The following is a 288,358-nucleotide window of genomic DNA, read 5'->3' as shown; positions in this document are numbered from 1 at the left end:
CAAGAAGTAGCCAATCTTTCAACCAGCAGAAAGCTGCTGATTCATAGTACAGCTTTAACTCTGGCAGGGCAAAGCCCCCTCTTTCTTTAGCATCAGTTAATATCTTAAACTTGATTCTGGGCTTTTTGCCCTGCCAGACAAATTTAGAAATATCTCGCTGCCACCTCCCAAAACACTCCATTTTATCCACTATCTGCAAAGTTTGAAACAAAAACAACATTTTTGGCAATACATTCATCTTAATAACAGCAATACGTCCTGACAAGGAAAGTTTCAGTCTTGACCATACATCTAGATCTCTTTTAATTTCAGACCAACATTTTTCATAATTGTCTTTAAATAGATTCCTGTTCTTCGCTGTTATGTTTACCCCTAGGTATCTTACTTTTTTGACCACATTTAATTCTGTCTCTTTCTGAAACCTTTCTGACTCTAAAGGAGTCAAGTTTTTTTCCAAAACCTTAGTTTTTTGCTTGTTAAGTTTAAATCCCGCCACTCGACCAAACTCATGAATCAATTGCAATACCCTTTTAGTACTAGGCTCTGGCTCCTGTAGGGTCAAAACTAGGTCATCTGCAAATGCTTTCAGTTTGTATTGTTTCGCTCCGACCTGAATACCTTCCACCAACCGGTCTCCTCTAATCATATTCAAGAGCACTTCCAGGACCGATATAAATAACAAAGGGGATATAGGGCAACCTTGTCTTGTTCCTTTCTCAATTCTAAACTCTTCTGTCACCACATTGTTAACTATCAATTTTGCTTTTTGCTCTGAGTAAATTGCCTCTATCCCATTGTGAAACCCCCGCCCCACTCCCATTCCTTCCAAATTTTTCTTCATAAACTTACAAGAGATGTTGTCAAAGGCCTTCTCCGCATCTATGAAAATTAACACAGCTTTTGTATTGATATTTGTTTGCAGAAGTTCCAAAATGTCAATAATATTCCTTGTGTTAGCAAACAAGTGTCTACCTGGGAGAAAGCCTGCTTGGTCCTTATGGATTACTTCATTAAGGACTTTTTTGAGTCTTCTTGCTAAAATGTCTGCAAATATTTTGTAATCCACATTCAGGAGGGAGATGGGGCGGTAGTTCCATAATTTCATTGCAAACCTCCATTAATGGATGTATCAGATAGTCTTTCAATGTCTTATAATATTTGGAGGTAAGCCCATCTGGCCCTGGAGACTTGCCCAGTTGCATGTTCTGAATGGCCTCCTCAGTTTCTAATTGTGTTATTTTGTAATTCAGGATTGTTCTGTTCTTGAGAGACAACTTTGGTAAGCCATTCTTCTTTAAGAACTGTTCTATCTCTGATTCATTTTGCGGCCCCTGTGTATATAGTTGTTTGAAGTATCTCTGGAAGCACTTTCTGATTTCCACCGGGTTCTGAATATTTCTTCCCTCAATTTCCAAGTTTGTTACTGTGTTCAATTTTTGTCTCTTTTTCAGCTGCCATGCTAGCAGCTTTCCACATTTATTTGCCGATTCAAAGGATCTTTGTTTCATTAACTTAATTTTCCATTCCACTTCTTGATTTATCAATTTTGAATATTGTGCTTGATAATGTTTAATTTCTCTTAAAATCTCCTTTGATTTCGGTCTCGGTCTTAACTTCTTCTCACCTTCTTTAATTTTCTCCAAAATCTTATTTTTCTTGTCATTCTGTATTTTTTTCTTAATTGTATTCTGTTGTATCAGAAACCCTCTCATCACCGCCTTACTTGCATCCCAGACAGTTCTTTTTTCCACCGTAGTGTTCAGGTTTATCTCAAAATAGTCCTTCAAAACTTTTTGGGCCTTTTTGATAATATCCTGATCTCTAAACAAATTGTCATTCATCCTCCATCTAAAGGAGCCGGTTGGAGTTAATCTCATGTCCATCTTAACGGCATTATGGTCGGAGCAGGTCTTTGGGCAGATTTCCACTTTTTTTATCTTGGGGGCCAGGCCTCTAGTTGTCCAGATTTGGTCGATTTTTGTCCATGTCAGTTGGGCTTCAGAGAAGAATGTTCCTTCTCTTCCTAGGGGGTTCTTTGTTCTCCAGATGTCAATCAAGTCCATATTGTCAGTCATTTCAAAGAATGTTTTAGGTAGTCTGCCGTCTTTTGTACATTTTGATTGTATGACTTATCCATGTTAGTTGATACCACTCCATTCATATCTCCCATCATAATGATGTTATCATAGTTCAGATAGTCCAGCATGATCTCATGCAGCTTCTTATAAGATTCCGATTTTCCCTCATTTGGCGCATAAATTCCTAATAATAAAAACTTTTCACCTTGGGTCTGAATCTCAATTGCCAGAATTCGTCCATGTTCATCCTTGAATAAAAATTTTGGTGACAGGCTCTCTTTTGCATATATCACCACGCCTCTTTTCTTTACTCGATCCGAAGAAATAAATTCTTGGCCTAGTCTTTTATTTATTAACACTTTTCTATGTAGCCTAGTCACGTGTGTTTCTTGCAAACAAATAACGTCCAATTGCTCTTTTTTCAAAATATGAAATATCCTTCTCCTTTTCTCCGGGATGTTAGCGCCATTTATGTTCCAACTTAGAAGTTGCAGAGACATCCTGGTCAAATCTGTTATTGTTCTGGTGGTGGTATCTTTTTATCCTGGTCTACAGACCCCGCCGGTGTAAGTGTAGGTGCAGACTGTGGTCCAGCCCCTGAGGGTCTTTCAATCCCTTTCTGAAGGTCCTCTCCGTAGGTATTCAAAAAATTGTCTCTGTCTTCAGCTGTTTTGATTTTCACCTTCTTCCCCCTAAACGTAAAAGATAGTCCTTGTGGGAATTCCCACCTGAAAATAATTAAGTTGCTCCTCAACAACTTCACTAGTTCAAGGTATGTGGATCTAAGATCCAAAAGTTGTTTAGGAATGTCCTTGTAAACCTCTGCTCTTTTGTCCAAAATTTCAAGTGACTTTCCGTAGTGTAGTCCTAATATTTTGTCCCTTTCCTCCTTGGATCTTAAAGTAATCAAACAGTCTCTAGGTTTATCTTTCCTTGTAAATTTTCCAAGCCTAAAAGCAGTCACAATTTTAAAGTCCTTTTCCTCCTCCAGATTCCACCACTTGGAAAATTCTTTTGTTAGATACTCAGTTAGATTCCCTTGTTCATGTTCAAGTTCTGGTATGAACCTCAGTTTCAGGTTGTTTTCCCGTGCCCGAAGTTCAATCATAGACAGATAGGCTTGTTGTTCCCCGACCTGCTTATGCAGTGGTCTCACCTCCTGCTCCAGTGCTTCAGTTTTCTGAATGGCTTCCTCTGCCAGCTTCCGGTTTTCTACAGTGGATTCAGATAAGTTCCTGATTGCTTGAGCGTTCGAAGTAACTTGTTCTGTTAGCTTGTTGACACAATCTCTAGTCTGGTCAATCTTTATCGTTTGTTCGTCCACCTTTTTATCTAGGCCTTCCAATTTTTCAAGTATTTTGTCTAATACTGATGCAGTTCCACCTGCTGCCATATCTTCTCCCAGCAACTGCACACTTTCCTTTAATTCCAAAACATCAGGGACCGATGATCTACGCGGCTGGGAAAGTAGAGTCAAAGTTGTTTGCCTTTTTCCTCTAGCCGATCTTGTTTGTCTCCCAGTAGCGCTCATTCCACTTCTATCTGCTAGTCAAGGTCAAACTGGATATGTTCTCATGAGAATCCACAAGCCCATAAGATAAACAACCAAATCGGAGGAAAGGAAACCAAAAGGAAAGTCACATTTAGTTGTAATCCAAAGATCCTCTAGGGGGAGCCCAGTTCTATTATAGGGAAGAAGTCTAATTATTAATATCAGTTATTATTATTTTTTTCAAACTTCAGTATTTAACAGCAATGTCCAAACAGCCTTTAATTTCTTGAAAACCATCAGCAGTTCTATTTAGCAGAGTTGGTCTCAAAGTATAACAATGTCTCAGTAAGTGCAGAATGTAACAATTCAAAGCAACAGTTCCAGTAAAGCTCAGCCAATGCTGGTTCCAGCAACAAAGTATCCAAGTCTTGCAAACTGACAGTTCTCTTATCTAGGCAGCCCGACTGCCTGGGATTCTTTATCAATTTGTATATCCAACAGTGCAGGTATCACACAATTCATGTATTAAGTAAAACTCTTAGAAAGTTAAGTCCTAAAATAGCTTAAACAGATGTGAGAGTTGATTGCCTTTTGACACCTCTTCAAGGGCTCCAAAGGTCAAAGTCTTTGCTTTAAGTCTTAAGCAGTGGCAAGAGACGGACTTCCTGGTTACGTCTCTCGCTTTTAGCCGAATTTGCAACAAATTTGTATTCCAAACCTTATCTTTTCTGATCTTACTCACGAGTTGTTGGTTTCACGCCGAATTTTCCCAAGAAAAGAGGACAGCGCTCACCGACAGCAGCTTCGCGGCTTCACTCCGCAGAAAGAGCGATTGACTCACAGCACCGCGTCAGCCCTTCCATGTTCCGGGACCTCTTACGGGGTCCCTTCTGCGTTTCGGGGGGCGCTCCAGGTGCCCGCCGAGTCCCACGGCCACGGGCTTACGCTACCCGTGGTTTTCCGGTGAGGGTCTCCGCTGCGCCGTAGCGGACGACCCGTTTCTGCGGAGCTCCCTCTTCCCAGTTAGGAAAGGGCAGCCATTGCCGGACACGCCGCCTCCGGAAGTCTCCTTAAATCTAAGTTATTAACAGATGTGAAGGAAAGAGGAGGCTTCGCCCTGCCAGATTTGAAACTGTACTATGAAGCAGCCTGTCTCTGTTGGTTGAAAGAATGGATAAAATTAGAAAGTAAGGAATTATTAGACCTTGAAGGTTTTGATAATAGATTTGGATGGCACGTGTACTTAGGGGGTGAGAAGAAGAAAATACATAAAGGGTTAGGGAGCCACATATTCCGAGGTCCACTAATAGAAGTATGGGATAGGTATAAAAACCTATTAGAACCAAGAGTTCCGCATTGGTTATCTCCGTTAGAGATTATGCCGGTGAAGAAGATAAACATGAGAAGCAATTGGATTACATATGGAGACTTAATAATTAAAGAAGGAGGTAAATGGAAGATAAAACCATATGAACAAGTTAAGGAACATGTTTATGATTGGTTGCATTATTTTCAAGTTAATGAAATGTTTAAAAAAGATATCAAAGAAAGCGGTTACACTGAAAAAGATTCAGTTTCAAACAGATATAATAAATAATGATTGTAAAATTTTGTCAAAAATGTATAAGATATTGTTAGATTGGTATACGAAAGATGAGGAAGTTAAAATGGTAATGATACAATGGGCCAGAGATTTTGGATACAATATACAATTTGATGATTGGGAAAAAATTTGGAAGGAAAATTTAAGATTTACTGCTTGTACCGCGTTAAAAGAAAACGTTATGAAAATGTTTTACAGATGGTATATCACACCGGTAAAATTAGCAAAAATGTATAAAACCTGTAATAAATGTTGGAAATGTAAAGAAAAAGAAGGAACGTTTTATCATATGTGGTGGGAATGTAAGAAAGTGAAGGGCTTCTGGGAGATGATATATAATGAGATGAAAAAAATGTTGAAGTATACATTTGTTAAAAAACCAGAAGCCCTACTTTTAGGCATTACAGGAAAGGTAATAAGACAGAAGGATTACAAACTTTTTCAATACGCAGTTACAGCAGCAAGAATTCTACTGGCTCAGAAGTGGAAACAAGAGGAAATACCGACGAGGAATGGAGGATGAAACTAACAGACTATGCAGAACTGGACAAGTTAACAGGGAAAGTTAGATATCTTCGAGACCAAAAGTTCATCGAGAACTGGGGAAAATTTGTGGAATATCTGAAAAACACATGTGAAGTACAAACAACGCTAGTGGGGTTTAAAGAAGCACTGTAAAAACTGAGGTATATTGTTAAATGAAAAATGGATGATTGGAGGGGGGACTAATGGCAATAGAGAACAGAAGAAATGCGTAAGCAAGAGTTAAATATGGATGATTGTCAGAGAAGTTGAAGGAAGTCCAAAAGTATGGAATTTGTGAAAATTTGGATTAAAATTGTTTATTTATGTTAAAAAATCAATAAAAAATATTATAAAAAAGAACTCCAGTTATGGAGCATTGTCCACTCTGGTTCTTTCCCAAACAACACACGATAAGGAATATCTTTTATAGAGCTAGACCAGGTTCTATTAATCAAAAAATTCGCGGTAAGAAAAGCCTCGCCCCACAGCCTATGGTTGTGGCTCAATCCTGCATCCACTAGCAGGCAGTCCTTTACTGACTGTATTACAGCCCCACGTCTTTCACACAGACCATTTTCAGCAGGGCTATAAGGGTTAGTCAAATGATGGGTGATCCCCTTACGTCGCAACCATGCCCCAAATTGTTTGTTCAGAAATTATCCACCCCTATCTGTTTGCAACTGCACAACAGGCCGAGCAAAGAGCTTTTCAGCTTGGGCAACCCATTCTCTGAATGTGGGGAAACACTCAGATTTCTGCTTTAACAAAAACAACCAACTAAAACGTGATTTATCATCTATTACCAGAAAAGCATATCTGGCGCCCCCTTCAGTCTTCTGTGGGAAAGGACCTATCACGTCACAATGGACAAGTTCTAAAACCTCTTTAGATACTCTGTCGCTTTTAGAAGCCACAGGCTTCCTCTTAGATTTGGCCATTTTACATATATTGCAATCTAGGAAACAGTTACAGCTATTTACTTTTAGGTTCTTGCACACCTTTTGCATCTCTGAAAGCACACGGAAATTGGCGTGACCCAGTTTTCTGTGCAGTTCATGTATACACCCCTTATGAACTGGCAAATTATCCTGAACCACCTGGGCTGCTTTAACAGGCTTGTCCTGCATTACGTATAACTCATTTTCGAACTTTGCATGGCCACATACCTGAGTTCTATTCTTTATCAGGCAACCATCCTGTGTGAAGTTAACACTATACCCTGCATTAATCAAACAGCTTACAGACAGTAAACAATAGTCCAAACTGCTGACAAACAGAGTCTCTGGTAGAGTAGTGTTCAAGCACTGCAGGAAACATGTTCCCTGGCCATCAATGTTGCTTCTACAACCATCAGCAAGATAGATTGAGTCTTTTCCATCAGCTGGCTTCCCCAGGGTCTTAAAGTCCTCCCGACGGTTGCAGATAATCCTGCTGCTCGCAGAGTCCAGCAACCATGTTCCTCGAGGTATTTTCCTCTCCTCCTGAGAAAATGCAGACACAAACTGAGCAGAACGCGTGTTCTTCTTCCCTGAAGAGAACCCCTTCTGCTTATGTTTCTGCGTCGATTGCTGTCTCTGCTCCATGTCGTCTCCTGGAAGCCTAGCCCTGCATTGATGTTGGAGATGCCCGGGTTGGTTGCATCTATAGCACCTCCTCACCGCCATGGCCAAGTCCAAACCTTGGCGTTGCTCCATTGGCAGATTCTGCTGCTGGCCCCCTCGGCTGTAACTCCTCCGCTCTTGGAGTTCAGCCTGTCTATCTGACCTTCTTTCTGCTTCTTTGGTCAATCTTCCAACCACATATTCAAGGGTCATATCTCGGGGACGCATACTCTCCATGCTGTTAATCACGGGTAACCAGCTTTCAGGCAAACTTGAAAGGATAATGTATGTTTGGTCAATCTCATCATAATGCTTACCTCTCTGCTGTAGTTGAAGAAACAGAGATTTCAGCGTTTGAAGATGAGTTGCCAAACTCTCACCTTCTTTCATAACAGTCCTGAACAGCCTTCTGGTCAGAGAAATTATAGTTCCAGGACTTCCGGTCAGCGCCAGCGATTAAAGGCGGATTTCCCTCTGAGCTCCGGAGGGAGTCTGCTCCGCGGGTTCGGGTCCTGCTGCTACCTATACGGTTACAAATTTAGAAGTGGAAGGAAAGAACATTTACAACCCAATTGAGATTAGAAACTGCTTCCAGAGATATTTTAAACAACTATATTCACAAGGGCCGCAGAAAGAACTGGACATAGAACAATTTCTTGAGAAAAATGGATTAAAAAAAATCTCTCATGAAAGCAAAATAGCTTTGAACCAGAAAATAACTGAACAGGAAATAGAAGGTGCCATTCAAAACATGCAACTGGGTAAATCTCCGGGACCGGATGGGCTGACTTCCAGATACTATAAAGCTTTGAAGGAGTGGTTATTACAACCTTTGAAGGAAGTCTGCAATGAAATTTTGGAGGGGAAAAGGGCACCAGAATCGTGGAAAGAGGCTTATATTACACTTATACCGAAGACAGAGACTGAAAAGACTCAACTTAAGAACTACCGCCCTATTTCTTTACTAAATGTGGATTACAAAATCTTTGCTGACATCTTGGCTAAGAGATTGAAAAAAGTTTTGATGGAGGAGATTCACAGAGATCAAGCGGGCTTTCTCCCAAGAAGACACTTGTCAGATAATGTAAGGAATATAATTGACATTTTGGAAAAACTAGAAGTGACTATAAACACTAAAGCAGTTTTGATATTCGTGGACGCGGAGAAAGCCTTTGACAACATTTCTTGGAGTTTTATGAGAAAGAATCTCCGGGGGATGGGGGTAGGCCAAGGGTTTGAAAATGGTATAGGTGCAATATACTCTGAACAAAAAGCAAAGTTAATTGTAAACAATGTGGTTACGGAAGAATTTAAGATAGAAAAAGGGACACGTCAGGGGTGCCCAATCTCTCCATTACTTTTTATATCAGTCCTGGAGGTTTTGCTGAACATGATTAGAAGGGATCAGCTGATTAAAGGGGTACAGGTCAGAGCCAAACAGTACAAATTGAGAGCATTTGCAGAACAGAGGTTTTGCTGAACATGATTAGAAGGGATCAGCTGATTAAAGGGGTACAGGTCAGAGCCAAACAGTACAAATTGAGAGCATTTGCAGATGATCTGGTACTTACATTACAAGAGCCTGAATCTAGTACTAAAAGGGTCTTAGAATTAATTCAAGAGTTTGGTCAAGTAGCAGGATTTAAACTGAACAAGTTAAAAACTAAGGTACTGGAGAAAAACTTAACAGCTATTGAAAAAGAGAGGTTTCAGAATGAGACAGGATTAACTGTGGTTAAGAAGGTGAAATATTTGGGGATTAATATGACAGCCAAAAATGTGAATCTATTTAAAGATAATTATGAGAAATGTTGGACAGAAGTGAAAAAAGATTTAGAAATCTGGTCAAATTTGAAGCTTTCCTTGTCTGGTCGAATTGCAGCTATAAAGATGAATGTATTGCCCAGAATGTTGTTTTTGTTCCAAACATTGCAAATTGTGGACAAGATGGACTGTTTCAAGAAGTGGCAGAAAGATATTTCGAAATTTGTCTGGCAGGGCAAGAAGCCCAGAATAAAATTTAAGATTTTAACTGATGCAAAGGAAAGGGGGGGATTTGCCCTGCCAGACTTTAAACTATACTATGAATCGGCAGCTTTCTGCTAGTTGAAGGACTGGCTGCTTCTTGAGAACACAGACATTTTGGACTTAGAAGGTTTTAATAATACTTTTGGGTGGCATGCATATTTGTGGTATGACAAGGTTAAAGCTCACAAAGCCTTTAAAAATCATATTGTCAGGAAAGCAATATATAATGTCTGGACTAGATATAAAGACTTGTTGGAAAATAAAACCCCAAGGTGGTTGTCGCCAATGGAGGCAAAGGCTGTGAAAAGGTTCAATATGGAGTCCAAATGGCCGAAATATTGGGAAATTTTGGAACAAGAAGGGGACAAACTGAAATTGCAGAGCTTTGAGAAATTAAAAGATAAAGTGCGAGATTGGCTCCATTATTATCAAATAATGGAGATTTACAAGATAGACAGAAAAATTGGCTTCCAGGTGGAAAAATCAAAATTGGAAACAGAATTGTTAGAACCCAAAACTAAGAATTTGTCAAGAATGTATAACTTGCTGTTGAAATGGAATACACAGGATGAAATGGTTAAATCAGCTATGATCAAGTGGGCACAAGATATTGGTCATAACATTATGTTTGCTGACTGGGAACAGTTGTGGATCACCGGTATGAAATTTACGGCATGTAATGCCCTAAGAGAGAATATTGTGAAAATGATTTATAGGTGGTACAAGAAAATGAAGGTACATTCTTTCATCTTTGGTGGGCGTGCCCAAAGATTAAGGCGTTTTGGGAAATGATATATAATGAACTGAAAAAGGTATTTAAATATACCTTTTTGAAGAAACCAGAGGCCTTTCTCTTGGGTATGGTCGGCCAATTGGTGTCAAAGAAGGACAGAACATTCTTTATGTACGCTACAACAGCAGCAAGAATACTCATCGCAAAGTATTGGAAGACACAAGAATTACCCACCTTGGAAGAATGGCAGATGAAGGTGATAGACTATATGGGATTGGCAGAAATGACCGGCAGAATCCGAGACCAGGGGAGAGAGACAGCGGAAGAAGATTGGAAGAAATTTAAGGACCATCTTAAGAAACATTGCAAAATTAATGAATGTTAGAACGATGTTGGTTTAGAAATTAAGTGGTTTCTAGCTGTAATGGATAAGTCAAATGAAAAGAAAGGTTGAAAATCAATAGAAATTATGGGAGGGATTTGCTGAATTAAATAATTAGAAATTGGAATACAGAAAGGGGAGGTATGAGGAGGTCGGGAAAGTAAGGTATAAGAAAATAAGGGATTGAAATTATACTTGTTGTGGTATGTGTTTTGTTTGTATTTTTGTTATTTTTTATTTTTATATAACTTTTTGGAAACTTCAATAAATATCTTTTTTTTTAAAAAAAGAGAAATTATAGTTCCAGCAGTTTCTCTGACATGCATTGCCCTTAATAAATTCCAGCACTCAAACGCTGTGCTGGCATTTGCTACATGCAATAATTGAGAGTTGCTCAAACACAGCATAATTTGGGCACGAGCCCTTTCATCTAGCCGTTTTTTTTCAGCAAAGTCCCGTCTCAAAACCTCAGTTTCAACACAGTCCCATAGTCCATCTCTCCTTAACAACTGCTGCATTTTAATTGACCAACTCTGCCACTTGCTTTCTGAGAGAAGTTCAAAAGGGATGCCTCCCCCAATATTTACAACTTGGGAAGACTGGAAATCTGCCATCTCTGCTGGCGGTTGCTGAGCCCCTTCTGTGGGGTCTCCAGCAATCTCTCCTGACTCTCTTTTTAGAGTCTGACTGGACAGTACTGGCTGGCACTGACCGGCTTCTAGCTGCTGCCTCTGTTGACCCTCAGGTCCTGCCTGGCTCTGCAACTGGTGTAGCCGCTCTGTGAGTCACCTACTGTGGTCCTCTAGTAGTTCAAACTGTTCCAGTAGCCAACGCTGAGTGCTTTCCTGATCCTCAGATCCTAGCCGCTCCAGCGTCACTGCAGACAGTTACAGCTTGCCACCAACTGCTCCAACGCACAGCCACTGGCTCCAGGCGCCACCAGGACTCACCAGCTCCCTGCTGAGATGCTGTCAGTTGTTTTGCACTCTGCACATGCTCAGAAACACTGGGCCCATAACCTGTCAGTGTTTGTAAAAAGCAAAAAAAAGAAGGAAAGGGTTCTGACCTCCCTTTGTCTCCTCAGCCTGCTCCGAGGACCCTTGTCTGCATAAAAGAGTCCACGAGAATATCCTTGCAGAGTTTTATTCTTAAAAGTCTTTGTGCAAAACACGACTGAATAACTATACACACCAGCACTAACCAACCAACCCAACCTCAACCTCCAGCAACCAAACTAACATGTCTCTCTCACTTCCGGAGGCGGCGCCATCGGCAATGGCGGATTCCCTCTAGTTCTGAGGGAGTAGCTCCGCGGAAATCGGGTCTTGCCGCTACGGCGAAGCGGGGACCCCTTCGAAAATCACAGGCGGGAGAAGCCTGTGACCGTGGGACTCGGCGGGCACCCTTAGCGCCCCCCCAATCTGCGAGGGAACCCCGCAAGGGGCTCCGGAGCGAAACAGGGAGTCTGGCGCGGTGCTGAGAGTCAATTGCTTCTTCCATGGAGTGAAGCCGCACAGCTGTTGCCGGAGAGCGCTGACCTTTTTCCTGTGACAATTCGGCTACTAAACAACTACCCATGAGTAGGTCAAGTTTAAAGATCGGGGAATTTAAGGAGGGAAAAGGATTAATTTGGCACTGAAGCGGGAAGGCGTAAACAGGAAGTCCGCCTTCCGTTTTCCGTACACAGATCAAAGCAAAGACTGTTTAAGCTAAGACCTGGAGAGTTGCATTAAAAGGACTTAAATCCTAACGTCAGATTAAAAGAACTCCCTCCCTGAACTGCAGGAAAGGGGAGGGAAGAGGGGAAAGTACTTTCTGCCTGCAAAAAAAGGAGAGAAAAGGGAATAAAGACCACCACTTAATCCTTGGGAACGGACTGCCAGGATTAATAGAACTGCTGTACTGAGAGACGCACTGTTTATGGACAATGTAACTTTTTGACAGCCAACTCTGCAAGAGAGATACTTTTATTCTGAAGGGCTTCTTTGGATTTGAAACTGTTGTTTACTTTGTTGAAGGGGGACATTGGAAAGTTGGAAAAGATACTTTATTGTAATACCATTGACTGTTACTGTGTCCCCCTAGAGGAATACTGAAACTGCTACAACTAGTTGGGGAATTTTCCACTTCTAACTGGCCAGGGAAATTTCCACTGCAAAACAAGCTCTGGCCGTGGGACTGACCTTGATCCTCAGATAAAGTGTTATGGCAAACTTGCCTCAGGAAAAGAACTTGCCTGAGGAAAAAACAACAAGATTGGGCAAGGTTAGAGCAGTGCAGCATTGCAGCAGCGCAGAGCATCTGCATCCGGCCCCTGTGCACCACAAGGAGAAGACCCTGCACAAGCTGGGTCTAAAGGAATGGCATCTGAAGAGGGATTTACTTCAGTATTAAGTAAAATTTATGAAACCTTGGAAAAATTAAGCAAACAAGTTACTGAAGCAACAACTAAAATTGACCAAAATACTACTAGCATTAACAACTTGGGGCAGAAGGTGAATTCAAACACAGAATCCATTGAAAGACTGCTGCAAGAATCTACTTCGAATCAAAAGGCAGCTGAGGAAGCAAAGGAAAAAGCATCGGCTGTAGAGGAAAAGATAACACCGATATGTAAACAGCTCGAGGACCACTGGTCGCTTTTGTCCATGATTGAACTCAAGGAAAAACAGACTAATTTGAGGATCAGGGCGGTACCTGAACTTGAAAAAGGCAGCTTAAGTGACTTTCTTACACAGGAATTTGCAGACTTTTGGAACCTGGATGATAAGCAAGACTTTAAGATAGTAAGTGCTTTTAGACTTGGAAGAGGAGGGAGAAAGAACAGGGTGAGAGACTGTTTGATTACCCTCCGAACGAAAGAAGAGAGAGATAAAATATTGAGTCTGCATTTCCAGCAGACTTCGGAGATACAAGAATCAAGAATAGAGATTTTTAAGGACATTCCGAAATATTTATTGGATCTTAGGGCTAATTACGGAGAGCTGGTGGCCCTGTTGAGAGGAAACAGAATTGTTTTCAGGTGGGAGTTTCCCCAAGGCCTTTCTTTTACCTTTAAAGGGAAAAAAATTAAAATAAGATCAGTGGAAGACAAAGAAAAATTTCTGAGAGAGCACGGAGAAAACCTACAAAAAGAAGCTGAAGAAGAAGAGCCAAGAGCACTAAAACCAGGAACACTAGACTTAGCATCACTACCTTTGGGACTGGATAAATTAGAGAAGGTGACACCACCGACAGAAGAAGAACAACTACTTGGAGCAGTCGGAGGAAAAGCAAAATAACTACACCATGTCTCTGCAACTATTAAGCTGGAACATTCACGGTTTTAACTCCCCGGAGAAAAGGAAAAAAGTCTTTCATTTATTGAAAAAGGAACAATTGGACTTGATTTGCTTACAGGAAACTCATGTGATAAGGCTACACAGGAAAGTACTGATTAACGAAAGATTGGGCCAAGAGTTTATTTCGTCAGACAAGGTTAAAAAGAGAGGAGTTGTAATCTATGCTAAAGAGAGCCTATCACCGAAATTTATTTTTAAAGATGACCAAGGAAGATTTGTGGCAATTGAAATTCAAATTCAAGGAGAGAAATTCTTGATAGTAGGAGTTTATGCACCAAATGAGGGGAAATCTGAATTTTTTAAGAAGTTGCATGAGACATTGTTGGACTATATGGAGTATAACATTATTATGATGGGAGATATGAACGGAGTGGTGTCCACAAATATGGATAAGTCACAAAGACAGGTAGTCACTAAAGATGGCAGACTGCCAAAAACCTTTTTTGACATGACTGACAACATGGACTTAATTGATATTTGGAGAACTAAGAACCCCTTGGGTAGAGAGGGAACTTTCTTCTCTGAAGCCAAAATGACATGGACAAGAATTGACCAAATTTGGATAACTAGAGGATTGGCTCCTAAAATTCGAAAAATGGAAATTTGTCCTAAAACTTGCTCCGACCATAATGCTGTGAGAATGGAGATGAAATTAACACCAATTGGTTCCTTTAGATGGAGGATGAATGACACCTGGTTTAGAGACGCAGAAGTCACCAAGAAGGCCCAAAAAACCTTGAGAGACTATTTTGAGACAAACATGAATACTACGGTTGAAAAAAGAGTAATCTGGGACGCAAGCAAAGCAGTTATGAGAGGGTTTCTGATTCAACAGAATGCAATAAAGAAGAGAACTCAAAATGAGAAAAAAGACAAAATTTTTGGAGAAAATAAAAGAAGGTGAAAATAAATTTAAGAGCGAAACCAAAGTCGCAAGAGATTCTGAGAGAAATAAAGCTATATCAAGTACAATACATGAAAATGATAAATCAGGAAATAGAATGGAAAATTAAGCAGATGAGACAAAAGACATTTGAATCGGCTAATAAATGTGGGAAACTGCTGGCCTGGCAGATGAAAAAAAGACAAAAACTTAATACCATTTCAAATTTGGAAGTGGAAGGAAAGAATATACAGAATCCAGTGGAGATTAGAAAGTGTTTCCAGAGATATTTCAAACAACTATATACACAAGGGCCACAGAAAGAGACTGATATAGACCAGTTCTTAAGAACAAATGGATTACAAAAAATCTCTCAAGAAAATAAGTTAATGCTGAATTATAAATGTCAGGGAACTGCCATCGGAGCCAAGAGTGGAGGTAAGGCTCCCTAGCGATGCAGGAGAAGGGCCCAGCAGGGAGAGAGGGAACACTTCCTCTGAGGAAGGAAATCAACGTGACACCAGGAAGAAAGGGGAGCAGGGAAGGACTTCGGAGAGATGGCTCCAAGACTCTTCCACAGAGACCAGCGGGGAGAGCCCAGGACCTCCGCTGGCCACACCCACTCTGCGCAGAAAACTTCCGCGCAGGGAGGCTAGGCGGAGACTTGGTGTCAAAGAGCTTTTATGCTGGAAGAAGTTCAGGAAACGCCCACTGACGGATTCTGCCAGTGACTGACACAGCCACGGAGAAAGGGCTGTCCAGCCAGGGAAAGGTTTAGCCAGACAACGTTGCCTAGAGCAGCGGCCACTTACGCACGAGCAACCCCAATTCCCTTTACAATAAAATAACAGAACAGGAGGTGGAAGGTGCCATCCAGAATATGCAGTTGGGCAAATCTCCAGGGCTGGACGGTTTAACCTCAAAATATTATAAATCTCTGAAAGACTGGTTAATTCAACCACTAAAGGAGGTTTGTAATGAAATTTTGGAGGGGGGAAAAGCGCCAGAGTCGTGGAAGGAAGCTTATATTACACTTATACCGAAAACTGAATCTGAAAAAACACAACTTAAGAACTACCGCCCCATATCCCTACTTAACGTGGATTACAAAATTTTTGCAGATATTCTGGCTAAAAGATTGAAAAAAGTACTAGTTGAGGAGATACACAAAGACCAAGCTGGCTTTCTCCCGGGTAGACACTTGTCTGACAACACGAAAAATATAATTAACATTTTAGAGAAGCTGCAAGTGAACATTAATACTAAAGCAGTTTTGATATTTGTTGATGTGGAGAAAGCTTTTGATAATATTTCTTGGAGTTTTATGAAGAAAAATCTTCATGGGATGGGGGTTGGTCAAGGTTTTGAAAATGGTATAGGTGCAATTTACTCAGAACAAAAGGCTAAATTGATAGTTAACAACGTGGTGACAAAAGAATTTAAGATGGAGAAAGGGACACGACAAGGCTGCCCAATTTCCCCATTGCTTTTCATTTCAGTCCTAGAGGTTTTGCTAAACATGATTAGAAGGGACCATCTGATCAAAGGTATTCAGGTTGGAGCTAAACAGTACAAACTTAAAGCGTGTGCAGATGATTTAGTATTGACATTACAGGAGCCAGAATCTAGTACTAAAAGAGTATTAGAATGGATTCAGGAATTTGGTCAAGTGGCAGGATTTAAGTTGAACAAATTAAAGACTAAGGTTCTTGAAAAAAAATTAACACCGATTGAGAAAGAGAGGTTTCAGAAGGAGACGGGTTTAACACTGGTTAAGAAAGTAAAATACCTGGGGGTTAACATGACCGCTAAGAACTTAAATTTATTCAAATATAACTACGAGAAATGTTGGTCAGAAGTGAAAAAGGATTTTGAAATATGGTCAAACTTGAAGCTTTCCTTGTTTGGTCGAATTGCTGTTATAAAGATGAATGTATTGCCAAGAATGTTATTTCTATTTCAATCATTGCAAATTTTGGACAAAATGGGCTGTTTCAAGAAGTGGCAGAGAGACATTTCTAGATTTGTCTGGCAGGGCAAGAAGCCCAGAATAAAATTTAAATATTTACTGATGCAAAGGATAGAGGTGGATTTGCCCTGCCAGACCTTAAACTCTATTATGAATCAGCAGCATTTTGCTGGTTGAAAGAATGGCTGCTTCTTGAGAACGCAGACATTTTGGATTTAGAAGGTTTCAATAACGTTTTTGGGTGGCATGCATATCTGTGGTATGACAAGGTTAAAGCACACAAAGCATTTAAAAACCATATTGTCAGAAGAGCATTGTTTAATGTCTGGACAAGATATAAAGACTTACTTGAAAATAAAACCCCAAGGTGGCTATCACCGATGGAAGCGAAGGCTCAGAAAAAGCTCAATATGGAGGCCAAATGGCCAAAATATTGGGAGATTTTGGAACAGGAGGGTGACAAACTGAAATTGCAGAGTTTTGAGAAATTAAAAGATAAAGTGCGAGATTGGCTTCATTATTATCAAATAAGGGAGGCTTACAATTTGGACAAGAAAATTGGTTTCCAGGTGGAAAAATCAAAATTGGAAACAGAACTGTTAGATCCAAAAACTAAGATACTATCCGGATACTATCCTTCCGGAGGCGGTGCGAAACGGCAATGGCGGTCCTCTTCGCGCTGTGAAGAGGGGCTCCGCAGGAAAGGGTCGTCCGCTACGGCAGAGCGGAGACCCATCAAGAAAAACCACAGGCAGAGCGAGCCTGTGGCCGTGGGACTCGGCGGGCACCAAAAGCTCCCCCAGAAACGAGGAAGGAACCCCGTAAGGGGCTCCGGAGCGCGGAAGGGGGAGCAGTGCTGTGAGTTCATTGCTCTTTCTGCGGAAGTGAAGCCGCGCAGCTGCTGTCAGTGAGCGCTGACCTTTTTTCCTGGAAACTACTGATTTGGAAAAAGTAACAACCCGTGAGTAAAGAAGAACTTCTTACAATTTGACTCTAATTTATTGAAATTTGGCTGAAAGCGGAGAGATGTAAACAGGAAGTCCGTCTTCCGCTGTCACTTAACTTCAAAGCAAAGGAGCTGGAGGAGTGGAGCCGTAGAGGAATTTTTTAACTCAACTGATTTGAGCACCCATTGAAACTGTTTCTACGTAAAGTAAGGATTTAAGTACATGATTTATCTTGATTTGGACTGTGTCAATCTTCATCTGTGGGAACTACAATTTGACTGAGAAACCCAGGTACTGGGGCTGCTGAATAAAAGAGCTGTCAGTTTGCAGACTTGGCTACTGTGTATCAGGACTTGCAACAATCTGAGGGTTTCTGGGCTTGCTACTTTGAAACACCTTCTGAAAATCAGCTTGCACTGACTAGAAACAATGTAATGTTGTTAATACCAACTCTGCCAAATACTAGCTATTGAAGGTCTCTGGACATTAAATTTGACTCTCTATTGATTTTATTTGAACGGGTCTCTTCCCTTAAGACATGTTAAACCCCCTCTAGAGGATTTTGGACTTACAGCAGTGACATTACTTTACTTTCTCTTTCCTTTCCTCCCGTTGGACTGTTTATCTCTGGGCTGCTGCTCTCTCATGGGAACAACTCAATTTGACCTTGACTTTTAGATAACTTTGGAATGAGTGGCACAAGAAGAAGGGGGCAAGAACTAGACAAACAACTTTAACTTCAGCCTTACAGACACGTAGATCATCTGTACCTACTCTGCCTTTGGCAGGGGAAGAAGAAATTGTGTCTGCTCTGCCATTGGCAGGGGGAGAAGAAACTGAGCAATTACAACTGGAAGAGATGGCCTCAGGAGCAACTGCTTCAATTTTAGAGAAAATTTATGAAAAGTTGGAATCTTTGGATAAAAGAGTGGAATCTCTGGACAAGAAAGCGGATGAACAAACAGCCAAGATTGATCAAAATACAGTCTGCTTAAACAAAATAACTGAACAGGTGGCACAGAACGTGCAAGCAATTGGGCAGTTGACTGAGGCCACTGAAGAAAATCGTAAATTGGCTGAGGCCACTAGTCAAAAAGTTGAAAATTTAGAACAAGAGGTAAGACCACTCGGCAAACAAGTTGGAGAGCAACAGATGTATTTATCTATGATAGAACTTCGGAATCGGGAAACCAACCTAAGGATAAGGTCAATACCAGAAGTTGAAGAAGGAAATTTAGCTGAGTTCCTGACCAAAGAATTTTCCAAGTTTTGGCCTATAGAGGAAAAGGACTTTAAAATTGTGTCAGCTTTCAGACTTGGAAAATTTGCAAAGAAAGACAAGCCCAGAGATTGTTTGATAACCTTGAGATCGCAGGAAGAAAGGGACAAGATATTGGGCCTACACTACGGAAAGTCACTGGACATTTTGGACAGAAGAGTTGAAATTTATAAAGATATTCCGAAACAACTGTTGGACCTTAGATCTGACTATCTTGAACTGGTCAGATTGTTAAGGAGCAACTCAATCATCTTTAGGTGGGAATTTCCACAGGGACTATCCTTTACCTTCAGAGGGAAGAAGGTTAAAATTAGAACACTTGAAGAGAAAGACAAATTTTTGACTGCTTACGGAGAGGACCTTCAAAAAGGAATTGAAACACCTCCAGGGCCTGGAGCATCTGCTGTACCTTCACCCTTGGAGCCTGAAGAGCCAGAGAAAAAGATATCACCCCCAGAAAAATAACAGATTTACTCAGGATGTCTCTGCAACTTCTGAGCTGGAATATTAATGGATGCAACTCCCTGGAAAAAAGGAGGAAGATATTTCATATATTAAAAAAAGAACAATTGGACATTGTTTGCTTGCAAGAAACCCATGTGACTAGGCTCCATAGAAAAGTGTTAATAAATAAAAGTTTAGGCCAGGAATTTATATCCTCGGACCGAGTGAAGAAGAGAGGAGTGGTGATCTATGCAAAGGAGAGCCTGTCACCTAAATTCTTATTTAAAGATGAATATGGAAGAATTTTGGCAATTGAGATACAACATCAAGGAGAGAAACTTTTGATATTAGGAATCTACGCACCAAATGAGGGGAAATCGGAATTTTATAAGAAGTTGCATGAGTGCATGCTGGATTATCTGGACTATGACAACATCATCATGATGGGCGATATGAATGGGGTCGTATCAACTAACATGGACAAATCACAAAGCCAAAATGTTACAAAAGATGGCAGACTACCAAAGACTTTCTTTGAACTGACAGACAATATGGACTTGATCGACATCTGGAGGACAAAGAACCCCTTGGAAAGAGAGGGAACATTCTTTTCTGAAGCCCAACTGACTTGGACAAGAATCGACCAAATATGGATATCTAGAGGTCTGGCACCTAAGACCAGAAAGATAGAAATCTGCCCAAAGACCTGCTGCGACCATAATGCAGTAAAGATGAGCATGATACTATTACCAACCGGCTCCTTTAGATGGAAGATGAATGACAATTTGTTTAGAGATCAGGAGATCATTAAGAAGGCCCAAAAAGCTTTGAAAGACTACTTTGAGATAAATTTGAACACTACGGTGGAAAAAAGAATCATCTGGGACGCAAGCAAGGCCGTGATGAGGGGGTTCTTGATACAACAGAATGCTGTAAAGAAAAGGACATGTGATGGGATAATGAGCTGCTTGTGCGTAAAGCTTGATCCCTCCGGGTTTTGGCTGGTCAGCCAACCTGAGTCTCTAACGGAGCCCCCCAAAGCATGACTCCGTCAGTCGCTGGTAGAATCCGACAGTGGGCGTCTACGGAACCTACTCCAACATAAAAGCTGTTTGACGGACATGCGCCTCCTGGACTCTCTGCATGACAGCTTCCGGCGAGGGGTGGGGGTTCCTAAAGGGGGTCTTGTTACCTCCTCACTGTTCTCACTGGAAGTATCCCAGAGCCTCCCCTCCGACTCCCTTTCCCTTTGAGCTCCTGCTCTCCCCCTACTGGTTCCCTCTTCTGCTGCAGAGTCTCTCCTATTCTCCTGGAGCCTTTCTACCACCTGTTCTTCCGATGGCAGTTCCCTGACATCCACCTCCCCCCCAGGGCCCCCTTCACCCCCTCCCGCCTCCTCTCCCACTGGCGGTGAGGGTGGAAAGCCTCTGAAGGAACTCTCCTCGTCGTCCGTGGATTCAAACACTTCTTGCCACGGCTTACCGTGTCTTGCCCCGTCTTCCTCTTCTTCGTTGGAGTCTGCTTCCTCATCCACCCCTGACTCTGGGAACCCTTCAAACTCCCCTTCCTCATCGGTGGTCCCGAAATGTTCCCTTCTAAATCGTGCCACGGGCTGCGGTTTCCTTGGGAAGAGTCCAGGAGGCGCATGTCCGTCAAACAGCTTTTATGTTGGAGTAAGTTCCGTAGACGCCCACTGTCGGATTCTACCAGCGACTGACGGAGTCATGCTTTGGGGGGCTCCGTTAGAGACTCAGGTTGGCTGACCAGCCAAAACCCGGAGGGATCAAGCTTTACGCACAAGCAGCTCATTATCCCATCACAGCAATCTGACAGTCTTTGAAAGCAGCTTGTGCAAGCAGAGGGCATCATGAGCGAACCAGCCGGAACCGGAGGAGCAGGAGCTGGAGCTGGAGCGGGTCCAAGCCTGGAAGAAAGGTACAGGGCGTTGGAGGTCCAGCTCGCGCTGCAAACGGTGAGGCTCGAGGAGAGGAGGGCTCAAGATGCGGATAAGGGGAAAACCACCCCACTTGCCAGAAAGGTGCCTGGATTGGTGCAGAAATTTGGGGGGGATCCCAGGAACTATCAAGCCTTTAGAACAGAGATGCAATATGCTCTCAATCTACTGTTTGATGACTTCCCCGATGAGAACTCTAGAGTGGCGTACGTTATTGGCCATCTAGAGGGAGGGGCGAAGGACTGGGTTCGACCCCTGATGGCAGCCAACAATGAAATCTTAAAGGACACGAGGAAGTTTTTCCGCGCCATGGACCTGATGTTTTCCAGCGAGATTGAGCAGGGAGTGGTGCGCAGGCAGTTAATGGCGTGTAAACAGGGGAGCCGATCTGTACGTGAGTACTGGACTGAGTTCACCATGTTGATACATAGACTGGGGTGGGACTTAGCGAGTGAACCTATTCAAATGCTGTTTGAAGAAGGGCTCTCTCCGGCAGTGAAAGATGAACTTTCCCGGGCGCCTAGGGTGGAGTCTATGGATCAGCTGACTAAATCTGCGCTGTCCATAGGAGCGCGCCAGGAGGCAAGAGCTTTGGAAAAGCGGGAAGGAAAGGGGGAACGTTGGAAGGACTTCCGCATTCCAGAGATTCCGGAGCAGCCTTTCCCGCCAGCAGAGCCGATGGAACTTGGAACAGCGCGCGCGCGCGCAGTTTCAAACACCAGTGAAGGGCGGAGGAAGGAGGGAAAGAGTGCCAAGAAATGTTATCTCTGCCAACAGCCAGGTCACTTTGCCAGAGTCTGTCCGCAAAGGAAGGAATGGCAAGGGATGGCGGGAACTGTTGGGGGGAAGGAGGAAGAAGAAATCAAGGAGCAAGTAAAAGCCAACGCCTGCCTGGCTGCCAACATCAGGGCACAGCAGCCAGGCCAAGGAGTAGTGAATGTGCCCACGCCGGAACCTCCAAGACCAGCGCTTGTGATAGAGGTGTTGCTGGAACTGTCAAACGGACACCCACTAAAGATAAAAGCGCTATTGGATTCAGGCAGCTCCTGTAATTTCATGAGTAAGGAGTTTGCAGCTGAACACCAGATACAGACTATCCCATTAAGTAAGCCTTTGCAGGTTACCACGATTGATGGGAGGGAACTGTTGGGAGGAGAAGTGAGCCAACAGACTGTACCAATGATTATGAGGGTGGCAAGACACACAGAACTGATAGCGTTTAACGTAGCCACCTTGGGAGGAGCTCCTATTATTTTGGGGATGAGCTGGCTGGCGCTACACGATCCGCTAGTAGGCTGGCATCAGAGGGTGGTTTCCTTTGGATCAGCACATTGCCTAGAACACTGCAAGGAGGGAGAGGCTCAGGCAGGGGCCAGGGCCACTCTAGCAGGGATGGAAGTGATGGACAAGGGGAGGGTGCCACAACAATACGCTGACTTGATTGACGTATTCAGCGAAAAGGAAGCAGATAAACTGCCCCCGAAACAGACCCTTTGACTGTCAAATTACCTTACTCCCAGGAGCACAACTGCCAGTGGGCAAGCTGTATGCGATGTCAGACAGTGAGATGCAGGAGTTAAGGGAGTTCATTGACAAGAATCTCAAGCGAGGTTTCATCAGAGAGTCACAAGCGGTGGGGGGCAGACCAGTGTTCTTTGTGGACAAAAAAAACACGGGTAAACCCAGGCTTGTGTGTGATTTCAGGGCCCTAAATGCAGTGTCAGAACCAGTGACTTTCCCTATGCCTAGAATTGATGACATTCTGACACGGGTGAGAAATGGGAAAATTTTTACCAAGCTGGACCTTCCTTGGGAAAATTTCACAGTGATGAAAGTGAGAACGGGAGACGTGAGGGAGTCCAAAGAAGCTATGAAACTATGTTAAGATATATGTTATATTGTTTATTCTTTTTGCATTTATATCTAAAAAATCTCAATAAATATTTTATAAAAAAAAACAAAACTAAGATACTATCAAGAATGTATAACTTGCTGTTGAAATGGAATACTCAGGATGAAACGGTTAAATCTGCTATGATTAAATGGGCACAAGATGTTGGACATAACATAATGTTTGCTGACTGGGAACAGTTGTGGACCACAGGTATGAAATTTACGGCATGTAATGCCTTAAGAGAGAATATTATGACAATAATATACAGGTGGTACATGACACCAGTCAAGCTTGCAAAAATATATCATTTGCCCGACAATAAGTGTTGGAAATGTAAAGAGACTGAAGGTACATTCTTTCACCTTTGGTGGACGTGCCCAAGGATTAAGGCCTTCTGGGAGATGATCTATAATGAATTGAAAAAGGTATTTAAATATACCTTTCTGAAGAAACCAGAGGCCTTTCTCCTGGGCATGGTCGGCCAATTGGTGCCAAAGAAGGATAGAACTTTCTTTATGTACGCTACAACAGCAGCAAGAATACTCATCGCAAAGTATTGGAAGACACAAGATCTACCCACCTTGGAAGAATGGCAGATGAAAGTGACGGACTATATGGAATTGGCGGAAATGACTGGCAGAATCCGAGACCTGGGAGAAGAGTTGGTGGAAGAAGATTGGAAGAAATTCAAAGACTATTTGCAGAAACATTGTAAAATTAATGAATGTTAAAATGACGTTGGATTGAAATGAAACGGCTTTAGCAACAAGGCTAAATAAATAAATATCATTTTAAATAAATATCATTTTTAAAAAAAACAAACTAACATTTCTCAATCTATATATACAACTTGGTGCAGGCCGCTGAGTCATGCTGACCCAGCTTTATTCGCATTAAAGAAACAGCGGCCATTTTAGCCGTGACAGATAGTACCTCTGGTGGGGGGCACATTGTGCGCCTTCTGGTGTAGTTTGTCCACCTTTGGTCACTACAGCTCTCACCTGCGCCTCTTAGAAACTGTCAGCCTGAAGCAGCAGCCACACCCCAGGAATGGCTTCAACTGGCAGGCTAACCAGGTGAGCGGAGTTGATGGGTCTCAAACCCTCAGTGAGTTAGGGGCTTCCCCTGCATGCACAGCTAGTGTCGGGTACTGGCTAGAGGAGGAGGAATGGTGGGAGGCTACAGCCAGGGAACCCCCCAGGGAAGCATCAAAGTGGGAAGGCTCCAAGCCAGGAGACTGCTGGTGGGATGCAGGAGACAGGTCAGAAGAAGAAGAAGAAGAAGAAGAAGAAGAAGAAGAAGAAGAAGAAGAAGAAGAAGAAGAAGAAGGGGGAGCAGATGGCTTGGAGGCTAAACAAGCAACAGGTTTAAGTGAGACTGAGGCAGCTGAGGAGGAGGAGGAGGAGGTGGTGGCGGCTGAGGCTGCAACAGATCCCCAGGCACCTGACATGTCCACTGTTCCCTTCTCCCCTCCTCCTCTGTCCCCAGGAACAAGGGAGGCATTACATGGAGCAGAACAAAAGGCACAGAGAGCCCCTCCACGACTGTTGGGAAGTCAGCCGACTGAGGAGGAGCCTTAGGATAGGGATGCCATATTTCTAAAAGTAGAAACCAAGACACCCCGAAAGCTGTGGAGCTATTTTTAGGAAGACCCCCACATTGTTGAGCTTCTTAAAGGAAGACCCAGAAGCTGTTGATGTCTGATAGCCCTACCTTAGGAGGAGGCTAAGATCCTCCGTTCTGGCAACTGGGGCTAGTCCTGCCTGTGGAGTTTCTCTGTCGGGTTTTGTCTCTCTGAAGAAAGAGTCCACCTTACTGCTCATCTCTGAGTTTTGATGCTGAACTTCAGCTGAATCAGCCCTGACAGCCAGGCTCCGGACAATTGAGCAGATGAGACCACTAGGGGGTCCAACAGTCAAGAAGGTGGTTTCTGCCCGTGCTGTAGAGGGAAGTGACGAGCAGTGGGGCTCATCCACCTGGGAAGGTAGCTCATTTAAGAGAAGGAAGTCCCTGATCCTAAACCTGATTGATCCATTTAGCCCAGTATTGCCCACTTCTGGCCTGAGTGGCAGAAGCTCTCCAAGGTCTTGGGCAGAGAGAGGCTCCTACCTACATTGAGCTTCTAACTGCAGGTGCTAGGGACTGCACCTGGGACCTTCTGCATGCAATGCAGGTGCTGACACACTGAGGCTATGGCGCCTCCACAAAACCTTCAGGTATGGGCAGGAGGTACTACTCGGCATCATTATATCCCACCCTTCCTCCCAAAGGAGTCCAGGGCAGCAAAGACACAACAGTTAAACAACCAAAACATCCAAAAACAGTTCCTACACAGAAGCAGACTAAGAAAAATCTCTCCTTAGAAGGCTTCTTGAAAGAGGAAGAGGAAGTAGGCATTGAAAAGATAGCAGAGAAGGGACCCCCGATAAGATGGTAACTGCAGGAAAATGGCACTACTCCTCTTTTGTCTCTTCCTTCTGAAGGATCCCGGTGAACAAGCAAAAAGCCCTTGGAAAAACACACACACACACACATACATACACACACACACACACACGGACAAGACAAGACAGGGCTGTGCACCACAAACCATCCCAAAATAAGCCTCCATTCTGTGGGATGTAAAACACAGGAGCAGTCAATGACAACATTCCTAGAGTGTACATGTTAGAACATGGGGAGGGATGTCAGTCCAGCAAGCAGGTAAACTTCCTGGGGACAGACTTCCTCCGCATGTGACCAGAGGTGAGTGTGGCCTCACCTGTGCAGGTAAATGATAAAAGCACAGGGCAGGCAGCCATCTCTCTCTCTTGCCTCTCTCATCTTCATCTTTCAAAGAAGCAGGATGCCCTCTTGGCTCTCAGCCAAGAGAGGAGGAAAGGACTATCTTCCTATAAGATAGATTCTGAATGTATGTTACCTTTTTAAGCGTGTCTGCCTTCTGGGATCATATTGTGAACAGAACGTGAGTAAACTCTTTATACTTTTATAAAGACTGTGTCGTGTCTTGTATTTTAAGAGGGATCAAAAGGGGGAAATTACCAGAGTAATTATTATAGAGGTTCTAGCGAACCTGTGCAGATGTTACCGTTGCAAACTTAAAAGGGGGAATGTTATAAACTCTGCTGATATTTTGGGAACTTGTTAGCACAAGTTGGATTAGGATATAATCTCACAAGATATCCTCTCCTGCACCCCAGAACATTCCCACACATTCCCCACCAATCAATATTGGGCTAAAAGCTATAGAACACAAAGCTACATGCACCTAAAAACTGGTTTTGAAATAGCCTTGGTCTTGCCTAGTCCCTCAGCCTTGTGGGTTTGGGAGCTAGTCTGCAAGGGTGAAAATCTAATGGAGGATTCCATTGTTGAATTAACCAAGCAAGGGTCATAGTTGCCACTATGTACCTTGTGGTTGCTCTGTGCCAGAGGGCAAATGAGGGTGGTCCTCCTCCTTCGCCTGGCTGGGAATGAGAAAGGAAAAGGTCAGAGTTGTGTGAGAGAGCTGGGCTGGAAGTTGGCAGAAGTCACAGAGAGAGAGTCATGCCTGATTTCTTCTTGATTCGAAGGCTGTAATTGGAAGAAGCAAGACCTTCTGGGGCGTTAATGCTGTGAGCCTCTCCATCTTCGGCTCAGGTTGTATATGTGTGTGAATAAACCATATATCATAAAGACACCACAGTCTCCGCTGAGCCTCATTCCAAGGAAACTTGCTCTAACAACCTCACTAATGCAGTCCCTTCAGTCCTTTATTCTAGTTCCCCTTTCCAAGCCGTACCATAGAAGGCTTTGCCAGTATTTTCAGGGTCATCTTCCACCACAATTTAGGGTTGCCATATGACTGGGGAAACCCGGACATTTCCTCTTTTGGGGGACCAACATGCCTATCTGGGCAATTTTTTACATTTTAAAGGAAATGTCCAGGTTGAGGGGGAGTTGTTGGGGTCTCGGGCTCAGGTGGCTCGGGAGTGGGCTGCTCTGCCCGTCATGGCCCCTGCCAGCCCGAGCTGGGGAAAGGGGCATGGCAGTGGCGACCCCGCCCACCTCTTTTCCCAGCTCGGGCTGGCAGTGCCTCAGACTGTCCTCTTTTTTTGCTCTTGTACCCTCGTTTTCAAACAGCTTAGTTCTTGAACGTTTTGGCTCCCGGAACTGATTCCATTCAACTTCCAAGGTACGACTGTAATCAAAATAAAAACAACAACCACCCAGTAACCCACAACTGGATGGCCCCATTGGGTTCTGGAATTATGGAGGGATGAAAAACTTATCGCATTCCACTTTCTCTACACCAGGCGTGTACCGCTGACCGTGTCCTCCCTTACTCATTTCCCCCCTAAACTAGAAAGCCCCAAATGTTTTAGCTTCTCATCTGGGAGTTGCTCCAGCCCCTTGATAATTTTGGTTGCCCTCTGCTGAACATTCCTGCCCCCCCCCCCAAGCTCTGCCTTCAATGCAAACGTGGCAGACAATGCCTTCCCTGCAGTTGCACTGCCAAAAAAGTTCAGTTTTACTTTTAAGGACAGGAAATTCTCCTGCAGGCCATCTGTGCTAAAAAGAGGGTGCAGATATAAGTCTCCTTCTTTTGGACCACGCAATTTGCATAAAAAGAAGACAAGATTAAAAGTGTTGAGTGTTCCCCACCCCATGGGAAAGGAGCAAATGAAAAATCCTCTCCTGAGCTGTGGCTCCTACTTGCTGAGCATGAGAGATGAAAAGGGCCTGTATGGATTTGGCAAAGTCAGCATTCAGAGTTCGAGAATCACACTTGGCTCATGACCAAGGGTGTCCAAAAATAGCAAAAGCCAAACTTTTGGCTCAGAGCTGAAATGCTGACGTTCCTCTTCTCTATGGCCTGCTGGTCAGCGGATGCCTTGACCAAGACCTGGTTGTCTAACTTTAGACCTTTCGCCTACACCTGCTGTTCTGGGCTATGAAACAATAGCAGCAATTCAGCCCTTGGCTCACTGCAAATCATGTGTGCAAACACAGAACCTGGCTTGGGGCTGCTTTGCCTCTGACTTACTTTACAACATCCTCTCCCTCCTGAGGAATCTTGCTTTGAACAAAAGTAACCCACAGTGGAGGATCAACTTCACTTTACTTGACTAGACCCAGTGGCGTAGTGGGCTGCGGGGCACAGGGGCAGTTGCCCCAGGCACAAAATTGTTAGAGGTGCACAATTTCAGCACCTGGTGCTGCCTCAATACAGCTGCACGCTTTCATCACTGGGGTCCGATGACAACGGCTTGTCCATGCGATCAGGTAAGTGACCTCTCCAGACAATGGGGTGGCTCTTCTTTTCTTATCTCTGTGGCTGTGATCCCCTGGGTGATGTGGATGCCATTAGGCAGTCGAATGCGCATGCATACTCCGTCTGTTTCCCTCCCTCCTACCCCCGCCCCTCCACATGGCCACGAGAACTGGCAAGCCATACTATGTCTCTGACTAGGCAGAGCTCTGGCACCCTCCTACCTTGGTGGAGTCTACCTTTTTCCAAACCTGAGCAATTTTATTTGCAAAAAAACTCATGACAGGAGTCATTACAGGAGATCTTGGACTCTGTATCAGACCCTGATGGCAAAGGTGGTTCTGTTAGACTATGAACCACCTGAAAGAGTCTCCTGGTACTGTTTTCACCAACAGATCCAGCAACAATGGTCCTCCTCACCGTCGCTATCGCCACTTGGTAGGCTCGGTGTTGAGCTCTGTGGGAATGTTCTGGGGTGCAGGAGAGGATATATTGACTAATTATATCCTTATCCAACTTGTGCTAACAAGTTCCTAAAATATCAGCAGAGTTTATAAACATTCTCCTTTTAGTTTGCAACGGTAACGTGTGCACAGGTTCGCTAGAACCTCTATAATAATTACTCTGGTAATTTCCCCTTTGTTCCCTCTTAAAATACAAGACACGACACAGTCTTTATAAAAGTATAAAAGAGTTTACTCACGTTCTGTTCACAATGTGATCCCAGAAGGTAGGCAGGCTTAAAAAGGTTACATACACTTAGAATCTATCTTGTAGCAAGATAGTCTTTATCTCCTCTCTTGGCTGGGAGCCAAGAGAGCATCCTGCTTCTTTGAAAGATGAAGATGAGAGAGGCAAGAGAGAGAGATGGCTGCCTGCTCTGTGTTTTTATCATTTACCTGCACAGGTGAGGCCACACACACCTCTGGTCACATGCAGAGGAAGTCCGTCCCCAGGAAGTTTACCTGCTTGCTGGACAGACATCCCTCCCCATGTTCTAACATGTACACTCTAGGAATGTTGTCATTGACTGCTCCTGTGTTTACATCCCACATACCCCTTCTCAGGCAATACAACATACACAAAACATAAACAACTTTATTCAACCACCCAGAGTCCCAGCTTGACACGTAGATTCTGGAAACTCTCTCTTGGTAGGGGTTTCGTCAGGATGTCAGCAGTCATCTCTTGGGTGCTGCAGTAGGATAGCTCCACAAGTCCATCCTGGATCATCTGGCGTACGTAGTGGTATTTAACCCCAATGTGTTTTGTTCTGGCCAGGAACTTCTCACTCTGTGTCAGCTTCAGGCAACTTTGATTGTCCTCTAGCAAGCTGACAGGCCCTTTTCTCACCAACCCAAAGTCCTTTATGAGTTGATCAAGCCAGGCGATCTCTCTGCAGGCTTCTGTTGCTGCAACGTATTCTGATTCTGTGGAAGATAATGCTACACAGCTCTGTTTATAACTGCCCCAAGCAACAGGTCCATTCCCAAACATGAAAACATGACCACTTGTTGACTTATAATCAGCATTATCCCCAGCCCAATCCGCATCAGTATACCCAACCAACTTAGGGTCTCTGACGGCTGGTAACCTTAATTTACAATTCATGGTACCCTTCAAATATCGCACCACCCTCTTTACACCTGCCCAGTCATGCTCAGTGGGAGAATTCACTTTTCTGCTAAGAATCCCCACAGCATTAGCTAAGTCAAGTCTACATGTGGTAGCTAAATACAAAAGTTTACCAATCGCCGACCTGTAGTCATTGTTGTCTGGCAACTGCTTCGAATCCTGCTGATTCTTCAGGAAGTCAGTAGCCATCGGTGTAGCAACTGGATGTGCGTCTTGCATCTGCATGTGCTCAATCAGCTCGTGGATCTTCTGTCTTTGGCTGAGAAGAAATGAGCCGTCCTCTTCTCTTTCCACCTGGATCCCGAGGTAGTACTGGACATCTCCTAGCTCCTTGACCTCCACCTCTTTGCTAAGGTGTTTTACTATCTGTGTATAGTCTTTCTCACTTGCTGTGGCAATAATCAGGTCATCAACAAATGCTAGGATATATGAGAATTGTCCATTAATTGACTTACTGTACAAGCACTTGTCAGCATCGCCTTGCTTGTACCCAAGTTGCGTCAGCATTTTATGCAACTTCTGGTTCCAGGCTCTAGCAGCCTGTTTAAGTCCATAAAGTCCTTTCTGGAGTTTGCACACTAAATGTGCCTCATGTGGTTTCACAAAACCTTTGGGCTGTTTCATGTAAATTTCCTCAGAAATCTGCCCATGTAGAAAAGCTGTAGCAATGTCTATGTGTTTCACTCTCATTTTCTTGGAGGCTGCAATGCTTAAAAGCATTCTTACGCTGCTGTACCTCACGGTTGGTGCAAAAACTTCATCATAGTCTTCACCAAAACGCTGTGAAAATCCCTGTGCTACAAGTCTAGCTTTGTAGCGCTGCACTTCTCCTTCTGACCCCTTCTTAACCTTGAAAACCCATTTACTGCCAATGGCCTTCTTACCGGGAGGCAGTTCAGTGAGTGTCCAGGTCTTGTTCTGATGCAGTGCATCCATCTCCTCCTGCACGGCCTTCCTCCAGAGACTGGCTTCAGCAGCTGGCATCTCCTGTATCTCTTCCCAAGTGGAAGGTTCCTGTGGAAACGCCGACCCTGCAAAGTAGGACAACCGTAATGGTGGGACACCTTTGTTGGTTCTGGACGAGCGTCTGACCTCTGGTTCTGCGACCACATCAGCTTCCTCATCCTCCTCCAACGCAGGCATGTCCCCATCTGAGTCCTCATCTTCGTCTCTGGTGCCACCAGGGGTCTGGTCCTCTGCGTCTTCTGGTGCGTCGCCTGTAGGGGGCGCTGTAACACTCGAAGGCAGATTATTACTTTGTGGGGTCTCAAAAGGGAAATATACAAACTCTTGAGTCCTTTCTGACTCATCTGAAGAATCCACAACAGTGTTCTTGGTGTCTACTTTTCCATATTCATCAAAATAAACCGCATGGTATGCATTTGTCTTACCAGTTTGTAAGTCCATTATTCTGTATCCTTTCCCTCCAGAGGCGTATCCCACAAGGATACCTGCTTTTGCCCTGGAGTCAAGCTTGTGTCTGTGTTCCTTGGGCACGTGGAAGTAACACGGACTTCCAAACACACGTATGTGTGACAGATTGGGAGCTTTCCCATGCCAAAGTTCAAATGGTGTGCGCTCTGCACCTTTAGTTGGCAGTCTATTCTGCAAATAGACCGACGTGTATACTCCTTCGGCCCACAGCTTCTGTGGCAAACATGCATCCTTTAGCATGCACCTTGTCATATCCATAATGGACCTAAATTTTCTCTCAGCTATGGCATTCTGCTGTGGTGTGTAAGGAATTGTGGTTACGTGTGCAATTCCTTCCTCGGCCAGGAGAGCCTGCATTTCATTTGAGCAGTACTCACCTCCATTGTCGCTCATTAGCACAGCTGGAGCTCTCTGGAATTTGTTCTTGACCATGGCAATGTATTCCTGGAGCTTGTCCACTGTCTCACTCTTCTCTTTGAGGAAATATACAACACAAAATCTTGAAAAGTCATCCAGAAATATTAAAATATATCTGTTCTTTCCCAGTGAGGGAACATTCATGGGTCCACATATGTCAGTGTGCACTATGTCAAGCACTTTGTTGCTTCTTTGTTCTGCACAACGTGGAAATGAAGGTTTTACAGCCTTCTCAGTAATACAGCTTATGCACTTTGCTGGAGCTTTGTTGCTCTGCTTTACCTGCAAACCTCTTACAAGATCTCATTTCTGTAGATCCAGAATAACGCTGGTGTCTCTGTGTCCAAGCCTTCTGTGCCATAGGTCCAGATCTGCTTCATCCTTCTGGAATGTGCCACCTTTGCAGACTGGTTCTCTGAAAGATCAAGCTCATATACACCATTTATTAGCTTTGCTTGAGCAAACACTTTGCCATTTCTAGTCACTTTACATTCTCCATTTCCAAATGTGATCTGGAAACCTTTCTTGTCCAATGTGGACACACTGATTAAATTGCAGCTCAGCTCTGGAACATACAAAACTCTAGAGATTGTGTTCTCAATGCATTCATTGTTTATACTGCATTTCAGACTCATGGAACCTGCACCTTTTGCTTTAACAATGTTGCCATCTGCAATCTCAATTTCAGATCCTTCTTCATCATTTATCTCATTAAATAGTCCTTTTTATATGAAAAATGAGAACTGGCACCTGAATCTAAAATCCATTTATTACGTCTATTTTCATGATTCTGAACAGCTAAGTTCCTTTCTTGCAGTAGCCATGTGCATTCACATTTCCCCTTCTTTTCCACTTTTGGCTGAAAGGGGTGGGGTTTCTTGGCTTTAGGAGCCCTGCAATTCTTTGCAATGTGTCCTTCTTTGTTACAATTGAAACAAATCACTCTCTTAGGCATCTCTTTGGACTTTGTACATTGCCTAGATGCATAACTGCTGTCCTTCCTTCTAGCATTTCTCACTGGAGATTCAGCTCTATCTCTGTATTCTTCTTTTAAATAACCAATCAAGTCTTTAAAAGTCAGACCTTGTCTATGATCCATCAAACTTACAAATGCGCTAAAGTGTGGTCCAAGTGATGATAACAAAAATGCTATCTTTGTATCTTCATCAAAAGCTTTGGGAGTCAGATCAATTCTTTGAATAATCTCAGTAAACTTGTTGATGTGCTCTGTGAATTCCTCTTTTGAATTCATCCTCACTCTGGTTAATTTACACACCAAGTTTCTGAAGCAGTTTATGCTAGATTCTCCATACACACGCTCAATATCTCTTAAGATTTGAGAAGCATCATCTGTACTATTTATTAATGATAGCTGCTCATCACGAAGTCCACTCAAAATTATGTGTCTAGCTTCGCTGTTCATGTGTTTCCAAGCACTTATCTTGGCTAAAGCTTCCTCAGACGATCCCGTAGGTTGAGGGTTTAAAGCTTCCAAAATGTGCTTATAATCTAAATATGCTATCAAGCGCTGCTTCCAGTGTATGAAATTGTGTTCATTCAGCGAAGGCATTCCTAGCTTTGCATCACTATCAAAAGCTGCTCTAGCCATCTTAAAATCCAAAATTTGAAAATTCTTCAAAATTTCAAAATTTCTCAAAATTTTAAAATCAAAATCTCAAAAATCTCAAAAAACAAAACAATTCTTCACTGCCTTGGGTCACTGTGAACTCTGAGGGAAGGGGGGGGGGGTGCTTAATCCCCACTGCACAATGGAACAAAGGACCATGTGCTTACCAGGAAGTTAACTCAGAAAAATACTACTCAACTCAAAATCACAATCCAATGCAATCCTTCAAAAATACGCAGAAATATGCAATACTGGGGCCCATAACCCTTTGTGGGAATGTTCTGGGGTGCAGGAGAGGATATATTGACTAATTATATCCTTATCCAACTTGTGCTAACAAGTTCCCAAAATATCAGCAGAGTTTATAAACATTCCCCTTTTAGTTTGCAACGGTAACGTGTGCACAGGTTCGCTAGAACCTCTATAATAATTACTCTGGTAATTTCCCCTTTGTTCCCTCTTAAAATACAAGACACAACACAGTCTTTATAAAAGTATAAAAGAGTTTACTCACGTTCTGTTCACAATGTGATCCCAGAAGGTAGGCAGGCTTAAAAAGGTTACATACACTTAGAATCTATCTTGTAGCAAGATAGTCTTTATCTCCTCTCTTGGCTGGGAGCCAAGAGAGAATCCTTAGATGTTTCCTCATCAAAGGAAGATGGCAGAGACAGATGGCAGAGGAGAGAGAGATGGCTGCCTGCCCTGTGCTTTTATCATTTACCTGCACAGGTGAGGCCACACCCACCTCTGGTCACATGCAGAGGAAGTCCGTCCCCAGGAAGTTTACCTGCTTGCTGGACAGACATCCCTCCCCATGTTCTAACATGTACACTCTAGGAATGTTGTCATTGACTGTTCCTGTGTTTACATCCCACAAGCTCTAACCCGTGTTTGGTCTCATTTGAAGTGGGTTTTTCACCACCAGCACTTTAGCTGTCTCAGGAATTGTTTCATCACCCTCAGCCCTAGGGGTAGAACCTCAGGGTCATCCAAGTGCCATGCCATTGGAGAGGGTGCTTTTTAAGATTTGTGGAGCAGCACCCTCTTGTTCCCCACTACCAAATGTGCTTTCCGTGTGTTTGGCCGCCGACTGTCGGGTCTCCCCAGATGAATTTGCTATTAGAAGGAGGCATGTGAAGCCATAATCCTGGAAAGAGATTCTGGAGAGAAGCACTCAACCCAATTTTAGCCTTTTGTCTCGCGCCTGAGGGGAGAATCGACCCTTGGTCGTCCCAAACCCAGACCTTCGCAAAACTCCCCATGTCTTTGGAAGGTGAGTGGCTTCGTGAACCCATCAGCGAGGTTCTTGGCAGAGGGACAATACTTCAGCGCAACTAATCCCTCCTGAACACTCTGGCACACATTCCGAAAGCGAATGTCTAGGTGTTTAGTTCTCGCCTTGAACTGACCTGACTCTGCCAAATGTAGGCATGGTTGATTGTCCTCGAACACACGTATCGGTTGACAATCCACTCCGCAGAGTTCCTGCACCAAGCAAGCATAGAACTCTACTTCTCTGCACACCTATGAAAGAGCACTGAACTCAGCTTCAGTGGATGAGAGCGCTATAAGACTTTGCTTCTTGGACCTCCATCCAAGTCTTTGGTTTCCTGCAAATACCTCAGAACTCTCTTGATGCCATTCCAGGCTTGCACACTAGGGTTTGAAGCTTCCCTGCTGAGCAGATTGACAGCAAAAGCTATATCAGGTCTGCTCCACTTGGACAAGTACAACAAACTCCCTAGGGCTGACTGAAACACTTTAGTATTTTCGAACGCAGCACGTTCTACTTGCTGGCTGTCCTTCACAAAACTAGTCTCCATAGGTTGTTGTTGTTGTTTAGTCGTTTAGTCGTGTCCGACTCTTCGTGACCCCATGGACCAGAGAACGCCAGGCACCTCTGTCCTCCACTGCCTCCCGCAGTTTGGTCAAACTCATGCTGGTAACCTCGAAAACACTATCCAACCATCTCGTCCTCTGCCGTCCCCTTCTCCTTGTGCCCTCCATTTTTCCCAGCATCAGGGTCTTCTCCAGGGAGTCTTCTCTTCTCATGAGGTGGCCAAAGTACTGGAGCCTCAGCTTCACAATCTGTCCTTCCAGTGAGCACTCAGGGTTGATTTCCTTCAGTATGGAGAGGTTTGATCTTCTTGCAGTCCATGGGACTCTCAAGAGTCTCCTCCAGCACCATAATTCAAAAGCATCAATTCTTCGGCGATCAGCCTTCTTTATGGTCCAGCTCTCACTTCCATACATCACTACTGGGAAAACCATAGCTTTAACTATACGAACCTTTGTTGGCAAGGTGATGTCTCTACTTCTCAAGATGCTGTCTAGGCCTGTCATTGCCCTTCTCCCAAGAAGCAGGCGTCTTTTAATTTCGTGGCTGCTGTCACCATCTGCAGTGATCATTGAGCCCAAGAAAGTAAAATCTCTCACTCCCTCCATTTCTTCCCCTTCTATTTGCCAGGAGGTGATGGGACCAGTGGCCATGATCTTCGTTTTTTTGATGTTGAGCTTCAGACCATATTTTGCGCTCTCCTCTTTCACCCTCATTAAAAGGTTCTTTAATTCCTCCTCACTTTCTGCCATCAAGGTTGTGTCATCTGCATATCTGAGGTTGTTGATATTTCTTCCGGCAATCTTAATTCCGGCTAGGGATTCATCCAGCCCAGCCTTTCGCATGATGAATTCTGCATATAAGTTAAATAAGCAGGGAGACAAAATACAGCCTTGTCGTACTCCTTTCCCAATTTTGAACCAATCAGTTGTTCCATATCCAGTTCTAACTGTAGCTTCTTGTCCCACATAGAGATTTCTCAGGAGACAGATGAGGTGATCTGGCACTCCCATTTCTTTAAGAACTTGCCATAGTTTGCCGTGGTCGACACAGTCAAAGGCTTTTGCATAGTCAATGAAGCAGAAGTAGATGTCTTTCTGGAACTCTCTAGCTTTCTCCATAATCCAGTGCATGTTTGCAATTTGGTCTCTGGTTCCTCTGCCTCTTCTAAATCCAGCTTGCACTTCTGGGAGTTCTCGGTCCACATACTGCTTGAGCCTTCCTTGTAGAATTTTAAGCATAACCTTACTGGCGTGTGAAATGAGTGCAATTGTGCGGTAGTTGGAGCATTCTTTGGCACTGCCCTTCTTTGGGATTGGGATGTAGACTGATCTTCTCCAATCTTCTGGCCACTGCTGAGTTTTCCAAACTTGCTGGCATATTGAGTGTAGCACCTTAACAGCATCATCTTTTAAAATTTTAAATAGTTCGGCTGGAATACCATCACTTCCACTGGCCTTGTTATTTGCAGTGCTTTCTAAGGCCCATTTGACTTCACTCTCCAGGATGTCTGGCTCAAGGTCAGCAACCACACTACCTGGGGTATACGAGACATCCATTTCTTTCTGGTATAATTCCTCTGTGTATTCTTGCCACCTCTTCTTGATGTCTTCTGCTTCTGTTAGGTCCTTTCCACTTTTGTCCTTTATTATGGAAATATTTGTACGAAATGTTCCTTTCATATCTCCAATTTTCTTGAACAGATCTCTGGTTCTTCCCATTCTATTGCTTTCCTCTATTTCTTTGCATTGCTCGTTTAAGAAGGTCTTCTTGTCTCTCCTTGCTATTCTTTGGAAATCTGCATTCAATTTCCTGTATCTTTCACCATCTCCCTCGCATTTTGCTTGCCTTCTCTCCCCCGCTATTTGTAAGGCCTCATTGGACAGCCACTTTGCTTTCTTGCATTTCCTTTTCATTGGGATGGTTTTCGTTGCTGCCTCCTGTATAATGTTACGAGCCTCCATCCATAGTTCTTCAGGCATTCTGTCCACCAAATCTAAATCCTTAAACCTGTTCCTCACTTCCACTGTGTATTCATAAGGGATTTGACTTAGATTGTATTATATGCCTGACTTAGATTGTATTTATATGCCTGTTGTCTTTGTCCATGGAGTTTTCTTGGCAGGGATACTGGAGTGGCTTGCCGGTTCCTCCTCCAGGTGGATCACGTTTGGTCAAAACTCTCCACTATGACCTGTTCATCTTGGGTGCCCTGCTCGGCATAGTTCATAGCTTCTCTGAGTTCTTCAAGCCCCTTCGCCACGGCAAGGCAGTGATCCATGAAGGGGGTCTCCATAGGACTCACCCTCATTTTCTCATCCTCATTTTCTGAAGCAATTGCTCGATTTTGCCTTTCTGGCTGAGCAAGAAACTTCCATCCTGTGCACGCTCGACACTGACACCTAGATAGGTTTTGACAGCACCACGCTGTTTAAGCTTGAACCGTTTACCTAGCTCTTTGGCAAACTTCTCTGCCTGTTCATCCGTCTCTGAAAAGAATAACAAGTCATCCACCCAAATCTGCAAATACTCGTTGTGTTGCACCTGAACCTCTCAAATAAAAGCAACTATCCGCAACACTTCTCCTGAAACCTAGTTCTTCTAAGGCTTCATGCAGGCACATGTTCCAGTTTCTAGCAGATTGACGTAATCCATAGATGGATTTGTGCAATCTCCACACAACATCCTGTCTCAAGTTCTCAAACCCCGGAGGAGGAATCATGTATAGCTCCTCCTGGAGATCTGAGTTTAGGTAGGCAACATCCACATCAAAGTGGTTTACCTTCCAGCCTCTCTGTGCTGCACAAGCTAAAAGCGTTCTCAGAGTCTCCGCTCGTGACGTTGGCGAATACACCTCTGTGAAGTGTATTCCCCTTCTCTGAGTGAATCCTCGAGCAACTAACCTGGCTTTATACTGTGGCTCTCCAGCGTCAGTGGGTTTCAAGCGGTAAACCCACCTGCAAGTCACAGCCTGCTTTCCTGGTGGCAACTCTGTGAGTGAGAACACACCTAGGTCTTCCATGGACTTCATCTCTTTGTCCATTGCCCTGTGCCACTTATCTGCTTCTTCCTCAGGTAAACTCTGAATATCCTCGAAGGATTCAGGTTCACATCTGGCTGAACCTACCCAGACGCTTGAAGCGTCGTACCGATCAGGAGGCCTCCTTGTCCTCGCTGATCTCCTCAGTGTGAATCCTGGTGACCCTGCTGCTTCACTGGGTCCAACTAAATCATCCTCAACTTCAATGTCTTCCCCCTCTGACCTGCTGCGCCTCTTGGGCCTTACAGCTGGTCCAGCAGGTGAAGAAGGCTCACTCTTTGGCTCAAACTTGACACTTGCCTGAGGAGGTGTTCTAGGTTCCCCCCTCTGAGGGATCCTGAGCTGTCCCTGCCTTGGACTCTGTTGCTCTGGACCATGGTCCCCAGCAACAAGTTCCTTTTCCTCCTCAACGTCTGAGTCATAGAACGGCTGTGGAATCATGTCTGGATTAGCGTGCAGACGCTTCCAACCAGCTTGCTCACAGAACTCAGCGCTATTGCTGATAACCAACCTTGACTGGTTTCCACTTGGGTACGCAAACTGCCAGGCCTTTGAGCCAGGCTCATACCCTACAAAGATCATTCTTTTAGATCTTGGCTCACCTTTCTTGCATAGAGCCTTTGGAATAAGCACCCAAGCCTCACAACCAAACACACGAAGGTAGTTGTCAGAGCTGCCCTAGGTCCCAGCTCACAAAGGACCAACGCCAGTTCTCATTATATACAAAAGTCTTTACTGTAGTTCAGTTTCGATTTCAAAGCCGCGGCGCGCAGCTCTACGTCTTGAACTCTAGACCGCTGAAGCTCCGTCTGAATCTCCTCCCCCCAGGCACCAGTTTAAGACTCTAGCCCTGCTCCACCTCTTCCTCTGCTCCTTCCTCCTCTGGGTCCGCCTGTCCGCTGGGGTCTTGTCCTTTCTGGACTCTTCTGACGCTGACTCCCCTGAGTCTTCCCCCTGCCTCCGGCGGGCTTTAGGACCTGGTTCCCCATCCGGGTTTTCTGCTGTGCCGCGCGCCTGTACATTTGAACTTGGTGCCCGCGCCCAGCCGGCAACCTTCCTCCTGACCGTTACACTGCTCCTTTCACTGCTTCCCCCTTCGGGGGGGCTAGCTGGGCCTGACCTCCCCTCCGTTCCCTCACTCTCCAACAGAGGCGTGGTCAGCCCTGACTCATCTTCTCCCCCCGCTGGAGGAGACGCTGGCCCTGAAGCATGAGACTCTTCCCCCCCCACTACGCTCTGGTGGGGGAGCTGGGCCTGATCTCTCGCTGCTGCTTTGGGAGTCCCCGCTGGCCCCTTGCTTTTGGTGCGTCCCCCCTGGGACCCCCCTTGCCCTGGCCATCGGCGCCCTCTTCTGGGAATCTTCTGATTCGCTGGAGAAGCTCATGGAATCTCTCGGGCCACTGTCATACTCCCCTACGCTGCCTTCCGATCCTTCCCCTTCGCTCTCCATTTCCTCTCTCCCCTGTGCCTCTGCTCCTGAGCCCCTGACAGTAGTGTACCTTAGGCTTCTTTCCATGCAGTAAGAAATACGGGGTATTTCTTACACTAGAGTTGTATACTCTATTGTCTGTATGGACCACATAGCGCCAGGCCTCAGACCAATATTTCTGGGGTAGTCCTGCATCCCACAGGATCGCAGACACAGCTTCCTGCACCGTCCTGTTCCGTCTCTCTGCGACCCCATTCTGTTGCGGAGAGTAAGGAGCGGTCAGTTTGTGGCTAATCCCCTTCTCCCAAAAGAAATCCTGCAAAGCAGAACCAGTGAATTCAGAACCTCTGTCACTTTGAAAACCACGAACTTTAGTGGAAAAGGTTACCTCAACTGCGGTGATCCAATCCCTGATCATTTTAGCCGCCTCCCCTTTCGTTTTCAGAGAGAAGGTCCAAGCAGACCTCAAAAAATCATCAATCAAAAGCAGAGAATACTTCGACCCTCCCAGTGACTCAACAGACATGGGTCCACACAAATCTGCATGAATTAATTCAAAGGGTTGTGTGGTCTGCCTCTCTGACTTTGGATATGAGCATGTCACAACTTTCGCCTGTTTACATGCATTGCAATCTAAAAATTTGTCACAAACATTAAATTTGCACCCTTTTGTCAGCTCTGGTGCTTTCTGGAGATATTTCCAATTCAAATGGGTGAAGCGTCGGTGCCAAATATGTGAACAACCACACATTGGCCCTTCGCATCTTCGGTGTCATCCTCTCCTGTAGAAAAAGGCACATTTACAGCAAACAAATTATCTTTAGACTGTACTGTGTACACGTGTTTCCCATCCTTGGAAAACTCACACTTGTCACCTGCAAAAGAAACATGAAAACCATCGATAAGTAGATCATGCACACTTAACAAACAGTTGGTTAAACCGGGCACTGCATAAGCTTTGACTTCATGCTTAAGGAAAGGACAGAAGAAAAAACCTGTCTCAGTCAGCCTTTTTCTGCTTCCATCAGCAATTGTCACATATTTCTCAGTTTCTACTGTCCTGCAATTTCTCAAAAGACCAGGAGATGGCACCAGCGAGTTGGTGGCTCCACTGTCGATTATTACAGTGAGAAAGTCTTGTTGTTTACATTCCTGGGTCGTCATGGCAACAATCTTCTCGCTACCCCCCTCCTTGGGGCTTCTGCAGATGTCCTCTCTGGTTGTCACGGCAACAGACTCCCCCCGGCAGGAAGACTTGCCAACGACCTTCACAGCTTCCGTAGATGCAACTCTTTCAGTTGCCTTGGAGACCGGACTTGTCTCAGTGTTCCCACACAACTCCACAGCTCTTATCTCTACTTGCTGCAGGTGGCCGGCCTTGAAGCCTCCAGCACGGCTAGGCTTTAGCTCATGGCGTAAACAACTTTTGGCAGCTTTTGGAGAAAGAGGCTTCTCTGAGCTTTCACTGCTCACTGCCCCCCCCACTGCTCATGGGGCTCCCAGGACGTTTCCCTGCACCCCCTCTGATGGGTAAAGGGCTCCCAACTCTTGGCCTCTCTCCTGGCTCCTCACACAGACACGTTGCAGCATCCATACAGCTCCCAGGCTCAGCAAAAGCACCAGCAGCATTGCCAGCAACAGTCCCTTCGCCCCCCCCCCCCTTGGGGGCTCACAGCTCCTCCCAGCTGTGTGTCGGCTCTCAAGAATGTGGCCGGCGCCATCTTGCCTCTCCCCTTCGGATGCAACCACATCTCGGCCCTTGCTTCCCACCCCAGCTCCACAAGCTTCTCGGAGTGCTAGCCAAGCGGCCTCTGGCCTTTTAGCATCCAGGACAACAGACACTAGATGAGCATCCACATTTTCTGCCAAAAAAGCAAGGACACGCTTCTGCACTTCACTTTGCTCTGCAGCCCTTTCAGCCTCTGCTTTCCCAGCTGCCTTCTGTGGGGGGTGAACTACGTCCCACAGCTGCTCCCCCACCAGCAACAGCTCTGCTTGAAAGCTCCACTGCAGCCAATTTTGGCTACTCAGTTTCTGACATGGCAGCTTAAGCTCAAAGCCATGTTCTCGGGGCTGAGCCATTGACTCCCTTCTGTTGGCCTTTTGCAAGAGTACTCACTCAGCAGCCAAACCGGGCACTCTGAACGACGTGGCTCTCAGCTCCCTCTCCGTCAGCCTCCTCCGATCTGCCCTCTGCTCTCTCTGAAGCCTTGGCAGTCGCTCAAGCTGACGTTCAGTCTTTTGAAGTCTTCCAAAGCCCTTTCTCACACGCTTCGTGTCGCCCCATAACCTCTTCGGAGTAGATTTATTGCTTTATTGTTCGGCGTCCAGCACGCTTCCCCCTGCGAGCCTCTGCAGGTCGTAAAGCAATTAGCAGATAGCATAGTTGCACAGCGGTCGTGTGTGTCGAAGGAGCAGTGAACAAGTCCCACACGTTTCTTCTGTCCTAATATCACTTTATTTGCTCAAGAGTAGCATATTTACAAACAAGAACTTCCATCTGATTTAAGCTGCATCTTCTCCCTCTGTTTGCAGCTACGCAACAAAGCTGGTTTCACTTTTCACTCAGCACACAGCATTCCAAGCTGCTTTCGTCACATCCTGGCGTACTTCCCTTATACGCGCCTCCTCTCAGGCTCGAGGCACAGAAGGTTAACCCTTCACTACACCCAACAGATTCTGTGAGAGGCACCCAGTGCTTGGTCTTACTAGCTGCAGCTCAACTTTAACTATGTTTACAGCAGAGGAGCAAGTCCTGGAGGGCTGGCTTCCTATTTTGCCTCTATGGGTGAGTTGGCATTGATGAGGAAAATTCCGGGGTGTGAGGCTACTCAACAGCCCAGCTCGTCGGGCAGAAGGTACTTGCGGTCAGAAATGAAGGAGATTCCAGCCACAAATTGGAGCAAAACAGCGGTCAGTAGACCAAGATCCTTTTTTGTTGCGCAACAGGTTCCCACAGGAGTAAGAACCCCGAACATGGGGTGACATTGACTTTTAAAACTTCCCACGGTCACCCAGAATACATTGCATACAGACCCAATCGCCTTCTCAATCCAGCCTGCGGATGGTCCAGGAATCAGCGTGTTTTAACATGAGTAGAATGTATCCTCTGACTCAAAATGCATCTCTGGGTTATTTGTGGGGCATAGGAATCTGGGCTGGGACAAACTTCCTTTACATGTGACTAAAGGTGGGTGTGGCCTCATCTGTGCAGGTAAGGACAAAAGCACAGGGCAGGGCAGCCATCTCTCTCTCTCTTTCACCACATGCATCGAAGAAGCAACATCTGCTTAGCCAATGATGCCCTCTTGGCCTCCAGCCAAGAGAGGACAAAGGGACTGTCTTCTTATGGAATAGTTTTCAAGTGTATGTTACTTTTCTAAGCTAAGTCTGCCTTCTGGGATCCGATTGTGAACAGAATGGGAGCAAACTCTTTTTATACTTTTATAGAAGACTGTGTCATGTCTTATCTTTTATGGGGGAATAAGGGGGAAATACCAGAACAGTTATTATAGAGGCTTTAGCGAGCCTGAGCATACGCATCCGCTGCCAATTTTAGAAGAGGGGAATGTTACTCTGCTAAATTGTGGAACTTGTTAAGACAAGTTGGATAAGGATATAATCAGACAATATATCCTCTCCTGCATCCTGAACATTCCCACAGGTCTGAGGGACGGTGGACAGGCCATAGGCAAACATGTCCAGACTTCTCACTCAGTACAAGCTTAACACAGGCAAACATGTCCAGGCACCTCTTAAGTAAAGCTAAAGGTAAAGGGAGTCCTGACCATTAGGTCCAGTCGTGACTGACTCGGGGTTGCAGCGCTCATCTCGCTTTATTGGCCGAGGGAGCCGGCGTGCAGCTTCCGGGTCATGTGGCCAGCATGACTAAGCCGCTTCTGGCGAACCAGAGCTGCGCACGGAAACGCAGTTTACCTTCCCGCCGGAGCGGCACTTATTGATCTACTTGCACTTTGACATGCTTTCGAACTGCTAGGTTGGCAGGAGCAGGGACCGAGCAACGGGAGCTCAGCCCGTCACGGGGATTCGAACTGCCAACCTTCTGATCCTCAAGCCCTAGGCTCTATGGTTTAGACCGCAGTGCCACCCGCGTCCCTCCTGCACATCCATACCCTGGGGCAAGTCTGGGGATGGGCTCTTGGTTTCTTTGGCCAACTAACTGCTCAGTAATTGTCACCTTTGGGCACTTCCCTGGGTGTACACGTGTCCTCACGCTTGAGGGATTATGGCGGGAGATAGAGGGGGAAAGAGTCCTTTCCTTAAGGGCAAGAATGGCGTTGGAATGGAGGAAATTCATGCAGGGGTGGATTTTCTGAAGTGAGGGGCTTTTCCTAAGCCGGCAGTCCATAAGGGAAGTGGCTTGACAGATTTCTTGCAACAAAGGATCACTTTTCGCAATAGAAACCAGTTAATGGGCTTTTGATGGACTGAGTCCATTGTTCTCTCAGCTGGCGGCCACTCAGGAGCTCAGTCAAGCTGGCGAAGCTCCGCTGCTCTGCAGAACGGAAACAGGCAGCGGTACAAGAAAGATTCTGTCCACTAGAGGCCGCTATCCGCTATTGGCTAGCTGTCCAAATCCGATGCTTTTGATTGGGCTATACGCAGCAGTATGTAAATACAGAGTTCATGCCCAAGTCCCCGTTCATATTGATACGGTTTCATACCAGAAAGAGGGAAGCAGGGTCTTTTATTCATAAAAAAAGATGTGGTGCTTGGTGCGACAGGGGAAGGAAAGGGCTTTCTCGAGCTCATTGTCTCGTGCCCTAGGTATGTGGAGGGGTTTCTGGGGAAGGCGAGATCCCTAGCGAATTTCCCCCTCAGAAATTCTGTATAGCATATTCTTAAAAAAGAAAAAGAAAAAAAAGAAAAGGGGGGGGGGAGAGAAAAGACTGAAAGGGAAGAAAGGTTTCCTCTGCTCCCCTCCACTCTTCCAAAATAATTCCGAGCTGAGGTGCAGAGCTCTTTCCTCCCTTGTGACCTCCCCACCCTCCTCCTCCTCCCTTCCACATAACTGGCTGTGTCACCTTGCCTGCCAATCATACCTCCCTTTGAACTGAAGCAGATTTCCATCCCCGTTTGTGCCAGTTCTGGAGTCTAAAAGCCGAGGACCTAAATCAGCCCAAGGAAAATGACACCCTTCCTACCCACGCAAAAATGCAACTTTCATTGGTCTGTTTGCTACTGGACGTGGTCGCCAAGCTTGGCAAAAGGGGTTTGTTTTTTTCTTTTGGTTTAATGAGCGAAGCAATAGCTCATTTGCTTGCTAGTGTGGAGTCTGCAATTCTTGGTGTTCCAGGGCTTTTTGCAAGTTGGAGTTGCCTCCAGTCCACCCCGGATGTAAGAACAGTCCTTCTGGATTAGACCAATGGATGATCTAGTCCAGCACCTTGTTCCCCATAGTCGCCCAGCAGAGGCTCACAACAAGCCCATAAGCAGGACCTGAGTGCAGTGGCCCTCTCCCACTCATATTCCCAAGCAGGGCCGGACCTCTGATGAGCCAGAGTGAGGCAGCTGCCTCAGGCGGCGATGCTGAGGTGAGGGGATTGAGCTGGGAGTGCCCTGTGGCCTGGCCTGTACCCCTACGTCAGCTGACTGCTCTCAAGTGCAGGGAAAGCTCCTGTCCTTTCCAAAGTACTTGGAAGAAGATTCAACAGTCAATCCAATTGGCTTCGGTACAGGGAAGATTTTGGGGTGTTTTACTCTTTTGGATGTTTCAATTTGCTGGGAGCGCCCAGAATGGCTGGGGCAACCCAGTCCGATGGATAGCAGAGAAATCTCAAGGTTGAATTTGTCTGATTTCCTTTCAGAGCCGTTCAAGTTGGTACTTTTCAGCACCTAGGGGTGTAGTGGCATCTGGACCATGGACCTCTCAGCTGGTGACTTGTGGGAGTCAGTCTGCAGCTCACCACACCTCAGCCAGTGGGATGTATCACCAGAGATTACAGAACCCCAGCCGAGTCTTCAGAGATGTCCTGCTCTCAGCAGAACAGCTTCTTCCAGAGCAGTGGCAGAGTAGGGTGGGGGCAGTCCGCACTGGGTGTCATCCTGCAGGGGGGGGGGCATTCACTGGTGGCTTCGGAAGCTGGGGGTCTTGGGTGGGCGCTCCCGGCTGGAGGAGGCAGGCAGGGGAGAGGACGGGAAGGAGGCAGGTGAGCAAAGAACGGAGGGGGGCAGGAAGGGGAGAGGAAGGAAGCGGGATCGGTGGGTGCGCCTTTCATTCTGCCTGGAAGACCAGCGCCTACAGCTGGACTACCAAGTGGATTGAAAGGGTCACTTTGGGGGCAGCGCTGCAAATGCAGAAGGGATCTTGACCGGTTTCTAAAAAGGGAAAGTGAGTTTCCCTCTGACAAACGCTTTCTGCCTCCCCTTTGCAAAGCTCCACATGTTTCCGCCCCACCTTGTCCTCAGCCAACCCCCCACTTAGAAGCCACTCTTGGGTTATTGACTTCTGTGTGCTTGTGTATCTGTGTCTCCCGTGTGGGGTTCCTCTCTGCGTAAAGTCTTCAAGCTGTGCCTGTGTGTGCCTGACAAATCGGCCCCATTGCCTTTCCCTCGTCAAAATTTATCTTTCCCCCCACCTCCAGTCTCCGTTGTTGTGTGTCCTGGCTGAGAGGAAAAACAGAAGACGGGGGGCCATCGGTCAGGGCTAGTCTACTTGAGATTCCTGCATTGCCCCAGGGGGTTGGCTTGATGACCCTCAGGGGTCCCTTCCAGCTCCACTCTTCTCTGGTGCAGGCTTGTGCAGAGTTTTAGGTACAAGTTGGGTGCAAGGGGTGCAGCCCATCTTATGCACCGCCGGCTCGGGAAGAAGTCCCACTGATCATGATGAGACTCGCAGGCAAGTAGATTGCTGCTGTGCAGGCCTGCTGTTGAAATCAATGTTTTCCTTTTCAGAGCATGGTGAAATCCCCATGACTAAAACCTCCTGTCAGAGCCACCCGAGGTCCCAGCTCACAAGAGACCAAAATCCAGTCCAAGTTATATACAAAAGGTTTTATTGAAGAACATTGTTGCCGTTACATCCAAGCTCCGTGGCTCAGCATCTGTTGCCCTTAGATGTTAGAAGTCCCCTCTGAGTCAGTCCCGCCCCTGCACCAGCTTAAGAGGCTTGTACTGCTCCACCTTTTCCTCTCCTTCCTTTTCCGCAGGGTCTTCCTGCCCCCCTGTGCTCCCTCCCTCCGGGACTCCCCCGAGGCTGAGTCTTCTGACGCCTGCTCCCCCCTCCTTCGTGCTTTGGGACCAGGCTCCTCCTCAGGGCTCTCCTCATTTCCGCGCGCCTCCACATTTGAACTTGGCGCGCGTACGTTGCCTCTGACCTTCCTTTCGACCGTTACGCTACTCTCGGTACTACACTCCTCCCCTTCCGGCAGGACGTTCTGCTCCGAACTCCTTCCCCTCTCTGCTTCCTGTTCTGCTCTTTCTGACACACTGGCAACTCCACCCCCTTCACTCCGTTCCGACGGAGAGGCCGGTCCCAATCTCCAACCCCCACTGGGGATTCCCTCTTCGTTCCCCTGCTTCTGACTGCTTCCCTCTCTACTGCCCCTTGGCCTGACCAGGGGGGCTCCCTTTTGGGAATCCTCGGATTCACTTGACGGACTCACTGACAACCTCGGGTCGTCGTCGTCCTCTTCCTCGTCGCCCTGGGACCCCTCCCCCTCGCTCTCTGTCCCTGAAACCCTGACACCTCCCCTTCCGTAGTTTCTGCCAGGAGTTCAGCCTACACTCGAGTAGCACCCTGGCAGAGACACGTGCCCGACTGGCATGTTCCCTCCCTCCTGGCTGATCGTTTGGGAGCTTCATAAGCTTTCTTCAGCCCGAACATCACAGCGACCGATGCCAAGCAAGAAAATGGGCACACAAGGAGGCAGCAAACCTTTGTGCCCTTCAAAGGCACATGCGGAGTCTGCTACTGGCCTCTGGTCTCCTGTGCATGGGGTGGGGGTGGGGGGGAGGCCACCCCTTCCACGCAGCGAAGGTGACCCTGGCATGGTTACCAGCTGCCCACAAAGGCGCACTGAACTGGGCTCCAGACTGTGGTGGGACTCCCCTAAGCCCCAGCCAACATCAGGGATGATGGGACTTGAAACCCATTGGGAGGGAGGGCCATGTGAAGACAGGATTCTCAAAAATACCTCTGGCTTGCGGCTCCTGGAGTGTTGTTGGCAACGCCTGGAGTTTCTCTTCAAGCTCCTGGAGCTTCACACGGAATACTTCAGCTTCCTTAAATACTGTTTCAGCTGCATGCCACACCTCAGCCAAAATCACTGCTTTAACTCAGAAAAAGAAGGGAGCATCTGTGCATGTCATTCCGGTCAAGTTGCACCAAAGTGGGACTTGTTCATCTGAGCTCCACAAGCTGGTTTTTTTAATTGTTTGACTGGGGTTGTTTGTTGGTTTTTCTTTAATTTGGGGCAAGGCCTTTTTATGTGCCCTTTCAATCCCCAAGAGCCAGCACTGTAAATCAGTTTTAAGGGAGTCTTAGAAGCACAGCTGCCGCCACCCCCCACCCCCCAACTTTTGGAGACTGTGTCGTAACAAAGATTTGATTACAAATTATTCCAAGACAAAAGCCGTAGTATTGGGGGCACAGCCCAGGAAGCAGAAATGGCTCCTAAATGGACAGGCCATTGAACAAGTCAGGCATTTCAACTACAGTGGTGATGCAAGTGAACGCAAGTGGGTACTCGCTTGGTGTCAAAATAAGGATCAGGCAGACTCAGCAATGGAGAATAAGAAGGTGAAGTTTATTGCCAGGCAATAAGGACCCAGTTTGGAGTCTCTTCCAAAAGGAACTGGGACCCCGATTGACAGAAATCCAGAGGTCTTATACCTGAGCAGATCCCAGCAAATCATAGATCATGAGACAATCAGGAGGGACTCACAATATTGTCAGCGAGAATCAGCCAATCAGCAAGCTCTTGTCACGCTACCCAACCCTGGTCAAGCACTGGTCAAGCACAAGGTTCTAGTTCTGCTTTCCGATGCTTGCAGTGACGCTCTGTCTAACCTTTTCCCTAGTTATGACAGGACAGGGAGCTTGGACATTTTGCGGTTTTGCTCTTCCTGTACTGTGGAATAATTTAGCCTGTATCTGAGGGGATTTTGTACCAGAATCTCTGATTCACGTCTTCCCCTTGTCCAGGGTACACGGATCTTTGTAGGGGCAAGGTCGGCTCCTAACTTTGCTGTTTCAAGCAGTTTGCAATTAGCTAAGGCACAGCTTCCCTTTGATTCAAAATGGATTATAAAATACTGCAAGCCTTGATTATGTGCGAACATATATGGATATATATTGAATATATTGATTACTGATAACTGATTATATGGATAGCATAGGGGTAGCCCTTCTTCTTTGCCTCATTCCCCCCTTTTCAAGCTCAGAGAGAAGATTCATCTGACTCCTGAGCTTGAACACCACTCAGGACATCAGAATAAACCATTGTTTCCTGCGAGGGGACCTGTTCCTGCACTGGGACTGGTTCCCTATGCATTCGCTCGTAACCATCGTCTTCTTCTGGCTCATCTGGCACTGGGGGCAAAGCTCGGTATATTGCCAGAATCTGAGGGTCAGTGAGATGCTTAACATTGCGGGCTATCATTCCCCTAAGCAAAGACAGACAACAAGGGATTACAGAAAGAAGCAACAGAAAAATAAATCCTCCTATAGCTAAGGCAGTCAGAAGGCTATGCACCCACCCCTCTCCTGGGATCCATGACCACATCTTTTCCCAGGGATTTTGAGCAGGTGTGTTGTCAACTACCAGAGACTGCAGTTTTTGCAGTTCGTCTTCGATTGTCTTGTTAGGGTCGTGGAATTTAACCCGGCATTGACCTTTTGGACAATTTTACAAAAACCGCCTGATCGTGCAAGGAGGTAGTCCAAAACCAATCTATGGGTCATAGTCAGTTGGTTCAGATCCTCAACCTCTGCCTGCAGGGAGCGTAAGACACGGGTAGTGGCATTGATAGTTTTCTCCAGCCTGCATGTGAGAGCAAACAGTGCCTCTCTATTTTGCTCAGAAACTATTCCTGGGTAAACTCCCATTGAGAGGAAACCTATAAATCCTCCCCCAATGCTCCCTACAGAATTTGACAGAAAAAATTCATCTTCACAGTGTTCGCCTAGGGCTGCCCTTTTCCGTCTGCTTGCAAGGTGGGGTACCTGGCGATTGACCTCCACCGTAACCGGAAAGGTAAATGCCCCCACGCCGACACACTGGAAATTTCCTGGGTGGAAATTTGTTGCCAATCCATCATATAGAAACCAAAGGTTAGGATCTTTAATCATCCAGCCAGAACAAATGGACTCTTGTACAGTGAAATTAACCGAATACTGAGGAAAGTATGGGTACAAATCTGAAGAGGTAGTATTGCCCTGGTAGGAGGCATTGTGGGAACCCCAAAGCCAAAATTTCTCAGTGCATTGGGTATAATTTCCCAGCCATCCTTTGTCAATGTGGTACTTAACTTGGGGCCAATACTTCCATTTGGAATTCCATACTCCAGTGGAATGACAACAAAAACATAAACCTTTGGTGGTTCTGGTATATCTGATATATCGGTAGGGGATGTCATTCATTTCAGAAGGGGGGGCTGCAAAGAGGCCACTCTGATTGTAAAGCAGGCCTGCCAAAACAACATCAGGATCCTTGATTAATCCTGGTATAAGGGACATGTCTGCTACCTTCCTTGGGTGTTCATAATATAGGGTAGCATTCTCCCCATATATTTGGAACATGTGTTCAGCATGCTCTATAAAGGCATTACCCACTACCATTGGGCCTCTCTGGAGCCACAAACACATCAAGATCAACAGAATCTTCATTTTCATTTCCCCCCCGTAAGCCCTCAAGTTCTGGCTCTAGGTTGATGTCAATACTGTGATCCTTCTTATATATACAGGACAGAATGATCAGGACCAGCAGGAGTGAAGTTGCAACAATTATATAAGGTAGCAGGTACCAGAACATACCCTTTGGTGAGATATAGCCTCCCGCTCGGCCGCACCCAGTGGACTTATTAGTGGTCCCCAGGTTCTGGTCGAGCTGGTGAGGTCAACTCACACTGTATACACTCTGCAACTGCTACCCTGTAGGGACCTGTGGGTGGTGGAGGGAAAACAGTTACAGTGACCAATATAGCACAGGGAAATGCCCTTTGGGGAGGTGGGGAGGACAAGCTGCGTAAGGCTCTCCTTGGCTCCCCTGGCATGTACTCTTCCCCTTGTATGTGAACTATTGTCTTGGACCTGCTTGTGCCCAATCCGGTATGTAGAATTCCCAAAGAAAGAAAGGGATGTAACAACCGTATGCAGTTACCCAATCCACCCACTTGTCACGAATGTCCCACCTTTTGTCTACCCTTGTTATTGTTATTTGTAATAAGGGTTTATATGCAAAGTCTGGCTGAAATCTGGGATTGACTGAAATTTTAACTGGTAGGGGTCCTCCCATACGCTGGTGCAGCTCCCAAATCTTCCGGTGTGCGTAGACTCACTGGCTTCCAGGTGCAGTGAGAACAGACCTGTAGTCCCGTTGCCCGTGCTCCTGCCCGCTTCCGGAGGGGCTAGGTGCAGGGGTTCCTGGTGAGCTTCAACTTCAATGACATCAGTTTGAGTAACCACAGAATAACCAGCTCTCCTTTGCCCTTCCTTTATGAAGCTGCTTCCATCTGTGAAATATTCCACATCTGGGTCTTTTAAAGGCTCATCCTGCAAATCTGGACGGCTAGAATAAATTGCGTCCATTACTTGAATGCAATCATGAGGTTCATGATCCACTGACTCGGGAAGAGGTAACAAAGAAGCGGGGTTCAGGGTGTTCACAACTTGCAAATGCACTTGTGGGTTACCACATAAAAGCCCTTGGTAATTTGCCATGCGCTCATTGGAAAGCCAATAACTTCCTTAGTATTCCATTAATGTTAAAACAGCATGAGGCACATTCACATAAATTTCCTGTCCAAAGGTGAATTTAAATGCCTTTTTGACCAATAGGGCTGTTGCAGCTACTGATCTCATACAAGGTGGCCATCCTTTTGCCACTGCGTCCAGTTGTTCTGACAAATAAGCTACAGGTCTTTTCCAACTTCCCAATACTTGAGTCAAGACCCCTGCTGCAACCCCAGACCTCTCATGAACGTAAAGATGGAAGGCTTTATCTGGATTTGGCAAGGCTAAGGCTGGCGCCTGCATCAGTTTTGACTTTAACGTATTGAAAGCTTTCCTTTGTTCTGCATGCCATTCGAAATGAGCATTCTCTCTGCCTTTTGTGCTTTCATAAAGAGGCTTTGCTAGGGTGCTAAAATCAGGGATCCAAATACGGCAAAAGCTTGCTGCCCCCAAAAACCCTCGCAATTGCCTGCGGCTTGTGGGTTCCTTAATGACACATATGGCTTCCTTCCTTTCGGATCCCAACGCCCTCTGCTGGTGAGAAATGTGAAAACCCAAATATTTTACTGTCTCTTGGCAGATTTGAGCCTTTTTCCGAGACACCTTGTATCCTGCTTCCCAAAGGAGATAAAGCAAATCCTCTGTGGCCTTTTTACAAGTCTCATAGCTATCACACCCAAGCAATAAATCATCCAGAAATTGTAGAAGAATCGTTTTCCCAGGCACTGAAGGAAATTTAGACAAATCCTGGGCTAGGGCTGTTCCAAAAAGTGTTGGCGAATTCTTGAAACCCTGAGGTAACCTGGTCCACGTTAATTGGGTTTTTGTCCCCTTGTAAGGATCCTCCCATTGAAATGCAAATATTGGCTGGCTCTGAGATGCAACACGGCAACAGAAAAATGCATCCTTTAAGTCCAACACTGTAATCACAGTTGCCTCTGATGGAATCAATCCTAGGAGATTATAAGGATTGGGCAAACAGGGATGCAATGTCTGTATTAAATTATTAATCCTTTTCAGATCTTGGACTGGGCGAAACTGATTAGAATTAGGCTTACGTACTGGAAAAAGTGGAGAATTCCAGCTGGACTGGCACTTTACCAAAAGTCCATATTGCAAAAACTTGTCTATGTGCAACTGCATTCCCTCTGCTGCTTGTCTTGGAATAGGGTATTGCCGAGTTGCTATGGGCTTTGCCCCTGGTTTTAGGCTTATTATGAATGGGGCTATGTTCTTTGCCATGCCTGGTGGGTTGTCCTCTGCCCATACTCCAGGTGGGGCTCTCAGATTTTTAGGAATCTGTGAATTTTCCTTTTGGGAGTCCTTACTTGATAAAGCCACCATCATTTTCCAGGCCTGTTCCCTAGGCACCTCTACTGTAACAATCCCTGTAGCAGCCTGGGGTAATTTCATTTCTGCCCCTTTTGGTGTGAAGGTAATTTGGGCTTGTACCTTTGACAGAAAGTCACGTCCCAGCAAGGGAATGGGGCATTCAGGCACATACAGAAATTGATGTGTAAGGGTTTTCCCTCCAATCTGGCATTCTTGAGGTTGCAAAAACGGTTTAAGGACCCTGTTGCCCGTGGCCCCCACAATTGTCACTGCTTGGTTGCTTTTTGCTTTTAACGGCTTTGTGAGCACTGAAAATTGCGCTCCAGTGTCAATCATGAAATTGACTAAGCGGCTCCCCAGTTTGACTGAGACCATGGGGTCTTGGGAGCCTAAAGAAAGAGTTGAGCCCGGTCTGTCCTATGCATTCTCATTCTCATATTCCTCCAATTGCGCTAATCCAACAAAATCTCTGCTACTTCCTCTGTTTCTCACATATCTTCCTGCTTGCATCCTTCCTCGCTGCGATCCCCATCCATGTCCACGTTCCCTCTGTTCCCTGAATCCACCTTCTCCCTCTGTTTCCCTTGCTTCAGGGCACTCCTGTTTCCAATGACCTTCCTTCCTGCAAATTGCACACTGATTCCTTCCCAACGGCAGTCCCCTTCCTCTTCCTCTTCCACGTGCCCTACTTGAACCTCTCCCTTGGGCACCTGCATCAAATGCTGAGCCTTGGCTGATGGCTGCAGCCAAAAACACTGCCTTTTGCTTCATTTCCCGAACTCTGTCCTTCTTAACCTCATTTTCCCTGTTCAAGAAAACCTTTTGAGCGATTGCTAGGAGCTGGTCCATTTGCAATGTTTCAAAGGTGTCTAACTTTTGTAATTTCCTCTTTATGTCCGAAGCACTCTGAGCCACAAACGCCGCATTTACCATTTGCTTACTTTCTGGGGCTTCTGGATCAAAGGGGGTATAAATCCTATATGCCTCCATTAAGCGTTCCAAAAAATTGGAGGGGGATTCATCACTGAGTTGAACAATTTCAGCGACCTTAGAAATATTTGTAGGTTTCCTGGCAGCACCCTTTATAGCCTTTAAAACTTCCTGCGGATAATTGTCCAAAGCGTCCTTATCCCTTTCAGGGTCCCACCCTGGATCTGTAAGTGGATATCTGGCACGAACCCAAACATCCGGATTATTTTCAGAATTTGGTACCTGAGCCTTGAGATTGTTATCTGCAGTGGTGTCTATTCTCCTCCTTTCCTCAGAGGTGAAAAGGGTCATCAAAAGATGCCTGCAATCTTGCCATGTAGGCAGATGGGTTACCATAATGGAAGCAACTAAATCCAGCATGGCCTGAGGTTTTTCTGAAAAGGGTACCGTATGTGTTTTCCAATTCAATAAATCTGTTGTTGTAAATGGGACATATTGGAGTGTGACTGATCTCACAGGCCACGGCCCAGTTGGTCTGCCATTTGCATCTACAGGCCGCGGATCTTGGGGCCCTAAGACTGCTCTTAGGGGAAGCATTGGCGCTGGTGCTCCCTTGTTATTTCGTAAATAATATCCTCCCTTAGAAAACCTAGGCGAGGCCGGACTTTGAGATGTGCTAGGCAAATCAGTTTCTCTCATTTTCAGGACCCATTTCTGTCCAGAATCTGTAATAGTGTTAGAGACTTCAGAATCCAGACCAGAATGGAAAAATCCAGGCAGCAATATTTTACAGAAAAGGTTTTTATTGACTTTGGTTTATTTGTCAGACAAGCAAAGCAAAGGGGTGCATTCAGCAAAAATGAGAGAATGCCCCCTGTCAATCAGATGCAGATACTTTTTATACCTTTAGGCAAAGCAATAGTTCAACCCTTGACCCACCCCTTACACATTCCCCTTTATACATATTCATTAAAAGCTCTACCAATAGGAAAATTGGTGGTGGCCTTTGGTTCCAAACTGCGTTATCCACTAGGTGGTGCTGCGAGCTTATAAATTATCTGACCTTCTTACAATTCCTAGGAAAACCACTTCTGACCGCATGCATGTAAAGATAGCTACTCACAATTCCTAGTAAAACCATTTCTGAACACCTGCATGCTGGTAAAGATAGCAAGGCAGTTTGTGGTTTTCACAGTTAGTCTTGTGGTGAGCTAGAGCTTCCTCTTCTCGGTGTTTTACTGGAATTGGGTCAACGGCTAGCTTTGCAGGAGTGAAGTGCTCTGACCACACTTGCTGCGTTGCAAAAATATTGTCTTTGCAAGCAGGGGCAAGCAGGGGAGAGAGAAATGTCTTTTGGCTTTTAGTTTGCTCTCTAAGATGGCTTTCAGCTTATAAAATGGCTCCAGCCTGGCTCTCCAAAGTGGACCTCTGGTCTCCACTCCTTCATTCCCCCCTTTCCATCACGAAAATGCCGACCGGTTACGGTCTCCATTTTCGTTTTGATGGATCTATAGGTACCACATCATAGAGAGCCAGGATGTGGGTACGTGCTGGCACATTGATCAGTGCTCGTTTGTGAATGGTGGAACGGTTAAGTGGCAGTGGGAGAAGTGGTAGTCCACTCGTGGCATCTGTTGGGGTCAAGGTGCATACCAGACATTCTGACTTATTGGCAGAATGGGCTACCATCTCAGCCATTTATGACCACCTATTGTAGGGGTTGTGGGCGCCCCACTCAGTCATTAGACGGGAAAAGGTGGCAGGGGAGACCAGGGGACTCTTTCCCGCTTTGGCGAATACACAGGTAGGTTCTCCAACCAGATACGATATTGTTCATGCCAGCAAGAATACAGGGCAGTACATACCACTCCTGCCCACCAACCCCAATATTTCCATAGTTCCTCCCACCAATACTCAGGGGCCATTCCTAATATTCTTTTACCGCTGAAGGGCCCACTGATATTCGTATTCAATTATTCGCTGGGCCTCAGGGGTGACTCTCCACCTTGTTTCAGAAGCTCCTACCACTTGGATCAATTTCCCAACTATTCCCAGTGGGTGGAGACCCCTGTGGTTTCCTGGGAGAGTACTATATCCAAAAGGGGCCCCTTCTTCCACGTAAATGATGTTGCACCCACAAGAATATATCCACCCCTGCAACGGCCTGACACACGGGGTGACTATATCAAGGGGTTCTGGTCCCAATACCAAAAGTCCTAGTGGTGCCTCTAAATTTGCTGGAGAGCAAGTTTCTACGTTGGGGTCGCTGCCCGCGGGCACCCCTCCCATCCAATTCTTCCGGAACTAGGTGCCCTATCTGTCTACTGGGTGGCAACTCTTATGCAGCCACAAGAATGCCCTGCCACATTCAAGGGTATTAGGTATGGAGTTACCAGGCCCAGTAGTTCCGGTAGTATTCTGGGATTTTGGGAGGCTTGAGCCACCACGACAACCACAGGTGGGGCGGCAGGATTTACAGGCACCTGTTCAGTAATTCTAATGCACACCTGGTTCAGGCTCCACCTGGTTCAGGCTCCCTCCCCTGTAACACCTGGAGTAAGATTTGGGCCTGGTTTATCAAATGGGGTGGTACAGTGCTCTACCTTGCAACCAGCGGGCTATTCCCCACAACCACAAGAGCGGTCTAGAACTCGATAGATTTCGACCGATCCTGCAGCTCCCCGGAGGAGCCACATCCAAGTGCGCTGGGCAATGCAGTGAATAAAGAGCCACAGTGGGAGAGTGGGATGCTGTACTGCGGCCACCCTATTGAACCCTCGTTCCCAAGAGCCAACGAGTATGCCGTCTCTTACCACCGGCAAGACGAACCAGTCATAGCAGAGGTCAGCAGGCCAATAGGGTTGGTATGGCTCGGTAGGGTCAGGGCAATAAGACATAGAGCAAGTCAATAAAGAAAATAAGAGAGAAAAGAGAAAGTCTTTGTGACTGTCCTTGTGATGATCAGCTGCAGGATCTCGTTGCCCGTGGCCCAACGCGCATTCCCGGTAGCGTCAGACACAAGGTGATGATCAGTGAGTCAGAGGGTCCACAGGATTTCTCTTGCAAGTCCAGACACCCTCCGACTTCTTCAGGCACGTGTGATGCACCCAAGGGATCACGTCGGCTACTTTCACTGCAGTTGAGAATGAGGGGGTCGCCAGACGCTGTCACCCAGTTGGAATTGGTGAACCGGCTCAGTGAGACTGCCGCGGGACTGCACGGTGTACGCTCGAGGGAATACCTGGAAAGGAAGCAAACACACACGACAAACACAGGGATTGCACTTGTCCTTGGGTGATGTGATCTCCCATCCGCCCCAAACTGGCGGGGGTGTCTCGGACGAAAGGGGGTGGCCTGCCATACAAAAGTTTAAAGGGTGATAGTCTCAGTCTCTTGGTTGGCGCACAGGACACAGTTTTGGGATGTAGCAGCAGTTAGTTATAGTAGCAGTTAGTTGAGATAGGTTGGGGATGTAGAGTATTCTGTTATTCTAAAGCAGCAATGCTGCAGCAAGCAAAGGCTCTAGCAGCTCAGTCAGCCTCTTGTGGCTGGAAAGCCAAACAGGAAGTCTGTGACTGTTGCCATGGAAACAAAGGGGCAGTCCATTCTCCTTATTGAGCACAGGATGTGAGCTCAGTGTGTGTCATATGACCTGTACAGGATGTACATGGGTGGAGTTTGGAGTTTCTCTCTGTTTGTTGAAGAGAGCAGACATCTTTTACTGTATAACTGCTAGAGACAGAAATAAAGACATGTAGTTACTTTTCTGTCTGTGTCTGATTCCCCTCCCTGGGGACATGCAAGAAGCAGGGAGGAGGAGAAGCAGTTGGTGTGTTTTTCTCACAGCCTGAGGAAAATCGCCGGAACGGACCTCGTGTGTTTTTTCCTGCCGGGAGTCGCCGGAGGGAGGTCAAAGGAATTCAGCCGGTGCCTAGACAGATAGGCACATACCTCTGACCGGGCCAGAATTCCAACAGTGGTATCAGAGCTGATGGTTTCTACGATCCATGGAAGTCTGCAGAAATAGTGGCAGAGCTGCTGTTTTCATCGCTCCATGGAGGCCTGAGGTGAGAAAGCTGATTCTCTGCAGCCAGAGGCTGACCAGAGGAAGCTGAAAGCCAAGCTACGGAGCCCAGGTATGAGATTTTCGGGCTTAGAAGTGTGAATGCAGATTGATTCATTCTCTGCTTCAAGGGAGGAACGTTTGGGAAAAACAGCTCCGAGAGGGAAGAGCTCTGCATTCCAGACATTCCTGTGGTTTTTTCCTGTCCAAGGAAAGGAATGTTGTTGCTTAGCAACGCAGGCCAGTTTCAAGATAAGGGCTGTACAGTCAGGCTGTGCCTCAGAGATGCAAAAACAAGTTTGTTATGACTTAGGCCCTTAACGAACTGTTGGAAGGGGACTTTCCAAGCGGCAAGCCAGCTATTGGATTTTAGAGGCTTGTGTTTGAGAGTCAATGCAAGGACTCAAAATGGATGCCAAGAAGGGGGGAGGCCTGCCTTCTCCAAACCTCCTGACCAGTGACAATTATGCATCTTGGTCTATTAAGATGAAGGCCCTGCTACAGAATCAGAGACTGTTTGGGGTGATTGAGAACCCCATCCCTGCAGCACCAACGCGTGCTTGGGAGTCACAGGATGTGAAGGCCAGAACTGCTATAATTCTGTGCGTGTCAGACTCGCAGCTTATTCATATACAAGATTTACAGCACGCGAAAGATGTTTGGGACACGCTGAGAAGGACACATCAGAGAGATGCAGGTTCTTCAGCGTTGCTGTATTTTGAGAAGCTGACCAACCTGAGGCTTGCGCCTGATGGAGATGTTCAAGCGCACCTGACGGAAATGAAATTTCTGCGTCAACAGATGGTGGAACGCAATTTCCGTCTGCAGGAGGAAGTGTTTTGCTTCATGGTGATCAACAGTCTGAATCGGACTTACAAAACAGTTGCCAGTCAGCTGGGGTCCCTCCCAGCGCAAGATTTAACGTTGGACAGGGTCTTTGCCGTGGTTCTGAACGAACAGGACAGACTTGCCGCCTTGGAAGTCAAGGACAGGGGGAGACAAGAACGGAGTTCTGACACCCCCACTGCTGTTGCTACTGGAGAAGACGCCGTAGCTTTGAACGTTGTCCGATGCTACAATTGTGGACAGACTGGGCATCTTCTGCGGTACTGCAAGAAGCCACGTCAGAACAGAGGAGCCAAGGCGAGCTCCACAAAGTCTGAGGCGTCAGACAAAAGTCATACCATCCCAAAGGCAAAGACTGCAAAAGCTTTGATGTCGCTAAAAGCCACACCAGAAGTGGGGAATTCTTTCGTTTTGGACACGGGAGCGACGGTTCACATGACCCATCGCAGGGATCTATTTTCGTCGTTTAAGAAGCAAAGCTTCGTTGTACAACAAGCCAACGGTCAAGAGCTGGAAGCCACCGGAATTGGGACTGTGTATCTTGAAAGTCTGAACTTGACTATAAACAATGTTTATTTGGTTCCAGAGTTGAAGTACAATCTGCTCAGCGTTTCGCAGATTGCTAAGAAGGGACTAAAACTGTCCTATGATGATCAGAACTGTGAGATCTACAAAGATGGAGAGTTGTATCTTTCTGCCAAAGAGAAAGACGGACTGTATTTGTTGACTTTTGATCAAAGTGATTACATGGAATGTAATTCTTGTGATTCTAACGTGATTTCTTTTGCAGGTCTGACCAAGGAGAACACCAAGAAGGTGACCTCGAGGGTCGACAAGGCATTTCAGCGGGTGTATGCTGATGTGATTGGTCCTCTAGCACCATCTAGAGGCAATGCAAAGTATTACCTAATATGTGTTGATTCTTTTACAGGTTTTGTCTGGATTTATCTTTTGGAGAGACCGAAAGAAGCCTTAGAAAGGTTTAAAGAGTTTAAAGAGTTTTGTGACAAGGTTAAAAATATGCATGATGCTGACATAAATTGTCTTTGCACAGATGAGAAGCCAATTTTTCTCTTACAGGATTTCCAGAGGTTCCTGAAGAAGAAAGGGATAAGACACAAAATTGCAGCTTCCGAAGAAGCTTGGAAGAGATGTGTCTGTGTTAGGGTGAACAAAGAATTGCAAAAGGGAATGGAAGCGCAATTGCTTAGTTCACATCTGCCACATGAGTACTGGGCTGAGTCGCTAACGTCATTTTGTTATACGTGGTTGAGAAAGTTTTCAAAAGAGTTGGGATGTTCTCCTTTTGAGAAACTGTTCCACAGAAAACCTTCTGTTGCCCATTTCAAGGTTTTTGGGTCTCATGTGAGGACAGAAGCTCCAGGTGGAGTAAAGAATGCCAAAGGCATTTTTGTGGGTTATGAAAAGGGTCTCTACAGAGTAATTTTGTCTGAATCTGGTAAGGTGATTCTCACAAAATTCCTAGAGAGTGCTCCTGAACAGGAGAGAGTGATTGTTCACACATTTCCCACAGGGCATGATGATGATTCTGATGATGATGATGATGATGTTGATTTTATTGAATTCAGTAGTACTGATGATGACAGCGATAGCTCAGACAGCTCAGTTGTCACAGTCATTGAGAGGAAATCTCACATAATGACTAGACCCTCAGAAGAGGAGGATGAACCACTGATTAAGTTTGGTACTGGTTCTCCAGAGAGTCCAAAGGTGGAACCAGAAAGCAGAGAAGAGCAGCACCTCTTACGTAGGTCTGAGAGAGCAACGAAGGGTGCACCACCCAAGAGGTATTCAAAAGAGTTTGCCAACCAAGCTATTGCATGTGTTGCTGTTGTAAACGACCAAGGTCAAATTGAAGCTGTGTCTGAGTCAGAGACAAAGGCACAACAGAGAGTTGTTAACCAAGGTAATGCAGAAGCACTCATTCCTTGGAAGTCACACAACCAGAGAGGTACATTGGTAAAACCAGTGGCGGGTAGTTCCAAGGGTGGAACTGAAACAACAGGGGAATGTTATAAGTATAACAACTGTTTGTTTTCTTCTCTGGATGACGCTTTGCTCGCAGCACGCATTGATACTTTAGGGGGAGTATGTTATTCTAAAGCAGCAATGCTGCAGCAAGCAAAGGCTCTAGCAGCTCAGTCAGCTGCTTGTGGCTGGAAAGCCAAACAGGAAGTCTGTGACTGTTGCCATGGAAACAAAGGGGCAGTCCATTCTCCTTATTGAGCACAGGATGTGAGCTCAGTGTGTGTCATATGACCTGTACAGGATGTACATGGGTGGAGTTTGGAGTTTCTCTCTGTTTGTTGAAGAGAGCAGACATCTTTTACTGTATAACTGCTAGAGACAGAAATAAAGACATGTAGTTACTTTTCTGTCTGTGTCTGATTCCCCTCCCTGGGGACATGCAAGAAGCAGGGAGGAGGAGAAGCAGTTGGTGTGTTTTTCTCACAGCCTGAGGAAAATCGCCGGAACGGACCTCGTGTGTTTTTTCCTGCCGGGAGTCGCCGGAGGGAGGTCAAAGGAATTCAGCCGGTGCCTGTATAGATAGGCACATACCTCTGACCGGGCCAGAATTCCAACATATTCTTCCAAGGTGTGCTTTAGCAGCTGGGCTTCCCAAATGGGTGGATTCGTGGCAATTCTTCACAATCACGTTGGCCAGATGCTGGGGCACCAAAAACACGGCTGTCTGGTCCTTCCTGGAGCGTTGCTCCTTCTTGACATGCCCACTGATGTTCATCGAGGGTGTAACGTGGTTCCACATCCTCTGGAGTGAGTTCTGGGATTATTCTTTTGGCATAGCAGGCATTTCCTGGAAATCTGGGCTGCCAGTTGATAAAGGTTGGCTATATAGACATACTTCTCCAGCTGCTTGGTTGTGGCATCTGGCCCCATGTGGGTGGACTTATGGTATCTCTGAATTATCTGCTGGGAAAGGGACTCTGGGATCTATATCCTATCATCAGGGGTAAGGTACCATCCTTGTTTGGACAATGTCAACTCCTGAGCATCTGCAGTGTCCCTTTCCTGCTTCGTATGGGCTGGTTTGTCAGCAGTGCTTAAGATCCCTTCTGGGACCACTGCTCCAATAACTGAGGCGGGGGCCGGTTCCTGGGCTGCTTCCTTGGCCACTCTGTCTGCCAATCGATTTCCTCTGGCCACTTCTCCTGGTCCAGTCTTTTGTCCATAACCTCAATGCAATCGTGCGTCTGCTCCTCACCTTCTCCTACCGGCAACAGGGTAGCTGGGTTGAGGGCGGTGGTGACCACTGGTGGAGGTTTCAGAGCTGCCTCACAAGCTGCATTATCTGCTTTCCGGTTGCCTCTAGTGACCATGTCCCGACCTCTACCATGGCCTTTGCAGTGCATCACAGCAATCTCTTCGGGGGCCCATACAGCTTCTAGTAACGTCTCAACTTCTGGACCGTATTTCAGAGCTTTCCCGTGGGCTCCAATCAAGCCCTGCTCTTTCCATAGGGCGCCATGCGCATGCAGGGTTAAGAAGGCATATTTAGAATCAGTATAGATGTTAGCCTTGCATCCAGCTGCCAATTGCAGGGCAATGCCTTTCGCTGTTGGACTTCACCTCAGAGGACAAATAACTCTTGGAGACTTTGGCCTTCTCAGAACTCTTGGAACGGCTTGCCTGGCCTCAGCCTTTCTCCAACACACAGTCCATCATACAGATGCGGTGAACCGTAGAAACAACTTCCCAAAGCAGCCTCAGCCCCCTCTGGGCTTGGTACTCAGCCCCCTCTGGGCTTGGTACTCTTTCTGGGCATCCTCTAGGTCCCTCTGGGCTTTCTGGGCGTCCCATAGTCCCTTCTGGGCTTCCAGGTCCCTCTGGTCTGGCTTCTACTGCAGCCTGACATGCCGTCTTCAGTCCCTGCCACGCAACCCAGGGCTTCTCTAGAGCATCAGCCACGTCTGCTTCACAAGCCTCCACTGCGCCTGCAGACTTCTCAAGGGGCTGGGCAAAGCCTGTTTCAGCCTGTGTACTTTCCCATAGCTGCTTTTCTGCCAGCCAGTCGTACATGCGTTTTGACCAGGCTTCCCAATTGGCTCCATGCAGCCTTTCACAGGGGTAACTCTCATGGCCTTGCTGTTGCTGAGCAGGCATCTTCCTCCCCCTTGGCCGTGGGTCTCTGAATGGCTACGGCGGATCCCTCGGATCCCTGGGCTGTGAGCCATTGCCGTGCCTAACACTGCTGCCTTTTCTTTCCTCCACTGCTTCTTCTCCCTCTTCTCAACATCTCCCCTTTGTTCAAACACCTTTTGGGCGGGTTGTCCCGAACTACACGAAGGGGGGGGGGGTCAGGACTGCTGCTCCTGCCTCTGCGGTGGACCTGGACTGGTTGGACCTGGACTGTTTTATGTATTTCCCCAATACTTTGGCTTGACCATTACGATAAGCTTTTTCAGCTTCTCAATACATAGTGGTCGAACTTCTGTATTTGTTCATCCTTTCCCTCAATTCTTTAACTTTTGGTTATATTTCCTCCAGGGTCTGGTCGCTGGGCTCTGCCTTATCTACTTCTGGGGTGTCTGGCAGCCCCCCTTTCCTGCTTTGGCTCCTGGGGCCGCATATCGGGGCAGCGGTGGAGCTTTGGGGATATGGGGCTGTCCTTGTCCTCCCAAGGGGGCCATAATTTTGCATTGATCAGTCTTACATTTCTTCAGCCAAGGGGGGGGGGGGTTCTCTATTATCACGTGAACCTCTAGAACTTCATCCATGTTCACAAACTCATCCAAGTTAAATGGAGAAAGTTCTTCTTCGTCTTTTAGTTTTATGCAGTTTAAAAAAAAAAAAAAACTTCTAGTATTTCTCCCAACAGACACCTGCCACTGGCTGCTCACACCCTGTGTCAGCTTCAGGTGTCCGGCTTGTTTCTTCATCTCTTCCTTCATCCTTTTCTGTGGCAACTAACTTGTCAACTGTGGTGGCCACCAAGATGCAGGTCTTCTCTTGAGGCTCCTCTGCCTGAGCCTCAAACTAGGGGTCTGCTGCAGTGTTCTCTGAGACACACCTGAGCACTGAGCCATCCAGCTGGTGCCTGGTTAAGGACACCAATTAAATTGCCCTCCCTGTCTCAACTGTAACTGCTATAGGTCTGAAAGTATTTCGTAGTTCCTAGCCATAGACCACTTCTCACTGGTCATCAGAGAAGCTAGGGGGCTGCTGGTGGTTTCCCTGATGTGTTCCAAACTGCCGCTGGTCACAGAGATACCCAGTTCTCCCCTAACTAAGTTCTGGAATTTAGGTTGGCCTCCCTGGTCAAGCTGTAGTTACTATAGGGATCAAAACTATTGGAGGTCTGCAAGGCTCATGTGCTTCCCAGTTCAGTGCTGGGCTATGGAAAAACTAGGAGGCTTGCCTTACTACCAAAGCCACAACTCAGGAGAGAGTCCTCCAGCTTTGCCTAGCCGAACTCTTGCCTTCATTGAGGTCCAGAGATCTGAAAGGTTTGTATGCATTCTAGTGCAATATACCAACTTGAATAACATAAGGGATCTCTCGAGCGATCCCCTCCATCGCTCCCAAAGCTGAATCTGAGTCTGAAACTCTTCTCTAATTAGGTCCCCAGCCTCAAAGAGATACTCCTTGCTGCCCTGTCCCAACTAGGGCCGCTATGTTTCTGAAAGATTTGATGCCTGATGACTGAGGAACAGGCATCAGAAAAGCTTGGGGGTGGTTATTCCTTTGAGGCCTCCTCTTTCTGATTATAAATAATTTGGGCCAAATCAAAAGCATTCAAAAGGACTACATTGGCTTGCTTCAGACCCCATTTTTTCAGATACTCCGCTCCTAACCGGGTTTCAAAATTCCTTCCACTCTCCACACACTTCAGGTTGTGACTTGAACGAGCTCTCGCTGTCAAGAAATGCACAACCCTGCACTCGCTTGGCCAAAGGGACGCTAAACCCTGACCGCTCATTCACAATTCACTCACTGGAGTATCGTCACACAGCACACAAAACACACCAGTTACCTCTGCCCCGTTTCCTTCTTCCTAATACTTAAGCTTGGGTGGTTGTCAGGGGTCAATTCTTCCCTTACTGCCACCACAAACTGGACATGTGATCAGGATGTCCCTTCTCCTTAAAAAAGGAGGCTTCCTATTCCCCACAGGACTTGTTTTCATCTACTCACCCCAGCCGGCTGGACTCTGTCCTGTCCTGTCAACCTCGGTCCTTCAATCCGTTGTCTCCTCTCACAGGATCCAGCAGAAGGGTCAAATTGGCTTCGCCCTCCTCCGAAGAAAAGCCTCGGTGCGCGCCAGGATAAGCGGCCGGTTGCCCCTTCCCCTGTGCCCTGCCTAGAAAAGGACAAGGGAGCTGCCTTCTGGTCTTTTAGGACTTAAGGTCCCTTATCCGAGTCACGGCACCAGAAATGTTAGAGACTTCAGAATCCAGACCAGAATGGAAAAATCCAGGCAGCAATATTTTACAGAAAAGGTTTTTATTGACTTTGGTTTATTTGTCAGACAAGCAAAGCAAAGGGGTGCATTCAGCAAAAATGAGAGAATGCCCCCTGTCAATCAGATGCAGATACTTTTTATACCTTTAGGCAAAGCAATAGTTCAACCCTTGACCCACCCCTTACACATTCCCCTTTATACATATTCATTAAAAGCTCTACCAATAGGAAAATTGGTGGTGGCCTTTGGTTCCAAACTGCGTTATCCACTAGGTGGTGCTGCGAGCTTATAAATTATCTGACCTTCTTACAATTCCTAGGAAAACCACTTCTGACCGCATGCATGTAAAGATAGCTACTCACAATTCCTAGTAAAACCATTTCTGAACACCTGCATGCTGGTAAAGATAGCAAGGCAGTTTGTGGTTTTCACAGTTAGTCTTGTGGTGAGCTAGAGCTTCCTCTTCTCGGTGTTTTACTGGAATTGGGTCAACGGCTAGCTTTGCAGGAGTGAAGTGCTCTGACCACACTTGCTGCGTTGCAAAAATATTGTCTTTGCAAGCAGGGGCAAGCAGGGGAGAGAGAAATGTCTTTTGGCTTTTAGTTTGCTCTCTAAGATGGCTTTCAGCTTATAAAATGGCTCCAGCCTGGCTCTCCAAAGTGGACCTCTGGTCTCCACTCCTTCAATAGCATCCATCAATTCCCATAATTTTGAACTGTCACGGCTTTCTGGGGTTTTCAATGAATTAAATTGTTCTCCCCATGCTCCAGACATTTGAAATGTGCTGGTTCCTCCTTCCGCTCCCTCTGTCTGTGTCTGCCAGGCTGACATGTCCTGGTTGAATTTTTCCTCGGGAGGGGAGGGCAACGTGCTTTGATCTAAAGCTGCAGTTTGTTTTGGCTGGGAAGGTAACTCTGGAAGGCTAGGCACAACCAGCGATGCTTGAGAAGGTGGGGCAGCCTGTAAAGCACCATTTGTGGCTTGCAGAGAGGCTGAGATCGGCTGGGCATAGGGATCTGTTGGGTTTGTCCCGCCCGTATATTTTGACTTGGCATTACTTGCCCTGAAGGCGGCTGTATCGCTTGATTTCTGTTGCTATAATTATATGGCGGGGGAAGGATTCCCTCCTCCTCTGTAGGTTCTGCCTGGGTCAGAGGAATGTGCCACAACGTAGGCACCGGCAGATATTCCTTGTCGACCTCCCCGCTGCTACTCCCGGCAGATAAGCAGGCGAGGCCTCGGCGATTCTTCCCAGATGTGAGAAGAACACACCGTTTCTTCTCTCCCCCCTTTGGTATCCCCAGGGAGGGGAAAGAAGCAGACAGAAATCTATTTACATCCTTTATTTCTGTCTCTTACAGCAGTACAGAGAAACATGTCTGCACTCAACAGCAGTAAGAATAAACTCCACCCATGTACTTCCAGTACGGGTCATATGACACACACACTGAGCTAACATCCGGTGCTCAGTACAGAATGGACTGCCCCTTTGTTCCCATGGCAACAGTCACAAACATCCTGTCTGGCTTTCCAGCCACAAGCAGCTGACCTAGCTGCTAGAGCCTTTGCTTGCTGCTGCATTGGTGCTTTATGGTAACAGGTTCAGCGTAAATTTTCCTGTCAGTTGCAGAAGAATTTGTGGGTTTCCTGGCTTCCTGCCTTACAGCGAAAATCTCACAGCTGCTACTACTTCCTTTTTTTATCCTGAGCCAGTCCGGATTTTTTAAACATATAGCAGTCCATTTATTGATATAATAATACTGCTCCTTATATAGATCCGGTCTTTTCATTATTGAGTCCATAACTGCTCGACATAATTCGATTTTGAAGGTTCCCTCTCGTGGCCAAATTTTAACCTGCGAGGGCCAAATCTGTTGACAATATTTCTTTAAAATCTCCTTACTCGGTCTGACCTCTCCTGGTTCTTCTGGAAAAACTCTTTTAAAATTCTCTATCATACATTCTAGGGGTGTACAGGCTTGTACGTTTTTTGAACATTTCCCCCCCATTGTTCTTTGGAACAAGCTTTCCCTTTTCACCAGGCAAAACACTTTCAGCTAGGCAGCTTTCAAAAATAGGACAAGAAAAACCACAGCACACTTCCCCTTCACTTTCCTTTTTTAAAAAAACAATTCTTTTTATTGAGTTCTTGAAAACTACATCGAAAAACAAAAAGCATACAAACATTTAAGAGATAGAAATAGAAAAGCAAGAAAGAAAAGAAACAAAATGGGAAAAAAAAGATCGAAATAACACATATCAACATAAAGCAGACAAACTTACAGACATTTGACTTCCTTCCATCTCAGTTTAGGTTAAGTAATCTTATAACCTTTCTGCAGTTGTATTGTATTAACTCTATACATCGCAGGTTTTAGATTCCGTCCACGTTGATTTTGGTAATTCCCAAATTAACTTCAATATAACTTAAAAATTTATTCCAATCGTTCTTTAACTTTACATTTTTTTGATGCCTGATTCTTTGTGTCATTCTAGCTAACTCTATATACTCAAATAGTCTCATTTGCCATTCTCTAACGGTGGGGGTGTTAGAGGTTTTCCAGTTTTGCGCTAATAAAATCCTGGCCGCCACCGTTGCGTATTGAAAGAAAGTTTGGTCTTCATTTTTGATCTCCTCTCCGATCATACCTAAGAGGAACGCTTCAGGTTTTTGGGGGGAAGGTGTATTTCAGTATTTTCTTTAACTCATCATAAATTTGTCCCCAAAATCTTTTCACCTCGTCACATGTCCACCACATGTGGAAAAAATTTCCTTCTTTAGTTTTACATCTCCAGCATGTGCTGTCTCCGGTTTTGTACATCTTCCCCAGTCTTGCCGGGGTGATGTACCAACGATACATCATTTTCTCCATATTTTCTCGGAGGGCAGCACATGCTGTGAACTTCATACCTCTCTTCCAAAGTTTTACCCATCTGTCATATTCCAGGTTATATCCAAGGTCTCTGGCCCATTTGACCATGACTCCTTTCACCTCTTCATCTTTAGTTTCCTAGTCTAACAGTTGGTTATACATTTTGGATAGAAGTTTAGTATTACTTTCTAAGATTTCCACCTGGTATCTGGACTTTTTTTCACTCATCCCTGTTTTTTTATGGTCATACCACAGCGCATTAATTTGATGAAATTGTATCCATCCAGCTACTTTATCTTTCAACTCTTCATATGGTCTAATTTTCCATCCCCTTTCTGATTTAACTAGGAGATCTTCGTACGTCCATCTTTCACATTCCAAATTTAATTTTTTAGTTGTTAAGATATCGATTGGTGAGAGCCACCGGGGGTATCTTTTTCAATAAGCTTTTTATTCCTGTTCCAGACTTCAAGTAGCGAACCTCTAATGATATGGTTAGAGAAGCCTTTGTGGACTTTTTCTTTGTCATGCCACAGATAGGCATGCCAGCCAAATCTGATGTTGAAGCCCTCTAGGTCTAGTAAATCTGTGTTTTTTAAAATGGCCCATTCCTTTATCCAACAGAGGCAGGCAGCTTCATAATAAAGCTTTAAGTTCGGAACTGCAAAATCCCCTCTTTCTCTTAGATCCGTGAGGAGTTTAAATTTAATTCTTGCCCTTTTCCCTTGCCATATAAATTTAGCTAAGATTTTTTGCCAATTCTTAAAGCATGCCGTACCTCTAATTACCGGGATGTTCTGGAATAAAAACAATAATCTTGGAAGAATACTCATCTTAATCGCGGCCATCCTTCCAGTCCAGGATAGTTTCAACCTGTTCCAAATATCTAGGTCTTTCTTAATTTCTTTCCAGACCCTAGTGTAGTTATCTTCTACTAAATTTATGTTTTTCGGGGAGATCCATATTCCCAGGTATTTTACCCTTTTCGCCACTTTAATACCTGTTTTTTGCTCCAGCTGGTTTTTTACATCTTCAGCCAGATTCTTTGTTAAGATTTTAGTGTTTTTTTTATTTAACTTAAACCCAGACAGTTTACCGAATTCCTCTAACAGCTCTAAAGCATTACTGGCGCTTTCTATTGGGTCCTCTAATGACAGTACCAAATCGTCGGCGTAAGCCTTTAATTTGTATTCTTTTTCTCCAATTCTTATACCTCTTATTTTGGATGTTTTCCTTATTTTATTTGCGATTATTTCCAAAACCATAATAAATAAAAGGGGAGACAACGGACATCCCTGTCTTGTGCCTTTCGCAATAGTAAAAGAACTGGAAATATTGTTGTTAATAATCAGCTTAGCCCTTTGGCCTGAATATATTGCTTTTATGCCTTCCAAAAAAGGTCCTTCTATTCCTACTGTTTTCATACATTGTAATAAAAACTTCCAAGAAACATTATCAAAAGCCTTTTCGGCATCGATAAAAATTAGCGCCGCAGGAGTGTCTATCTTAAGATCTAAATACTCAATAATGTTTAATATATGCCGTACATTATCTTTTAATTGACTGTTAGGGAGGAATCCCACTTGATCTTTATGAATTGATTTCGTTAAGTACTTCTTGAGTCTGTTCGCTAAAATATCTGCGAAGATTTTATAATCACTGTTGAGCAGCGATATCGGCCTATAATTTCTTATATCCGTTTTTTCGGTATCCGTTTTTGGTATTAGTGTAATGTGTGCCTCTTTCCATGAATCAGGGATCTTCCCTCCTTGTAAAATATCATTAATAACTTCACTAAGCACCGGAGCAAGATATTCCCCCAATATCTTATAGTACTTTGACGACAATCCATCCGGTCCAGGTGCTTTCCCAGGTTTCATCTTCTTAATAGCCTCCTTAATCTCATCCGTTGTAATCCTCTTATTTAATTGAGCTCTTTCTTCGTCAGTTAAGTATTCCCCTCTGCACTCTTCCAAGTATTTTTCTATTTCTGAATTATCTTCGTCTCCTTTTTCATACAACTTTTCATAAAATTGGAGAAACTTTTTTCCTATTTCATCTGGGTCTTCTATTATCGTATCTTCCAATATTATTTTATTAATCACATTTTGCTTTTTGCTTTTTCTTAATTGCCACGCCAATAGCCTCCCCGTTTTGTTTGCTGATTCAAAATATTTTTGCTTCATGGATTTAATTCTCCATTCTACTTCTTGGTTTAGTAATGCTGAATATTGTGATTGCAACATTTTACATGTTTGTTTAATCCTTTCATCTCCCGGGTTTATTATTATTTTTTTCTCACAATCGCTTAACTGAGTAATAATTTCTTCTTTCTTATGTTCTTTTAATTTCCTTCTGTAGTTATTTTGTTGTATTAAAAAACCCCTTAGTACTGCCTTGCTAGCATCCCAAACTATATTAATTGGTGTATCTTTGTTCAAATTTAAGTCAAAATAGCTTTTCAGGGTACTTTTAGCCTTTTCAGTCACCTCCTCAATTTCAAATAGATATTCATTCATCCTCCACCTATATGGACCCTATGTTTCACGTTTTATTTCCAAAACTATTGGGCAGTGGTCAGATAGGGTTCTAGGCTGTATTTCGCATTTCGTTATTCTTGTCGATAGTACTCTTGATACCCAAATCTGATCAATTCTGCCCCAACTCTGGTAGGGTTCTGAAAAGTGTGTAAACTGCTTTGTTAAAGGGTTTTTATGCCTCCATATATCAATTAAATCTAAATTCTCCTCAAGATTGTTAAATGATCTCGGGAGCTTCCCTTGATTCAATTTCCCCTTCTTTCCACTTCTGTCGATTTCTGGCAATGGTACACCATTCATGTCTCCAAGCAGGATTAATTTGTGATTGTCTAATTCTAACAAAATTTGTTCCAATTTTTCAAAAAACTCTGCTTTATTTGTATTTGGGGCATAAACCGTTACCACATTGATTCCCCCCCCCCCCTTGATGGTTGAGTTGTATTCCCAATATTCTTCCCTCATCATCTTTACAAATTAATACGGGGTCCCATTTTTCCTTGGCGTAAACAACTACTCCTTTTTTTTTTATTTACTTCTGAATTAATAAACTCCACCCCTAATCTTTTGTTTATCAAAATATGTTTGTGTTTTTTGGCTATATGCGTCTCTTCAAAACAGATCACGTCATAGTTCTTATTTTTCAAAGCCTTCTCAATTTTATTCCTTTTAAGTTTTTCATTTAGCCCATTCACATTCCAGGACAGAAATTTCAACGATGGTGCTATTTTTAGCTTTTAGCTTTTATATATCTCTAGTCGGGTTACCAAACTTATAATCTAGAACCTCTGCTCCCTGAGAGCTCCTCCTCTTCTACCGCATCTTCTCCCACCACGGCTTCTTCCTCTTCAACTTCTTCATACTCTTCCTTCCCATCTTTCTCCCATCCCCTCGCCTTCCCTCTCTCTCTCTCCTCCTTACCTCCCTCCCTGTCCCTCAGCCTAATCTCTGCCTTACCAAGCTCCTTCTCATACCTTCTCATAAATTTCTCCACCTCTTGAGTATCCATCAACTTAAATTTTTTGTCTTTATAGAAAAAGGCGATCCCTTCAGGGAACTCCCATCTGTATTGTATATCATTTCTTTTTAAAACGCCTACCACTTGTCTGAACCCTTCTCTTTTGCGTAACAATCTTACTGGTATTTCTTTATAGATAATAATGGGCCTACCATCGATTATTAATTTTTTTTGGTAGCTTGTTTTCAGAATTTTTTCATCTCTATTGAGTTGAAAATCACTAGACAGTCTCCAAGGAGTTTCTTTGACTTTATTTGTTGCGGTCTCATCTTTATTCTAAACACATTCTCTATAGAGAAGTCCACCTCTTCTTCCTTTATTCCCAACCACTTGGATAATTCCTTGGTCATTTTTCCTTTTATGTCTTCATTCATTTCCTCACCAACTCCCCTGAATTTTAAATGGAGCTGTTTCTGTCGCATTTCTGTCATAGCTAAGTTGTCCCAAATCCTGTCTTGCGTTTTGCTTACCTCTCTCATTTCCTCTTTGATTTTTATTGTCTCTTTTTTCTGTTCTCTCATCTCTCTCTGCATTTTTTTGTTAGATTCCTCAATTATTTTAGATTTGGCTGACAGTTCTTGGATCTTAATTGAAAGTTCTCCAACTGCCCTCTCTATCTTTTTATCAATCATCTCCTGCACTTCTCCCAATTTGCTTTCCATGTGTATTTCGTTTTGTTTAAATTCCTCTTTTATTTTTAACCATAGAATGTCTAAATCTTTAATTTCTTTAGTTTCTTCTTGGCGGGATGACTTTCTTTCCCCTGGGGTCCCTCCCCCTTTTTTCCCATCTCTCCCCGACATTTCCAGACAGGTCTCTCCCTTAAAGGGCTCACAATCTTTTTTCTTGAATCCCGAAAACAGGAAATGAAGATTCTTTTTTGTAAACTTCAGATGGTTCCTTTTACCCAACTTTGAGATCAATTTCCAAACACACTTAGAGAAAAAAACCAGGGTCTTGGCCTAGAGTCTTCTGCTATACCAATACTATCACCTAACGTAATTCAATTGCTCTACATATATACCTATGAGAGGGAGAGAGCAGACAAAAATTCCCATTAATCCTTCCAATCTCAGAGCCCGACAGCAGATTTTAAACTATTGCCACCAATTACCACCAATTGGCGGCTTTGGATATCCCACTGTAGAAACAGCTAAACAAATAGTTAAATAGTCAAGTAACCCTGCTATATCTAATTAATTCTAAAAATTGTCCCAGAGACTGTGAGAATATTTTGGTAACAATATTAATTTCCCCCCAAAGTTATACTCAATTATGACCAAATAAACCAAATAGTTATACCTAAATAATTGTAGTTATAGCCAACAATATATCCAAAAAGGAAAAGGAAAAAGAAAAAGGGGGAAAAAGAGAAAAAAGAGAGAAAGAAAAAGAGGAGGATTCAGAAATTGGGCTCCACCAGGGTCTTTCCATCTGAGCCTCAACAATTCTGTTCTCTTCAGCCGCTTGTCGGCTCAATCCAACATCCAAAAGAAAGGAAAAGATATAGACCCGCAGAAGAACTCTGGCGACGTACCGTTTGTTTTAATACTGCTCTATTGAGAAAAACCCCAAAAAGGGAAACTGAAGAAAAAAAAAGATGTCCAAATATCCAAAAGACAAAGAGGAGAAGCTTGGAATAAGCTTAGCAATCCGTATTGGGGGGGAGTTCATGAGCTTAATAGTCCAGGTCTTGGCGTAGTGAAGGAGGAGAAAAGGAAAAAAAAGGAGCAAATAAGTAATATATGCAAGGAATAAGTCTCTTTAAGAAGTCTTTCGGGGGTCTGTACACACCATTCACTCTGCCTCCATTTCTAAAACGTCTGTCCTAAAGTTTTTTGCCGTCAGTTCTTCACAAACTGTAAGCTTTTCTTAAATGGAGGGCAAGAAACACAAGAAGAGGGCAGGAGAAACAGCATAAGCGAGGTTAACTAGAAAAATAAACTTCCAATTGGCATCTTCTTTATTACTTGCGCTTTACAATATCGCCATAAAATTGCCCTCAGCTCTGTTGCCGTGGGTTCTCGGTCTGTACTCACTCAGTCAGACTGACAGAAACTCCCTTCTTCATTCCTGCGACTTTGTATACTGCGCCATTTTAAATCCTCCGCCGGATGGACTCCAAATAAGAATCCAAAGACATCCAGGGTTCTCCCAGATCAATTCCAAATCCTTCGCTTTAAAAAGAAGCTAGACACACTGGAGAATCCATTCTTATCTTTATGGAAATTCGTCGCTTTTTTCAGCTGAAGCTAGAGGCATCACAACGCGGAGTCGGTGCTCTCCCGTTTGTGCTCGCGGTCTCGTCGTCCTCGAGTCCTCTCCCATAGAAACAACCCGAAGAGACGGCGAAACCGCTCCCACGCTGCTGGGTGGCCTATCCCCCAAGGGTCTCCCCCTTGGGATTTTTGGGGTGCGCAGTGCCCTTGCGACTCCCCCAAGCCTCCGTGTTGTTCAGAAAGCCCAAGCGGGACTTTCTGTGCTTCCTCACTGTCCGCGACCCAAACCGGAAGTCCGCCCCTTCACTTTCCTAAAGCCCTTCTCCGCTTACTCACAATCCTTCTTTTTTTTTTTTTTGAACACTCTTCCTATTTAACACAGTCCTTACTCATTCAACCACAAGTCCTGGGACACTCTTTCATTCGATCATACACACACAGCCCTTTTCGCCCCCCTTTGCCTGCGGCGAAACAACTTTGGCAGAGAAACACACACACAGCTGTTTTTTTTTTTTTTTTCTTAACCTTTTCCTGCAGAACCTTTTTCCTCCATTTGGCTCACCCAGCTTCTCCTCCCTTTCCCTTTTGGGAATCCTTTTCCCTTTAACGGGAGGTTACTAGTGGGTCGCTCAGAGTGGTGATCAAGCACTCATTATTATCTCAACTCACCGTGAGTTCCTTTCGTGGCGCGCCTTTCCTGTTGGCTCACGTTCAGATTCTCCCTCGGTCCTTGCCTCCATCTTGCCGGGAGTCCGCGCCGAAGGCGATTGCCCCCCTCCTTCGGAAATGACGTCCGATTGGCGCCTGGAGCGAAACAAGGTCCCCCAACGCGTTCCCCCACCCAAGAACTGGGCAGGCTCTTTTTGGGTAAAAAAATACCCTACTGGCCTGTATGATCCGAGCACGACACCAAATGATGCAAGTGAACGCAAGTGGGTACTCGCTTGGTGTCAAAATAAGGATCAGGCAGACTCAGCAATGGAGAATAAGAAGGTGAAGTTTATTGCCAGGCAATAAGGACCCAGTTTGGAATCTCTTCCAAAAGGAACTGGGACACCGATTGACAGAAATCCAGAGGTCTTATACCTGAGCAGATCACAGCAAATCATAGATCATGAGACAATCAGGAGGGACTCACAATATTGTCAGCGAGAATCAGCCAATCAGCAAGCTCTTGTCACGCTACCCAACCCTGGTCAAGCACTGGTCAAGCACAGGGTTCTAGTTCTGCTTTCCGATGCTTGCAGTGACGCTCTGTCTAACCTTTTCCCTAGTTATGACAGGACAGGGAGCTTGGACATTTTGCGGTTTTGCTCTTCCTGTACTGTGGAATAATTTAGCCTGTATCTGAGGGGATTTTGTACCAGAATCTCTGATTCACGTCTTCCCCTTGTCCAGGGTACACGGATGTTTGTAGGGGAAAGGTCGGCTCCTAACTTTGCTGTTTCAAGCAGTTTGCAATTAGCTAAGGCACAGCTTCCCTTTGATTCAAAATGGATTATAAAATACTGTAAGCCTTGATTATGTGCGAACATATATGGATATATATTGAATATATTGGCGCCCAACGTGGGGCCCGATCACCACTCTGAGCGACCCAATGAGGCAAGGAAGAAGGGCTACCCCTATGCTATCCATATAATCAGTTATCAGTAATCAATATATTACTGATCAATAATCAATATATTACGTGGCGTGGACCCTCCCCTGCCAGTGCAGGGGGGCACAGCAAAAACCACGCTTTATATTATTTAGTTTATTTTCAGTCCATTTCTTATCAATATTTTAGAACCCTATGAACCCAGGTAGGCGGCTTGAACCACTGGAGCCCATTTCCTGGAACCGCCGCCTCAGCCCCAATCTAGGGACCCGACACCAAGCCCTGGGGGTCCCACGGGAGAATTCAAACTGCCCCTTTTACTTGTTCCATTCTCTCTCTCTCTCTCTCTCTCTCTCTCTCTCCTCCTCCTCCTCCTCCTCCTCCTCCTTTATTTATACATACAACCCTCCCTTTTTTATTAATACATTATTACTCATTATTCATCCATTTCTATTCACTTCTTACTCATTTTCATTATTATTACTCATTTTTCTCTTTTTTTAAAAAAAGTTTTTTTTAAATTTCTCATTAAAGAATTCTATATATATATCTACTTTTCCATCCCCACTCCCCCCTTTTTCTATTTACTTATTACAATGTTTTTTTTTTCTTTTCCTTCTCTTTTCTGAACAAACAGACAAACCATTTTCAATAGGATTTTTTGTGTTTCTTTCTTCTTTTTCTCTCTATCTCTTTTCTCTCTTCCTTATCTTTTCTTTTCCATCTTGTCTTTTGTCTCACACTATAAGTTGAATCACCACAGCGACTTTTGATTTTTAAATAGAATTCCATTAGCCTTTACATTTTTAACTTTGGACTCTTATCTGCAAACTCCCAACCCCACCTCCCCACCTTAACACTGGGATGGCCATTTCCCCGGAATTTGTGAAGACAGGATTCTCAAAAATACCTCTTCCTTGCGGCTCCTGGAGTATTGCAGGCAATGGCTGGAGTTTTTCTTCAAGCTCCTGGACCTTCATAGGCAATGCTTGATCATCCTTAAGTACTGTTTCCGCCCCCATCTTAGGGCTATTGGGTGCCTTCTTCAGTATTTCAACGTCCTGGAGAAGACAGACACTTCCTGCTAGACATTTACTCCAGACATTTACAGAAGGCACAGAGGCACTGGTTGAAGAAGTTGGGAATGAGCAGACAGTGCTATTGCTGAGAAGGAGCTCCACCCCAGGGTGCTAAAGAGCTCTTTCCCTAGCCTGCAGGTGCCAGAAGGCCAAGCGCTGGTGTTGCAGTGATGGTACTTCAGAGGAGCATGAGAAAAGGCTGCTCTGGATTCTGGGTATATAAATGGCCTTGCCTGAAGCTATGGATTGTGGATTGTGCTCTGCATTAGCAGAGAGGCTCTACTTAGTTGCAAATGAAGCACATTTCAGTTATTCTAGAAACCGGTGTTTCCATGCATGCTTGTTTAGGAACTCTGTGAACTAGACAGCCGCTGTTTTAAACTGGCCCTTTTTCTGGCAGGTTAAACAATTAAAGTTGACTTGATTAACTTCATCCGCCAACTACCCTTCTAAGCAACCAGAGCAATTACAAATAAAAGGATCTCCAACCGTGCGCTATCCCTATCTGCAAGCAAGCTCTCCCACAAAGTGTTCAATGAGACACATGAGCCAAATAGCCGAGGAGACAGTTTTTTAGCTGCCTGTCATTCATACACTTTATACTGAAAGAATTTCAGGGGCAGATGCTCTTTTTTCTGCATGGAGGGTGGGGGTTTCCAAAGGGGCACTATTCAGACCTGCATTCATGGCTTATGAGTCGTAGCCGTGTGACAACTGCACATCATGCTGATGTGTTTAAGGGCTGATGTTGCACTTCCAGGTAGAAGAGCTCGTTGGCATTATTTTAGGCTCTGTGTCAATTGACTTTGTGACATGATGGGGGGGGGAGTTCTTATTTTTAGAGTATTTACCTGCAACCTATTATGTGGGAATCTCAAGGTACTTTACAACTAGGTCCGAAAATAGCCAAACATTGAAATGCAGCAGAATATTTTATTTTTTTAAGAATATTTATTGAAGTTTTCAGAAAATTATATAACATAAAAACAACCAAAAAAGAGAAACAAAAAGAAAACAGAAATAACAATATGATAAACATACATACAAAAAAAGAGGTATAATTTCATTCCCTTATGGTCGTATAACTTACTTTCCCGACCTCCTCATACCTCCCCTCTCTGTATTCCAATCTCTAATCAAGCCAATTCAGCAAATCCTTCCCCTAATTTATGATTTAATTTTTAATCTTTCTTTTCTTAATTACATAATCATTACAGCTAGAAACCCCTTAATTTCTAAGTCAACATCGTTCTAACATTCAATAATCTTGCAATGTTTCTTAAGATAGTCCTTAAATTTCTTCCAGTCTTCTTCCGCCGTCTCTTTTCCCTGGTCACGGATTCTGCCGGTCATTTCTGCCAGTTCCATATAGTCTATAACCTTCATCTGCCATTCTTCCACGGTGGGTAATTCTTGTGTCTTCCAATACTTTGCGATAAGTATTCTTGCTGCTGTTGTGGCATACATAAAAAATGTTCTGTCCTTCTTTAACACCGATTGGTCTAACATGCCCAGGAGAAAGACCTCTGGTTTCTTCAGAAAGGTATATTTAAGTACCGTTTTTATTTCATTATAAATCATTTCCCAGAAGACCTTAATCCTTGGGCATGTCCACCAAAGGTGAAAGAATGTACCTTCATTCTCTTTACATTTCCAACATTTATTATCAGGCAAGTGGTAATTTTTTGCAAGCTTGACTGGGGTCATGTACCACCTGTAAATCATTTTCATAATATTTTCTTTTAGGGCATTACATGCCGTAAATTTAATACCGGTGGTCCACAACCGTTCCCAGTCCTCAAACATAATGTTATGACCCACGTCTTGCGCCCACTTGATCATAGCTGATTTAACTGTTTCATCCTGTGTATTCCATTCCAACAGCAGATTATACATTTTCGGCAAATTCTTCGTTTTGGGTTCTAACAATTCTGTTTCCAATTTTGATTTTTCCACCTGGAAGCCTATTTTCCTATCTAGCTTGTAAGTCTCCACTATTGGGTAGTAATGGAGCCAGTCTCGCACTTTATCTTTCAATTTCTCATAACTCTGCAATTTCAATGAAATGCAGCAGAATAAACAGGCCTACAGTAAAAAAAATATCCTTCAAAGCCCATATTGGCTGGCAGCAGCTGTTGGGATACTGCCAGGGAGATAAAGTCCATCTGAGCCCCCAAGCCGGCTGCCGGACGATCCATCGACCTCCCGTAGATACAGCATCAGCAATTAGCAACACGAAGCCTAAGAAATAGCTTGCCACATTCTTGGGCTGGTGCACACTCTGTCAGCAGAATTCACACAGCAAAAGTTGCACTCAGGAGGGTATCATTTAGAATGTTTATTCAGCGTTGGTCAGAACAAAGAACAAACGTGACTGCCTGCTAGCGTGTTCTGGCGCAGAGAGAGAAAACGAAAGCAATAGCAAACATAAACATCCTGAGAACAGGAAATACGCAGACTCAGTGACTCACAAGCCTGCTCTCTCTTAAGGTGGAATGGAAATATCCTAAAATAGCCAAACATTTAAATGCAGCAGAATAAACAGGCCTACAGTAAAAAAATATCCTTCAAAGCCCATATTGGCTGGCAGCAGCATCCCCCCAAATCCATGATGGATAAACACTTTCCCCACGTGGAGCAGAATTGCACCCATGTTGGCAAAGGCCTCCTTTCTAGAAACGGGAGCAGAGGCTGCCCCCACCCACTGCTCTCTTCTCCCAGGCATCTGAAGAGACAAACGGCTCCCCTTCTCTACCTGTGTGCCACAAGCCTGAATTGCAAGACAGTTCACACTTTGGGGCAACAGGGAACAAACATGCAGAGGACGAGTTCTGAGGCTCCCCCAACAAAGCCATTTCCCTGGGCCCACCTGCCAGCCTGCTGCTGGCTGGCTGCCCACCCACAGGAAAACGGCATGATCCTCCCCACCAACAGGACATAACAAGAAGATGGGGACTATAACATAGGACTTCCTAACTTGTGAGTTCTGATGAGCCGCTGCTGCTTCCCCAGTTTAAAGGATGGCGGCTCAGGTGAGCCATTAAGCTAGAAGCTGCCTTTCGGAAATGTGGCACGCAGGAGGAAAAGGACCGACCCCGGGGTGGGCTGTCTGCCTTCCTTTTGCCTTCCACCTCATGATATCCTTCCCCAGCCTGGTGCACTCCAGGTGTTCTGGGGCTCCATCTCTCACCAGGCCCAGGCGGTATGGCCAGGGGTCAGGGATGGGGGCAGTTGTCCAAAGCAGCTGGAGAGACTCAAGGAGGGCATTACAGCCTCAAAGCCCTTTCCCTACCTCTCAATCTGGACTTACCTGGCCTTGCCCCTGGCCGCCTTTAGCCAGATCAGCTGTGCTTGGAGCTGGGACAGACCCTTCTGGAGACTTAGAGGCAGAGGAAACAGCCTGGGTCCCCTGGAGAGCACTCTCAAAGGAGATGCCCTCGAAGCTGATCATACTTTTCCTACTCCCAGACTGCAGGCTAGAGAACGTCGCTGCACGCTGGTGATCCGTTCCCTGGGTGGTGCACTGGGAAGAAGAAACCTCATCCAGAGATGGGAGGGAAGCACTTTGACCAGTGCCATGGTGCCTTTCTTCGGAAAGCTGCTCGGGGACCTGCAATGGAGCACTGCCCAAGGAGGAGGAAATGTGGGAGGCCTGCTGGGAAGGCTGCTGGGACCCCGACTCTTCCTGGCTAAGGGAAGCAGCTTTTCCAGTGGTATCTCTGGGAACAGAGGGCATCGAAGTGAGCTGGCAGTGAAAAGGCTCAGCCAGGTGGGAGCCGGAGGTCTCTTTGGTCGCACCCAGGGATTCGTTGGGCGAACTTTTCTTCTCCATTCTGTGGACACGAAGGCAAGTCTTCTGACCACTGTACCAGCTACTTTCAAAGGCTATTTTTTATGAAAGCTTGAAAAACAAAGAAAACATAATATACAGAAATCAGTGTCAGATATCAAGCATTTTGAAAACATAAAAATGAAAAGAAACAGAAGACGAAAAGCTTTCTTCTTTGTTGCAAAGTAATTCCCAAGAATAAGCTCAGAGTAGGTAGGCCTTTTTACTCCTGGGGATATCACCGGCAATTTCATGCCAAATGTAGCGGAGGGAAGGGGCACAGGAGCTGCTATGAAACAGACGATCCTCAAATCACAGCTGTTTGATGCAGGGATGGAATCAATCCTTTTGCTTCAGTAAAAACCTCAAGGGTCGTAGGTTGTGGTTAAACGAACTGGATGGTGTTACAAAGTGTCTCTAAATGAAACACCATTTTTCAATTTGAAAACTGTTGAATGATCTTTACCTATCCTGGGAACAGTACATGAAGAACTACATGAAGATGATGTACAGATGGTATACAACACCAGTTCAGTTAGGGAAAATGTACAAAACTAGTTCAAATATATGTTGGAAGTGTAAGGAAAAGGAGGGAATATTTTATCATATGTGGTGGGAGTGTAAGGTAATTAAAACATTTGGGGAAATGATATACAATGAATTGAAGAAAATGTCCCATTTAACATTTGTTTAAAAACCCGAGGCATTTTTGTTGGGGATTGTAGGGAAAGATCTGCCCAAAAAAGTTGAAAAACATCTTCATGTATGCGACAACAGCCGAGAGAGTTCTGGTTGCGCAAGGATGGAAGACTGAAGAAACCCCAACTAAAGAATCATGGCAAGAAAAGTTGATGGACTATGCAGAACTGGCAAAATTGACATATAAGCTACAGGACAAGGATAAGTATGACTTTAAGGACGAATGGGAACCTTTCACAAAGTCTCTGAAGAGGCAACAAAGTGAATTGGACTCCTTGGCAGGTTTTGAATAAACATCCACAATTTTTTTTTACTGATAATAATCAGCTAAACAGTTTATACAACTTTGTAACATGCAGAAAATAGCAATATTAGAGAAACCAAAGACTGGAATTGAGGGAAGTCGGGAGGTGGGGTGGGGTGGGGTGGGGGGTTCTGGGGGGGAGGGGGGAGGGAGGAAAAATGGGGGGGATAAGGATATGTATTTGGATAATATGTCTTGTTATAACTTTGAATATATATATATATATATATAAATATCCTGGGAACAGTACACCACAGTGGTGGGCAGTTCCACAGACCCTCCTCCTCTGCTCAAAATGCATACTGACCCATCTTTGCGCGGGGAAGATCCAGACAAAAGGAGTCTGTTTTCAAAGTACCCGCGGAGGGGTTTAGACGGCTCCATCCTCTTGCCTCCCCCGCCCCCCAATCACTGTTTCACTCCGGAAGGCGTCTCAGACCTGGGTGGAGCAGCCACAAATGACAGGCAAAGAGACAAGGTCCTGCCCAGATTCAGGCTTCCTCATGATCGTGTGGAATCTGTACACGTTTCTGTTGGCGCTTCCACTAGTAATTTATCTGTACAGGATCGGACTTCATTTCAGCCAACCACATCCTTCCTCTTCCCCCAACAGCATACTAGAGTTCATATGGATTTCAAAGCATGCTTTGAGAACTTGTATGCTTAGCTTTAAACTCCACAAAATTAGCCTATGGCTAGGATGCTATTTATCAAAGTCTGTGTCCATTAAAATATGGTCAGATACAAGTATGCTTTCCCCCTTGTTATACAATTATTATTTTTAAAATTGCATTCAACTATTTACTATTTAAACAGCTTATACACCACTTGACTATAATCATCTCTGAAGTGACATACGAGAAATACATTGTAGAAAAAGTTAACATGGATGACATCAGACTTCCGTTAAAAAGACCTGCTGGAATAAAAAAAGGATTCGGTAGGTGCTGGGTGTTTGTGTGAATATAAATCCTGCGTCCAGCCAGGCTTCCCTGCGCAGCCTCTGTGTCTCCGAAGCTGGCCTAGCAGGATAGCAGAGTAGCAGCGGTCCTGCGTCCGTGTGAGAAAAAGGGATAAATCAAGTCCAGAGACAGTTCGGTTCTTATCTCTAGTAGCGTTTATTTACAAGCCATAAATCAGTCTCTTTCCATCAGAGCTTTCCGGCATTTCTCTGTGCCAAAAGCACACACAGCCTGCAGCCTCGGAGCTGAGCTGTGTCTCTCAGGCAGAAGCGAAAGCAAGTTGCTGAGATGCACGTTCGACAGCCACAGAGTCCAGAGCAGGGATCTCCAAAGGGGAGGCTCCGTATCTCTCCAAAAGGGAGTCCCAGGACCCCTCCACAGGTTTCTGTCAAGTCTGAGCTAAGGAGTGAACCATCCTCGCCAGCAGAACCAGCTGTACGCCCGAAACGGCGCAGCAGGCCAGAGGGGGCTGGAGGAAGCCCAGGAGGGGCTAGAGGATGCCCAGAAAGCCCAGTGGGGGCTGGCACAGTGTTGGGAAGCTGCTGCAGTGCTTCAACACGTCTGTGTGATGGAATGTGTGCTGGAGAAAGGCTGAGAGCTGAAAAGAGGAAAGCAGTGGCAAGCTGTTCCTCAGGCGACAGTGCACCCAGCAGTGGGGGTACAGGCCGATCCAAGAGCTCTGAGAAAGTGAAAGTCTCCGAAAGTTGTTTGTGCTTTGCTGCGACGTCCAACAGCGCTGGGAAGCATCTGCTTGAAGCCCAGGCTGCCAAGGACACCAGCTGGAGTGGAATGTCAACAAAGCAGTTTCCCAACACTGGGTGCTCTGCCTGATGCTCTCAACTGACAAGATGTAGGTGTGGTTGAATCAAATGGGAACAGTGACCACAGTGCTATCAAATACAACATACACAGTATGGAAGTGGAAATTGCTAAGGAAATCCAGAACAGTCACATTTGACTTCAAAAGAGACTTCCTCAAAATGAGAGATTGGGTAAAAAGACAATTGAAGGGGGAAAGTCAAGGATGGTGAGCCCTTCTGTGCTCCAGAGGGCCTGGGTGGCCACATTCCCCTCTTGTTTTGAGCACTGCAGAGGGAGGCAAACATGTCCTTCCTGGGGCTGGTCCCTCCCCGCCCTGTTCCTGGAGGGCAGCAGGAGGAGGGGGCTGCTGCAGCTGCCTCCTTAGGGGGCATGGCTCACCTTGCCTGCTCCTGCCCTCCTCCAACACACACAACCTTACCTGCCTCAGCCATCCATGGGGGCTTGAGAGTGTGTGAGCAGACTTTGTCATGGGAGGAGGCAGGCCTTGCAGAGGAGGAATGGGTGACCCTGGGCCAGGCACTCACGCTCAGCCTAACCTACCTCAAAGGGTTGTTGTGAGGATAAAATGGGGGGGGGAGAACTCTGCACACCAACTGGACCTCCTTGCAGGAAATGGGGGCTATAAATGTAATTGTGTTATTTGTACCCCACCCACCTCACTGGGTTTCCCCAGCCTCTCTGGGCGGCTTCCAACCCATATTAAAACAACAAACATTCAAAGCCTCCCTATAAAGGGCTGCCTTCCAGAGGTTTGATAGTTGCTCATCTCCTTGTCACCTGTAGGGAGGGCGTTCCACAGAGAGGCTGCCACCACCGAGAAGGCCCTCCCTCTGCCTGGTTCCCTGCAACCTTGCTTCTCGCGGGGGGGGGGGGGGGACCACCAGAAGACCCTCGGAGGAGGACCTCCGGGCTGAAGGATGGGGGTGGAGATGCTCCTTCAGGTATACTGCGCTGAGCTTCCTGACCTAACATTTGCCTCGCTTAACATAATTAATTAGGAAGTGAAGTTTTCCTCTTCCATTCAAGCAGTACAGGAAGTAAGAACGTGCAAAAAGGAGTGCTACTTCTAGAATTCCCAACTCCTGACATAAAACAGCACAAAGGTTGCCTTTTCTTGACCATCAATCACCTGCGCAAAGTCCCTACACCACCCCTTATTGTGCTTCAATACAGCCCCATCTGTCCGGTCGGACACTGAGGTCCAGCGCTGAGGGCGTTCTGGTGGTTCCCTCATTGCGAGAAGTGAAGTTACAGGGAACCAGGCAGAGGGCTTCTCGGTAGTGGCACCCACCCTGTGGAACGCCCTCCCACCCGATGCCAAAGAAATAAACAACTATATGACATTTAGAAGACATCTGAAGGCAGCCCTGTTTAGGGAAGCTTTTAATGACTGATGTTTTAATGTATTTTTAATCTTTTGCTGGAAGCCGCCCAGAGTGGCTAGGGAAACCCAGCCAGATGGGCCGGGTAGAAATAATTTAAAAATATAATTATTAAATTATTATACGCGTTAGAAACAGAATTTGAAGGGGCAGTCTTTTCTGGCATTGCCAAATGAAGCTGCTGACCCATTTCTAAGTCCTAAAATCCACAATTTCTCTGAATGCCTGAAAAACCCAGTGGTGCAGGACCTCCTAGCATGGCATCTGCTGGGGAACATTTCCTAGCACTTGGCTGGGAGCTGCTGCAGCGCTATAGTCAGGAAAGGCTTTCTGTATATCGGTAAGTCCCAACAGTTGAATAGGAACCTTCAAAAACAATTTATGTATTTGTATCTCATATGTTTTAAGCTATTTCACATGTCCACCAAGCATGAGAAAATGTCCCTTCATCTTCTTGACATTTCCAACAAATATTTGGTATGTTTTCATGTATTCTAAATAACTTCTCGGGAGTTAGATACTGTCGCCGGAAATCACCCCCCCCCCCTTCATTGACACGTGTACCGCACAAGCACCACACATATACACGCATCTCCCCTCCCTGACCCTGGAGATGTCCCTTTAGAGGGTCATCTCTTAAAAGCCTTCCGTAGATAAGGAAGCGCTAGAACTGACAGCTTTTCGCCATAGCGCTCCGCTTCGCCCTATTTTTATTGTGAGTAGACCGGCCGCCTGAACTCTAGGTCAAACGGCGGCCGCCTCAGCCAATCACCATTATCAAACAGCGCCCCTTGTGACGGCCACGCTGGTACTGCAGGCTGCAAGCGTCTGTTCCTTCACCTTTTGACAGCTCTCAATACAATGTTTCTGAGTTCAATTGACCGTGACTGATTTAATCAAAATGTAGCAAGTTGCTTCCGAAAGGAGAAAGTACTTTGAACTTCAAGGACCATATTCTTTATAAATTCACCAAAAATCAGCCGTACATCGGATTTTCATCGGACAACTTTTATTTGACTACATATTACAAGGACTATCAAAGGGGGGTGACCTGATACAGGGCAACCATAATCCTTTGACCGAGCGCTCACGTACTCCGCAGCGGACGTGACAACCTTGATGACCATCGTGATGGGCTCAGACAGAAGGCTATCAGGGACACAATAACTTGCATATTTTAGTGTATTCCGCGCGGACTCTCACAAAGGGCTCTGACCGGATTCCCCTCAGGGGGCAGGAAACTTCGCCCTTCTCCTTTGTCCTTAAAATGATTCATGTGGGGAGGGGAGAGGAGGCTCCGGCCAGGTGTCAGGACACTCAGATTACCTGTGTAGCCCCTCCTCGACTCCTCCTAATTTTAATGTAATCATGATGTAAATATGATGTAATTCTGGGGGTGTAGCTTCGGGGATTAGCAACTAATAAAAGTTAGGGTCTCCCTTTGTTCGGGGCTTCCATCTTGCTTCACTTCGTGGGCGGTGGGAGTCCTGTCGCGACAGTCTTTTCTTAAATAAAGACCGAGCCTACTGGCTGCTGTTTTGCTCTGAATTGCTCTGGTCGGTGTCTTCATTTGTCCAAGAGAGCCCTCGGACATTCCTGTAACAGTTTTGGCGACCGTGCTCAGGGACACTTGGTTCTCCTGCAAAGGTGAGAGGGGAGATAGAGGGGATCGGGCGCCACTGGGCAACCTTTGCCCGGGGATCCTTTTTTCCTCTCCCTGCCTCCTCTTTGCGGGCGGTAATCAACCGTCACCAGAAGCCCAACCAGAGAGAGCAAAGGCGAGGTAAAGCCGGCCAAGGAAAAGGATCCCGGGATCTGCGAGGGACATCAACGGACGTGAGTATGGTTCTGAAGAAAATACATTGGGAGGAGGGTGGAAAGTAACATCTCCACAACAGCCAAATCTTTCTCTTTATTTCCAACGTTACACCTAAATCTCGAATCTCCCTTTCTCTTTCTCTCCCCGTTTTCCATTTCGGAGCGTGGCCAGGGAAAACGTGAGGCTTATTTTTTTTTTCTGACGCCCTGTCCCATTAAACTTTAATTAGTTTAATGTAAATGCCCAGTGCGCTTCCATTGTCACAAGTCCCACTACAGCAGAGTATTTCGCACAGCAGTTGAAGAAGGGCAGGAGAGGCAGTATCTTTTCAAAGAGGAGTCTTGGAGCATGCGGTTTGTAACTCAAAGATAAGGTTTATTTACAAAACAAAAACAACCCTGGCGAAGAACCACACATCTCAGCAAACACGCCCAAAAAGGGGGAGAAAAGGGAAGAACAAACACACAGGAGACTATTTATACAAACTCATGTTCCTGGAAGCCTAATGACCTCCAGCTGCTCAGTGATTAGAGCGTTTCTGCTACCCTTTAACCCTTTGATAGCAACACCCCCTCTCGCTCGTAACACTGAGCTGTACCAACCTTAATTCAAATTTAAACCTGAACAGAAACATTTATGAGATTGCGGACTCAAAGCTTTCGTAAAACCGTCTGCAAGGTTTTCTTGGCTTGGACAATACTTTAGTTCAATTAAACCTTGTTTTACACTTTGGCATACATTTTGATAACGGATATCCAAGTGTTTTGTGTGGGCCTTGAATTGACCTGATTTAGCTAGTTTAATACAAGGTTGATTGTCTTCCCACACTCTGATAGGTAGGGAACATTCTCCAAACAATTCTTGTACCAGTTGCTTATAAAATTCCAGTTCTCTACATATATCTGATAATGCATTAAACTCGGATTCAGTTGAACTTAAAGCTATAAGTGACTGCTTTCTTGATCTCCAACCAATTAGTGCATTTCCAAATTTTATCGCCATTCCTGACACTGATTTTCTATCTGGTCCAGCATCTGCCCAACTACTGTCGGCCCAACATTCAAGTTGTGTGCTGCCCTCTGCTGATAGTTTCAAGCAAAACCTTTTGGTAGTTTGGAGATACCTTAAAACTCTTTTTACTCCTTGCCAAGCATGCATTGATGGTTTTTCAGCTTGTCTACACAGCATGTTGACAGCATATGTTATATCGGGCCGAGTCCACTGTGCAATGTGGAGTAGACTGCTTATCGCTGACTGGTAAACCCCGGGATTACTGAACTCTGTCTGTGGCTCGGCTTGAGCATCCTTTATGTAACTTAGCTCCATTGGGGTTTTAACACCAGCACAGTTGTCCATTTTAAACCTTTCCAGCAACTGCTGGATCTTAGCTTCTTGGCTGAGCCAATAGTTCCCATTTTCATCTTGCTGAATTTTAACTCCTAGATAAACAGATACATTGCCTAGTGATTTTATCTGAAACCTTTCTCCAAGCTTTGTGGCAAATTGTTGTGCAAGTTTATCATCCTTTCCACTGTATAATAAATCGTCAACAAATATCAAAACTGCTACTTGTTCACATCCCGAGCCTTTTAGATAAAGACACGCATCTGCTGCGCTCTTTCTGAACCCCGTGCTCTCTAGAGCATCGTTTAAGCAGGAATTCCAATTACGGGCGGACTGTTTCAACCCATAAATGGATTTGTGTAGGCGCCAGACCTGGTTTGGCTTGTCTCCTTCAAAACCCGGTGGTGGTGTCATATAGACTTCCTCCTGTAAGTCTGCATTTAAATAAGCCACATTGACATCAAAATGAAACAGCTTATTTCCCTTCTTAGCTGAAGAGGCTAAAAGCATTCTTAGTGACTCCGATCTTGAAGTTGGGGCATAGATTTGAGAATAGTGAACACCTTTGCGCTGCGAAAACCCTTTTGCAACTAGTCGGGCTTTATATTGCAACTCTTCAGTAGTTGTGGGCTTTAAACGATATACCCATCGACAACCTACAGCTTGTTGCCCTTTCGGAAGCTCTGTACTTGTAAACACACCGAGAGACTTCATTGAAGCCATCTCTTTTTCCATTGCTTCCTGCCACTTAACGGTTTCTGAGCTTGGAAGCTGTTGTACCTCCATATAGCTATCTGGCTCACACTGTGCCATATTTACGTATACACTTGTCACCTTAAACCGCTCTGGTGGCTTGCCCTTTGTGGCACGATTTGACCTGCGCAATTGTTCCTCTTGTGCCCCCTCTGACCGTTGGCTGTCAGAATCTGTCTCAGACTTTATACCTGGATGTGCCTCTAGGGATAAAGACCTCCGTTTAGATACCTCCCTTGGGCTTGATGTTGCAGGCGACCTGCTTCTCTTTTGCTGTCTGCTAGGCCTACTGACTGGCGATGTTGGAACACCCCTAGATTTTGGCTTTTCTACCTTAGGAGAAGAACCTTGTGCCTGGTCAGAATCTGCATCTGAACCATGTGCACCATCCTCTTCTGGCTCACTACTCTCTGGACTTTCATTCTCAGCATAAATGCCTAAATCATCTCTCAAAATGTCAGGGTTAGCATGTAAGTGAGTCCATCCAGATTGCTCACAAAATTCAGCGCTCCTACTGAGGACCACTCTTGTAGTATCCCCATTTGGGTTCACGAACCTCCAAGATTTGGCGTGTGGTTCGTACCCACAAAAGATGAGTTTCCTAGCCCTTGGACCTCCCTTTTTCCTTAACGCTTTTGGGATAAGTACATAGGCTGGACATCCAAACACCCGAAAGTAATTAATTTTGGGCTTCTTCCCATATAAAGCAAAATATGGGGTAGTGGCAATTACCGAATTATATACTCGGTTCAGAATATGAGTAGCCGCCTGCCAGGCTTCCGCCCAGTAACTTTGAGGGAGTTTAGCATCAAACAACATAGAGTTTGCCAACTCTTGCAGAACCCTGTTTTTACGTTCGGCCACGCCTCCTTCTTGGGGGGAATAAGGTGTAGACAGACGATGCTTAATTCCCTTTTTCTTAAAGAAATTCTGCAACACAGACCTGGTAAATTCTGACCCTCTGTCTGTCTGAAAAGCAAGTACTCTAGTACCGAATTCAAGTTCCACTGCATGAACCCAATTTTTAACTGTTTCTGCAGTATCTGCTTTTGTTTTGAGAGGAAAAAACCATGTAACCTTTGTTTTGTCATCCGAGAGACACAGTGCATACCTCGAACCTCCCATGCTAGCAACAGGCATTGGGCCACATAGGTCCATATGCACAAGTTGGAATACTTTGTCAGATTTCCTATCTGAACTGGGATAGCTACATCTATGAACCTTCGCCCTTTTGCATGCAGTACAATCCAAATACTTAGTACATTTGTTCATTTTGCACCCTTCTGATAATTCAGGTTGCCTTTTAACATACTGAAAATTAATATGTCCCAGACGGCGGTGCCATAAATGGACACAAGAATTATGGGTGGGTGAGTTCACACAACCAGCATGAACCTGTTCAACTTCATCTGGACTTGTCTCAAAATAATATAACCCATCTCTGCATTCCACCTGCAAAAGAGATACGTTATTCTTTGAAATAGTGCAAACCCCATTTTCAAACACAGTTTTAAACCCATTTCTATCAAGTTCTGACACAGACAAAATACACCCCTTCAATCCCTTTAGCACGTAGGCATCAATTTCTGTTTGCAAACATTTCAAGAGCACTGTGCCTACGGTCTCTAAGGAACGTTTAGTTGAATCTGCCATTGTCACAACTTTAAGGGTTTGCAAATGTCTGCAATTCTGCAAACGGACACTAGATGGCGCCACCAGGTGGTGAGATGCACCACTGTCGATCAACCAGCGTAGATTGCTGCCTTGGCCACGCCCTTGCATCAATGCCATTACTGAAGCCATGTGCTGTGTGCTGTGGGAGTAGCCACGACCTCCTCCTCTTCTTCGACGTCCCCTGGAACTCCTTGTCCGGTAACTAGGGGTAACGGCCTTGGTGCTGTCTTGACCAGGTTCACGTGTGCAATTCCTAATTAAATGGGAAGGGGAACCACAGCGAAAACAGTGTCTAGCTGCAAAAGCATTTACTGTGTTCTCAAACTCAGCATCAACACTCTTAGGCACAGCATAACTCCCCTTTAAAGACAAACCTCTTTCTCTTTGCCTTTTATCCTGTTCATCTGTAAGCCGAGATGAAATGCATTCAAGGGTTAATTCAGTTGAAGGCATAGCTTCCAAAGTTAGAGCTAGAGTCTCATAGCTTTTATCAAGAGAAGACAACAATATGTATGACTGCTGCTCCATTGAGAAAGGAATGCCCAGCTCTCTTAGTTGATTAAAGGCAGACACCATTTTGGCAATATGTTCTTTCACACACGCTCCCGGTTGGAGACGTAAATCAAACAAACATCTTGTAGCATGGATCTTGGCCCCCGCAGTGTTTCTGGAATTTAACCGCTGCAGAACCGTCCAGACCTCATGCGTGTTCTTTAACTCAGAAACATAAGGCATTTGCTCTGGTCCCACTGCCAAAACTAGTAGACCTTGGGCTTTCCTGTCACGTTTCTGTGAAGCTGCTGCTGCTGCTTTGTCTTCTGCAGACGCGTCTGCAGCTGCCTGTAAAGGCGGTGCTTCAGTACAACTCCACAACTCTTTTGCTTGCAACCAAACCCTTACTCTAGCCTTCCAATCTTGCCAATTTTTCCCATTGAGTCGCGTAAACGGGACAGAAAAACTTTCCTGGGACTCTGCCATCCTCCCTGGGGCTTAGGAACGATACTCACACACCTGTAGACCGTCTCCCAGCTGCTGAGGTGGCTCCTTGAAGAATAAGACGTCTTCCAGCGAGTACAAACTGCGCAGTGCCTGTTTAAAACTTTTCTAGGCACGTTGCAGGACTCAAGCTGCTTTGAAGGCTTTCGTTGTCGGCAACCGCTTCTGACTTCGCTCCAGTCCTTGCATAAATCACTCTGAACTGCACTCCTTAGCTCCTTCTTGACGTACAAACATCCATAACCTGTCCCATTAAACTTTAATTAGTTTAATGTAAATGCCCAGTGCGCTTCCATCGTCACAAGTCCCACTACAGCAGAGTATTTCGCACAGCAGTTGAAGAAGGGCAGGAGAGGCAGTATCTTTTCAAAGAGGAGTCTTGGAGCATGCGGTTTGTAACTCAAAGATAAGGTTTATTTACAAAACAAAAACAACCCTGGCGAAGAACCACACATCTCAGCAAACACGCCCAAAAAGGGGGAGAAAAGGGAAGAACAAACACACAGGAGACTATTTATACAAACTCATGTTCCTGGAAGCCTAATGACCTCCAGCTGCTCAGTGATTAGAGCGTTTCTGCTACCCTTTAACCCTTTGATAGCAACACGCCCTCTTTCGGAGTTGGCCAGAGGCGTCCCCTACGAATCTCTCTCTCCTTTTCTCCCCCGTTTTTCCTCTCGGAGCGTGGCCGGGAAAAACGTGGTGCTTATTGTTTCTCTGACGTCCTCTTTCGGAGTCGTCCAGAGGCGTCCGTACGAACCTTCCTTCACTGTCCCTATTTATGCAAATGAAGCCGCCCCTCCTGCATGGCGACCTTTGTTGGGGATGACCCGTGTACGTGAGAACGCAAGGTCATTTGCTTCCTTTCAAAACTTTGTTTTCTCGGGCCCTGATCTGGCACTGCACTGCGCAGGCGTTCAGTAAAGAATCCGAACTTAGTCCAAAGGCTAGGCAGGAGGCTGTTGTGGAGGGTAGAGGGGAGGTTCACAATTGGGGCCCCACACTAGGGTTAGTCTTGTAAACAGCGCTGAGGTTCAGGTTTTTCCGGGCAGAGAGACCCGTGGTTCAGGTTTTCCGGGCAGAGAGACCCGTGGTTCAGGTTTTTCCGGGCAGAGAGACCCGTGGTTCAGGTTTTCCGGGCAGAGAGACCCGTGGTTCAGGTTTTCCGGGCAGAGAGACCCGTGGTTTTGGTTTTCAAGTTCAAGTTTGAGATCTCCAGAGATTAGTTCGTGATTTATGAATGAGGGAAATTTGTGTTAGCTAAGGATACTTCGATTACTGAAGGAATCTTCTCTTCTATTTTTTTTCTCTCTCTCTCTTTCTCCCCCCCATTTGTCCGTTCTCCTTGTGTGTGTGTACGTTCACCCCCACTGTCTTTAACGTACTTTCATTAACGGAAATAGATAAATAAATAATAGTCCAATAGTAGAGAAAAAGATGGGAGCTCAAGCTACCAAGCAGTCAGACTGGACTCCTCCCAGTGACAAGGCTTCAGCGGAGCCTTTCCACTCCAGGGAGGACTCTGATACCCCTCTTCAATTCGTCCTCCTGAACTGAAAAGGATTGAGGGGAAGGAAGGGACTCTCAAAGTCCAAGCTAAAGGACCTTTGTAACATCTTGTGGGTCGCTTTTACCCACCACCTAGAACCAGCCTCCAGATGGCCACCCCACGGCTCCTTTAATCTCGTAAAGATACAAGCTCTTAAATCCTACCTGGCTGACGAAAGGCCCCAACAGCTATACTATTTAAACACTTTCGTCGAAGCCCGCGAATTATTTCAACGGCAGCAAGCCCAAGTTGCCCACCAAATGGCTGTTCTAAAACCAACCGGACCCCCCCCCATATGATGAGATTAGAGCCCAGGAGGAGCAATTGGATAGGACCCTCGTTCCTTTCTACTACCCGGAACCACGAGCCCCCCGACCGCCAGGACCCGGGACAGGGGACAGATCAGGAGCTGGTGGGGGGAGCGCGGGACTGAGAGAAGGTGTAGCAAATCCGCCTGCCGCCGCTGCCGCCCCTTCCCAAAACGTGGGATTGAGGGAAGATGAAACAAACCCACCCGCTGCTGCCCTTTCCCAAAGTATATCAAATACATCGCCGCCCAACCCTTCCTCAAGTACATCCAACCTAGAAGGAGACCAAGTAAACTGGGATCTTGGACCCTTACTCAACGGGCAACTTCTAAACGGAGGAAGAGAGGGACCCGTCTCCAGTAGAACTAGAAACAGGGATAATCTGCAAATCGGAGAAATAGAAGGCGCCTTCCCTCTGCGGGCATTACCTATACCCCCAGCCAGGGCAGGAGACCCACCCCGCATGGTGTTTACTCATCAGCCCTTCCTTACTTTGGACTTAATGAATTGGTCCGACAAGATGCCCTCCCTACGTGACGACCCCGACAAATGCCACCGCCAGGTGGCCACCATTTTCTCCACTCACAACCCTACATGGGCAGATGTGCATATGTTGCTTGGGGCCCTATTCAATGAGGCAGAAAAAAGAGAAATATTAGCGAAGGCGGGGGAAGCTTTAACCCGAGAAGACTACCAACCAAATCGTCCCGCCTCGATGGCCCCACTGACCGCTCAGACGTTAATTAATGACCCTGACTGGGACTATAACACAGACAATGGCATATGGGGTCTAAATTTTTTTAAGAAGGCCATCCTAGATGGTATTAAAGCTGCGGGACAGCGAACCGTAAACTGGACCAAAGTCCAAGCCGTCCTTCAAGGACCTGATGAGCATCCCTCCGACTATTACTCAAGGCTAGTTTCTGCTATTAAGACCTGGGGTGGAATAGATCCAGAAAGCCCACAGCATGAGGTGATAGTCAAAGGATTCTTCAAGGATCAGGCCAATGCCGATATCCGGAAAGCATTAAACTCTCATCTTGGGTACGATGGGAAAACCATAAACGAAATCCTTTCCATCGCAAAGTCCGTATTTAACTCAAGAGATGAACGGAAGAAGAAGGATCTAAAACCCGACTCTCCCCGGGTGTTAGCCTATGCAGCCGGAGTCCCTACACCCAAAGAGAAATTTAAGCTAGGAAGACCGGATTTACCTGACGACCGTGTCTGCTTCCACTGTGATGAAGTAGGGCACATAAAAAGATACTGCCCCCTTCTGACAGGAGCCAGAAGAGTTGAATATAGAAACCCAAAGCCATACAGGTCAGAGTACAGGGACACCATCTATCCCAAACCCAGGGAGCCTTCCTCTCCACATGAACCGAACCGACACCTAGCCCAAACACAACCCTACTCAGCACCCCCACAATCACGGCCTCGGAACCAACCCCACGACGCCACCAATCCCTTTAGGCACGGTAACCGTCCTGCGAACCCGACTCATGAAATGGTGATGGAGGAATGCCAAGAGCATTGACAATTAGGAGCAGATCTCGCCTCTTTCCCTTTTCTCTGCCCAGTCCTACAACTATCTTCTTCAGACCCCATATGTACTATGCAAATTGATGGTCAGTCTTACGACTGTCTCTTGGATACTGGAGCCACCTACTCAACACTCACCAATAGCCATTTGACCCCGGGGGAGGAGACCAAAACCGTGATGGGGCTTGATGGGATCCCCCGCAACTGCCCCCTCTCCAAACCCGCAAAGGTCTCTGTTGGACCTCTATCAGTTAAACATACCTTTCTTCTAACTTCAAGTCCAGTTAACCTCCTGGGGAGGGATCTGCTCTGCAAACTTAACGCTACCATTCAATGCGGTCAAGAAGGAATTTATTTGCATATGCCTAACGACTCCATTTTCAACTTCCAAGGCGTTCTTCAAGAAGCTAATAACAAACCCATTGACCTTCCTTCCGAACTTCTAAATAGTGTTCCCTCTTGGCTATGGGGAACCGAGTCAACTTCGGTTGGACTTTTAAAATCCGCAACACCAGTAAAAGTCAATTATAGGAAAGACCTACCATTCCCCTGTACCAAACAATATCCCCTACCTCCCGAAGCAATTGAGGGACTCACTCCAATGATTGACGAATTCCTGAAGATGGGAGTTCTAGTCCCTTGCGCCTCACCGTGTAATACCCCCCTCCTTCCGGTCAAAAAGCCGAATACCAACCCCGTCAAGTGGCGCTTGGTGCAAGACCTTCGATTGGTAAATTCCTTCGTTATCCCCAGACACGCCGTAGTGGCTAACCCACACCATCTTTTGAGTACCATCCCAGAGGGAACTACAGTCTACTCCGTCATAGACCTGTGTTCCGCCTTCTTTAGCATCCCCGTGGACCCAGAAAGTCAGTTTCTCTTCGCTTTCACCTGGCAAACTGGCCAATTAACTTGGACCCGATTACCCCAAGGATATGTGGAGTCACCAGCAATTTTCTCTTCCATATTACACCAAGACCTTGTAGATGTCAACCTTCCAGGAGGCTCTGCTCTCAGGCTTTACGTAGACAACATTTTACTTTGTGCGCGGGATTTGGAATCCTGCAAATCGGATACTATAGCTCTCCTGACGATATTGGCGCATAAAGGTCACAAAGTATCCCCAAAAAAGATTCAATACTGCCAGAAGGAGGTTAAATATCTTGGTCACATTCTTGGGGTGGGTACCCGTGCCCTCACCACCGATCGAGGCCATAATGAAACTACCCCTACCCAAAACAAAACGGCAGCTCAGAGGTTTCATCGGGATGAGTGGATTTTGTCGAGCATGGATTCCCCGCTACGGAGAGTTCACCCGCCCACTTACCGCAATGACACATGATAGTGCCCCAGACCAATTGCAATGGACTGCGGAGGCGCTTGAAGCCTTTGCATCAATCAAACGGGAGCTGAGGTCTTCGCCTGCTCTCGGACTTCCTGACTACAGACTACCTTTCTCCTTGTTTGTCCACGAAAACAAGGGAGTAGCCTCTGGAGTCCTTACCCAACCTTTTCAAGGAAAGAACAGACCCGTCGCTTACTATAGTCTTCAGCTAGACACTACTGTACTGGGGAATGTGGGGTGCCTTAGGGCAGTGGCAGCAGCAGCGCTACTCTTAGAAAAAGCTCAAGAAACTGTTTTGGGACATGAATTGACTGTAAACGTTCCCCATGCTGTGGCCACCCTCCTTAGCCTACAAGGCTGCCAACGCTTCACTATACAGAGACTGAATAGATACGAGGCCATCCTCCTCAGTCCATCAAACGTCACCATAAAAAGAGTAAATTCACTCAACCCCGCGACCCTTCTACCCCTTCCGGACGACGGCACCCCACACCACGACTGTTCTCAGATTGTCCGCCATGTAGAAAAACCACGGGAAGATCTCGATTACCTCCCCTTAACTGAGCCTGATCTCGTCTTGTACACTGACGGGAGCTCCAAAATTGTAGGAGGGGAACGGAAAAGCGGATATGCCATAGTCACTGATAGCGAGACCTTAGAGGCGCGACCTGTCCATGCAAAATACAGCACACAAGCGGCTGAACTTATCGCCCTGATCAGAGCTTGCGAATTAGGAGCAGGATGAAGGATCACTATCTACACAGATTCGAAGTATTGTTTCGGGTTGGTGCATGCTACCGGGCAAATCTGGTTACAGAGAGGTTTCTTGACTACAGCAGGTACGCAAATTGCACACGCCCCCCTAGTACAGCGCCTCATGAACTCAATACACCTTCCTGAAGCTATTGCAGTGGTACATTGCAAAGCACATACGAAAGGCAGGGACCCAGTCTCTAGAGGGAACCAACGGGCTGACAGCGCGGCCCAGGAGGCAGCCCTTCAGCCCCCCTCTGCAGACAATGAGTTCCAGGGACCACAAGTCTTATCAGACGTGGATTTTGCAGAAATGTACAAAACTGCGACCCCAGAGGAGATTAAAGGATGGAGAGAACAAGGGGCCCACTTAGAAAATGACGTTTGGTATTTCCCGGACAAAAGGCTCATAATCCTGCACCAACGTACCCACTGGGGCAGGGACAAGCTTATAGACACAATACAACGCTGCTGGTACGCCCCAGGGCTTGCTCTCGCCGCTAAAGCCGCCGTAAAGAATTGCCATACTTGCCAGAGCTTTAATCCAAAACATACCGCCAGATGTCCACCAGGGGCAAGACCATGGGCTTTTGTCCCATTTGAAAGTCTTCAGGTAGATTTCATAGACCTACCCCCTTGTCTGGGCTACAAACATGCTCTGGTAATTATCGACCAGTTGACCGGGTGGGTGGAATGTTTCCCTACTCGCAAAGCAACTGCCCACATTGTTGCAAAGATCCTATTACAAGAAATAATACCCCGCTTCAACAGCTTAAATCTCAATACCAACAATACTTAAATATATATATATATTTAAAAGTCTATTTTAAGTTATAACTCAATGTATATTTTAACTCTTTAGTCCACATATGTTACCACTATTCCAACTGTACAATATAACCAAAAAAAGAGAAAATCTTGCCCCTTTAATCATGCACTTTTTAATCTGTTCCTCTTCCATTTAGGATTTAAACAAAAGTTTGTACATTTTTGATATCACATGATGTGCACAATTGTATCTCAAAACCCGTCTTCCACTCTTCCATACCCCAAGTCTTCATTTCCAACTAGAATCTCTCAATCAATCAATCATTTATTTATTTGTATGTTGCCTTTCCAAATTTCAAACCATGTGCAAGGCAGCTTACAAAAAAAATAAAATATTACATAAGTGCAAACATAACAAAACTAGTCGTAAACAATGAACAAATAATCAAAAATTACACAACGAAATTGAAAAAAAAATCCACATAAATAATAAGATTCCACGTAACTCATATAATCCAAACTAAAGAGAAAAAAAATTAACATCAGCAACAGCAACCCCCCCCCCCCCGGAAAAAGAACCCATAAACAACACCCCAACCCTCTTTTATTAAGTGTAAAAGAGAAACCCCTTGTTTTAATTTTGCAATCTCCCCGTTTCCACTTTAAGAACTCTCAGTAGATTAACCATTTCTCTTTATCCGTCACCCTTTTGTCTATAAAAAGTGTCTTCTGGTGAAACCCAAAATAGAGTCTTTGAGTATAAACTAACTTTATATCTATTTTCAGATTCTTAATACGCCACGCACGTCTAATACAGTGGTTCTCAAGATGCGCATTTACTCTGACTTGATCTACCACAAATATCCAAGCCATCTAACCCTGAAATCCTAACCTTCTAATTCCAAGTCTCTTTTTTGTCAATATCCCCCATTCCGTTAACCGCACCAAGCAACAAGCTGTAAAATGCAAGTTTAAAACGCAAGCTTTCCTTTGCATCTCGCAGAACTTTAAATTAATTTGTGGGTTTTTTCACCTGTCCTCCAAACTTCGGTCTTTTTGCCATCCTTTAAATGGGAAATCAGTAGTCAAGCCATACTTTTTGGTAAAATGTTCTTCTGGATCCCGGAAGTCCTACCTGAGAAGAACAATGGGAGTGTCCGCTAGCGCCAGCCACTTCTCCTTCTGCAAGCAGCGTCACCCGAATTCCCACCTGGGATGAGCCGCTAAACTGAGCCGCCGGAGAAAGACTGGGGCGGGTGGCAAGTGGGAGGGGGAAGTCGTGCGCTTCTGTCCCGTCAGAAAAGTGCTGCTCCTCCCCGGAGGCAGCCTGCTTGCAGAGAAGGGGGCTGGGCTGCCTCAAAGCCCATCAAGGCCACAGGCTGCTAGCATGACCAAATCCCGGCTTTCTCATCTGAGGGGAAAGGGTGCGTGGTCTTAAATGCTGGCCTTGGCAACTTGGCTGAGCTACCTTGGGCCAGTCCTTGGGCCAGCTTAGCCTCCCTCACAGAGGGTTGTTCTGAAGATACACTCAGGAAAACACCCGAGGCATGAAGAAGAAGAACGAGGAGAGTCTGGAAAGGGGGGTGGGGAGCGCTCCCACCCCAGCCGCTCCAGGATGGGAAGTGCGTCCCGGGGGAAGCGGGATTCAGGCGGAGGAGGACATCGGGTTGGGTGGGGGTTGCCAGGAGCAGCACAATGTCCCTCCAACCCCCGGCTTCCACTCTCCAGGCAGGCGCCCAACATGGCCAGCTGGCAAGGGCTCTTTCTTACTCCAGCCTTGGCATGCAGATCCCGGGTTCAGCCCCAGATCTCTGGAGCGGAAAGGCTCTTGGGCGTGACTATGAAAGGCAGCACCTGTCAAAATAGGGCATACTGAGCCAGTACAGATGAACGTGACTATTGGTTCGCTTCCTCTGCTATCTGCCTTTTCGGGCACCTCAGAGGTGGCAGAGAGAGGCAGGGGAGAGACTCTGGCCTCTACAGAAGGCTGCACCCCTTTCCTCCATGCCCCCACCCCAACTCTTAGGACCAGAAGCAAGAGACAGCTTTGCTGAGCACGTGCCCCTTCCCAGGGAGATGCAACTCTGCACTACTGTTCCCTGAATTGCTCGCGAAGCAGCCATACTCCAGGCTCTTATTGTCACAGCCCTGCAGGATCAGACCAAGGCCCATCTAGTCCAGCTCTCAGCAGCCCAGCAGATGTCCAAGGGAAACCCCAAGCAGACTCCAAATGCAGCCCCACTCTCCCCACTGGGGACACCCGCAACGGGTAGGCAGAAGTAGACTACCTCTGCGGCTGGAGGTGCAACATGGTCTAACCCTCCATGAATTTGACGAATCCTTTCTTAAAGCCATCCCCGTCAGTGCCTCTGAAAGGAGGAAATTTCAGTGTCATTAGGCACTCTGTGTCTGGCCTGAATCTGCCATCATTCCGCTTTCTTAAAGAGATCCAGGTTCTGATATTATGAGGAGGAAACATCGCTCTGCACCTTTCCCACATCATGCATACTTTTATGATGTCCCCACTTTCCCCCCTCTCGCAAAGCCCCAAAGCCTCCTACATTGTAAGCCTTCCTTACAGGGGAATCATCAGAACCACCTGTGCTGCAGAGCTTCGGGCTGAAAGGCGACTCATGGAGATTTGCATTGACTGCTGCAATGCACCCCTAATGATTCAGATTGTATCATTATAGCGTCCTTGCCTGTCCATTCCCAACAGCAAGGGCCCCTCGCCAGTTGGCTTGCTTCCTCTGAGGCCGCCTCAGCTCCTGGCAGCCCACACCCCCTGGCCAGCCCCAGAGGCACCATTCTCCGGGGGAGAACAGCTGGGCAAGCCTTGGGGAGGCAGAGATGGCATCCGAGGAGGGAGGGAAGGAAAGAGGGACAGAGGCCAGTGTCTCCCGCGGCACCCCTGACCATCATTCAAGGCATCCCAGCTGCCACAGCACACTGCTTGAAAACCACTGCAGAACTGGGATGGGAAAGGTTTCTAGTCCAACTAACTGGTCTGGAGAAGAGGAAAGGCAGCCATGCTTGCTCCTTTATCTTCTCCGAGGAGACTTCCAGCCTGACCTCTCATCTTGAGGCCTCAGGGAGAAGTGGGAAGAGGAGGAGGAGGAGGAGGAGGAAGCATCCCCAGAAGAAGTGTGCTCCCCACCAGTAGGTGCTTCCACCCCCCACTCCTAAATCTGCTTCCAACAGATACTTGGGGGGGGGCATCCTGCACCATCTGGTCAATTCCTGGTGTTAGGAGAATTAGAAGGTCTAAGATATAAACACATACATAAATACCGTAAGTAGTTGTCATCACAAAAGAATATGCAGGTAAACCCATGAACAGCCAGGTAAACCCATCAACAGGTTTCCTGCCAGACAGGAGTCTGTTGTAGGCCGCCCCTTCTGTGATGTATGTATCGTTTTTTGCTGTATCGAATCATATCCTTTTTGCTGTATCTTTCTCATTGACTTTAAGAATGGATCTGAATGTATTTTTCCTCAAAATGCTGTACTTTTCTAAATGTATCCAAATGTATCCGAATGGGTTTTTGTATTTCCCCCCAATCTCATCGCCTAGAGAATGTTCCTTAAATGTAACAATCACTTGTTCCAAATGTATTTGATTCAAATGTATTTAAGGCCCCACTTTTCCCATGGTGTCCTGTTGTGTGGTCGGAAAGTACCCTTTATTGTTTGATTTGGGTTAATGTCAGAATAAAAGCGAGTTCCTTCAAAATAACACATTCCTTTTTATCTTACCAATTTCTCATATTATAAGAAGCGGAAGAAGAAACCATAGAGAGCATTCATATTTTCCTTCTGATCAATGAAGTCAAACATTACAATTATCCATTTTAGAATGAGCACCTATAGGGAGAAGACAGATCTCAGTAAGCCAAAGCAAGGCCAAGACAACAACCCCTTCTGGAATATGGTCAGCGTGTACAACATCTAGCTGAATCATCACCAGGATAACTAAGTCAGACTGGGGGAAATATCATTCTTCAGAACCAAGACATCATTACCATGCTTTCCAGGTTACCTGAAAGTCACTAGAACACTTGCGAGCACAGAGCCAAGACACAGCTGAAATAAGAGAATCCTACAAACTTCGGGCTTTGTAGATGGTTGTAAAGGTTGCTGAAATGTTTCTAGTTCACTAGTTGGAAACAGCTTCCAGGCTAGGCAGGACCAAGGTTGATTTGTAACTGTTCCTTTCTGCCTGCTTGCCATCGCGCATATTTGTAAACCATTTCTGCCAAAATATATACATCTGCAATAGTAGTTTCTGGAAGCAGACCCTGCGAGAGTGCACACTCCATTAAGTCCATATGAAGAGTGTTACGGAATGGAGGGGGGCATATGAACGAAGTCTTACTCCCGAGTAAGAGACGTAGAGCCCGAGGCGATGACCTCAAGGGAACCCTGCCACACTAGGACTCCCCTCGCCCCGTCACAACGTTGCACCAAGCACTGCACAAAAGTCCTAAACCCCGAGAAGAAAGCACCATTTCTGACCCCGTATCCCGATGCTATACACGTTCCATGTATTTTATGAATGAACAATGTATTTGCATGAGGATGCGCTCTAGCCAATCAGATGGCATCGAATGTAGCCCTTCAGCCAATCGCAGCAATGCCATGGCTCTGCAGAGGCAGTTCAGCTCCAGCTGTTTTGCACGCTCCATTGAGCGCTGAAAAGGTGATGACAGCTCCCGCTGCGAGAACAACGGACTGAGTCAATCGAAACCTCATTACTCTGTTAATCCAATCAAAACTAGATGTTGTTTAGTCGTTTAGTCGTGTCCAACTCTGTGTGACCCCCTGGACCAGAGCACGCCAGGCCCTCCTGTCTTCCACTGCCTCCCGCACTTTGCTCAAACTCATGCTAGTAGCTTCGAGAACACTGTCCAACCATCTCGTCCTCTGCCGTCCCCTTCTCCTTGCGTCCTCCATCTTTGCCAACATCAGGGTCTTTTCCAGGGAGTCTTCTCTTCTCCTGAGGTGGCCAAAGTCTTGGAGCCTCAGCTTCAGGATCTGTCCTTCCAGTGAGCACTCAGGGCTGATTTCCTTCAGAATGGATAGGTTTGATCTTTTTGCAGTCCATGGGACTCTCAAGAGTCTCCTCCAGCACCAGAATTCAAAAGCATCCATTCTTCGGTGATCGGCCTTCTTTATGGTCCACCTAGATACAATGTAGCAATGTCAGGCCAGGCCACTTCCGAAAAGAACCGTCTGTATTAAAAAAGCCTAAAAACACTACACTGACTTTCAACAGTTTCCTAAGGGGGACAAGACTAATATTAAAGGAACAAAGAAAAACAAGGGGGGGTTTAATCTCCCCCTTCCCTCTCCCCCCTCTCCGTCATCGGGAGGAAGAAGAAGCCGGAAATTACACTGCGGGAACTTGGGAGCCTTACACAACCTTATGGACTGATAGAAGAAGAAGAAGAAGAAGAAGAAGAAGAAGAAGAAGAAGAAGAGTTTGGATTTGATATCCCGCCTTTCACTCCCTTTAAGGAGTCTCAAAGCGGCTAACATTCTCCTTTCCCTTCCTCCCCCACAACAAACACTCTGTGAGGTGAGTGGGGCTGAGAGACTTCAAGGAAGTGGGACTGGCCCAAGGTCACCCAGCAGCTGCATGTGGAGGAGCGGAGACGCGAACCCGGTTACCCAAGATTACGAGACTACCGCTCTTAACCACTACACCACACTGGATAGAAGAAGAGAAGGAAACTCACGGGGGATAACAAATAAACTCTTACCCTTTGCCTTTTGGAATATCTGCCCGAAGACTCTCAGACTTCCCTGCTGCCTCCTGTGTTGGAGAACGTGGGGAGAGGTGTGGATTAGGGACTGCCACCGTGTGGGGAGCTAAAAAATTACATTCTAAAAGCAAAGAAGGCGGGAAAGTGCTCCCCCAGGTGGCTGGTTGAAACATTGTGTGGACTGACTTTGTGTGATATATATATATATAAGATCTAAATTTTTGTATAATATATATCTAAGATGTCCGGGGAAAATGGGAAAAAGGGAATAGGGACTCCAGCAGAGAGACACCCATCTAGGCAAGAAAACGGAAAAGAAAACAGGGAATATGAGAGCTTACTGGGGGAAATAAGAAAAGAGTTTAAGCAGAATGAGCAATATATAGAGATACAATTATTGGAGGTCCAGGAAGCCTTAGACAAAAAATTGGAAATGGTGGTGGGAGAGTTGTCAGGGAAGGTAAAAGACTTGGAAATAAGAACTAAGGTGGTAGAGGATTCATCCAAACGCACTCAGAAAGATCTAAAGGAAATAAAAAGACAGACAGAACAAATTAGAGGAGAAATTACAGAAATGAATAGGGCACAGGAGCAGATGTTGGATAATCTATCTACTCTGGAGATGCATCAAAAAGAGCAAAATCTGAAATTCAGGGGTCTCCCGGAGACGCCAAATGAGAATATAAGAGATAAAATAATAAGAGAACTGGCTGGGTGGATGGAACTAAGAGAAGAAGATATTGGCCTAATGATAATGAATGTCTTTAGAATAAAGGGTAGATCAGTGAAAGCAAGGGCAAAAAAGCTTCCTGGAGATGTTCTAGTCATGTTTAACTCATTGGACATAAGAAATGAAATACTGAGACTGAATTACAACAAAAATCTATGCATAGATGGAGTGAAAATCTTGATTTTTAGGGAGATCCCTGCCAGGTTTCTGAAACGAAGGGGAATTTATAAACAAATGATGAGTCTATTGAAAAGAAATGGAATTCAGCATAGATGGGAATTCCCAGAAGGAATCTCTTTTTACTTTAAAGATAAAAGATTCAAACTAACTAGCCCCCAAGAGTTAGAAAAATTCTCTAGCAGATACGACAAAGAGTTAGGGAGGACAGGGAAAATAAAACCAAGACAGGACCAGAAAGAGGAAGGAAAGGAAAAGGAGAAAGAAGAAGAACATCAGGAAGAAGAGGAGGAACAAGAAGAAGAGAGAGAGGAATCAGAAGAAGAAGACAACAACAAAGAACAGTAAACTTAGCGCAACTGAGTGGGAACTCTTAGATAAAAGAAACAATGAACCTGAAAGTATTTTCCTGGAATGTCAATGGGATGAACAATTTAAATAAGAGACGAAAAGTTAACCATGTTTTGATTAAACGAAACCTAGATATCATATGCCTGCAAGAAACACATGTAGCAAAAAAGCACAAAAGAATTTTAAGTAATAAAAACTGGGCCAAGAGTTTATCGCGTCAGATTCGAACAAAAAGAGAGGTGTGGTAATATATGTAAAAGAGAAGCATGATCCAAAATTAATTTTTAAGGAGGATGAGGGAAGAATATTGATTGTACAAATTGGGTTTCAAGGGGGAAAATGGCTGACTATAGAACTTTGAAAGACTACCTAATTCAACCACTAAAAGAGGTGTGCAATGACATTATGGAGGGGGGGAAAGTGCCTGAGTCGTGGAAAGAAGCCCATATCACACTTATACCGAAAACTGAGTCTGAAAAGACACAACTCAAGAACTACCGCCCCATATCCTTGCTTAATGTGGATTACAAAATTTTTGCTGACATTTTGGCTAAAAGACTGAAAAGAGTATTGGCAGAGGTTATACATAAAGATCAGGCAGGCTTCCTCCCTGGCAGACATTTATCAGACAATATGAGGAATATAATTAACATTCTAGAAAAACTGCAGGTGAATATCAACACTAAAGCAGTGTTGATATTTGTAGATGCGGAGAAAGCCTTTGACAATATTTCCTGGAGTTTTATGAAGAAGAATCTTCAGGGGATGGGGGTCGGACAAAACTTTGAAAATGGTATAGGTGTGATTTATTCTGAACAAAAGGCCAAACTGATAGTTAACAATGTGGTGACAGAGGAATTTAAAATAGAGAAAGGGACACGACAAGGCTGCCCAATTTCCCCATTGCTCTTTATTTCGGTTCTGGAGGTTTTGCTGAATATGATTAGAAGGGACCAGTTGATTTAGGGTATTCAGGTCGGAGTTAAACAATATAAACTTAAGACCTTTGCAGATGACCTAGTATTGACATTGCAAGAGCCAGAAACTAGCACCAAGAGGGCCCTAGAAGTAATCCAGAAATTTGGTCAAGTAGCAGGTTTTAAGCTGAATAAGTCAAAAACTAAGGTTTTGGAGAAGAATTTGACACCAATAGAGAGGGAGAGGTTTCAGAAGGAGACAGATTTAACATTGGTAAAAAAGGTAAAATACCTGGGGGTGAATATGACCGCTAAGAATGTGAACCTATTTAAAGACAATTATGAGAAATGTTGGTCAGAAGTCAAAAAAGATCTAGAAATTTGGTCGAATTTGAAGCTTTCCTTGCTGGCTCGTATTGCTGTTATCAAGATGAATGTATTGCCGAGAATGTTATTTTTATTTCAATCATTGCAAATTATTGACAAAATGGATTGTTTTAAGAAGTGGCAGAGAGATATATCTAGATTTGTCTGGCAGGGCAAAAAGCCCAGAATAAAATATAAGATACTTACAGATGTCAAAGTTAGGGGGGGTTTGCCCTGCCAGACTTGAAACTCTATTATGAATCAGCAGCTTTTTGCTGGCTGAAGGAATGACTACTTCTTGAAAACACGGATGTTTTAGATCTTGAGGGGTAAGATAATGTATTTGGGTGGCATGCCTACTTGTGGTACGGCAAGGTAAAAGCGCACAAGGCATTTAAAAACCATATTGTCAGGAAAGCACTGTTTAATGTCTGGACTAGATATAAAGACTTTTTGGAGAGTAAAACCCCAAGGTGGCTTTCACCTATGGAAGCGAAAGCTCTGAAAAAACTTAATATGGAGGACAAGTGGCCAAAATATTGGGAAATTTTAGAACAGGAAGGTGACAAATTGAAATTGCAGAGTTATGAGAAGCTTAAAGAGAAGGTGCAAGACTGGTTACACTATTTTCAAATAAGAGAGGTGTACAACCAGGACAAAAAGTGGGTTTCCAGGTGGAAAGATCAAAGTTAGAAACAGAATTGCTAAAACCCAATGCTAAGATTCTATCAAGAATGTATAATTTGCTGTTGAAATGGAACACTGAGGAAGAAACAGTAAAATCGGCAATGATAAAATGGACACAAGACATAGGCCATAATATCATGTTTGCTGACTGGGAGAAGTTGTGGACCACCGGGATTAAATTTACGGCATGTAATGCCCTAAGAGAGAATATTATGAAAATGATGTACAGGTGGTACATGACCCCAGTCAAGCTTGCAAAAATTTATCATTTGCCCGATAATAAATGCTGGAAATGTAAAGAAAATGAAGGTACATTCTTTCACCTTTGGTGGACGTGCCCAAGGATTAAGGCTTTCTGGGAGATGATCTATAATGAATTGAAGAAGGTACTTAAGTACACTTTCCCTAAGAAACCAGAGGCCTTTCTCCTGGGCATAGTCGGCCAATTGGTGTCAAAGAAGGATAGAACTTTCTTTATGTATGCTACAGCAGCAGCAAGAATACTCATCGTGAAGCACTGGAAGACACAAGACCTACCCACTCTGGAAGAATGGCAGATGCAAGTAATGGACTATATGGAAATGGCGGAAATGACTGGCAGAATCCGAGACCAGGGAGAAGAGTTGGTGGAAGAAGATTGGAGGAAATTTAAAATTTATCTACAGAAACATTGTAAAATTTTTGAATGTTGATGACATTGAAATGAATTGAAGGGGTTCTAGCAACAAGGTTAAAAATAAGATTGGATTGATGATAGATGGTGTTCCCCTTCTGTTGTTAGATGTATTGGTTTTTATGTTTCTGTGCTTTTAGGTTTGTACATATTTTATGGGCTAATAGCCGTAAATAAATAAATTTGAATTTGAATTTGATGATAGATAAGTTAATTGGATATGAATTTGCTGAATTAATTTTCAAAAGGGATACAAAAAAGGGAGATGTGAGGAAGTCAGGAAAATAAGTGAATCAAAGATGAGAATTTAAAAAGAGGGATTTTTGTTTTTTGCTTATCTGTCTTTCCCCCCCTTTTTAATAAGTTAAATGTATGTAATTCTTTTTTGTATTTCGTAATTTTATATTTTTGTGTATGTGTTTTTTCATTTTTTCTGTTTATTCATAAAACCTAATAAAATATTTTTTTTAAAAAATGGCTGATTGTGGGGATCTATGCACCAAACGATAAGAAAGCTGAATTTTATACAAAGTTGAATGAAATAATGTTAGAGTATTTAGATCAGAAATTGATACTACTGGGAGATTTTGATGGAGTGGTGGTACCGGATTTAGACAGATTAACAAAGAGGCGAAATACATATGAAGGTAAACTGCTGAAGGCCTTCTTCGATATGGCCAATACATTGGGAGTAATTGATATCTGGAGATTAAGGAATCCAACAGTAAGACAATTTTCATTTCACTCTGAACCAAACCAAAGCTTCAGCAGAATAGATCAGATCTGGGTTTCCAAGATTCTAACACCGAGAGTAACTAGAATTGAAATCCTCCCCCAAACCCTGTCAGATCATAATCCGCTATATATGGAATTAAAAGGAAAGGTCCCCTCTACACATAGATGGAGAATGAATGAGAGCTTATTTAATGTCCAGAGAGTAGTGGAAACTGCAAAAGAGACAATAACAGATTATTTGAAATGGAATCTAAACAAAGAAACACCAATTGAAACAGTCTGGGACGCGAGCAAAGCGGTGATAAGGGGTTTCCTGATTCAAAAAAACAGCTTCCGGAAAAGAGGGAGAGAGAAGAAGAAAGAAGAGATCCTATCCCAGCTCATGGAGAAACGAAAAACAGCTTATAACAAAACCTAAAGATGAAATAATAAAACGAAATATAAAAATGTTGCAGTCTCAGTTCTCCATGGTGGTGGGACAGGAGATAGAATGGAAAATAAAAGCCATGAGACAAAAAAAATTCGAGTCGGCCAACAAAGTTGGGAGATTCCTGGCGTGGCAAATAAAAGCAAGACAAAAACAGAACACAATTTGTAAAATAAAAGATGGGGATAAAATGATTGAGGACCTGAAAGAAATTAGAAAAGTATTTCAGAGATTCTATAGAGATCATTATAGGAAAGATAAAGAAGACAATAAGAGAATAGAAAAGTATATCTATGACCATAAATTGCATCAAATCTCAGAAGAAGAAAAAAGAATGCTTAACCAGGAGATAACAGAACAAGAGGTCATAAAGGCAATAAAAAGAATGAAAATAGGGAAGGCCCCAGGACCGGACGGTATCTCAGCAAAGTATTATAAAACACTATTGCAATACCTGACACCTGTTCTAAGTGAAGTAATGAATAAAGTCTTAAGAGAAGGAAGGATGCCAAACACTTGGAAAGAAGCCTATATTACACTGATTCCGAAGAAAGAGGTGGATATATTAGATGTAAAAAATTTCAGACCAATTTCGTTATTGAATAACGACTATAAGCTATTTGCGGATATACTAGCAAATAGACTAAAAATGGTGTTAAATAAGGTGATACACAAGGACCAAACAGGCTTTCTGCTGGGGAGGCATCTAAGGGACAACGTAAGAAACCTGATAAATATAATTGAATACCTTGAAGTCAGAAATGAGAAACAGGCAGTATTAATGTTCATAGACGCGGAAAAAGCGTTCGATAATGTTTCTTGGCATTTCATGAAAGAAAACTTAAAAGTATTAGGAATTGGTGAAAATTTTTTGAGAGGTTTGACACTATTTATTCGGACCAAAAAGCAAAGTTAATAATTAATAACAACATATCAGATAATTTTGAGATAACTAAAGGTACTAGGCAGGGATTGTTGAATAATTGGCGTGACTAATTGGATTGGACCCCAATTAGGCACAGCTACTTGAATGGAAGCCCGGCACACTTCCGTCTGGCGCCTCTCTCCCGGTCCTCCTCCGGCAGCCACAAATGCAGAGCGTTTCACGCAGCGTGCTGTTGCTCCCCGGTGTTAAGCAGATCAAACACACCTAGGCGTCAGTGTGTTTATAACTCAGTCTTTATTCAAGCAGTTAAACAATTACGGAGCTTTCCTGGACTCAGCTCACACATTTTGCTTCCGTCTCTTTTGGACGCAGAGACAAACAGGCAGTGAGATAAAGCCACTCCCTCCTTCTGGTCACGCCTCAGGAATGGAGAGACGTCACTCAGAACTCCTTAACCCTGTGAGTTCTGAAACTAGTAACACCCCCTCTTCTATCCAGTCCTGAGGTGACTTGGGTGTTTACCTTTACAGACCTTTGTGAGATCAATCCCTTTTCCAATGCCTTACGCACCTTCCTGGTGTTCTTGTCAGGCAACTGTGGAACCTCCTCACAACTCCCAGGTTCACACTGTGCGGAACCAACCCACACACCTGTGGCCTGATACCTCTCAGGTGGAATGCCCTTCGTGGCTCGAGAGGACCGCCTGGGTACAAACTCAGGTACTTCCTCTGACTCACTGTGGTCAGCTAGTGTGTCCTCTGCATCACGGGATTCCCCCTCTGACTTAAAGCGTCTTCGAATTCTCTGCATTATGCTAACAGGAGACGCAGGCTCACTCTTGGGCTCTCTTTTAGCAACCTGTGGAGATGTCCCACCCTGTTTTTGACCCTGGTCATCGACCTGGTCTTCATCAACAGGTTCAGCCCCTGGCTCTCCCTCATCCTCATCCTCAGACAGACATTCTGAGAGAACATCAGGACTAGCATTGCGCTTTAACATACCATCTTGTTCACAGAACTCAGCATGTCTGCTGACCAGAAGCTTGGTCTGGTCACCTTCTGGATATGCAAACCTCCATCCCTTTGTCGCAGGCTCATATCCACAGAAGATCATCTTCTGGAACTTAGGTCCACCCTTCTTTTGTTGAGCCTTTGGCACCAGCACCAAAGCCGGTGACCCAAACGCACGGAAGAAATGAATCTGAGGTTTCCTTCCGTGAAGCATGAAAAATGGGGTGTCACCTACCACTGAATTGTAGGACCTATTCATCGTGAAATTCACAGTCCTAACTCCCTCCCCCCAAAAGCTTGGAGGTAACCCAGAGTCTGACAGCAAGACCTCTGTAGCTTTAATCAGAGCTTCACTTCTGAGCTCTGCCACCCCCCTCTCTTGAGGAGAAGTCACCTTGTGATGTATCCCTTTCTGGCGAAAGAACTTCTGCAGAGCAGACCCAGTAAACCCTGCACATCGGTCACTCTTGAACCCCTGCACCTTGGTGGAGAACCTTAATTCCACCTCCGCAACCCAATCTTTAATCAGTTGCGCTGCATCTTCCTTGCATTGCAATACATAAGTCCAGGAATTCTGCGTATGGTCATCTGAAATTGTCAGCAGAAACCTGGCTCCTCCCAGACTTGGCTTTGCCATGGGACCAAACAGGTCTATGTGCACAAGCTCAAAAGGTTTTGTGGTTACCCTCTCCACCCTGGGATAACTGCACCCTTTTACCTTTGCCCTTTCACATGCCCTACAATTTAGGGATCTGCCACACTCTTATATTTTGCAACCCTTAGTGCACTCCTGCAACATTTGAATATCTTCAAGAGAACCATGTGCTATCTTCTTGTGCCACGCACACGCACATGAAACATGAGTGGGAACTGTAGCACGCATAGCTTGTGCCCTCTCAACATTCCCCTCACCCTTCAGAGGCATTTCCAGAACAAAGAGATTATTCTGCCCCTTTGCAACACTGACCAGTTGCTTTCCTGCCTTGGAAATTGTGCATACATTGTTTTCAAAGCACACCTTATACCCTTCCTGTAACAAACAAGGAATAGATAAAAGACAATGTTTCATCCCAGGCACCACGTGAACTTGTAACTCCGCCTGCAAAACAGAAAGATAAACATTTGCTATGTTAGAAACCGGCATTTGTCTCCCATCAGCTAACACAACATTTTTCCCATCTGAAATAGATCTGCAGTTCCACATCTCGACAGCAGGTGTCTCTGTTATCAGGTGCTGGCTGGCTGCTGAGTCTAAGACCCAGCACAGCACTCTCTCCTCCTTGAAGCTGTCCTTCAACATCGCCATAGCAACAAACGTCTCGCTGCCCCCGCCTTTGGGGCCTCTGCAGCTGTTCTCTCTGGTTGTCACGGCAACAAACTCCCCCTTGCAGGAAGACTCCCCTGTCTCCACATTCCCACACAGCTCTGTAGGCCTTATCTGCACTTTGTGCAGGTGGCCGGCCTTGAAGCGTCTAACTCTCTGCAGCTTCCCAGGCTCCGAGCCACGATGAAAACAACTCTTGGCTGCCTTTGGAAAACAAGCCGTTTCTTAGCTTCCACCGCTCACTCCCCCCCCCCCACTGCTCTCAGGGCTCCCAGGACGTTTTCCTGCACCCCCTCTGGTGGGTAAAGGGCTCCCAACGCTTGGCTTCTCACACAGGTACGGTGCAGCATTCATACAGCTGCCTGCAATAGTCCCTTCGTCCCCCCGTGGGGGTTCACAGCTCCCCTCAGCTGTGTGTCAGCTCTCAAGAATGTGTCCAGTGCCATCTTGCCTCTCCCCTTCGGATGCAGCCACATCTTGGCCCTTGCTTCCCACTCCCGCTTCACAAGCCTCACGGAGTGCCAGCCAAGCAGCCTCAGGCCTTTTAGCATCCAGGATAACATGCATCAGATCAGCACTCACATTCTCTGCCAGAAAAGTAAGCACACGCTTCTCAGCTTCTCTTAGCTTTGCAGCTTCAGCTTTCCCAACCGCCTTCTGTGTTGGCTGAACTGCTTCCCAAAGCTTTGTCCCCACGAGAAGATATTCCACGTGAAAGCTCCACTGCAACCAGCTTTCGCAAGTCAGCTTCTCACATGGCAGCTTAAGCTCAAAGCCATGCTTCTGGGACTGAGCCATCTCTCCCCCGGTGCCCAGCGTACTCACGTAACAGCAGCTCTCCGGCACCTGTCTCTTGGAGATGCGATTCCCCCAGCGAGTTCCTCTGCCCCAGACACAGGCAGGACTCCAGCTGGTCCCAGCGTCTTCTCAGCTGACTTCAAACACACACCGGCACACCGTCGCAACAGCTTCAAAGCAGTAATTAGCGACCCATAACCTGTTGAATAATTGGCGTGACTAATTGGATTGGACCCCAATTAGGCGCAGCTACTTGAATGGAAGCCCGGCACACTTCCGTCTGGCGCCTCTCTCCCGGTCCTCCTCCGGCAGCCACAAATGCAGAGCGTTTCACGCAGCGTGCTGTTGCTCCCCGGTGTTAAGCAGATCAAACACACCTAGGCGTCAGTGTGTTTATAACTCAGTCTTTATTCAAGCAGTTAAACAATTACGGAGCTTTCCTGGACTCAGCTCACACATTTTGCTTCCGTCTCTTTCGGACGCAGAGACAAACAGGCAGTGAGATAAAGCCACTCCCTCCTTCTGGTCACGCCTCAGGAATGGAGAGACGTCACTCAGAACTCCTTAACCCTGTGAGTTCTGAAACTAGTAACAGGGATGTCCTTTGTCTCCCTTGCTATTTATTACAGTCCTAGAGGTCTTGAACAAGAGGCTAAGAGAATCATCAGAAGTCAGAGGCATTAAGGTGGGACGAAAAGAATTTAAGTTAAGAGCCTTCGCAGATGATCTAGTCTTAACGTTGGAAGAACCAAGACAAAGTGTGAAAGAGGCAATAAAAAGAATGAAAGAGTTTGGGAAGGTATCAGGGTTTAAACTCAACAAAAACAAGACGAAAATGCTAGCAAAAAATCTGAAGAAAGAAGAGATGGAAGAATTACAAGTAGACTCAGGAATCGCGATAGCTAAAAAAATAAAATATTTAGGAATTTGGATGACAACAAAAAATATAAACCTGTACAAGGATAACTATGAGGTGGTATGGAAAGAAATTAAGAAAGATATGGACATATGGAGCAGACTAAAATTGTCATTATTAGGAAGAATCTCTGTGATAAAAATGAATATACTACCTAGACTGTTATTTTTATTTCAAGCAATACCAGTGGTAAAAGGGATAAGACAATTTCAGGATTGGCAAAAAAAAATTAGCGAAATTTGTCTGGCAGGGGAAAAGGCCAAGGATAAAAATGAAGATACTAGTAGATAAGAAAGAAAGAGGAGGTTTTGATTTACCAGACCTGACTTTATATTATGAAGCTTCATGCTTGGTATGGTTAAAAGATTGGCTGACTTTAGAAAATACTGACCTATTAGATCTAGAGGGCCACGACAATAGATACGGTTGGCATTCGTACCTATGGTACAACAGAGTAAAGGTACCTAAAGGTTTTCTAAACCATGTGATCAGGAAATCTTTATATGAAGTATGGGATCGGAATAAAAACCTCCTGGAAAGAAAGACACCGTGGTGGATATCACCAATTGAGGTGCTGACAACAAAAAAAGTAAACATGGAAGGGGAAAGAGTAACATATGAGGATATTACTAGGAAAACAGACCAAGGGATAAAGCTCAAACCATATGACCAAATTGAAAAGATGTTAACAGGGTGGCTGCAATACCACCAGATCAGTGACTTATTAAAGGAAGATAAAAAGAGAAATGGGTTCAAAGATAAAAAATTGAAATTCCAAATCGAGTTAATAGACTGTAAAGATAAAATTTTATCAAGAATGTATAGTTTATTGCTAGAATGGTATACAAAAGACGAAGAAGTAAAGGAATCAATGATAAAATGGGCAATTGATATTGGCCATAACATTGAATTGGATGCGTGGAAAAGATTATGGAAGGAGGGTTTGAGATTTACAGGATGCATGGCTTTAAAGGAAAACTTGCTGAAAATGATGTATAGATGGCATTTGACGCCAGTAAAATTAGCTAAAATGTATAGGAAAAAAGAAAGAAAATATTGGAAATATAAAAAGGCAGATGGCGACTATTTCCATATGTGGTGGACCTGCGATAAGGTAAAAAAAAATATTGGGAATCAATCTATAATAAACTCAAAAAAATATTTAGATATACTTTCCCCAAAAGACCGGAAGCGTGTCTATTAGGCTTAATAGGAACAGAAATTAAAATACAGTGGTGCCTCGCAAGACGAAATTAATTCGTTCCGCAAGTCTTTTCGTCTTGCGAGTTTTTCGTCTTGCAAAGCACGGTTTCCCATAGGAATGCATTGAAAATCAATCAATGCGTTCCTATGGAAACCGCCTTCAGACCAGGTCCGGGGACAGTCTGTCCCCCGACCTCTTCTGAAGGCCGGCGGGGGGCGAAAGTCTTTGCTTCCCGTTCCGGAGGCAGCGCGAACGACAATGGCTGCCCTCTTCTAACTGTGAAGGGGGAGCTCCGCAGAAACGGGTCGTCCGCTACGGCGAAGCGGAGACCCACGTCGGAAAACCACAGGCAGCGAAAGCCTGTGGCCGTGGGACTCGGCGGGCACCAGAAGCGCCCCCCGAAACGCAGAAGAGACCCCGTAAAGGGTCTCGGAACGGGGAAGGGTTGGCGCGGTGCTGTGAGTCGATCGCTCTTTCTGTGGAGTGAAGCCTCGTAGCTGCTGTCGGTGAGCGCTGACCTTTTTTTCTGGGAACATCCGATTTGAAAACAACAACCCGTGAGTAAGAAAAGAAGGAAAGATTTGGAGGCTAAATTACTGCTAATTCGGCTAAAAGCGGGAGACGCAACCAGGAAGTCCGTCTCTCGTCTCTGCTTAAGATTCAAAGCAAAGGACTTTGATGTTTGGAGCCTTTGAAGAGGCGCTAAAAGGCAATCAATCTTTACATCTATTGAAGCTGTGTTTAGGATTTAACCCTTTAAGTGACTCACTTCTTAATACGAACTGTGATTTACCTTTTCTGCTGGATTTACAAATCTACAGAGAAACCCAGGCAGTCGGACTGCCTATTTAACAGAACTGTCAGATTGCAAATTTTGACACTTTGTTGCTTTCCGCTGTTACAAGCTGAGTGTTATTGGAACTGTTATATTGAATCATTTTATCTGGCACTTGCTGAGACACTGTTATGTTTTTGAGACCAACTCTGCTAAATACAGGGAAACTGAAGGTTCATTGGAAACTAAAGGCTGTATGGACATTGTTTTAGAAGTATTGGAACTTGGGAGTGGGACGGGGTTTTGAAAATGGGATAGATGCAATTTATTCAGACCAAAAGGCTAAATTGATAGTTAACAATGTGATTTCAGAAGAGTTCAAAATTGAAAAAGGAACACGACAAGGCTGTCCCATTTCCCCATTGTTATTTATTTCGGTCCTGGAGGTGCTCTTGAACATGATTAGAGGGGACCGGATGGTTGAAGGAATTCAGGTCGGAGCGAAACAATATAAACTTAAAGCGTTTGCAGATGACCTAGTTTTGACCCTACAGAAGCCAGAATCTAGTACGAAAAAAGTATTACAACTAATTCAAGAGTTTGGTCGGGTGGCGGGATTTAAATTAAACAAACAGAAAACTAAGGTACTGGGGAAAAATTTGACAGTTACAGAGTCAGAACGGTTTCAGGAAGAGACAGAGTTAAATGTGGTTAAAAAAGTAAAATACCTAGGGGTAAACATAACAGCAAAAAATCTGAGTCTATTTAAGGATAATTATGAGAAATGCTGGTCAGAAATTAAGAGAGACTTAGAAAGTTGGACAAGACTGAAACTTTCCTTGTTAGGTCGAATCGCTGCTGTAAAGATGAATGTATTGCCAAAAATGCTGTTTTTGTTTCAAACATTACAGATTGTGGACAAAACAGAGTGCTTCCGGAAGTGGCAGAGAGACATTTCTAAATTTGTCTGGCAGGGCAAAAAGCCCAGAATTAAGTTTAAGATCCTAACTGATGCGAAAGAAAGAGGGGGCTTTGCCCTGCCAGACTTAAGGCTGTATTATGAATCAGCAGCTTTCTGCTGGTTAAAAGACTGGCTGCTTCTTGAGGACACTGATGTATTAGATTTGGAAGGTTTTGACAATGCGTTTGGTTGGCATGCATATTTATGGTACGACAAGGTTAAGATTCATAAGGCTTTCAAGAATCATATTGTCAGAAAAGCAGTGTTTAATGTCTGGACAAAATACAAAGACTTATTGGAAAATAAAACTCCAAGGTGGCTTTCACCTTTGGAAGCTAAGGCCCGGAAAAGGCTCAATATGGAGGCCAAATGGCCAAAGTATTGGGAAATATTAGAAAAAGATGGGGACAATTGGAAACTGCAGAGTCAGGAGAAAATGAAAGACAAAGTCCGAGATTGGTTACACTACGCTCAGATTAAAGAAGTTTTCAAACTTGATAAAAAGTTAGGATTCCAGGTGGAAAAATCAAAGTTAGAAACGGAATTGTTAGAGCCTAAGACTAAGGTACTTTCAAGAATGTATAACTTGCTGTTAAAATGGAACACACAAGATGAAACGGTTAAATCGGCTATGATAAAGTGGGCACAGGACATTGGGTATAATATTATGTTTGAGGACTGGGAAAGGTTGTGGACTACTGGGCTGAACTTCACTGCATGTAATGCTTTGAAATAAAATGTAATGAAAATGATATATAGATGGTACATGACCCCAGTCAAACTTGCAAAAATATACCACTTGTCTGATAACAAATGTTGGAAATGTAAGGGAAATGAAGGAACGTTCTTTCACCTTTGGTGGACTTGTCCTAGAGTGAAGGCTTTCTGGGAAATGATATATAATGAGCTGAAAAAGGTATTTAAGCATACCTTTCCTAAGAAACCAGAGGCCTTCCTTTTGGGTATTGTCGGCCAAGGGGTGCTAAAGAAGGATCGAACATTTTTTATGTATGCAACAACAGCAGCAAGGATACAAGCACTGGAAAACCCAAGATTTACCCACACTGGAAGAATGGCAGATGCAACTGATAGACTACATGGAACTGGCCGAGATGACTGGCAGAATCCGAGATCTGGGAGAGGAGACGGTAGAAGAAGACTGGAAAAAATTCAAGATTTATTTGCAAAAATATTGTAAATTGTATGAATGTTAAGAAGGATGCTTGATTATAAACAGTTGGGCACCATTAAAACAGACGAAGTGAATTATGAAGATAAGTTAAATTTAAGAAAAAACAAATTTTTTAGATAACTATTAGGCTAAGTTTAATTTGTTAAAGAGTGAAATAAACGTATCTAAAATTTGAGACATAACATTGGAAAAATAGACAGTCAGGATGGAGACAAGATGATAAATTGCTGGTCTAATTTTTATAATTTGGAACGCAGGAGCGGGAGATGTGAGGAAGTCCAAAGGAGATAAGAAAATATGTTATGATATGTAACATTTTTGTTTGCTTATTTATATTGTAAGTTAAAAAAAAAATTAATATTTTTTTTTTTTTAAAAAAAAGAAGTATTGGAACTTGGAAAAGTTTGGAGTTTTAAATAATTGTCTTTAATAACTTGATTTCCTCCCTCAAAACATAACTGGGCTCCCTCTAGAGGATTTGGGATTTACAACTGCATGTGACTTTGCTTTCCTTTTCCTCTCCTTCTATTTGGTTGTTTACCCTCTGGGCTGGTGGTTTCCCATGGGAACATACTCAGTCTGATCTTGACCAGTAGACAGAACTGGAATGAGTGGCACTGGGAGATCAACAAGAGCAGCTAAAGCAAAAGCAAAACAAACAACTCTGACTTTAACTTCACAGCCGCGTAGATCATCTGTCCCTGCTGTTTTGGAAGTAGAAGAAGGAATTGAGCAACCTTTGTTACAGGATATGGCAGCAGGAGGATCTGCTTCAGTATTAGATAAAATATTTGAAAAATTGGAAACTTTAGACAAAGAAGCGGATGAGCAAACGGCAAAGATTGATCAAAATACAGCCAGTGTTAATAAATTAACTGAACAAGTTACTTTGAATGCACAATCAATTGGCAAATTATTTGAAGCCACCGCAGAAAATCGGAAATTGGCAGAGGAAGCTATTCAAAAAACTGAAGAACTGAAGCAGGAGGTAAGACCATTGCACAAGCAGGTTGGAGAACAACAGGCCTATCTGTCTATGATTCAACTACGGGCTCGGGAAAATAACTTGAGACTGAGGTCTATACCAGAACTTGAACTTGAACAAGGGAACTTAATTGAGTTTCTGACAAAGGAATTTTCCAAGTTTTGGCCTTTGGAGGAAGAAAAGGACTTTAAAATTGTGACCGCTTTTAGACTTGGAAAACTAACAAGGAAAGACAGGCCCAGAGACTGTTTGATTACTTTGAGATCCAAGGAGGAAAGGGACAAAATACTAGGCCTACATTACGGAAAGTCACTTGAAATTTTGGACAAAAGAGCAGAGATCTACACAGACATCCCCAAACAACTTCTGGACCTTAGATCCACCTACACTTAGTAAGATTGTTGAGGAGCAATTCAATTGTTTTTAGGTGGGAATTTCCCCAAGGATTATCTTTTACATTCAGAGGGAAGAAAGTGAAAATAAAAACAGCTGAGGACAAAGAAAAATTTTTGAGTACCTACGGAGAGGACCTTCAGAAAGGGATCAAAAGACCTTTAGGGGCTGGACCATCGACTGCACCTACACCTACACCTTCGGGGTCTGAAGACCAGGAGAAAAAGATACCACCACTAGAGCAATAACAGATTTGTCCAGAATGTCTCTGCAACTTCTGAGTTGGAACATCAATGGCGCCAACTCTCCGGAAAAAAGGAGGAGAATATTTCACATATTGAAAAAAGAACAATTGGACATTATTTGCCTGCAAGAAACACATGTGACCAGGCTCCACAGAAAAGTGTTAATAAACAAAAGATTAGGCCAAGAATTTATCTCTTCGGACCGAGTCAAGAAAAGAGGTGTGGTGATATATGCAAAAGAGAACCTGTCACCAAACTTTTTATTTAAAGATGAACAAGGAAGAATCTTGGCAATTGAGATACAAAATCAAGGAGAAAAGTTTTTGATATTAGGAATCTATGCGCCAAATGAGGGGAAATCGGAATTTTACAAGAAGCTGCATGAGATAATGCTGGACTATCTGCACTATGACAACATCATCATGATGGGAGACATGAATGGGGTGGCATCGACCAACATGGATAAGTCACATAGCCAAAATGTGACAAAAGATGGCAGACTACCTAAAACATTTTTTGAACTGACTGACAATATGGACTTGATTGACATTTGGAGAACAAAGAACCCCCTGGGAAGAGAAGGAACATTCTTTTCTGAAGCCCAACTGACATGGACAAGAATCGACCAAATATGGATAACTAGAAGTCTGGCACCCAAGACAAAAAAAGTGGAAATCTGCCCAAAGACCTGCTCCGACCATAATGCCGTAAAGATGGATATGAGACTAATTCCAACCGGCTCCTTCAGATGGAAGATGAATGACAATTTGTTTAGAGATCAGGAGATTATCAAAAAGGCCCAAAAAGCTTTGAAGGACTACTTTGAGATAAATATTGAACACTACGGTGGAAAAAAGAACCGTCTGGGACGCAAGTAAAGCGGTTATGAGGGGGTTTCTGATACAACAGAACACCATAAAGAAAAGAGCACAGAATGAGAAAAAAGATAAGATCCTGGAGAAAATTAAAGAATGTGAGAGGAAGTTAAGATCGAGACCGAAGTCAAAGGAGATTCTAAGAGAAATTAAACTTTACCAAGCACAATATTCTAAATTGATAAATCAGGAAGTGGAATGGAAAGTTAAGTTAATGAAACCAAGATCTTTTGAATCGGCAAATAAATGTGGAAAGCTGTTAGCATGGCAGCTGAAAAAGAGACAAAAATTGAACACGGTCACAAATTTAGAGATTGAAGGAAGAAATATTCAGAACCCGGTGGAGATTAGAAAGTGTTTCCAGAGATACTTTAAACAACTATATACACAAGGGCCGCAAAACGAGGTGGAGATAGAACAATTTTTGATAAAGAATGGTCTACCAAGGCTATCTCAGGAAAATAGAACAATCCTGAACTATAAAATAACACAACAAGAGATTGAAGAAGCCATTCAGAACATGCAACTGGGCAAATCTCCAGGGCCAGATGGGCTTACCTCCAAATATTATAAGACATTGAAAGACTACTTGATATATCCATTAATGGAGGTTTGCAATGAAATTATGGAGGGGAAGAAGGCACCGGAGTCGTGGAAAGAAGCTTTCATCACATTGATACCCAAACTAGAAACTGAAAAGACACAACTTAAGAATTACCGCCCCATCTCCCTCCTAAATGTGGATTACAAAATATTTGCAGACATTTTAGCAAGCAGATTTAAAAAAGTTTTAAATGAAGTAATTCACAAGGACCAAGCAGGCTTTCTCCCAGGTAGACATTTATTTGCTAATACAAGGAATATTATTGACATATTGGAACTTTTGCAAACAAATATCTTTTTTTTTTTAATAATTTTTATTAAGATTTTCCAAATTAAAACAAATTAAATCCAATTTATACACTTCTTCCAATAACCAGGACTTCCCCCTCCCCCCTCTTGTGTTCCAGATCTTCTAAATAAACAATTAAATTCAACAAGTTCTTATCCCCAAATTACACTCATCGTCAATAACCCAATTTTTTCCAATTCCCATCCCCTAAGATCTGTCTTCCCTTCCACGAGTTCCCCCCTTTCAGATATAGTGCAGATGAAAAGAAAATACAAATACAAAAAAAAAGAAAAAATGATTTTACAGCCTTTGGATTCCAAATTTCCCTCCCCTCTTTCCCTGTTGCGTTCCTTATATCCCTCCAATTCTAATATCTTCCTGGTGTTCCCACATTTCACTAAACCCATATCTCTCTGATTCTTTACCAGTCATTTTTAATTACAAGTGTCCAATCTTAGAAGGAGTCTATCTCAAAAAGGGGCTCATTTCTTCTATCCAGATTTTTGTATCCAGGAGTAAAAACTCCAATTTTATTTCCATAAACTTGTCAAATCTGGATATCCCAAATGTCCCCACTTCCAGTTCTGTCCAGTTCTTGTTGTTTCCTTATTCTTGTCGATCACTCTCCTCCTTTTTGTTTCCCTGTTCTCCCGCAGAAAGGTTCTTTTTCCAAAAGCTTCTAATTCCTCTGCAGAGGCTTGTTATTCAGGAGCAAAACATTACGTCATGTCCCTTTCATTTTCCAACAGATAAATCCATTGTTTCTTGTAGTATGTAGACCTCTGTAGACAAAATAATGTTCCATTTCTGCAGTTTCCCAGGAGGTTGAAAGTTCTGTTCAACTGTTCAAGTTTCCTAGCAAAAACACATGCAATATCCCTCAGCTCCTCTAGATGGATTACAGTAACTGAGTTCCCTTCCAGATCACATCCACCAGTCCAAATAGCTTGTTAATCCTTATTTGAAACAATTTGTATCCAATTTATATCCAAATGTAACTGGCAAAGTCCTCAAAACACCGTCTCTATTTTGTTCTTCCGTTTTGACAGCTCTTTGACAGCTGTCAAAACCTCCATTACTCTTCTCCAGGTATTCTCGCAGATCGCTCCAGGGATTCCGGGGGGGGGGGGGTTGCTTTTTAATGCAAATTCTCCTTTTCTCCTCCAGCTCAAACTTATAATTTTCCCTCGCGAAGTTGTTAGTTCATCAAGATAGGGTTACACTCGATCTTAGTTGTCAAGTCCTTTGTTTTGTCTTTTCTACAATAAAGGGGGGGCTGACTTCCTTTTTTCCACCTCCCCCGTTCGCATCAAATTTTAAAAATTTATCCCTCTTTTTAATCCATAGTCCAATTACTCACGGGTTTTTCTTTTGGCTCCAAATTTTCAATAGAAGAAGCTAGCGCTCTCCACCGAATGGCATGCGGCTTCGCTCGGCAGGGGAAGCGGCGGACTCAAAGCACCACCCCCCCCCAGGCGCCCGTTCCTTAGCCTTTAAAAAGGCTCTTTCGCGGGCCGGGGAGGGGCGCAAAGGTGCCAGCCGAGTCACCATGTCCATGGGGCTCCGTGCCCATGGCTTTTGAGGGTCCCCGCGTCGCCGGCGCGGTAGAACCCAACCCCTGCCGAGCCGGCTCCCTCCGGAGCACGGAGGGAGCCCGCCATTCGGCGATGGCGCCAACCCGGAAGCCTGCAAACAAATATCAATACAAAAGCAGTGTTAATATTTATAGATGCGGAGAAGGCCTTTGATAACATCTCATGGAAGTTTATGAAGAAAAATTTGGAAGGGATGGGAGTGGGACGGGGGTTTGAGAATGGGATAGAGGCAATTTATTCGGAACAAAAGGCTAAATTGATAGTGAACAATGTGGTGACGGAAGAGTTCAAAATTGAAAAAGGAACACGACAAGGTTGCCCTATCTCCCCTTTGTTATTTATTTCGGTCCTAGAGGTGCTCTTGAATATGATTAGAGGAGACCAATTGGTGGAAGGAATTCAGGTCAGAGCGAAACAGTATAAACTTAAAGCATTTGCAGATGACCTAGTTTTGACCCTACAGGAGCCAGAGTCTAGTACGAAAAGGGTATTACAATTGATTCAGGAGTTTGGTCGGGTGGCGGGATTTAAACTGAACAAGCAGAAAACCAAGGTTTTGGAAAAAAACTTGACACCTTTAGAATCAGAAAGGTTTCAGAAAGAGACAGAGTTAAATGTGGTTAAAAAAGTAAGATACCTAGGGGTAAATATAACAGCGAAGAATATGAGTTAAGGATAACTATGAAAAGTGCTGGTCTGAAATTAAAAGGGATTTAGAAGTTTGGTCAAGATTGAAACTTTCCTTGTCAGGACGAATTGCTGTTATAAAGATGAATGTATTGCCAAAGATGCTGTTTTTGTTTCAGACTTTACAGATTGTGGACAAAATGGAGTGTTTTGGGAGGTGGCAAAGAGATATCTCCAAATTTGTCTGGCAGGGCAAAAAGCCCAGAATCAAGTTTAAGATACTAACTGATGCTAAAGAAAGAGGGGGCTTTGCCCTGCCAGACTTAAAGCTGTACTATGAATCAGCAGCTTTCTGCTGGTTGAAAGATTGGCTGCTTCTTGAAAACACTGATGTTTTAGATTTGGAAGGTGGCTTTTGCTCCCACTGCAATGTTGTAATCTAAATAAGCACATCTTCCTACAAGTGAATAGTAGCCACCTATCTGGGGGGAAATAAAGTGGTATGCTGAGAGACATTGTTACAGTGGAGAGCAAATCTGTGTTCCACAATCCGAGCATCCAGAGAGAAACCAGATGGCAGCTTTTTTTTTACTGTGTCCACAGAACTCAATGAAAGCCAACCAATGGTTTTGCAGTTGCTTTCCATGGACATTTTGCAACCAAGCACAGAATTTCTTGAACCTCGGAAACGCTTCTGATTTCTGCTTGAGCATGAACACATGAATGTACCAGGAAAAAGCATCAATCAATACCATGAAGTACTTTGCAAGTGGACCAACAAGGTCTGCGTGGACAGTCTGGTAGGCTTTAGATGCCCACCTGCCAGAAACCTTGCCCTATTGAACTGTGTGTCATCATGATAGCCTTGCCCGGTTGTGAGTTGTGAAGGCCGCTTCCTGCAAGGCCCTTTCCACCTGGCCTGGGGGGCAGGGCCCAGACACCAGCTCTACTAAAGAGGCTCCTGGTGAGACCAGAGGGACTTCGCTCGGCCTGACAAGAAACCCAAACTATTGGATTCTTTTGTCCCATCTTTTTGTGCCTGCTAAACAGCCGTGTCATGCTTATGATCATATTTTATTCTCTTGGGAATTCTGCTGTTTTAAATGTGCATTTTATATTTGACTTTACTAAGTAATGTTTTTTTTGGGGGGGTGGTTAAGTTTTTTGTTTTGTTTTTGTTAACTTTGTGTTAAATATGTATTCTGTAGTTGAATTCCTTTGTAATGTTTTATTCTGAAATCTTTAATATTTCAGTTTTTTGTTAACTATGTTGCTTTAACTGTATACTCTATATTTGACATTCTTCAGATTGTTTTATTTATGTTTTAATATGCTGTAAACTGCTTTGAGATTTTTCTTGAAAATATAAAGCGCTATAGAAATGAAATAAATAAATAAATAATAATACATCAAAGGGGGAAAAAGAAAAAAATAAGAAAAATACAAAAATAAAAATAATTAAAAACACATAAAGTTTCCATTACTTATTTTTCATTAACTTATTTCCCAGACCTCCCCATACCTCCTTTTTTTGTATTCCAATTCAAATTGTTAGTTCAGCAAATCCTTATCAATAAGTTTTAACCTATTTCTAAACCTTTTCCCCCATATTTTCTTAAAGCATTACAGCTGGAAAGCATTTAATTTCTGTCCGACATCATTCTAACATTCATTAATTTTGCAATATTTCTGTAAATAGTCTTTAAATTTCTTCCAATCTTCTTCCGCCGACTCTTCTCCCTGGTCTCGGATTCTGCCAGTCATTTCTGCCAATCCCATATAGTCCATCACCTTCATCTGCCATTCTTCCAGAGTGGGTAGATCCTGTGTCTTCCAGTACTTTGCAATGAGTATTCTTGCTGCTGCTGTAGCATACATAAAGAAAGTTCTATCCTTCTTTGACACCAACTGGCCGACCATGCCCAGGAGAAAGGCCTCTGGTTTCTTCAGGAAGGTATATTTAAATACCTTTTTCATTTCATTGTAAATCATTTCCCAGAAAGCCTTAATCCTTGGGCACGTCCACCAAAGGTGAAAGAATGTACCTTCATTTTCTTTGCATTTCCAACATTTATTATCGGGCAAATGATAATTTTTTGCAAGCTTGACTGGGGTCATGTACCACCTGTAAATCATTTTCATAATATTCTCTCTTAAGGCATTACATGCCGTAAACTTCATACCTGTGGTCCGTAACTGTTCCCAGTCAGCAAACATAATGTTATGTCTAACATCTTGTGCCCATTTAATCATAGCAGATTTCACCATTTCATCCTGAGTGTTCCATTTCAACAGCAAGTTATACATCTTTGACAAAATCTTAGTTTTAGGTTCTAACAACTCTGTTTCTAATTTTGATTTTTCCACCTGGAAGCCAATTTTCTTGTCCGAATTGTATGCCTCCATTATTTGATAATAATGAAGCCAATCTCGCACTTTGTTTTTTAATTTCTCAAAACTCTGCAGTTTCAATCTATCTTCTTCTTGTTCCAAAATTTCCCAATATTTTGGCCATTTGGCCTCCATATTAAGCTTTTTCTGAACCTTTGCTTCCATTGGTGACAACCACCTTGGGGTTTTATTTTCCAATAAATCCTTATATCTTATCCAAACATTAGAATCATAGAATCATAGAGTTGGAAGAGACCACAAGGGCCATCGAGTCCAACCCCCTGCCAAGCAGGAAACACCATCAGAGCACTCCTGGCATATGGTTGTCAAGCCTCTGCTTAAAGACCTCCAAAGAAGGAGACTCCACCACACTCCTTGGCAGCAAATTCCACTGTCGAACAGCTCTTACTGTCAGGAAGTTCTTCCTAATGTTTAGGTGGAATCTTCTTTCTTGTAGTTTGGATCCATTGCTCCGTGTCCGCTTCTCTGGAGCAGCAGAAAACAACCTTTCTCCTTCCTCTATGTGACATCCTTTTATATATTTGAACATGGCTATCATATCACCCCTTAACCGCCTCTTCTCCAGGCTAAACATGCCCAGCTCCCTTAGCTGTTCCTCATAAGGCATCGTTTCCAGGCCTTTGACCATTTTGGTTGCCCTCCTCTGGACACGTTCCAGTTTGTCAGTGTCCTTCTTGAACTGTGGTGCCCAGAACTGGACACAGTACTCCAGGTGAGGTCTGACCAGAGCAGAATACAGTGGCACTATTACTTCCCTTGATGTAGATGCTATACTCCTATTGATGCAGCCCAGAATTGCATTGGCTTTTTTAGCTGCCGCGTCACACTGTTGGCTCATGTCAAGTTTGTGGTCAACCAAGACTCCTAGATCCTTTTCACATGTACTGCTCTCAAGCCAGGTGTCACCCATCTTGTATTTGTGCCTCTCATTTTTTTTGCCCAAGTGCAATACTTTACATTTCTCCCTGTTAAAATTCATCTTGTTTGTTTTGGCCCAGTTCTCTAATCTGTCAAGGTCGTTTTGAAGTGTGATCCTGTCCTCTGGGGTGTTAGCCACCCCTCCCAGTTTGATGTCATCTGCAAATTTGATCAGGATGCCCCTGAGTCCATCATCCAAGTCGTTGATAAAGATGTTGAATAAGACCAGACCCAAGACAGAACCCTGTGGCACCCCACTAGTCACTCTTCTCCAGGATGAAGAGGAACCATTGATGAACACCCTTTGGGTTCGGTCAGTCAGCCAATTACAAATCCACTGAGTGGTCGCATAGTCAAGACCGCATTTTACCAGCTTCTTTACAAGAATATCATGGGGCACCTTGTCAAATGCCTTGCTGAAATCAAGGTAGGCTACATCCACTGTGTTCCCTTCATCTACCAGGCTTGTAATTCTGTCAAAAAACTAGATCAGGTTAGTCTGACATGACTTATTTTTCAGAAATCCATCCTGACTATTGGTGATCACAGCATTCCTTTCTAGGTGCTCACAGACGGTTTGCTTAATGATCTGCTCCAGAATCTTCCCTGGTATTGATGTCAGACTGACTGGGCGGTAATTATTTGGGTCCTCTGTTTTCCCCTTTTTGAAAATAGGGACAACATTTGCCCTCCTCCAGTCTGCCGGGACTTCGCCTGTTCTCCAGGAATTCTCAAAGATGACTGCCAGTGGTTCTGAGATCACATCTGCCAGTTCTTTTAATACTCTTGGATGCAGTTCATCTGGCCCTGGAGACTTGAATACATCTAGACTAGCCAAGTATTCTTGTACTATCTCCTTAGTTATTCTGGGCTGTGTTTCCTCTGCTGAATCATTTGCTCCAAATTCTTCAGGTCGGGCATTGTTTTCTTTATCGGAGAAGACTGAGGCAAAGAAGGCATTGAGGAGTTCAGCCCTTTCTGTGTCCCCTGTTTGCATTTCACCATCTTCTCCTCTGAGTGACCCCACTGTTTCTTTGTTCTTCCTTTTGCTACGAACATACCCATAAAAGCCTTTTTTGTTGCTTTTAACCTCTCTAGCAAGCCTGAGTTCATTCTGTGCTTTAGCTTTTCTGACTTTGTGTCTACACGTGCTGGCTATTTGTTTGAATTCCTCTTTGGTGGTTTCCCCCTTTTCCATTTTTTGTACACATCCTTTTTTAATCTTAACTCAGTTAAAAGTTCTTTAGATAGCCACCCTGGCTTCTTTAGGCACCTTCCATGTTTCCGTCTCATTGGTATTGCCTGAAGTTGTGCTTTTACTATCTCCCTCTTAACAAACTCCCAGCCATCATGAACTCCCTTTCCTTTTAGTATTACTGTCCATGGGATCTCACCCAGCACTTCCCTAAGTTTTATGAAGTCGGCTTTCTTAAAGTCAAGAAATTGAGTCCTAGTATGCTTGGCTGCTCCTTTCCGCTGTATAGTAAACTTCAGAAGAGCATGATCACTCACGCCTAAAGATCCTTCCACTTCTACCCCACTAACCAGGTCATCAACATTGGTTAGGACCAGATCTAAAATGGCTGTTCCTCTTGTTGCTTCTCCCACTTTCTGGACAATGAAGATGTCTGCAAGGCCAGTGAGGAATCTGTTTGACCTTATACTCTTGGCTGAGTTTGACATCCAACAAATATCCGGGTAATTGAAGTCCCCCATTACTACTATCTCCCTTCCTTTTGCATGCTTGGCCATCTGTTCCAGGAAGGCATCATCTATGTTCTCCGTTTGGCTTGGGGATCTATAGTAAACTCCCACAATGAGGTCCCTGTTATTCTTCTCTCCCTTAATTTTGACCCAAATGCTCTCACTTTGGCTTTGAGGTTCTAAATCTTGGATCTCTTCACAGGTATACACATCCCTAACATATAACGCCACTCCTCCTCCTTTCTTGTCTGGTCTGTTTCTCTGAAATAGATTGTATCCCTCCATTATTACATTCCAATCGTGGGACTTATCCCACCAGGTTTCAGTGGTGCCTATTATGTCATATTTAGTTTGCTGTACCAAGAGCTCAAGCTCATCTTGTTTATTTCCCATGCTTTGCGCATTAGTGTACAGACATTGAAGTCCATTAATCATTCCCCCGTGTCTCTTATTTAAGGATTTTTTCCTCCCACCACTAGGTCTGCGTGCTGTTTGCTCCATTCGGTCTATGACATTTAGATGATCATCTTCATCAATTGATAGACTCCTACCTTCAGGAGCACTGTCTCCCTCCCCCACATTAGTCAGTTTAAAGCCCACCTGATGAGGTTTCTGAGATTTTTTGCAAAAACATTCCTCCCAACCGTTGTGAGGTGCAGCCCATCGCTTGCCAGAAGTCCATCTTCAAGAAACTGCAGTCCGTGATCTAAGAATCCAAACCGTTCCTGTTTACACCATTTGCGAAGCCAGTTGTTCACTTCCACTATTTCCCCCTCTCTCCCTGGGCCACGTCGTTCAACTGGGAGGACAGATGAGATGACAATTTGTGCATTTAATTGCTTCAATTTCCTGCCCAGAGCCTCATAATCTCTTTTGATCTTCTGGAGGCTATTGCTTGCAGTGACATTGGTTCCCACATGAACCAAGAGGAAGGGGTATTTGTCAGTGGGTTTTATGATTCCTTGCAGTCGTTCAGTTACATCTTGGATCTTAGCCACAGGGAGACAGCACACTTCCCGAGACATCTTGTCAGGCCCACAGATCACTGCTTCTGTTCCCCTCAGTAGGGAATCCCCTATCACCACTACACGCCTCCTCTTAGGTCTGGTCGGGGTTCTTCCATGAGCTGTCCGTTCCAAGGTCGCCTGCAAATTCCCTGAGGACTGACTTTGCTGCTCGACTGTAATGAGGGAGAGATCCTCAAATGGAGTCTGCTCTTCGTCTTCCGTGCTAGAGGAGAGGACCTCAAAGCGATTGTGTATTTCTAAACAATCAGAGCGAACCCTGGGCCTCCTACTTCTTTGAGTCACGTTTCTCCATATATCTGGCTCCTGTGTTGGTGAACTAGCCTCCTTCTCAGGGGAGTCCCCTGTCCCCTCCTTGGTGGAGACGGTGTGCTCTGTTGCTTCCAAGAAGAGCTCCAGCTCTCTAATTCTTTGGAGCGTAGCTACACGTTCCTCCAGTTGCTGGACTTTGTCTTTTAAGAGGGCAATCAACATGCAATTGCTGCAGGTAAAGCTGCCTGCAACCTTTGGCAAGATGGCAAATATTTCGCAGGAACTGCAGGCGACTGCAGCTGTTCCCTCACCCTCCATCTTGAGAATGTGTCGTTGGGGGTGACTACAGCAGTCCTCCATCATAAAAAGCGTGAAGACAGGACAAATAAATCTCCCAAAAAAAACCTAGGTCTCCCCCAACAAACGTTTGAGACTAGCTCCCCTAAATCTAAAAGATGGATCAAACTGCGCACGCCACCAGGCGCGCGCTGCTGCCCTGCAAGCTCTGATAAGCTCCTCCCACAGCTAATCACCTACCTCAACAGAAACCCTGCCCCCTCTGACCTTTGCACAGGGAGAGCAGCTAATCAGCCACAAGAAACACACTCAAGAAAGCCCTTTTTGCACCTTCTTCAGCTGCTGCCCTGCAAGCTCTGCTTTCCTGACAATATGGTTTTTAAATGCTTTATGTGCTTTAACCTTGTCGTACCACAAATATGCATGCCATCCAAAAACATTGTTAAAACCTTCTAAGTCCAAAATGTCTGTGTTCTCAAGAAGCAGCCAGTCTTTCAACCAGCAGAATGCTGCTGATTCATAATAAAGTTTGAAGTCTGGCAGGGCAAATCCACCCCTTTCCTTTGCATCAGTTAATATCTTAAATTTTATTCTAGGCTTCTTGCCCTGCCAGACAAATCTAGAAATATCTTTCTGCCACTTCTTGAAACAGTCCATCTTGTCCACAATTTGCAATGTTTGAAACAAAAACAACATTCTAGGCAATACATTCATCTTTATAACTGCAATTTGACCCAACAAGGAAAGCTTCAAGTTTGACCAAATTTCTAAATCTTTTTTCACTTCCGTCCCACATTTTTCATAATTATCTTTAAATAAATTCCCACTTTTAGCTGTCATGTTAATCCCCAGGTATTTCACTTTCTTAACCACAGTCAGACCTGTCTCGTTCTGAAACCTCTCTCTTTCAATCAATGTTAAGTTTTTCTCTAAGACCTTAGTTTTTAACTTGTTCAGTTTAAATCCTGCCACTTGACCAAACTCTTGAATTAGTTCCAAAACCCTTTTAGTACTAGATTCTGGCTCCTGTAACGTCAATACTAAGTCATCTGCAAATGCTCTCAGTTTGTACTGTTTGGCTCCGACCTGTATACCTTTAACCAACCGGTCCCTTCTAATCATATTCAGCAAAACCTCCAGGACCGATATAAAAAGTAGTGGGGAAATTGGGCACCCCCGTCGTGTCCCTTTTTCTATCTTAAATTCTTCTGTTACCACATTATTTACAATTAATTTAGCCTTTTGTTCAGAGTATATTGCACCTATACCATTTTCAAAACTTTGGCCTACCCCCATCCCCTGTAGGTTCTTTTTCATAAAACTCCAAGAGATGTTGTATGTTCTTTCCTTCCACTTCTAAATTTGTAATGGTGTTTAATCTTTGTCTTTTTTTCATTTGCCAAGCCAGCAGTTTCCCACATTTATTCGCTGATTCAAATGTCTTTTGTCTCATTTGTTTAATTTTCCATTCTATTTCCTGATTCATCAATTCCATGTATTGTACTTGATATAATTTTATTTCTCTCAGGATCTCCTGCGACTTTGGTTTTGCTCTCAGTTTCTTCTCCCCTTCTTTTATTTTCTCCAAGATTTTATCTTTTTTCTCATTTTGGCTTCTCTTCTTTATTGCATTCTGTTGTATCAAAAACCCTCTCATAACAGCTTTGCTTGCGTCCCAGATTACTCTTTTTTCAACATTGGTGTTCATGTTTATTTCAAAATAGTCTCTCAAATTTTTGGGGCCTTTTTATACACTTCTTCATCTCTAAATAAGGTGTCATTCATCCTCCATCTAAAGGAACCAGTTGTTATTTGTTTCATCTCCATCCTTACAGCATTATGGTCGGAGCAAGTTTTTGGGCAGATTTCCACTTTCTTTATTTTTGGTGCCATTCCTCTAGTTATCCATATTTGGTCAATTCTAGTCCATGTCATCTTGGCTTCAGAGAAGAAGGTTCCCTCTCTCCCCAGAGGGTTCTTTGTTCTCCAAATGTCAATCAAGTCCATATTGTCAGTCAATTCAAAAAAAGTTTTTGGTAGTCTACCATCTTTGGTGACTACCTGTCTTTGTGCCTTGTCCATGTTTGTAGATACTACTCCGTTCATATCCCCCATCAAAATTAAATTATAGTCCAAATAATCCAGTAAAGTCTCATGCAACTTCTTGAAGAATTCAGATTTCCCCTCATTTGGTGCATAAATTCCTACAATCAAAAATTTCTCTCCTTGAACTTGAATTTCAATTGCCAAAAATCTTCCTTGCTCATCTTTAAAGATTAATTTCGGTAATAATCTCTCCTTTGCATATATCACAACTCCTCTTTTTTTTTACTTTATCAGATGAAATAAATTCTTGTCCCAATCTCTTATTAATAAGTATTTTCCTGTGTAGCCTCATTACATGTGTTTCTTGTAGACAAATCAAGTCCAATTGTTCCTTTTTTAGTATATGAAAAACACTTTTTCTCTTCCGAGGGGAGTTAAGACCATTACAATTCCAACTAAGAAGTTGCAGAGCCAACTTCACTTTACCTCCAACTGCTCCAAGTAACTGTTCTTGTTCTGTTGGTGGTGTCTCTTTCCCTGGACTGTGCAGTCCAAAAGATAAGTTTGCTATATCAAGTATTCCTTTTTCTGGTGCTCTTGGGTCTTCTCCGGATTCCACTTCTTTTTGTGGGTCTTCTTCGTGATCTTTCAAAAATCTGTGTTTGTCGTTAACTGCTTATTTTTATCTTTCTTCCTTTATATTTAAAAGATAGGCCTTGGGGAAATTCCCACCTAAAGAGAATTCCGTTTCTTCTCAACAGGGCAACTAAGTCTCCGTAATTGGTCCTTAAGTCCAGAAGATGTTTTGGAATGTACTTAAAAATCTCCACAGTCGGATCTTCAATTTCCAAAGTTCTTTGATAGTGCAGGTTCAAAATTTTATCTCTCTCCTCTTTTGTTCGGAAGGTGATCAAACAGTCTCTTACTTTATTCCTCCTTTGTCCTTTGCCAAGTCTAAATGCACTCACTATCTTAAATTCTTCCTTCCCTAAATCCTGTTGCCAAAAATCTGTAAATTCCTGTGTAAGAAAGTCAGCCAGATTATCTTTCTCACTTTCTGGTACCGCCCTGATTCTTAAATTTCTTTCTTTGTCTCTTAATTCAATCATAGAAAGTGTCAGGCCATGGTCCTCCAATTTTCTGTATACTGGTGGTATCTTCTCTTGAGTAGCAGTTGCAATTTCCTTTGCTTCTTCAGCTACCTTTCGGGTCGAAGCAGATTCCTGTAATAGTTTTTCGATAGACTGTGTATTGGAGTTCACCTTCTGTCCCAAGTTATTAATACTTGTAGTGTTCAAGTCAATTTTGGCTGATGCTTCAGTTACTTGTTTATTTGTCTCAGCTACTTGCTTAGCTAAATTTTCCAAAGATTCATTGATTTTTCCAAGTGCCTGTGCCAAAACGTCTTCAGACGACATAACTTTTGTTTTAGCCTGTGAAGGTGCAGCCCCTGATGTGCCAGATGCTCCAGATGTCGAAGCCCTTCGCTGGTGTGCAGTATCAGTTCGGTATTGTCTGCCAGACCTCGTAGTCCTGTGCCAACTCTAACTTTCCTCTCTCATTTGCCATAACACTCTCATGAGAATCCAAGGTCGCTCCCACGGCTGAAAAAGATAATAATAATAATAATAATAATAATAATAATAATAATAATAATAATAATAATAATTTATTATTTGTACCCCGCCCATCTCTGGGCGGCTTCTAACAAAGATGAAAGATACACTAAAATATCACATATTAAAAACTTCCCTGAACAGGGCTGCCTTCAGATGTCTTCTGAATGTCAGGTAGATGTTTATCGCTTTGACATCTGATGGGAGGGTGTTCCACAGGGCGGGCGCCACTACCGAGAAGGCCCTCTGCCTGGTTCCCTGTAACTTGGCCTCTCGCAGTGAGGGAACCGCCAGAAGGCCCTCGGAGCTGGACCTCAGCATCCGGGCAGAACGATGGGGGAGGAGACGCTCCTTCAGATATACTGGACCGAAGCCGTTTAGGGCTTTAAAGGTCAGCACCAACACTTTGAATTGTGCTCGGAAACGTACTGGGAGCCAATGTAGGTCTTTCAAGACCGGTGTTATATGGTCTCGGCGGCCGCTCCCAGTCACCAGTCTAGCTGCCGCATTCTGGATTAGTTGTAGTTTCCGGGTCACCTTCAAAGGTAGCCCCACATAGAGCGCATTGCAGTAGTCCAAGCGGGAGATAACCAGAGCATGTACCACTCTGGCGAGACAGTCTGCAGGCAGATAGGGTCTCAGCCTACGTACCAGATGGAGCTGGTAAACAGCTGCCCTGGATACAGATTTGACCTGTGCCTCCATGGACAGCTGTGAGTCCAAAATGACTCCCAGGCTGTGCCCCTGGTCCTTCAAGGGCACAGTTACCCCATTTAGGACCAGGGAATCCTCCACACCTGCCCGCCTCCTGTCCTGTTTTGAAAGGGAATTTTCCTGTAGCCCAGTTGTTGTTGCAACAATGACAGTACTCCTCTAGGGGGACACAGTTGCAGTCCAAAGTTTGCAACTTTCTTGAAACAAATATAGTCCTTTTAAGTCCCCCAACTCCCTTAAAAACAACAGTTTCAATGTAATTCAACGTTACTTTAAAGTCAGGAGAAGTCCGGAAACACTGTAACTCTCTCGCAGAAGTTCTTAAGTTGCCGACAGGCTTTCCACTGGCCGGCTTTTCCTGTCTGGGGGCAGCCCATTCCCAGGTTTTAGGCAGCGGATGTTAACTTTCTTTCCCCCCTTTTCTTGCAGGTATATATTCTCAGCTCTTTTCCCCTCCACTCCTGCAGTCTGGAGGGGCATCATCTTTCTTGATGTTAGGATTTACGTCTTTCTAAAAAGTCTTTCAAAGTTTCCGCTTTACAGTCTCTTTGCTTTGATCTATTTACAAGCAGGGAAGGCGGACTTCCTGTTTGTACCTTCCCGTTTCGGTGTTGAATTTACTCAAATTTTCTCAAATTTTCTCCAATTAGTTCAATGTAAACCTACTCACGGGTAGTTGCTTTTAAGTCCAATTGTCCCAGGAAAAAGTCAACGCTCTCCGATAACAGCTGTGCGGCTTCACTCCGCGGAAGAAGCAGTCGACTCTCAGCACTGCGCCTCACCCCCGTCCTGCTCCGGAGCACTTAAAAGGGTTCCTTGGCAACTTGGGGGGGGGGGCGCAAATGGTGCCCGCCGAGTCCCCACGTTCGCAGGCCTCCCCCGCCTACGATTTTTGAAGGGTCCCCGCTTTGCCGCAGCGGCAAGACCCGATCCTGCGGAGCTGATCCCTCCGAGACTCAGAGGGAATCCACCATTAATCGTGGGCGCTGACCCGGAAAACTTTAATAAATATTCTTGAAAAAAAATTAAAATGAAATAAATAAATAAATAAATAAATAACAATAATGTTCATTGAAATGTCATTGAAATGACGAAGGAGACATAAGGTCTCAGGGACAAAGGTTACAGACAGGATACTGCAGACTGCTGAGACCGCAAAAGGTCAGACAGAGGGAACGATGTTCCAGACAGCCATGACTTTGTCTGTGAGGGGGAGTATGCTACGCACCCCAGGGTCACGCGTGCAGGCAGACTGTGGCTGCCTGCTGGTGGGGAGTGTGCTCCCTCCAGACCCCACTGCCCACTCCGCGATTATCCCTACAGTAGTCAACTGAGTTTTACTGAGAAGAGATGCATCAAAATCAACACAGCCACGTAATTTGTGCCCATCAATTTAAATAGGTCTGCTGTGGAAAGGACTGATGTTGACTACAACCCTGATGTTTTCTGATTATTTTATAGAACGTTTCCCTCAATACCAAAAAATGGAGGCAGAGACAATTTACTGAATTTCAAAACCACCGAAGCTTTATTGAATGGGCACCTCAGCTTTAAGTTCTGGGCACCACAGTTCAAGAAGGACACTGACAAACTGGAACGTGTCCAGAGGAGGGCAACCAAAATGGTCAAAGGCCTGGAAACGATGCCTTATGAGGAATGGCTAAGGGAGCTGGGCATGTTTAGCCTGGAGAAGAGGAGGTTAAGGGGTGATATGATAGCCATGTTCAAATATATAAAAGGATGTCACATAGAGGAGGGAGAAAGGTTGTTTTCTGCTGCTCCAGAGAAGCAGACACGGAGCAATGGATCCAAACTACAAGAAAGAAGATTCCACCTAAACATTAGGAAGAACTTCCTGACAGTAAGAGCTGTTCGACAGTGGAATTTGCTGCCAAGGAGTGTGGTGGAGTCTCCTTCTTTGGAGGTCTTTAAGCAGAGGCTTGACAACCATATGTCAGGAGTGCTCTGATGGTGTTTCCTGCTTGGCAGGGGGTTGGACTCGATGGCCCTTGTGGTCTCTTCCAACTCTATGATTCTATGATTCTATGAATGAACGAATCAATTTATTACAGCCACAAACCAGAATATGGACTTATACAGAGATAGAGAACATGTAGAAGAAGAAGAAGAAGAGTTTGGATTTGATATCCCGCTTTATCACTACCCCAAGATGTCTCAAAGTGGCTAACATTCTCCTCCCCCCCCCCCAACAAACACTCTGTGAGGTGAGTGGGGCTGAGAGACTTCAGAGAAGTGTGACTGGCCCAAGGTCACCCAGCAGCTGCATGTGGAGGAGCGGAGACGCGAACCCGGTTCCCCAGATTACGAGACTACCGCTCTTAACCACTACACCACACTGGCTCTCATATATATGTAGGTTAAAATCAAAATCTATAAGCTAGAACACAGTAAAGAATACAGATGTGAAACTATTAAAATGTGTAGTTTAAGACCTTAACCGCTAATTTAAAATATGCATGTCAATGCTTTATTATAACTAAGACAGGTAAAATAATTATTACTCTTTATAGTATTCATTGCTATGAGGCTTCTTGAAGCAATTCAGAATACAATCAACATTAGCAGAACACTTTCCTTTACAAGGACAACTTAAAAAGCAACAATTTAAAAGCAATAAAAAAGGAATATTGCATAGGAAAGAATTCTAAAACAACAGCAATGATCACAATTAGCAACAACACACAATGAAACAGCAAGCAAAAATTGCCCCTCCATCATCGCTGAGCCTTGAAACTTGTGTCTTCTCCCCATAATCGAAACTGACATCAAGTCTTATGTCATCTGGAAGAGAATGAAGGAGAAGAGAGATGAATTTCTGCCACATTTATTGATTCACCAAATTGACCTGGCCCCCATTCCACCCCATTTACAAGGAGGCTTCCAGGGCTGGGGTTCTATTTATGGATCCTGTCTTTGGTGGCAACGACTCCTTCCAAGCCTGCAGTTTGGCCATCTTTGTGCTGTGGCAGGATTTCACAGCCACATGACCCAGGAGGTCTGCATCAAGCAAGGATGCTGCAGCTACTGAGTGGGCTCTCCTTAGTCTGGAAAGTGCGTCCCATGTCCCCAGGCTGTGGGTGTTACCTTCTTTGGGGCAGAAGTGAGCCAGCTCCAGAGGGACGAGAGCATGCTGTAGAGAAAAGAAAAGACTGCACTGGATCAGATGACTGATCTGATCCTAAACCCTCCCCCCCCCCCCAATAATGGATGCAAGAGAACATGGAAGCAGACCCAAGCCAGGGAAGACTTGCTTCCATCATGGGATGAGTGAGTTCTATTGCCTGGCCCCAAGGTGGAAGTGTAAGATCAAGGAAGAGGGCAGGAAATGTCTCCAGCCTTGTCCGGCATCCCAGGGACACACATTGTGCTGTGCGCCTGATACCAGACTGTGATTCCTCCTGTGGGAATCCTTTCACAAGCCACTCTGGGAGCCTCTTGGGGCTGTTAAAGTGCCAAAGGTGAGAGACTTACCTTCAGGCAACTGAGCCTTCTTGCATAGGACATTAGCCAGCTAATGCCACTGGCTGCCAGTTGCCTCTCCGCTGCAATCACACTTGTTGTGTAACCTCTCAGTTCCTGTGGGAGGAAAGGGGACCTCAGAATCAGGAGGCTGGTCTGGGGAAAACAGGCAGACCACTGTGAAGCCGTTTACACTCTCAGAGAGAGATCCGTTTCTGTTCTAAAATGGCAATGTCCTCCAGCCCCAAATTGTAGCTCTGCATCCAAGGCCCTCCTTTGGCTGTCTGGGCAAGTGGGCCTTTGCTGGCTGGTCCATGTGGCCAGCTTGCCTTACAAGAGGGGAAGGGCCCAAGAGGTGCACTGCTAGGTGGCGGCTTCTCCATGAAAGCTTTCTAGGTCCAACAGCCACTGAGGCCATCAAGATACTTACATTCATCAGCAAGTTCAGGGTCTTAGTGCTTGGGGCCTCCCAGAGGAGGCCTCCCAGCATCAGAGTATAACGTTCCTCTAACTCCTGCAGGCAATGGCAATGAGGGAGAGGATGCGCCAAGCAGGGGAAAGAGATGCTTAAAGCGTGTGAAGAAGAAACAACAACTACAGAAGTCAAATTTCAAGGCTAACAACTTACCTGCTTGTCGGGCTCAGTTTTGACCTCAATGACTGCCGCAAAGGCTGCATGCACAATCAGGCTGTGGAGCTTCAGTGGTAATTTGGGCTTCATGAGGCTGGAGAGAAGGAGGGAAACCTTTTTAGACTCTGTCTCCTTGGAGTCTTCCTCATATTGGGGGGGCGGGCGGGGGGAGCATCAAATACATGTCATTCTCTTGAACTTCTAGTGAATGCATGTGTTAGTTTAAACCACTTTTGACAATCAAGCAGCGTATAGATTTTACAGGGTAAAAATGAATAAAGGTAAAATTAAAATAAACACACGAGGGCACTGTTTATGCGGCAGTCTACCTGGCACTTGGTTGCAAGCCTCTAGGTCTTAGTTAATCCCACCCCTAAAAGCTGAGCCATTTCGCAGTCATCTCTAGACAATATAGCTTCTATTTTCTCTCTCACATCTCCACTCATCCTGTAAATAGTTGCTGCATGAATAAAGCTTTTTGAACGCAAGAAACCCAAGAAATTGTAAGCAATTCTTCCAATCGAATTCACTGCAGTGGCAAGGTCTGGTAACACCTTTCCACATTCTGCTCCCCCCCCCCCCCCCCCCGCCAGCTCCTCATCAAGCTCAAAAAACCCGGTATACCTCAGTTGGTAAAGGGCTTCCAGTGCCGTAGCAAGGACCAATTCAGGCTGCGTAAAGCACGCAATCCGTCCCATGAGATCCTGATAGAGAACAGAGGGCGGAGGGGGAAAACGTCAGTTCCCTACGGACATCAGGTGGATTCCTCCAACCCCAAACTCAGTGCAGGAATTGGCAATGTAATGCCAAATGCCTGCACAACCCTTCTCTTGGCCAGACCCTGCTAGGCCTTCCTTCTGCCCAGCACCCCCCCCATCCCATCCCCAGCTCTCCTGCCCACCTCACCCCTGGATACCTCATGCAACCTCTCACTCACCGCAATTGCCTTGATGGCCATCTTCTTGGAGTACCTCAACCTGTCCTTTTCTCTCTGGCAGGCCTCCGAGCAAGTGGCCAGCACGCAGGAGAGGAACATCTCATCCTTCTCCAGTTGCTGAAATGGCAAGAGTCAGGCTGTCCGTTCATGGCAGGAGGGCTTCTCTGCATATGAGACCGCCAAAATGGGGGTACAAACAGCACTGGTGGATGGGGGGGTGGGGGTGAGGGATTTCATATGTACTGTGCTGTTTTCTCAAATACTAACCACAGGCGATGCCCAGACCCTGCCAGTCTCTGAACCATCTGCAACAAGAGAAGCAGGAAAGGACATGGGGGCAGGTTAGTTCATTTCTACTTATTTTCCACAGTTGAGGATTAGAGCATTAAGGCCACCCCTCCTTACGCTCCAAAATGAAAAGGATGCATTTGCTCACGTGGGCCCCCAGCAACCCTGGACTTCTGGGGGACTTTGCGGGTCCTCTTCTTCTTGCGGGCTGCCATGTCCCTCAGTCGCCTGAACCTAGAAGAGAAGGAGAGGGGCAGACCTTGTTGTTGTTGTTGTTATTGTTGTTGTTGTTGTTATACCGCCCTATACCCACAGGTCTCAGTTACAACCAGTGCTTTTTTCTGGGGGGATGCAGGGGTACGCACACCCCGAAACATTTTGTGAATCTTTGCACTTTTGTCCATTTACTGTACTGCATTTTTCCCCCCCGATTTGAACTATAAAATGGTGATTTTCTTGAGTCAAAATGAGAGTACCCCAAACATTTTTAATAGAAAAAAAGCACTGGTTACAACATAAAAATCGCAATATAGAAACACAAAATGCATAATAAAGGTGAAAAACAACCCAGTAAAGCCCCCTCCCCAACACATTTCAAAACCTGCGACAGAAGCCTACAACCAAAATGGTGTGGGTGTGTGTAAGAGAAGACAGGGAGTCTTTGCAGCATAGCCATAACACAAATACGGGTGGCCTAACAGTTGCAGGCGGAGCCATGTCATTTCACACACTACTTCGGCTGCAGGACATCGTATCAACAAGGAAAGGAGCATTTGGTGTTGTTGCATCTCCTCAGGTATTTGTTGATTTGTCGCCACGAGGGGTTGTAGTTGTGGAGGTATAGTTTGATGAGGTTTCTGGTTATTTGTACCCTAGGTGCCCACTCACACACAAAAACAAATCTCCCTGCAGCCAACCAAAGACCACCAACCACACCCTAGGTCACCCCCCCAACCTCTCTCACCACCAAGGAAATGCAACAAGGGAATAGTAAGTGAACCCACACAAGTGATGCTGACACAAAACCCCACACATACAGGGGAAACTCGGGAAATTAGAATATCGTGGAAAAGTTCATTTATTTCAGTAATTGAACTTAAAAAAGGTGAAACTAATATATGAGATAGACTCATGACATGCAAAGAGAAATATGTCAAGCCTTTATTTGTTATAATTGTGACGATTATGGGGTACAGCTGATAAAAAACCCAAATTAACAATCCCATAAAATTAGAATATTGTGAATATTGTGAAACCTGCTCCAAAGAGGCAAAAGGGGGTGCTACAAGGGCGCCGTAACCCCCCAAAAACTGCTGAAAGGAGATTCAGTGGATCACGATCCCAGCGCTGTCAGAAGAGCGATTCCCCCGGCCGTCAGAAGGCGGGCAGAAGGGCGGGACGCCATTGCCAGCCTCCAGGAGCGAAGCCCCGAGCCTGCCCACTGGAGCGATTGGCTTTCCAAATTAAAGAAATCGAATTGGTAACTTTACAAAAGGATTAAAAATAACAGATTTGGATCTAATTCGATGTAGAGAAGGGATAAACAGGAGGTCAACCTTGTCTGAACTCCGGAAAACACACAAAGACTATTTACAGAGCGAACGGAATCGTGAGTAAAAAACAAACGGGGGTTGTTTTTGGCAAAAGATCTATCCCCTGTGCTGATGTATAAAAACTATTTGGAACTAAGGGGGTAGAAGATATACTTTTATTTCCCCTACTTCGATTGTACTTTTTCCCTCTCATCTGAGAGATATATTAGAACGTTGAAAAAAGGATCCCGGGAGTGGAGTGCTTTACATTACTTTCGATTTCAAAAAGAACTGCGCAATGAGTTTTGAAACTCCATTTCTTATTTATTTTTACTCTCGCCTTTGAAATGATTTAGACAAGGAAGAGAAGAGTTCTTTTTAGTGACTGATTTGGCTGGACTGAGGATTACAGTGGATTTGAGCTTAGTAAAAGTACTTTATATTTTACTTTGATGGAGGGAGAAAGAAAGACCGCCCCTCTTTATTTCCTTTGTTAAAGGGAACAAAGAACCACCATTTTAAGAGACTTTAGAGAACCGGGATTTGTTTTGTTTTTTGTTTTTTCGTTCCTCTTTTCTCCTTTGTGATTACTGTCTTTTCCTGCAACAAGTAGTGGGGGTTACAACCTTCTTTCTGGGAACGTATAACACCTGTTATCGAAAGGTGAGCTTGGGACTGACTGAAGGTTGGAGATTTGAAGCTCCTGAAGATTATAACTTTGAAAGTTGGATTCTTTGTTATTGTTTTATAGTTGGAAGTGGATTACAAATATATTGGTGGAGTGGGACACAATTACAAATAACCAAACATTGGATTTGGCCATCCAAGAGGTGGAAAAAAGAAGAAGTAATTAAATATATTTAATTATATTTTTTGTTTCTATTTTAAGTGACACAAAAACACAATTGTGTTAATTAATTCGATTGGAGAGGTTTCGAGCGCCCCCTGGTGGATTTTTATTGTTATTGAAATTAAATTATATAATCAGTGAACATTTGATCAACTCCCCCTGGTGGACAAATTTAGAGGTATAACTCATTTTTTATATATATATAGTTTTGAAATGGCGCATACACAAAAGAAAGGAGAAGGCACACCAGTAGAAAGGAAAGGTTCTAGGCAAGAATCTGATCTTAAAGGAGATTTAATTAAGATGTTTACTGAACTTAAATCTGAGCTTAAATCAGAAATACATAAAAGTGAAAAGAATATTGAGACAAAATTGGAACAAGTGGATAAAAAAATAGATGTGACGGTGGAAAAAATAGATGAAACTATTAATGAAATGAAGGGCCAGATTAAAGATATGGCAAAAAGGACACAAAATTTGGAAGAGGGGGCTAAAAAGAATAAAATGGAGATTAAAGAATTGAAGAAGGGGGAGGAAAAAATTAAAGCAGAGGTGTTAGAGGTTAACAAAACCCAGGATGAACTGTGGGATGCTATTGCAATGAATGAATTGAGACAGAGGGAGACTAATCTGAGATTCAGATTGGTCCCAGAAACACAAGGAGAAGAAATAAAGGAAAAACTGATCAAAGAAATTGCCATTTGGATGGAGATGCAAGAAGATGTGGCAAGGACGGTACAGAATGCTTTTAGAATCAAAGTAAGGACAAATAAAGTGAAGAAATTCCCAGGAGATTGTTTGATAATATTTAAGGATAGAGAAATGAGAAATATAATTTTGCAGAAAAATAGGGAGAGAAGATTGAACATTGGTGGGAACGATATAATTATCTTTAAAGACGTACCACTTCGCTTGCTGAAAAAACGCAATCAATACCAACAGTTAGTGCAAGCTCTCAGGAAGAACAATATTGAATTTAGATGGGAGTTTCCAGAAGGACTATCGTTTGCTTACAAAGGGAAAAGACACAGAATAACAAGACCGGATAAATTTATGAGAAGATACAAAGAATTGGGATGTGAGGAAACTACACCAATGGGAGCTGGAGCTGAAGGAGAGGACTCGCAGGATTCGGAAGAAGAGAAGGCGGAGGAAGAGGAAGAAGAGGGAAAATAAATTAAAGACTATTATTAAAAATTTAACCAGAAGACACCATGGCGCTGAAATTATGGACCTGGAATGTTAATGGGATAAATGAGGGGGGGAAACGGAATAAAATTCAACAATATTTGAAAAAGCAAAACTTGGACATTATTTGTTTACAAGAGACACATGTGATGAGAAGACACAGAAAAATTTTGATAAATAAAAAATTAGGGAACAAATTTATTTCATCGGATAAAACGGAAAAAAGAGGAGTGGTTCTATATATTAAAAATAAAATAGAAGCCCAACAAATCTTTAAAGATGAAGAAGGCAGAATTGTGGCAGTACAAGTCAATTGGCAAAATGAAAAAATAATAATCATTGGAGTGTATGCACCTAATGAAAACAAAATGGACTTTTTTAGAAACCTAGAAGAGAAACTATTTGAATATTTTGATCAAAAGATTATAATTATGGGTGATATAAACACAGTGGTTTCGATGGAGATGGACAGATTAAGAGCAACAGGAAAATCAAAAGAAGGGAAATTACCAAAGACTTTCTTCTCGATGGTAGAAAACTGCAATTTAATTGATATTTGGAGATTGAAACACCCATTGGAAAAGCAGTCAATGTCAAGAATCGATCAAATTTGGATAACAAATGATCTTACAACAAGAATTTTAAAGATCGAAATACAACCTAAGGTGCTTTCGGACCACAACCCAATAAAATGTACCTTAAAAGGATATGAAGAAAAATCTTTTCAGTGGAGAATAAATGAAAATCTTTTTGATGATCAAAAAATAGTAGAGAATGAGCAAAAATATCTGAGGGACTATTTTATAAACAACATGAATCAAGGAACAAAAACAAGTATGGTTTGGGACGCTGGCAAAGCAGTTATGAGAGGTTTTTTCATACAACAGAATGCAATCAAAAACAATTATAGAGAAAAAGGGGGGGGAAGGGGAAAAAGAAATCCTAAAACAAATTATGGAAAACGAGAAGAAACTTATTGACAGACCTAATGATAAAAAACTGAAACTTAATATAAAGACATTACAAGCACAATTCTCTATGATAATAAACAAGGAAGTGGAATGGAACATCAAAAGGATGAGACTAAAGAACTTTGAATATGCAAACAAATCTGGGAAATTACTAGCGTGGCAGATTAAAAAAAGGAAAGAACAAAATACGGTACATAGGATTGTGGTTGAAGATAAAGAGATTGAAGACCAGAAAGGAATAAGTAAAGGATTTGTGGACTTTTATAGACAACTATATAAGAAGAAGGAGAAAGACAATTTAAAGAAAATAGAAAAATATTTAAAAGAGAAAGGGGTGCAGAAGATTCCGACGAAAGATAAAAGTAACCTAAATGAGAGGATAGAAATAGAAGAAATAAGAAACGCAATTAAAGAATTAAAAAGCGGAAAGACTCCAGGGCCGGATGGATTTAGTGCAAGATATTATAAAGAAATGAAGGACATCCTAGTTGTACCACTGAGAGAAGTAATGAATGATATATTAACAAAAAAAGAAATGCCAGACACTTGGAAAGAAGCATATATTACCTTAATACCCAAGCAAGACTCAGATTTATCTCAAGTTAAGAATTATAGGCCAATTTCGCTTCTAAATAATGATTATAAACTGTTTGCTAATATATTAGCAAACAGGATGAAAAAGGTGTTGAAGGGTTTGATACATGAAGATCAAGCAGGTTTTCTTCCTGGCAGACAAATGAAAGATAATATTAGGAATGTAATTAATATTTTGGAGTATTTGAATGCTAGGAATGATAAGCAAGCTATGTTGATATTTGTGGATGCGGAAAAGGCCTTTGATAATATCTCTTGAGAATGTATGTTAAAAAACTTTGAGATGATGGATATTGGACAAGGATTTATGAATGGTATTAGTGCAATATATAGAGATCAAAGAGCAAAATTAATAGTGAACAATGTGGTAACAGAAAATATAAAAATAACCAAAGGTACAAGACAGGGATGTCCGCTTTCACCATTGTTATTTATTACGGTCCTGGAAGTCTTTTTAAGAGCAATAAGAGGTAATGAACAGATAAAAGGGATAACAGTAGGAAGTAAACAATATAAGGTTAAGGCCTTTGCTGATGACTTGGTACTAACTCTGGAAAATTCGACAAACACTGTAACAGAGGTTCTGAATGAAATAGAGCAGTTTGGCCAATTAGCGGGATTTATTTATTTTATTCAGAAAAAGACAAAAATGATTAGTAAAAATATGGACCGAGAAACTATTGATAAAGTGCAACAACAACTAGAAATAGAAGTGGTTAAGAAGGTTAAATATTTAGGAGTTTGGGTAACCCCCAGAAGTATTGACTTGTATCAGAACAACTATATACCAACCTGGAGTAAGATCAAAAAAGATTTAGAGGTGTGGGGAAGAATGAAATTCTCATTTTGGGGAAGAATTGCAATAATAAAAATGAATGTGCTACCTAAGATGCTATTTCTATTCCAAACTGTTCCAGTAATCAGGGGGGCAGCTATTTTCAAAAGTTGGCAAAGAGAAATTTCAAGGTTTATATGGCAGGGTAAGAAGCCGAGAATAAAGTTTATTTTTTTTATAATAATATTTTATTAAGTTTAAGGAATAGTAACAAGCAGAAAAAGAAAAAAACACATACGCAAAAATATAAAGTTACAAAATACAAAAAATACAGACATTTAACTTATAGAAAAAGAAGAAAAGCAGGAAAAAAACCACACTAAAAAGAAAAAACAAAAATCCCTCTTTTTAATTTCTCATCTTTGATTCACTTATTTTCCTGACTTCCTCACGTCTCCCTTTTTGTATCCCTTTTGAAAATTAATTCAGCAAATTCATATCTAATTAATTTATCTATTATCAATCCAATCTTATTTTTAACCTTGTTGCTAGAACCTCTTCAATTCATTTCAATGTCATCAACATTCAAAAATTTTACAATGTTTCTGTAGATAAATTTTAAATTTCCTCCAATCTTCTTCCACCAACACTTCTCCCTGGTCTCGGATTCTGCCAGTCATTTCCGCCATTTCCATATAGTCCATTACTTGCACCTGCCATTCTTCCAGAGTGGGTAGGTCTTGTGTCTTCCAGTGCTTCGCGATGAGTATTTTTGCTGCTGCTGTAGCATACATAAAGAAAGTTCTATCCTTCTTTGACACCAATTGGCCGACTATGTCCAGGAGAAAGGCCTCTGGTTTCTTAGGGAAAGTGTACTTAAGTACCTTCTTCAATTCATTATAGATCATCTCCCAGAAAGCCTTAATCCTTGGGCACGTCCACCAAAGGTGAAAGAATGTACCTTCATTTTCTTTACATTTCCAGCATTTATTATCGGGCAAATGATAAATTTTTGCAAGCTTGACTGCGGTCATGTACCACCTGTACATCATTTTCATAATATTCTCTCTTAGGGCATTACATGCCGTAAATTTAATCCTGGTGGTCCACAACTTCTCCCAGTCAGCAAACATGATATTGTATCCTATATCTTGTGCCCATTTTATCATTGCCGATTTTACTGTTTCTTCCTCAGTGTTCCATTTCAGCAGCAAATTATACATTCTTGATAGAATCTTAGCATTGGGTTCTAGCAATTCTGTCTCTAACTTTGATCTTTCCACCTGGAAACCCACTTTTTTGTCCTGGTTGTACACCTCTCTTATTTGAAAATAGTGTAACCAGTCTTGCACCTTCTCTTTAAGCTTCTCATAACTCTGCAATTTCAATTTGTCACCTTCCTGTTCTAAAATTTCCCAATATTTTGGCCATTTGGCGTCCATATTAAGTTTTTTCAGAGCTTTCGCTTCCATAGGTGAAAGCCACCTTGGGGTTTTACTCTCCAAAAAGTCTTTATATCTAATCCAAACATTGAACAATGCTTTCCTGACAATATAGTTTTTAAATGCCTTATGCGCTTTTACCTTGCCATGCCACAGATATGCATGCCACCCAAATACATTGTCATACCCTTCAAGATCTAACACATCCGTATTTTCCAGAAGTAGCCATTCCTTCAGCCAGCAGAAAGCTGCTGATTCATAATAAAGTTTAAGGTCCGGCAGGGCAAACCCCCCTCTATCTTTAGAATCGGTAAGTGTCTTAAATTTTATTCTGGGCTTTTTGCCCTGCCAGACAAATCTAGATATATCTCTTTGCCACTTCTTGAAACAGTCCATCTTGTCAGTAATTTGCAGTGATTGAAATAGAAATAACATTCTCGGCAATACATTCATCTTGATAACAGCAATTCGACCCAGCAAGGAAAGCTTCAAATTCGACCAAGTTTCTAGATCTTTTTTCACTTCTGCCCAACATTTCTCATAATTATCTTTAAATAGGTTCACATTCTTAGCTGTCATGTTCACCCCCAGGTATTTTACCTTCTTTACCAATGTTAAATCTGTCTCCTTCTGAAACCTCTCCCTCTCTATTGGTGTCAAATTTTCCTCCAAAACCTTGGTTTTTAACTTATTCAACTTAAAACCTGCTACTTGACCAAATTCCTGGATTACTTCTAGGGCCCTCTTGGTCCTGTAATGTCAGTACTAGGTCATCTGCAAAGGCTTTAAGTTTATATAGTTTAACTCCGACCTGAATACCCTGAATCAAATGGTCCCTTCTGATCATATTTAGCAAAACCTCCAGAACCGAAATAAAAAGTAGTGGGGAAATTGGGCAGCCTTGTCGTGTCCCTTTCTCTATTTTAAATTCCTCTGTCACCACGTTATTAACTATCAATTTGGCCTTTTGTTCAGAATAAATCGCACCTATACCATTTTCGAAATTTTGTCCAACCCCCATCCCCTGATGGTTTTTCTTCATGAAACTCCAAGAAATATTGTCAAAGGCTTTCTCCGCATCTACAAATATCAGCACTGCTTTTGTGTTGATATTCACCTGCAGTTTTTCTAAGATATTAATTATATTTCTCATATTGTCCGATAAATGTCTACCAGGGAGAAAGCCTGCCTGGTCTTTATGTATGGCCTCTGCCAGTACTTTTTTCAATCTTTTAGCCAAAATGTCTGCAAAAATTTTATAATCCACATTAAGCAGGGATATGGGGCGGTAGTTCTTAAGTTGTGTCTTTTCAGACTCAGTTTTCGGTATAAGTGTGATATAAGCTTCTTTCCGCGACTCAGGCGCTTTCCCCCCCTCCTTAATTTCATTGCACACCTCCTTTAGTGGTTGAATTAAATAGTCTTTCAAAGTTCTATAATATTTAGAGGTTAACCCGTCAGGCCCTGGAGATTTTCCCAATTGCATATTCTGAATCGCACCTTCCACCTCTTGTTCAGTTATTTTATGGTTCAATAACAATTTATTTTCTTGAGAATTTTTTTGTAATCCATTGGTTTTCAAAAATTGGTCAATTTTTGTCTCTATCTGTGGCCCTTGTGTATAAAGTTGTTTAAAGTATCTCTGGAAGCAATTTCTGATCTCCTGTGGGTTCTGTATGCTCTTTCCTTCCACTTCAAGGTTTGTAACCGTATTTAACTTTTGTCTAGTTACAGATAGGTAGCCGTGTTGGTCTGCCATAGTCAAAACAAAAAAAATTCCTTCCAGTAGCACCTTAAAGACCAACTAAGTCAGTTCTTGGTATGAGCTTTCGTGTGCATGCACACTTCTTCAGATACTTCTGAAGAAGTGTGCATGCACACGAAAGCTCATACCAAGAACTGACTTAGTTGGTCTTTAAGGTGCTACTGGAAGGAATTTTTTTTGTTTTAACTTTTGTCTCTTCTTCAACTGCCACGCTAGCAGCTTCCCACATTTATTGGCTGATTCAAAGGTCTTTTGTCTCATCTGTTTAATTTTCCATTCAATATCTTGATTTATCATTTTCATATATTGTACTTGGTTTAATTTAATTTCTCTCAGAATCTCTTGTGACTTTGGTTTAGCTCTAAGCCTCTTCTCTCCTTCTCTTATCTTCTCCAGAATCTTTTCTTTTTTCTCCTCTTGAGTTCTCCTTTTTATTGCATTCTGCTGTATCAGGAACCCTCTCATTACAGCTTTACTTGCGTCCCAGATTACTCTTTTTTCCACAGAAGTCTTCAAGTTTATCTCGAAATAATCTTTCATAATTTTTTGGGCCTTCTTGGTAATTTCTATATCTCTAAACAAGGTGTCATTCATCCTCCATCTGAAGGAACCAGTCGGTGTTAATTTCATTTCCATTTTTACAGGATTATGGCCGGAGCAGGTTTTGGGGCAGATTTCCACCTTTCGAATCTTGGGAGTCATTCCTCTGGTTATCCAGATTTGGTCAATTCTTGTCCAAGTCTTTTGGGCTTCAGAAAAGAAAGTCCCCTCTCTACCTAGGGGATTCTTAGTTCTCCAAATGTCAATTAAGTCCATATTGTCTGTCATTTCAAAAAATGTTTTCGGTAGTCTTCCATCTTTTGTCACCACCTGTCTTTCTGACTTATCCATGTTTGTCGATACCACTCCATTCATATCTCCGAGCATGATGATATTATAATCCATAAAGTCCAACAATGTCTCGTGCAGTTTCTTAAAAAATTCTGATTTCCCCTCATTTGGTGCGTAAACCCCTACTATCAAGAGTCTCTCTCCTTGAAATTGTATCTCAATTGCCACAAATCTTCCTTGATCATCTTTAAAAATGAATTTTGGTGATAAACTTTCTTTTGCATAGATCACGACTCCTCTCTTTTTAACTTTATCTGATGAGATAAATTCTTGGCCTAATCTTTTGTTGATTAATAGTTTCCTATGTATTCTGGTCACATGGGTTTCTTGCAAGCAAATCAAGTCCAATTTTTCCTTTTTCAATAGATGAAAGATTCTTTTCCTCTTGTCTGGGGAATTCAAACCTCGGATATTCCAGCTTAGTACCTGCAGAGACATTGTGTAAATTATTCTGTATTCCCTCCAACAGCTCCCAACAGTTGTTCTTGATCTGTGGGTGGTATCACTTTCTCTGGTTTATCCAATCCCAATGGTAGCTTCCCTGGGTCCAAAACTCCTGATCTTGGTATCTTTGGTTCTTTTTCCTCTGCCTCTTTTTGTAGATTTTCCTCGTGGTCTTTCAAAAATCTCTCTTTGTCCTCCTCTGATCTTATCTTCACCTTTTCCCCTTTATAGGTAAAAGACAGGCCCTGAGGGAACTCCCACCTAAAGATGATACTGTTTCTTCTTAACAGATACACTAGGTCTCCGTATTTGGCTCTAAGGTCCAATAGGTGTTTTGGGATATCTTTAAAAATTTCAATCCTTGAATCCTCTATTTCCAATGATTTCTGGTAGTGGAGGCTCAATATTTTATCCCTCTCTTCTTTAGATCTAAGTGTAATCAGACAGTCTCTTACCCTGTTTTTCCTTCCCCCTTTGCCGCCTTTGCCAAGTCTGAAGGCAGTCACTATCTTGAAATCTTTGTCTTGATCTAGGCCCCAGAATTCTTCAAATTCCTGTGTCAGAAATTCACTCAGATTATTTTCTTCCAATTCTGGCACCGCCCTGATCCTTAAATTGGTCTGTTTGTCTCTAAGTTCAATCAAGGACAATTGCGCCTTATGGTCCTCAAGTTGCTTATTAATTGGCTGTATCCTTTCTTCTACCGCCAGCGCCTTCTCTTTTGCTTCCTCGGCAATTTTTCTTGTCAATTTAGACTGCTGCAACAACCGATCAATGGCCTGTGTGTTGGAGCTGATAGTTGTGGTGTTTAAGTCGATTTTAGCTGACAATTTTTCCAAAGCTCCAAATATTTTATCTAATGATGCATTTAATGTCTCTTCAGAGCCCCCACCTTTTGCTCCAGGCTGTCCAATGTCTTCTTTTTCTAAAACAGGTGGGGCTACTACTGATTGTCTTCGTTGCTGCAGCCTAGTTTTTATCTTTGAGGGTTTTTCCTGGGATTTTTCCTGAGGTTGGAGCTGATCCATTACTTTATCTTTGGAACTCAAGGTCACTCTCACAGTTCAGATTCTTTTGTAATGGGAAAATTTCCTAGCCAGCTGTAATGGAAAATCCCCAGTTATATCACAGGCCTCCTCTAAGGGAGCTCCTTGGCAACAATGTTCTTTTCAAAATAACTTGTTTCTATAAGCAATAGTATCCTTCAGTCAAAAACAGCAGTTACAAAGAGGGTCCTTCAATATTTTCAGTTCAGTTACAGAGTGATCACATATAGTAACAATGTCTCTAAATGGTGCAGAACTTTCCCTGCTGTCTCTGGCAGTCCAATATCAGGGATTAAGCGGTGGTCTTTTTATTTTTTCCTCACCCTTTTCCCTTTAATCAAGAAGTTTCTTCTCCTCCCCCCCCCCCCATTCTGAGGGGGGGGTACTTATTTTAGACATTAAAATTTAGCTCCTTTTAGCTCAACTTTCCCAGTTCTTAGCTTCAAAAGTCTTTGCTTTAGTCCCATTTACAAAACTGGAAGACAGACTTCCTTTTTGCGCCTTCCCGCTTCAGTGCCAAATTCAAGTTCGTTGCATCGATCAAAGGAAGCAAATCCTTTGATCTCCCACTTTTAAGAAGATCTTACTCACGGGTTGTAGTTTAGAAGCCGAATTTTCAAAGGAAAAAGGTCAGCGCTCTCTGGCATCAGCTGTGCAGCTTCACTCCGCAGAAGTAGCGATTAACTCTCAGCACTGCACCACGCACCCCCGTCTCGTTCCGGAGCTTTTTACCAAGCCCCTTTGCCAAACGGGGGGGGGGGGCACAAAGGTGCCCGCCGAGTCCCACGGTCGCAGGCTTTACTCGCCTGCGGTTTTTGGAGGGGTCCCCGCTTCGCTGCAGCGGGTAGACCCGATTTCTGCGGAGCTTCTCCCTCCTGCTCAGAGGGATTCCGCCATTGCCGTTGGCGCCGCCTCCGGAAGTCGAAGCCAAGAATAAAGTTTAAGCTACTGACAGATGCGAAAGAGAGAGGAGGCTTCGCCCTGCCAGACCTGAAATTATATTATGAAGCAGCTTGCCTCTGCTGGTTGAAGGAATGGATGAAATTAGAAAATACTGATTTATTAGACCTAGAAGGATTTGATAACAGATTTGGGTGGCACGCTTATTTATGGTATGACAAAAAACGAGTACATAAAGTTTTTGAAAACTACATCATAAGAAAATCTCTGATAGAGGTTTGGGGAAAGTATAAAAACTTGTTGGAAGCCAAAACTCTGTATTGGTTATCACCATTGGAGGCGTTGAGTGTGAAAAAAATCAATATGAAAGGGGGATGGACAATTTATCAGAACCTAATAACAAAAACTGAAGGCAAATGGAGTTTGAAGCCGTTTGAGATAGTTAAGGAACATGTTAATGATTGGCTGCATTATTTTCAAATCAATGAAATGTTTAAAAAAGATTTAAGATTAAGAGGCTTTGAAGATAAAGAGTCAAAATTTCAGAAAGAAATAATAAATTGTGATTTTAAAGTGCTGGCTAAAACGTATAACATATTACTAGAGTGGCAAACAAAGGACGAAGAGATAAAATCGGTTATGATTGACTGGGCCAAAGATTTTGGATATAATATACAAATGGAGGATTGGGAAAAATTATGGAAAGAAGGTTTAAGATTCACTACATGTACAACAATAAAAGAAAATGTGATGAAAATGATGTATCGATGGTATGTAACACCAGTGAAGTTAGCAAGGATGTATAAAGGATGTAACAAATGTTGGAAATGTAAAGAAAAAGAGGGTACATTCTATCATATGTGGTGGGAGTGTAAGGAAGTAAAAAGCTTTTGGGAAATGATATATAATGAATTGAAGAAAATGTTTAAGTACACTTTTGTTAAGAAACCAGAAGCGTTTTTACTTGGTATTACAGGGAATGAGTTTAATAAGAAAGAAAAGAAGTTATTTTTATATGCAGTGACTGCAGCAAGAATACTGATGGCTCAGAAATGGAAGCAAGAGGAGTTACCTACACTAGATGAATGGAGAATGAAGATGACGGACTATGCAGAACTCGATAGACTGACGGGAAGGATCCGAAATCGACGAGATCAGAGATTTATAGAAGATTGGGAAAAATTTACAGAATATATGCAAAAATTAAGTGATAATCAAATAACGTTTGTAAGCTTTAATGAAGCTCTGTAAGAAGAAATGTTAGAATATGAGTAAAACTAAGAAATAATTTATAAAAAAAATTTGAAGGCAGGCTTTAGAAATGTGTAAGAAATTAAGAAGGGAAGGAGTATCAGGCAAGTTGAGGGAAAAAAGATGTATGATTTGTGTAATGGCATAAGGGGTTGCTTGTGCGTAAGCGCTAAAACGCTCCCAGTTTTGTGGTTAGTTTTAAACTCTCTCTAGCCGGACAGCCATGAGTGCGTGGCTGCCTTAATCACTGGCAGAATCCGTCAGTGGGCGTTTCCTGAATTTCTTCCAACATAAAAGTTCTTTGACAGAAAGTCTCCTCCTTGATTCTCTGCGCAACAGCTTTCTGCGCAGAGTGGGCGTCCCAAGGGGAGGCCCTGAGCTCTCACCACTGGTCTCACTTGAAGCGTCTCTGTGCCTCACCTCCAACACTGTCTCCTCCTCCCCTCCTTCTTCAGCGGAAACTCTCCCTCTCCCCCTGCTGGTTCCCTCCTCAGCATCCGAGGGTCTCCCAGCATCCGAGAGCCTCTCCACCACCCTGCGCTCCGATGGCAGTTCCCTGACAATTTGTATAAATTTTGTATTGGAAAAAATTGAATAAAAATAATTTATATAAAAAAATAAAAGAAAACTCGCCTGACCTGAACCCCATAAAGAATCTATGGGGCATTGCCAAGAGAAAGATGGGACACATGAGACCGAGCAATGCAGAAGAGCTGAAGGCTGCTATTGAAGCATCCTGGTCTTCCATAACACCTCAGCAGTGCCACAGGCTGATAGCATCCATGCCACGCTGCATTGAGGCAGTAATTGATGCAAAAGGGGCCCAAACCAAGTACTGAGTACATATGCATGCTTCTACTTCTCATAGGTCCAATATTGCTCTATTTGCAATCCTTGTTTTGCTGATTTCATTTCATATTCTAATTTTCTGAGATTGTTAATTTGGGGCTTTCATCAGCTTTATGCCATAATATCACAATCATAACAAATAAAGGCTTGACATATCTCGCTTTGCATGTCATGAGTCTATCTCATATATTAGTTTCACCTTTTAAGTTGAATTACTGAAATAAATGAACTTTTCCACGAAATTCTAATTTTCTGAGTTTCCCCTGTACACTAAGTAGAAGGGAAGCATTGCCACCCGACCCCACCCTCCCCCTCTTTCCCCCTCTGTTCTTCCTAACCCAACACTGCATGCAACACTAATGTCTCACAACAAATGAAACTGATCTGTAGAAAACACAACTTGACAAAAGAGACAAGGCACAGTTTTTTTTTGTAAACTAAGAAATCTTCATTCATTCATTCATTCATTCATTCATTTATTCATTTATTTATTTATTTAAAATTAAAAACAACACCAACAAGGAAAGGAGCAGGTAGGAGTTATCGAAGATGATCGTGGCCTAGGAGCGAAAGCAGATGGAGCTCTGAATCAACTAATTTGAGAATGCTGGTGGGAACTTCTTCACATCATGTTTACTCCGTTGCTGAAATTTGCAGGCAGCCGATGCTACAAGGACAAGTAGCCTGCAGGGCTGGGAAGCAGATTACACCATTTTTTGGAGGAGAACAACAGCATCTCTTACTATTACTCAGCATAGCAATATAGAGCTTCCAGGAACAGAGGCACTCTACCTCTGAAGCCCACAGCTAGAGGAGAAGCAGCAGGAGTGGGCTACTGCTTGTGAGTTTGGACTAGATGGGCTTTTCCTCTGATTCAGCAAAGCCACTTCCGCCTACAAAGGAGGTGGAGTTGTGGGCGACTGAGGGAATCCCCGGCCGCGTCAGCCCCTGGACAGCCAATCGGCTGGCTCAGGGGGCGTGACCAGTCCTATTTATCGCAGGTGCGACCGGGGATCTCCCTCTTTTGCCAGACTTGATTTTTCGCCTACCCTTCCCGGACTTCAAGCGGACGGGCTGAAGCTGGATAGTCGGTTAGGACCAATGCCTAAGCCAATACCACTCATCACCTGTAACCAATAAAGTTGTGGCCATATTTAGCCCATTAACCTGAAATAATTGTGTCATGTGTCTTTATTTCCACTTTGGGGGGGGGCGGGAACTCGCCACGCAATAGGGCTCTTTTTGTTTTTTTATGCACCCACAGACCCCAAACGGCTCTCCACAGGAACACAGTGGTGCATCTCATGTATGGGGGGGGGGGATTCCAACACACACCCCACCCCCACCCCAGCAAAGCAAAGATAAGGGAAGCATTTCCAGCATTTAAAAGAGCCCTCAGCATAATGCTTTTAGGACAGCAGCCCTGCCTGGAGAGGGAAGGGGGCTGCTAGGAAGGTCGTCAAAGCATCAAGGCATAGATGAGCCGAAGAATGCAATGAAAACTCTCTTAGAGTCAGAGTGACTGACAGGAAGACTGACAGAACGCCTGTCTATTGCAGTGGATGGCTGAAGAGTTGAGAAACGGAGAAGGGGTAGAGAGAGAGGGGGTGTATAGTGGCTAGAATTCTGGACTAGGAGGATCTGGGAGATCCGAGTGCAAATCCCCACTCAGTCATGAAGTGCACTGTTTGATGTTGGGTCCAGTCACTCTCATCCTAGCCTGCCTAACAGGTTTGTTGTGAGGGGGAAAACGGGGGGAAAGGCAAGCCATAAATGCCACCTTGAACTGCTTGGATGAAAAGTGGGCTACGAATGTAATAAAAAGCATCCCCAAATAATGATCATGGAAGGTACCCTGGGGATCATCTAGTCCAACCCCCTGCAATGCAGGAATATGCAGCTGTACCTTATGGGAATCGGGCCTGCAACCTTGGTGCTATCTGCAGCTCCCTCTAACCAGCTGAGCTGCAATGAGATTGGAGGGAGAATGGGAAGGCAGGGAAAGGGAGGGTGGGTGGGAAGAGACGTTAAGCTGTTCAGGAAGGGGTTAAATTCCACGGGGATGCTGGCCGTGTGGGGGACCCCAAGCCCTCGCCCCAGAAGATTAAAAAAAAGAAGCAGAATAAATCCTACTTACAGATTCACGATGATGGCCATCTCTTCAGGTGAAATCCCCTCCTGTTTAAACTCAACTGCTTTAAAATGCTCACACAACACTGACTCTGAACCTTGCCTCTAACCCTATTGCTACTCCTCTCTGTCTAAAATATACAGGAAAATATGTGCACAAAATATACAGATGAAAATGAAATGATAAAGTGAAAGCATTTGTTGAAATACAGTAGAGAACTCACGCCTCCCGAGTTGAGGGAGGCCTTGCTTTGCATGCAGGAGATCCCAGGTTCAGTCCAGGATCTACACCAGACAGGGCTGGGACTGCCCCCTGTTTTAAAACCCTGCAGCGCTGCTGCCAGTCAGTGTAGGCAGTGCTAGGCTAGATTGACTCTGTCAAGTGCAACTTCCTACGAATGCTCCTCTTATACAAGTTCTCAAAACACAAGCAAGCTACCTTATCAACGAGTTGTGAGAGTTCGTTCATGACTTTTAACAAACAGCAGAAACCATTTTATTATTTCTATTGAAGTGAGTACAGAAATCCTGTATATGAAAGGAAGGAAAGTTCCTGCCTCTGCAATAAAGGCAGCTGCGCTGCTAGGTGAGCTGTCCTGATGCCAATTGAAACAGACCCTCCAAAGATTCAAAGGTGAAAAGGGAATTTTGAGCATCTGAGCACAACTGGGCCGTCTTCTGTGTTAACGTGAAGTGCAGGAAGTGATTGCCTTGAGCAGGGGTAGGCAACCGAAGGCCCGGGGGCTGGATGCGGCCCAATCGTCTTCTCAGTCCGGCCCACGGACAGTCCGGGAATCAATGTGTTTTTCCATGAGTAGAATGTGTCCTTTCATTTAAAATGCATCTCTGGGTTCTTGGTGGGGCATAGGAATTCGTTCATTTTCTCTCTCCAAAATATAGTCCGGCCCCCCACATGCTGTGAGGGACGGTGGACCAGCCCACGGCTGAAAAAGGTTGCTGACCCCTGGCCTTGAGCCTCCTCAGGACTGGCGCAGGGGCCGTGCATTTCCGGGTGCCAGCCAAGGCCCCTGCCCCAGTACTGATTGCTGATTCTACTGAGTCCATCAGTATATTGTTGTGAAGTGACCTGGCATTTTTAATGAAGTGCAATATAGGCTTGTCTCACATCTTTAACAACAACAACAACACAGTAAATTGCACAGAAGAATTCCATGTTGCCTGTGGGAGCGGCTGGGTAGACCTCTTTGCAGCTGCATGATCCATGCATTTTACCTATAAGCAACTGGTCAATCTTCATAATTGGCTCTGGCTTCGTGTAGGAGATTGAACACATTCTTCTATTTCTCAGCCCTGTATTCCACACCCACCCCCCTCCTCCTATACTCGGACGGTGCCGACTACTCATCTCTACAGAGTGAAAGGTTTATGAGTCCTGCAGATCTAGTCTCAGACGTCAAAGCTCTACCCCAAAGACGGGGGAGCCTGTGACCTTCTAGAGCATACATTTCTTTGGACTGCTATATGCTGAAGTGAACAAATGTTTTGTCTGAAACCCTTGAGAGCTTCTGTGGGCCGCCCTAGAGAACACTGGGCTAGAGGGATCATGGGGATGACTTGTTCCACAACAGCAGATGACATGCAGAAATTTAAACTGTAGCAAAGGGAGGTAAACTGTCTAGCTAGCTAGCTAGCTATGTCTTGCTGAAAGTGCATGCACTCCTCTTAGCCAAAGCCCCAAGAATTGCAAGCGTGGAGCCACACAAACACGCCTGATCTCGACACTGTCTTGGGGGAAACTCCCGATGCTGGAAAATTCATGTGCTCAATTTCTGCTCATTGAGACAGGAGCCAAAGAAAGCACACGCAGAGTAGGGGGGCTCATAAAAAAGGTTTCTTTGGGAGGGGGTGGGTTGAGGTTTGCTCCGATGTGAAAGCTAAAGAGCAGGCTTTCACAGAGAAAGGAGCAGAGTAAGGCACAAACTACTGGGACCCGTGCTTTCCAGGCACGCTGACGGGAGGGATGAGTCCAGCATTGCATTGTTGGGTCGTATTTTCAGTGACAACTATTTATGACAGAGGTTTACAGAAAATTGATCTAAAACCTCTGCTTGTAAGAGGCTATGGGCATTTGAAGAAGCCCATCATAATCTTTACATGAAATGTATCTTTAGAACACAGGTGGCGTCATGTCCCCATTTGTTGCCTTAGTTTCTCCATCAATGCACCACCCACAATTTGCCATCATATTGGCATCAGGTATTTTCCAGGCCAGTGAATTTCAGCAACCCCTTCTTCTAAAGCTGCTGCCCCAGTTTCATCCAAAATAGAAAGCTGTTAAGTTGTGGGCGAACATGTCAGACGACACAGCGATTCTTTAAACAGCTCTTCTTTATTCAGATGCCAGAACAGAACTAGGCTGAGGAGCTCAGTTAGCCTGCTTATATAGAGCTCCAGAACAATGCAACTGTTGCCATTTTCTAAAACTATCCAATCACTGAATGTCACTTTTCGATCCTTCATTTGCATACAAAACTATCCAATCACTGAACGTCACTTTTCGATCCTTCATTTGCATAACTATCTACAGGCCCAGGGTGAGAACTTCAGTACATAACACCCCTCCCCACTGAGATAAGGCATTAGTTACAATCCTAATGGTTTCCTTATATACAGCGCTACACGTAATGGTTCAATTAGGCACAGAAGCATATCGGTTACATTTCACACACTTAGACCAACAGTGATACATGTCCAACAACATAGTCCTTTAAATAAGTTAGGCGCTTGGAAACTCTGTCAGACCTCCGGGGACTGGTAGCCAAGTCCGGGGGGGCCACACAACCCCGGGTAGCCAAGTCCGGGGGGCACCATTCTCTCCGCTTGCCCGTTGCTGGATGGATGAAAGGGTGCCGTTAGGGCATGGCGGATGCCCAGTCCCAAAAGATACCGCTCAAAAGTGCCTGACGTGAACTGCGGTCCGTTGTCGGAGACAAGGACATTAGAACACCCATGTGTCGCAAACAGGCCTCGCAGCACCCGGATGACGGCCTCGGTAGTGGTGGAGGGCATCAGGGCCACCTCCAGCCATTTGGAATAGGCATCCACCACTACCATAAAGGTCCGGCCGTGAAAGGGGCCGGCCAGATCGATGTGCACCCTTGACCAGCGTGTCTTTGGCGTGTCCCAGGTGTGTCCCTTAGCTGCCAGTGGTGCAGGCCTCGATTCTTGGCACGCTTGACAGGCGGACACCCAGGCAGTGATGGCATCGTCCATGTTAGGCCACCAGATGTAACACCGAGCCAACGCCTTCATTTTGACGATTCCCGGGTGGCCAACGTGCAGACCCTCTAGGACGCGTTGACGGAGTCTTTGGGGAATCACGACGCGGTCTCCCCACAGCAGACAGCCGCGATGAGCCGAGAGTTCATGTTGTCTGGTTGCGAACGGTTGGAACTCCGATGCAAACGGCCCTTGTGGCCACCCCCTCCACACCCAGTTTAGCACATGGCTGATGGTGCGATCCTGGGCAGATGCAGAGGCCACAGTGGCAGCTGATACAGGCGGTGTCGGAAGATCCTCAATCAGGAGGAGCGATGAAGCTGGAGCTGGGTCTTCCACAAACGCTGGAAGAGGGCAATGGCTGAGGGCGTCGGCATGGCCCATCGATTTCCCCGGGCGATGGATGAGCCGGTAGTGGTAGGCAGCCAGGAAAACAGTCCATCGCAGCATGCGCGGCGAGAGGAACGGTGGAGTTGGACGATCACCGGCGAGGAGGCCCAGGAGTGGCTTGTGGTCAGTGATGAGGTCAAAAGTCCTGGCATAGAGGTATTCATGGAACCTCTTCACTCCAGCCACAAGTGCCAGTGCATCCTTGTCGAGCTGGCTGTAATTCCGATCAGTCAGAGATAGCGTCCTGGAAAAGTAGGCGAGCGGTGCTTCTCTTCCGTCTGGAAAACAGTGACTAAGGACAGCGCCGATGCCAAAAGGTGAGGCGTCGCAGGCAAGGACCAGCGGCCTGGCTTCACTGTACTGTACCAGCACACTGTCCGATGAAAGGAGAGCCTTGACCACGTTGAAGGCCGCCGTCTCCCGATGACCCCAGGACCAAGGCGTCTTTGTGCTGAGGAGTCGGTGAAGAGGCTCAGCCACCGTGGCTTTGTGGGGCAGGAACATGTTATAAAAGTTCAGCAGCCCCAGGAACGCCTGCAACTCTGGCTTTGTTCTTTGGGATGAGGGCCTGCTGGATAGCGCGGGTCTTGGATGTGGTTGGGTGAAGGCTGGAGGCGTCGATAAGATAGCCCAGGAACTCCACCTGTGGAACAGCGATCTGGCACTTCTCCCTCTTTACCTTGAGACCGGCCTCTTGGAACCTGGTCAGCATGGCACGGAGGCGCTCGAACAGCTGCTGGTGTGAGTCTGCGGACACCAAGATGTCATCAAAATATGGTACCACGCCCGGAAGCCCTTGCAGGAGACGCTCCATAAGGCTTTGGAAGATGCCAGGAGCCACACTCACCCCGAACTGCAACCGGCGGCAACAGAATGCCCCTCGGTGGGCGACGATCGTCTGGGCTTCAGCAGTGGCATCATCGACGGGCAGTTGTTGATAGGCTTGGGCAAGGTCCAGCTTAGCGAAGACCTTACCCTCACCCAGGGAATGTAGCACGTGTTGGACAACAGGAACCGGATAAGCGTGCTGCTGAAGTGCCTTGTTGATCGTGCACTTGTAGTCAGTGCAGATTCTCACCGACCCGTCTGGCTTGACAGGCATGACGATGGGGATTTCCCACTTGGCGTGGTCAACCGGCTCCAAAACTCCTTGGGCGATCAGTTTGTCCAGTTGTTCGTCCACCTTAGCCTTGAGAGCAAAGGGAACCCGCCGTGGCTTTAGCTTGATGGGGGCAACTTGTGGATCAAGGCTAAAGGAGATGGGCGTACCTGTATATTGCCCCAAAGTGCCGTCAAAAACCTCGGCAAAGTCTTTGACCAGAGTCTCAGTCTCTGCGTTAGAGATGCAGTTGATGCCGGTGACTTCCAGGCCGAGGGCATCAAACCAGTCTAGCCCTAGGTGGCTTGGCCGCTGACCTTCGACCACCACCAGTCGGAGCAGGCCCAAAAAATCCTTGAAGGCGATCCGGAACCGGCCAACGCCTACCACGGGAATGTCGTTTCCCTGGTAGTCTCTCAGGTGTACGTGGTGAGAGTCGAGTTGCCTTTTGGACACTCTGGGTACCAGTCTTTTGATGGTGCTCCAAGACACGATGGACAGGGCAGACCCGGTGTCGATCTCCATGTCACATGGAGCTACTTCAATGAGCACCGTCACGTTCAGCTTGCGTCGCATAGGCAAGTCGATTTGGCCAATCGTGGTTCCAGACGGGCAGCGGCAGTTGGTGAGAGCGAAACAGCTTTCCTTGGCAGACTGGAGTGAAGACTTGGACTTGCGAGTCGGTGAAGGGGGGTGTGTGAGACGGAGCCAATCGGCAGACCTTAGCGATGTGGCCCCTTCTGGAACACGTCCGACAGATGGTGTCTCTGAATCAACACTTGGCACGGGAATGGTTGCCTCCAGACTTCCGGAGGCGGCGCCAACGGCAATGGCGGTCTCCTTCTAGTCTGGAGGGGGAAGCTCTGCAGAAATTGGGTCTGTCCGCTACGGCGAAGCGGAGACCCTTGTGAAAATCACAGGCAGGAGAAGCCTGTGACCGTGGGACTCGGCGGGTGCCTTTAGCGCCCCCCGGATTAGCGAAGGGACCCCGCAAGGGTCTCCGGAGCGCAACGGGAGTTTGGCGCGGTGCTGAGAGTGGGTCGCTCTTTCTGTGGGGTGAAGCCGCACAGCTGTTGCCGGAGAGCGCTGACCTTTTTCCTGTGACAATTCGGCTGCTAAACAACTACCCGTGAGTAGGTGAAGCTTAAGAAATTGGGACTAAAAGGAGGAAAAAGGGATTAATTTGGCACTGAAGCGGGAAGGTGTAAACAGGAAGTCGGCCTTCCGTTTCTGTATACAAATCAAAGCAAAGACTTTTTTAAGCTAAGACCTGGAGAGCGGTGCTTTAAAAGCTCCAAATCCAAACATCAAAGTAAAGAACTCCCCCCCCCCCCAGGCTGCAGGAGAGGGGGGGAGAGGGAAAAGTGACTTTCTTACTTACAAAGGGGGGGGGGGAGGAAAAGAAGGAGAGAAAAGGGAATAGAGACCATCATCTAACTCCTGGGAACGGACTGCCAAGTTCATTAGAATTGTTGTATTGAGAGTTGCACTACTTATAGACAATGTAACTTTTTAAAGGTGAACTCTGCAAAGGAGATACTTGTTAAAGGTCTTCTCTGGATTTGAAACTGTTGCTTGTTTTCTTGAAGGGGACTTTGGAAAGTTGGAAAAGACTCTTTATTGTAACTTGAATGACTGTTACAGTGTCCCCCTAGAGGAACTTTGAAACTGCACACCCAGCTGGGGGATTTTTCCATTCTTAACTCTGGGGATTTTTCACGGTAAGATTTGACCGTGGGACTGACCTTGATTCATAGACAAAAGTGTGATGAAACACAGGACAACAAGATCGGGCAAGGTTAGAGTGCAGCAGCCCAGCGCAGTATCCCAGCAACGTAGATCATCTGTTCCCGGCCCTCCTGTGATGCAGGGGGAAGATTTTGCACAAGCTGGGCCAAAAGAAATGGCTTCAGAAGGGGATTTCACGTCAGTGTTAAATAAAATTTATGAAAAAATGGAAGGCTTAAGTAAACAAGTTACTGAACAATCAACTAAAATAGACCGGAATACTGCTAGCATTAATAACTTGGGACAGAAGGTGAATTCCAATACAGAATCTATTGAAAAATTACTGCAAGAATCTGCCCCTAAACGAAAAATAGCTGAGGAAGCAAAAGAAAAAGCAGTGGCTGTAGAGGAAGAAATAAAGCCGATGCGTAAACAGATTGGGGACCATCAGTCACTTCTGTCTATGATTGAACTGAGGGAGAAACAGACCAATCTGAGGATCAGGACAGTACCGGAACTTGAAAAAGACAATCTAAGTGACTACCTGACACAGGAATTTGAAAAATTTTGGAATTTGGAGGTGGAGCAAGACTTTAAGATAGTAAGTGCGTTTAGACTTGGAAGAGGAGGGAGAAAGAACAGGGTGAGAGACTGTTTGGTTACCCTCTGAATGAAAGAAGAGAGAGAAAATACTGAGTGCGCACTTCCAGAAGACTTTGGAAATAAACGATTCAAGAGTGGAGATTTTTAAGGACATTCCGAAACATCTATTGGATCTTAGAACCAACTACGGAGATCTGGTGGCCCTACTGAGAAGAAATAGAATTGTTTTTAGGTGGGAATTCCCCCAGGGATTATCTTTTACCTTTAAAGGGGAAAAGTTCAAAATAAGATCAGTGGAAGACAAGGAAATTTTTTTGAAAGACCACGAAGAAGACCTGCAAAAAGAAGTTCTAGAAGAGCTAAGAGTTTTAAAACCAGGGGTACTAGACATAGTACCACCACCCTCGGGATTGGATAAACTAGAAAAAGTGTTACCACCGTCAGAACAAGAACTTTTGGGAGCAGTTGGAGGAAAGTAGAATAATTACACCATGTCTCTGCAATTATTAAGTTGGAACATTCATGGATTTAACTCCCCGGAGAAGAGGAAGAAAGTCTTTCATTTATTGAAAAAGGAACAATTGGACTTAATTTGCTTACAGGAAACACATGTGATAAGGCTACACAGGAAAGTACTGATTAATAAAAGATTGGGCCAAGAGTTTATTTCATCGGATAAGGTTAAAAAGAGAGGAGTTGTTATTTACGCTAAAGAGAGCCTATCAGTGAAATTTGTTTTTAAAGATGAACAAGGAAGATTTGTGGCAATTGAAATTCAATCACAAGGAGAAATTTTTTTGATAGTAGGAGTTTATGCACCAAATGAGGGGAAATCTGAATTTTTAAAGAAATTGCATGAGACATTGCTAGACTATATGGATTACAACATTATTATGATGGGAGATGTGGCTGTTGGATGGGGTCCGGCAGGCTTCCCTGTGCCCCACTGGACTCCCGTGGATAGCTCTCTGTCAGCTTCCTGTAGCAGAGTCGTCACAGCGGTAGAAACTGTTGCTATGTGTGTGTAATAAATCAGACTGCACGCAAGCGTTCTTGCTTAACTCCAATAGTCTTTAATCGTGTAGAAAAACATCTTAAATCAGCCCGGCGAGAGAGCGCACATCTTGCTGCCTCGCCGCAAAAGCAAAAGGAAAAAAGACACAGAGAAACACTCCCCTCTGTGAATATAGTCACGCCTCAGAATGTGAGACGTCACTCAGAACTGTTTAACCCTGTACCCTGTAAGTTCTGATTCTCTTCACACCCCTCTCGTCTCGCATCCTGAGGGAAATTGTGAACACACATCTACAGACCTCTGAGAGTTCAACACCCTTTCTATTGCCTCTCGTCCCTTTCTGGCATTTGTCTCAGGCAACCGTTGAACCTCCTCAAAACTCCCAGGTTCGCACTGTGCGAAACCAATCCACGCACTGGTGACCTGAAACCTCTCAGGTGGAACTCCCTTCGTGGTGCGAGTGGACCGTCTGAGCACAAACCCAGGTGCTCCTTCTGACCCACTGTGGCCAGCAAGTGTGTCCTCTACATCAGAAGACTCCCCCTCTGACTTACTACGTCTTCGCGCCTTCTGTACTTTGCTAACAGGAGACGAAGGCTCACTCTTGGGCTCTCTTTTAACAACCTGTGGAGATGCCCAACCCTGTTCTTGACCCTGTTCAGAGACTTGGTCCTCAGCAACAGGTTCAGCCTCTAGCTCTCCCTCCTCCTCAGAATCAGACAGACATTCTGAGAGAACGTCAGGATTCGCATGGATCCTTGACCAACCATTCTGCTCACAGAACTCAGCATGTTTACTGATCAGAAGCTTGGTCTGATCACCTTCTGGATATGCAAACCTCCACCCCTTTGTTGCAGGTTCATATCCACAGAAGATCATTTTCTGGAACCTCAGGCCACCTTGCTTTCGTTGAGCCTTTGGCACAGGCACCCAGGCCTGTGAACCAAACACACGGAAGAAATGCAGCTTCGGCTTCATTCCGTGGAGCATGAAATATGGGGTGTCACCTACCACTGAATTGTAGGACCTGTTCATCGTGAAATTGGCCGCCCTCCAGGCCTCGCTCCAAAAACTCTGAGGCAAACCGGAGTCACACAGTAGAACCTCTGTTGCTTGAGCCAGAGCTTTACTCCTAAGCTCCGCCACGCCCCTCTCCTGAGGAGAAGTAGCACCCGTCACCTTGTGACGTATCCCCTTCTGACGGAGGAAACTCTGCAGAGCAGACCCAGTAAACTCTGCACCGCGGTCACTCTTGAACCCCTGCACTTTGGTGGAGAACCGTAGTTCCACTGCCACAACCCAATCTTTGATCAGTTGCGCTGCTTCGCCTTTCGTTCTCAGCGAGAAGCACCAGCCATTCTGGCTAAAATCATCTGTCAGTGTCAGCACAAACCTGGCCCCGCCCAGACTCGGCTTTGGCATGGGCCCAAAAAGGTCTGTGTGCACAAGCTCAAAAGGTTTTGTGGTTACCCTCTCCAACCTGGGATAACTGCACCCTTTTACCTTTGCCTTTCTGCATGCCCTACAATCTAGGGATTGGTCACATGATTTCATCCTGCACCCTACTGTGTACTGGGGTAACCTTTGGATATCTTCCCAAGAGCCATGTGACATTCTTTTGTGCCACAAGTGAGCACATGAATCATGAGTGGGAATGTTTGCACACTTCGCCTGTGCTCCCTCACCCTCCAGAGGTGTCTCCAAAATGAAAAGATTGTTCTGGCATGCAACACTGATGAGTTGTCTCCCACCCCTGGAAATAGAACAGACATCATTTTCAAAGCAAACCTTGTACCCCTCCTGTAAGAGACAAGATACAGATAAAAGACAGTGTTTCATCTCAGGCACAACGTAAACCTCCAGCTCCACCTGCAAGAAAGAAACATAAACATTTGCCACGTTAGACAAAGGCCTCTGTGACCCACCAGCAAAAACAACTGTTTTCCCAGCTGAAACAGCTCTGCGGTTCCACATTTCGACACCAGGTGCCGCTGTTATCAGGTGACGGCTGGCTCCAGAGTCGATGACCCAGCGCATCATTCTGTCCTCACTGGAGTTAGCCTTTATTGTTGCCATGGAGGCAATTAGGTGATAAGGACCGTCTTCACTCCCTGAGTCACGTCCTCCCTGCGCATTCCCACGCTGGCCTCCTTTCCTGGATTGGCTGCCATGGAAACCTGGCTGACTGCCATGGGAAGCGACCTTGGAGACATCCTGCCCAGCCTCTCTGGCTCTCCGGGGGCAGGATCTACGCAGATGGTCAGGAGAATTGCAAACAAAGCAGCGACGAGTGGAAAAAGCCTGAACTGTGCCTTCCGCTGGCCTGGCCCCCCCTCTGCAACCGGATAGGCTCCTTGTGCCAGCTCAGCCCTCTCTAACACGGCGTTCCTGTTCGTCACTCAAGCGTCCTGTCACGTACGCTAGCGTAAGATCTGCGGGATTCATCGATTCCAAAGTTAGACACAAATTGTCATAACTTTTGTCCAAAGAGCTGAGCAAAATATAAACTTTCAGTTCCTCAGAAAAGTTGACTTGCAACAGCCTCAACTGGTTGAAAACAGAGAGCATCTCAGTTACATGCTGTCTGATGCTGTCACCAGGATGCAGCCTCATCTCAAACAAGCGTCTGGTAGTGTGGATCTTTGCCTCAGCTGTGGTCCTGTGGTGCACTCTTTCCAGTGCCTGGTAGGCCTCATGAGCAGTCTCCAGCCCCTCTACCAAAGGTAGCTGCGAACCCTCCAAACTGAGCACAATAGCTCCCAGCGCTTTGTGATTTTTTCTCTGTGAAGCGTGGGCAGTTGCAATTGCTGCTGCTGAAGCATCGGCCGCCGCTGGTGGTTGTGGAGGCCCTTGGACCGCCTCCCACAGACCCTTGGCTACCAGCCATGCCTTCAGCTTCCTACTCCACTCCTCCCAATTCTTTCCGTTCAATTTTTCGAACGGGACTGCGTACGATTCATGGCTGTCTGCCATCTTCTCCCCCGGGGCTGAGCGTACTCACATAACAGCAGCAGCTCCTCCGGCACCCGGTCCTCGGAGATCCGTTCCTCCCAGCGAGCTCCACTGCCTCAAACGTTAGGCAGGACTCCAACTGGCTTCAGCCTCCTCTCAGCTGGCTTTCACACACACCTGCAAGACTTGGCAACAGTTTCAAAGCTTGGCTGACCTCCCATAACCTGTGGCTGTTGGATGGGGTCCGGCAGGCTTCCCTGTGCCCCACTGGACTCCCGTGGATAGCTCTCCGTCAGCTTCCTGTAGCAGAGTCGTCACAGCGGTAGAAACTGTTGCTATGTGTGTGTAATAAATCAGACTGCACGCAAGCGTTCTTGCTTAACTCCAATAGTCTTTAATCGTGTAGAAAAACATCTTAAATCATGTCTGGCTTATTTTTTTGATTTAAGATGTGTGTTTTTTTGCTGGATGAAGGACTGGCTACTTCTTGAAAACACTGACATTCTGGATTTGGAAGGGTTCAACAATGCGTTTGGGTGGCATGCATATTTGTGGTATGACAAGGTTAGCGCTCATAAAACATTTAAGAACCATATTGTCAGGAAAGCAGTTTTTAATGTCTGGACAAGATACAAAGATTTACTAGAAAACAAGACCCCAAGGTGGTTGTCACCTATGGAAGCTAAGGCTCTGAAAAGACTCAATATGGAGGCCAAATGGCCGAAATATTGGGAGATACTAGAACATGATGGAGATACATGGAGATTGCAGAGTTTTGAGAAATTAAAAGACAAAGTGTGAGACTGGCTACACTATTACCAAATCAGAGAGGTCTTTAATATGGATAAGAAAATAGGTTTCCAGGTGGAAAAACCGAAATTAGAAACGGAATTGTTAGAACCTAAAACTAAGGTATTGTCAAGAATGTACAACTTGCTGTTAAGGTGGAATACTCAGGATGAAACGGTCAAATCAGCTATGATTAAGTGGGCACAGGACATTGGTTATAACATTATGTTTGCTGACTGGGAACGGTTATGGACCACTGGTATGAATTTCACGGCATGTAATGCCTTGAAAGAAAATATTATGAAAATGATTTATAGGTGGTACATGACACCAGTCAAGCTTGCAAAGATATATCATGTGCCTGACAATAAGTGCTGGAAATGTAAGGAAACTGAGGGAACATTCTTTCACCTCTGGTGGACGTGCCCAAAGGTTAAGGCTTTCTGGGAAATGATCTATAATGAACTGAAAAAGGTATTTAAGTATACCTTCTTGAAGAAACCAGAGGCCTTTCTTTTGGGCATTGTTGGCCAGATGGTGTTAAAGAAGGATAGAACCTTTTTTATGTATGCAACAACAGCAGCAAGAATACTCATCGCAAAGTACTGGAAGACACAAGATTTGCCCACCTTGGAAGAATGGCAGATGCAACTGATAGACTACATGGAACTGGCAGAAATGACTGGCAGAATCCGAGACTTGGGAGAAGAACAAACAGAAGAAGATTGGATGAAATTTAAAGACTATCTGCAAAAACATTGTAAACTATTTGAATGTTAAAACGATGCAGGATATAGAGATAGTGTGGCATTAGTGACAAAATTGAAAGGAACGTGCAAAGATGTTGTATAAGTAACAAGTAAAGAAACATAGCAAAATTAATCAATGATGGGGATTAGAAGATAAGTGGTTAGCAGCGGCAATGGTTAATTTAAAAGAAATTAAGTAACATTAAAATCAGTCAAAATAATGGAAGAGTTTGCTGAAACTAATTTGGAAATTGGAATACAGAAAAGGGAGGTGTGAGGGAGTCGGGAAAGTAAGGTATATGAAATTAAGAATTGAACTTATATATTTTTGTTTGATTTTTACGTGCTATATTGTTTATTGTCTGTTATTGTGTTGTTTTGTTTTGTTTGTTATGATAAAATCTGTTGAAACCCTAATAAAAATCTTTTTTTTTTTTTAAAAAAAAGAAAAACATCTTAAATCAGCCCGGCGAGAGAGCGCACATCTTGCTGCCTCGCCGCAAAAGCGAAAGGAAAAAAGACACAGAGAAACACTCCCCTCTGTGAACGTAGCCACGCCTCAGAATGTGAGACGTCACTCAGAACTGTTTAACCCTGTAAGTTCTGATTCTCTTCACAGGAGATATGAATGGAGTGGTATCTACAAATATGGATAAGTCGCAGAGACAGGTTGTAACTAAAGATGGCAGACTACCAAAAACTTTTTTTAACTTGACTGACAATATGGACTTGATTGACATTTGGAGAACTAAGAACCCCTCAGGAAGAGAGGGAATATTCTTCTCTGAAGCCAAAATGACATGGACAAGAATTGACCAAATATGGATAACTAGAGGACTGGCACCTAAGACTCGAAAAGTGGAAATTTGCCCAAAAACTTGCTCCGACCATAATGCTGTGAAGATGGAGATGAAACTAACACCAATCGGTTCCTTCAGATGGAGGATGAATGACACCTTTTTTAGAGATCAAGAGGTTACCAAGAAGGCCCAAAAAATCTTGAGAGACTATTTTGAGATAAATTTGAATACCACGGTTGAAAAAAGAGTAATCTGGGATGCAAGCAAAGCGGTCATGAGAGGGTTTCTGATCCAACAGAATGCAATAAAGAAAAGAATCCAAAATGAGAAAAAAGATAAAATCTTGGAAAAAATAAAAGGAGAGAAGAAATTAAGAGCGAAACCAAAGTCACAAGAGATTCTGAGAGAAATAAAGCTATATCAAGTACAATATATGAAAATGATAAATCAGGAAGTAGAATGGAAAATTAAACAGATGAGACAAAAGACATTCGAATCGGCTAATAAATGCGGGAAACTGCTAGCCTGGCAGATGAAAAAAAGACAAAAATTAAACACTGTCACAAATTTGGATGTGGAAGGAAAGAACATACAGAATCCACTGGAGATTAGAAAGTGCTTCCAGAGATATTTTAAACAACTATATACACAAGGACCACAGAAAGAGACTGATATAGACCAGTTTTTAAGAACAAATGGATTACAAAAAATCTCACAAGAAAATAAGATAATGCTGAACCATAAAATTACAGAACAGGAGGTAGAAGGTGCCATCCAGAATATGCAGTTGGGTAAATCTCCAGGGCCGGATGGCTTAACCTCAAAATACTATAGATCTTTGAAAGACTGGTTAATTCAGCCACTAAAGGAGGTTTGTAATGAAATTTTGGAGGGGGAAAAGGCTCCAGAGTCGTGGAAGGAAGCTTACATTACACTTATACCGAAAACTGAGTCTGAAAAGACACAACTTAAGAACTACCGCCCCATATCCCTGCTTAATGTGGATTACAAAATTTTTGCTGATATTTTGGCTAATAGATTGAAAAAGGTACTAGTCGAAGAGATACATAAGGACCATGCTCGCTTTCTCCCAGGTAGACACTTGTCTGACAATACGAGGAACATAATTAACATTTTGGAGAAGTTGCAAGTGAACATCAATACCAAAGCAGTTTTAATTTTTATAGATGCGGAAAAAGCCTTTGACAATATTTCTTGGAATTTTATGAAGAAAAATCTTCAGGGAATGGGGGTGGGTCAAGGTTTTGAAAATGGTATAAGTGCAATTTACTCAGAACAAAAGGCTAAGTTAATAGTCAATAATGAGAAAGGGAAACGACAAGGCTGTCCAATTTCCCCATTGCTTTTTATTTCGGTCCTGGAGGTTCTCCTAAATATGATCAGAAGGGACCGTCTGATTAAAGGTATTCAGGTCGGAGCTAAACAATACAAATTGAAAGCTTTTGCAGATGACCTAGTTTTGACGTTACAGGAGCCAGAATCTAGTACGAAAAGAGTATTAGAACTGATTCAAGAATTTGGTCATGTGGCAGGATTTAAGTTGAACAAGCTAAAAACCAAAGTTTTAGAGAAAAAATTTACACCAATTGAGAGAGAGAGAGGTTTCAGAAGGAGACAGGTTTAACATTAGTTAAGAAAGTAAAATACTTGGGGGTTAATATGACTGCTAAGAATTTAAATTTATTTAAAGATAACTATGAGAAATGTTGGACAGAAGTGAAAAAAGATTTGGAAATATGGTCAAATTTGAAGCTTTCCTTGTTGGGTTGAATTGCAGCTATAAAGATGAATGTATTGCCAAAAATGTTATTTCTGTTTCAGTCATTGCAAATTTTGGACAAGGTGGACTGTTTCAAGAAGTGGCAGAAATACATTTCTAGATTTGTCTGGCAGGGCAAGAAGCCCAGAATAAAATTTAAAATACTAACTGACGCAAAGGAAAGAGGTGGATTTGCCCTGCCAGACTTTAAACTTTACTATGAATCAGCAGCATTCTGCTGGTTGAAAGACTGGCTGCTTCTTGAGAACACAGACATTTTGGACTTAGAAGGTTTCAACAATGTTTTGGGGTGGCATGCATATTTGTGGTACGACAAGGTTGTCAGGAAAGCATTGTTTAATGTCTGGGTAAGATACAAAGACTTACTGGAAAATAAAACCCCAAGGTGGTTGTCACCAATGGAAGCAAAGGCTCAGAAAAAGCTCAATATGGAGGCCAAATGGCCGAAATATTGGGAAATATTGGAAGAAGAAGGTGATAAATTTAAATTGCAGAGTTTTGAGAAATTAAAAGATAAAGTGCGAGACTGGCTTCATTATTATCAAATAAGAGAGGCCTATAAAAAAATTGGCTTCCAGGTGGAAAAATCAAAATTGGAAACAGAACTGTTAGATCCCAAAACTAAGATACTTTCAAGAATGTATAACTTGCTGTTAAAATGGAATACGCAGGATGAAACGGTTAAATCTGCTGATTAAATGGGCACAAGACATTGGTCATAACATTATGTTTGCTGACTGGGAACAGTTGTGGACCACCGGTATGAAATTTACGGCATGTAATGCCTTGAGAGAGAATATTATGAAAATGATATACAGGTGGTACATGACACCAGTCAAGCTTGCAAAAATATATCATTTGCCCGATAACAAATGTTGGAAATGTAAAGAGAATGAAGGTACATTCTTTCACCTTTGGTGGACGTGCCCAAAGATTAAGGCTTTCTGGGAGATGATCTATAATGAAATGAAAAAGGTATTTAAATATACCTTTCTGAAGGAACCAGAGGCCTTTCTCCTGGGCATAGTCGGCCAATTGGTGCCAAAGAAGGATAGAACTTTCTTTATGTATGCAACAACAGCAGCAAGAATACTTATTGCAAAGTATTGGAAGACACAAGATCTACCCACCCTGGAAGAGTGGCAGATGAAGGTGATGGACTATATGGAACTGGCGGAAATGACTGGCAGAATCCGAGACCTGGGAGAAGAGTTGGTGGAAGAAGATTGGAAGAAATTTAAAGACTATTTGCAGGAACACTGTAAAATTAATGAATGTTAAAATGATGTTGGATTGAAAATAAGTGGCATTAGCAACAAAGTTAATAAGAATATGCAAAAATGAATTGATAATTGATGAAAATACAGTGGTGCCCCGCAAGACGAACGCCTCGCAAGATGGAAAACCCGCTAGACAAAAGGCTTTTCTGTTTTGGAGGCGCTTCCCAAAACGAATTTCCCTATGGGCTTCCTTCGCAAGACGAAAGAGACAAGATTTTAAACTTGCACTACCAAAATACACTGCAAATTGAAGATTCTTTCGTCGAGATCTTCAAAGATATACCTAAGCCCATTCTAGACGCGAGAGGGGACTATAAAGACCTGGTCTTACTATTGAAAAAAAGTAGAATCTTCTTCAGGTGGGAATTCCCCCAAGGCCTATCTTTTAAATACAGAGGGGGGGGGATTAGAATAAAGACAGTGAGTGATAAAGACAACTTTTTGAGAGTCCACGAAGAAGACTTGGTGAAGGAAGCGGAAACCAGTGAGGAACCACCACCATTGGGAAAAGGAATACTGGACATAGCAAATTTGTCGTTTGGACTACTGCCACCAACAGACAAAGAGCAACAACTGGGAGCAGTAGGAGGAGTAAGTAAATAACCCCATCATGGCTTTACGACTATTAAGTTGGAACTGCAATGGCTTGAACATGCCTCGAAAGAGGAAGAACGTCTTTCATATATTAAAGAAACAACAATTGGACCTGATTTGTTTACAAGAGACACATGTGATAAGATCACATAGAAAATTACTTATTAATAAAAAATTAGGACAAGAATTTATTTCATCGGACAAAGTGAAGAAAAGAGGTGTGGTTATATATGCAAAGGAAAGATTGATGCCGAAGTTGATATTTAAAGATGAACGAGGAAGATATTTGGCAATAGAAATACAAGTTCAAGGACAGAAATTTTTGATCGTAGGAATCTACGCACCAAATGAAGGCAAATCTGAATTCTTTAAGAAGCTGCATGAGACACTGCTGGATTATCTGGACTTTAACGTAATCATGATGGGAGACATGAATGGAGTAGTTTCCACAAACATGGATAAAGCACAGAGACAAGTGATTTCCAAAGATGGAAGATTACCAAAAACCTTCTTTGAAATGATAGACAACATGGACTTGGTTGATATTTGGAGAATAAAAAATCCTCTTGAAAGAGAGGGAACCTTCTTTTCTGAAGCTAAAATGACTTGGACTAGAATTGACCAAATATGGGTTACTAGAGGACTGGCTCCAAAGATAAAGAAAGTGGAAATCTGCCCAAAAACATGTTCCGACCATAACGCCGTGAAGATGGAGATGAATCAAACAACAGCTGGCACCTTTAGATGGAGGATGAATGACACCTTATTCAAAGATAAAGAATTCTGCAAAAAGGCCCAAAAAACATTAAGAGACTATTTCGAGATTAATATGAGGACCAATGTGGAAAAAAGAGTAATCTGGGACGCAAGCAAAGCGGTTATGAGAGGTTTCTTGATACAACAAAATGCAATAAAAAAGAGAAGCCAAAATGCGAAAAAGGACAAGATTTTGGAAAAAATAAAGGAAGGAGAAAAGAAATTAAGATCAAAACCAAAGTCTCAGGAGATCTTGAGAGAAATTAAACTATATCAAATCCAATACATGGAACTGATGAATCAAGAAATAGAATGGAAAATTAAACAAATGAGACAGAAAACTTTTGAATCTGCAGATAAATGTGGTAAATTTTTGGCTTGGCAACTGAAGAAGAGACAAAAATTAAATACAGTGACAAGTTTAGAAGTGGATGGAAAGACCATTATAAATCCAGCTGAGATTAGAAGTTGCTTCCAGAGATACTTTAAACAATTATATGCACAAGGGCCACAAAAAGACACGGATATAGAACAATTCTTGGAGAAAAATGGGATGAAGGAAATTTCGAGGGAAGGGAAAGTACTTTTGAATCAGAAAATAACTGAACAAGAAATAGAAGGTGCCATTCAAAATATGCAACTGGGCAAATCTCCGGGGCCTGATGGACTGACTTCCAAATACTATAAAATTTTAAAAGAATGGTTAATACAACCTTTGAAGGAAGTCTGTAATGAAATCCTTGAGGGGAAAGAAGCACCTGAAACGTGGAAAGAGGCCTATATAATGCTTATACCGATGACAGAGACTGAAAAGACTCAACTAAAGAACTACCGCCCAATCTCGTTACTACATGTTGATTACAAAATTTTTGCTGACATTTTGGCTAAGAGACTGAAAAAAGTTTTGATGGAGGAGATTCATAGGGATCAAGCGGGCTTTCTCCCGAGAAGACACTTGTCAGACAATGTAAGGAATATAATAGACATTTTGGAAATGTTAGAAGCGAATATAAACACAAAAGCTGTTTTGATTTTTGTGGATGCGGAGAAAGCCTTTGACAATATATCCTGGACCTTTATGAAGAAGAATCTCCATGGGATGGGGGTAGGCCAAGGGTTTGAAAACGGTATAGGCGCAATATATTCTGAACAAAAAGCAAAGTTAATTGTAAATAATGTGGTTACAGACGAACTTAAGATAGAAAAAGGGACACGTCAGGGGTGCCCAATTTCCCCACTACTTTTTATCTCAGTCCTGGAGGTTTTGCTGAATATGATAAGGAAAGACCAGCTGGTTAAAGGGGTTCAGGTCGGAGTGAAACAATATAAGTTGAGAGCATTTGCAGATGACTTGGTACTTACATTACAAGAGCCAGGTGCTAGTACTAGAAGGGTCTTGGAACTAATTCAAGAGTTTGGTCAAGTGGCAGGATTTAAATTAAATAAATTAAAGACTAAGGTATTAGAGAAAAACTTAACAGTAATGGAGAAGGAGAAGTTCCAGAATGAAACTGGTTTAACTGTGGTTAAGAGTGTAAAGTATTTGGGGATTAATATGACAGCTAAAAACATGAATCTATTTAAAGATAACTATGAGAAATGTTGGAACCAAGTGAAAAAAGATCTGGAAATTTGGTCAAACTTGAAGCTTTCCTTGTCAGGTCGAATTGCAGCTATTAAGATGAATGTATTGCCTAGAATGTTATTTTTATTCCAAACACTGCAAATTGTAGATAAGATGGAGTGTTTCAAGGGATGGCAGCGTGATTTTTCTAAATTTATTTGGCAGGGCAAAAAACCCAGAATAAAATTTAAGATTTTATTTTATTTTTTAAATTTTTTTTATTAGTTTTCCAACACAAAATTTAAGATTTTAACTGATGCAAAGGAAAGAGGGGGATTTGCCCTGCCAGACTTGAAACTTTATTATGAATCAGCAGCTTTCTGCTGGTTGAAGGAATGGCTGCGTCTTGAGAACACAGACATTTTGGATTTGGAAGGTTTTATTAATGTTTTTGGGTGGCATGCATATTTGTGGTATGACAAGGTTAAAGCTCATAAAGGCTTTAAAAATCATATTGTTAGAAAAGCACTGTATAATGTTTGGATTAGATATAAAGATCTACTGGAAAATAAAACCCCAAGGTGGCTTTCGCCTATGGAGGCCAAAGCAGTGAAAAAGCTTAATATGGAATGTACATGGCCGAAATATTGGGAAATTTTAGAACAGGAGGGTAATAAACTGAAGCTGCAGAGTTTTGAGAAGTTAAAAGGTAAGGTCCGAGACTGGCTTCACTATTATCAAATGTTGGAAGTCTATAAGATGGATAGGAAAATTGGCTTCCAGGTGGAAAAATCAAAGTTAGAGACTGAACTGTTAGAATCCAATACTAAGAATTTGTCAAGAATGTATAATTTGCTGTTGAAATGGAATACACAAGATGAAACGGTTAAATCTGCAATGATTAAGTGGGCACAGGATATTGGTCACAACATTTTGTTTGCTGACTGGGAAAAGTTATGGACCACTGGGATGAAATTTACGGCATGCAATGCCTTAAGAGAAAATATTATGAAAATGATTTACAGGTGGTACATGACCCCAGCCAAACTGGCAAAAATCTATCATTTGCCCGATAATAAATGTTGGAAATGCAAAGAAACTGAAGGAACATTCTTTCACCTTTGGTGGACGTGCCCAAAGATTAAGGCTTTCTGGGAAATGATATATAATGAAATGAAAAAGGTATTTAAATATACCTTCTTGAAGAAACCAGAGGCCTTTCTCCTGGGCATGGTTAGCCATGTGGTGTTAAAGAAGGACAGAACTTTGTTTATGTATGCCACAACAGCAGCAAGGATTCTTATTGCAAAGTATTGGAAGACACCAGAGCCACCCACCTTGGAAGAATGGCAGATGAAAATGACAGACTATATGGGACTGGCAGAGATGACGGGCAGAATCCGAGACCAGGAGAAAGAGACAGTGGAAGAAGATTGGAAGAAATTTAAAGACTATCTTAACAAATACTATAAAATTAATGAAGGCTAGAATGACATGGGTTGGAAAATAATATGGTGTTCAGAGATGTAGATTAAGAAAAGGAATGGAATTGTCAAAAAACTTTGGGAAATAAGGGAATGGATTTACTGACTGGATAATGAAATTAGAATACAGAACGGGGAGGTATGAGGGAGTCGGGGAAAGTAGGTTGAGAAAATAAGGTTTGAAACTATACTTGTTGTTTTTGTTTATGTTTGTTTTTTTATTGTTGTTGTTTTGTTTGTACATGTTCTAAATGGAAATCTCAATAAATATCATTAAAAAATAAAAAGGCTTTGGAAGGCTCCTCCGAAGGCTGGTGATGGGGCGGAGAGCCCTCCTCCCCCCGCCAGGCTTCGGAAGGCTCCTCCGAAGTCTGGCGGCGGGAGGAGGTCTCTCCGCCCCACCAGCAGTCTTCGGAAGGCTGCTCCGAAGGCTGGCAGTGGGAGGAGTGTTTTCCTTCCCACCGCCAACATTCAGAATGCTGTTCTGAATGTTGGCAGATGGCGAGGAAAAACCCTCCTCCCACCGCAAGCCCCGGGAACAGAGGAGAAGCGCTGTGCGCCTTCCCCTCTGTTCCCGTACCTGTCCGAAGGCTGGTGGTGGGGCGGAGAGACCTCCTCCCGCCGTCAGCCTTCGGAAGGCTGCTCCGAAGGCTGGCGGCAGGAGGAGGTCTCTCCGCCCCACCGTCAGCCTTCGGAAGGCTGCTCCGAAGGCTGGCTGCGGGAGGAGGTCTCTCCGCCCCACCGGCAGCCTTCGGAAGGCTGTCCTGAAGACTTGCGGCAAGAGGAGGGTTTTCCTTCCCACCACCAACATTCAGAATGCTGTTCTGAATGTTGGTGGTGGGGAGGAAAAACCCTCCTCCCACCACAAGCCCAGGGAACAGAGGAGAAGCGCTGTGCGCCTTCCCCTCTGTTCCCGTACCTGTCCTGAAGGCTTGCGGTGGAGAGAAAACCCCTTCTCCGCACTGCCAGCCTGGCAAGCGGTCTCTATAGGAACGCATTAATTGATTTTTAATGCATTCCTATGGGAAACCGTGCTTCGCAAGACGAAAAACCCGCAAGAAGAAAAAACTTGCGGAACGAATTAATTTTGTCTTGCGAGGCACCACTGTATAGAGTTATAAAATGTTAAGATATAGAGTTAAGATAAATGAAAGAGGGTAAGGATTTGCTGATTTGAATATGTAAATGGGAATACAAGAAGGGGAGGTGTGAGGAGGTCAAAGAAACAAGCAAATGAGTTTTAAGGTATGAAAAACGGAATTGTTTTTAATTTTTTCTTATTTTCTTTTTGCCCTTTGTATGTTGTATTTTTATTTTTATTTCTTCTTTTTTCATGTGTTTTTGTACTTATGTTTTTGTAAAACTTCAATAAATATTTCTTTTTTTTAAAAAAAGGGAATGGTTGTCTCCACAGCCGGCGCATTCAGGTTGGCCCTTGGACTTCTTTTGGAACTTCCTGCGCTCCCGCTTTGTCTGGTGCACATCATTGTCTTCACTGGAGGATGCCTCATCACTGCTGGCCTCTTCGTGATGCACTGGAACTGGCTCCCTAGCAAGACGTGGGCTGCTGGCCTTGCGGATCTCCTGGGCGGCGTGTTCAGCAGCTTCCGAGGCCACAGCTTCCTCAATGGCTTTCTGCAGCGTGAGGTCTGGCTTGGCGAGGAGACGCCGTTGCAGATGGATGTCCCGGACCCCGCAGACGATTCGATCCATCAGGGCATCGTCTAAGTCTCGGAACTCACAGCCTGTCGCAGGGCGGTGGTGTAGTTGTTGATTGACTCCCCCTCTGTCTGCTTCCGGTGGTAGAACGCATGGCGGGCAGCAATCTTGGACGGCTTTGGCGCGTAGTGGTTGCGGAGCTTCTCTTGGATCGTGTCCCATGGTGTTGCCTGGACTGCTTCAGGTGCAACCAATGCTCGGGCTGTCTCAAACACCTCAGGCCCACAGAGGCTGAGGAATAGGCCCCGCTTCCGTTCCATTGATACTGCTGTCAGCTCGTTGGCTTGGAGGTAGCAGTCGAACCGAGCGGGGTAGAAGTCCCATGATTCAATGGCTGGCGCAAACAGTGGTAGAGGCACAAGTGAAGCCATGATTCCGATGCCGGCGTGGTGGGCGATGAATGGAACACAGTGCTCTAGCCAGAACAGTCAGCTCTGAATTTGTTCTGTCCAGTGATTTCGCTCAGTGATTCAGCTCAGTGATTCAGCTCAGTTCATAGGATGGCCGCATCTGGCTGTGCTCTGATGTCCATCGATCCCATCCTCATCGCCAGTGTTAGGTTGTGGGCGAACATGTCAGACGACACAGCGATTCTTTAAACAGCTCTTCTTTATTCAGATGCCAGAACAGAATTAGGCTGAGGAGCTCAGTCAGCCTGCTTATATAGAGCTCCAGAACAACGCAACTGTTGCCATTTTCTAAAACTATCCAATCACTGAACGTCACTTTTCGATCCTTCATTTGCATACAAAACTATCCAATCACTGAACGTCACTTTTCGATCCTTCATTTGCATAACTATCTACAGGCCCAGGGTGAGAACTTCAGTACATAACAGTAGCCCATTGAGAAGCTTTGGGAAGTAATGAAATACATTTCTGAAAGTTATTTATGGATGCACAAGGTCACCACATCTTTGCTTAAGGTGAATGGAAAGGAACATTTCCCCAGGCGGCACACCGCTGTCCCCGAATCTCGTCCGCTGCTTGGTCATTTCAACAGATTGTGTGTCTTAGTAAGATTTTGCAGCGGCGTAGCGTGGGTTATCAGCACCCGGGGCAAGGCAAGTAATTTGCGCCCCCTAACCCGGGGCAAGGCAAGTACAGTAATTTACTCTCCCAAGCAGCAGCAGCGAGGCTTCTCTCCCCCCCCCCCCCCCCCGCGCTCTCCCGGAGCTGCCTCTTTTCTTTCCTTTTTTCCCTTTCTCCAAGGCTTTTCGCTTTCTCTCCTTAATTGATTCCCCCTCCACACCGCGGCGTTTCCTGGCTGCTCCCCCCCCTTCCCCTCTCTCTCCTCCTCTCTCTGCTTGCCTTGCCCTGCCCTGCCTGAGGGTGCCCTGAGGAGACTCCGCTCTCCTTTTTAACCAGGTGAGGTGGAAAAAGGGGGGGGGAAGTCTCTTCCCGCCCCCTCGCCAGACTCCCTGCTTGACGCGGCCAGTGGAGAGAGAGCCGCAATTACCATAAAGCTCCTCTCCCTCCGCTTCGCCAAGCTGTCAAAGCCCGGCAGCAACAGCAACGGCAGCAGCAGGCGCAGCCAGACTCCCGCCAGCCAGCCTGCCCGCCCGCCCGTCCGCCCGGCTTCCTCTCCTTTTTTTGCCCGCGGCAGAAGGCTTTGCTCTCCCCCTTCTGCGACCTCCTCGCCAAGCCGAGCAAGCGCGGGCTCCCTAACCCGTGGATTTTAGTAGGGGCAGAGAGCTGCTAGTGCGAGTGCGCCCCCCGCCCAAGTTGCGCCCGGTGCGGCCGGCACCCCTGGCACCCCCCACGCTACGCCACTGAGGTTTTGTACATTTCAGAAAGCTTTCCCTTGCCTACAAATGAAGTGCATGATTTTTCAAAAACGTATTAATGCCCCGTGCTTTTACTTCTGGTGTGGTAAAAATCTGGCTATCATTTAAAGCAGTGTAAGATGCTGGTTTACGTTTCCCCTCACATTTGGTGACTAGGTAGGGATATGCAGTTTTGTGTTTTGTTTTTTTGAAGAGTTCCTAAGGAGTCCTGCTGCTTCCAAGTTTTATTTTGGGGGTTGTTGTTGTTTACAAAAAGGTAATCCAGTTGTAACCTTTTTCTAGGTACAATTCTGTACATTCTGGTACTACCTGTTCACTCATGGTCCCTCCAAATCCCTTTGTTTCTTTTAGCAATGTGTCCTTGTGTATCTACTACCTTTGCTTACAGAATTTCTCCTGAGGGGCGCTTTGAACATGTCCCGTAATACATGTGGATAAAAGGAATCGCCTTTGTTAATTTCAAAAGCCATTTTATTTCTTCCATGATTTTCCTCTGTTGTTAATTTATTTTGTAAAAGCAAGTGGGGTTTAGTCACCAGAGAGGTGGATTCTGTGGTTTTGCTCAATAGGTCATGGTCATTTCAAGAGCCATAGGGCCTGAGACTCCTCTCTAATTTACGTGTAAGATTAGGAGTCCAAGAATGTGGAATCAGTACTGCAGAAGGTCAGTTCTGACATACTTCCCCCCTAAATAGTGGGTGAAGTCCTTTTGGAAAGGACTCAAAGGTTTCAAAGTGTCAAGTTTTGCTGTACTGAAGGACTGTCCATATCTAATCTATTAGAACATTGAACCCTCCTTCCCACTCCAGGAATTTTGCTATCCAAAGTGGGTTAGAATTTGGATAATAAAAGTTTCCAGTCAAGTAGATTTATATATTTTAGTGAAGGTAAGCAACTTAAAATGACCACAGACCCAGTAAAACTCATTACAAAGAGAAGAGAAACAACATTTAAAAGCAGATACAAATAATGAGGCATTATTCTTTTCTCAAGAAGCCAGCAAAATTTCATCTTTCCTGTTTTATTTTAAGCATGCTTTTTATTCAAGTTTTTAACAAACAACAAGGTGGTAAGCTGCTGACTATAGGCAGACCATCCTTTCTCAAGGGCCATTCCAGATGTGTACAATGGATGGCTCCAAAGTAAGCTGCACCCTGTGAGTCCAAAGGGCAACTGGTGCCATTGTCCCTGTTAGCATTTTGTAAGAAAGGGCACCAAGATTTCATCAAGCTGTCTGCCTTGATGAGACTTGCAGTGAGGATCCCTTTGATAAGCCATCGGCAATGCATAAAGGAGGGCAGGTGGCTTGGTGAGCAGGGAAAGTCTTTCAAAGATTTGGACCAGCGTTGTGCCTTTGCTTCGGGCAAAGGGTGATGGTGGATGGATCATAGCTACCTAACTCAGCACTGTCTGTACTGATTGGCAGTGGCTCTACAAGGTTCCAGGCAGGTGATGTTTTCAGTTTCACCTGGAGAGGCTGGAGACTGTTCTGGGACCTGCATCACCAGCGAGCTCTGGTCCTCCCTTAAGGAGTTAGGCGACTCAATGGTCTGACTCTGTGGAAGGCACCATGCTATTCCCCTTTAAATTAGCCATGTATACAGAAAACACGAGAACTGGAATTTTGCTCTTGAATTGATTTTTGGATCGCCTGCATGCCAAGCACATACTTCTCCCACTGGGCCAGCACCCTTCCTCAGTGACTGAGCTCTCATTGCACACAGCCATCCAGCAAGCAAAAAAATGGTATTGTTAGAAGGGCAGAGTGGGGAGCAAGAGATTCAGGGGCCGGTTTTAGACCCACAGTGCTCGGGTTTATTCTGTTGCCTGCTTGACATTGTGCCTCCTTTCCCCCTACCTTTTATTCCTATGAAAGTTTCACAATGTCGCTGCTTGGGATTCTGGATAATCTATGGTGTGTTTTTTCCAATTTTTTTTTAATTTCCATTTTTTTTATTAATTTCCCCCCCAAAAATTAAGACAAACAAACAAACATACATCCTAATTGTAATTAAACCAATCTTGATAACATTGTTAAGTGACTTCCTCAAATCCCCCTGGTTGAATTTCATTGTATTTCATTTTAACAGTTTTCCAGAATCAATCTTCTCAAAAAAAAAAAAAAATTTAACTTGATCACTTCACATCTTTCATTCTTTCTAATCTAGCTTGAAACATCTTAATTCCTATCCTTACATATTTAAATCCTAAGCCTATCTCGTATTTGCAAGCTTTTCTAATTAGATTATCTTGACATATTCAGCTAAATAATCTTTGAATTTTGTCCATTCTTCCTGGTACTCCTCCTCCTTATGGTCGCGGACTCTTCCCATCAGGTGGGCTAGCCCCGGGATTCTGGAGAATCTATGTGACTAGATGCTTGTAATGTATGCCAGGCAATCTGGCACAAGTGGGTAGGGTTGCCATCCGCCGGGATTTGGCCGTTGGAAACAAATGTCCATGCGGGAAACGCTTGAATGTCCAGGAAAATCCAAAGGTATAGCAATTCTACACGTGGGGAGAAGGGACGCAAGCGCAAATCAGAATAAAGCAAAGGCTGGGAAAGTTCAAACAGAAACACACACACACACACACTATTCCTCAAGATTTGTGTTTAAGACACAGGATCATAGAATTGTGGAGTTGGAAGGGACACCGAGGACCATCTAGTTCCCTTATTCCCAATCAGGGATCCGTGGCCCCATCCCTTGCCTCCCTCCAACTAATTTTCTCTCATTTTGGCATGGTAATAGCATACATTTTATGGGCGGTCTTGTTGTTTTTAGTATACCTAAAATCCTTTGCTTATTACCCCAGCCCTAAGATTAAGAGTGTCACGCTCTACCAACTGAACCACCCCACTGTAATTATCCCACACCTCCCCTCTTGACGAAGCTGTCTGCAAAGCTGATCTGCGGAGGAAATGTCCTTCTGCAGGCATGGTTTCAATCCAAACAACAAATATTAGTGGTCAACTCCAAAAGTGCGGTCAACAAACCCTGCTTGCCAAAGAACAATTGAATGCACCTGTGATGGCCTGGGATTCTGATTCAGAGGCTGAACCAGAGGAATCCCAGCCTGCACAGGAGTCCCCGCCTCCAGGGCCGGCTGAACTGGGGCAAGGCCTAGATTCTGAGGAACCTGCACCTGTGTCAGATCCTCAGGAGCAGGCACCAGGTGAAACCATTCTGGCCCCAGAGGTGCTTGAGGACTCAGTGTCTACAGGTGAGCCTCCCCCGGGGCCCAGTAAGCCTTCGGCCTCTCCTGAACTGCAGAGGCTTAGGGCAGAGAGGCGAAGGGAACTGGTTTCTCCCAGGAGGAGTGCTCGCCTTAAGGCCAGGAGAGGCGGGGCTCCTGGGGGCCGGGACCGCCCCTGGCCTTAGAGAAGATAAAGGTCAGTCAGCCCGGTCCCAGGTTGCGGGAGCAACGTCGTTGTGGAGTACCTGCTCTTACCCGGACCTAGACCTGAACTTCCAGTGTTCCTGTTCCTCGCCCTGCTTCCTGCTTCTGACCTTCCAGCGTTCCTGTTCCTGCCTGGCTCCCTGTTTCAGACCTTCCAGTGTTCCTGTTCCTCGCCCGGCTTCCTGCTTCTGACCTTCCAGCGTTCCTGTTCCCCGCCCGGCTTTCTGCTTCTGATCTTCGAGTGTTCCTGACCCCGCCTGGCTCCCTGTTTCGGACCTCGCCTCTCATCTTGTGAACGTCTACCAGGCTAGTGCCTCAGGACTGAACTTTGGCTACGGTAACAGTACCTTCCCCCCCGGGACCAGCACAGTTTGCTCCCGCCACACCCGCACTCCCTCTTTGTTGGGGTGCATTCGGGAAGAGCCAGAAGCCATGGCCGACCAAGCGGCTACGCTGTTGGCAATTGCCCAGGAGAACCAGGCCTTGACTCACACCGTGCAGCAGCTCAGCAATGCGGTGACGGCACTTCAGCAGCGGTTGGACGCCCTACCGGCTCCTGGGGCCGACGCCCTTGCTCCTGGCAAGTACCCAGTGGCTTTGCCAGAGAAATTTGATGGGGACCCGGCCAGCTTCCCCATGTTCCTTGCCCAGGCCAAGTTGTATATTCAGGGGCGAGCCCGGAACTTCCCTGACGACCGCACCAAGGTGCACTTCTTGATTAGTTTGTTAAAGGACCAGGCGGCCACGTGGGCGTTGCCGCTGCTCAGGCAAGACTCCCCCTTGATGACAGACTATATGGGGTTTTGCAATCATTTGGAGGCCGCGTTCGGCAATCCCCAGAAGGGGAGTCAAGCCAACCGGACAATCAGGCGGTTGAAACAGGGCAAGTCCACGGTGGCCGCATACACCACGGAATTTCGGCTGTTGGCACAGGACTTGACCTGGAATGACTCTGCTCTTCGGGACCAGTATCTCGAGGGGCTTTCGGACGAGATACTGGACCAGCTGGCCACAATGGAACGTCCCACCTCGCTAGACACTCTCCTTCAACGGAGTCTACAGATAGACGATCGGCTGGAGGACCGTCGTCAGGCCCAGGGCCGCCGGCACTTCCAGTTCTCGGCGCCAGTTTCTACCGGCAGCCCCACGGCCACAGCCGAGTCATTGGAAGAGCCTATGCAGCTCAGGGCAGTGCGGCCACGCCTCTCCCCCGCGGAGAAGACGCGGCGTCGGGAGGGGAATCTATGTCTCTACTGTGGCGGAAGTGGACACTGCGCCCGGTCCTGTCCTGAGAAACGCCAGCCACAGGGAAACCGCCAACCCCAGTAGCTGATGGCCCTGGCTACCGGGGGTCCCAAACAGCACAGAATGGGCCCGCACCAATGGATTTGCAACACCTTATGGTTCCGGTACGTCTATACCCTCCAGGTGGGCCCTGGATTCTTACCCATGCTTTGGTAGATTCAGGGGCAACCCGTTCCTATATGGACGCTGCTTTTGCTGCCCATCATCAGGTGCCACTTCGGAACAAGCCAGAACCGGTACAGGTGGAAGCAATTGACGGACGGCTTCTGCGTTCAGGTGCCGTTACTCAGGAGACCCAGCCCCTAGTCCTGTGTCTCCAGCAGCACCGGGAGATGCGAACTTTGGACATTGCCTCTATGCCCCGGTTCCCCCTGGTGCTCGGGATGGACTGGCTGGAGGCTCACAACGTTCAGATTGACTGGGTCAAATGGACTGTGCACTTCCCAGACCCATGTTCCCATGCTCAGTCCGAGATGCTAGCGGCCGCACCCACGGAGGAGGCAGCACCCACGCTCCCAGCCGAGTACCGGGACTACCAAGACGTGTTCGAGGAACGGGGGGCAGACCAGCTGCCGCCGCATCGGTCTTTTGACTGCGGCATAGACCTCCAGCCCGGAGCGCCCCTGCCGGTGAGTCGCTTATACTCTCTAACAGAGCCAGAGCACGAAGCTTTGCAGGACTTCCTGCACAAGAACCTGGAGCGTGGGTTCATTAGGCCTTCTACCTCACCCACCGCTGCGCCAGTACTCTTCGTTAAGAAGAAATGTGGGGAGCTTCGCCTTTGCCATGATTACCGGGCCCTGAACAAAATTACCATCCCGGACCGGTACCCCTTGCCCCTTATTTCGGAGTTGCTGGAGCGGGTGCAAGGGGCGCAGATGTTCACCAAGCTTGACCTCCGGGGGGCCTACAATTTAATTAGGATCCGAGCCGGGGATGAGTGGAAGACAGCATTTGGGACCCGGTACGGGCAGTTCGAATACCTGGTTATGCCCTTCGGATTGTGCAACGCGCCCGCTGTGTTCCAACGGTACATTAACCACGTGTTCCAGGACTTGCTAGACAAGTACGTGGTGGTGTACTTGGATGACATTTTGGTTTTCTCCCGTGACCCGGCTCGCCACGAGGGCCATGTCCGGACCGTGTTGCAGCGCTTGCGGGAGCACCGCCTGTATGCGAAGCTCAGCAAGTGCGAGTTCCATCAGCGGTCAGTGGACTTTCTTGGTCACCGACTCTCTCCAGATGGGGTGCAGATGGATCCTGGGAAGGTGGCAGCGGTTCGGGAATGGGCGGCACCTCGGAACCGCAAAGACGTACAGCGTTTCCTTGGGTTCGCCAACTATTACCGGACCTTCATTGCAGGTTATGCTCATCGCACAACTCCATTGACCCGGCTACTACGCCCCAAGACGCCGTTTTCCTGGGACAGCGAGGCAGAGGAGGCGTTTCAGGGGTTAAAGGCCTGTTTCCAGAGAGCGCCGATCTTACAACATCCGGATCCCTCTCGACCCTTTGTGGTAGAGACTGACGCCTCCAGTACGGCTCTTGGTGCCGTCTTGTCTCAGCAGTACGGACCTGAAGCGCCACTCTTACCCTGTGCCTTCTATTCCCGCCAGCTCCTTCCAGCAGAGCGTAACTATACCGTGTGGGAGCGGGAACTACTGGCCATCAAGGTGGCCTTTGAGGTTTGGCGCCACCATCTTGAGGGGGCACGACACCCGGTGGAGGTGAGAACCGACCACCGGAACCTGGAGTACCTCCAGACCACCCGCAAGCTGAACCAAAGGCAGATCCGGTGGGCGTTGTTCTTTTCCCGGTTCCAGTTCCAGATCCGCTACATCCCTAGCTCCCAAAACCAGAAGGCGGATGCCCTGTCCCGGAAACTCCAAGACAACGCAGACACGGTACAGCAGGCAGTACCCACCACGATCCTACCACCAGCTGCATTCCTGGCCACCCAGGAGGCTGAGCCACTGCAGACTCGGGTGCAGGAACAGCAGCGGGTCGACGCTTGGGCCCAGGAACGACTCCGGGAACTGGCAGAAGGCTCTTGCCCTCAGTATCCAGGGCTGGTCTTGCATCAGGGTCTTCTGCTGCACCACGGTCGCCTATACATCCCACCAGGGCCACTGCGGGCTGAGGTTCTCTGGATGACCCATGATGCCCCAGCCGCGAGACACTTTGGGCGGTATCGGACCACCCATCTGGTAAGCCGTGAGTTTTGGTGGCCCCTCCTGAAGGCTGACGTGGCTCGCTACGTCGCTGGTTGTGATGTCTGCCAGCGGGCCAAGGGCCGTACCGGGCGCCCCCCCCGGCCTTCTTCAGCCGTTGCCGGTTCCACCACGTCCTTGGCACACGGTTTCTCTGGACTTTGTAGTGGACTTACCCCCGTCTCGTGGCTGCACCTGCCTTCTAGTTTTCTCCGACCATTTCACCAAGATGGTGCACTGTGCCCCCTGCCCATCCGTACCCTCAGCTAAGGAAACCACTCAGCTGTACCTTCAGCATGTCTTCCACCTGCATGGCCTACCCGAGCGTGTGGTGTCCGACCGGGGCGTTCAGTTCACGTCCCGGTTTTGGTGAGCTTTGCACCAGGCCCTCGGAACAGAGGTCTGTCTCTCATCAGCCTACCATCCACAGACCAATGGCCAGACGGAACGGGCGAACGCGGTGCTGGAGCGGTAACTCCGGTGTTACTGCAGCTACCAGCAGGATGACTGGGTCAACCACCTAGCATTGGCGGAGTTCGTTTACTACAACGCGGTGAATGCGTCCACCCAGCAGACCCCGTTCCAGGCCAGTTACGGTTTTCATCCACGGCTGTTTCCGGATGTGCTGCCGGCATCCGCGGTCCCTGCGGTGACAGAGTGGCTTCAGGAGCTCCAGTCCCAGCAACAGCTATTGATGGAGCAACTGCGCCAGGCCAAGGAGGCGTACAAGGTCCAGGCCGACCGCCACCGCCAGGTGGGGCCGGAACTCCATGTCGGTGACCTGGTATGGCTCTCCACTCGCCACCTCCACCCTTCTCGACCTTCGCGGAAGCTAGACGCCCGTTTCACCGGCCCGTTTCCTATCGTGAATCAGGTGTCGCCTGTGGCATTCCGTCTCTGGTTGCCCGCAACCCTGAAGGTTCACCCGGTATTCCACAGGTCCCTTCTGAGTCCGGTGGCCCCACCCGATGAGTTCCACCCGAACCGTCCCCGACCGCAGCCAGTTTTAGTTCAGGGAGAGCCTGAGTACGAGGTGGAACGCATTCTGGACTCCCGATACCGCAGGGGAAAGCTGCAGTATCTCATAGACTGGAAGGGGTATGGACCGGAGGACCGTTCCTGGGAACCAGCGGCCAACGTCCACGCGCCTGCCTGCCTCCGAGAGTTCCATGCGGCGTACCCCAGCAAGCCGGGTCCGGACCCTCGATTGAGGGGGGGCCTGGGAGGGGGGGTGGTGTGATGGCCTGGGATTCTGATTCAGAGGCTGAACCAGAGGAATCCCAGCCTGCACAGGAGTCCCCGCCTCCAGGGCCGGCTGAACTGGGGCAAGGCCTAGATTCTGAGGAACCTGCACCTGTGTCAGATCCTCAGGAGCAGGCACCAGGTGAAACCATTCTGGCCCCAGAGGTGCTTGAGGACTCAGTGTCTACAGGTGAGCCTCCCCCGGGGCCCAGTAAGCCTTCGGCCTCTCCTGAACTGCAGAGGCTTAGGGCAGAGAGGCGAAGGGAACTGGTTTCTCCCAGGAGGAGTGCTCGCCTTAAGGCCAGGAGAGGCAGGGCTCCTGGGGGCCGGGACCGCCCCTGGCCTTAGAGAAGATAAAGGTCAGTCAGCCCGGTCCCAGGTTGCGGGAGCAACGTCGTTGTGGAGTACCTGCTCTTACCCGGACCTAGACCTGAACTTCCAGTGTTCCTGTTCCTCGCCCTGCTTCCTGCTTCTGACCTTCCAGCGTTCCTGTTCCTGCCTGGCTCCCTGTTTCAGACCTTCCAGTGTTCCTGTTCCTCGCCCGGCTTCCTGCTTCTGACCTTCCAGCGTTCCTGTTCCCCGCCCGGCTTTCTGCTTCTGATCTTCGAGTGTTCCTGACCCCGCCTGGCTCCCTGTTTCGGACCTCGCCTCTCATCTTGTGAACTTATACCAGGCTAGTGCCTCAGGACTGAACTTTGGCTACGGTAACAGTACCTCCCCCCCCCCCCCGGGACCAGCACAGTACCCTTGAAGCTCCTTTGCAGCCATGTCTTTACCTTGACACCACATATGATGCTAGATGTGGGGCCTGCGGGCCTCTCAAGGTTCCCCACCTCTGCTCTATCTAGCCAGGCTGATGTTTTCAAATGGGGGTTAAAGCTGTGAAGCTGTTTGGATGCATGACTGGACTTGACTGTGGGCATTTCATTGTGCTGTGTCCCAGAGCCTTAAGGATGGGGTGGCCTAGGAACCTAAGCCACCAGGTATATAAAAGTGAGGTCCACTCCAGCCAAGAGCGAAAGAAAACCACCAAGCAGCCCTGCTCCCCAACAATGTCCCCCACAGAGGATACGGATCGTCTTGGGAATGCTGGTGTCCAGGCACTCAATTCTCTCCTGCAGCTCGTCCTGCGTCCCCGGGGTCTGGAAGAGGTCCTCCTGAAGCAGAGTATCACCCATGCGTTCGGAAGGGATGAGGTACATCCTGGATAGCATGCAGAACAATCCAGCCCTGGGGTGCATAATGTGAGGTCGAGGAATGCCACAATGGAGAGAAGCCCCTCACCAAGAGAGCTGGCACAAGGGCTGAGAATTGTATCCCGCCTGCTTTCCACAGTAGCATTCCTACTACCCTTCTCATGATTTGGGGCAATGGGAGAGTGAAATCATTCCCCGCTTCTTCTAGTGGCGAGTCTCAGAGAGCCACTTTGCTAGGAAGAGACAGACAATGGTTGTGAACACTTGGGTTTTTCTGAGCTGCTCTAAGGAATACCGTATGCTGGATGTCCCACCCGCTGCGCTCCACCAAGGTGCCACTATACTCACAGCAGGAGTTTGTAAGAGCGAGTCAGTAGCTAAGATATAAATCAATTGGGACGTTTGGAACCTGCACACCCCCAAACTGGTACTGGATTCCAGCCCACACCCATCCTTTCAATGGTACCGTCCCCCTCAGCTCACCTGGTGGCAGGCATTCTTGAAGAGGTGGTCCACCAAAAGCCAGATCTCCTTGGCCGCTCAGTGGAGTCACCACCATCCTGGGGTACAATATCCAGAAACTGCTTCTCCTGGAGGTCCAATGACAAGGGGGACTGGCATGAGAGCCTGACAGAATGTGTGCCTGTATGCATTCTTTCCTTGCTCCAGCTGGGTGGACAAGTCTTGCCTTCTGAGGCCACAACTAGGGCTGGGCGATATCTGGCTTTCAACACTGTGATATATCACTAGCTAAACATTGCAATACACCAATATATCACAATGTCTAAAATAAGATGGAGCTATGTAGAGGCATTGGCTGGCTTCACGGTTCCCCCGCATTGATTTTTGCTGCCCCCTGCAGGAAGGCAGGGGAAAGCTGAACCGGCAGAGTCCACAGGGGCTGCAGGAATCTCGAGAAGCATTGTCTGGCTTCACAGTTTCCCCCCACATGGTGTTTTTTGCATAGTGTACACACACATCATGATTCGCAATATATTGCCAGGTCAGAAATTATGAAACCAGTCTCACTATCTAGACTTCAAGCCTCCCACTCCGGATGTGCAGTTCACCCAAAAGCTTACTAAATATGCAGCTGTGGACATGAGGTTTGGCTAACATTTTATTTAAATTGCTGGAACCTGCCCTGGGACCTTAGGGTGAAGGGCAGGAAATAAGAAAAAGAGCAACAGAACATGGATGGGCCTTCATAGGTTGATGGGCTGCAGCCCCAGCCAGCATGATGAGATGATGGGGTCACATGTTCACCACCCCTTGTCTAGAACACGTTGCAGAGGCAGTGGTAGAAACTGAACAACAGCTGGAGCCCCAGCCCACGACTTTGTCTGGGCAATGCAGCACACAGCAGCTGGTGAACCATGCCTCCGGCCTCCTTCCCATCTTCCTCTCCAGAAATGTTCAGGGTGGTTAGTTCTATCTCAAGCTACCACATTCAAGAGAAAGAGAAAGAGAGGAGGGGGGAGCAAGAGAGCTTTAGGAGCACAGCAATGGCAAGCAGCCCATCACTAAAAGGAGTTGGCAAGGATGGAGAATTTGATCCCCTCATCCCCAGGGCAGCTGTTGATTAGGACCCAGTTCATCCCCCCTCCCCTCCCCCCCCCCCGCCGCCAATACTCCCCGCCCCTGGAGTGAGAGAGAGAGAGAGTATTGGTGTGGGGAATGACACATGCTGTATCAGAGTCTTAGTGCAAGAGTAGCTGGTGCATGCTAAAGAACACAGGAGCCTTGCTGGGTTAGATCAGCATTTTGTTCCCACAATGGCCAACCACATGCCCTTGGGAGTCCATAGGGACATGGGGACAAGAGCACTCTGTCCATCATGTTCCCCAGAAACTGGTAATCAAAAGCATGTGGTTTGTGATAATAGTGGCAAGAAATAGCCCTGACCGGTAGCCACTGACCAACATATCCTCCATGATTCTAAATGTCTACAGCTGTCCAAATTGACAGTGATCACTGTCTCCTTGTGGCTAGGATAATACACCCAAGTCGATCTGATTTCGAGAGGAGTGACATTTTCCTGAGCCACCACAAAGCAGCCACTACCGCTTCCCAAATGCCAGTGCTCAGGTGGTAAGAGTAAGCCAGAGTGGCATAGCCTGTGCAGCAGTTGCTGAGCACAGAGACAAGGAGAAAACTGGCTCTTGGGGCCAGAGGGGGCTGGTTCCTGCATCATGAGACTGGGCTTTCTGCCTCCCGTGCTGCCAATCGCAAGCGGACCCAGAGTCAAGCAGCGCAAAATCAGTGACAAGCAGTGATGGCAAATTCTGGTTTCGTCTCCGTTCTCCTCTGCCGAGTTCTACAAGGGCCACGTTGAGACTAGGGAAGAGAAAAACGCAGAGAGCTAGAGCCACCACCTGGACTGGATTTGAGTCAGAAGGCAGGCAGGTGCGGGTTGCCTGAGAGGAAAGTCCGGTTGGTGGGGTAGTGCCTGGTTTGCCCTAAGGGACCAGCTGCCACTGCATGGAGCAGCTGCTGATCGTTGACAAGGGCAACTCCATTTACGTGCCTTCGAGGCACATGCACACTGCCACAAAGCTGGAAGGGGCACTTGAAGGGGCAAAAATGTCCCCCCCCCAAGAGCACAAAAGCGGCAAAGTGGCATGGAAACAGCATCTCGACTCCCTCCCAGGAGCTTTGGCACCGACCTTTCAGGCCTGTGGAGAGTTGGAGCAAGGAGTTTTGCAGGGAGGCTGCTGGTTTTCAAAAGGCCTTTCAAAAGGGCTTCCGGAAGTTTAGAGGGTGTTTGCAGGCTTTTCCAATGCTGTCCCCAATATACGCAATTTCATTTAAACGCACGGTACCTCGGAACGCAATCCTCGTGTAAACCTGATTTGAGCCCGCTACAAGAACATCTAGAGGATAGCAAACCAACTGTTACCTTTTCTAGGAAGCTGTCTTCTCCCTGAGATCAGAGGAGGAAGGCAAGAGCAAAAGACAACCAAGGGTGTTAATGGCATAGGCCCTGAGAAGAGAAAGAAACAGCCCGTTGGCTGAACAGTATCTGGGCAGATGGCAGGGAAATGCACACGGTTCAGTGGCCCTGCGAAAGGGCAGGTGGGAGGACCAGAACCTGGGATGACTCAGTCAAGGCAAACAAAGGGCATGAACAGCACACAGGAAGCGGATGCACAGCTACAGAAGCTGAATGCAGCGGAGGACCCCCAGTCCCCACATTGCTGAGTGGAAGAGCAGCTGTTTTTCAAGCAGGCAAGCAGAGTGGGAAGGGTAGACATCCAGCCAGGTAAATCAACCCCTTTCCCTACCAGGTCAATAAGTCTGGTGGCGGGAACTTCGCCAAGCGGCTGCCTCATCCAGCACAAGGCTTCCAAGGAGGTCCCGAAGCAGCTTGGTAGGTAGCTCCCACTGATGGTGAGGAAATAGTCCTTGCCAGGGTCAAGGTGAAGGACAAAGATAGCCTCAGTCTGATCTTCCTTGCTGACGTACACATCCAGGGAAATGTCCACCGTCTCACCTAAAACGGGAGGAGGTCAGGTAGATACACTCTTTGGCACAGCCAAGTTGGCTTATCTGTAAATTAAAAGTGAAGACGGTGAAGAATTGAACAGAAGGACACAATGCAAGCCTGCTGGATCAGGCCAATGGCCCATCTAGTACAGCATCCTGTTCTCACAGGTGTATGGGGGAAACCTTAACTTCAAGAATTAGGAGAAGAAGTGAGGGACTTCCGGTCAGCGCCAGCGATTAATGGAGGACTTTTCCCGGAGCTCTGGGAGAAGTCTGCTCCGCGGGTTCGGGTCCTGCTGCTACGGCGAAGCGGGGACCCTTAAAAATTACAGGTGGAGAAGCCTGTAAACAAGGAGGCTCGGCGGGCACCACTACGACCCCTCCGAACTGCGAAAGAGCCTTTTTAAAGGCTCTGGAATGGTGTTGGGGGGAGCGCGGTGCTGAGAGCCGCTACCCAGCCTGTGGAGCGAAGCCGCGTCGCCATTATCGGAGAGCGCTGATTTCTTCCGGCAAATTGATCCTGAAAGCATCTACTCGTGAGTAGGATTAAAAGCTTAAATTGGACTTTAAAGAGTAAAGATTTAAAGACTTAAATTGCTTGAAAGTTTAAAAGATTGGCCACCACGGGAAAGGTACAAAAAGGAAGTCTGCCTTACCGCATTGTAGTGAGAAGAAAGCAAAGAGACTATTAAACTGAAACCTTTGAGGATTGCATTTGAATAACAAAGCCATTGCCTAAAAGCAAGATACCCCCTCACTTAGCGGGCAGGAGCGGTGAGGGAGAATTGTCATTAAACTATTTAACCTGCATGAAAGCAAAGAATTGAATTTTATCCATTGTCTTTTGTATCCTGGGAAAGGACTGCCCTGTAAGAAGGGAGAAAGAACTTTGAACTGTCAAAAGTGAGAGCCTTGAAATAACTGGGAAAGATACAGTGTTGAGGACTTTTACCTGGACTGTTACATATTTGGAACTATTTAAGAAAAAAGTGCTGGAACAGGGGACTTTTTCCCCTTTAGAGAGACGGGGGGGGGGGGACTTTGAGACAATATATCTGTTGTAAGAACTGTGAATTGTGAATGCAAGTCGGGAATTCCCCCCTCTAGAGGAGATTTTGTTACATTGTGAGAAACAACTAAGCAACTAGAAGCTGAGCCACTGGAAATTTACTAGTAAAAACAAAACTAGGACTGTGGGACTGACCTTGGCCTGGCTGATAGTGGCATGGCAGATGGCAAAGGAAAGATAGATCAGGCTCAGGAGAAAAACCTCAGATCCGGCAAAACTTACAGCACTACACAACCAAGAAGGGCCTCAGTGGTAGGAGCAGCTGCGGCCTCACAAACAAAACCTAAAGTCATGTCTGCAGAAGATGCTTTGACGAAAGCTCTTGGAAAAATAAATGAATCTCTGGAATTTTTAACGAAACAAGGGACTGATACAAGTAAACAAGTAGCTGAGATCTCAAAAAAACTTGATCTGAATACTTCCAGCCTAAAAGAATTGGGAACTCAAGTTACTGCTAATGCCCAGAATATTGGGAGACTCCTAGAGGAATCAGCTACTACCCGAAAGATTGCTGAGGAGGCAAAGGAGGTTGCAACTGAAATTCAAGGAAAAATACCACCGGTTGTAAAGAAACTGGCGGACCATGATTTATCCTTTGCTATGATAGATCTTCAAAGGAGGGATCGTAATTTAAGATTAAGATTTGTCCCGGAAAGTGAACAGGACAACTTGGTGGACTTTATTACAAAAGAATTTTATGACTTTTGGCAAGAAGGCCTGAAGGGGGAGGAGGTCAAAATTGTGAGTGCATTCAGACTTGGAATAAGACAAAGAAAGAACAAGCCAAGAGATTGCTTGATTACTTTGGGATCAAAGGAGGAAAGAGATAAAATTTTAAATTTGCACTATCAAAATACACTGCAAATTGAGGATTCTTTTGTGGAGATCTTCAAAGATATCCCAAAGCCCATTCTAGATGCAAGAGAGGACTACAAAGATCTGGTTGTGCTACTGAAAAAAAGCAGAATCTTCTTTAGGTGGGAATTCCCCCAAGGCCTATTGTGATGGGATGATGAGCTGCTTGTGCGTAAAAGCTTAGTCCCTCAGAGTTTGGCCTGATTATCAAAGCTCTGTCTATAGCGGAGCCCCTTAAGAATGACTCCCTCAATCGCTGGCAGAATCCGACAGTGGGCGTTTGCGGAATCTCTTCCAACATAAAAGCTCCTTAACGGAAACGCGTCTTCTGGATTCTCGGCGCGACAGTTTCCGGCGAGGGGTGGGTGTCCCTATAGGAGGTCCTGAACCTTCCCCACTGTTTTCGCTGGAAGTGTCCCTGAGCCATCCCTCCGACTCACTTTCCCTCGGAGCTCCTTCTCTCCCCCTGCTGGTTCCCTCCTCTGCTGCTGAGTCTCTCCTAGCCTCCGTGAGCCCTTCCACCACCTGCCCTTCCGATGGCAGTTCCCTGACATCCACCTCCCCTCCAGGGCCCCCTTCACCCCCTCCCGTCCCTTCCTCCATGGGCGGTGAGGATGCAAAACCCCTGAAAGAACCTCCCTCATCTTCCGAAGTCTCGAACACTTCCCTCCACCGGTTGCTGTCCCTTGTCCCCGAGTACTCCTCCTCATCGGAGTCTACTCCTTCTTCCAGCTCCGATTCTGGGAACCCTTCGAACTCCTCTTCCTCGTCGGTGGTGGCAAAATGTTCCCTCCGGAACCTCGTTACAGACTGAGGTTTCCTTGGGAACCGTTGATGAAACGTTTCTATTAAAACCTTGTCGTTGACTTCCTCTGCAGTTACCCAGGTGTTTTCTGACTCTGGTTCCCCTTCCCAAGCTACCAAATACTCCACCTGATTACCCTTCCACCTGGAGTCAATGATTTCCGCCACATGGCTGTTGCGTTCCCTTTCTTCTATGACTGGTCCCTGTGTGAACACCCCTTCATGTCCCCCCCTGTACGGTGACAGCAATGACCTGTGGAATACTGGGTGTAGTTGCATGTGGTTCGGTAACCTGAGTTTGAACGCCACTGGATTGACCTGTTGTATGACCTCAAATGGTCCCAATCTTTTGGGTCTCAATTTCTTACAACCCCCTTTGAACGGCAACCCTTGGGTCGACAGCCACACCTGGTCCCCCACCCTTATGGTTTCACCTTCCCTTCTGTTCCTGTCTGCCTGCTTCTTGTATTCTTCTTTGGCCCTTTCTAGGTTGAGTTGGAGCTGACGATGGATCGCTTCCATCTCTTCTACAAAATGTTCTGCTGCCGGGACGCTCCATCTTTCCCCTCCTTCCCCTGGAAATGCCCTGGGATGACACCCATAGTTGGCCAAAAAGGGACTCATCCCTGTGGACACATTCTCCACATTATTGTAGGCAAATTCTGCCAGAGCCAACTTTTCTACCCAATCATTTTCTCTGTCATTGACATAACACCTCAAGTATTGTTGGAGGATACCGTTTGCTCTTTCCGTCTGCCCGTTGGTTTCAGGGTGTCGGGCAGTCAAAAAATTAACCTCTACGTGCAGTAAGCTCATGAGCTTCCTCCAGAACCTGGACGTAAATTGTTTCCCTCTGTCGGAGACCACCCTCAAGGGGGCGCCATGCAACCTAAAAATGTGTTCTACAAACAATTTGGCTGTTTCTTCTGCCGTGACCGCATGTGAGCATGCCACAAAGTGGCACATCTTGGTTAACAGGTCCACTACAACCATGATAGCTGTTTTTCCCTTGGATTTCGGCAGGTCCGTCATAAAATCTATGGATACTGCCTCCCATGGTCGTTCTGGTATGGGTAGTGGTTCTAATAACCCCGCCGGTGCCCGGCTCTCCCCTTTTGCTCGCTGGCATCGGTCACACCCTCTTACATACTCCCGTACATCTTCCCGCACCTTGGGCCACCAAAACTCCCTGGTCACCAACCACATGGTTTTGTGTTGCCTGAAGTGCCTCGCTGTGGGGCTGTCGTGCAACTGTTTGAGTACCCTCCCCCTCAATTCTCCTTCGGGTATATACAGTGCCCCTTTGTAATACAATGCCCCGTTCCTTTCCTCAAAACCTCCTGGGTTCTCTCCCTCCCTCCAGAGTCCTCTGAGCTTATCCTGGGCGTATTCATCATTCTCAGTCCCCTCTACCAGTTCTCTTTGCCCCACCAATGCCGCCCCACACACCCAGTAGTCCTCTGGGATGATGTGTCTCTCTTCTGGCGCTCCCTCCCCCTCCAAATATTCTGGTTTACGGGAGAGAGCGTCCGCCCTGACGTTTTCCGGGCCTGGCACGTAACAAATTTCAAAGTGGAATTTGGAGAACTCCTGGGCCCATCTCACTTGTCGTTGGTTGAGTACTCGTGCCGTTCTCCAATACTCTAGATTCTTGTGGTCAGTGCACACTTGGACTTTGTGTTGTGCACCAATTAGTAAGTGCCGCCATCTCCGGAACGCTTCATGAATGGCGAGTAGTTCTCGGTCATACACGGTGTAGTTCCTCTCGGATTTATTCAGCTTTCGCGATAAGAAGGCACACGGTCTCCACTCCGACTCACTCTTCCCCAGCTGCAGAAGCACCGCCCCTACCGCCCGGTCTGATGCATCAGTTTCTACTCTCATCGGTTTTTGTAGATCCACATGCAGGAGCTGTTCTTCAGACGCGAACGCTTTCTTTAGCTCTTCAAACGCTCGCTGCGCCTCTGCCATCCAAACAAATTTCTTCTTGCTGCTGAGACAATCAGTGATGGGAGCCGTCAAGTGGGCAAAGTTCTTGATGAACTTCCGATAGAAGTTTCCAAACCCTAGGAACCTTTGCACGTCCTTCTTCGTTTTCGGGGTCTTCCATTCCAGTACCGCCTGAACCTTGCCGGGATCCATGGCCAATCCCTTGTCTGACAAGCGGTACCCCAGGAATTCCACCTCCTTGGTATGAAACTGACACTTCTCCAGTTTCACCCACAGCTGGTTTGCTTGCAGCTTGCCCAGTACTTCCCGGACGTCCCTTACATGCTGCTCCTCATTCTCTGAGTATACCAACACGTCATCTAAGAAGGCCACGCAATTTTTGTAAAGCAAAGGCCCCAGGACGTGGTTCATGAATGATTGAAAACAGGCTGAGCCTGCTTGTAGACCGAAGGGCATAACGAGATACTCAAAAGCCCCTAAAGGGGTGAACATGGTGGTTTTCCATTCATCCCCCTTCCTCATCCGTATCAGGTTATACGCCCCCCCTCAGGTCCAGTTTGGTAAAAATCTTTCCCTTCCTCACTCGGGTCAAAATGTCATCAATTCTGGGCATGGGGAAAGCCACTGGTTCCGACACGGCATTCAGGGCCCTGTAATCCACTACAAGCCTGGGTTTATCCGTGTTTTTTTTGTCCACAAAAAACACTGGGCTGCCCCCCACCGCTCTTGACTCTCTGATGAAACCCCGTTTCAGGTTTTTGTCAATGAACTCCCTTAACTCCTGCATTTCCCTATCGGACATGGCGTACAGCTTGCCCACTGGCAGCTGGGCCCCAGGGAGTAGGTTGATTTGACAGTCAAAGGGTCTATGCGGGGGCAGTTTATCTGCTTCTCTTTCGCTGAAGACGTTACCCAGGTCGGCGTATTGTCGGCACCTTCCCTTTATCCGTTACTTTCGTCCCTGCTAGAGTGGCCTTGGCTCCTTCCTGAGCCTTCCCCTCCTTGCAGTGTTCTAGGCAATTTGCTGACCCAAAGGAAACTACCCGCTGGTGCCATCCCACTAGCGGATCATGCAGCGCTAGCCAGCTCATCCCCAAAATAATGGGCGCTCCTCCCAAGGTGGCCACATTAAACGCTATCAGTTCTGTGTGTCTTGCCACCTTCATTATCATTGGGACAGTCTGTTGGTTAACTTCTCCCCCCAACAGCTCCCTCCCATCAATCGTGGTGACCTCGCGATTTGATCGTGCCACAACCGGCTCGCACTAGAGCAAAAGACTCACCACAACCGGCGCGCACCAGAGCAAAAGACTCACCACACCAGGACGACAACTTTCAGCAAAGGAACATCACGGACTTCTTTAAGGGAGCGTCCTTGCCGCATAAGATCCCCCCACAAGAATTTAAATGACGGTTAGCCGGACAACCCAGAAAACCACCAATATCGATCCTCTGTTGGAACATCGCTGGCTGGTGTAGGAAAAAATGTGACCCAGAATTCCAGTCGTATATCAACTCGTTTCATATCATTCTATTGCAAGAAACTTGGGAGGAGGGTGAAATTGTCATAAACGGATTCGACCTACTATCCCTTCCAGCTTGCCCCTCCCAGAAAGGAGGACGGCCGAAAGATGGTCTAGTAATTGGTATCTCACTGAAGCTGCATTTCAAATTTTCATTAGTTTTGACTGCTCCCCCTTATGCTTTATCCGGGTTGATGTCGGGGGGGGGGGGAAGTATCACTGCTAATCTCCAATGTCTACCTCCTGCCAGGGGGTTCGTCCCTTGAACTGCATGATAGATGGGAAATATTAGAAGATCATTTAGTATCATGCAGAGTCAAATATTCCAATAGCCAATCCTTAATTGGTGGTGACTTTAACGCACGTATAGCAGCAAATTGGGTTGATTTAACTAAAGCTAAATGGTGGACTGCTCCATGCCTTGACAATTATGATTTGAGACATGCCTTAGGGAGAGCCTCAAAAGACTCTAAAGTAAACGAGGCTGGAGTACTTCTTTACCAAATGGCTATTCGCTTAAACCTAGTACCCCTGAATGGTTGCTGCCCTCCTGATATACCAGGGGAGTATACCCACCTAGGCATAAAATCAAACAGCGTACTAGATTACCTTTTAGCCTCGAGTGACCTGATTTCGAAAGCTCTCTCTTTTAAGATTGGCAATATTCAGTTCAGTGACCACCTTCCACTTGCTGCTTCGTTTGACCTAGACTGGCATGGGGACGAGCACAGTCATCCAACTCAATTAGATACTAACGCAGAAAACCCGGTAGAGGATATTAATACGGCATTACGAGTGAAGGGTATAAAGTGGTCTGTAACGCAGGCTCAAAAATATTCTGAATTTTTTCAGCAGGAGATTATACAAACCTATTCAGCCCTTGGCATAACCTCATATGAACACGATCAAACTATTAATCTATTTGCCAATCTGTTGAATGACCTCACGTCATTCTTTACTGTTCCAACCCACCAGGCAAATAGGGCCCACTCCAACACAGGTGCACCGTGGTTTAACCGTAACTGCAAACAAGCCAAACAACATCTCTGTGCTATTTATAATGATTACAAATCCTCAGGGGCGACTACGCTTCCCAAGGAGTACTATCAGGCAAAATCAGCTTACAAATATGTGCAAAAAAAGGCCAAACAGGAATGGCAACTGAACCGCTGGCAAGCACTTATAGCTGCCTCAAGTACCCATAATTCCCAAAAATTCTGGCTGTTGGTTAACAGGAAATCTAAAAGATACCCCCTAACAGTTATTCCTGCCCCAGTTTGGGAATCCTTTCTAAGGAACTATTTTGCCTTACCAGACCTTAATACTAATACAATCGATGGATTCTATGAGCAGCTCCCTCTTTGGCCACCCACTGACCCGGAAGAAATCCACGGGCTCATTTCTAATCTTAAAATCGGAAAAGCCCCCGGTCCTGACCTAGTCCCGGCGGAAGCTATAAAACTTCATGCAGACTCGTGGGCGAAAATCCTGGCCGCTACTTTTGATGCTGTAAACAACAGTGGGAAGGTACCAAGAATATGGAAGGATGTGATTATTGTTGCAATTCATAAAAAGGGCTTGACAGATGATCCGGGAAATTACAGGAATATCAGTTTGTTAGGGTGTGAAACCTAAGACGCTGGCAAGTTAGCAATGTCATGTGACTTTAAGTAGTCAAGCTCATTAAGTTGTTAAGTTGCTCAGTATATAAAGAGTGTTTGTTTTCTCTGCCTGTGGGGCATGAAGCAAAAATGTCTGAAAGCTCTGGAGGTGTTTCTGTTATCTTTCTGCAATAAACCTGTCTTTGGAAAGACAGGCTTCCCTGTGTCGTTATTTCTTTGCTGCTGAGACTCTGAAGCTTGTACTGCAACAAGAATCTCTGCACTGGACTTAATTAATGCTCTGCAAAGAGAACTGTTGCTGGCTGCGCAGTGGAAGCGTTTACTGGACCAGTACACAGACTCTCTTAGGTTATGGATCCTTCTACGTTTCTACAGCTGTATTGTGTGCAGAGAAAGTGAAAGCAGCTTTCGGATGAGAGAAGACCGGCTTGGTCGTAAATCCAGCTCTTAAAGGAACTGAGAGGCTGCAGAAAGTTGAGAGAGCTGCGTAAGTGAAGCTTCATTAGCTGCAAAAGGCTAGCTTGACCTCCCGTTGTGTTTTTGTTTTGTTAATAAAAACAGAGGACGGTGGTAGGTTGCTAGTGAAGAGACGTAGGGAAAAAGTTTAAAAGGCTTCAGAGGAGGCTGGAGGCGTCTGAAAAGTGAGTAAAGCAAATCCCAAGGGGAAAGAGAAGCAAGGGCACACAGAGGGAGTAGCAGCAGACCCCAGGAATGGCAGTGGAAAATTTCCAGGTTCCCTTTACAAAGTTGAACTCTGCTAATTACGTGCAGTGGTCTAAGAGGGCTCAAGTCTGGTTGGAAGCCAAAGAAGTGTGGGCTGACTATGTCCAGAGGCGAAAGCCGTTTGTGGCTGTTGCAGCAGATGCCACAGCAGAGCAACAGGCTGCTGCACATGCTCAGAACAGGGAACATGATAAAATGGACACTAAAGCTAGATGCATGTTGATGGTATCGATAGACGATTCCTAATTACCTCATGTGGAAAATTTAAGGTCTGCATTTGAAATTTGGGAAGCTCTTAGGCGAATTCACCATAGAGCCACGCCCGGAGAGAAGGTGAACATTATACGTGCTTTGTATGAGTTGAAACTGAAGCCAGGGGATAGTGTGGTTGAACACACGTCACAGATGACTGAGTATTTCAACCGACTGTCATCTCTAGGTGTGAATTTTCCTGAAAATATTAAAGTTTATACTCTGCTTAGCAGCCTGCATGCAGGGTTTGAAAACTTAGTACTAACTTTACAAGTTTTGCCAGAGGACCAGCTGAATATGAATTATGTGACTGGTAGATTGTGTGAGCAAGAATATCAACATCATCGAAAACGTATTGATAATTCAAATACCCCAAGGGTTGGATGTTCAGATAATTCCCAGCGTGGGGGAACTAGCAGGCAGAGCTGTAAGGAAGCCTCACAAGTGTCTGCTATGGCCAGCAAGTCATGTTTTTGATGTGGCAGCAGGTTTCATTTGATAGCAAAGTGTCCAGAAAAGCAACAGGAATTTCAACAGAGGGAGCAGGTGCTGATAAGGGACTATCTGCAATGGCAGCACAACAGAGTCCTAAAAGGAGCCAACACACCTTGAAGTGGATAATTGACAGTGGAGCAAGTCACAGTTTAGTTCCAGCGACATCTAGTGGCAGCTTGATGAACTGCAAGACATTGCCAGTTGCAAAAACTGTGACTATAGCAGACAATAGTAAACTAGAAATGAACCTTAAAGGCACAATTTATGTTAACTGTTTGCAAACTAACCTTCCTGTTTTTGTTCTTCCAGGAATGAAGAATGGACTTTTGAGTGTGTCATGCCTGGTAAAAGGTGGTTTTAAGGTTGAGTTTGAAAATGATGTGTGCACCATTTCGAAACAGGGGAAGGAGCTAGTTAAAATTCCCTGTGAGGATGGGCTTTTTGTTTTGGATGAAGAGCAGTTAGCAGCAGGTAGATGTTCAACAGGTGAAGCGCAAGCTAAGTGTGTAAATAAGGCTCCTCATACAGGTTGTGCACATCTACTACACAGAAGGTTAGCTCATATATGCTTTAAGTATGTAAGCAAGATGCCAGATTTAGCTGAGGAGTATAACATTAAACCCTGTCCAAATTTTCTGGATTGTTGTGCTTGTAAACATGCTAAGGTTAAGACATGTAGCTATCCTAGATCTGATAGAGTAAGCAAGAAACCCTTTGAACTTGTGCACACAGACGTGTGTGGCCCTATGCCAGTCAAATCGCTTGGAGGTGCAAGATTTATGCAAATTTTGGTGGATGATTTTTCAAGGGTTAGTTGGGTTTTCTTTCTGAAAGAAAAATCACAGGCAGCTTCCATCCTGATGGATTGGATTGAAGAAGTCTAATGTAAATTAGACACCAGGGTACGGAAAATACAATCAGATCGTGGTGGGGAATATGTGAACCACACGCTGGAGACGTGGTCAAAAAGGAAAGGTATAGTTCATAGACTTACCAATCCCTATTCACCACAGGAGAATGCAGTTGCCGAAAGAAAATTTCGAACATTACAGGAAGCCATTGCTGCTTTGCTGTTTGATTCTGGACTTCCACAGCGTTTTTGGGCTGAGGCTGCACTGTATGCAATACAGAGTGTACAATAGCACAGTAGGCAACACTCCTTACTTCATGCTATTTGGGAAAAAACCAAAAATTGATCATCTAAGAGTTTTTGGATGTCGTGCTTATGTGCTGGTGCCTAGGGCACAACGTAGGAAAGGCGATCCTAGATCTAAAGAAATGTTTTTCTGTGGTTATCAAGCAAACACAAAAGGTTGGAGATTTGTGAATGTAGAAGGCAATCAAACGAAAATCACAATCAGCAGAAGTGCGGAATTTTGTGAACAGGGTGGTTGGAATAAAATTCATGGAAATCCTGACATACTATTTGATGTGGTGAACAGTAACAATGAAACTCAGGCCCCAGGGCAGGTATTAGTTCCAGAACAGGCTGAGGAATTTGAGTCTGAGGACGAGGGTGAGAAATCGTCTAGTTCACCCAAGTCTGTAAAGTCAGAATCTTCTAGCTCTAAAAGTTCACCTGTACAGCAAGAGAAACGTGTAAAGTCAGAATCAGAAAGTTCTTCAACTACTAGTGACAAACAGGTGACGACTAGTGATTCTGGGTCAGAGGGGAAAACTGAAGGAACACCACAGGAACTGTTAAGGCGTTCCAAGCGTACCAACAAAGGTAAACCTCCTGAAAGGTACCAAGCTATTAGTGTTTGGGCTGGTTTGGCAAATTGCGAACCTGAAAGTTTTGAGGAGGTTGAGCAATTACCCCAGGGGGAGGCCAGTAGGTGGCGTGAGGCCATCCATGCAAAAAGAGTTGAATTCTATGAAAGAACTGGGTGTGTTTTCCATCACCAAACTGCCAGAAGGTACCAAGGCAGTAAGTTGTAGGTGGGTGTACAGGATAAAGACAACAGCGATGGGGAAACCAGAGTACAAAGCAAGGCTTGTAGTGAGCTGTTTAACCCTGTAGGCTCAGGTTCTCTTCACACCCCCTCTCGCCCTGCGCTACTGTGGGAAAAGTAAGTACAGAACTTACCCCCAACTCCAAACCACCACAAAACTCCCCATGACGCTGGAAGCTTAAAGGTTTGGTAAATCCATCGGCTAAGTTAATGTGACTGGCACAGTACTTCAGCCGAATCAAACCTGACTGAACACTCTGACACACATTTTGGAAATGTATGTCCAGATGCTTGGTTCTGGCCTTAAATTGCGCAGATTCAGCCAATTTCAAACAAGGTTGATTGTCCTCCCAAACCGTGATGGGCAAGCTACAATCCCCATAGATCTCTTGCACCAAGCATCTATAGAACTCTAGTTCCCGGCACAAATCAGACAGTGCACTGAATTCAGCCTCAGTAGAAGACAGCGCAATGAGACTTTGCTTCCGGGACCTCCACCCAACTAGTGACTTCCCAAACTTTACCACCAACCCAGACACAGACTTGCGGTCCTGCGAATTCGCCCAGTCACTGTCCACATAGCATGTGAGCTTCGCCTCACCTTCAGCTGGCAGCTTAAGACAGAAGTCTTTGGTATGCTGCAGGTAGCGCAGTACCCGCTTGATGCCATGCCAAGCACTCACACTGGGCTTTGACGCTTCCCTACTTAGCAGGTTGGTAGCAAAGGCAATGTCTGGTCTGCTCCATTGGGACAGATACAACAGACTACCTAGAGCTGACTGAAAGAGCTCAGCATTCTCGAACTCTGCACTTTCTGCTTGCTGGCTCTCTTTCACGAAGTTCGTCTCCATGGGTGTCCGGACTCCTGCACAATCGGACATTCTGAACTTCTCAAGCAACTGCTCAATCTTGCCTTTCTGACTGAGCAAGAAGCTACCATCCTCAGTTCTCGCTATCTGGACGCCTAGGTAGATCTTTACTGCACCTAGGTTCTTGAGCTGAAAACGTTTCCCAAGCTCTTTGGCAAACTTCTGCACCTGTTTGTCTGCCTTTCCAACATGGAATGATGTCAGCAACAAAAAACAAAACCAGTTCCTGTGAGTCTCCTGATCCTCTAAGGAACAGGCAACTGTCAGCAAGACTCTTCCTGAAACCTAGCTTCTCCAAAGCTTCATTCAGGCACAAGTTCCAATTCCTGGCCGACTGCTTCAGGCCATAAATTGACTTGTGAAGTTTCCACACAGTACCTTGCTCATTGCCCTCAAACCCTGGAGGAGGAAGCATGTACAGATCCTCCTGGAGGTCTGAGTTCAAGTAAGCAACATCCACATCAAAGTGATGCACCAGCAACCCTCTTTGTGCAGCAATGGCCAAGAGCAAACGTAGAGATTCACTCCTACAAGTGGGAGCATAAACTTCCGTATAATGCAACCCCCTGTGCTGCGTGAATCCTCTTGCCACTAATCTGGCCTTATACTACGGTTCTCCTGTCGCTGTGGGCTTAAGACGGTAAACCCAGCGGCTACCCACGGCCTTTTTGCCCACCGGCAACTTTGTGAGGGAGAACACACCTAGAGACTCCATTGAGTTCATTTCCTTCTGCAGCGCCTCACGCCATTTTCTGGCTTCTTCCTGAGGCAGTTTCTGAACATCCTCAAAACTCTTGGGTTCACACTGTGCCATTCCGACCCACACGCTAGTGACGGCAAACCTTTCAGGAGGTTTCCCCTTGGTCGTCCGAGCTGATCGACGCAGCACTACTTCAGGAACCCCCTCTGACCCACTAGGGTGAGCCAGAACGTCCTTGGCATCAGAGAGCTCCCCCTCTGACTTACTGCGCCTTCTGGACTTCTCAGCCGAACCTGTGGGGGAAGACGGAGCACTGCCTTGGGAGAAGTTCTCCCCTCTGCCTGCACAGGTTCTCTTCACACCCCCTTCCCCCCAGCGCAAAAACGCTGTGGGAGCCCGGCATCAAACAAAAGAGCTGCGGACAGCAAGGCTTGTAGCTCGAGGTTTTACGCAAAGAAAGGGGTTACATTATTCCGAAGTCTATGCACCCACTTCAAGGAGTGAAACCCTATGGGCACTATTAGCAGTTGCTGCTCAGAAAGGGTTCAAAGTGAATCAATTTGATGTCTCTACAGCTTATCTTCATTCAGACTTGGCTGCAGAGCTCTATATGGAGCTACCACCAGGATTGAAATTTGGTAAATCAAATCAGGTATGGAAACTACATAAATCTATTTATGGACTCAAGCAATCTGCTCATAATTGGAATGAGTGTTTGAATGACGTTTTGGTAGGCATTGGTTTTAGCAGGAGCAAGGCTGACAATTGCTTATATTTCAGAGGTTCAGGAGATGCTCAAGAATCTTTGCTTGTTTATGTAGATGACCTGATTTATACTTCAAAGACACAAGAACAAGTAAAAAAACTAGCCAAGGGTTAAATAAACACTTCAAAGTTAAGAATCTTGGTGATGTGAAGGTCTATCTTGGTGTTCAGATAGATAGGACCAAAAATGGCAGTTTTCTACTGAATCAAAAAGGCAAGATATTGCAAATGTTGAAAAAGTTTGGCATGACGGAGTGTGCAGGTGTTAGAACACCAATGGAAATGGGTTTTGTAAAAGACAATGAGTTCAAGGATAGTGCTGAATTCAAGCGTGCTGAAATCTTTCAGTCAGCTTACTTCATCTTTCGCAATGGAGTAGACCAGACATTGCTTACGCTGTTAACTTACTCAGCAGAGAAGCTTCAAAACCTAGTGTAAATGCATGGAAAGGAATTCAAAGAGTGTTAAGATATTTACAATACACCAAAGATTTTTGCCTTGAATTATCTTCTGAAGGACAAGCACAGATTAAAGGATAGAAAATCAGTGTCTGGCTGTGTAATAAAATTTGGTAACTCTCTGATTGGGTGGAGATCCAAGAAACAGAACCTGATTGCTTTGTCGTCAACAGAAGCTGAGTTCTGTGCCTTATCTGAGTTATGTAGAGATCTAGAATTTTACAAATGCTTGGCACAAGATATGTATGAAAAGGCCATCACTCCAATCACTGTATGGGGTGATAATCAACCGTGTCTTAAGTTAGCACAAAATGGGCAGTTTAAAGGTCATACAAAACATTTGGATATCCGCTTTCAAAATGTTTGTCAAACGGTAAAAGCAGGAATTGTTAAATTAAATTACTGTCCCAGTCATGAAAATCAAGCTGATGGTTTTACAAAACCGCTTGGGTTTCAGCGGCATGAAAACTTTTGTGAAGAAATGGGTCTGAAGTAATTTTGCTTTTGTATTGCCAGCGAGAGGGGGTGTTAGGGTGTGAAACCTAAGACGCTGGCAAGTTAGCAATGTCATGTGACTTTAAGTAGTCAAGCTCGTTAAGTTGTTAAGTTGCTCAGTATATAAAGAGTGTTTGTTTTCTCTGCCTGTGGGGCGTGAAGCAAAAATGTCTGAAAGCTCTGGAGGTGTTTCTGTTATCTTTCTGCAATAAACCTGTCTTTGGAAAGACAGGCTTCCCTGTGTCGTTATTTCTTTGCTGCTGAGACTCTGAAGCTTGTACTGCAACAAGAATCTCTGCACTGGACTTAATTAATGCTCTGCAAAGAGAACTGTTGCTGGTTGCGCAGTGGAAGCGTTTACTGGACCAGTACACAGACTCTCTTACAGTTTATTGTCATTAATTGGGAAAATATATGCACGGTTCTTGTTAACTAAGCTTACTAAGTGGGCTGAAGAGAACAACCTGATTTGGCCTGAACAGGCTGGTTTTAGACCGAATCAGTCAGCGGTTGATCATGTCTTAGTTTTATACCACCTTGCCCGGAAATATTCCTCCCCAAATAGAGGCCAACTTTGTACGGCCTTTATTGATTTAAAGGCTGCTTTTGACAGCATCCCCAGAGGATTACTTTGGGGAAAATTAGCCCGATGGGGAATAGACAAAAGACTTTTGTGGCTAATAACTAAATTGCATGACAGATCGGCCACAAGGGTGAGAATCACTCCGGCTGGCGACCTCTCAAATTCAGTAACTATCAATAGAGGTGTTCGTCAAGGATGTATCCTTGCTCCGACCCTTTTTAATCTATTTATAAGTGATATGAGGGCGCCTCTGATAGATTCTCAAGAAACGATCCATGCCCCCCGTCTTGCCCAATACCGTTGCCCCCTTCTACTCTACGCAGACAACGCAGTGATCCTATCCTTCTCAAGAGTTGGCCTTAGGAGGGCATTAAAAAATTTCGATGTTTACTGCAAATCAAATTTTCTTACAATTGACCATGTTAAGTCCAAAGTCCTAATTTTCACCAAGAGTCGAAAAACCTATAATTGGAGAATAGACGGAAAAGCTATTGACCAAGTCTTTAAATTTCAGTACTTGGGAGTCCTTCTCCAACACAACATGGGCTGGAAGGTCCATCTTGCATATGTATTAAACAGAGCTAAAGCCCTTTCCTTTGTGCTACTGCGTTTTTTCTTTTCAGATGGGGCTTTCCATATTCCATCAGTGTTAAAAGTTTTCAAGGCAAAGGTGATTGCAACAATAGCATATGCATTCCCAATATGGGGGTCCTTTGTTAATCTAACCCATTTGGAGGTAACCCAAAACCAGCTTCTAAGAAGGTTGCTAAAATTACCCAGGTGTGTAAGCAATACTGCTATACGACTGGAACTAAATGTTACATCTCTAGAAACCACATTATGGAAATGCATCCTCTGTTACTGGTTGGCAATATGGCATAAACTTCCAAATCTCCACTTGATACAGTGTCTCTGGAGAGATGACTTCCCTAGCCCCTGGGCAAAAATAATACATGGGAAACTTGTGTCCCTAGGACTATTTCCATCTGAACTATTAAAATTGGATTTAATTTCTGCCAAGAGAATTATAACTCACAAATTAGAGGAGATGGATTTACAATTTAATATTGCGACAGGTGGTGGCACCTGTTCGCCGATAAACCTTGGCTTAACACCACCAACGAAACTTCCATCTTATTTAACTACCTTATCTGTGGTGACGCACAGGTGTGCCTTTATAAAGGCTAGATTCAATGTTTTCCCATCAAACGTGTTGGGTAACAGACTCTCCAACGGACAGATCTCACTCCTCTGACTGTAAAAGTGGATCTATAGAATCGTTATATCATATAATCTTCTGTTGTCCATTACATTCGGCTTCACGGTCCAAGTTTCTGGCCCCATATTTATCGAGAATTGCTGACGGACCTCAGGAAGCCCAAATAATATACTTATTAAACAACGAAGATACAAGTAGATCCCTTGCAGTCGCTAGATACCTGATTAATGTTTTATTTCAAAAGAGGAGAAATGGATCACTGTATGACTCTGACAGCTTAGCTAAACTTAAGAACCATCAATAAGTGCCAGAACTAAGACGCATACCCCCCAAAATCTGATGGATTTGAATTGCGGTTTACATAGAGGGAGCTTATTGTGTATAGTGTTTACTTAACTGAAGTAAAATTGGTTTTATATGGGTGTTTTAACTTGGAACTGTTTAAATTGTATTGTTTATGGATAAATTTTGATGTATTGTTTTCGATATGGGCCAATGGCCGCAATAAATCTAAATCTAAAAATGGCACTTGAAAGATGAGGAGGTAAAATCAGTTATGATTCATTGGGCAAAAGACTTAGGATATAATATTCAGTTAAGTGATTGGGTCAAACTATGGAAAGAGGGTTTGAGATTTACTGCATGTAATGCATTAAAAGAAAATGTGATGAAGATGATGTATAGATGGTACATCACACCAGTTAAGTTAGCAAAAATGTATAAAGTTAGTAATAAATGTTGGAAATGCAAAGAAAAAGAAGGAACATTTTATCATATATAGTGGGAATGTAAAAAGGTGAAATGTTTCTGGGAGATGATATATAATGAGCTGAAAAAAATGTTGAAATACACTTTTATTAAAAAACCAGAAGCAATTTTTTAAGGCATTGTTGGAAATGATATAAACAGGAAAGATTGTAAGTTGTTTTTATATGCAGTAACAGCAGCAAGAATATTATTGGCCCAAAAATGGAAGCAAGAAGAACTACCAACATTAGAAGAATGGAGGATGAAATTGATGGACTACGCAGAATTAGACAAGCTAACAGGAAGGATCCGAGACCGTCGGGACCAGAGGTTTACCGAAGACTGGACTAAATTTACTGAGTATCTGAAAAGTATTTGTGATTATCAGATTACATTTGTACGACTACAAGAAGTTCTGTGAGGAGTAACTTAAGAAATATTGTAAAAATGGAAAGGGAAAAACGATTTGTTAGAAAATGTAAAGGCAATATTAAGTTAAGAATTGCAGGAGAAATAATCAAGACGGAAGACTATCAGAGATGCTGAAGGAAGTCCAAATAAGGATATATGTATAATAATTTGTGTGGTATGTCTTTAAAATTTTTGTATGCTAAAAATTAATTTAAAAAATTAATATATAAAAAATTCCACCGGTCTTTAAAAAATTGGAGGATCATGATTTGACACTGTCCATGATTGATTTGCAAAGAAAAGAGAGAAACTTAAGAATCAGAGCAGTACCGGAAAGTGAAAAGGATAATTTGGCGGACTTTCTTACAAAAGAATTCTCAGACTTTTGGCAACAGGGCCTGGAGAAGGAAGAATTCAAGATAGTGAGTGCATTTAGACTTGGTACAAGACAAAGAAGGAATAAGGCAAGAGACTGGTTGATAACTTTAAGATCAAAAGAAGAAAGAGATAAAATTCTGAATTTGCACTACCAAAAAACACTGCAAATTGAAGATTCTTACGTGGAGATCTTTAAAGATATACCGAAGCACATCTTGGATGTAAGAACCCACTACGGAGATCTGGTTGTTTTACTGAAAAGAAACAGCATATTTTTCAGGTGGGAATTCCCTCAAGGCCTATCCTTTAAATACAAAGGAAGGAAAATAAGAATAAGGACAGTGAGTGACAAAGACAAGTTTTTGAGAGACCACGAAGAGGATCTTCAGAAAGAGGCGGAATCTGGACAAGAACCAACCTCATCAGGAAAAGGAATACTGGACATAGCAAACTTATCATTTGGACTGCAACCACCGACAGAAGAAGAACAATTACTTGGAGCAGTAGGAGGGAAAAGTAAATAATCCCATCATGGCTCTGCAACTTCTAAGCTGGAATTGTAATGGTCTGAATATACCCCGGAAGAGAAAAAGCGTGTTTCACATATTAAAGAAAGAACAATTGGACTTGATTTGCTTACAAGAGACACATGTGACGAGGTCACATAGGAAAATACTTATTAATAAAAGATTGGGACAAGAATTTATTTCATCTGACAGAGTAAAAAAAAGAGGAGTGGTGATATATGCAAAGGAAAGATTGCTGCCGAAATTAATTTTTAAAGACGATCAAGGAAGATTCTTGGGAATTGAAATTCAAGTTCAAGGAGAGAAATTTTTGATCGTAGGAATTTATGCACCGAATGAGGGGAAATCGGAATTTTTTAAGAAGTTGCATGAGACTTTGTTGGACTATTTGGACTATAATTTAATTTTGATGGGAGATATGAATGGAGTAGTATCTACAAATATGGACAAAGCACAAAGACAGGTAGTTACTAAAGATGGAAGACTACCAAAAAGTTTCTTTGAAATGACTGACAATATGGACTTGGTTGACATTTGGAGAACCAAAAACCCTCTTGAGAGAGGGGGAACCTTCTTTTCTGAAGCCAAAATGACATGGACTAGAATTGACCAAATATGGGTTACTAGAGGAATGGCACCAAAGATAAAAAAAGTGGAAATCTGCCCAAAAACCTGCTCCGACCATAATGCCGTAAAGATGGAGATGAAGCAAATAACAGCTGGCTCCTTCAGATGGAGGATGAACGACACCTTATTTAGAGATGAAAAAGTGTACAAAAAGGCCCAAAAAACCTTGAAAGACTATTTTGAAATAAATATGAAGACCAATGTCGAAAAAAGAATAATCTGGGACGCAAGTAAAGCCGTTATGCGAGGATTCTTGATACAACAAAATGCAATAAAGAAGAGAAGCCAAAATGAGAAGAAAGACAAGATCTTGGAGAAGATAAAAGAAGGGGAAAGGAAATTAAGATTAAAACCAAAGTCTCATGAGATTCTGAGAGAAATCAAGTTATATCAAACACAATATATGGATCCAGTTACAGATAGGTAGCCGTGTTGGTCTGCCATAGTCAAAACAAAAAAAATTCCTTCCAGTAGCACCTTAAAGACCAACTGTCTTCTTCTGAAGAAGTGTGCATGCACACGAAAGCTCATACCAAGAACTGACTTAGTTGGTCTTTAAGGTGCTACTGGAAGGAATTTTTTTTTGTTTTGACAATATATGGAATTGATGAATCAAGAAATAGAATGGAAAATTAAACAAATGAGACAAAAGACTTTTGAATCAGCAGACAAATGTGGTAAATTGTTGGCTTGGCAAATGAGGAAAAGACAAAAACTGAATACGGTTACAAATTTAGAGGTGGAAGGAAAGAACATTTACAACCCAATTGAAATTAGGAACTGCTTCCAGAGATATTTTAAACAACTATATTCACAAGGGCCGCAGAAAGAACTGGACATGGAACAATTTCTTGAGAAAAATGGATTTAAAAAAATCTCACATGAAAGTAAAATACTTTTGACTCAGAAAATAACTGAACAGGAAATAGAAGGTGCCATTCAGAACATGCAACTGGGTAAATCTCCAGGACCAGATGGGCTGACTTCCAGATACTATAAAGTTTTGAAGGAGTGGTTATTACTGTGAGGAGAATCAGAACTTACAGGGTTAAACAGTTCTGAGTGACGTCTCACATTCTGAGGCGTGGTTATGTTCACATACGGGAATTTTCCTTTGTGTGAGCTCTCTTTCGGTTTTGACTGAGGCGAAAGATGCCTGCTTGTTCGCCGGGCTGATTTATGATGTTTTTCTACGCAATAAAAGACTGTTGGAGATAAGCGAGAAGCTTGCAGTCTGATTAATTACCCACACACGGCAACAGTGTTTCCCCGCTGCGTGAACTCTGCTGGGACTAAGCTGAGAGAGCTGAAGATGTTTTCTATCGGCACAGAAGCACAGTACGAAGTGGGAAACGTGCTGGACGCCATCTTAATCTCACAGGTTATGGAAGTCAGCCAAGCTTTGGAAGCTGTTGCCACGTCGTGCCTGTGTGGGGGGGAGAAGCTAGAGCCAGCTGGAGCTTTTGCCTAATGTTTTGAGGCAGAGGAGCTCGCTGGGGAGGATCTCAGGACCGGGTGCCAGGAGGAGCTGCTGTTACGTGAGTAGGCTCAGCCCCGGGGGAGAAATGGCTCAGCCCCAAGAATATGGCTCTGGGCTTAAGCTGCCATGTCAGAAACTGAGTAGCCAAAGTTGGCTGGAGTGGAGTTTTCAAGCAGAGCTTTTCCTAGTCGGGGAGCAGCTGTGGGACGTAGTCCAGCCACCACAGAAGGCAACTGGGAAAGCAGAGGCTGAAAGGGCTGCAGAGCAAAGTGAAGTTGAGAAGCGTGTGCTTGCTTTTTTGGCAGAGAATGTGGATGCTCATCTAGTGCCGATTGTCCTGGATGCTAAAAGGCCAGAGGCTACTTGGCTAGCACTCCGTGAGGCTTGTAAAGCTGGGGTGGGAAGCAAAGGCCAAGATGTGGCTGCATCTGAAGGGGAGAGGCAAGATGGCGCTGGCCACATTCTTGAGAGCCGACACACAGCTGGGAGGAGCTGGGAGCCCCCACGGGGGGACGAAGGGACTGTTGCTGTTGCTGGCAATGCTGCTGGTGCTTTTGCTGAGCCTGGGAGCTGTATGGATGCTGCAACGTGCCAGTGTGAGGAACCAGGAGAGAGGCCAAGTGTTGGGAGCCCTTTACCCACCAGAGGGGGTGCAGGAAAACGTCCTGGGAGCCCTGGGAGCAGTGGGGGGGGGCAGTGAGCGGTGAAAGCTCAGAGTCGCCTCTTTTTCCAAAGGCTGCCAAGAGTTGTTTACGCCATGAGCTGAAGCCTAGCTGTGCCGGAGGCTTCAAGGCCGGCCACCTGCGACAAGTAGAGATAAGAGCTGTGGAGTTGTGTGGGAACGCTGAGACAAGTCCGGTCTCCAAGGCAACTGAAAGAGTTGCATCTACGGAAGCTGTGAAGGTCGTGGACAAGTCTTCCTGCCGGGGGGAGTCTGTTGCCGTGACAACCAGAGAGGACATCTGCAGAGGCCCCAAGGACAGGGGCAGCGAGAAGACTGTTGCCATGGCAATGCTTAAGGACAACTCCAGTGAGGGCAGAGTGCTGCGTTGGGTCATTGACTTCAGGAGCCAGCCATCATCTGATGCCAGTGCCACCTGGTGGTGAAATGTGGAACTGCAGGGCTGTTTCAACTGGGAAAACAGTTGTTTTTGCTGATGGGTCATAGAGACATTTAACTACTGTGGGAAATGTGTTTGTTTCTTTTTTACAGGCGGAGCTGGAGGTCTACATTGTGCCTGGAATGAAATATTGTCTTTTATCTGTATCTTGTCTTTTACAGGACGGTTATAAGGTTTGCTTTGAAAATGATGTCTGTTCTATTTCCAGGGGTGGGAGACAACTGGTCAGTGTTGCATGTCAGAACAACATCTTTGTTCTGGAGACACCTCTGGAGGGTAAGGGGGACGCTGAGGAAGCACAGGCAAAGTGTGCAAACGTTCCACTTCATGATTCATGTGCTCATTTGTGGCACAGGAGAATGTCACATGGCTGTTGTCCCTAGATTGTAGGGCATGCAGAAGGGCAAAGGTAAAAAGGTGCAGTTATGCCAGAATGGAGAGGGTAACCACAAAACCTTTTGAGCTTGTGCACACAGACCTTAGTGGTCCCATGCCAAGGCCGAGTCTGGGCGGGGCCAGGTTTGTGCTGACGCTGACAGATGATTTTAGCCAAAATGGCTGGTTCTTCTCGCTGAAAGAGCAAAGCGAGTCAGCGCAACTGATCAAAGACTGGGTTGCGGCAGTGGAACTACAGTTTTCCACCAAGGTGCAGGGCTTTCAGAGTGACCGAGGCGCAGAGTTCACTGGGGCTGCTCTGCAGAGTTTCTTCCGCCAGAAGGGAATACGTCACAGGTTGACGGGTGCTACTTCTCCTCAGGAGAGTGGTGTGGCAGAGCGCAGGAGCAAGGCACTAGCTGAAGCAGCTGACGCTTTACTGTTTGACTCTGGTTTGCCTCAGAGTTTTTGGGGGGAGGCCTGGAGGACGGCCAACTTCACGATGAACAGGTCCTATAACTCTGTTGTAGGTGACACACCGTATTTCTTGTTGCATCGGAAGAAACCGCAGGTGCATTTCTTCCGTGTGTTTGGTTCCAAAGCGTGGGTGCTTGTGCCAAAGGCTCAACGAAAGGAAGGTGACCCGAGGTCCCAGAAAATGATCTTCTCTGGATATGAGCCTGTGACAAAGGGGTGGAGGTTTCCATATCCAGAAGGTGATCAGTCCAAGCTTCTAATCAACAAACATGCTGAGTTCTGTGAGCAGAATGGTTGGTCAAGGATCCATGCGAGTCCTGACGTTCTCTCAGAATGTCTGTTTGATTATGAGGAGGAGGGAGAGGCAGAAGCTGAACCAGTTGATGAGGACCAGGTCGCTGACCAGGGTCAAGAACAGGATTGGGCATCTCCACAGGTTGTTAAGAGAGAGCCCAAGAGTGAGCCTTCGTCTCCCGTTAGCAAAGTGCAGAAGGCCCGAAGACGCAGTAAGTCAGAGGGGGAGTCTTCTGGTGTCAGAAACACACTTGCTGGCCCCAGTGGGTCAGAAGGAGCATCTGAGACTGTGCTCAGACGTTCCGCACGCACCACAAAGGGGGTATCACCTGAGAGGTTTCAGGTCACCAGCGCGTGGGTTGGTTTCGCGCAGTGTGAACCTGGGAGTTTTGAGGAGGTTCAACAGTTGCCTGAAGCAGAAGCCAGGAAGGGGCAAGAGGCAATGGGAAAAGAGTTGAACTCAAAGAGGTCTGTAGATGTGTGCTCACATTTTCCCTCAGAATGCGAGACGAGAGGGGTGTGAGGAGAATCAGAACAGGGTTAAACAGTTCTGAGTGACGTCTCACATTCTGAGGCGTGGTTATGTTCACATACGGGAATTTTCCTTTTTGTGAGCTCTCTTTCGGTTTTGACTGAGGCGAAAGATGCCTGCTTGTTCGCCGGGCTGATTTATGATGCTTTTCTACGCAATAAAAGACTGTTGGAGATAAGCGAGAAGCTTGCAGTCTGATTAATTACCCACACACGGCAACAGTGTTTCCCCGCTGCGTGAACTCTGCTGGGACTAAGCTGAGAGAGCTGAAGATGTTTTCTATCGGCACAGAAGCACAGTACGAAGGGGGAAACGTGCCGGACGCCATCTTAATCTCACAATTACAACCTTTGAAGGAAGTCTGCAATGAAATTTTGGAGGTGAAAAGGGCACCAGAAACGTGGAAAGAGACTTTTATTACACTTATACCGAAGACAGAGACTGAAAAGACTCAACTTAAGAACTACCACCCTATTTCCTTATTAAATGTGGATTATAAAATCTTTGCTGACATTTTGGCTAAGAGACTGAAAAAAGTTTTGATGGAGGAGATTCACAGAGACCAAGCGGGCTTCCTCCCAAGAAGACATTTGTCAGATAACGTAAGGAATATTATTGACATTTTGGAAAAGCTAGAAGTGAATATAAACACTAAAGCAGTTTTGATATTTGTGGACACGGAGAAAGCCTTTGACAATATTTCTTGGAGTTTTATGAGGAAGAATCTCTGGGGGATGGGGATAGGCCAAGGGTTTGAAAACGGTATAGGTGCAATATACTCTGAACAAAAAGCAAAGCTAATTGTAAACAATGTGGTCACGGAAGAATTTAAGATAGAAAAAGGGACACGTCAGGGGTGCCCAATCTCTCCATTACTTTTTATATCAGTCCTGGAGGTTTTGCTGAACATGATTAGAAGGGATCAGCTGGTTAAAGGGGTACAGGTCGGAGCTAAACAGTACAAATTGAGAGCATTTGCAGATGATCTGGTACTTACATTACAAGAGCCTGAATCTAGTACTAAAAGGGTCTTAGAACTAATTCAAGAGTTTGGTCAAGTGGCAGGATTTAAATTGAACAAGTTAAAAACTAAGGTTTTAGAGAAAAATTTAACATTGATTGAAAGAGAGAGGTTTCAGAATGAAACAGGTTTGACTGTGGTTAAGAAAGTGAAATATCTGGGGATTAACATGACAGCTAAAAATGGGAACTTATTTAAAGATAATTACGAAAAATGTTGGACAGAAGTGAAAAAAGATTTAGAAATTTGGTCAAATTTGAAGCTTTCCTTGTTGGGTCGAATTGCAGTCATAAAGATGAATGTATTGCCTAGAATGTTGTTTTTGTTTCAAACATTGCAAATTGTGGACAAGATGGACTGTTTCAAGAAGTGGCAGAAAGATATTTCTAGATTTGTCTGGCAGGGCAAGAAGCCCAGAATAAAATTTAAGATACTAACTGATGCAAAGGAAAGGGGTGGATTTGCCCTGCCAGACTTCAAACTTTACTATGAATCAGCAACATTCTGCTGGTTGAAAGACTGGCTGCGTCTTGAGAACACAGACATTTTGGACTTAGAAGGTTATAATAATATTTTTGGGTGGCATAAATATTTGTGGTATGACAAGGTTAAAGCTCACAAAGCCTTTAAAAATCATATTGTCAGGAAAGCACTATATAATGTCTGGATTAGATATAAAGACTTGCTGGAAAATAAAACCCCAAGGTGGTTGTCGCCAATGGAGGCAAAGGCTGTGAAAAGGCTCAATATGGAGTCCAAATGGCCGAAATATTGGGAAATTTTGGAACAAGAAGGGGACAAACTGAAATTGCAGAGTTTTGAGAAATTAAAAGATAAAGTGCGAGACTGGCTTCATTATTATCAAATGATGGAGGTTTATAAGATGGACAGGAAAATTGGCTTCCAGGTGGAAAAATCAAAATTGGAAACAGAATTGTTAGAATCTGTCAGGGAACTGCCATCAGAGCAAGAAACGGAGGCAGGGCTCCCGAGCTATGCCGGAGAGGGGACTAGCAGGGGGGAAGGATTTCAGCGTAACACCCATAGAGAAGAGAGGGAGATGGAGGAATTGGTGACAGGGCTCCAAGACCCTTCACCCGAAACCAGTGGAGAGAGCGCTGGGACGCCCCTGCCTTCCCCTTACTTGCGCAGACGCGTTCCGCGCAGGGAACATAGGAGGAGACTCGGGGTCAAACAGCTTTTATGCTGGAAGAGGTTCAAGAGACGCCCACTCTTGGATTCTGCAAGTGACTAACAGGTCACGGAGGGCAAGCTCTGACCCTAAGCATGGTTGGGCAAGCGAACTAACTAAACTGAAGACAATTTACGCACAAGTAACCCCTCACCACCATTACAGCAATCCGAGAGTCTTTTACGTTACTTTTGCGCAAGCAGTGGAAACATGAGCCAGACTGGAGGCGCCGGGGCAGCGGAGCCAGCTGCGGGGGCGCAGGACCTAATGAAGAGGAACCAGGAGCTGGAACGGCATGTAGCACTGCTGATGGCGCGGCTGGACGAGAGGCGCACCCAGGACTCGCAGGTTAGACCCACCCCAGTGGCAAAGAAGGTGCCCGGACTAGTACACAAATTTGGGGGGGAGCCCCAGGAATATAATGGATTCCGAACGGAAATAGAGTATGCCTTGCAGCTGCAGCATGATGACTTTGCTGACGAGGCAGCGCAGGTGGCGTATATCGTGGGGCACCTTGAGGGCAAAGCGAGGGAATGGGTTAGACCCCTGATGGCCGCGCAGAACCCCGCCATGAAGGACGTTCGGAAGTTTTTACAGGCAATGGACGCTATGTATTCTAGCCAATTGGGGGAGAGTGTGAACCAAAGGGAGCTGATGAGATGCAAGCAGGGGGACCTTTCTGTTAGAGACTACTGGTCCCGCTTTGCGATGCTAATACACCGGCTCGAATGGGATCTGGATAGCCCTCCCATACGGATGCTGTTTGAGGAGGGGTTGTCCCCAACCGTTAAAGATGAGCTCTCCCGCGCGCCCCGCCCGGAGACTATGGATCAGCTGACGAAAGCTGCGCTGGCGATAGGCGCTCGCCAGGAAGCGCGCGCTTTGGAAAGGCGGGAAGGGAGAGGAGAGCGTTGCCCTGACTACCGCATTCCTGAGATGCCAAAGCAGTCTCCCGGTGACGTGGTGCCCATGGAAATTGATGGAGCGCGGGCGTGCGAGGCTCCGAGCGCCCACCAAGGAGTCAAAAGGGAGGGAAAGGCTGGGAGAAACACCAAGAACTGTTTCCTCTGCCAACGGCCAGGACACTTTGCCAGGGTCTGTCCACAAAGGAAGGCTTGGCAAGGGATGGTGGGAGCCGCTGGAAGCGAGGAGGAGGGGGCAGAGGAAAAGGTGCAGGGAAACGCCAGCGCTTGACTGCCCACAGGGGGGCGCAACAGCCAAGCGAACAAATAGCAGAAGTGCCCCAACCAGACCCACCCAAGGCTTCTATAGCGATAGAGGTGGTGCTAGAACTCCCAAATGGACACCCAGTCAAGGTGAAGGCAATGCTGGACTCAGGCAGCTCCTGCAATTTTTTTAGTAAGGAGTTTGCACTAGAGCACCAACTCCACCTGCTGCCACTTGATTTCCCACTCCAAGTGACCACGATAGATGGCAGGGAGCTGCTAGGAGGGGAGGTAACACATCAAACCCCACCCATGAGAATGAGTGTGTCCAGGCACACCAAAACCATTGCCTTTCACGTGGCCACACTGGCGGGACCCCCGATAATACTGGGCATGAGCTGGCTAGTGCTACATGATCCAGTGGTGGCTTGGCATCAACGGACAGTCACCTTCGGGTCAGCACACTGTTTGGAACACTGTCTAGGGGGGGAGAAGCCCAGGGTGAGGTTGGCCAGAGTGGCAGCAACTACACTGAAGCAGAGAGCGGAGGTGCCGCCACAGTACGCGGACTTACAGGAAGTCTTCAGCGAGAGGGAAGCGGACAGGCTGCCGCCACATAGGCCCTTCGACTGCCAAATCAACCTACTCCCTGGGGCGCAGCTGCCAGTGGGTAAGCTGTATACCATGTCGGACCGAGAGATGCAGGAGTTGCGGGACTTTATTGACAAAAACCTAAAAAGGGGGTGTATAAAGGAATCTAAGGCAGTAGGGGGGAGCCCTGTGTTTTTTGTAGACAAGAAAAACACGGATCAGCTTAGGCTGGTCGTGGACTATCGAAAAATTAACCTCATATCGGAACCCGTGACCTTCCCAATGCCCAGAATTGTTGATATTCTGACTAGGGTGAGGAAGGGTAAGATCTTCACCAAGCTGGACCTCCGGGGAGCATACAATCTGATTAGAATGAGGAAGGGGGACGAATGGAAAACCACCATGTTCACCCCCCTAGGGGCCTTTGAGTACCTAGTCATGCCATTTGGATTACAATCGGGCTCAGCCTGTTTTCAAAGCTTCATGCACCATGTGCTGGGCCCCCTGCTGTACAAAAACTGCGTAGCATTTCTGGACGACGTCCTGATCTATTCGAACAATGAAAAGCAGCATATCCAGGACGTCAGGGAAGTGCTGAAGAGGCTACAGCAGCACCAGTTGTGGGTCAAGCTGGAAAAGTGCCAATTTCACGCCAGAGAAGTGGAATTTCTGGGATACAAGTTGTCGGACAGAGGAGTAGCCATGGACCCTGGCAAGGTGCAGGCGGTGCTGGAATGGAAGGCCCCCAAAACCCGGAAGGATGTGCAGAGGTTCCTTGGGTTCAGCAACTTCTACCGGAAGTTCATCAAGAACTTCGCCCACTTGACCGCACCCATCACGGATTGTCTCAGTAGCAAGAAGAAGTTCGTCTGGACGGAAAGTGCCCAACGATCCTTCAAAAGGCTAAAGAAGGCGTTTGCCTCGGAGGAACAGCTCCTGCACGTGGATCTGCAGAAGCCGATGAGGCTGGAGACCGACGCATCAGACAGAGCCATTGGAGCAGTGTTGCTGCAGCCGGGACGGAGCCAACACACCTGGAGGCCGTGCGCCTTCTTCTCACGGAAACTGAACAAATCGGAACAGAACTACACGGTGTATGATCGCGAACTGTTAGCTATTTATGCAGCGTTTCGGCAGTGGAGACATCTCCTAATAGGGGCTCAGCACAAGATTCAGGTTTGCACTGATCACAAGAACTTGGAATATTGGAGAACAGCTCGAGTCCTCAACCAGAGACAGATTCGATGGGCACAGGAGTTCTCCAAGTTCTTCTTTGAGATCAAGTACGTGCCGGGGGAAGAGAACGTGAGGGCAGACGCGCTTTCCCGGAAGCCGGAGTATATGGAAGGAGAAGGACCGCCGGAAGCTCGACACGTGTTCCCTGAGGAACGATGGGGTTGTGGGGGAGCGTTGGTTGGGAAACAAGAACTAACTGAGCTGATTCGCCAGGACGAATTCGCCCGAACCAGAATCAGGGAACTCAGGGGAACTGGGGGAGACCAGGGAGGCTTTGAGGAAAGGGAAGAACTGCTGTATTACAAGGGAGCAATGTATGTGCCCGGGGAAGCCCTGCGGGAAAGGGTGCTCAAACAGCTTCACGACAACCCTACTGCGGGGCACTTTGGGCAACACAAAACTATGTTACTGGTTACTAGGCAGGTCTGGTGGCCAAGGGTGAGGGAAGATGTACGAGAGTATTTAAGGGGGTGTGACTGCTGCCAACGGGCCAAGGGGGAGAGGGCAGCCCCGGCAGGGTTACTGGAACCCTTACTCACACCGGGGAGACCATGGGAGGTTGTGTCGATTGATTTCATGACAGATTTACCCAAATCCAGAGGGAAGACAGCAGTCATGGTAGTAGTAGATCTGCTAACCAAAATGTGCCATTTTATAGCGTGTTCACATGCAGTAACGGCTGAGGAAACCGCCCGGTTGTTTGTGGATCACATCTTCAGGTTGCATGGGGCTCCGACGAGGGTTATCTCCGACCGAGGGAAACAATTTACCTCGAGGTTCTGGAGGAGACTCATGAACTTATTGCAGGTGGAAGTGGGATTCTCGACGGCGCGACACCCGGAGACCAACGGGCAAGCAGAGAGGGCGAACAGCATTTTACAGCAATACCTGCGCTGCTACGTCAACGAGAGACAGAAGGATTGGGTAGAGAAGCTAGCACTAGCGGAGTTTGCGTATAACAACGCTGAGCATGTGTCCACGGGGATGAGCCCGTTCATGGCTAATTATGGGTGTCACCCCAGGGCTTTTCCCGGGAGAGGGGAGGAAGGGTGGAGCGTGCCCGCCGCAGAGCAGTTTGTGGAAGAAATGGAAGCCCTGCACCAGCAGCTTAATATGAACCTGGATAGGGCCAAGGAGGTGTACAAGAGACAAGCAGACAAACGTCGCCGGGAAGGGGAGACCATTAGGGTGGGGGACCGGGTGTGGTTATCCACACAAGGCTTACCCTTCAAGGGCGGGTGTAAGAAACTGAGGCCAAGACGGCTGAGACCATTTGAGGTGATACATCAAGTGAACCCCGTGGCGTTCCGGCTCAAGTTGCCAGACAGGATGAAAATCCACCCGGTATTTCATAGGTCGCTGCTCTCACCGTACAGAGGGCAGCGGAGAGTCCGGGAGGCAGGAGGGGAAGGGCTCACACACCCGCTAATGGAAGCGAGGGAACGCCACCACGAGGTAATGGAGATCCTGGATTCGCGCTGGCGAGGGCGGCAGGTGGAGTACCTAGTGGCTTGGGAGGGGGAACCCGAGTCAGAAAACACGTGGGTTCCTGCAGGAGGAATCAGATTGGGAAGCCCCGCCCGTGAGAAATTGGAGCAGGTGGGAAGCGGGGTTTGAGTCCACGGACAACGACAGCAGCTCCTTTCGGGGGTTCCCGGCATCGTCGGCTGAAGAAGGGGACAAGGTCCCGTCACAGGGTCAGGCCGGGGGTGGAGAGGGTCCTGGGGAGGAGGTGGATGTCAGGGAACTGCCATCAGAGCAAGAAACGGAGGCAGGGCTCTTGAGCTATGCCGGAGAGGGGACTAGCAGGGGGGAAGGATTTCAGCGTAACACCCATAGAGAAGAGAGGGAGATGGAGGAATTGGTGACAGGGCTCCAAGACCCTTCACCCGAAACCAGTGGAGAGAGCGCTGGGACGCCCCTGCCTTCCCCTTACTTGTGCAGACTCGTTCCGCGCAGGGAACATAGGAGACTCGGGGTCAAACAGCTTTTATGCTGGAAGAGGTTCAAGAGACGCCCACTCTCGGGTTCTGCAAGTGACTAACAGGTCACGGAGGGCAAGCTCTGACCCTAAGCATGGTTGGGCAAGCAAACTAACTAAACTGAAGGCAATTTATGCACAAGTAACCCCTCACCACCATTACAGCATCCAATACTAAAATTTTGTCAAAAATGTATAACTGTTGAAATGGAATACACAGGATGAAACGGTGAAATCAGCCATGATTAAGTGGGCACAAGATATTGGTCATAACATTATGTTCGCTGACTGGGAAAAGTTGTGGACCACCGGGATGAAATTTACGGCATGTAATGCCTTAAGAGAGAATATTATGAAAATGATTTATAGGTGGTACATGCCCCAGTCAAGCTTGCAAAAATTTATCACTTGCCTGACAACAAATGTTGGAAATGTAAAGAAAATGAAGGTACATTCTTTCACCTTTGGTGGACGTGCCCAAAGATTAAGGCGTTCTGGGAAATGATATATAATGAACTGAAAAAGGTATTTAAATATACCTTTCTGAAGAAACCAGAGGCCTTTCTCTTGGGCATGGTCGGCCAATTGGTGCCAAAGAAGGACAGAACTTTTTTTATGTATGCTACAACAGCAGCAAGAATACTCATCGCGAAGTATTGGAAGACACAAGATCTACCCACCTTGGAAGAATGGCAGATGAAGCTGATAGATTATATGGGACTGGCAGAGATGACTGGCAGAATCCGAGAGCAGGGGAGAGAGACAGCGGAAGAAGATTGGAAGAAATTCAAGGACTATCTTAAGAAATATTGTAAAATTAATGAATGTTAGAATGACGCTGGTTTAGAAATTATGTGGTTTCCAGCTGTAATGGATAAGTAAAAAAGAAAAGAGAGACTAAAAATTAAATGAAAAATAAGGAAAGGATTTGCTGAATTAATAAATTAGAAATTGGAATACAGAAAGGGGAGGTATGAGGTATGAGGAAGTCGGGGAAATAAGTTATAAGAAAATAAGGGACTGAAATTATACGTGTTTTTATTTTTGTTTGTTTGTTTGTATTATTGTATTGTTTAGTTTTATTTTTATAAAATGCTTGAAACTTTAATAAAAATCTTTTTTAAAAAATATATTTTTTTAGCAAATTCATCTTATTATTCAAACCACTTCATTTTTTGCATTAATATCATTAATTTTAACTTGTCCTCAAATCTCTAAAATTTCTAAATTCAAACCATATTTAACCTTTCTGCTTAAGCCAATTACTTCCTTTCCAACATCACTTAATATTTCATTAGTATTACACTAATTCCATAAATATAGGTTTATTACAAAAAACATTTCTCATTCTAGATTTATCCAACGTCCCTTTTCCTGGTTCCGGGTAATGTCAGTCCTTATGTCATTATATCCTCATCAGTCCGGTTGTCAGGGAACTGCCATCGGAGCCGAGAGTGGAGGTAAGGCTCCCCAACGATGCAGGAGAAGGGACCAGCAGGGGGGAGAGAACGCTTCCTTTGAGGAAGGAAATAGGAGTGACACCAGGAAGCAAGGGGAAACTGCGGAGAGAGGGCTCCAAGGCTCTTCCACAGAGACCAGTGGGGAGAGCACAGGACCTCCGTTGGGCACGCCCACTCTGCGCAGGAGACTTCCACGCAGGGAGGCGAGGAGGAGACTTGGTGTCAAAGAGTTTCTATGTTGGAAGAAGTTCAGGAAACGCCCACTGACGGATTCTGCCAGCGACTGATACAGCCATGGAGAAAGGGCTGTCCAGCCAGGGAAAGGTTTTGCCAGGCTACGTTGCCTAGAACAGTAGCCCCCTTTACGCACAAGCAACCCCAATATCCTTTACAGCAATCCGTCTTGTCCTTGACGTTGTTTGTGCGCAGTGACAGGACAGGGCAGCACCATGAGTCAAACCAGAGGAGCAGGCGCCGGAGAGGGAGCAGCGGCAGCGCCAAGTCTGGAGGAGACAAACCAAGATTTGGAACAGCAGGTGGCTCTATTAGCGGTGTGGCTAGATGAAAGGAGGACTCAGGATGCCCAGGGGAAGCCCACCCCCATCGCAAGGAAGGTACCGGGACTGGTGCACAGGTTTGGGGGAAACCCCAGAGATTATAATGCATTCAGGACAGAGGTACAGTACGCGCTGGAATTGCAGTATGATGACTTTGTTGATGATGGGGAGAGAGTCGCTTTTGTTATTGGGCATCTTCAGGACACGGCCAGGGAATGGATTCGGCCATTAATGGCAACGCAGAACGCTGCCCTAAAGGACCTTCGAAAAATTTTCGGCGCCATGGACGCCATGTTCTCAAGTGGGGTGGAGCAGAGTGTGGCTCGCAGGGAACTGATGGCATGCAAGCAAGGGGGCCAGACAGTTAGAGAGTACTGGTCACGTTTTGCGATGCTCATACACCGGCTCGGGTGGGAACTGGGCTCGGAACCAGTGCAGATGCTGTTTGAGGAAGGCTTATCCCCCTCAGTGAAGGACGAACTTTCCCGCGTGCCCCGCACTCAATCGATGGATCAGCTGACTAAGGCTGTGCTTTTGATTGGAGTACGGCAAGAAGCGCGTGCTTTAGAGAAGCGGGAGGGGAGAGGAGAGCGTTGGCATGATAACCGCATGCCTGAAATACCGGAGCAACCTTCCCAGCCAGTGGAACCAATGGAGATTGGGGGAGCGCGCGCGCGCGGGGTTTCAAACTCCAGCGAAGTTCGAAAGAAGGAGGGAAAGGAGGGGAAAACAGCCAAGAAGTGCTTCCTCTGCCAACAGCCAGGACATTTTGCCAGGGTCTGCCCTCAAAGGAAGGCATGCCAAGGAATGGTGGGGGCTGCTGGCTGTGAGGAGGGGGGAGAGGAGGAGCAGGGAAAAGCCAACGCTTGTCTGCCGATCAAAAGGCACAGCAGACAAGCCAGCAACCAGTAAGAGTGCCCAAGCCAGACCCCCCCCCCCCCAAGCAGCCATAGCCATAGAGGTGGTGCTAGAACTTCCCAATGGGCACCCAATCAAGGTTAAGGCACTGCTGGATTCAGGCAGTTCCTGTAATTTTTTCAGCAAGGATTTTGCTCAGGAGCACCAGCTATACCTCCTGCCTCTAGACTGTCCCTTACAAGTAACAACCATTGATGGCAGGGAACTCCTGGGAGGGGAGGTGACGCACCAGACTCCCCCCATGAGAATGAGGGTCTCCAGACACACTGAGACCATTGCCTTTCACGTAGCCACACTGGCAGGACCACCCATCATACTGGGAATGAGCTGGTTGGCACTACATGATCCAGTAGTGGCATGGCATCAGCGGACAGTTTCTTTTGGGTCAGCTCACTGCTTGGAACACTGTCACGGGGGGGGGGGGACCCCAAGGATGGCTGTAGCCAGGGTGGCAGGGATGGAGGTGGGGGGAAAGAGGAAGGTACCGCCACAATATGCTAACCTGCAGGATGTATTCAGTGAGAAGGAAGCGGATAAACTATACCCCCCCATAGACCCTTCGACTGTCAAATCAACCTACTCCCAGGGGCTCAGCTGCCAGTGGGTAAACTGTATGCCATGTCGAACAGGGAGATGCAGGAGTTGTGAGAATTTATCGACAAGAACCTGAAAAGAGGTTTCATAAGAGAGTCAAGGGCGGTGGGAGGCAGTCCGGTGTTCTTTGTGGACAAAAGAGACAGCCAACAGCCCAGATTGGTCGTAGATTTCAGGGCCTTGAACCTTGTATCGGAACCAGTGACCTTCCCAATGCCCAGAATTGATGATATTTTAACCAGGGTGAGGAAGGGAAATTTTTTTACCAAGCTGGACCTTCGGGGTGCGTACAATTTGATTAGGATGAGGGAGGGGGATGAATGGAAAACCACCATGTTCACCCCTCTGGGGGCCTTTGAATACCTCGTTATGCCTTTTGGATTACAATTAGGCTCCGCCTGTTTTCAATCTTTCATGCACCACGTGTTGGGGTCCCTGCTGTACAAGAATTGCGTGGCCTTTTTAGATGACGTGTTAATCTATTCGGACAACGAGGAGCAGCATGTCAAAGACGTCCGGGAAGTGCTAAAGCGACTACAGGAACACCAGTTGTGGGTCAAACTGGAGAAGTGCCAATTCCACGCCTGAGAGGTAGAGTTCCTGGGATACAGGTTGTCGGACCAGGGCCTAGCTATGGATCCAGGCAAGGTGCAGGCGGTGCTGGAATGGAAGACCCCCAAGACCCGGAAGGACGTGCAGAGGTTCCTGGGGTTTGGGAACTTCTATAGGAAGTTCATCAAGAACTTCGCCCACTTAACCGCACCCATCACCGATTGTCTCAGTAGCAAAAAGAAGTTCGTCTGGACGGAAGATGCACAGCAGGCCTTTGAAAGGCTGAAGAAGGCCTTCGCTTCGGAAGAGCAGCTCTTGCACGTGGATCTGCAGAAGCCAATAAGGCTGGAGACAGACACGTCAGACCGAGCTGTAGGGGCGGTGCTGCTCCAGCCGGGAAACCAGTCCAGCTGGAGGCCGTGCACATTTTTCTCGAGGAAGCTGAGCAAGTCGGAGCAAAACTACACGGTGTACGACCGGGAACTGCTTGCAATTTATGAAGCCTTTCGACGCTGGAGACATTTGTTAATAGGGGCGCAGCACAAGATCCAGGTGTGCACGGACCATAAGAACCTGGAATACTGGAGGACTGCACGAGTACTCAACCAGCGGCAGGTGCAATGGGCGCAGGAGTTCTCCATGTTTTTCTTTGAGATTCGGTACGTGCCGGGAGAGGAAAACATCAGAGCAGACGCCCTCTCCCGGAAGCCGGAGTATATGGAAGGAGTCGTGCAAGGTTCAATGTTTTTCCATCGAACCTGCTGAGCCACAGATTTTCCAAGGGTTTGGTGTCTCCGCTATGCGAGTGTGACGGGAAAACAGTTGAATCTCTTCCACATATAATGTTCAACTGTCCCTTACATAGCATAGCTAGGACTAAATTCCTGGGTCCTGCTTTACTGCGCTTGGTTGGCAGGCCTGTTGAGTCACATGCTGCACTGCTTTTGCAGGATACAGATCCTTCTGTAACACTGCAGGTGGTGAGACTCCTGAATGCGGTTATCTCACACACAAAAACCACCAAAAAAACAACAACAAAAACTAATCGGACAGTTATGATGAGAGTGCATGATGGATCTCGTCTCCAGTTCTCCTTTTTCTGTGAACCGTCCCTTGGATCTTTCCGGGCCCCAAGCTGTTATTTGTTACTGCTCAATGACCCACCCTTGCATCGTGGTGTTCCCCTTCTGTTGTTAGATGTATTGGTTTTTTATGCTTCTGTGCTTTTATGTTTGTACATATTTTATGGGCTAATAGCCGTAAATAAATTTGAATTTGAATTTGAATATGGAAGGAGAAGGACCACCAGAAGCCCGACATGTGATCCCCGAGAACCGATGGGTGTGTGTGGGAGTATTAATAGAGAGGCGAGAACTAGCCGGACTGACGAGGGACGACGAGTTCGCACAAACCAAAATCAGGGAACTCAGGGGCACGCGGGAAAACCATGGGGATTTTGAGGAGAAAGAAGGGGTACTGTATTACAGGGGAGCACTGTACGTACCAGAGGATGACTTGAGGAGAAGGGTACTCAAACAGCTCCATGATAACCCGACGGCGGGGCATTTCGGTCAACACAAAACCATGTTGCTGGTCACCAGGCAGTTCTGGTGGCCAAGGGTGAGGGAAGATGTACGAGGGTGCGACTGCTGCCAGCGAGCAAAGGGGGAGAGGGCGGCGCCCGCGGGGTTACTAGAACCCTTACCCACACCGGGAAGACCATGGGAGGTGGTGTCCATAGATTTTATGACCGATTTGCCCAAGTCAAGGGGTAAAACCGCCGTCATTGTGGTTGTCGACCTGTTAACAAAAATGTGCCACTTTATCGCTTGCTCACATGCGGTTACGGCAGAGGAAACGGCCAGGCTGTTTGTGGATCACATCTTCAGGCTGCATGGCACCCCCTTAAGGGTTTTGTCTGACCGAGGGAAGCAATTTACTTCCAGGTTTTGGAGGAAGCTCATGAGCTTGCTGGAAGTCGAGGTAAGCTTCTCAACGGCCAGACACCCGGAGACCAACGGGCAAGCGGAAAGAGCGAACAGTATACTCCAACAATACCTACGCTGCTATGTCAGCGAGAGGCAGAACGATTGGGTGGAGAAACTAGCGTTGGCCGAATTTGCGTACAATAACGCAGAACATGCGTCCACGGGTATGAGCCCGTTCATGGCCAATCATGGATGTCACCCCAGGGCCTTCCCAGGGGGAGGGGAGGAGAGGTGGAGTGTACCGGCAGCGGAGCAGTTTGTGGAAGAAATGGAGGCCTTACACCAACAACTTAAGATGAACTTGGAACGGGCCAAGGAAGTGTATAAGAGGCAGGCCGACAAGCACCGTAGGGAAGGAGAAACCATACGGGTGGGGGACCGGGTGTGGTTGTCTACCCAAGGGTTACCGTTCAAGGGAGGGTGCAAGAAGTTGCGGCCAAGGCGGCTGGGACCTTTCGAGGTATCACAGCAGGTTAATCCAGTGGCCTTTAGACTCAAGTTGCCGACCAGCATGAAACTACACCCAGTGTTCCATAGATCCCTACTCTCCCCGTACAGGGAGGGACTGGAAACTCCGGGACGAGAGAGAGAGGCCCCCATTCACCCACACGTAGAGGAGAGGGAACTCAGTAGTCAAGCCACGGAAATACTCGATTCAAGATGGCAAGGGGGACAAGTGGAGTATTTGGTGGCTTGGGAGGGGGAACCAGAATCGGAAAACACGTGGGTTCTGGCGGAAAACATTAGGGATGAGTATCTCCGGGGGGAGTTTCACAGCAGGTTCCCAAGGAAGCCCAAACCAATAGCAAGGTTCTGGGAGGAGCAGTTTGGCACCACAGATGAGGAAGAAGATTTTATGGGGTTTCCGGCCTCCGAAGAGGAGGGAGGAGAGGTATCCGAGGGAGAGGAATCAGACTGGGAAGAGTACCCAGTGCGAAGAGACAGCAACAGGTGGAGAGCAATGTTTGAATCTTCGGAGGAGGGGGATAGCTCTTTCCAGGGATTCCCCGCATCACCGTCAGGGGAAAGGGAGGAATTTAGACCCAAGGAACAGGACGGAGGTGAGGGGGGTCCTGGGGGGGAGGTGGATGTCAGGGAACTGCCATCGGAGCCGAGAGTGGAGGTAAGGCCCCCAACGATGCAGGAGAAGGGACCAGCAGGGGGAGAGAGAACGCTTCCTTTGAGGAAGGAAACAGGAGTGACACCAGGAAGCAAGGGGAAACTGCGGAGAGAGGGCTCCAAGACTCTTCCACAGAGACCAGCGGGGAGAGCACAGGACCTCCGTTGGGCACGCCCACTCTGCGCAGGAGACTTCCACGCAGGGAGGCGAGGAGGAGACTTGGTGTCAAAGAGTTTCTATGTTGGAAGAAGTTCAGGAAACGCCCACTGACGGATTCTGCCAGCGACTGATACAACCATGGAGAAAGGGCTGTCCAGCCAGGGAAAGGTTTTGCCAGGCTACGTTGCCTAGAACAGTAGCCCCCTTTATGCACAAGCAACCCCAATATCCTTTACACCGGTGTTCTAATATCTGAGGCTCTCAGGTCACTTCCAGGCCCCCTCTGCGAGTTTCCTTGTTTCTGTTTGTAGTTGCATACATCCTTGTTCCCTGTTGGGTTCTTTCGCATTCTCTTCTCTTTCTCTTTGGAGAGCCAATCACCGGGGAGTTCCGTACAGTAGTATTTTTCATTTCCTTTTATCCAATTGTCCCATTCCCCGGGGTTGCACTCCCCAGTGTTTAGTTTGTAATCCAAAAAGTGATTGTTCCAAGGATGATCTTCCACTTGTTTCACAGTCCCACCAGAGATAAGAATTTTCTTAAGTCCAAAATTTAGCCAGTATCCTCCAAGTTCCATCTCCCAGTGTTGCATCTTTTGGTCATGTAGGACTTGAAGTCTCTGTGTCTTTTGAGGTGCATTCACAACCTCTTCTATCTTTCTCTGCCCTTGCACTTGCCCAGTTTCATAAGTAGATTGTTGTGCAGTTTCTGTAACTGCATTTCCCATTGGCATCTCTTTGTTAACTGCAGCTGTTATATAGTCCATCTTTTGATTCATCAGAGACACTTTCTCATCCAGCTGTCGCAGCACAACATATATTTTGTCCAGGGCAGATAAAACTTCCTCTCTAATCATTTCTGTCAAGGTCAGGGAACTGGTCCCACGGTCTGATTTTCACAGTTACTATATTCTCTTTTTAAATTGAAGCAGACACACTGGCAGGCTTCCTCTAGGGGGTGTAGTTACTTTTTAGCATCCATTTTCAAAATGTATCCAAAAAGGAAAGAAAAAGTTACTTTCGATTTTCAGATATTTTGTTTCCTTCAATATAAAGCAAACAGGCAGAAAGCGGCATTGGAATTATTTTTTTCCTTTTCCAATTCTGTCTGTCAATTTTTCTATATTCAAATTGTAAACATCACCGACAGTTTCTTTCCTGTCATTCCATCCCCAGGTTAGGGACAATGGAGACTTATTTTCTTAACTCACTCTCTGCAGGATTAGAAAGTCAAGTTTTCCCCCCTTTCCTCCTGCTGTCTAGGGGGATTTGGTAGTTAAAGGTGCAGGAAATTTCAAGCTGTCAATTTTTTCCGGCTTTCAGCTTGTGAAATCTTTGCTTTGATCTTTATACAAAGAACGGGAGGCGGACTTCCTGTTTGCGCCTTCCCGTCTCGGGTCAAATTCAAAGGTATATTTTTAATCCAAAAGTTTCAATTGTCCTACTCACGGGTTGTTGTTTAGAATCCGAATTGTCACAGGAAAAAGGACAGCGCTCTCCGACATCAGCTGTGCAGCTTCGCTCCGCAGAAGTAGCGATTGACTCTCAGCACCGCGCCAACCCCCGTCTCACTCCGGACCCTTTTGTGGGGTTCCTTTGCCAAACGGGGGGGGGGGCGCAAACGGTGCCTGCCGAGTCCCACGGTCGCAGGCTAGCCCCAAATGTTTTAGCTTCTCATCTGGGAGTTGCTCCAGCCCCTTTATAATTTTGGTTGCCCTCTGCTGAACATTCCTGCCCCCCCCAAGCTCTGCCTTCAACTGCAAACGTGGCAGACAATGCCTTCCCTGCTGTTGCACTGCCAAAAAAGTTCAGTTTTACTTTTAAGGACAGGAAATTCTCCTGCAGGCCATCTGTGCTAAAAAGAGGGTGCAGATATAACTCTCCTTGTTTTGGACCACCTAATTTGCATAAAATAAGACAAGATTAAAAGTGTTGAGTTTTCCCCACCCCATGGAAAAGGAGCAAATGAAAAATCTTCTCCTGAGCTGTGGCTGCTACTTGCTGAGCATGAGAGATGAAAAGGGCCTGTATGGATTTGGCAAAGTCAGCATTCAGAGTTCGAGAATCACACTTGGCTCATGACCAAGGGTGTCCAAAAATAGCAAAAGCCAAACTTTTGGCTCAGAGTTGAAATGCTGACGTTCCTCTTCTCTATGGCCTGCTGGTCAGCGGGTGCCTTGACCAAGACCTGGTTGTCTAACTTTAGACCTTTTGCCTACACCTGCTGTTCTGGGCTATGAAACAAGAGCAGCAATTCAGCCCTTGGCTCACTGCAAATCATCTGTGCAAACACAGAACCTGGCTTTGAGCTGCTTTGCCTCTGACTTACTTTGCAACATCCTCTCCCTCCAGAGGAATCTTGCTTTGAACAAAAGTAACCCACAGTGGAAGATCAACTTCACTTTATAAGCCCTGTGTCAGGACACCCTGCCTCCCCCCACTCCACCCCACATATGGGGGAAATAATACTGTTATAACTGACCTCTCCTGAGGAGCCCTTGCTGTTATTCTGTGAGGTCCAAAGCTTTTCGTGACTCCACCAAGCCCCAAACAATGTGGTCCTTAAAAATATATATGCCTGCACCCACTTTTACACTTCAGTGGCACTTACTTTGAGATGTTGACCATAAATCAGTGTGGCCCTCAGCCTGAAATGGGATTAGCTATCGCTGGTCTGCCCCTTAACTCAGAAGTTGCTGGATCCACATTTCAAAGCCTGCCTTAAGATAGTAAAGCTTATTTTTCTACAGCTGAGGTGGGGGATCTGTGTCCCTCCAGATTTTGCTGGTCTCCAATGCCCATCACCATCATGACCAATGGTCTGGGATTATAGGATCTGGAGTCCAGAAACACCTGGACTTGAAATTAGGAGTGTCAGTTTTTCACTGTGGGCCTGTGACATTCTGAACAAAGGGACAGTCTCTGCAAGAGCGCTCCAATTCTGAAATGAAAAATATGGCATGTCAAACAACAGCTTGGGATCACACATCGTCTCTGGAAGTCCTAAACCCAGATGTGTGGGAGCTGCTTGGGCTTACTCACTGATCAGAGAAAGGAGTTCTGGGCACATTCTTATTTTTAAAAAGCATTCCCTTCTTTTCCTTTTTTAATTTATGCAAGTGGGGTCTGAAACAAAACGTTGCAACTTGGCAAGTACTTATGCCCAAGGCCAGCCTAAGACATTTTGCTGCCTGAAGGGGCAAGGCACATGACAGCTCTCTTCTCCCACAGAAGCAGCCTAGTCAGGAGGAAGAGCTGAGGGGAATACTTTGCTGATAAATCTCATGGTAGTAATGTGCCTAGATAATTAACATTTTCTGTACAAGTATGAAATTGGTATTGTTTAAACAGTTGAACAAAAATATGTATTTCCTAATAACATCAACTCCGATTTGGACCTTGTAGTAATGTCGTCCCCAACCGCTTGCCCCTCCCTTCTCCTGTCTCTGCTCTCCGGCCAGACTAGGACGCCCAGGGCAGGGTTGGCAGACATATTACTTTTTGCAAAACAGAACAAACACGACCCGGTAGGGCTGCCACCACTCCCTCTTGTCCAGGGGACCCAGAATCACAACCCAGGGAGGAGGCTGTGACCCGTTATCCTGGCCGTCCCCCACTCCACAAGCTGCATCCACAGACTTGCAGGCAGAAGTTCTACGGTAGAGCGTAACCAAGCGTAAGGCTAGGACTTAGCTATTCCCTCTGGAAAGGCACACAAACTAAAACAGTTTCATTCTTGAAAGGTTTATTTTAAAATAACATAAAAAACATGCTAGAATAGCAGGCACTTCTTTTGAACGTTACAGATAAGAAAATAACAAAGGTACATAGTATAGCTAACTCTACATACTCACAAGCTCTAACACAAAATAGGATAGTGAAGTCCTTTAGGAATCTGCAAGTTGAAGGCTTTTGAAGATCTCCATTTCAAAAGACGAATGACGGCTATTAAGTTGGAACAATAGAGCCGGGCATCTTTGCGGATTGCAGAGCAAAGAGCAAATTCTAAAACGATCCCCTGATCTTTTATTCACAATTCGCACTTGGCGTAGTAACTTTCAAGCCAATCATAAGACTCAAATTATTTTTGAATACACCAATGACCGGCTTGCTGGTCAATCAATTTACTGCTTGACAGCTGGGCCAATTTGGAATCCAAACTTTAAATCAAAGCGCTTCCTCCCTTTTCGTGGAAATTAGCCAGATACACATTCCCAAGCAATTCAAGGACAGATAGCATCACTGGGGGGGGGGGGAGGTTCACACTCTCAACCCCAGGTGTTAGTTCTTAAATCAAGACTTCCTTGGTTCTAATAAACCTTTCACGCCAAGGAGCCAGCTAGTCTGGGTTTTAAAGATACACAACTTCTTTCCCAGGGTCCTTGTGGCTGGTGAAACTCCCACAAGGCTTCACTCCCTTTGCTTGACCAAAAAATAATTTCTAAATAATACTAACTTTACTACATACCTATTTATAGTATATCCTGAGATTTTGCCAAGAAATCTATATTTTGTATTATCCTCCAGACATGCCTGGAGTTGTTCAGTGACCACCCGCCCAGGAATGGAAAGTTTGAGACTGGACAATAATTGGACATAATGGCCAATTCCAAATATTTCTTTTTAATAAGCAGTTTAGCATTCACTTCTTAAAGGGGGTCCGAGAAGACTCCCTCACAGAGGGAAGCATTCACTAGCCCGCTGAGCCTATTTCTCAGCCATGTCTGGTTCCCTTTTATAGCTAGGAGGGGCGAGGATCAAGGAGACAGGTGGTAGGTTTCACTCGTTCAAGTCTGTCCACATCCTCAGAGGCAACAGGTTGTAATGAATCCCATCCAACTTAGAATCATAGAATCATAGAGTTGGAAGAGACCACAAGGGCCATCGAGTCCAACCCCCTGCCAAGCAGGAAACACCATCAGAGCACTCCTGACATATGGTTGTCAAGCCTCTGCTTAAAGACCTCCAAAGAAGGAGACTCCACCACACTCCTTGGCAGAGTTGACTAGACCCAGTGGCGTAGTGGGCTGCGGGGGCACAGGGGCAGTTGCCCCAGGCACAAAATTGTTAGGAGGTGCACAATTTCAGCACCTGGAGCTGCCTCAATACAGCTGCACGCTTCCATCACTTGGGTCCGATGACAACGGCTTGTCCATGCGAACAGGTAAGTGACCTCTCCAGACAATGGGATGGCTCTTCTTTTCTTATCTCTGTGGCTGTGATCCCCTGGGTGATGTGGATGCCATTAGGCAGTCGAATACACATGCATACTCCGTCTGTTTTCCTCCCTCCTACCCCCGCCCCTCCACATGGCCACGAGAACTGGCAAGCCATACTATGTCTCTGACTAGGCAGAGCTCTGGCACCCTCCTACCTTGGTGGAGTCTACCTCTTTCCAAACCTGAGCAATTTTATTTGCAAAAAAACTCATGACAGGAGTCATTACAGGAGATCTTGGACTCTGTATCAGACCCTGATGGCAAAGGTGGTTCTGTTAGACTATGAACCACCTGAAAGAGTCTCCTGGTACTGTTTTCACCAACAGATCCAGCAACAATGGTCCTCCTCACCGTCGCTATCGCCACTTGGTAGGCTCGGCGTTGAGCTCTAACCCGTGTTTGGTCTCATTGAAATGGGTTTTTCACCACCAGCACTTTAGCTGTCTCAGTAATTGTTTCATCACCCTCAGCCCCAGGGGTAGAACCACATGGTCATCCAAGTGCCATGCAATTGGAGAGGGTGCTTTTTAAGGTTTGTGGAGCAGCACACTCTTATTGCCCACCAGTAAATGTGTTTTCCATGTGTTTGGCCACCATCTATCAGGTCTCTCCAGATGAATTTGCTATTAGAAGGAGGCATGTGAAGCCATATTCCTGGAAAGAGATTCTGGAGAGAAGCACTCGACCCAATTTTAGTGTTTGATTCTGTGAGAGGCGCCCAGTGCTTGGTCTTACTAGCTGCAGCTCAACTTTAACTATGTTTACAGCAGAGGAGCAAGTCCTGGAGGGCTGGCTTCCTATTCTGCCTCTATGATTGAGTTGGCATTGATGAGGAAAATTCCGGGGTGTGAGGCTACTCAACAGCCCAGCTCGTCGGGCAGAGCCCACAGGTACTTGTGGTCAGAAATGAAGGAGATTCCAGCCACAAATTGGAGCAAAACAGCGGTCAGTAGACCAAGATCTTTTATTGTTGCGCAACAGGTTCCCACAGGAGTAAGAACTCCAAACATGGGGTGACATTGACTTTTAAAACTTCCCACGGTCACCCAGAATACATTGCGTACAGAGTCAGTGACACATCACTACTACCTCAATAAAGCGTTGCAAAAGGGGAGGGTTACACAGGGATTAACAAGATTAACATAGGCCAGCGGTAGGCAACCTAAGGCCCGGGGGCCGGATGTGGCCCAATCGCCTTCTCAGTCCAGTCAGCGGACAGTCCAGGAATCAGTGTGTTTTAACATGAGTAGAATGTGTCCTCTTACTCAAAACGCATCTCTGGGTTATTTGTGGGGCATAGGAATCCATTCATTATTTTTTTCAAAATATAGTCCGGCCCACCACATGCTCTTGTGGGATGTGAAACACAAGAGCAGTCAAGTACAACATTCCTAGAGTGAACATGTTTACACATGGGGAGGAATGTTTGTCTAGCCAGCAGGTAAACTTCCTGTTTCCTTCTGGGCTGGGAAAACTTCCTCTACATGTGACTAAAGGTGGGTGTGGCCTCACCTCTGCAGGTAACAGCCCCCTCTCTCTCTTTCACCACATGCATGGAAGAAGCAATATCTGCTTAGCCAAAGATGCCCTCTTGGCTTCCAGCCAAGAGAGGACAAAGGGACTGTCTTCATATGGAATACTTTCCAAGTGTATGTTACTTTTCTAAGCTAAGTCTGCCTTCTGGCATCCGATTGTGAGCAGAATGTGAGTAAACTCTTTTTAGACTTTTGTAGAAGACTGTGTTGTGTCTTATCTTTTATGAAGGAATAAGGGGAAAATACCAGAACAGTTATTATAGAGGCTTTAGCGAGCCTGAGCAAATGCATCCACTGCAAATTTTAGAAGAGGGGAATGTTACTTTGCTAAATTGTGGAACTTGTTAACACAAGTTGGATAAGGATATAATCAGACAATATATCCTCTCCTGCATCCCTGAGCATTCCCACAGGTCTGAGGGACGGTGGACCAGCCCACAGCTGGAAAAGGTTGCTGACCCCTGACATAGGCAAACATGTCCAGACTTTTCACTCAGTACAAGCTTAACACAGGCAAACATGTCCAAGCACCTCTTAAGTAAAGTTAAAGGGACCCCTGACCATTAGGTCCAGTCGTGACCGACTCTGGGGTTGCGACGCTCATCTCACTTTATTGGCCGAGGGAGTCGGCATGCAGCTTCCGGGTCATGTGGCCAGCATGACTAAACCGCTTCTGGCGAACCAGAGCTGCGCACGGAAACGCCGTTTACCTTCCTGCCGGAGCAGTACCTATTTAACTACTTGCACTTTGACGTGCTTTCGAACTGCTAGGTTGGCAAGAGCAGGGACCGAGCAACAGGAGCTCAGCCCGTCGCGGGGATTCCAACCGCCGACTTTCTGATCTGCAAGCCCTAGGTTCTGTGGTTTAGACCACAGCACCACCCGTGTCCCTCCTGCACATCCATACCCTGGCACAAGTCTGGTGATGGGCTCTTGGTTTCTTTGGCCAGCTAACTGCTCAGTAATTGTCACCTTTGAGCACTTCCCTGGGTGTACACGTGTCCTCACGCTTGAGGGATTATGGCGGGAGATAGAGGGGGAAAGAGTCCTTTCCTTAAGGGCAAGAATGGTGTTGGAATGGAGGGAATTGATGCAGGGGGTTGATTTTCTAAGATTTTCTGAAGTTAGGGGCTTTTCCTAAGCTGGCAGTCCATAAGGGAAGTGGTTTGACATATTTCTTGCAACAAAGGATCAATTTTTGCAATAGAAACCAGTTAATGGGGTTTTAATGGACTGAGTCCATTGTTCTCTCAGCAGGCAGCCATTCAGGAGCTCAGTCAAGCTTGCAAAGCTCTGCTGCTCGGCAGAACGGAAACAGGCAGTTGTACAAGGAAGATTCTGTCCACTAGAGGCTGCTATCCGCTAACCGCTATTGGCTAGCTGTCAAAATCCGATGCTTTTGATTGGTCTATACGCAGTAGTATGTAAATACAGAGTTCATTCCCAAGTCCCCGTTCATATTGATATGGCTTTATACCAGAAAGAGGGAAGCAGGGTCTTTTATTAATTAAAAAAAATGTGGTGCTTGGTGCGACAGGGGAAGGAAAGGGCTTTCCCGAGCTCATTGTCTCGCGCCCTAGGTATGTGGAGGGGTTTCTGGGGAAGGCGAGATCCCTAGCAAATTTCCCCCTCGGAAATTCCGTATAGCATATTCTTTAAAAAGAAAAAAAAGGAAAAAGGAGGTGGGGGAGAGAAAAGACTGAAAGGGAAGAAAGGTTTCCTCTGTTCCCCTCCACTCTTCCAAAATAATTCCGAGCTGAGGTGCAGAGCTCTTTCCTCCCTTGTGACCTCCCCACCCTCCTCCTCCTGCCTTCCACATAACTGGCTGTGTCACCTTGCCTGCCAATCATACCTCCCTTTGAACTGAAGCAGATTTCCATCCCCGTTTGTGCCAGTTCTGGAGTCTAAAAGCCGAGGACCTAAATCAGCCCAAGGAAAATGACACCCTTCCTACCCACGCAAAAATGCAACTTTCATTGGTCTGTTTGTTACTGGACGTGGTCGCCAAGTTTGGCAAAAGGGGTTTGTTTTTTTCTTTTGTTTTAAGAAGTGAAGCAATAGCTCATTTGCTTGCTAGTGTGGGAGTCTGCAATTCTTGGTGTTCCAGGGCTTTTTGCAAGTTGGAGTTGCCTCCAGTCCACCCTGGATGTAAGAACAGTCCTTCTGGATTAGACCAATGGATGATTTAGTCCAGCACCTTGTTCCCCATAGTTGCCCAGCAGAGGCTCACAACAAGCCCATAAGCAGGACCTGAGTGCAATGGCCCTCTCCCACTCATATTCCCAAGCAGGGCCGGACCTCTGATGAGCCAGATGCCTCAGGCGGCCGATGCTGAGGTGAGGGGATTGAGCTGGGAGTGCCCTGTGGCCTGTCCTGTACCCCTACGTTAGCTGACTGCTCTCAAGTGCAGTGAAAGCTCCTGTCTTTTCCAAAGGACAGTCAATCCAATTGGCTTCGGTACAGGAAAGTTTTTTGGGTTCCAGTTCACATAGTTAATTCAGCAAATCCTTTCCCTCTTTGTTTTTATCTTAATTATAAATCTTAACATATTGAACTTCATATTTTCATCTAATTATCAATCCTTTTTTGCATATTCTTTTAACTTTGTTACTAAAACCATCTCATTTCAATCCTGCATCATTTTAACATTCATTAATTTTACAGTGTTTCTGTAGATAGTCTTTAAATTTCCTCCAATTTTCTTCCACCAACTCTTCTCCCTGGTCGCAGATTCTGCCAGTCATTTCCGCCAATTCCATATAGTCTATCACTTGCATCTGCCATTCTTCCAAGGTGGGTAGATCTTGTGTCTTCCAATACTTTGCGATGAGTATTCTTTCTGCTGTTGTAGCATACATAAAAAAAGTTCTGTCCTTCTTTGGCACCAATTGGCCGACCATGCCCAGGAGAAAGGCCTCTGGTTTCTTAGGGAAGGTATATTTAAATAGCTTTTTCATTTCATTATAGATCATTTCCCAGAAAGCCTTAATCTTTGGGCACGTCCACCAAAGGTGAAAGAATGTACCTTCATTTTCCTTACATTTCCAACACTTATTATCGGGCAAGTGATATATTTTTTGCAAGCTTGACTGGTGTCATGTACCACCTGTATATCATTTTTATAATATTCTCTCTTTTTTATTTATTTATTTTTTTAAATTGAAATTTTTTTTATTTTCAATGCAGAATCATAACAAAAATTACAAACATTGAATCCAAAATAGTACTATACAGACAAAAATCCCCGGAACATATAAAAAAAAAAACAGAAAAGGAAAAAAAAAGGCAAAGGAAACAAAACTAAACTAAACAAAAACGAAAAAGCACACATCTACAGAACAAAACCATATCATTACATACATAAACACAAATTGACTTCCTTCCTTTGTTCTAAGACCTCAAAAAAATTACTCTTACTGTATTGTTGTGTCTAATTAGATTACTTCCATCTTTGTGCTTTTTTACACCATTTTTCTTATTCTTTAACCCTGTAAAGCATCATTCATTACATACCAATATACTAACTCCAGAACAATGTTTTTTCATATACTCTTTAGCACAACCCCATTCTTTTAATAATTTCTGGTCCGATTGTCCCCTTATGTAAGCTGTGAGTCTTGCCAGATTTATGTATTCACAAAATTTAATTTGCCAATCTTTCACTGATGGAATTTTTCTGCCTTTCCAGTTTTTGGCTATAAGCATCCTGGCAGCTGTTGTTGCATAAAGGAATACTTTCCTTTGATTTTCGGGGATATCATTTGTAATTAAACCTAAAAGGAGTGCCTCCGGTTTTTTACAAAAAGATATTTTAAACATCTTTTTGAGTTCTTCATAGATTTCATTCCAGAATTGTTTAATAGGTCGGCATTCCCACCACATGTGAAACATTGTTCCTATTTCTTTTTTACATCTCCAACAGGTATTCGATTTTGATTTGTAAATTTTAGCCAATTTTACTGGAGTTAAGTACCATTGGTACACCATTTTCATAAAATTTTCTCTTATTGTATAACATGCCGTGAATTTGATGTCATATTTCCATAATTTCTCCCATTGGTCCAGCCGAATTACATATCCTATATCACATGCCCATTTGATCATAACTTCTTTTACTTCATCCTTTAATTCCCATTCTAATAATAAATTATACATTTTGGATATATATTTTTTTGAGTTTTGTAATAATACTTATTTGATTCTTCTTTTTCAAATCCTATTACTTTATCCTGGTTGAATATTTGTGCAATTTGGTGATATTGTAACCATGTGGTACAGTATTGGGTCACCTCATCGTATGGTCTTAGTTTTAATTGGCCCTGTTCTTCCTTTAGGAGCTGCTGGTAAGTTGCCATTCTTCCTATAGTATTTTTCTTTTTAACCGATATTACTTCTAGCGGTGAGACCCACCATGGGGTTTTTGGTTCTAACAACCTTCTATGTCTCACCCAGACCTTGTATAATGCATTTCTAATTACGTGGCTTAGAAATTCTTTATGGACTGCCACTTTGTTATAAATTAGATAGGCATGCCAACCATATCTGTTGTTCCATCCCTCCAAATCCAAAATGTCACTGTTCTCCAATTTGATCCAATCCTTGATCCAAGTAAAGCATGCTGCATCGTAATATAGTCTCAGGTCTGGGAGTCCAAAACCTCCCCGCTCTTTTATGTCAGTTAATAATTTATGTTTGATCCGTGGCTTTTTGCCTTGCCATATAAACTTTGTTAGGTCCATTTTCCATTTTTTAAAACAATCATCTTTACCTATTATGGGAATCATTTGAAAAAGGAACAGAAGTTTTGGTAAGATATTCATTTTAATAGCCGAAATTCTACCCCAGAGTGTTAATTTCAATCTTGTCCAAGTTTCCATTTCTCTTTTTGTTTCTTCCCAAAAAAAATTATAATTATCTTCAAACAAATTTATATTTTTCATTGTTATTTGTATACCTAAATATTTCACTTTTTTTACAATTTGTAATCCAAATTTTTCTACCAGTTCCTTTTTCTCTTGATCTCCCATGTTTTTTACCATTAGTTTCGTTTTTTCTTTATTCAAAGCAAAACCTGATACCCATCCAAAGTTTTCCATTTTTTCTAGAGCCTTTGCTATGCTTTCCTTTGGATTTTCCACCATTAAAACTAAATCATCTGCAAATGCCCTTATTTTATATATTTTCTCTCCTAGGGATATTCCATTTATTTCTTGATCCAATCTGATTTCTTGATTTAATATTTCCAAAACCAAAATGAATAACAAAGGTGAAAGTGGGCACCCTTGCCTGGTGCCCTTCTGTATTTCAAAATAATCAGTCATGTCATTATTTATTATTATATTTGCTTCTTGTTGTTCATAAATTGCTTTTAACCCTCTTGTGATTTGGTCTCCCATGTCCATCTGGTCTAATAATATTTTTAGAAATTTCCATGATACTTTGTCAAACGCCTTTTCCGCGTCCACAAAAACAAAGGCTACCTTCTTACTTGGTTTCATGTCTAAATACTCGATCATATCAATCACTGTTCTTATATTGTCACTCATTTTCCTGCCCGGCAAGAACCCTGCCTGCTCTTTATTTATACAATCCTGCAAAACTGTCTTTAATCTTGTTGCCAATATTTGTGCATAGATCTTGTAATCATTGTTTAGTAATGATATTGGTCTATAATTGGTTATAAACTCTTTATTTCGTCCTTGTTTTGGGATTACTACTATGTGCGCCTGTTTCCAGGTGTTGGGAATCTTCCCGTCTTCTAATATTTTATTTAAGAGTGTCTTCATAGGTGATAATAATGGTTCCTCTAATTTTTTGTAATGTATTGCGGTAAGACCATCTGGGCCTGGGGATTTTCCCAGTTTCATCTTAATTATCGCTTGATGAAGCTCTGTTGTGGTTATTGGGGAGTTTAGCTCTTGAATCTTTTCTTTCTTAATTTTAGGTATATCTTTTCCACATAAATACTCTTTTATTTCAACCTCTGTCTCATTTCCTGCTTTATATAGCTTATTATAATATTTTGTAAAACACTTTTTAATTTCCTCAGGGTTATCTAAAGTTCTCCCCTCTTCCACTATTTTATCAATCAGTTTTTCCTTTTGTCTCTTTTTCAGTTGCCAGGCTAGCATCTTTCCGGGTTTATTTGCAAATTCGAACGACCTTTGTTTCATCCATTTAATATTGTCCTCAATTTCACTATTTAATATTGCTGAAGCCTGAGTTTGTAATATTTTTAGTTTTTGGTTTATTAATTCATTTTTTGGTTGTTTTGCTAATAATTTTTCATTTATTCCTATTTCCTTCCTTATTTGTTCCAGTTTTTGCTCTCTGTTTCTTTTCCTTATTGCACTTTGTTGTATGTAAAAGCCTCTTATGAAAGCTTTACTTGCATCCCATATTGTCCTGAGGTCTGTATCCTGTTCTTTATTTAATTCAAAAAATTCTTTCAATAGTTCTTGCGCTTTTTTCACAATCTTTTCGTCATTTAATAATCTTTCATTAAGTCTCCATCTTTTATTAGTTTTCTTGTGTTCCTTTAATTCTAATGTGACTGGGTTGTGATCTGTAATAATTTTGGTCTGTATTTCTGCTTTTTAAATTTTAGTTGTTAAGTTATTTGATACCCATATGCTGTCAATTCTGCCGGCTGATTTTTTAACTTCCGAGAAATGTGTATACTGTCTTTCTCCTGGGTTTTTATATCTCCATGTATCAATGAAATTTAAGTTTTCTACCATCTGAAAGAAGGTGTCTGGGAGTCTGCCTTTTTTGGATTTTCTTTCTCTCTCTGTCCTATCTAATTCTATTGATGTGACACCATTTAGGTCTCCCATCAAAATAATTTCCTCTTCTATAAATTCCAGTAAATTAGCTTCTACTTTTCTAAAAAATTCTGTTTTGTTACCATTCGGTGCATAAACTCCTACTATAATTAAATGCTCTTTACCTTTTGTTATTTTTACCCCAGTATTCTACCCTCATCATCCTTGAAGATTTTTTTTGCGTCTAGTTTAGGGTTCACATAGATCACAATTCCCCTTTTCTTTTTTACATCTGAGGATATAAATTCTTGACCCAATCTCTTATTTTCTAAAACCCTTCTATGGTTTCTAGTCACATGGGTCTCCTGCAAGCATATAATATCCCATTGTTCTTTCCTCAATACATGTTCTATTTTATTTCTCTTCCTCTTATCATTTAGACCGTTAACATTCCAAGATATAATTTTTAGATTCATTAATTTTTATTTATTATCTACAGTAGTTTTGTTGAGTAGGTAAAAAAAAGAAAAGAAAAAAAAAGAAAAAACTCATAATATTCTCTCTTAAGGGATTACATGCCGTAAATTTCATAGCTGTGGTCCACAACTGCTCCCAGTCAGCAAACATTATGCTATGTCCAACATCTTGTGCCCATTTAGTCATAGCAGATTTAACCGTTTCATCCTGTGTATTCCATTTCAACAGCAAGTTATACATTCTTGACAGTATCTTAGTTTTGGGATCTAACAGTTCTGTTTCCAATTTTGATTTTTCCACCTGGAAGCCAATTTTTTTATCCATATTGTCAGGGAACTGCCATCGGAGCCAAGAGTGGAGGTGAGGCTCCCTAGCGATGCAGGAGAAGGGCCCAGCCGGGACAGAGGGAACACTTCATCGGAGGAAGGAGATCAGCGTGACACCAGGAAGAAAAGAGAACCGGAAGGGACGTCGGAGAGACCAGCGGGGAGAGCCCAGGACCTCCGCTGGCCACACCCACTCTGCGCAGAAAACGTCCACGCAGGGAGGCTAGGAGGAGACTTGGTGTCAAACAGCTTTTATGTTGGAAGAAGAAGTAGTTCAGGAAACGTCCACTGACGGATTCTGCCGGTGACTGACACAGCCACGGAGAAAGTGCTGTTCAGCCAAGGAAAAGTTTAGCCAGGGAACGTTGCCAAAAGCAGCGGCCACTTACGCACAAGCAACCCCAATTCCCTTTACACATATTATAAGCCTCCCTTATTTGATAATAATGAAGCCAGTCTCGCACTTTATCTTTTAGTTTCTCGAAACTCTGCAATTTCAATTTGTCACCTTTTTGTTCCAAAATCTCCCAATATTTTGGCCATTTGGCCTCCATATTGAGCTTTTTCTGAGCCTTCGCTTCCATCGGTGATAACCACCTTGGGGTTTTATTTTCAAGTAAATCTTTATATCTTGTTCAGACATTAAACAATGCTCTCCTGACAATATGGTTTTTAAATGCTTTGTGAGCTTTAACCTTGTCGTACCACAGATATGCATGCCACCCAAAAACATTGTTGAAACCTTCTAGATCCAAAATGTATGTGTTCTCAAGAAGCAGCCATTCTTTCAACCAGCAAAATGCTGCTGATTCATAGTAAAGTTTAAGGTCTGGCAGGGCAAATCCACCTCTATCCTTTGCATCAGTTAATATTTTAAATTTTATTCTGGGCTTCTTGCCCTGCCAGACAAATCTAGAAATCTCTTTCTGCCACTTCTTGAAACAATCCATTTTGTCCAGAATTTGCAATGATTGAAATAAAAATAACATTCTTGGCAATGCATTCATCTTTATAACAGCAATTCGACCAAACAAGGAAAACAAATATCAAAACTGCTTTAGTATTAATGTTCACTTGCAACTTCTCTAAAATGTTAATTATATTTCTCGTGTTGTCAGACAAGTGTCTACCCGGGAGAAAGCCAGCTTGGTCTTTGTGTATCTCCTCAACTAGTACCTTTTTCAGTCTTTTGGCCAAAAAATCTGCAAAAATTTTGTAATCCACGTGAAGTAGGGATATGGGGCGGTAGTTCTTAAGTTGTGTTTTTTCGGACTCAATTTTTGGTATAAGTGTAATATAAGCTTCCTTCCACGACTCAGGCGCTTTTCCCCCCTCCAAAATTTCATTACAAACCTCCTTTAGTGGTTGAATTAGCCAATCTTTCAGAGATCTATAATATTTTGAGGTTAAACCATCCGGCCCTGGAGATTTGCCCAACTGCATATTTTGGATGGCACCTTCCACCTCCTGTTCTGTTATTTTATAATTCAGCATTAACTTATTTTCTTGAGAGATTTTTTGTAATCCATTTGTTCTTAAAAACTGATCTATGTCAGTCTCTTTCTGTGGCCCTTGTGTATATAGTTGTTTGAAATATCTCTGGAAACACTTTCTAATCTCCACTGGATTCTGTATATTCTTTCCTTCCACTTCCAAGTTTGTAATGGTATTAAGTTTTTGTCTTTTTTTCATCTGCCAAACCAGCAGTTTCCCACATTTATTAGCAGATTCAAATGTCTTTTGTCTCATCTGCTTGATTTTCCATTCTATTTCCTGATTTATCATTTTCTTATATTGTACTTGATACATCTTTATTTCTCTCAGAATCTCTTGCAACTTTGGTTTCACTCTTAATTTCTTCTCTCCTTTTATTTTCTCCAAAATTTTATCTTTTTTCTCATTTTGAGTTCTCTTCTTTATTGCGTTCTGTTGAATCAGAAACCCTCTCATAACCGCTTTGCTTGCGTCCCAGATTACTCTTTTTTCAAGCGTAGTATTCAAATTTATCTCAAAATAGTCTCTCAAAGTTTTGGGGGCCTTCTTGGTAACTTCTGCATCTCTAAACAAGGTGTCATTCATCCTCCACCTAAAGGAACCAATTGGTGTTAATTTCATTTCCATTCTCACAGCATTATGGTCGGAGCAAGTTTTAGGGCAAATTTCCGCTTTTCGAATTTTAGGAGCCAGTCCTCTAGTTATCCAAATTTGGTCAATTCTTGTCCATGTCATTTTGGCTTCAGAGAAGAAAGTTCCCTCTCGACCCAAGGGGTTCTTAGTTCTCCAGATGTCAATTAAGTCCATGTTGTCAGTCATGTCAAAAATGGTTTTTGGTAGTCTGCCGTCTTTAGTAATTACCTGTCTTTGCGACTTGTCCATATTTGTAGACACCACTCCGTTCATATCTCCCATCATAATAATGTTATATTCCATGTAGTCCAACAATGTCTCATGCAACTTCTTAAAAAATTCAGATTTCCCCTCATTTGGTGCATAAACTCCTACTATGAAGAATTTCTCTCCTTGAATTTGTATTTCAATTGCCACAAATCTTCCTTGATCATCTTTAAAAATAAATTTCGGTGAAAGGCTCTCTTTTGCATAAATTACAACTTCTCTCTTTTTAACTTTATCTGACGAAATAAACTCTTGGCCCAATCTTTTATTAATCAGTACTTTCCTATGGAGCATTATCACATGAGTTTCCTGTAGGCAAATCAAGTCCAGTTGTTCCTTTTTCAATAAGTGGAAAACCTTTCTCCTTTTCTCCGGGGAATTAAAGCCGTGAATATTCCAACTTAATAGGTGCAGAGACATGGTGTGGTTATTTTGCTTCTCCTCCAACTGCTCCAAGTAGTTGTTCTTCTTCTGTCGGTGGTGGCTCTTTCTCTGGTTTATCCAATCCCAAAGGTAGTGATACTAATTCTAGTAATCCTGGTTTTAATGCTCTTGGCTCTTCTCCTTCTTCAGCTTCTTTTTGTAGATCTTCTTCGTGGTCTCTCAAGAATTTTTCTTTATCTTCCACTGATCTTATTTTGGTTTTTCTCCCTTTAAAGGTAAAAGAAAGGCCTTGGGGAAACTCCCGTCTGAAAACAATTCTGTTTCTTCTCAACAGGGCCACCAGATCTCCGTAGTTAGCCCTAAGGTCCAATAAATGTTTCGGAATATCCTTGAAAATCTCTACTCTTGATTCTTGTATCTCCAGAGTCTGCTGGAAATGCAGATTCAGTATTTTCTCTCTCTCTTCTTTCGTTCGGAGGGTAATCAGACAGTCTCTCACCCTGTTTTTTCTCCCTCCTCTTCCAAGTCTAAAGGCACTTACAATCTTAAAGTCTTGCTTAGCATCCAGGTTCCAAAAGTCTGCAAATTCTCGCGTAAGAAAGTCACTTAAACTGTCTTTTTCAAGTTCAGGTACTGCCCTGATCCTCAAATTAATCTGTTTTTCCTTAAGTTCAACCATAGACAGGAGCGTCCGGTGGTCCTCAAGTTGTTTACATATCGGTGTGATCTTTTCCTCCACAGCCAAAGCTTTTTCCTGTGCTTCCTCAGCTGCCTTTTGGTTCGAGGTAGATTTTTGCAGCAGTCTTTCGATGGATTCTGTGTTTGAGTTCACCTTTTGCCCCAAGCTGTTAATGCTGGTAGTGTTTTGGTCGATTTTAGTTGTTTGTTCAGTAACTTGGTTACTTAGTTTTTCCAAGGTTTCATAAATTTTGCATAATACTGAAGTAAAACTCTCTTCAGATGCCATTCCTTTAGGCCCAGCTTGTACAGGATCCTTTCCTTGTGTTGCAGTTTGTACTGCGGTTTGTGCAGGGTCTTTTCCTTGTGGTACAGGGGGGCCAGATATGGATGCTCTGCGCTGCTGCAATACACTGGTCTGTGTCAATCTAACCTTACCCGATCTTGTTGTCTTTTCCTGAGGCAATTCTGCCATAACACTTTATCTGAGGATCAAGGTCAGTCCCACGGCTCGAAGCTTGTTTTGCAGTGGAAATTTCCCTGGCCAGTTAACAGTGGAAAATCCCCAGCTAGTTGTAACAATTTCAGTATTCCTCTAGGGGGACACAGTAACAGTCAATGGAAACAATATAATGTCTTTTCCAGTTTTCCAAAAGTCCCCCATCAACAAAATAGGCAACAGTTTCAAGTCCAGAGAAGCCCTTCAGAATAAAAGTATCTCACTTGCAGAGTTAGCTGTCAAAAAGTAACATTGTCTATAAACAGTGCGTCTCTTATTGATCCTGGCAGTCTGTTCCCAGGGATTAAGTGGTGGTCTTTACTCTCTTTACTTTCCTTTTTTTTTTTGCAGGCAAAAAATACTTTCTCCTCTTCCCTCCCTTCTCCTGCAATTCAGGGGGGGGGGGGAATTTTTTTGTCTGATGTTAGGATTTAAGTCCTTTTAGACACAACTCTCCAGGTTTTAGCTTAAAGAGTCTTTGCTTTGATCTATATACAGAAAATGGAAGGCGGACTTCCTGTTTACGCCTTCCCGCTTCAGTGCCAAATTAATCCTTTTTTCTTATGTCCCCGATCTTAAACTTGACCTACTCACGGGTAGTTGATTGTCAGCCGAATTGTCACAGGAAAAAGGTCAGCGCTCTCCGGCAACAGCTGTGCAGCTTCACTCCACGGAAAGAGCAGTTGGCTCTCAGCACCGCGCCAAACCCCTGTTACGCTCCAGAGCCCCTTGCGGGGTTCCCTCGCAAATGGGGGGGGGCGCTGATGGTGCCCGCTGAGTCCCACGATCACAGGCTTCTCCCGCCTGTGAATTTCAAAGGGGTTCCCGCTTTGCTGTAGCGGCAAGACCCAATTTCTGCGGAGCTAGTCCCTCGAGGTTAGAGGGAATCCGCCATTGCCGATGGCGCCGCCTCCGGAAGTCATTCCCGTCCATTTTAGTTCACTGATGCCCAGGATGTCAATATTTATTCTTGCCATCTCATTTTTTACGACATCCAACTTACCAAGGTTCATGGTTCTTACATTCCAGGTTCCTATGCAATATTTTTCTTTACAGCATTGGACTTTCCTTTCGCTTCCAGGCATATCCACAACTGAGCGTCCTTTCGGCTTTGGCCCAGCCGCTTCATCAGCTCTGAATCTTCTTGTACTTGTCCTCCGCTCTTCCTCAGTAGTATGTTGCACGCCTTCCGACCTGAGGGGCTCATCTTCCGGCGTCATAACTTTTATATGCCTGTTGCCTTTGTCCATGGAGTTTTCTTGGCAGGGATACTGGAGCGGCTTGCCGGTTCCTGCTCCAGGTGGATCACGTTTGGTCAAAACTCTCCACTATGACCTGTCCATCTTGGGTTGCCCTGCTCGGCATAGCTCATAGCTTCTCTGAGTTATTCAAGTCCCTTCCCCACGGCAAGGCAGTGATCCATGAAGGGTCAGCACTCTGCAGCGCTACTAAGCTGTAAATAGCCAACAGCTGGAGGAGGCAGGCAGGGGAGAGGACGGGAAGGAGGCAGGTGAGCAAAGAACGGAGGGGGACAGGAAGGGGAGAGGAAGGAAGCGGGATCGGTGGGTGCGCCTTTTATTCTGCCTGGAAGACCAGCGCCTACAGCTAGACTATCAAGTGGGTTGAAAGGGTCACTTTGGGGGCAGCGCTGCAAATGCAGAAGGGATCTTGGCCGGTTTCTAAAAAGGGAAAGCGAGTTTCCCTCTGACAAATGCTTTCTGCCTCACCTCTGCAAAGCTCCACATGTTTCCGCCCAACCCTGTCCTCAGCCAACCCCTCACTTAGAAGCCACTCTTGGGTTATTGACTTCTGTGTGCTTGTGTATCTGTGTCTCCCTTGTATCTATTAGGGGAAACCCGTGTGGAGTTCCTCTCTGTGTAAAGTCTTCAAGCTGTGCCTGTGTGCGCCTGACAAATCTGCCCCATTGCCTTTCCCTCTTCAAAATTTATCTTTTCCCCCACCTCCGGTCTCCGTTCTTGTGTGTCCTGGCTGAGAGGAAAAACAGAAGACGGGTGGCCATCAGTCAGGGATAGTCTACGAGAGATTCCTGCATTGCCCCAGCGGGTTGGCTTGATGACCCTCAGGGGTCCCTTCCAACTCCACAATTCCGTGGTGCAGGCTTGTGCATATTTTTAGGTACAAGTTGGATGCAAGGGGTGCAGCCCATCTTATGCACCACTGGCTCGGGAAGAAGTCCCACTGATCATGATGAGACTCGCAGGCGAGTAGATTGCTGCTGTGCAGGCCTGCTGTTTAAATAAATGTTTTCCTTTTCAGATAATACAGAGCATGGTGAAATCCCAATAACTAAAACCTCCCCTTCCGTAGTTTCTTTCAGGAGTTCAGCCTACACTCGAGTAGGACCCTGGCAGAGACACGTGCCCGACTGGCATGTTCCCTCCCTCCTGGTCGATCGTTTGGGAGATTCATAAGCTTTCTTCAGCCCGAACATCACAGCGACCGATGCCAACCGACACTGGCACACTTAGGGATCCGCAGAGTTTGTGCATCATGTGTGACAGACCTCAGCAACTCAGCATTTTGGCTAATCTACTTTATTTACGTATAAACACACACATGGAGCACTGCAACATGGCTCCCTCTCTCTCTAGCATCAGACAGCAAAGAGAAAAAGAACAAAGGACAATAGTCCCACTTCACGGAACACAGTAACACAAACATCCTGTCTCCGTCACTTCCCACTCTGTGGAGTCAAAACATATACCATCATGTGATAGACAACAATCCCATGACTGCAATCATGGAGCTGGAATTCTAACAGTTTCAAGCACTACTACAGGTTCCGCATAATATCTGTACTGCATTGTTTAGTGAGGCAGCACCTGCCCTTTGGAACTCCCCGTCTCTTGCAACAAAGCACATTCCTTTGCTAGACTCTTTTCAGGCACCTGCCAAAAGCATTCTTGTTTAGGCAAGCATACCTAGAAGCTTAGAAAGTTGAAGTAATTTTCATCTCTTTTAATATTTTAGCTTTTGTATGTTTTAAATTAGGATTCTTATTTTTTAAAAAAGTTTTTATTGTTAAAATAATTCAGCATTAATACACATGTATTACAAATATACAAGCATACAAACATACATTTCATACAATCCTTAAAAGTGTTCAAACATACTTACACTCAGTCCCACAAATAATTCCTTTTCCCATCACCATCCACCACCCCTCACCCCACCTTTGTGTTTGACTTCCAATCTACTCAATTGCCATTTCTTTCCACTTCTATTACTTTCTTTCACACACCTTTAACCTAATTTCATACTTCTTTTTCTATTACACATTGTTATCCATCTTATTTAGTATTTCAGTGTTTGAAATGGAACTTGTTTATTCTAATAGGAGTTCTGATTTTTCGATATGGTTTTGCAAGTATCTTTTAAACACCTTCCAGTCCCTGTCTATCTTCTCTTTTGAGATCCTTCCAATTTATCCCATTGTTTTGGATAAGACTCTCCTCCTGCAAGAGGGGAGGGGTTGTGGGCGGGATCCGATCCCCGCCTCAAGCAGGGGGGCGTTAGCCCCCTGCCACCCACTCACCTGGCTGGCGCACCACGCCCACAGGTAAGCGCCCAATCGGGCGGCTTGGAGGGGCATGGTTTGCAGTTTAACTTACTGCTGCGCCAGCCATTCTGCCTCATTTTCCGCCTTCCCGTCGCGAGTCAACACATTCCAGGTCGTTGTCCTGCTCCTGCACAGTAGCGATCATCGGGGACCCCTTTAATCATCTGCAGTTCACTGCGAGGTTTGGAGAAGGGTGTCTGGGTTTTATCCATATCTTTTCCTTCAGGGCTTTCTGTGCCTGCTTCTTTCCTCTTTGCTATACCCAGCTTCTTTGTCCCATTCTCCTGTTTGTCTCTAGAAATTTTTTTGTGCGCAGATTCCCTTATCACTCACGCGCGGCTTCAGTTACCTTCCTCCTTTAAACTGGGCTATCGTTCCCCCCCCCCCCCATTTTGCCTTTTAAATTTAGAGGCTTGTGGGTGCTCATTGTGTTACCTTTTTAAATCCAGGCATCCAGTTCACTAAGTGCTTTAGTTTTCGCAATCTGCCTTACTGTGTCTTCTCCCCCCCCCCCCCTCCTGCTGCCTGACTGCTTGTTCATCTAAGTGCGATTGAGAGCTTAGCGACTTTCGGTCTGCTAGTGTGTGTGTCTTCTGAGTGTGTGTTTTCCCGCTGTGTTTAAATTGTGCACGTGTGTGTTCTCCCTGAGCTAAAATCCTTTTGAAGGAGCCTTTATTCTTAGCCTTCTTTAACAAAAATTTTAAGTTGGGGTCTTTGCAAGCCCTTCCGCTCCTTATGTTTGTGTGAATTAAAAACGCTAGCTTTCCCTGCTTTCTCCCCTATAGATCTTTTAACGGAGCCGTGCAATGCTGGCTGCTGCCTATATCTTTCCGTTTACGTCGTCTAACCCACATTCCCCCTACCATTTCTGCTCGGACTGCTTCCCTGCGGTTTTTCTTTTTTAAAAAACTCTCCCTGCCCAAGGAAACTGCCTGCCCCGGGAGAAGCCTAATACAGAAGGCAGATAATCTAGGGAGGATGGTGGCAATTTAATAAGTCCCTGGGCAGTGATTTTTTCTGCTGATACCGCTGGGTTCATAATCCGCGAGCAGAGTTTTGTGGGCGTGTGCACGGCAGTGTGGGGCTGCATGTGGGGCCGCTAGTCTTCATTCACTACACCTATGAGATCGTTGGCATTTTGTGTTTTAAGAGCTGCAGTTGCAAGCTGCCTGGCTGGGGTTTTAAATATATAATCGCGTATAGCTGTTGTTAGTTCAACCCTGCTGCTATTAACCTTTACCTTTACATTTTGGGGTCTTGACAAGCACGCCCCTTTTGCCTCCACTTGAAAGCCACCCCCTTCCTCCTTCATTTTAAACGCCGGCTGCCCCCCCCCCCCCGCAGCTCCTTCACTCCTTCATTTCATTATAAATCAGTCTTTGAAATAATTGCCAAGTAAATCCGAGAGGAAAATTGCGCTTGTCTGGCTTATTACTAGGGTGAATTCAAATTTGCTGCTTGTTATACCCTTTCAGGTTTACGGTCCCTCTTTGTGTTACTCTGCTTATGATTTAGATTTGCTGGCAGCTCAATCTTGTCAGGAGAACAGTATCTGTGCCTGCCCGGCAGGATACATTGTTCAGCTTAACGATTGCCAGATCTTCCTTTTGTTAAGGGCTTGCCAGGTTTCATTGTTGCCTTAACGACCGGCAGTTCCTGTTACCTTGTGAGTCTTTGTGTTTGCCGAGGTCAGCAGGGAAGGTTTATACTCATCTAATTACCCTGCCACATCTCAATAGCAGCTTCATTTCAAAACCCCAACAGGCAACAATCTAGTAACATTGTTAAATCGCTGTTTGAATGCTTGGCAGTCAGGATTTATTGTGAATTCAAGTACCCAGCAGTTCACATATTGGTGGCCTTTTGTGCTTAAGTGCCAGCCTTAAGAGGTCTGTTCCGGTCGGATCACGAGGTGGAAACAGGCGAGTTTGCCCTCGGGAGAGGGTGACCTGCTCCAAAGAGGCAAAGGGGGGTGCTACAAGGGCACCGTAGCCCCCCAAAACCCACTGAAAGGAGATTCAGTGGGTCAGGATCCCGGCGTTGTCAGAAGAGCGATTCCCCTGGCCGTCAGGTATCCCCTTTTAAGAGGAGACGAGAACGGTGGGGTAGAAGGGCCGACAGCGGGGCGCCATTGCCAGCCTCCAGGAGCAAAGCCCCGAGCCTGCCCACCGGAGCGATCGGCTTTCCAAACCAAAGAAATCGAATTGGCAACTTTTAAAAAATGATTAAAAAATAGCAGATTTGGACCTAATTTGACGCAGACAAGGGATAAACAGGAGGTCAACCTTGTCTGAACTCCGAATAATACACAGAGACTATTTACAGAGCGAACGGAACCGTGAGTACAAACAAACGGGGGTTGTTTTTGGCAAAAAGATCTATCCCCTGTGTTGGTGTACAAAACTATTTGGAAACTGAGGGGGTAGAAGATTTTTCTTTGCTTCCCTTACTTCGATTGTATTTTTTTTCTCATTTGAGAGATATGTTATGTCGCCGGAAATCACCCCCCCCTCATTTACACGTGTACTGCACAAGCACCACACACATACACGCATCTCCCCTCCCTGACCCTAGAGATGCCCCTTTAGAGGGTCATCTCTTAAAAGCCTTCCGTAGATAAGGAAGCGCTCGACTGACAGTCTTTCGCCATAGCGCTCCGCTTCGCTCTATTTTTACTGTGAGTAGACCGGGCGCCTGAACTCTAGGTCAAACAGCGGCAGCCTCAGCCAATCACCATTATCAAACAGCGCCCCTTGCGGCGGCCACGCTGGTACTGCAAGCCGCAAGCGTCTGTTCCCTCTCCTTTTGACAGCTCTCAATACAATGTTTCCGAGTTCAATTGACCGTGACTGATCTAATCAAAATGTAGCAAGTTGCTTCCGAAAAGTGAAAGTACTTTGAACTTCAAGGACCATACTCTTTATAAATTCACCAAAAATCAGCCGTACATCGGATTTTCATCGGACCACTTTTATTTGACTACATATTACAAGGACTATCAAAGGGGGGTAACCTGACACATGGCAACCATAATCCTTCGACCGAGCGGTCACGTACTCTGCGGCGGACGTGACAACCTTGATTACCATCGTGATGGGCTCAGACAGAAGGCTATCAGTGACACAATAACTTGCATATTTTAGTGTATTCCGCACGGACTTTCACAAAGGAATCTGACCGGATTCCCCTCAGGGGGCAGGAAACTTCGCCCTTCTCTTTTGTCTTTAAAATGACTCATGTGGGGAGGGGAGAGGAGACTCCAGCCAGGTGTCAGGGCACTCAGATTACCTGTATAGCCCCTCCTCGACTCCTCCTAATTTTAATGTAATCATGATGTAAATATGATGTAATTCTGGGGGTGTAGCTTCGGGGATTAGCAACTAATAAAAGTTAGGGTCTTCCTTTGTTCGGGGCTTCCATCTTGCTTCACTTCGTGGGCGGTGGGAGTCCTGTCGCGACAGTCTTTTCTTAAATAAAGACCGAGCCTACTGGCTGCTGTTTTGCTCTGAATTGCTCTGGTCGGTGTCTTCATTTGTCCAAGAGAGCCCTCGGACTTTCCTGCAACAGTTTTGGCGACCGTGCTCAGGGACACTTGGTTCTCCTGCAAAGGTGAGAGGGGAGATAGAGGGGATCGGGCGCCACTGGGCAACATTTGCCCGGGGATCCTTTTTCCTCTCCCTGCATCCTCTTTGTGGGCGGTAATCAACCGTCACCAGAAGCCCAACCAGAGAGAGCAAAGGCGAGGTAAAGCCGGCCAAGGAAAAGGATCCCGGGATCTGCGAGGGACATCAACGGACGTGAGTATGGTTCTGAATAAGATACATTGGGAGGAGGGTGGAAGGTAACATCTCCACAACAGCCAAATCTTTCTCTTTATTTCCAACGTCACACCTAAATCTTGAATCTCTCTTTCTCTTTCTCTCCCCGTTTTCCCTTTCGGAGCGTGGCCAGGGAAAACGTGGTGCTTATTGTTTTCTGATGCCCTCTTTCGGAGTCGGCCAGAGGCGTCCCCTACGAATCTCTCTATCCTTTTCTCCCCCGTTTTTCCTCTCGGAGCGTGGCCGGGAAAGAACGTGGTGCTTATTGTTTCCCTGACGTCCTCTCTCGGAGTCGTCTAGAGGCGTCCGTACGAACCCTTTCTTACTGTCCCTATTTATGCAAATGAAGCCGCCCCTCCTGCACGGCGACCTTTGTTAGGGATGACCCGTGTACGTGAGAACGCAAGGTCATTTGCTTCCTTTCAAAACTTTGTTTTTCTCGGGTCCTGATCTGGCACTGCACTGCGCAGGCGTTCAGTAAGGAATCCGAACTTAATCCAAAGGCTAGGCAGGAGGCTGTTGTGGAGGGTAGAGGGGAGGTTCACAATTGGGGCCCCACACTAGGGTTAGTCTTGTAAACAGTGCTGTGGTTTAGGTTTTCCGGGCAGAGAGACCCGTGGTTTAGGTTTTCCGGGCAGAGAGACCCGTGGTTTAGGTTTTCCGGGCAGAGAGACCCGTGGTTTAGGTTTTCCGGGCAGAGAGACCCGTGGTTTAGGTTTTCCGGGCAGAGAGACCCGTGGTTTAGGTTTTCCGTTCAAGTTTGAGATCTTCAGGGATTAGTTCGTGATTTATGAATGAGAGAAATTTGTGTTGGTTCAGGATACTTTGGTTACTGAAGGAATCTTCTCTTCCATTTTCTCTTTCTTTTCCCCCATTGTCCGTCCTCCTTGTGTGTGTGTGTGTTCAACCCCACTGTCTTTAACGAACTCTGTTAACGGAAATAGATAAATAATAGTTAAAAAAAAAAAAGAAGAAGAAGGAGAGATGGGAGCTCAAGCTACCAAGCATTCAGACCGGACTCCTCCCAGTGACAAGGCTTCCGCGGAGCCTTTCCACTCCAGGGAGGACTCTGATACCCCTCTTCAATTCGTCCTCCAAAACTGGAAAGGATTGAGGGGAAGGAAGGGACTCTCAAAGTCCAAGCTAAAGGACCTTTGCAACATCTTCTGGGTCGCTTTTACCCACCACCTAGAACCAACCTCCAGGTGGCCACCCCACGGCTCTTTTAATCTCGTAAAGATACAAGCTCTTAAATCCTATCTAGCTGACGAGAGGCCCCAACAACTATACTATTTAAACATTTTCATCGAAGCCCGCGTAGTGTTTCAATGGCTGCAAGCTCAAGTTGCCCATCAAATGCCTGTTCTAAAACCAACCGGACCTCCCCCATATGATGAGATTAGAGCCCAGGAGGAGCAATTGGATAGGACCCTTGTTCCTTTCTACTACCCGGAACCACGAGCCCCCCGACCGCCAGGACCCGGGGCAGGGGACAGAACAGGAGCTAGTGGGGGAGGCGCAGGACTGAGAGAAGGTGTAGCAAATCAGCCCGCCACCGCTGCTGCCCTCTCCCAAAGTATATCCAATACATCGCCGCCCCACCCTTCTTCAAGCACATCAAACCTAGAAGGAGACCAAGTAAGCTTGGATCTTGGACCCTTACTCAATGGGCAACTTCTAAACGAAGGAAGAGAGGGACCCGTCTCCAGTAGAACTAGAAACAGGGATAATTTGCAAATCGGAGAAATAGAAGGTGCCTTCCCTCTGCGAGCATTACCTATACCCCCGGCCAGAGTAGGAGACCCACCCCGCATGGTATTTACTCATCAACCCTTCCTTACTTCGGACTTAATGAATTGGTCCGACAAGATGCCCTCCCTACGTGACGACCCCGACAAATGCCACCGCCAGGTGGCCACCATTTTCTCCACTCACAACCCTACCTGGGCAGATGTGCATATGTTGCTTGGGGCCCTATTCAATGAGGCAGAAAAGAGAGAAATACTAGCAAAGGCGGGGGAAGCTTTAACCCGAGAAGACTACCAACCAAATCGTCCCGCCTCGATGTCCCCACTGACCGCTCAGACGTTAATTAATGATCCTGACTGGGACTATAACACAGACAATGGCATATGGGGTCTAAAAATTTTTAAGAAGGCCATCCTAGATGGTATTAAAGCTGCGGGACAGCGAACCGTAAATTGGACCAAAGTCCAAGCCGTCCTTCAAGGACCTGATGAACATCCCTCCGACTATTACTCAAGACTAGTTTCTGCTATTAAGACCTGGGGTGGAATAGATCCAGAAAGCCCACAGCATGAGGTAATAGTCAAGGGATTCTTCAAGGATCAGGCCAATGCCGACATCCGAAAGGCATTAAACTCTCATCTTGGGTATGATGGAAAAACCATAAACGAAATCCTTTCCATCGCGAAGTCTGTATTCAACTCAAGAGATGAACGGAAGAAGAAGGATCTAAAACCCGACTCTCCCCGGGTGTTAGCCTATGCAGCCGGGATCCCTACACCCAAAGAGAAATTTAAGCTAGGAAAATCAGATTTACCTGACGACCGTGTCTGCTTCCACTGTGATGAAGTAGGGCACATAAAAAGATACTGTCCTCTTCTGATAGGAGCCAGGAGGGCAGAGTTTAGAAATCCGAAGCCATACAGGTCAGAGTACAGGGAAACCACCTATCCCAGACCTAGGGAGCCTTCCTCTCCACACGAACCAAACCGACCCCAAGCGCAAACACAACCCTACTCAGCACCCTCACAGCCACGGCCTCGGAACCCACCTCACGACGTCACAAATCCCTTCAAACACGGTAACCGTCCCACGAACCCAACTCATGAAATGGTGATGGAGGAATACCAAGAACATTGACAATTAGATGCAGATCCCGCCTCTTTCTCTTTTCTTTGTCCCGTTCTACAACTATCCTCTTCCGACCCAATCTGCACAATGCAAATCGACGGACAGTCCTACGATTGCCTTTTGGACACGGGTGCCACTTACTCCACCCTCACCAATAGCCATTTAACCCCCGGGGAAGAAACCAGAACCGTAATGGGACTGGATGGAATCCCTCGGAACTGCCCTCTCTCCAGACCTGCAAAAGTTTCTGTCGGGCCGCTATCTGTTAAACATACTTTCTTATTGACATCTAGCCCCATCAATCTCTTGGGGAGGGATCTGCTCTGTAAATTAAACGCCACCATACAATGTGGCCAAGAAGGCATTTTCTTACATATGCCAAATGAATCCATCTTCAGTTTCCAAGGAGTCCTACAGGAAGCCCATACCACCACAATTGATCTTCCGCCCGAATTGCTAGAAGGTGTCTCCCCCTCCTTATGGGGAACCGAATCAACCTCTGTCGGACTCTTAAAGTCCGCGGTGCCAGTCAAGATTAACTACAGAAAGGATCTACCCTTCCCATGTACTAAGCAATACCCCCTTCCTCCAGACGCAATAGACGGACTGGCCCCGATGATCGATGAATTCCTGAGGATGGGAGTTTTAGTCCCATGCGCCTCTCCCTGCAACACCCCTCTACTTCCCGTCAAAAAGCCCAATACAAATCCCGTCAAATGGCGCCTCGTCCAGGATCTCAGGCTCGTCAATTCTTTTGTCATACCCCGACACGCGGTAGTCGCCAACCCACACCACCTCCTAAGCACCATCCCAGAAGGAACTGTGGTCTACTCTGTCATAGATCTATGCTCTGCCTTCTTCAGCATCCCCGTAGACCCAGAAAGCCAATTCCTCTTTGCTTTCACCTGGCAAACAGGGCAGTTAACCTGGACTCGACTGCCCCAAGGATATGTAGAGTCTCCAGCAATCTTCTCATCTATATTACACCAAGATCTATCAGACGTGACTCTGCCAGGAGGCTCAACCCTGAGACTCTACGTTGATGACATTTTACTCTGTGGTAAGGATCTAGAATCCTGCAAAAAGGACACTATAACTCTCCTAAACCTACTAGCACAGAAGGGACACAAGGTATCCCCGAAAAAGATACAATATTGTAAAAAAGAGGTGAAATATCTTGGCCACATGCTAGGAGAGGGCACCCGTGCGCTGACTACAGACAGAATTGAGGCAATAACCAAATTACCCCTACCAAAAACTAAAAGGCAACTCCGGGGTTTCATCGGAATGAGTGGATTCTGCCGAGCATGGATTCCGCGCTACGGGGAATTCACCCGCCCCCTTACAGCAATGACACACGACAATGCCCCAGACCAGCTGCAGTGGTCAGCAGAGGCACTTGAAGCCTTCGAATCTATTAAGAAAGAACTGCGGTCCTCTCCTGCTCTCGGACTCCCAGATTATAGACTACCTTTTTCTCTATTTGTGCATGAGAATAAGGGAGTAGCTTCAGGCGTCCTAACACAACCCTTCCAAGGGAAGAATAGGCCTGTCGCTTATTACAGCCTTCAACTAGACACCACTGTACTAGGAAATGTAGGATGCCTTAGAGCCGTGGCAGCCGCAGCCCTGCTCCTAGAGAAGGCACAAGAAACTGTCCTGGGACACGACCTAACTGTCAACGTCCCCCATGCTGTTGCTACTCTCCTTAGCCTACAAGGATGCCAACGTTTTACGATACAACGATTAAACAGATACGAGGCCATCCTTCTCAGTCCTTCAAACGTCACCATAAAAAGAGTAAATTCGCTCAACCCCGCAACCCTTCTGCCCCTCCCTGACGATGGCACCCCACATCACGACTGCTCTCAAATAGTCCGCCATGTAGAGAAACCACGAGAGGATCTTGATTACCTCCCTTTACCTGAACCAGATCTCATCATGTATACTGACGGGAGCTCCAAGGTTATAGGAGGGGTACGGAAAAGTGGATATGCCATAGTCACCGATAGTGAGACCCTGGAGGCACGACCGATCAATGCAAAATATAGTGCACAAGCGGCAGAACTTATCGCCCTGATCAGAGCTTGTGAATTAGGAGCAGGACGAAGGATCACTATCTACACCGATTCGAAATATTGTTTCGGGTTGGTGCATGCTACCGGGCAAATCTGGTTACAGAGAGGTTTTTTGACTACAGCAGGAACGCAAATTGCACACGCCTCCCTAGTACAGCGCCTCATGAACTCAATACACCTTCCGGCAGTGGTACATTGCAAAGCACATACGAAAGGCAGGGACCCAGTCTCTAGAGGGAACCAACGGGCTGACAGCGCAGCCCAGGAGGCAGCCCTTCAGCCCCCCCCCCCCGCAGACAATGAGTTCCAAGGACCACAAGTCTTATCAGACGTGGATTTCGCAGAAATGTACAATACTGCGACCCCAGAGGAGATTAAAGGATGGATAGAACAAGGGGCCCACTTAGAAAATGACGTTTGGTATTTCCCGGATAAAAGACTCATAATGCCCAGACTATGGGTACCCAAACACTTGAGAATCCTGCACCAACGTACCCACTGGGGCAGAGACAAACTTATAGACACCATACAACGCTGTTGGTACGCCCCAGGGCTTGCTCTCGCCGCTAAAGCTGCCGTAAAGAATTGCCATACTTGCCAGAGCTTTAATCCGAAACATACTGCCAGATGCCCACCAGGGGCAAGACCATGGGCTTTTGTCCCATTTGAAAGTCTTCAGGTAGATTTCATAGACCTACCCCCTTGTCTCGGCAACAAACATGCTCTTGTAATTATCGACCAGTTGACTGGGTGGGTAGAGTGCTTCCCTACTCGCAGAGCTACTGCCCACATTGTTGCAAAGATCCTATTACAAGAAATCATACCCCGCTTCGGAGTTCCCCGACACATAGACAGCGACAGGGGTTCCCACTTCACATCAGAAATAATCCAACAGGTTGCAAACGCCCTCGGAATTAAATGGAAGCTACATACTCCATACCATCCGCCCTCCTCCGGGCAAGTCGAAAGAATGAACCAACAGCTTAAATCTCAGCTAGGAAAACTTTGTAAAGACTCTGGTATCAAATGGGTTAATGCCATTCCACTAGTCCTCCACAACTTAAGAGCATGCCCTCGTGGAAACCTCAAATTATCTCCCTATGAATTACTATTCGGAAGACCATCCCCAGTATATAATACCCAATTTCCAACATCAGAACTAGAGGTTGGAGAGACAGAGTTAACTAGCTATGTAATACAACTCCAGAAACAACTCACTCTTTTACACCGATACGCTGCCTCCAGCCAAAATATTCCCCTTGATGAAAACATTCACTCGTATCAACCAGGGGATTGGATACTAGTGAAGACTTACCATAAGGTACCCTTGCAGCCCAATTGGGAGGGCCCCTACCAGGTACTTTTAACCACTCCAACTTCTGTTAAGGTAGCAGAAAAAACAGCCTGGTTGCACCACACCCGCTGCAAACCCGCATCACCACCCGAACCCACAGCAGACGACTCGCCCTACGACACACCAGCCCGCCCAGCAGACGACGACACCAGCACCGAGGAGGACCAACAGACCGGACCAGATCGGGGCACGAATCGAGCCCAAGAGACCGGACCAGATCGGGGCACGAATCGAGCCCAAGAGACCGGACCAGATCGGGGCACGAATCGAGCCCAACAGACCGGACCAGATCGGGGCACGAACCGGGCCCCACAGACCGGACCTGACACTTCAGCCCATTGGACCTCCGAACTAATCACATCAGCCGACCGGAACAACCAACCCCCTATTCGCCTCAAACTCCGTAGAACAGACGTCCGCATTTGACAGCCCTGCAGTTTGACAGCTCCATTTGACAGCTCCGCATTTGACAGCTCTACAGTTTGACAGCTCCATTTGACAGCTCCGCATTTGACAGCTCTGCAGTCTGACAGCTCCGTTTGACAGCTCCACAGCCTAACGACACCCTCTATTCGCAATGGCAAATACCATACCCACTCTGCTCGTCCTTTCTGTTACTTCTACTCTCTCCCAACACCCCATAACCACACACGGCTCCTGCCCAGGATTACAAATGGAATACAAATATCTAGACTTCGGAATTGTTGATATGGTGAAAAGAGGGACACCGGACCGCCTGGGAGATTTTGAATTCTGCCTACCCGAAACCCGCGTTCTCCTTCGACATGCCATATTACCGACCCTCGCTGTTCACCAAACCTGGGAACTTTTTATTCGCTCCCCCTCTTACATGCCACTGGGCAAACTCATGCTCACCAGAGATGGCCCTTGGAACCGAGCCCGCTGCCTCAATGGTTCTTACGTACTCTTTTCTGATGGTACACCCAAACAAACTCTGAACTGGACACTTCTAGACAACGGTGGCACTGAATCAGTTTATACTGACCGGAATCACCCCACAGACCGCCTAATTCATGGGTTTTACTGTCAAAGAGTGGATACCACCCCACGCCAAACCATCCTGCAAGGAGTTTGCCTCCGAAGGTACTGCTGCGTCTGGGACATCGGACTCGCTTCCGGTTGGGACGGGAAAGCGTACCTTGAAGGCTGGCATCACTCCGTTACACCTCCAGCAGAATGGGACACTACCGGACCCCAAAGATGTGGGGGTCTCGCCACAAACCTCACATACCTGCGCCAAGACCCCCTTCACCCCGCCGGTACCGCACCTCGACAAAGGGGGGAACTGTCAATATCCGAAAACCCCAACAATAATGACTTTTTGTCCACTTGGCATTCCAACACCTATGTGAAACTGATCTCTCAAATTGCTAAACAGACGACAACCAATGAGTGTTGGATTTGTGCCAATGCTCCTGCACACCTCCACAGCGGCATACCATTTCTTGGAGTACCCCTCACCCTGCAACAACATCTCTCCGCTGACGTACAATCCTGGAACCTGACTGCCGTGAACTTGACCTACCAATACATCTATCTAACTGGACCCACAACAGGTGACCTTTGCCGGAAGTTCAGCGGGAATGACAAAGTTATCGGCGATAGTACTTGTAAGTACACCATTGACATTACTTTAAACGGAAGGATTACCCTATGGCACCAGAACAACCCCTCTATCCACCCCAGTTTAATGTCTGCATGGAAACGCGTAATGAGCTTACCTGACCCCTGGAGCCCTTCCCCGGTCTCCCAATGTTTCTTCCGTGCTTTCCTCACTGGCCGCATAGACTCGTGTTTACAAGGGCTGTTCTGGGTTTGTGGCCACCGCGGCTATGTATGGGCCAGTCCCCACTCCCGCGGCACTTGTTACCTTGGCCTCATCCTACCTGGGGTCCGGGTCACACAAAACCTACCCCCCGGGAGAAGACGCAATAAGAGGGCAAAGGACTTATCGCAACTCTCCGACGTAGCAGCCAATAGTGAAACTTATGGCCGGGCTCTCTTTCCTGCGTATGGAGCCGGCTCCAATCACGTCGATATCCTTAAATTAACGGACATCCTACTAACTTTCATGGAAGAGTCCAATGCGGCTACTCAATCTATCCTGACAGAATTGACGGAAGTCAGGCAGACCGCGATACAGAACCGCCTTGCTTTGGACTACGTTCTTGCCTCGACCGGAGGCGTTTGTGCCCTTGTCGGAACCGAGTGCTGCACACACGTGTCCGATCAAACCCTTAATATCACTGGACACCTTAACAACATCCATAAACTAACGGATGAGCTTAAAGACATCCAACATGAAGGACTGTCAGATACTCAGCTGTGGAGCTGGCTGCCTGGGTCAGGTTGGATAAAACAACTCCTAGGGAACGGACTCCTGATCCTCATCACTGTGACCATCTGCATTGCTGTCTTCTGCTGCGCAATCCACTGCTTCCCGATGTGCTGTCAGACCTGCGGCTCTTGCCTTCCGACTCTTCGCCCACGATCAGCTACTGCCCACAGACTGCCAGCACCAGGAACCCAGGCGACTCCCATCGAAATGGGACCCCTGAAGAACTTCCAAAATCCGGATTCTAGGTATGACATGTCAGACTTTTATTGATTGTACGGAGAGAAGGATTGCGCGGTTTTCCTACCTTCGCAATCTTATCTCCGAAGGGGGGAACTGTCGCCGGAAATCACCCCCCCCCTCATTTACACGTGTACTGCACAAGCACCACACACATACACGCATCTCCCCTCCCTGACCCTAGAGATGCCCCTTTAGAGGGTCATCTCTTAAAAGCCTTCCGTAGATAAGGAAGCGCTCGACTGACAGTCTTTCGCCATAGCGCTCCGCTTCGCTCTATTTTTACTGTGAGTAGACCGGGCGCCTGAACTCTAGGTCAAACAGCGGCAGCCTCAGCCAATCACCATTATCAAACAGCGCCCCTTGCGGCGGCCACGCTGGTACTGCAAGCCGCAAGCGTCTGTTCCCTCTCCTTTTGACAGCTCTCAATACAATGTTTCCGAGTTCAATTGACCGTGACTGATCTAATCAAAATGTAGCAAGTTGCTTCCGAAAAGTGAAAGTACTTTGAACTTCAAGGACCATACTCTTTATAAATTCACCAAAAATCAGCCGTACATCGGATTTTCATCGGACCACTTTTATTTGACTACATATTACAAGGACTATCAAAGGGGGGTAACCTGACACATGGCAACCATAATCCTTCGACCGAGCGGTCACGTACTCTGCGGCGGACGTGACAACCTTGATTACCATCGTGATGGGCTCAGACAGAAGGCTATCAGTGACACAATAACTTGCATATTTTAGTGTATTCCGCACGGACTTTCACAAAGGAATCTGACCGGATTCCCCTCAGGGGGCAGGAAACTTCGCCCTTCTCTTTTGTCTTTAAAATGACTCATGTGGGGAGGGGAGAGGAGACTCCAGCCAGGTGTCAGGGCACTCAGATTACCTGTATAGCCCCTCCTCGACTCCTCCTAATTTTAATGTAATCATGATGTAAATATGATGTAATTCTGGGGGTGTAGCTTTGGGGATTAGCAACTAATAAAAGTTAGGGTCTTCCTTTGTTCGGGGCTTCCATCTTGCTTCACTTCGTGGGCGGTGGGAGTCCTGTCGCGACAGTCTTTTCTTAAATAAAGACCGAGCCTACTGGCTGCTGTTTTGCTCTGAATTGCTCTGGTCGGTGTCTTCATTTGTCCAAGAGAGCCCTCGGACTTTCCTGCAACAGTTTGAACGTTGAAAAAAGGATCCCGGGAATGGAGTGCTCTATATTGCTTTCGATTTTAAAAAGAACTGCGCAACGGCTTCGAAGCTCCGTTTTTAACTTATAATTTTCATCTTCACCTTTGAAAGGACACAGACAAAGAAGAGAAGAGCTATTTTTGTGTTTGATTTGGTCGGACTGTGGATTATAGTTGATTTGAGCACAGTAAAAGAGCTTTCTATTTTAACTTTAATGGAGGGAGAAAGAAAGACCACCCCTCTTCATCCCCTTTGCTAAAGGGAACAAAGAACTGCCATTTTAAGATACTTTCTAATATCGGGATTTGTTTTACTTTCTTTTTTTCTCTCTTCTTCCTTGGGATTAACATCTTTTCCTGCAACAAGTTGTGGGGACTATTCTTTTCTTTTTGGGAACTTATATCTTTTGTTGTTGAGAGGAGAGCCTGGGACTAACTGAGGGTAGGAGATTCGAGGGTCTTGAGGATTACAACTTTGAAATTTGGGTTTTTGTTTTCATAGTTGGAAGTGGATTACAATTATATTGGTGGAGTGGAACATAACTACAAATATTTCAAATATTGGATTTGGCCATCCAAGAGGCGGGAAGAAAAGAAGAATTTAAATATACAAATTTTATGTTTTGTTTCTCCTTTACGTGTTACAAAAACACCACTGCATCAATTAATTTGGTTGGATAAGCTTCGAGCGCCCCCTGGTGGATTTTCATTGTTATAGGCATCAAGTCATATATTCAGTGACCATTTGTTTAACTCCCCCTGGTGGACAGATTTAGTGGTATAATTTATTTTTTTTTTTTTTAAATAAATATTTATTAAAGTTTTTTGATACAAATGCACAAATAATAAACAACATTACTTATATCAAAACGTGGTTTCATCACTTCTTTGGACTCCCTCACGTCTCCCGCTCCCACTTACATCGTTAAAAAGTTTTTCCAAGCAAATTATCAACTTGTTTACAATCTTATATCCACTCATTTAAATACAATCTAGCAATTCTCCAAAAGGTTTATGTTTTCTTTAATCTCACTTATCATCAAATTCAAATCTAATTTAGTGGTGGCCAATTATTTATAATCTAGCATCCTTCTTAACATTCAACCAAATTACAATGTTTTTGTAAATACGTCTTAAATTTCTTCCAGTCTTCCTCGATCCTCTCTTCTCCCAGGTCTCGGATTCTGCCAGTCATCTCGGCCAGTTGCATATAGTCCATCAGCTGCATCTGCCACTCTTCCAGTGTGGGTAGATCTTGCGTTTTCCAGTTCTTAGCGATGAGTATCCTTGCTGCCGTTGTTGCATACAAAAAAAATGTTCGGTCCTTCTTTAACACCTTCTGGCCGACAATACCCAGAAGGAAGGCCTCTGGTTTCTTAGTGAAGGTATACTTAAATACCTTTTTCAACTCATTATATATCATTTCCCAGAAGGCCTTCACTTTAGGGCAAGTCCACCAGAGATGAAAGAATGTTCCTTCATTTTCTTTACATTTCCAACATTTATTATCAGACGAATGGTATATTTTGGCAAGTTTAACTGGGGTCATGTACCACCTATATATCATTTTCATTACATTTTCCTTCAGAGCATTACATGCGGTGAAGTTCAGCCCAGTGGTCCACAACCTTTCCCAGTCCTCAAACATAATGTTATGCCCAATGTCCTGTGCCCACTTTATCATAGCCGATTTAACCGTTTCGTCTTGTGTATTCCATTTTAACAGCAAGTTATACATTCTAGATAGTACCTTAGTCTTTGGTTCTAACAATTCTGTTTCCAACTTCGATTTCTCCACCTGGAACCCTAACTTTCTGTCATTTTTAAAAACTTCTTTAATCTGAGCGTAATGTAACCAGTCTCGCACTTTATCCTTCATTTTCTCCAAACTCTGCAATTTCCAATTGTCTCCATCTTTTTCTAATATTTCCCAATATTTTGGCCATTTGGCCTCCATATTGGGTCTTTTTCGGGCCTTAGCTTCCAGAGGCGAAAGCCACCTCGGAGTCTTGTTTTCCAATAAGTCTTTGTATTTTGTCCAGACATTAAATACTGCTTTCCTGACAATATGGTTCTTAAAGGCCTTATTGATCTTAACCTTGTCATACCATAAGTATGCATGCCAACCAAAAGCATTGTTAAAACCTTCCAGATCCAGTACATCAGTGTCTTCGAGAAGTAGCCAGTCTTTTAGCCAGCAGAAAGCTGCGGCTTCATAGTACAACTTTAAGTCTGGCAGGGCAAAGCCCCCTCTTTCTTTCGCATCAGTTAATATCTTAAACTTAATTCTGGGCTTTTTGCCCTGCCAGACAAATTTAGAGATATCTCTCTGCCACTTCCGGAAGCACTCCGTCTTGTCCACAATCTGTAGTGTTTGAAACAAAAACAACATCTTTGGCAATACATTCATCTTAATAGCAGCAATTCGGCCTAACAAAGAAAGCTTCAATTTTGTCCAACTGTCCAAGTCTCTCTTAATTTCAGACCAACATTTTTCATAATTGTCCTTAAATAGACTCAGATTTTTTGCTGTTATATTTACCCCTAGGTACTTTACTTTTTTTACCACCGTTAGTTCTGTTTCTCTCTGAAACCGTTCTGACTCTGTATCTGTCAAGTTTTTTCCCAACACCTTAGTTTTCTGTTTATTTAGTTTAAATCCCGCCACCCGACCAAAATCTTGAATCAATTGTAATACTCTTTTCGTACTAGATTCTGGCTCCTGCAGGGTCAAAACTAGGTCATCTGCAAAAGCTTTAAGTTTATATTGTTTCGCTCCGACCTGAATCCCTTGCACCAACCGGTCCCCTCTGATCATATTCAAGAGCACCTCCAGAACCGAAATGAATAACAAAGGGGAAATCGGGCAGCCTTGTCGTGTTCCTTTTTCAATTTTAAACTCTTCTGTAACCACATTGTTAACTATCAATTTAGCCTTTTGTTCTGAATATACTGCTTCAATCCCATTTTCAAAACCCCGTCCCACTCCCATTTCTTTTAAATTTCCCTTCATAAATTTCCAAGAAATATTATCAAAGGCCTTCTCCGCGTCTATGAAAATTAGCACTGCTTTTATGTTTATGTCTGTTTGCAAAAGTTCCAAGATGTCAATAATGTTTCTTGTATTAGCAAACATGTGTCTACCTGGGAGAAAGCCTGCCTGGTCTTTATGGATTACTTCATTTAGAACTTTTTTAAATCTTCTTGCCAAAACGTCTGCAAATATTTTGTAATCCACATTTAAAAGGGAGATGGGACGATAGTTCTTGAGTTGTGTCTTTTCAGATTCCGATTTGGGTATCAATGTGATGAAAGCTTCCTTCCACGATTCCGGCGCCCTCTTCCCCTCTATAATTTCATTGCTGACCTCCATCAGTGGTTGTATCAAATAGTCTTTTAATGTCTTGTAATACTTGGAGGTCAACCCGTCTGGTCCTGGAGATTTGCCCAATTGCATGTTCTGAATGGCTTGTTCAATCTCTTGTCGTGTTATTTTACTATTCAGGAGTGATCTATTTTCTTGTGAGAGTTTTTTAAGTCCATTTTTTCCCAAAAATTGTTTAATCTCAACCTCATCCTGCGGCCCTTGAGTGTATAATTTTTTGAAATATTTCTGAAAACATTTTCTAATCTCCACGGGGTTCTGAATGTTTCTTCCTTCAATTTCCAAATTTGTAACTGTATTTAATTTTTGTCTCTTCTTCAACTGCCACGCTAGCAGTTTCCCACATTTGTTTGCCGATTCAAAGGTTTTTGTTTCATTAGTTTAATCTTCCACTCTATTTCCTGATTTATCAGTTTAGAATATTGTGCTTGATGAAGTTTGATTTCTCTCAGAATCGGCTGTGACTTCGGATTTAATCTTAACTTCTTCTCTAATTCTTTGATTTTCTCCAAAATCTTGTCTTTCTTCTCGTTTTGTGTCCTTTTCTTTACAGCATTCTGTTGTATCAAGAACCCCCTCATCACGGCTTTGCTTGCGTCCCAAATAGTTCTTTTTTCCACCGTAGTGTTCATATTTATCTCAAAGTAGTCCTTCAAAGTTTTTTGGGCCTTCTTAATGATCTCCTGATCTCTAAACAAATTGTCATTCATCTTCCATCTAAAGGAACCGGTTGGTAATAGTGTCATATCCATTTTCAGTGCATTATGGTCGGAGCAGGTCTTTGGGCAGATTTCCACCTTTCTGACCTTGGGTGCCAGACCTCTAGTTATCCATATTTGGTCGATTCTTGTCCAAGTCAGCTGGGCTTCAGAGAAAAATGTTCCTTCTCTTCCCAAGGGGTTTCTCACTCTCCAGATGTCAATCCAATCCATATTGTCTGTCATTTCAAAAAAGGTCTTTGGTAGTCTTCCGTCTTTTGTAACGTTTTGGCTTTGTGGCTTATCCATGTTAGTTGATACGACCCCATTCATATCTCCCATCATAATGATGTTGTTGTAGTCCAGATAGTCCAGCATAATCTCATGCAACTTCTTATAAAATTCCGATTTACCTTCATTTGGGGCATAAATTCCTAATATCAGGATTTTCTCTCCTTGATGTTGTATTTCGATTGCCAAAATTCTTCCATGTTCATCTTTGAATAGAAATTTGGGTGAAAGGCTCTCTTTTGCATATATCACCACACCTCTCTTCTTTACTATGTCCGAAGATATGAATTCCTGGCCGAGCCTTTTATTTATTAATACCTTTCTGTGGAGCCTAGTCACATGTGTTTCTTGTAAACAAATAATGTCCAATTGTTCCTTTTTTAATATGTGAAAAATTTTCCTCCTTTTTTCCGGAATGTTACAGCCATTTATATTCCAGCTTAAAAGTTGCAGAGACATCCTGAATAAATCTGGTTATTTTCCTTGGGGTGGTACTTTGTTCTCCGGGTCTTCAGGGTCCGAGGGTGCAGGTACCCCTGGTGGTTCAGGCCCCGCGGGTAGTTCAAGTCCTTTATGAAGGTCCTCTCCGTATGCAGTCAGAAACTTATCTCTATCTTCCAATGTTCTAATTTTGATCTTCTTCCCTCTAAAAGTGAAAGATAATCCTTGGGGAAAATCCCACCTGAAGATGATTGAGTTGCTCCTCAACAATCTTACTAGTTCCAAATAGTCAGATCTAAGGTCCAACAGTTGTTTAGGGATGTCCCTGTAAATTTCAATTCTTTTGTCCGAAATGTCCAGTGACTTTCCGTAATGCAGGCCCAAAATCTTGTCCCTTTCCTCCTTTGATCTCAATGTTATCAAACAGTCTCTGGGCTTCTCTTTTTTTATAAGTCTTCCAAGCCTGAAAGCTGATACAATTTTAAAGTCTTTTTCCTCTAGGTTCCAAAACTTGGAAAATTCTTTAGTCAGAAACACAGCTAGGTTGCCTTCTTCCACTTCTGGTATCGACCTTATCCTTAAATTGGTCTCCCTGTTCCGAAGTTCTATCATAGAAAGATAGGTCTGATGTTCACCTACTTGTTTACTGAGTGGTCTTACCTCTTTTTCTAACTCTCCCAGTCTTTGGCTGGTATCCTCAGCCAATTTCTGATTTTCACCTGCAGCCTCCTTCAGTTCTCCAATTGCTTGTGCATTCTGTGCAACTTGTCCAGTTAGTCTATTTAAACATTCTGTATTTTGATCAATTTTGGCTGTTTGCTGATCAACTTTTCTATCCAAAGACTCCAATTTTTCAAGAATTATCTCTAAAATAGAGCCAGTTGCTCCTGAGGCCATATCTTCCAATTGTAATTCCTCAGTTTCTCCCTCCCCTGCCCGTGGCAGAGAAGCAGCTTCTTCCTCAGAAGGCAAAGTAGGCACAGATGATCTGCGTGCCTGTGAGGCTGCGGTTAAAGTTGTTAGAGTTGTTTGTCTGGTTTTTGGTCCCTTTCTTTTTGCGCCACTCATTCCAAAGTTATCTAAAAGTCAAGGTCAAGCTGAGTTGTTCCCATGAGAAAGCAACGGCCCAGATGGTAACAGTCAAACAGGAGGCCGGGAAAAGGAAAGTAAAACAGTGTCACTGCTGAGTCCCAAATCCTCTAGGGGGAGCTTAAAATGTCTTTAGGGAAGAGATCAATTCCAATAAAATAAAATCTAATTCAATATCCAGGAACCCTCACTAAGATAGATTTTAGCAGAGTTGGTATTTAAAAAGCCACAATGTTTCAGACAGTGCTTACTGGAATTCCGAAAGGTGCTTCAAAATAGCAAGTCCAGACTCCCTCAGATTATTTCAAAGTTTCAGTTCAAAGTATCCAAATCTGCAGGCTGAGTGCTCAGCTACTCAGGCAGTTCCAGCACCTGGGTTTCTTACTTAAATTGTAATCCAAATAGAAGAAAGGTATCACAATCCCATAGAAGTCATGAAATCAATTACTTAGAGTCCTTAATCTGCTTAAAATTAATTTCAGTGGGTGCCCAGATCAGTTAAATTGAAAGTTCACTCTTTGCCTCCACTTCTCCAGCTCTTTACTTTGAAGTTCAGTGTCAGCGGAAGACGGACTTCCTGTTTTTCGTCACTCCGCTTTCAGCCAAATTCAATATTCTTAAATCTTAAGGTTTTGTATAGTCCTTGTTACTCACGGGTTGTTGTTTTCCGAATCAGAAGTTTCAAGGAAGAAAGGTCAGCGCTCACCGGCAGCAGCAACTCGGCTTCGCTCCGCTGATGCGTGATGACCCACAGCGCCGCTACCCCCTCCGCGATCCGGAGCCCCTTACGGGGTCCCTTCAACGTTTCGGGGGCCGCTCCTGGCGCCCGCCGGGTCCCGAGGCCACAGGCTTCTGCCGCCTGTGGTTTTTCAAAGTGGGTCTCCGCTTCGCCGCAGCGGACGACCCGTTCTCAGCGGAGCTTCCCTCTCCCAGTTAGAAGAGGGCAGTCATTGCCGTTCGCGCCGCCTCCGGAAGTATTTAGTGGTATAATTTAAACTGTTTTAGTTTTAAAATGGCGCATTCACAAAAGAAAGGAGAAGGTACACCAGTAGAAAGGAAAGGTTCTAGACAAGAATCTGATCTTAAGGGAGATTTAATAAAGATGTTTACTGAACTTAAATCTGAGCTTAAATCAGAAATACATAAAAGTGAGAAAAATATTGAGAGAAAATTGGAACAAGTGGATAAAAAAATAGATGTGAAGGTGGAAAAAATAGATGAAACTATTAATGAAATTAAGGGTCAGATGAAAGATGTGGGGGAAAGGACACAAAATCTGGAAGAGGGGGCTAAAAAGACTAAAATGGAGATTAAAGAATTGAAGAAGGGGGAGGAAAAAAATAAAGCAGAGGTCTTAGAAGTCAACAAAGCTCAAGAAGAACTGTGGGATGCTATTGCAGACTTTTACAGACAATTATATAAGAAGAAGGAGAAAGATAACTTAAAGGAAATAGAAAAATATCTAAAAGAGAATGGGGTGCAGAAGATTCCGACGAAAGAGAGAAGTAAATTAAATGAGAGGATAGAAATAGAAGAAATAAGAAATGCAATTAAAGAATTAAAAAGTGGAAAGACTCCAGGACCGGATGGATTCAGTGCAAGATTTTATAAAGAAATGCAGGACATCCTAGTTGTACCACTGAGAGAAGTAATGAATTAACGAAAAGAGAAACACCAGAAACTTGGAAAGAAGCATATATTACTTTAATAACCAAACAAGACTCAGACTTATCTCAAGTTAAGAATTATAGGCCGATCTTGCTTCTAAATAATGATTATAAACTGTTTGCCAATATATTAGCAAATAGGATGAAAAAAGTGTTGAAGGGTTTGATACATGAAGATCAAGCAGGTTTTCTTCCTGGCAGACAAATGAAAGATAATATTAGGAATGTAATTAACGTTTTGGAATATTTGAATGCCAGGAATGGTAAGCAAGCTATGTTGATATTTGTGAATGCGGAAAAGGCCTTTGATAACATTTCTTGGGAATTTATGTTAAAAAACTTTGAAATGATGGATATAGGACAAGAATTTATGAATGGTATTAGGGCAATATATAAAGACCAAAGAGCAAAATTAATAGTTAACAATGTGGTAACAGAAAATATAAAAATAACCAAAGGTACGAGACAGGGGTGTCCGCTCTCACCATTGTTATTTATCACGGTCCTGGAAGTCTTTTTAAGAGCAATAAGAGGTAATGAACAGATAAGAGGGATAACAGTAGGAAGTACACAATATAAAGTTAAGGCCTTTGCTGATGACTTGGTATTAACTTTGGAAAATTCGACAAACACTGTAACAGAAGTTTTGAATGAAATAGAGCAGTTTGGCCAACGGGCAGGATTTATTTTGAATAAGAAAAAGACAAAAATGATTAGTAAAAATATGGATCGAGAAACTATTGACAAAGTGCAGCAACAACTAGAAATAGAAGTGGTAAAGAAAGTTAAATATTTAGGAGTTTGGCTAACCCCCAGAAGTATTGATCTGTATCAGAATAACTATATACCAACTTGGAGTAAGATTAAAAAAGACTTAGAGGTGTGGGGAAGAATGAAATTCTCATTTTGGGGTAGAATTGCAATAATAAAAATGAACGTGCTACCAAAGATGCTATTCCTATTTCAAACTGTTCCAGTAATCGGGGGGGGGGGGGGCAGCTATCTTTAAAAATTGGCAAAGAGAAATTTCAAGGTTTATATGGCAGGGTAAGAAGCCGAGAATAAAGTTTAAGCTATTGACTGATGCGAAAGAAAGAGGAGGCTTCACTCTGCCAGACCTGAAATTATATTATGAAGCATCTTGCCTCTGCTGGTTGAAGGAATGGGTGAAATTAGAAAATACTGATTTGCTAGATTTAGAAGGTTTTGACAATAGATTTGGGTGGCATGCTTATTTATGGTATGATAAAAAGCGAGTACATAAAGGTTTCGAAAACCACACCATAAGAAGGTCTTTGATAGAGGTTTGGGAAAGGTATAAAAACCTGCTGGAAGCAAAAACTCCGTATTGGTTGTCACCATTAGAGGCGTTGAGTGTGAAAAACATCAATATGAAAGGGGGATGGGCAACATATCAGAATTTAATAACAAAAACAGAAGGTAAATGGAAGTTGAAGTCGTTTGAGGTACTTAAGGAATATATTACTGATTGGCTGCATTACTTTCAAATCAATGAAACGTTTAAAAAAGATCTGAGATTAAGAGGCTTTGAGGACAAAGAGTCGAAATTCCAGACAGAAATATTAAATAGTGATTTTAAAGTTTTGGCTAAAATGTATAAGATATTATTAGAATGGCATACAAAGGATGAAGAGGTAAAATCGGTTATGATTGACTGGGCCAAAGATTTTGGATATAACATACAGATGGAGGATTGGGAGAAATTATGGAAAGAAGGTTTAAGATTCACTGCATGTACAACAATAAAAGAAAATGTGATGAAAATGATGTATCGATGGTATGTAACACCAGTAAAGTTAGCAAGGATGTATAAAGGATGTAACAAATGTTGGAAATGTAAAGAAAAAGAGGGTACATTTTATCATATGTGGTGGGAATGTAAGAAAGTAAGAGGCTTTTGGGAAACGATATATAATGAATTGAAGAAAATGTTTAAATACACTTTTGTTAAGAAACCAGAAGCGTTCCTACTTGGTATTACAGGGAATGAGATAAATAAGAAAGAAAGGAAGTTATTTTTATATGCAGTGACTGAGCAAGAATACTGATGGCACAGAAATGGAAGCAAGAGGAGTTACCTACACTAGACGAATGGAGAATGAAGATGACAGATTATGCAGAACTTGATAGACTGACGGGAAGGATCCGAAATCGACGAGATCAGAGATTTATAGAAGATTGGGAAAAGTTTACAGAGTATATGCATAAATTAAGTGATAATCAAATAACGATTGTAAGTTTTAATGAAGCTCTGTAAGAAGAAAAGTTAGAAAGTGAGCAAAATAAGACTTAATTTATAAAAATAATGGAAGTAAGGTTTTAGAAATGTGTAAGAAATTAAGAAGGGAAGGAGTATAAGTCAAGTTGAGGGAAGTCAAAAAGAGAATGGATATAAAAAAGATGTATGAATTGTATCAATTTTGCATTGGAAAAATTGAATAAAAATAATTCACCAAAAAAAAGAGGTCTGTTCCTCTTAATGCAGCTTCAGTGCATGCATTATTTATCGGCTTTTGTCTCACCTTTGCTGAGGGTCTTAGTGTGCTTTACAGAGCCCTCTGGAGGAGGCAGGTGTAATAACTATTCATTGGTATGAATTTGATTGATTGATTGATTGATTGAATTGATACTAATTAATATCATTTTCGTCAGGCGTTGACCCAAACTTGAATTTATAACCATTAATAGCACATTGGCATTTGATAACAATTATTGAATTGATTTGAGATATTATTATTCGGAAGGGGCTTTAATGTAATATATAGACAGTTGATATATAGACAGTTGATGATAAATTGATTTAATAAATAATTGAATATATAATTAAATAAATAATAATAATTAACAACAAGAATAAAACTGGGAATAAATAAATAGAAATTAATTAATTAATAAATTTAATAAAGTAGAATAATAAAATAAAAACAGTATTAATAAGCAATAATATGAATAAAATAATTAATAATAAAAATTAATAAATTAAATTTTAAAAATAAATTAATAATAATAATAATAATAATAATAATAAAAATAAAAATAATAAATAACAACTCCACCCAATAAATAGCAACCACACTTTTATTAGTGCACAGCACAGCTCATGGCTCCCAAGAGGAAGCGCGTGGCAGAAGCAGCACGCAATGCGACTGGTAACCCATCTCAGGCGCAATGTGGAATGAATAACCAAAAGCCCATTTCACATTTTCTCAATGACTTTAGATCATTCATAGATGATTATGAGCAACGTTTTCCTGATCAGAACCCCAGCCCACCCCCATCTCCTGATGCAATCGCGGATAGCCTACCCTATTCACAGGTTGTTCCAGAGAGCCCGCCTCCTTCACAGCGGGATGACCTTCCCGGCACCTCTGCCACCCTCTTTAGTGACTTTCAACTGACAAGGGCGGGTGCAAGCACCCGAGGCAGTGCAGAGCCAGTCCAGACTAGGTCCCAGTCACATTCCACAGCATCCGCTCCACGGGGGCGGAGTGGGAAGGCTGCATCTAAGTCGTCTCGTGCTAATAACCCTGTCGCTTCTAGTTCATCTAGTCATTCGCAGAATATGCAGCCCAGAGTCCAGCTCCCGGAATTGGGCACATCATCCGGGGCTGAGGAGGAGCAGCAGCAGTTGGAGGAGGAGCCCCGTACAGTGGCAGAGGATAAGCCTTCCGGCAAGAGACGTGAGAAGAAGAAGCACATTTGCAAGAAAAGCAAGTCGAGGAACGATGACACGGACAAAGAGACAGGTAGCTCTTCCGAGTATGATAGCGATGCCTCCCTGGGTTCCTACTGGCGTAGAGGAGAGGAGATCTCTGGTCTCCCTGACTGGGCTCTCTCCAGGAGGGCCAATTCCAATCATAAAAAGTTTGGGGGAACCCAGGAGTGAAAGGATGGGGCTCTAGTCAAAGAATCAACTACTTCGACCTATTCAACTTCAGATGGCATCCCGGGGGATCATCTCTCCCCTAAATTGCGGGCAAAAATTTTAAATGGGGAATTTGTAGACATGTTTAAATTGGTTCATCCTGCAGAGGAGTTGGGGAGGGGTGAAAAGAGGCCTTCCTATGGGAAACGAAAAAGCAAGTACCCCTCAGTCCCAAGGACATTCGACAACTGGCTAGATGGTTTTCAGGCTTATATGGGGACAATTGTGGCTGCCTATCCAAAACGAGCGGTCCACTTGGTGGCTTACCTGTCACACATCCATACGGCATACGCCCTTTCCGGGGAGGCCACCGCAGGAAGGCCTCTAGGATTCCGTTAGCGTGCTGGGATCAAATTGAAAACGGCATCTGGTCGGTAGCTGTGGGTCCATATGTCGAGAAGAAGCAGGTGGATTCTAATCATTCGGCCAGGGCTGACCTACGGAGGGACATTAAGCGGAAGGTATGTTGGGAGTTTAACAAAGGGTCATGCCAAAGGCACTCTTGCAAATACCCTCATGAATGCCAGAGATGCGCCGGGGCTCACCCAGCTGCAGCTTGTTTTAAGGGAGGAAAGCAGCCCTTTCGTGGAGCCCGGGGGTTCCACCACTCCAGTTCCAGGGGAGCCCCAGCGGCTGGAAACAGAAGATAAGGTAGTTCTGGAGCTAGCCTTTCCCCCGATCAAGCTTGCTCCTCTCCGCGACCTTCTATCCTTTTACTCGGACAAAAACGCAGCTTCCTATCTTTGGGAGGGATTTTCCAGTGGGTTTCGAATTCCAGTAGCAGGTTCTTTAATAGCAAAGGATTCCCCTAATCAAAAGTCTGTTAGGGAGAGGCCAGAGGTAGCGGAGAGGAAGATAGCTAAGGAAGTAGGCGCAGGGAGGGTAGCAGGCCCATTTAATAGCCCACCTATCCGGAACTTGCACATCTCACCTTTAGGCATCATCCCCCAAAAGACCCCCGGAGAATTCAGGCTTATCCACAATCTCTCTTATCCAAAAGGCGGCTCTGTAAATAATGCCATTCCACCAGAGTTATGCTTGGTTAAATATGCCACCTTCGGCCAGGTGGTAAAACTTATTAGGGGTTTCGGTCACGGAGCACTGCTAGTGAAGTGAGATATAGAATTGGCCTTTCACCTTTTGCCGGTTCACCCTAATGACTTTTGGTTGCTGGGTTTCAAATTCCAAGGGAAGTATTATGTTGATAAGGCTATGCCAATGGGCTGTTCAGTAGCCTGTTCAGCTTTCGAAACATTCAGCACGTTTTTGGATTGGGCCTTGCGTTTTAGAACAAATTCTTCCGGGGTGACGCACTCTCTTGATGACTTTCTTCTCGTGGGGAATTCCGATACCGGGGAATGTGCATTTCTTGGTGCATTTTCAGCCGTAGCTCAGGACCTGGGTGTTCCCTTAGCAGCTGATAAAACTGAGGGCCCGACCACACGACTCACCTACTTGGGTGTGGAACTGGATACAATTGCCCAATCATCCCGCTTACCTAAGGAAAAAATAGACGCCCTTCTGGAAATAATCTGTAAAACCCTCATGTTAAAAAAGGTCACTCCTAGATAGATACAATCCCTGTTAGGTCATTTTAACTTCACCTGCAGAGTAGTTTCCCCGGGACGCCCCTTCTGCTCCTGCCTGGCCACGCTTTCAGCCGGTCTCAAGCATCCACACCACAGGGTCAGACTTCCTAAGTCAGTTAAGGCTGATCTAGAGATCTGGATAACATTTTTGAATCACTACAATGGAGTATCTTTATGGCAGGAAGTCCTTAACTTGTCCTCAGATTTCCAGGTTCAGTCAGACGCGGCAGGGTCCCTGGGCTTTGGCTTGTTCTTTAGAGGTCGGTGGTGCGCTCAGCAGTGGCCAGCGGGATGGCAGGGCAAGGCTATCACGCAGGATCTCACTTTCCTTGAGTTTTTTCCCATAGTAGTGACCGTGCATATTTGGATGGAGGGGTTCCGGAATCGCCGGGTGTGCTTCAGAACTGATAACCAGGCGGTGGTGAACATACTGGCTAGGCAGTCATCTCGTTCCGAGAGGGTGTCGTCCCTCCTATGGTCGTTCGTCCTCCGGTGCCTTGAGTATAACATAATTTTTTCGGCCAAATTTATACTGGGGGTTAATAACGATATAGGAGATGCCTTGTCTCGTTTCCAGATGCCTCACTTCCGACTGCTAGCACCTGGAGCTCAACTGTTGCCCAAACCCTTTCCGGAGCACCTGTGGAACCTTGGAGACGCAAAGTGATTAAGGGAGTATTAGCGTCTGTCGCACCTTCCACTCTCAGATCTTACAAGAAAGTGTGGTGCGATTTCATGGGTTTCAGGTCAGGGATATCAAGGCTTTCGCCTAACGTGCCACCCTCCACTGATGACGTTCTGCAATACCTCTCCCACCTTGATGATTTGGGCCGGGCCATCAGCTTCTTCTGTAAAGCCATGTTTTCCTCCGACCCGTGCAGTGACTTCCTGATCCGCAGAGCTATTGAAGGTTGGGGTAGGCTGCAACCCCCTAGAGCCAAGGGCCGTAAACCAGTTTCTTACGGGTTGCTCTCTCAAATACGCATAAAGCTTAGGCCGATCTGCTGGACCAAGTTTGAGGCCCGCCTCTTTTCCACGGCATATGCTATCTCCTTTTTTGGCGCGTTTAGGGTTGGCGAGGTAGTAGCCAAGGTTACCGCAAGTGGCTCAACGCGCGGCCTCCTCATGGAGAACATGCAGATGTCCGAAGCTAGCATGACGGTGCGGATACGTCAATCTAAAACCGATCAGGCTGGGAAGGGTTCCCTTGTTAAACTGACAGCTTCTGCGCAGCAGGGCCCATGCCCGGTCAAGGACACCAGGCAGTACCTTTACCTCAGACCGCCAGGTCCTGGCCCGCTCCTGGTTCACGAGGACGGGTCATGATTGATGAGGCACCAATTCACAAGGGTACTCCGCAAAGCTATAGACGCCTGTGGTTTATCCTCCCAGGATTACGCAGCACACTCGTTCAGGATCGGCGCCGCCACAACAGCTGCCCGTTTGGGCCTGCCGGCAGATAGGATTAAAGAAATGGGCCGCTGGAAATCCAATGCTTATAAAGGCTACATTCGTTAGCATGCGCTGAACTTCGCTACATTATCTCCACTTACCCGTCCTTTCTTTCTTTTATCCTTAGACGTCTTCAGAAAGAGTGTTTGGATCTGCGGCCACAGTATAGTTCATTGGGCCCACGTACGGTCAGCTAGCTGCGGCCTCACCCCTAATCTTGGGTTGCCATCTGGAATGCGAGTTTCCTGGTTTTAAAGGCGAGGCATGCGTTGGGAGGAACTCATGCCATTGCTGAGAGAAAAAGTTGCTGCGTTTGGCCCCCCTGACATCCTTATCCTTCAACTGGGGGAGAATGACCTTGTTAGCAGAAGAAGTGCGGACTTGTTGTGGAACATAAAAAGAGACTTGGATGAGCTTGCTGCCTTGTGTCCCGGTCCTCCTTCCTAAAGAGAATAGTTTGGTGCAGTGTGCAGAACACTATGGCCATAGAAAAATCCAGGAAACTCTTAAATCGCACAGTAGTCCGCTGGGTGAGCTTTATGAATGGCCGAGTCATTTCTCGTGACCGTATCCGGATTGGTGATCAGGCCTTGTTCCGGAATGATGGGGTTCATCTTTCAGATCGGGGGAACAATATTTGGTTAGGTAGCATCATCAGCAGTATCAGGGATTGGTTACAGCTGTGAGGGTATTGGCGGCGAGCCTTTTGGGCTCGGGTGACGGTTAGGCATTGGAATGTGTTTGTGGTGTGTGAAAGGGCTAGGTGTGGCCATCGCCTACGCCTTCAATTTTTGGGTATTCCGTTAAAGGAATCCGGCGGTTGTGGATCCTGTCCGCTGCCTGTGTGGCGGGGGGCCATGGCACGACCCTCGGTGACATCAGGGGAGAGCTTATAGTTGGATTAGCATCAACAGGCTCCACCTACTGGTGAATAAACCCCCCTTTTAGACTCACCCCTGTCCGAGTGGGTGGAGTCAAGTGATGTGATCCAATGCCTAAGCCAATACCTTTTCACTTGCTGTAATCAATAAAGTTGTGGCCTTTTTCTTGCCCATTAACCTTATATTACGTGTCCATGTGTCTTCATTCCACTAAGCGGGGATTGGGTCCTCGAACCACAATATTGGAGTACTCCAATAATTTGGCAAGCCACTCTATTTTTGTCAGTACAATACCACTTTTCCAATTTTTTACAATCAATACCCTTGCGGCTACTGTTGCGTATAAATATAAGGTCTTGTCTTCTTCCTTTAGGCTTCCTGGTACTATTCCCAATAGAAAACCTTCTATGAATATCTGAACATTTTTTTCAATTTCGTTATATATTGTTTCCCAAAACTGTTTGATGTTTAAACAATTCCACCATATATGTATCATAGTACCTTTTCCAGTGTTGCATCGCCAGCAGACATCGCTACAATTTTTATTCATTTTTGCTATTCTTTCAGGTGTTAAATACCATCTATGTTGTATTTTGAGGTAATTTTCTTTCAATATATAACACATAGTGAATTTCATATCTTCTTTCCACAATTTTTCCCATTGTTCAAACATAATATTTTCCCCACTATCTTGCGCCCATTTAATCATTGATGCTTTAACCAATTCATTCTTTGTTCCCCACTAAGATCAGATTATACAATTTAGATATTATTATTTTTCTTGTATTAAGTATTTATTGAATTTTGATATTTCTTTTTCAAATCCTAACTTTTTGTCTTTCGCTAATCTATACTTAATTTGAATATATTGGAACCAATCACTAATATGAGCTTTAATTTCTGTATAATCCTTTAATTCCAATTCTCCGTTTTCTTCCTTTAATACAATTTTATAGGTAGCCCAATTTTCTTTCATATTTAATTTTTTCACTGCGACAATTTCTGCCGGCGATGCCCACCAAGGAGTTTTTGGTTCTAGGAGTCTTTTATATTTCTCCCATATTTTATATATAGACTTTCTGACTATATGCCCTAGGAAGCCTTTATGTACTTTGACTTTTTCATCTATTAGATAGGCATGCCATCCAAATCTCGTCTCTACTCCCTCTAAATCCAATACATCTGACAAAGTCACGTTTTGGTCTGACATCCTGATTCAAAAGGGCACCTAGAATCCAAGAATCTGCCAACTCCACCCTCAGGAAACCCCCTGCCGAATTTGGTGATGATGCTTCAAGGGGTATCCCAACCTATAGAAAACAAACAATTTCCCAAAACATCGAGTAGACGGAGGGTGTTGTTCTTGTTCTTTTCCAGGGCCTGTGGAGGAATGTCATATGCTTCAGGTCATGCAGGGAAGCCTTGCTTATGCCCCCTGCCTGCAGCTGCTGCCTTTTGTCTGCCACTACAAAAAAGGTATGGCAGTTCTGACTATCCTTATCTCCAGACTCAAACTGTGGCAACTGTCATTTTAAGCCCAAGGTCCCCATTTCTTTCTGCCAGCAATCGGTGGGTCAGAGCAACAGGGAAGTGGGTGGAGCAACAGGTGTGACTCTTACTTTGTTCAGTATGGTCCCATCTGCACGGTGCATTAAAAGCACTCCCCCCCCCAAAAAAAAAGAAGAATAATGGGAACTGTAGTCCACTGAGACCTTTTAACATCACAGTAATCCAAGTTTATGCACCAACCACTGGTGCTGAAGAAACTGAAATTGACTGATTCTATGAAGACTTACAACACCTTATAGAAATGACACCAAAGAAGGATGTTCTTCTCATTATAGGGGATTGGAATGCTAAAGTAGGGGATCAAGAGATAAAAGGAACAACTGGCAAGTTTGGCCTTGGAGATCAAAACGAAGCAGGGCAAAGGTTCATAGAGTTCTGTCAAGAGAACAAGCTGGTCATCACAAACACGCTTTTCCAACAAGACAAGAGACAACTCTACACATGGACATCACCAGATGGGCAGCATCAAAATCAGATTGATTATATTTTCTGCAGCGAAAGATGGAGAAGCTCTATACAGTCAGCAAAAACAAGACCTGGAGCTGACTGTGGCTCAGATCATCAGCTTCTTATAGCAAAATTCAAGCTTAAACTGAAGAAAGTAGGAAAAACCACTGGGCCGGTAAGATACAATCTAAATCAAATCCCTTATGAATCACAGTGGAAGTGAGAAACAGGTTTAAGGATTTAGATTTGGTGGACAGAGTGCCTGAAGAACTATGGATGGAGGCTCGTAACATTATACAGGAGGCAGCAACGAAAGCCATCCCAATGAAAAGGAAATGCAAGAAAGCAAAGTGGCTGTCCAACAAGGCCTTACAAATAGCAGGGGAGAGAAGGCAAGCAAAATGTGAGGGAGATAGTGAAAGATACAGGAAACTGAATGCAGATTTCCAAAGAATAGCAAGGAGAGACAAGAAGGCCTTCTTAAACGAGCAATGCAAAGAAATAGAGGGGAAAAACAGAGATCTGTTCAAGAAAATTGGAGATATGAAAGGAACATTTCGTACAAAGATTACCATAATAAAGGACAAAAGTTGTAAGGACCTAACAGAAGTAGAAGACATCAAGAAGAGGTGGCAAGAATACACAGAGGAATTATACCAGAAAGATATGGGTGTCTCGTACACCCCCGGTAGTGTGGTTGCTGACCTTGAGCCAGACATCCTGGAGAGTGAAGTCAAATGGGCCTTAGAAAGCACTGCTAATAACAAGGCCAGTGGAAGTGATGATATTCCAGCTGAACTATTTAAAATTTTAAAAGATGATGCTGTTAAGGTGCTACACTCAATTTGCCAGCAAATTTGGAAAACTCAGCGGTGGCCAGAGGATTGGAGAAGATCAGTCTACATCCCAATCCCAAAGAAGGGCAGTGCCAAAGAATGCTCCAAGTACTGCACAATTGCACTCATTTCACACGCTAGCAAGGTTATGCTTAAAATTCTACAAGGCAGGCTTTAGCAGTATGTGGACCAAGAACTCCCAGAAGTGCAAGCTGGATTTCGAAGGGGCAGAGGAACCAGAGACCAAAGTGCAAAAATGCGCTGGATTATGGAGAAAGCTAGAGAGTTCCAGAAAGATATCTACTTCTGCTTCATTGACTATGCAAAAGCCTTTGACTGTGTAGATCACAGCAAACTATGGCAAGTTCTTAAAGAAATGGGAGTGCCTGATCGCCTCATCTGTCTCCTGATGATGTGGGACAAGAAGCTACAGTTAGAACTGGATATGGAACAACTGATTGGTTCAAAATTGGGAAAGGAGTACGACAAGGCTGTATATTGTCTCCCTGCTTACTTAACTTATATGCAGAATTCATCATGCGAAAGGCTGGGCTGGATGAATCCCAAACCGGAATTAAGATTGCCGGAAGAAATATCAACAACTTCAGATACGCAGATGACACAACCTTGATGGCAGAAAGTGAGGAGGAACTAAATAAGCTTTTAATGAAGGTGAAAGGGGAGAGCACAAAATATGGTCTGAAGCTCAACATCAAAATAACAAAGATCATGACCACTGGGTCCATCACCTCCTGGCAAATAGAACGGGAAGAAATGGAGGCAGTGAGAGATTTTACTTTCTTGGGTTCCATGATCACTGCAGATGGTGACAGCAGTCACAAAATTAAAAGACGCCTGCTTCTTGGGAGAAAAGCAATGACAAACCTAGACAGCATCTTAAAAAGCAGAGACAGCACCTTGCCAACAAAGGTCTGTATAGTTAAAGCGATAGTTTTCCCAGTAGTGATGTATGGAAGTGAGAGCTGGACCATAAAGAAGGCTGATCGCCGAAGAATGGATGCTTTTGAATTCTGGTGCTGGAGGAGACTCTTGAGAGTCCCATGGACTGCAAGAAGATCAAACCTATCCATTTTTAAGGAAATCAGCCCTGAGTGCTCACTGGAAGGACAGATCGTGAAGCTGAGGCTCCAATACTTTGGCCACCTCATGAGAAGAGAAGACTCCCTGGAAAAGACCCTGATGTTGGGAAAGATGGAGGGCACAAGGAGAAGGGGACAACAGAGAATGAGATGGTTGGACAGTGTTCTTGAAGCTAGCAGCATGAGTTTGACCAAACTGCGGGAGGCAGTGGAAGACAGGAGTGCCTGGCGTGCTCTGGTCCATGGGGTCATGAAGAGTCAGACACGACTAAACGACTAAACAACAACAACAAGTCCACTGAGAGTTCTGAGAGTTGTCAAGAGACCCCTATTCCTCTCACAAAGCTACAATTACTAGAGTGGTTAACCCACTCTTCCCATTAATTAAAACACAAGCCACTTTTTATTAATGGAAATGTTTATTTGATAATGATAATAGAATATTTATTTATTTAAATGCTCATATTCCTCAATCTCATGCCAAAGTGCCACAAGGCTGGGAGCGAGGGATCAGATTCCACTTCCTCTGGAAGAGAGTTCCAAGGTTTTGGAGCCATCCCTGGGAAGGCCCTGTCATGCCTTGTTCAGCAAGGAAACTGCACCTCTGAAGCAGGTCTTCATCACTGGGTTGGTTTCCAGGGGAGAAGGGTCCTTTTGGTATCCCCAGTTGTTGGATCACCCTGGATTTGTGGTGAGAGTGTCAGACTGGGGCCTAGAGAGACACCGATTCAACTCCCCCCTTGACCACAAAGTGCTCTGGGTGACTTTGGGCCAGTTGCTCTCTCTCTCTTGACCTTGTCTACCTTGCAGGGCTGTGGAAAGAATTAATCTTCCTCTTATTAAAATTTACATGCCATCCTGCACCTGAAGATCACAGGGCAGTTTACAATATGAAAATACAACATGAAAACACAAATTACATAGCATAATAGCAAAACAACACCACCCCTCCCCCACTATCACACTTAAAAGCCGTAGATGGCTTAATCAGCCAAAGCCCTAGTTGAAGAGGAATGTTTTTGCCTGGCTCCATGAAATGGCTGAGGTACTAACTTTGTAAACCACCTTCCACAACCTTCCATTTGCATGTCTGCTGTTTCCCCCTCAGATCTTGAAGAAAACACAGTCAAAACCTGTCCCACAGCTCATAGCTCAGGTTAATGCATGAGCGAATGCGACAGTGGAGAGTCTAAAGCATTGGCCCTTCAACCCTGAGGGCTTCCACCTGTGGTCCAGCATCACTGTGTTGCTGGCCAGGCCTCATGGGCCCTGGAGCCTTTTCTCAGTGCCCCCAAGTGTTTCCTGGGTGAGTCTGTGGGGAAGCTGATTTCTGGGAGAATTTGGGGTGGTACAGGTTGCAGGGGGTTGGACTTGAAGATCCCTTCCAGCTTCACAGTTCTGTAATTTATGTAAGAAGCTGTCAGACCCCAGAGCCATCTAGCTGAGCAGGATGATTTCTGGCAGGGGCCATTCATAGCTCTACCTGGAGCTGCCGATGGGGAGTGGGATTGAATCTGGAACCTTCCTCACTCAAAGCCAGTGCTCTTCCACTGAGCCACAGCTCTGGGGACACGTGACAAGTGTCTAGCCTTGTCTCAGGAGACCCACGGTGGGCAAAGCTTCTTAAAGTCTGGTTGTGGGGCACAGCCAACTATTGGCACATCTTCTCATCTCAGCTCTCCACATTGCCCCGCTGTCCCCGCCCCCCCCCCCCACTCCAGGATTTATGGCTTCCCTACACACTTTCCCCTAAAGTGCCTACAGCTTGTGCACTGCTCCCAACCCAAAGTTCCCATATAACAGATTTTGGAACAACTGCTACTAAAAATACTTCAAAAATGGCTTTGTGCAGATCAGACACATCTGGGTGGATTTTTCCAAAAGGGGAGGCACACACACCCCTTCACCCACCCTGCCCCCATTTAGTCCCCCTTCTCTAACCTGGGCGTCTTGTTTCTGGCTACAGATTCCCAAGAGTGTCTTCCAGGCAGAAGCCCGAGGCGTGGACCTTTCAGTAGCCGCTGGTTACCTAGGGGTGGTGGAGACGGTCCTGACGGACGCTGAGCCGACATCTCTGGATGCAGCTGCTCATCTGGGCATCTTGCAACTGCTGAAGGAGGTGTCAGACATGGATGCCAACGAGCCGGAGGAACTGGCAATGCTGGAGCAGCTGGGGCAGCACTACG

At 45.0% G+C, this 288,358-nt stretch overlaps 2 protein-coding genes across 2 annotated transcripts; one reads left to right on the top strand and one right to left on the bottom strand.

The window, feature by feature from the left end:
• Positions 1-126,606: 126,606 nt before the first annotated feature.
• On the bottom strand, positions 126,607-283,400 carry LOC310835959 (uncharacterized protein). Its single transcript, XM_083720929.1, has 3 exons — positions 282,459-283,400; positions 252,570-252,756; positions 126,607-129,628 (listed from the first exon to the last, which is right to left on the bottom strand). Exon 3 carries the CDS (start codon positions 129,565-129,567, stop codon positions 128,653-128,655), a length of 915 nt encoding a protein of 304 aa, XP_083577055.1. The 5' UTR covers positions 129,568-129,628; positions 252,570-252,756; positions 282,459-283,400; the 3' UTR covers positions 126,607-128,652.
• Positions 199,611-210,032, top strand: LOC310835953 (uncharacterized protein). Its single transcript, XM_083720919.1, has 2 exons — positions 199,611-200,985; positions 208,096-210,032. Exons 1-2 carry the CDS (start codon positions 199,878-199,880, stop codon positions 208,107-208,109), a joined length of 1,122 nt encoding a protein of 373 aa, XP_083577045.1. The 5' UTR covers positions 199,611-199,877; the 3' UTR covers positions 208,110-210,032.
• Positions 283,401-288,358: the final 4,958 nt, after the last annotated feature.

This window comes from Podarcis gaigeae (assembly GCF_964106915.1).
Source record: "Podarcis gaigeae genome assembly, chromosome: W".
Taxonomy (NCBI): Eukaryota; Metazoa; Chordata; class Lepidosauria; order Squamata; family Lacertidae; genus Podarcis; species Podarcis gaigeae.
The sequence above is the reverse complement of the archived record's forward strand: the minus strand, read 5'-3'. Positions and strand labels throughout refer to the sequence as shown.

What these genes read in the sequence shown, in the direction of transcription:
- LOC310835959 (XM_083720929.1), bottom strand. Translation starts at nt 129,567, where the DNA reads ATGTTGATTGCCCTCTTAAAAGACAAAGTCCAGCAACTGGAGGAACGT.
- LOC310835953 (XM_083720919.1), top strand. Translation starts at nt 199,878, where the DNA reads ATGGCTATTCGCTTAAACCTAGTACCCCTGAATGGTTGCTGCCCTCCT.